Source organism: Pongo abelii, chromosome 19 (genome assembly GCF_028885655.2).
Source record: "Pongo abelii isolate AG06213 chromosome 19, NHGRI_mPonAbe1-v2.0_pri, whole genome shotgun sequence".
NCBI classification, from domain to species: domain Eukaryota; kingdom Metazoa; phylum Chordata; class Mammalia; order Primates; family Hominidae; genus Pongo; species Pongo abelii.
In genome coordinates, this window is record NC_072004.2 from 8267413 (window position 1) to 8555770 (window position 288358).

The window sequence follows — 288358 nt, forward strand, 5'->3', positions numbered from 1 at the left end:
TGTTTTCTCATCTACAAAATGTAAGACATCTCTATTTTTTTGGATGTTTGTAAACTTAAGCAGAGTGATGATTGTGAAGGTGTTTTGTAAACTGTATGATTGTATTCTTCAGGGTTTGGGGTTACTTTTATTTCATTTTGTAAATGGAACTAGATGATTTTTCCTGATAATATAATATCTGATAAAAATTTAATCAGTACAGAGACATTGAAAGTGTTTGCATAATTCTATCTCTAAAAATTAATATTTTGGCATACAGACATCTAGACTTTTAAATGAATATTTTTATGTCAAATTCTACTTACTGTCTTTTAACCTTTTTTTCACTTAATAATATCTCTTGAGTGTCATCTCTTGTTAATTCCTAATTATCTACCTTGTCCTTTTTAACAGCTGCATAGTATTCCATTGTGTGGCTGTACCATGATTTATTAAACCAGTCTTCTATTGGTGGGTGTTTAGGGTGTTTCCAATTTATTTCTATAATAATAAACAGTGCCACAGTAAACATCATTGAATGTACATCTTTGCATACTATTATTTCCTTAGAATAAATCCTTAGGTGTTGGATTGCTAAGTGAAAGGTTGTACATATATTTAGTTTTCATTCATTTGTCCAGATTCCCTTAAGAAATGTCATACCATGGCCGGGCGCGGTGGCTCACGCCTGTAATCCCAGCACTTTGGGAGGCCGAGGCGGGCGGATCATGAGGTCAGGAGATCGAGACCATCTTGGCTAACACGGTGAAACCCCGTCTGTACTAAAAATACAAAAAATTAGCCAGGCGTGGTGGCGGGTGCCTGTAGTCCTAGCTACCCGGGAGGCTGAGGCAGGAGAATGGCGTGAACCTGTGAGGTGGAGCTGGCAGTGAGCTGAGATCATGCCACTGCACTCTAGCCTGGACAACAGAGCGAGACTCCATCTCAAAAAAAAAAAAAAAAAAAGTCATACCATCTTATTTGTTTATTTGAGACAGGGTCTTGCTATGTTGCCCAGCCTGGTTTGAAACATCTGGCCTCAAGAGATCTTCCCACCTCAGCCTCCCGAGTAGCTGGGATTACAGGCTTGAGCCACTGTGCCTTCATTTGCTTAGTTTTTAGGTACATATCACTGATCTTCTCCAACAGACCTATAAAATTCCTGGCAATATGATCAAACACATTAGATTATCTCTCAGTCTCTATTATCTATTAGATTATCTCTCAGTCTCTTTCTCTTATTCCTCAGAGACATCTGCCTGGTGCCTCATCCTACTGCTCCCTCCTGGATTGGTTTCTCCCCAGGACTGCTGAATGTTGTCATCTTAGGAGTTCCCTTTTCTCTTTCTTGTGTGAATCCTCTCTCTTTTGGATACCACCTTCCTTTCTTCCTCCTTTCCTCCCTCCCTGCCTCCCTCCCTCCCCCCTTCTCTCTTTCTGTCTGTCTGTCTCCCTCTGTCCCTCTCTCTTTCTCTCCTTCTTTCTTTTCTTTTCTTTCTTTTTTGAGATGGGGTCTTGCTCTGTTGCCCAGGCTGGAGTGCAGTGGTGCAATCACAGCTTACTACAGTCTTGAATTCCCGGGCTTAAGCCATCCTCCCACCTCAGCCTCCCAAGTAGCTGGGGCCACAGGTGTCTGCCCTTATACTTGGCTAATTTTTTGCATTTTTTTAGAGACAAGGTTTTGCCACTTTTTAATTTATATGTATACTTTTTTTTGCCACTTTATAGTCTTAACATTTATTTATTTATTTAGAGATAGGGTCTCACTCTGTTGCCCAGGCTGGAGTGCAGTGGCGCAATCACAGCTCACTGCAGCCTCGACCTCCCCGGGCTCAGGTGATCCTCTTACCTCAGCCTCCTGAGTAGCTGGGACTACAGGCACGTGCTGCCATACTTGGCTGATTTTTGTATTTTTTGTAGAGACAGGGCTTCACCATGTTGCCTAGGCTGTTCTGGAACTCCTGGGCTCAAGCCATCCTCTTGGCTCGGTCTCCCAGCACTGGGATTACAGGCGTGAGACACCCATTTTCCATTTTTAATGTGCCTTGCCCATTTTACATTTTTTATTGTGGTAAATAGAGGGAGTCTCGCACTGTTGCCCGGGCTGGAGTGCGATGGCGCAATCTCGGTTCACTGCAACCTCTGTCTCCCAGGTTCAAGAGATTCTCCTGCCTCAGCCTCCTGAGTAGCTGGGATTAGAGGTGCCTGCCACCATGTCCAGCTAATTTTTTGTATTTTTAGTAGAGACGGGGTTTCACCATGATGGCCAGGCTGGTGTCGAACACCTGACCTCGTGATCCACTCATCTCGGCCTCCCAAAGTGCTGGGATTACAGGCATGAGCCACTGCGCCTGGCCCATTTTAATTATTTTTAAGTGTACAGTTCAGTGGCATTAAGTACGTTCACATTGTTGTGCTTACTATCACCACCACCCGTCTCCAGAACTTCTTCATCTTCCCAAACTGAAACTCTGTACCCATTAAGCACTGAATCCCCATTTTCCCCTCCCTCCCAGGCCCTGGCAACCATCATTCTGCTTTCCATTTCTATGAATTTCACTCTTCTAATTACCCCATATGAGGAGAATCATACAGTACTTGTCTGTTTGTATGGATCTCACATTTTCTTCTTTATTTTCTTCCCTGTTTTGGTGACATGCATCTTCCAATGATAGGAGGTAATTTTGATAGGTTTTGACTATCTGGAAACAGGCCTTCATTCTATTCTTATACTTGTTGAAGGGTCTGGCTTGATTTAGAATACTTGTTGGAAATGATTATTTTCTCTGAATGTTAAAGGCAATGGTTCATTGTTTTCAAGCTTCTAGTTTATTGTTGAAGTCTTCTGCTATTATGATTCAGGATCCTTTGTACTTGTCCTGGTTTTATGTCTGTGGAAGTTTTTAGGAGTGTCTTGTCATCCCTAGGAAACTGAAATTTCATCTGTGGGTGTTTTTTCATCGATTGTCCTGTGTACTCAGGAGACCCTTTCAATCTGGGTGCTCATGTTATTCAATTCTGGAAAAATCTCTTGAATTATTATTTTAAAATAATTCCTTCCTCCTCATATCCCCTGTACTTGCTTTCTGAAACTCCTATTATTTGAATATTAGACTTTGGGGTTTATCCTCTCATTTTCTTCCTTTAATCTCCTGTTTGGGTGATCTGTCTTTTGTTCTTCTGTTTTGGAAGATTTTCTCAATTTAATGGTCATGTTCTTCAAATGAATATTTTAATTTCGACCCTCATTGTTTTTTAAAAAGGGCTCTTGTTCTCATTTCTTTTTTTGAAGCCCCATGTTCTTGTTTCATGATGTAATGCCTTTGTTTATTTCTCTGAAGATATTAAACATTTTTTCAAGCTTACTTCTGCTCCCTGCATTGTGTCTATTGCTGCTGAATCTCTCTCTCTCTCTTTTCTTTTTTCTTTTTTATTTCTTTCTTTTTTTCGAAACAGACTCTTGCTCTGTCTCCCAGGCTGGAGTACAGCGGTGCAATCTCGGTCATTGCAACCTCTGCCTCCCAGGTTCAAGTGATTCTTGTGCCTCAGCCTCCCAAATAGCTGGGATTACAGGCATGCACCACCACGCCTGGCTAATTTTTGTATCTTGACCTCAAGAGATCCACCCACCTTGGCCTCCCAAAGTGCTGGGATTACAGGCATGAGCCACTGCGCCAAGCCTCTTTTTCCTTTTTCTTTTCCTGAACCTATGGCTTATATTGAAGCCCTTGAATTTCTTTTACGCTATTTTGTTCTATCTTTCATACTGGAGGCTTCCTCAAATGTTTGGTGATTCCTTGTTGAATGTTCATTTTTATGATCAAGGAACTAGAAGCCGATTGGAGGGTGTTTGTGTCTGTGTCTGTGCGTGTGTCTGTATCTATATCTGGCCTTGGTTGTTGGATCAAATGGGGGGACCAGTCCATATGATTGGGAACCCCCCCAGAAGAATGCTCCAATCTCCTGCCTGGAGGGTGCAAGCCAGGCTGCTAACATTCTGGGGGGCCATCAGGGGACACGAGGGGGTCCCATCATTCTGTATGTAGCTTCAAAGACTTCCCCTCTCCCAAATCCTTCTTCCCTTTATGTAGTGACTTAACCCTGCCCTCGGATGTGTCCAAATCTGGAGCTATTCTGGTTTAGTTCCTCCAGAGAGCAAACCACCTTCTCCTGCTGGTGTGAGAGAGAAGTAGATGCCTTGGCTTGTTGATTGCCTGGGCTGTGAAGCCTGTGTTGAAATGCTTTGTAAACACATCATATGTTTCGACAGATCTTCCTGTTTTTAGCCCCACCCTACCTTGCTTTTCAAAGTAGCCCGCACCTCCAGTTCCTGAGACTTTCTGGAGTTAGAGGCACAGCACTTCTTGCTTCTGGTTGGCATTTAGTTTTCAGCCTTTTCTGATCTACCGCATCAGCTGTCGCTTACTCATCCACTTTCCAGCTTCCAAAATCCTGTTGACATCCCTTGTCCACTGTTATTTCCTTTCCTATCCTCTGTCCCTGTGGGTTTATAACTTTTAAAATTTTTGTTCGATCTTTTTTTTTGGTGGGATTTCAAGAGGAAGTGAAGATACACTTGTTTAATCCATCATGGTAACTGAGATGGTTACTGCATTTTTCGCTCTGCGACCAGCATGGCAGGAGACAGTGGGCTTCCTTACACTTTACTAACATTGAGTATTACCATTTGTCTTAAATTTTGCTAATCTGATAAGCAAAAAGCAAGGAGATATCTCAATGTCATTTTAATTTATGTTTAAAAGTTATTAATGATGTAGCTGAGGGTCTTCTTAGGTGTTTATTGGCCATTTATATCTCTTCTATGAACCATCTATTTGTGTCCATTGCTCATTTTTCTACTAGGGCAGGATGACTGTTAAATTATTAATGTATGGCCAGCTCTATAAAAAAGTTTATGGCTGCTTCCTTCCTTCCTTCTTTCCTTCCTTCCTTCCCTCCTTCCTCTCTCTTTCTCTTTTCTTTCTTTCTCTGTCTCCTTCCTTCCTTCTTTCCTTCCTTCCTTCCCTCCCTCCCTCCCTCTCTTTTCTTTCTTTCTTTTCTTTTCTTTCTTCCTCTCTCTCTCTTTCTCTTTCTCTCTCTTCTTTTTTATTTTTTTGACCAAGTCTCACTCTATCACCCAGGCTGGAGTGCAGTGGTGTGATCACGGTTCACTGCAGCATCAACCTCCTAGGCTCAAGTGATACTCCCACCAGAGCCTCCCAAGTAGGTGAGACTATAAGCACACACCACCATGCCTGGCTATTTTTTTTTATTTTGTATAGACGCAGTGTCTTGCCATGTTGCCCTGGATGGTCTTGAACTCCTGGCCTCAAACAATCCTACTGCCTGGGCCTCTCAAAGTGCTGGGATTACAGGTGTGAGCCACCACACCTGGCCTGATCCCTTATTTTCTTGTATATGCAGTCTCAGAGCAGACTTTACAAAATAGTGATTCTTAATGACTTCACCTAAAGTTTTTGATGATTTTCTTCCCTTAGATTATAAAAGTAATGTGTATTTGCTGTAAAAATTTGGAAAATACTGATAAACACACACAAAAAATATGAATCACTCAGAGATAACCACCACTTATAAATATATCCTTCCAGTCTTTTTTTCTGAGCATATACTTATAAAAAGAAGAGTAATTTTATTTTGTGTCATGCTTTCAACTTATGAAATCATAATTTGTTCTCATATGCATTGTTCTATGACATCATTTCCAATGGCCATACAGTATTTCTTTGTATGTATATACAATCATTTATTTAGCCAATCTCCTAAATGACACACATTTAGGTTCCTATTGGGTTAAAATTTTGATTAACAAGTTCCTCTCTTGATCATGACCCCATCTAATCCTGTTTCCACCATGTATCTGCTTAGCATTCTCTTTTTTGGGGGGAAAAAGGATAAAGGTAAACTTTAATTCTTTTCAGGTTACATTATTACTAATTCCAATTTAATGAATACAGACTCATAGAGATTTTCTAGCACTTTCCATGTTTGTTGCTGGGTCAGAGGGAGTGATCGGGAAGGGCCATTCTGGGACCCTCATTAGATACCTCCACAGCTTTGCATCACGGTGAAACTGACGAGGGCCAGAAGCACCCATGAAGGAGTGCGGGATGGAATGAGGAGAAATGATAGCTTAACAGAGAGAAAAATCCAAAGACAGAGACTGGTCTAAGAGCTGAAGACTTGAATTTTGTCCCTGAGTCGGCCACTAACTCAGACCCATATGTCCTTGGGCAGATGGCTCAACTTCCCTGGTTTTCTCATGTGGCAGATTATTCCAAAGTTCTCTTCTATGTCTGAGGGTCTATGAATGCTGACCCTGTCATACTAGCTGTGTGACCTTGGAGACATTGCTTAACCTCACTAGGACTGGACTGGGTTTCCTCCTCTGTAAAGTGGGAACACAAATAGCTGCTTCATAGCATTGTTGTGAATGAGTGTTTGTAACTTATCGGAGTTAAGTTCTCTGAGCCTGCTCTGGTTCAAGAGGCTGCCCCCCCAAAATAAAAAATACAACACTTCACACAGGGCCTGTCCCATACTAAATATTCAATAAAGGATAGCTATTTTTTTTAAAATTGCATGCTGATTGTTATGTAAGAAGAGGACAATTACATCATCCCACAGTCTGTGTACAGAAAGGACTCTTGGCTTCTCAAAGGTGGTTTCAAAGTTCAATTTGCATCTGGGACAGATGCCAAAGGGCAAACTACAAAGTCACCACTGGCAACTGACCTCCATTCTCAGCTTATTCTTCCCTGCGGCCTGGACGCTGCCCAGATGTGGGTCAAGTAAACAGGCTGCTGTTTAACACAGATAAGTCAGATGTATGAATGCTGGTTGACAGGGGAAGCAAAGGAAAGCCCTTTATATAAGCCCTTATAAGTCTCATTATATATTTTTCAAATATAAAATACCTATGAGTGTAAGAGAAGGGGAACCAAGCCTTAGATTATATGAATCATCAATGTTAGGGATGCTATTAAGGAAAAGCTGACGTACTTTGAAGTTGTCATTGATGAGCATGGAGACAGGAAGCAGAAGTTGTGGGTGTAGCTGAAGTTTTGCTCTTTGCTGGTGTGTATTCTTGGACAAATTACCCTCTTTTGTAAATTCAGTAGGCTGAACAATATTTTTGTTCCCTAAGTGATGGTCTGTGTACCACTGGTGACAGGCAGATTGATGTTAAGTGGTAAGAGATGCACATTTGAAATTTCAATAGTTAGGTATTTATTTTAGGGAATGTTAGGGAAAATATGATTAACATCAATTCTATAGTTTCATAGAGATGATCGTTTAGAATGACGTTAATGGAAGATTTAAGCTAATCTTTAAATAAGTGAGTACATTCAAATAAATATTCAAAGATGATATGCAGAAACAGCAAATAATGTGCAAGCGGTAAAACTGGAAGATCAGAAAGGGGTAGGCAGAATAATAGGCCCCCCCAAAATGTTCACATCCTAATCCCCAGAACCTGTATGTTACCTTATATGGCAAAAGGGACTTTGCAGATATAATTAAATTAAGGCTTTTAGGTTGGGGGGGATTATCTGGGTCAGCTCAATGTAATCAGAAGGGTCCTTAAAAGAGGGAGGCTTATCAAAGTCAGAGAAGGCAATATGATGATGGCAGCAGCTATTGGAGCAAATGCAGCTGCAAGCCAAGGAGCGCTGGTGGCCTCTAGGAGCTGGAGGAGGCAAGAAACTGACTCTCTCCGAGCTTTCAGGAGGACCCAACGCTGCCCAACACCTTAATTTTAGCTCTTTAAGTATCGGTTTAGACACTCCTGACCTTCAGAAGTGCAAGAAGATAAATCTGTTGGTTTAAGCCACTAGGCTTGTGGTAATTATAGCAGCCATAGGAAACAAATACACCAGACCTTAGATGCCCATGAAGTGGTTCATTCTGCAAGATCAGCAATTCCTTAGGGCATGGAGAGGAACGCTGGCAAGAATAAGACTATCCTTAGTCATTACCCTCACCCTCCCAGGAGAGGGCTGACTCTGCCATCACGTTCTGCAGGCTGGCCGAGGAGAGGAAGGGCTCTCTGCTCCACCGGGATGGTGCTTGGCTAGGTGTCAGGGTGGGTCCTGACTCACTCACTGTCAACAATGTCATCTGGTTCAACCTGATCATTTTATAGATGAAGAAACTGAGGCCCAGAGAAGGGAAATCCCTTTAACAAAATCAGCTGGGATGGCGCTGATTTGGCCAAGGTGAATAACACGAGGCATGGCTGGGTTCTCACACCAGTGTGGGAGCCCTGAGAAAAGGTGGTGCCTGCAATGGCTGGGGGTGGAGGGTGGACCTTGCTGTCCTTTGATCCTCTTCTCTATGTCTCTGGGCCTCTTGCTTTCAAACTACTTCCTCTAATATCTTTTTATCGGGGTGTTAATAACCATCCTGTTAACACATAATCTTTAGAAAATTGTTGAAACAGCAACGTGCTTGGAGAAAGGGCTCCCCTGCCTATCCCCTCCACCCGCACCTTTTTTTGTTGTTGTTGACGGAGCCTTGCTCTATTGCCCAGGCTGGAGTGCAGTGGTGCGATCTCTGCCCACTGCATCCTCCGCCTCCTGGGTTCAGGTGATTCTCCTGCCTCAGCCTCCCAAGCAGCTGGGATTACAGGTGCCCGCCACTATGCCCAGCCCCCGCCTCCCCTTTATCTTGTCCCCAGCACTTCAGTGAATGTCTTCTCTTCTGCCTGGCCTGCTTCCCTCTCCTGGAAGGGGCATTTCTACTGTGATTAACATGGAAACTGGGATGTTTCAGGTCTGCAATTCATTGTTTATGAATAAAAATCCACCTCTATAGTATAGGCACTCCTGAGTGAAGAAGTCCCGTCACCTAATTTTCAGCGGAAAATGTTTTCCATGTAAAGGCCATAAAACCGCCTTGTAATTTTCTTTTTTCCTTTTCCTTTTTTTTTTTTTTTGAGATGGAGTCTTGCTCTGTCGCCCAGGCTGGAGTGCAATGGTGTGATCTCGGCTCACTGCAACCTCTGTCTCAGCAATTCTCTGCCTCAGCCTCCTGAGTAGCTGGGATTACAGGCACCCACTACCACACCCGGCTAATTTTTGTATTTTTAGTAGAGACGGGGTTTCATCATGTTGGCTGGTCTTGAACTCCTGACCTCGTGATCCACCCGCCTCAGCCTCCCAAAGTGTTGGGATTACAGGCGTGAGCCACCGCACCCGGCCCCCCCTTGTAATTTCGAAGCAGACATCTAGATTTGTGTTGTATCATACAGGGATGGATGAAAACTAGTGTGAAATTTCTTCTGCGATCCCACATGCTGTTATTTTATCATATTAAGTTTTAGTTTTAAATGGTTGGGGTATTATTTTGTTCTTATTTAGAAAATGGTCACCAGACAAGTGACCCCCCTAGAGAAGCAATCCTTAACATTCTAGATTGGTGACAGTTGACGTCCTAGGTAATTCTGCCACTCAAAGTCTCAGATGTCGTTATGTTTTCAGTTAGTAGGTGTTTAGAAGGTGTGAAATTGAAAAGATTGTAGGGTGGAAACTTACACTGGAGAGCCAGCATATATGTTTACAAGAGGGAAGTGTAGTCCGGGTGTGGTGGCTCATGCCTATCATCCCAGCACTTTGGGAGGCTGAGGCGGGCAGATTGCCTGAGGCCAGGCGTTCGAGACCAGCCTGACCAACATGGCAAAACCCCATCTCTACTAAAAATACAAAAAATAGCCAGGCATGGTTGTGCAGTCCTGTAATCCCAGCTATTCAGGAGGCTGAGGCAGGAGAATTGCTTGAACACAGGAGGCGAAGGTTGCAGTGAGCCGAGATCAGGCCACTGCACTCCAGTCTGGGTGACAGAGCACGACTCTGTCTCAAAACAAAAAAAAAAAAAAAAAAAGGAGGGAATTGTACATATAACATCAGGTTGGACTAATTAGGGAGTCAGAGCAGAAGGGAATTAATTCCTAAGATCTGTGTTGCAGAATTGGGAACCCTTCCATTGAGGATTTACTGACACGAGTGCTCAGGTCATTCTTGTATTCACTGGGGTTACTCGGCTGAAAGGCTGCCTTTTAAAAAAATTTTAACAGATCCTAAATCCATAGGCTTAGGAAATAGTTTACATCATTTACACAGAATTTTGAGGAAATTATCTTGCTTTGTTAAGTTTGGATGCATCCTTATTTTTTAAACTTTAGAAAATTACACGTTTAAGACATTTTTGATAAAAATACAGAAAAGAAAAAAAGGAAGGAAGAACAGAAGAGAGAGAGATTAGACTGTGATCTCACCTCATTTTGGTGTTTTTGTCCCCAGACTCTTTGTCTAATGCATAACGTATGTATGTTTTTCTACTTTACAAAGATGGGATCACACACCTATTGTTGAGTTAACTGCTTGAGTCATTTAACTGCATATTGTGGACATTTTCCTTATTAATATTCTTCTGTAATGTTGTTACCATTTGGATACTGTTATATTGTGTAGCTATCACATCATTCCACTTCATTAGTCCTTTAGTCCATGTTGTTCCTAATTTTTTGCTAAACAATGCTTTGATGAACATCCTGTTGGACAATTTGCACACATCCTTAATACTTCCCTTTAGGTAAATCCCTAGAAGCAGAACGCTGGATCACAAAGGTTGCACCTTTGTGTTTTTTTGTTGTTTTTTTTTCTTTTGTTTTGAGACGGAGTCTCGCTCTGTCGCCTAGGCTGGAGTGCAGTGGTGCAATCTCAGCTCACAGGAAGCTCCGCCTCCCGGGTTCACACCATTCTCCTGCCTCAGCCTCCTGAGTAGCTGGGACTGCAGTGCCCGCCACCACGCCTAGCTAATTTTTTTTTTTTGTATTTTTAGTAGAGATGGGGTTTCACCATGTTAGCCAGGATGGTCTCGATCTCCTGACATCGTGATCCGCCCGCCTAGGCGTCCCAAAGTGCTGGGATTACAGGCGTGAGCCACCACGCCCGGCCCTTTGTTCTTTTAATATAAAGTTTTTATTCCTTTTACATTTTTTGTAGAGATGGGCTCTCACTGTCTTGCTCAGGCTGGTCTTGAACTCCTGGGCTCAAGCAGTCCCCTTGCCTTGCTGCCACGGTGCTGGGATTACAGACGTGAACCCCCATGCCTAGCTGAGGTTCCACGTTTGTAAGTGTTTGATACAGGCTGCTAAACTGCCTACCAAGAACTGCGACATCCTCCTTAGCCCTTTTCACGAGGGTGCTCGTTTCTCAGTGCTCTTGTATGCATTTGTCGTCTAGTGTTTTAGAATCTCTTATACCTGTTGGATGAAATATGGACTCTCTTCTTTGCTGTCCTACTTTGAATGTCTTTGATTAGGATCAAGGTAGGATATGATTCACATGTTTCTTAGCCGCCTGCATTTAAAAATTTTGTCAATTGCTTCTTATTGCTTGTTTCTAAAGGGAAGTTCTTTATTAAAGTTCTAAACTAAAAAAGTGCTTTGAGACCAGGCGCAGCGGCACACGCCTGTAATCCTAGCACTTTGGGAGGCCGAGGTGGAGGATCGCTTGAGCCTAGGAGTTTGAGACCAGCCTGGGCAACATGGTGAAACCCCATCTCTACAAAAAGTACAAAAATTAGCTGGGTGTGGTGGCACATGCCTGTGGTCCCAAGTACTTGAGAGGCTGAGGTCAGGGGATCACCTGAGCCCAGGAGGTCGAGGCTGCAGTGAACTGTGAGCGAACCACTGTACTCCAGCCTCGGTGACAGGGTGAGACCTTGTCTGAAAAAAAAAAATCATTGAAAGCTTTTATTCATTCAATAAATGTTAACTGCCCATAACATGCCAGGCATTGGGGCCAGAGATAAATAAGTCATGGCTGCTGCCCTAGATGCTACCTTAAATGTAAACTATTTAAAAAAAACCTTGGCTAATTTTTTTCTCCTTAGCACTTGTTACTGCTGTCATACTCAGGGTTCTTTGTCTATTTTTTTTTTCTTTTTTCTTTTTTGAGTTAAGGTCTTGCTCTGTTACCCAGGCAACCAACGCATGGTACAATCATGGCTCACTGCAGCCTCAAATCCCTGGCCTCCAGCCATCCTCCCACCTCAGGCTACAGAATAGCTAGGATTACAAATGTAAGCCACCTTGCCTAGCTAATTTTTAAGTTTACATGGAGATGGGTCTCGCCATGTTACAAGGCTGGTTTTGAATTCCTGACCTCAAGTGATCCTCCTACCTTAGCCTCCTAAAGTGTTGGGATTACGGGAGTAAGCCCTTGAGCCCAGCCTCTCTATTTCTGTTTCCCTTTTATTTTCCTTCTTTTTGTTTTTTCATTTTTAGAAAATCTCCAGGAAGGAAAGAATTTAGCTTCTTTTGTCAATTGTGCTATGCCAGGCATCTAGAACAGGGCCAGGCCCTCATTAAATATTTGTTGAATGGTTGGAAGCATGATCTTTTGGTCCTGGCAACTTTGACTCATTGGCTTACCTGGTAGTGGGAATTGGGCTGAAATTGCTTAATAAGCTTAGACTGGTAAGAAACACTCCACTTCTTTTCAGCCCCGTCATTTCATTAGTCTAGTTTGGGAGTAGGTAAACCTGGCGCCACCTTGTCTGTATAAAGGTATGTGAACACATATCATTTTTTCCCAGGGACAGTCACACTATTTATGGAGGTGTGATGTCAACAGCCCTTGGGGTTGCCAGGTGTTAACCCAATGAGCAATTAACAGTGTCATGCCATCCTTTTCTTGGGAGGCAGCTGCCACTCTGGGGTGTGGGTAGTGGCTGTCAAGTGGCTGGGATGAGAGCCAAGGATGACAGTGAAGACTGAAGCTTGGGGAAGTCAGGAAAACCGTGAGGTTCCGTATCAGAAGGAAGTCCACAGTCCAGGGAGCCTTCTGGGAAGAAATTAGGACCAGCCAGAGATTCTTGGGAGCATGGCAGGGTATCAAGTTCCATCAATAAGGGAGAAAAGGCCAGACAAACCTCAATAGGGGATTAAAGGCTCTTGAAACCTCAGTTTACCCCCCTGGATAAGGATGAGGTCTCTTTCTTTCCAGGTACCATCACCCAGGGCAGGACTTTCATAGAAAGGCCTGTTTCAGCCACAACCTAAACTGTTCTCATTTTTCTCTTTTCTAAAAGCCACCTTTCAGCAGGCTACACCTGGCGGCCTGCACAAGGCAAAGCACCTTCCTGGCAAGGAGGCCAAGGGCCAGAAGCAGGCTGCATTCTCAGACACAGTGGAAAGGGAAGGAAGGGGAAGGGGGCTTGAAACCTAAGACACTGCATAGCAAATTCATCTCTACCCAATTCCAGCCTTTCTGTTGACTTACAGCCAACTGGAGTTTGAAAGTGTGGGGACAAACTGATGGGAGAGCTGAGGTTTGGGAGTCTGAGCTGCTTTGAGTGGTCAGTGAGCTCTATTTGCTCCAGAAGCTAATGAGGATGCAATAAAGACAACAAATAGAACCTTCTTTCCCTTCAAGGTGGTATAGGAATAGCCCAGGCTGGCTGTTTGTGGCTGGCTGGGTCAGGGACCAAACCATAAGTGAGCATTTTTGAATCAGACATGAGTTGGTTACCATTCAAAGTCTTGGAAGGGAGGCTGGGCATGGTGGCTCATGCCTGTAATCCCAGGACTTTGGGAGGCCGAGGCAGGCAGATCATTTGAGGCCAGGAGTTCAAGACCTGCCTGGCCAACATGGTGACACCCCGTCTCTACTAAAAATACAAAAAATTAGCCAGGTGTGGTGGTGCAGGCCTATAGTTCCAGCTACTCGGAGGCGGGAGGCTGAGGCAGGAGAATCGCTTGAACCTGGGAGGCAGAGGTCACAGTGAGCCAAGTTCGCATCACTGCACTCCAGCCTGGGCGACAGAGCGAGACTCCGTCTCAAAACAAAAACAAAAAACAAACAAACAAAAAAACCACCCAAAGTCTTGGAAGGGGAAATTCATCTCCTGGTTGAAGGATCTGGCATTCTGTGGACCGCCCAGCAACCCATTTATACGACCAATATTTATTGAGCGCCCACTCAGTGCCAAATGTTATGATGAAAAATTAAGATGCATTTTTCTATTTAAGGCATCTGCACATACTTTTGTGTTCTTTTAAAATTTCATATCTTGGTTACATCTTATATTGTAGTCTTTGGTTTTAAGGGCCTTGACAACTTTATGGAGGAAGAGAATCCTATGAATATTAAGCCCTATTTTCACTCAGGGAGCAGCCCTGCCACACTGTATCCTTTGCCCTGGTTGTTTTTCTTTATAGCATTTCTCATGACCTGGCAGAAATAGATTAGTCTATTTGCTTATTGTCTATTTTCCCTTTAGAACATAAGCTAATTATATTGGGTAGGGGCGGGGGTGCTTTTTAAAGTTGTGGTGGGATATCCATGGCTTAGAACAGTGCCTGGTCCTCAGCAGGCACTAAACTCCTTGCTAATGAATGAAATACTTTTCTCTCTAAATAAAACCACTTCTCACCTCAAGGCTCAAGTGTGTGTGTGTGTGTCTGTGTGTATATATTTTTTTTTCCGAGACAGAGTCTCACTCTGTCGCCCAGGCTGGAGCGCAGTGGTGCGACCTTGACTCACCGCAACCTCTGCTTCCTGGGTTCAAGCAATTCTCCTGCCTCAGCCTCCCGAGTAGCTGGGATTACAGGCATGTGCCACCACACCTGGCTACTTTTTGTATTTTTAGTAGACATGGGGTTTCACCATACTGGCCAGGCTGGTCTCGAACTCCTGACCACGTGATCTGCCCATTCTGGCCTCCCAAAGTGCTGGGATTACAGGTGTGAGCCCCCATGCCTGGCCCCAAGTGTATATTTTTAAGATTTTTTTTTTGAGATGGAGTCTCGCTCTTTCACCCAGGCCAGACTGCAGTGGCACAATCTTGGCTCACTGCAAGCTCTGCCTCCCGGGTTCATGCCATTCTCCTGCGTCAGCCTCCCGAGTAGCTGGGACTACAGGCTCCCGCCACCACGCCCGGCTAATTTTTTGTATTTTTAGTAGAGACGGGGTTTCACCGTGTTAGCCAAGATAGTCTCGATCTCCTGACCTTGTGATCTGCCCGCCTCGGCCTCCCAAAGTGCTGGGATTACAGGCGTGAGCCACCGCGCCCGGCCTATTTTTAAGATTTTAAAAACACATTATTATTAATATTATTTAATTTCAAAAGCAAAGGATATTGCATTGGGGATTATAGACGCTATGGCCTGGGTTTAAGATTTAGGCTAGAGAAAAGGCATAGTTGCCTATGACCCAAATCTTAGTTCCTTTGTAACCTATATCATCTAAGTTCAGCCTTTCATACCAGCGAAAATCTCTGTCTATGGTGATTTTTTTCAGGATTTGGGGTATTTTCCAGAATGTTCTGTCAGTCTTGCCTTTGAAGTTATAGCCACCAGACCATTGGTTCATTCTTTCACTTTCGTTGAAGCATATTAAATGAGTGTTTGCTAAGTGCCTGTTGCTGGGGATATATTAAGACAATCAACGCTGTCCCTACACTCAGTGAGTTTTGGTTTCTTGGGGGAGATTGGACATCTCTGTGACCAAAAGGCCATGTTTAATAAGTCTCTTGTGAACTGTGTAGAGCTCTGTGTGAGCTCAGAGGAAGGAGTGCTCACTTTGGGACTTTGAGTATCAGGGAAGGCTTCCTGGAGGAGCTAGCATATGAGTGAGACTTCAAAAAGCAGAGGAGAAGGTGGGTTGCCCAAGCCTAGGGAGCAGCCGTAGTGTAAAGGGCAGTGGAAGTCAACAAGATAGGCCCATAGAGGAAGGGAATCATCTATTTGGGGGACCATGCTGGAGGGTCTGGCCAGACCTAGATAGGTGATCCATAAGATATAGACCGTAGAAGTGGGCTGGAGCTGCTTTGGGAGGGCCTTGAGTACGAGACTACTTTGTTCCTTATCATAAAGGTAACAAGATGCCAAAACAAGTTTTGGAGCCAGGGATGCTCTGTATACAGTGGGATTTTAGAAAGATTATTCTTATGGTTATGTGTGGACTGCTGGGCTAAAACAAGAAGAAATTTGAGGGAGAGAAGTTTAGGGAGGGAGGGAGAGACAAATAAGAAACTTTGGATTATGGGCGATGTGGGAAGAAAGTACTGAAAAATGAATAGATTTACTTGAGTTTAGGAAGGGAAAGTCTTTGGGCTTTGGTGACCATGTGAGTGAGATGCAAGCTGGGTAGGGAAATGATTAGGGGGATTTGATGAGTGCCTTATGCCTCACTGACTGGAATAATGGCACCAATTGGCAGAAACATGAAAATTGTTTTGGAAATTTCTGTTGGGGCAAAGGAAAATCTGTTTGGGGTTTTGGCATGTAGAGCTGGAGGTGGTGGTGGGACATCTGGTGGACACATCCACCAGACCATTAGCAACTGGCTAGTCAGTGGGTGTCCCTTGCCCAGCTAGATCTATACCCTTAGAGATTAGCAAAAAATGCTGGCCAAAGGAATAGAGATTAGGCTGAAGCTGATTTTGAGATGTCTTGCTCACCTGATTCAGTAGAGTTAAGTATGCCCCATCTCGTCAGAATTTCCATAGTGGGCCTGTGTGCCTTACATCACCTTCTGTGAGTGTGTGATGTGGCCGAAGTCCAGCATCTTTACTAGCTAGGGTTCGGGCTTGTACCCAAATCTCCCTTAGGGTAGCTGGTCAACCTCTACCTCTCCCAGTGGTGGAATCTGGCCTCTGTTTCCTGAATCTCAGAGTTTGTGACAGGGGAGATGTTGGGATCCTCATGCATGCTCTCAGGGACTGTGACATTAACCTCTTTGGCTCAATCCAAGAAAGACCTTGTACTGGGACTTATGCCTCGGCAAACCCCTTCCTAATGATTTATAAAGGCAGAGGGTAGGACAGCCCTCACTCACCTTTTTTACTGCCACAAGGGCTGGTTTTATAACTTCTGTTCCCTTTCGGGGCTGATTTCCATCTTCCTTTCCACTTTATTTTTTCTGGATTTGGTATATTGGAAGCAGGCGCTGGGGCAAAGGTTGCTGATGGTTAATTGCCATGCCCAGCCCCTGGGCCCATCTCCCAGGCAGAAAGCTCAACCACGAGGAGGAAGGAATTACATCAGTTTGGGCAGTTCGGCACCTCTTAGAATCCTGCCAGGCAAAGCCCGTTCATTAAGATAAGGCCAATAGTCCAGTCCTGACAAACACCAGTTCTGGGTCCAGGCCGCGCGGGAGGGGTGGCAGCTTGGAAGATGATGCCAACATTTTCCGAGGGGCCTGGCCTGCCATTAGATGACTCTGCGTTGCCCAGCACCTCAGCCAGGAGGCAGGGACAGAGCTGCAGCCCTTATTAATTTTTTTCCTCTTGGGATAGGACTGTTTTGTCTTGGCACCAGGTCCACAGGAAAGCCTTCATTCATCCCTCCCTGTCTGTGATCTCATCAGCCAGAGCACAGCTTCAGCCAGGGAAGCAGGGCCCCAGAGCCTGAACCAGCTGTACCAGTTCATTGTCCCAGGCCACTGGCCTTGAAGTAAGACCTACTTGAGTTTAAGCCCTAGCTCCTCTGGGTCTCAGTCTACAATATGTAAAATGGAAGCAATAATTACAGCCTCACAGGCTCATTGTGAGGATTGAGGGAGGGAAAGTATGTAAAGCACTTAGCACAGTGCTCTAGCCCAATACATGGTAGTAATTGCTAATTGTTAATAGTGTGTTTTCTGGAGAGTTAGACAATCCGAACAGGGTGGGTTTGAGGCTTGAGGCCTCATCTTTCTAGTTGAGAGACTTTGGGAAACTTCATCTTGCTGAGTCTGTTTCCTCATTTAAAAAATGGGAATAACAGTACCTAACTCATGGGATTACTGTGAGGATGAAATTAAGCAGACCAAGTGTTTAGCACAATTGCCAGTGCATACAAAAGAACTTCGAAAAGTTCATAGAAAAATGGAATAAAAGATAAAATTAAAAAATATAAACTTTATTTCTCAACATAAGCTCCATCAAGGTCAAGACACTTTTTTTTTTTTTTTTTGAAACAGGCTTGCTCTGTCACCCAGTGGCATGATCTTGGCTCACTGCAACTTCCACCTCCCAGGTTCAAGCGGTTCTCAAGCTTCAGCCACCTGAGTAGCTGGGATTACAGGCACATGCCATCACATTCAGCTAATTTTTCTATATTTTTAGTAGAGACGGGGTTTCACCATGTTGGCCAGGCTAGTCTTGAATTCCTGGCCTCAAGTGATCTGCCTGCCCCGGGTCTCCCAAAGTGCTGAGATTACAGGTGTGAGCCACTGTGCTCAGCCAAGGCCAGGATACTTTTGTAACCATGATATCAGCCATTTATTTAGTACATCCCTAAAGAATTGAGGATCTGGGGATTTTAAGCATGTTAATGCAGTCTTTTTTACATTATTAACTGAAGAAAAATGGGTGCCTTTAAAGATATATATCTTTATATATATTTATATATAAAAATATATAATATATGATATATATTATAAAATATATGATATATAATTATATAAAATATATTTATATAAATATGATATATATATATAAATATATGATATATAATTATATATATCATATATATTATATTTATATAAATATATCATATATATTTGTATATCATATTTTTATAAATATTATATAAATATAATATATATTTATATAGAATATATTCATATATAAATATATTTTATATAAATATATATTTATATAATATTCATATATAAATATATTTTTTATATATATTTATATATGTATATATATATTTATATAATATTATATAAATAATTTATATATATAAAAAATATATATATTTTTTCGAGACAGAGTCTCGCTCTGTTGCCCAGGCTGGAGTGCAGTGGCACGATCTTGGCTCACTGCAAGCTCCGCCTCCCAGATTCACACCATTCTCCTGCCTCAGTCTCCCAAGTAGCTGGGACTACAGGTGCCTGCCACCACGCCCGGCTAAGTTTTTGTATTTTTAGTAGAGACAGGTTTTCACCGTGTTAGCCAGGATGGTTTCAATCTCCTGACCTCGTGATCCACCCGCCTCAGCCTCCCAAAGTGCTGGGATTACAGGTGTGAGCCACCGTACCCGGCCTAAAGATTTTTTAAGATTAGGAAACAAAAAGTCTTCAGAAGGAGCCAAATTGGGACTGTAAGGCAATGTCTAGTGATTTTCCACTGAAACTGTTGCAAAATTGCCCTTGTTTGATGAGAGAAATGAGCAGGAACTTTATCATGGTGGAAAGGTCTCTCTGGTGAAGGTTTACTGGGCATTTTTCCACTAAAGCTTTGCTAATCTTCTCAAAACACTCCATAATAAGCACATGTTATTATTCCTTAGCCCTCCAGAAAGTCAATAAGCAAAATGCCTAGAACAACCCACAAAATAGTTGCCATGATTTTTGCTCTTGACTGGTTCACTTTGCTTTGACTGGACCACTTCTATCTCTTGGTAGCCACTGCTTTGTCTTCAGGATTGTACTGGTAAAGCCAAGTTTCATTTTTGGTTACGATTCTTCTTCAAAAAAAAAAAAAATGCTTCAGGATCTTGATCCCACTTGTTTAAAATGTGTGAACTTTTGAAAGCTCTGTTCTTGTCAGCAGCTGACCTGGGCACAATGGTTTTGGCACCCACTGGGTGGAAAGTTAGCTCAACTTTAATTTTTCAGTCAGGATTGTGTAGGCCAAATCAGTTGAGATATCTGTGGTGCTGGCTATTGTTTCTGCTGTTAATCATTGATCCTTTTCAATCAGCACATGAACAAGATTACTTTTTTTCCTCACAAATTGATGTGGAGGGTCTGTTGCTGTGGGCTTCATCTTCAACATCATCATGTTTCTTCTTAAAATGGATTATCCATTTGTAAACTGCTGACTTCTTTTGGGGCTTTGTCCTTTTACACTTTTATAAAGCATCAATGATTCCACCATTTTTCCACCCAGGCTTCACCATAAATTTAGTATTTTTTATTGCTTCAATTTTGTAGAATATGTGTTCTGATAGGGACTCTCTTCAAACTGATTTCTTATCTCTCTTGGTGCTTCAAGCTAGATCCTGTTCAGACATGTTATAGCAAGTTAGAACAAATTTATTTTGGTGCAAACATTTATTTTATTTTTTTAGAGACAGGTGTCTCACTGTGCTGCCCAGGCTGGTCTCGAACTTCTGGGCTCAAGTGATCTGTCTACCTCAGCTTCCCAAAGTGCTGGGATTACAGGTATGGGCCACCATGCTTGGCCCTGTGGAAAAAAAAAAAATTGGAAATCCATGCATAGTTTTTTCATAATATGCATATTATAATATTATTCATAATTGGCATATGTAATATGTTACCCTTCCCACAAACCCCATTAATCCCTTCTCTGATCTTTATTGATTTGGGTACCTCTTACAATCCATCTTGCATTGTTCCTGTTTATGTCCATTTCCCTCAAAAATATAAACTGGGCCTCCTAGGCTCACTTTGTTTTCACCTTGAGGCATGTCTTACACATTATTTTTGTGTTCACACCCACAAATCCAATCCTAAAAGCACTGAAATTGGAAAGGATTACATTGCGTGCCGCATGGAGGCTGGTGCCTGTAATCCCAGGACTTTGAGGGGCTGAGGTGGGAAGATTGCCTGAAGTCAGGAGTTCTTTTTTGTTTTGTTTTGTTTGTTTTTAGACGGAGTCTCACTCTGTCGCCCAGGTTAGAGTGTAGTGGTGCTCACTGCAACCTCCGTCTCCTGGGTTCGAGCAATTTTCCTGCCTCAGCCTCCGGAGTAGCTAGGATTACAGGTGCCCACCACCATGCCCGGCTAATGTTTGTACTTTTAGTAGAGACGGGGTTTCACCATGTTGGCCAGGCTGGTCTCGAACTCCTGGCCTCAGGTGATTTGCCCGCCTTGGCCTCCCAAAGTGCTGCAGCGCCTGGCCGAAGTCAGGAGTTCTTGACCAGCCTGGGCAACATAGTAGACCCCGTCTCTTAAAAAGAAAAGAAAGGATTACCTTGTACATTATACAGCAAAAGTTCTTAAAATGTATCTCTTCCTTTAAGTTTCCACTCCCTATGTAAGTTGCCTATCCCTCTTTCCCTCCTTTTTGAGCTAGTATCCCCTCCAGCCTGCTTCCAAGTCCGCTAGGGAATACACACGCGTGCAAACACACATACACGTGTGTGTTTACGTACTAAAAATATATAAACATTAATAATGCAAGATGGGGGCCGGGCACTGTGGCTCACGCCTGTAATCCCAGCACTTTGGGAGGCCGAGGCGGGCAGATCACGAGGTCAGGAGTTCGAGACCAGCCTGGCCAACATGGTGAAACCCCGTCTCTACGAAAAATACAAAAATTAGCCGGGCGTGGTGGCAGGCGCCTGTAATCCCAGCTACTAGGGAGGCTGAGGCAGGAGAATCGCTTGAACCTGGGAGGCGGAGGTTGCAGTAAGCCGAGATCGCGCCACTGCACTCCAGCCTGGGCAACAAGAGCGAAACTCTGTCTCAAAAAAAAAAACCAACAACAACAAAAAAACAAGATGGATTGTAAGAGGTATATAGATACATACGACTCCATTTCTTGGGGGACCTGGAGGGGAGAAAGTCACACCCATACACACACGTACACGCATGTATACAAAAATGAATATATGCTCAGATATATACAATATATAAATGGTTAAACATAAATGCCCTTTGTGCCAACGAATCCATTCATTCATTCATCAAATATTTGAGCGTCCACTTTGCCTAGAACCAAGTTATCTGTTGGGAAGAGCAAGGCATAAGAGGTTCTAGCTCTCATGGAACTTAGAATTCTACTGGGGGAAGGTGAGAACAAATACAAAATGTAAGCAGTGGAAATGCTGTAAAAACAACACAGAGCTTTGTGAGAGTGACGTTAGAATGCTCCTGGTGTTCCATGGGGCGTTCGGGCAGAGGGAATGGACTCGGAGGTGAACTATGAGCCGACATTCATTTTATAAACGGGAACACAGACACACGGACACCTGAAGGGCCTTGGTGGCCGGAAAACCGAAGGCAGGTTCCCATCCGTCTTGGCACCACTCTCACGAATAACAGTTTCGGGGAACTGCACAAGCCAAATCCAGCCGGTCGCAGAGTCCCGGAGCGCCTGCGCAAGAGGACGCCGACAGCTTGACGTCAGCGCGCCGGACTCTGGCCCGCCCCCTGTGGCACCAGCCCCGCCCCGCCCCGCCCCGCACACCCGTGCGCTGCCGCGCATGCTCTGAGCCCCGCCTCCGTGCGTCACAGAATGGCCTCGGACACCCAGGCAGCCCCTGACGTGTCGGGGAGGAGCCGGGCGCGGAGGGGCGCGGAGGTACGCGGAGTGGAGCTCGGCGCTGCGGCGGGGAGCTGAGCCGAGCGGCTGGGCGGGCCTGGCCAGGCCAGCGGAGCGGAGACGTCGGTCGAGCGGCGGCGAACATGCGCTTTTGACACATTGGAGGTGAGCCTGCAGCGCGGGGCCGCTCCCTAAGGGGCTGCGCTGGGCCGGCAGCGCTGAGGCCTGCCCTTGGGGAGCCTTCCCGGCCCGGGGCCGTCTCTGAGGCTCCGCCGGGGCGGGCCGGGCCGGGTTCTGGGGCGGCCGGCCCGGGGGCAGCTGTTCCAACCGCTCTAACTGTCCCCTCCCTTCCCTGGTCCGACGTGTGGACCCCCAGGGGCGCCTGCAAGGGAACGATCCCGGTGGCCTCCGGAGGATGTGCCCCGTTCCGGATGGGGTGAGGGCTGGCGGTGACGGAGGCCGGGACGTGGCACCGTGGGCTGGGGCGCTGGCGGCGCAAGGAGTGGCCCAGTCGGAGGTGGCAGCGGCGCGCCCAGCCCGCCTCCTCCTACCTGCTCCCCGAAATTCCTTCATTTGCGAGGGTGGCTTGGAGCGGGGTTGCATTTTGATCTCTCAGTGCCTGTCTCCCATGGGGGTTGAGAGCGCGAGTAGCCCACGTTGGGCTCGGATTGGCGTTCTCCTGACTCCCGCCCGGAACTGCTAATCGTCCTCCCCCTGGAGTTCGGGAAAGTGTCACCAACGGGCTCGGGTTACTTGTGCTCGACTCTTTTCTTGCTGTAAGCCATGAGATGACCCTTTAAGTTTTGCAAAGGAGGTGAGAGTTCTGTCACTACTGATTATTACATTCTATTTACGTAGCACCTGTACACGTTACAGAACACTCTTCTTCCTATCTCTTTCGAACCGCATCACCTTGTGGTTGCAACTGATTATGTTATCGCTATTTCGATGGAGAAATGGAGCTGGGATGGGGGTAATTGATTTATACTTAGGTTCAACCAACTGGTGAGTGGCTTAGCTTGGATCATAATTTACATTTCTAGGCTCGGAGTTTTGGTTTCTTTTCTTGGGATTTTTATACCCTTCTCAGCTAGAAAACAAGGCAGAAAATGTGACTCGCCAAAGATATGCCAGAAGCTGGTAGATTACTTACTCAATTATTTTTGAGCAAACTCACCTAGGATAAAAACTGCTGCTCAGTCATGAGAAAAATCTTACTGTGAAGCTTGTTCAGGAGTTGCTGGTTAATTATTTTGTCTGATAAATTGTGTTGCTCATAATGTGCTTAAAAGATAGCGTAATGGCTTTGCTAAATCATGAAGTTGATGGGCACAATGCAGCGTTAAGTCATGGGCTGAAGAGAAGTAAAGGGAAACCAAGTGAAGTACTTCTTCTGAATTATTACTAAAATTATTGTTGTTTAAAATTAGAGTGCATGAGAAACAAAACCTTTGGCCAGCCCTGGTTAGAGATTGACTTGACTTGATCCAGATAGAAGTTGCTAAATCTTCTGAAGCTGTAGTTCTTTTGATTTTTTTAAATTAAATAAATTGAAGTTGGATAAGGAGCTTACAATAAGTAGGAACATTAGTAAAACTTAGATCTTGCTTTCATGACATCTGCAAAACAACTTATTTTTATTTTCATTTTAAACCATGCTGAGATAAATTTGGTTACTAAAGCTTAAAATTACTTCTGACGTAAGTTTCTGAGCACTCCATAAAGTAAAAAAGAAGTCTGATAGAATCAAAGAGAGACTGTGTTTATGATCAACTTTGAAGAGTTAAAAATTCTGTAAATGTCACCTTTGAGAGTAGTAGAATTTCAGTAAAAAGGCATGTATTACCAACAGTGAGTTCTGAAAGAACTCTTCCAACGTCATTAGTCCATTTTAGAACTGTTAACCAGAAACAATATCATTGAAAATAGATTTTCTTACCATTGTACAAAGAGTAATTTCCTTGTCAATAAAAGGCATTTTGGACAGGCTGTTTTAAACTCAAATAAGCTGATTGTTGCTAGATTTCTGAAGGTCATACACAGTATGATAATGCTTTACGTAAAAATTGTCATGCTTTTGAGACTCTGTCCATATTGAGATCTGGTATTAAAGAAAGATGGGGTGGGGGCGGGCAGAGAATAATAAATTTTTTTTTTTTTTTTTTGATGGAGTCTCCCTCTGTTGTCCAGGCTGGAGTGCAGTGGCACGATCTCGGCTCACTGCAGCCTCCACCTCCTGGGTTCAAGCGATTCTCCTGCCTCAGCCTCCTGAGTAGCTGGGATTACAGGCGCACGCCACGACACCCTGCTAATTTTTGTATTTTTAGTAGAGACGGGGTTTCACCATGTTGGTCAGGCTGGTCTCGAACTCCTCACCTCGTGATCCGCCCACATCAGCCTCCCAAAGTGCTGAGATTACAGGTGTGAGCCACCGTGCCCTGCCAATAACACATAATTATCTATCTTCATTCTAGCTTCAGAAAATTGTGGATGTACCATTAGTGCATTGTTTTAGCAGTATGTTTTCTATATTGGCTAACTTTCTATAGCCTGAATATCTCTAGTTACATAGTTTGAAATAACAGTGAACACATCCTCCCAGTGTAACTTGAAGCAAACTGAACAGACTATAAAACAGCCCCTGAAACTGTCGTTTGAGTATCTGCAGTGGTAGCAAATTTTATTATTTGTAAATAATCTGATTTTTATTTTTATTTTTTTGGAGGCAGGGTCTCATTTTGTCACCCAGGCTGGAGTGCAGTGGAGTGATTACAGCTTACTGCAGCCTCAACTTCCTGGACTCAAGCGATCCTCCCACCACAGTCTCACGAGTAGCTGGGACCACAGGTGCATGCCACCACACCCAGCTCATTTTTGTATTTTTGTTAGAGATGGGGTTTCAGCATGTTGTCCAGGCTGGCCTTGAACTTCCAGGCTCAAGTGACATTCCCACCTCGGCCTCCCAAGTGCTGGGATTAATATGCATGAGCCACCATGCCTGGCCAGAATCTGATTTTTAAAAAGAGTAAATCTGATGGGTAAAAGTAGGGCAATAGAACTGGATAATACCAGTTAGGAAGCAATAAATATGAGGTGTGACCACAAAGTAAGAAGTTTTTGCTTTGTTCTTTTTTTTTTTTGAGACGGAGTCTCGCTCTGTCACCAAGGCTGGAGTGCAGTGGCGCGATCTCGGCTCACTGCAAGTTCCGCCTCCCGGGTTCACGCCATTCTCCTGCCTCAGCCTCCCGAGTAGCTGGGACTGCAGGCACCCGCCACCACGCCCGGCTAGTTTTTTGTATTTTTAGTAGAGATGGGGTTTCATCGTGTTAGCCAGGATGGTCTCAATCTCCTGACCTCATAATCCGCCTGCCTCGGCCTCCCAAAGTGTTGGGATTACAGGCGTGAGCCACCGTGCCCGGCCTTTTTTTTTTTTTTCCTTTTCTTTGAGATAGAATCTCGCCCTGTCGCCCAGGCTGGAGTGCAGTGGCCAATGTCGGCTCATTGCAACCTCCTCCTCCCGGGTTTGAGCGATTCTCCTGCCTCAGCCTCCTGAGTAGCTGGGATTACCGGTGCCGGCCACCACACCCAGCTAATTTTTTTTCTTTTTTCCATATTTTCAGTAGAGACGAGGTTTCACCATGTTGGCCAGGCTGGTCTTGAACTCCTAACCTCAAGTGATCCGCCTGCCTCAGCCTCCCAAAGTGCTAGGATTATAGGCATGAGCCGCCGCGCCTGGCCTGCTTTGTTCGCCTGCTTTGTTCTTAATGTGGCTCATAAAGGCTATTCCAAAAAAGTTTTGGAAACGTTTTTCAGCAATGGTGATATCACTGGAATATGCATATAGCTTCCTGAAATGATCAATTTTAAAGAATCATTTGCATGTTTTAAATTTTGAAGCCTGTTTACTTTGTGGTCATACTTGAAAGGTCTGCTATTGAACTACCAATTTTTAATAGCTTGATGAACATTTATGTTTTTACTATGTGCCAGGTTCTGTCCTAAGTACTTTACAAATATTAGCTCACTTCATAAGCTCATTTTAGTGATTATCCCCATTTTACAGGTGAGGAAATGGGGCACTGAGTCGTTAAGTCACTTGCCCAAGGTCACCCAAGTAGTTAGTAGATACATCAGTAGCGAGTCTGAACTTCCAGGTCTGACTTCAAACTTGGGCAGTTTGGCTTCATGGTCTGGGCTCTTAACCACTATGCTATGCTGCTCCTATGACTTATTCTTGGTTAAATGTTTTAAATTGGTTTGATCTGGAAGAGATGATGGTCCTTTTAGTAAATGATATCCAACATAGGTTATAATACTGTTAGAGGGGCCAATAAGTGGGTTATGAAAATAGCCTATTGATTAGAAAAGTTGTGGTCAACATTCAATTCACATGAGATTCAGCAAGAAAATAAAGAATGTGGCCAGGCGCGGTGGCTCACGCCTATAATCCCAGCACTTTGGGAGACCGAGGAGGGCAGATCACGAGGTCAGGAGTTCGAGACCAGCCTGGCCAACATGGTGAAACCCTATCTCTACTAAAAATACAAAAATTAGCCAGGTATGGTGGTGGGTGCCTGTAATCCCAGCTACTTAGGAGGCCGAGGCAGGAGAATTGCTTGAACCTGGGAGTTGCAGTGAACTAGGATTGTGACACTGCACTCTAGCCTGGGCAACAGAATGAGACTCCATCTCAAAAAAAAAAAAAAAAAAAGAAAATAAAGAATGTGTGTGAAGTAAAATAATTTTGCTAGAATTATTTGACACTGAATGTAAGTAATTGGACAGAGAGGATGCAAGGGCTAGAACTAGATTCTCAAAAAGTTTCATGCAAAAGGCTATTTAAAACCTGAGTTATCAGGGGACACTCATGGAAAAGTTGGTGTTGTATTAAGAATATGTCCCTGTTCAAGAACCAAAAATCAGAGACAAATGGATACTCGCAGTACATCCAGAGGGGTAAACAATGCTATTCCTCAGGGATTACTACTTAACTAGGCGCCCTTCAAAGCATTAACTGCTAGTAAGTCCTCTGATACTATATAAATGGGTCATAACCAACAAAAAATACCCCCACATGGAAATGTTTTGAAGTGGACTCCTGAATAACATTTACAGATTCAAAACAATCCTAACTGTTTTCGTAGAAGAATTGGCTCCACATTCAAACACCTTCAAATAAATGTTAGATGCCAAGGAAGGTATCTAACAGTCATTAGGAACTTTCATAATGATACCGGTTCATGGGCCACACTATTAGCAATATCATCAAATGCTGTACAGTAACAGAAAGAGTACTGAAAACTCAAAAGAAAAATGATCCGACCAGTGAATAAAATGTTCAGTACAGAAGCAGCACTAGGCACTCAGCCCCCAGAAAGGCAGATAGGTTATCTAGGGGCAATACAAAGCATGACAAAATATTTAAGGGACTGGGATGGCTGCCAAATCATTATAGGCTAAAAAGGCAAGAAATAATCACTTTGGGAAGACCAAGGCTGAGAGGTATTATCATCAAAGGCTACAAAACCAGAGGGGACATAAAAAAGGAGAATATAATTTTGTTCGCCAAATCCTGGAACCTTCCAAGAGAGCAGCACTTGGGACTCAGGGCAAAGCTAAGACCAAAAACAGGAAGTTCATCGATGGCTATAAAGTTATGGAACTTATCCCAGTTGCTTCAAATAAGATAAAATCAATACATTACAAGTTTTAGACTTGAAATCATTAACTTACAGAATGCTTTATATAAGGATCAGGACTTTCTTCTATTGCTTTTTTTATTTTCCTGAGCTTTTAAATTGCTCTTTTTTTTAGTGACAGTAGAGTAACATGTCTTCACCACAACCTCAAATATATCTAGCTTCTCACTCGTGCTCTATGCTATCTGTTCTATGGGATTCCTTATTTTTCTTGGTGTCATCCGTCTGAAGCATTCTATGGGCCTGATGGACTAGGCTTCATTCTGGGACTTTTCATTGCAGCCTAGGTTGGAGCCCCTATTTCCTGCATCCCATGCTGTCCAGGTCATGGTTTTCTCCCTTCTTTTGTACTTGTCTCAGGAAGTGTGTAGGAGGTAGCCCTCCTGACCTTTTTTTTTTAAGTCTTTGTCTAGTACCTTCTGAGTTCTTGTATAAGAAAAAATCTCATTTCCTGAATTGTCTCTTTCCTCTCAGTTCAGTAGGTCCTAAAATTTTCTTATTCATGCTACTGGGTTTTCTTACTTGTCAGATGGCTCTTGGTTGTCCATTTATGTTTCAGGGCCGGATAATGATGATTTGAGGTAGCTAGTGTGCAGTGGTTATCTCTAAGGTTCTTCCCAATAAATCCCATCAACTCCCTATTCTTTGATGTGGAGCCTGTACTGAGCCTATGTCGGTGACTGAATGTGGCTGCCCATGTATCGGATTAATAATTTTGTCTGACTGATAATGATAGGTTTTCTAATATTGATTTAATATATGGTGGTACATAGTGAGGTGGAAGTAAACTACCCACACATCTTTTTGCTTACTCCATTCCTGAAGTAGGAATTCAGATGTTAATAAAGTGGTACTTTGAAAGTCAAGAGGGAATATTGAAAGGATGATTATAAATCAGTTCACATATTTATTTATTTATTTTCGAGACAGGGTCTTGCTGTGTTGCCCAGGCTGGAGTGCAGTGGCACAGTCATGGCTCACTGCAGCCTCAAAGTCATGGCTTACTGCAGCCTCGCTGCTTCTGGGCTCAAGCAATCCTCCTGCCTCAGCCTCCCCATGTGTTGGGATTACAGGCATGAGCCACCGTGTCCAGCCTCAATTCAAATATTTATTGAACTTCCACTGTGTTCTATGTTTGATGATGTGGAGAGATTTAACCGTTCATTCCTTTAAAAAGATTTTTTTTTTCTAAACCTTCCTGAGTGGCTTGTGCTAGATAAACTCCAAGTTCTCTGCATCTCCAGGTTTTTATTAATTTACTTTTTTTTTTTTTTTTTTTTTTTAGACGGAGTCTCGCTCTGTCGCCCAGGCTGGAGTGCAGTGGCGCGATCTCGGCTCACTGCAAGCTCTGCCTCCCGGGTTCACACCATTCTCCTGCCTTAGCCTTCCGAGTAGGTGGGACTACAGGCGCCTGCCACCATGCCCGGCTAATTTTTTGTATTTTTAGTAGAGACGGGGTTTCACCGTGTTAGCTAGGATGGTCTCGATCTCCTGACCTCGTGATCCGCCTGCCTCGGCCTCCCAAAGTGCTGGGATTACAGGCGTAAGCCACCACACCCAGCCTATTAATTTACTTTTAAAGCTGGTCTTGAGTTCTTGCTGCCTAGTATGGAATAGGTTGAATCAATTATGGTTTAATTCAGTAAATATTATTGAGTATCCACTATTGTGCAGGCATTGGGCTGAGATGGAAATAAGTAAGCCAGCCTAACAGGCTACACAAAGGTGTAAGCAAATGCATTGCCCTGTGGTAATGATATCAGTGAAAGCATGTGTGGGGTACAGAGGTAGCAAAGAAAGCAAGAGATTTTAATGCTGTCCAGTTGAGGGCAAGAAAACCTCTCTGGAAAAGATGACAGTTAGGTTTTAAGGATAAATAGAAGTTTTCCTATTTAGGGGAGCCACTCCAGGTAGAGAAAACCTGGAGTAGTTTTCCAGACCTGAAAGAGCATGGTGTGTTAAGACAGTTTCAAACAGTACTGCCGGAATATAGAGTGGGGTGCTTGGGGAGGGGGTGCTAGGAAACGGTAGGCATGCCTCTAGAGTGGGCCTGACGATCAATTGGGAATTGTAGGTAGCCAGTCCAAATGTTAGTTAATTAAATCGCTTTTTTCCCCTCTCTGAATGCCTTGGGAGAAGAACCAGGATGAGAGAGAGAACATTGAAGTTGGAGATTAGTGGACTTTTGGAAGGAAGCTTTGGACTTAAAAGATGATTAATAGGAAGTTTTTAGAGATTTGATAATAGTAAATTATTGGGAATGTGGTGCCTGATTTTCTAGTAGGGTCACCTGGCATAAGATGTTCCAAGCAGATGTTTTGAAGCAGTTGTATACCTGGGAAGGGCAGCATGCATGCGTAGCAGCTTCTCTGACAATAAGCTTCTGTCTCCTGATTCCCAGAAGACCACGTGGCCTTAAACCAACTGCTGCAACTCTGTGTGCAGGATGATTCTGTGGGCTCAAGTCACCCAGCACCTATGCTGCAACCAAAAGTGCCTCCTGTCGCTTTGTATCAAAGGACCTTTGTCATGATCTCATTCACAATATTGGTGGTCCCTGAGAGTGGAGCAGTGGAGTGATTGACGTGCCTGAGTTTGAAGAGAGTTAACCACTGGAATCTCTCATGTTTTATTCCCTCCAAAATGCTGCAGTTCAGTGTTGTCCCAGATTTTATGCTTTTGCTTAGATTTCTCTGTTCTCTAAGTTGTTAACAGTTTGTCTTTAATATTTCCCAGGCTTTCTTGATCATGGATAGTGAAGATATACCAGATTTTTCAAGTTTAAAGGAGGAAACTGCTTATTGGAAGGAACTTTCCTTGAAGTACAAGCAAAGGTAATGTTGGAAAGCACACTGAAAGTAGTGGAGGGCATTTGGAATACACCATGTCTTGTTTGTGCATTTTTCTTTTTAACATAAAGCTAAATTTGGAATTGCAGATTTAGGATTCTAGGATTGAGATTCTACAAACAGTCACCACATGGGTTGTGTTTAAATAGTATAAACATGCCATAAGTCTTTATATTGTTCAAATTATTAAAATAGTAGGAAAACTGTCATTTATGGTTTCTTCTGATCATTGCCTCTTCTATGCTTTTTAGTAGGTGGGGCCATCTTTGGCCTGCTTTACGTGCACTGATTCTGCCTCATCATTTTGGTCATTTGGAGATTCTGATAAGCTGTCTAGGGCTCCATAGAACAGACTTTACGTTCTCCTCAGGCAGGCATGATCAGTGTCTGGAGCCAGCAAAGCTTTGAGGGAGGGGGAGAAGCTTCAGGGGTATGGAATGTTTTATAAAATTTCAATTATTTGGTTGGGAGAACTTTCAGGTAACAACCTTTTAAGCACCAAAACTTGTCTCGAATTTCTTTTTTAAAAATGGGATCTTGCTAAATAAAATATTCATACATTTTCCTATTTTGGTTAACAGAGTTTACTAAGTCTTATCAAACCTTTTACTGCCCTTTCATTATTATCACCGAAGTCAGTTATTCTATTGTGCCAGTGGATATGAAAGGTGTGTATCTATGGCAGGGTTCTTTTTTTTTTTTTTTTTTGAGACGGAGTCTTGCTCTGTTGCCCAGGCTGGAGTGCAGTGGCACAATCTTGGCTCACTGCAAGCTCCGCCTCCCGGGTTCACGCCATTCTCCTGCCTCAGCCTCCTGAGTAGCTGGGACTACAGGCGCCCACCACCACGCCCGGCTAACTTTTTGTATTTTTAGTAGAGACGGGGTTTCACTGTGTTAGCCAGGATGGTCTCGATCTCCTGACCTCGTGATTCGCCCGCCTCGGCCTCCCAAAGTGCTGGGATTACAGGCGTGAGCCACCGCGCCTGGTCCAGGTTCTTAATCTTTTTCTGTGTCATAGATGTCTTAATGGGCTGAGGTAGCCTATGGACTCCTCAGCATAGTATTTTTAAATGCATAGAATAATAGAATTACAAAGAAAATCAATTATATTGAAAAAAGTTATCTAAATATTAAACTAATTTATGGCATAGTAATATGTACTTCTCTATTAATGCATTAAATAAAAAAAGATAGAGAAGTGAATGTAATAACTACCTAATTTTGAAATAGTCATGAGAATAAATATATTTAGAGATACATGCAACAATTCTATTGTGATGTGAAAATATTTGTGATTTCTGTTGAATATGGTAGAAGGAAATGCCAAATTTGTTATTTTAATGAAAGTAAAAATGCATTTTTCTTGCATCTGAGTTCTGTGGTGGAAGAAGCTAATGGTATTGAGCCATGTAGCCTTACTTTTCATAAATATTGTAATCACTGACTTGTGGCTCCTTTTTGGGCTTGTCATTTTCATTGAACCCTGAATATATACAGTAAGAGATGCAAAACAGATTGTCTTTAGTATATTTTATGAGACCATTAGCATTCAAGCAAAAATTATCGAATTGCTATATAATCACCTCCAAGACGATCCTTGTGGTTCTTAGTGTAACTCATCTTTCCCACTTTGTTTCTGATTAGCTTCCAGGAAGCTCGGGATGAGCTAGTTGAATTCCAGGAAGGAAGCAGAGAATTAGAAGCAGAGTTGGAGGCACAATTAGTACAGGCTGAACAAAGAAACAGAGACTTGCAGGCTGATAACCAAAGACTGAAATATGAAGTGGAGGCATTAAAGGTAATTGCAGCAGTAGACGCTGGGGTCTAATGTGTTGGGTTTTATTAAAATGAGAAATATGTTTTTCAGGTGCTTAAGAGCAGCAGGCGACAAAAAATAGTTTGAAAAAAACGCTTAAAGTGAATTTTTGAATAAAATGTTTTCTTTTGTGGAACCAGGGGAAAAGGTGGTTTAGAGTTTAGGAGTTCACTTAGAAACTTTGTAGTTGTCACTTTTCTAGCTATAATGTTCCTAGCTATATTATATTATAGTTCCTATAATTTTCAAAAGCTGCCTGATTATTTGTTTTGACAGATAGGTTGCCTGATTCTGCAGTATGTTTACAATTATATTGATAGGGAATATGCATTTAGTTCATTATTGTTCATAGCCCTTTCAGTTTTGGAGTTTAGTTAGGGTTAAAAATTTCCCTTCTAAAAAGGAATTTTCAGGAGCAAAAGGATTCACCCCTTTCTCTGCCCTTCACCATCTACTGTAGCCACATGCTTGGGGGTGTTTAGTGTCTGGGGAGTGAGTGGGTTCTGGGAAGGCTGGGTGGGCAGGTAAAAGGTAGGGAATTTGAACTCTGTGCTTACCCTGGGCTGCATTTAGCCTGAAAACCCAGAGGTTTCCTCAACAAGTTTGGGGGTTTTGAGGCAAGGGTTTTTTATATTACTTCTTTTCAGAGAGATTTTATTGGGTTTCTTTCTGAGAGGAGAATGGTTGACAAAATTTAACATGAGTTTAGGCACTTAGAATGAATGTATCATTTAGCTGTTTTTAAAGTAATTGTTACAAGAGTGTGGGTAAATTCCTTGGGTTCCCACCCACCCTTTTAACTTGAGTTACCTCTTTATTAAAGAGGACTGTATATTAATGACATGTACTTTCCTATACTGATGCCCTCAGGAGAAGCTAGAGCATCAATATGCACAGAGCTATAAGCAGGTCTCAGTGTTAGAAGATGATTTAAGTCAGACTCGGGCCATTAAGGAGCAGTTGCATAAGTATGTGAGAGAGCTGGAGCAGGCCAACGACGACCTGGAGCGAGCCAAAAGGTAAACGAATGACTGCATTTTGTTAGAAAAAAACCACCTTGGTAATTAGTGATTAAAATCTTTATTAGGCTCTTCCCCTAGATCTTACTCCCGGAACATTTCCTGTTGGTGTTTCATGTCACCTGTAACACATCGGATAGAAAGGAACCCCAAATCCTCATCTCCCAGATAATGCCCTTCAAAGCTTTTTTCTTTCAATTTTTCTTTTTTCCTTCTTTCATATACTGCGGTTGATCCTATTGGTTTTGTTTTGTTTTGTTTTTTTGAGACAGGGTCTCGCATTGTTGCCCAGTCTGGAGTGCAGTGGCATGATCTCGGCTCACTGCAACCTCTGCCTCCCAGGTTCAAGCGATTCTTGTGCCTCAGCCTTCCAAGTAGCTGGGATTATAGGCGTGTGCCACAACACCCAGCTAATTTTTGTATTTTTAGTAGAGACGGGGTTTTGCCATGTTGGCCAGGCTGGTCTTGAATTCCTGGCATCAAGTGATCTGCCCGCCTTGGCCTCCCAAAGTGCTGGGATTATAGGCATGAGCCACTGCACCCAGCCTAAGTTTTGTGTATTTATTTATTTATTTTTTAAACTGTCTCATGCATTCCCCCATCTTCGCTCTGTGCTCTTAACACTTCCATACTTCCTGTAGGTCCTCACATCTTATACCTGGGTTCTGTAGTTATCCTCTAGCTGATATATCTTTATATTTCTATTCCCTTTTATTCTCTTTTGTTTTAATACTGACTGATGAATTTTCTTAAAATGTTGATCAGTTCAGATTTTCTGAACAACCTGCAGTGGCTTGCTATCACTGTTGCCAAACTTTTATGCATCTGTAATTAGTTGTTTCTTAACCATTCCAAACTTAATTCCTATTACTTTATAATTGTTTCCTGGTATTTCCTTCCTCAGTATTTATCCAGTGAGTCTTAAGTGACTGACATGATGCTGAACTTACAGATGCGGAGCTTCTCTGGTCACTGCCCTTGGGGGTGACAGACATGTACATTCACTATGTTAATAACCTAGTAAAAAAAAGTGGGCAAGCTGCTGCTCCAGGTCATAGAGGAGGCAGCAGCCAGATTGGTTGCGGAGGATAACCAATCAGAGGCTGAAGTGAAGTTACAAAGTGACACCCTATGCAAATGTCTGAGTGGTTGCAGAAAGCAAAGGGAATAGCCTCTGGTCCTTTTGTTACTTAGGTGTGGAAAGTTCGGGTTTTCCTTTCGATTTAGTTCTAGGAAGTCAGTGTGAATTGGCCTTAGGTTCCCTGACTTGGGACTTAATGTTTTAAACAAACTCTTACATATATTACAAGTTTTGAAAAGTTGTCTTTCCGAAAATGTGTAAACTTGATTGTATTGTGTTCAAAACACAGTGGAGATATAAATAGTATAACAAATAGCCTTTCTGTAGGGAATATTAAGGAATAGATGGGAATTTAAGAGAATATATTGCATATATTGCCCAACTGATAGAGACACTACGTGCCAGCAGTTGTCAGGAAGGGGCAAGATCATCTCTGAATGGGGCCAGGCTGGCTAGGTCAGGAAATGTCACGAGATCAACTGACAGTTTCCTTTTGTACTATCTGTTTGCACGTTATTTATTTAATTCATGTACTCTAATTTTTCTTTTTAGGGCAACAATAGTTTCACTGGAAGACTTTGAACAAAGGCTAAATCAGGCCATTGAACGAAATGCATTTTTAGAAAGTGAACTTGATGAAAAGGAATCTTTGTTGGTCTCTGTACAGAGGTTAAAGGATGAAGCAAGAGGTAAAATTTATAACTTAAAGAATACAATTGACCTTTGAACAACATGGGTTTGAATTGTGTGGGCCCACTTATACTCTGATTTTTTTTCAACCAAACGCGGATTAAAAATACCGTATTCACGGCATTCAAAACCCTGTATATGGAGGGCTGACTTTTCATATATACGGGCTGACTGTGGGACTTCAGTATGCGCCAATTTTGGTGTAGGTGGGGGGTCCTGGAACCAATCCCAATGTATACTGAGGGACAACTGTATTTATCCTCCCTTACCTTACTGTCCGTGTGCCAGAAGAAGCTTAGAGTCAACTTTTTTTGGAGATAGAGTCTGTCAATTTTGCCCAGGCTGGAGTGCAATGGCGCAATCTCAGCTCACTGCAAACTCCGCCTCCCAGGTTCAAACAATTCTCCTACCTCAGCCTCTTGAGTAGCTAGGATTACAGGCGCCCACCACCACGCCCAGCTGATTTTTGTATTTTTAGTAGAGACGGGGTTTCACCATATTGGCCAGGCTGATCTCGAACACCTGACCTCGTGATCCAGCCGCCTTGGCCTCCCAAAGTGCTGGGATTACAGATGTGAGCCACCACGCCCGGCCCCATCCAGCTAATTAAGAAAAAATTTTTTTTGTGGAGACGGTCTCAGTATGTTGGCCAGGCTGGTCTTGAACCCTTGGCCTTAAATGATCCTTCTGGTTCTGTCTCCCAAAATGTTGGGATTACGGGTGTGAGCCACTGTGCCTGGCTTCTTAATCATTTTAAAGTGTACAGTCCAGTAGTGTTAAGTATAGTCAAATTGTTGTGTAAACAAATTTTTAGAACTTTTTCATCTTGCAAAACTGAAACTCTACCTATTGAATAGCAACTACCCATTTTCCCTTCTCTTCAGCCCCTGGCAACCATAATTCTACTTTCTATGAGTTCAGCTACTTTAGATACCTCATGTAAGGGAGATTATACAGTATTTGTGACTGGTTTATTGCACTTAGCATAATGTCCTCAAGGTTTATCCATGTGTAGTATGTGACAAAATTTCCTTCTTTTTTAACGCTGAATGATATTCCATTGTATGTATTCATTTTCTTTATCTGTTCATCTGTGGATGGACATCAAGTTGCTCCCATCTCTTGCTATTGCGAATGATACCGCTGTGAACATGGGTGTGCAAATATTTTTGAGATCCTGTTTTGAATTCTTTTGGATACATACCCAAAAGGGGGATGACTTTGTTCCTTTTTTAACACAAGCAAATATTCTGTAGGTTAAATTGCATAATTGGAAAATATAACATTAATTTTGGGTTAAAAACTCGACATTGGCTGGGTGTGGTGGCTCACGCCTGCAATTCTAGCACTTTGGGAGGCTGAGGAGGGTGGATCATTTGAGGTTAGGAGTTCGAGACCAGCCTGACCAACATGGTGAAACCCCGTGTCTACTAAAAATACAAAAAAAAAATTAGCTGGGTGTGGTGGCGGGCATCTGTAATCCCAGCTACTTGGGAGGCTGAGGCAGGAGAATCACTTGAACCCAGGAGGTGGAGGTTGCAGTGAGCCGAGATTGCGTCACTGCACTCTAGCCTGGGCGACAGAGCAAGACTCCGTCTCAAAAAAGGAAAAACCTCCATATTTGAAAGCATGAGAAAAATTTAAACCATTCTGCATACTTCTTTTCTAAAACTAAATATTTCATAGTGATAATAGTTAATGCCAGCCCATTTAAAATTACAAAAATGCACTTAGTTGATTTTGCAGTAACCCCAAAACTACATCATTTGAAAATAAAAGCAAATGAGTTGGCGAAGAATATTTACTTTTGTGTGAATTGTACTGTGGACTCTGCACTGTTTCTTTTTGCATATGAGCATAAGTAACTTCTCTCAGGTTATAGCATTTTTAAATTCTAAAAGATCATTTAGACAGTAGTTTTGTCATTTTTATTCCCCTAGAAATGAAAGTTATAATTAAATAGGAAATTCTTTTTTGAGAAATAGTAATTTAGGAAGAAGACCTTTATGACATTTTAGATGTCACTTTTCTTGATATATTTGCTCCCTCTAGTGAGTATTCCTGCCCTTGTTTGCAATATTTTACAGATTTAAGGCAAGAACTAGCAGTTCGGGAAAGACAACAGGAAGTAACTAGGAAGTCGGCTCCTAGCTCTCCAACTCTAGACTGTGAAAAGATGGACTCCGCCGTCCAAGCGTCACTTTCTTTGCCAGCTACCCCTGTTGGTAAAGGAACGGAGAACACTTTTCCTTCACCGAAAGGTTTGTAATGTCCTTTCTTTTTGAGGCGATGTGTTAGATGATCAGCTTACGGGGGTTTGTTGCTGAAGGTGGTTGCTAAGGTTTAAAGAGTAATTTTAGTTTAAAAGTTGGTGAAGTCTAGCGCTATGTGAAACAGAAGAAGGAATTGTTTTCCTAGGCCACTAATACATAGGAAACAGTGAAATGATGGTTACATTTAAGATGAGGTTTTTAAAAGTTAAAGGTTTTTAAGGAAAGTTTATTTTTTGATGATAGCAATAGATTTTGCGATAGGCAGAAAATTTTAAAAACTCAGAAAAAAAAAGAAAATAAAAATCATGTTATCTTACCACTTACAGGCACCCACCATTAACATTTTGAGTTTTTTTTTTTCTGTTCTGTGCTTGTGTGTGTTTGTGCACATCTCTTTGTCACATGCAAATTTGGGGATCATATTTAAACACAGTTTTATTTCTTCCTTTTGCCACTTTCCATATCATGGGAGACCTGAGGCCTTTCTACATAGAATGTACAGAGAATCGTTAAGTTATCTTTCAGACTCACGTGAGTCCGGCTTGGATGGACATGACCATTCTGTTACATGCTTCAGGAGCTGCCATTTTCAAAAGCATTGTTTGGAGTAATTGATGATTGGCACATACAGAATACTCACATTGCCATCAGCCAGTGTGTCTTTTTAAATCCGGATAAGCAGAAAAACCACCTAGTAGCCACTAGATAGAACCTTAAAATGGAATCTTAAAGCTCTCAATTGAGATTTGTTTAGCTTTTGCAGCTCGCAGTTCATATTTCAGCTACTCTCATCCCCCCATGCTTTTTTTTCCACCCTATATTGAAACTGTCATCCCACCCTTTTTAAAGTATAGGGTTTTATCTTTTAGAATGCTGTGTGGGCAACTAGTACAGTGAGCTCTCTCTGTCTGCACTACTCAATAGTCACCAGCCCATGTGGCTATTTAAATTTATATTAAAATGAAATAAAATATAAAATTCAGTTTCTTGGTCACATTAACCACATTTCAAGTGCTCAGTAACCCTTGAGTAGGTAATTCAACTTGTCTTTGCCTTGTTATGAGATGATATTAGATAAGGTATGTGAAGGTGCTATATGGTTGTAAGGTGTTACTGATTGCGCTAGGTTTACTGCTGAGGACAAAGGGCAGGCAATAGATTATTAGCAGTCATCAGGAGCCCTCATGGTCAGTTTTTCAGAAGAGCCGCTTGTATATTTGAAGATTTCACAATTACACCTGAGGACTAACAAAGTTTTGCTTTTATGTTACTTATTAGAATTATGCAGATCTGAAAATCCTTTAGTTGAAGACGAATCAGAATAGTGAAAAGCCTCAGGTGAAGTGACACCCACAGGTGGTGCACATTTTTTTTTTAATAGCCCGTTAGAGTTTTCATTCAGGGACTTGGGGAGTCAAAAGGACATGGAGGCTGCTCTGGCACAGCACGAGATGTGCCAACCCTATGGCAGTAATATTTGCTTAATAGATATGTTTTTAGGCTGGAACCAATAGCATGAATTTTCACTGGCTAACCTAAAAGCTGCTGTGTACTAGATCACTGCAATTTCATTACAAGAAAGCACAGAGTTGTGAGCAGCAGCAGGTGGTCAGAGAAATCGGTAAGATCTTAGAGCTGATCTTTCTGAAGTGGTCTGTCTTTAATTGTATTTTACTTTTTACAATGTTTGTTTCCTTTTCTTTCTTTCTTTTTCTTTCTTCCTTTCTTTTCTTTTCTTTTTTTTTTTGACAGAGTTTTGCTTTTTTTGCCCAGGCTAGAGTGCAATGGTGCGATCTCGGCTCATTGCAAATTCCGCCTCCTGGGTTGAAGCGATTCTCCTGCTTTGGCCTCCCAAGTAGCTGGGATTACAGGTGTGTGCCACCACACCCAGCTAATTTTGTATTTTTAGTAGAAATGGGGTTTCACCATGTTGGTCAGGCCAGTCTCAAACTCCTGACCTCAGGTGATCCACCCACCTCAGCCTCCCAAAGTGCTGAGAGTACAGGCATGAGCCACCATGCCCAGACTATAATGTTTGCTTCTAAAAAGCATTTAAAGCAACTTACCATAAAAGCACAGATTTAATAACACCTAAAATATAAAATTTGAATAGGAAAAATGAGATCTAGAAATCCCTGCCAAGAACAGTACAGCAGTTTTTTATATCACGTTGAGCACCTGTTATGTGTCATGCATTATTCTGGATGCTGGGAGCACAGTGGTAAGACAAAGCCCCTACCTTCAGTGAGATTATATTCTAGAGGAGAAGGATAATAACAAAAAACCCACACAAGTATTTTCGTTGCTGATTAGCACTTTGTGGAAAACAAACATAAAAAATAATAGCTAACCTTTATTGAGTACTTACTACGTGCATTTTTAAAGTACATTAATTTAAACTTCACAACAACTTTATGAAGAGGTAGTTGTTATTTGCCCCCTTTTACATATGGGTAACTTAGCCAGTGGCTGAACTGGATTTGTATACAGTAGTTCAGCTCAAGAGCCCTTAATCATGATGTCATATTATCTCTTAAAAATTAAGAAATGTGCATGACTGAAAACCTTACTGAGTGTGGAAGAAGATATGGGTAAATATCATGGTAAATACTATGATTCTGAATGGGAAGACTTAATTTTCTTACAATATCCATTCTCCCCAAGTCAATCTATAATTTCAACTTCTAATAAAAATCCTAATAGGATTTAAAAAATTGATATGTTGATATTAAAATTATTCTGGAATAGTAAATGTGCAAGAACAGCTGAGAAAAATTTGAAATGGGCTAATAACAAGAAGGATCTTTGCCTTTTGAGATCTCAAAATATATTTTAACATTATAATAATTAAAGTAGCATACTTCTGATAGAATAGGCTAATAGTTCAATGGAACTGAAATATATTCATATATTTAGGGAATTTAATTTATAGTTATAGTGCTATTTCAGATGAGATGAGTTTTCCCTAAATGATACTAGGACAATTGGCTCTCCATTTGGAGGAAAAAATTTAGATATGTATCTTATAGACAACTATAATTTCTAGGTGAATTAAATGATCTAAATGTAAAAAAATTAGAAAAATACTAGGAGAAAGTATGGGAAACATTATGACATTAAGATGGAAAAGCCAAAGGTTCTCCTACCAAAACATAGTGTTTACGAGATAGAACGTCTATAAGAGAAAGGGTGAACATCCAGAATGTATAGAGTTCTTACAGATTGATTACAGGAAAGACAAACCAGTAGAGAAATGTACAAAGACTAAACAGCTGATTTTCAGAAGAGATTCAAATGACTAGTTACTATGGAAATAGAAACTAAAAAAGAAACTAAAAAACGTGACTCAAATTGTCAAAAAAAAAAAGATAATATCTAATATTATCGAGGGCACCACCGCATAGATTGCTGATATTAGCACAGGCTTTTTAGAGAGCATTTTGGCAGTGTCTGTTAAGGTGAAAAAAATGGGCGTATGCTCTGACCCAGCAGTTCTATTTTTAGGAATCTCTTTTCCAGAAATACTTGTCTAGATGTTTAAGGGTATATGTCCTTGTAGCATTATTTGTAATGGCGAAAAATTTGATATAATGTAAATATCCACCAATTGGAGAGTGGTTTAGCCTATTTATGGTATCTATACTTTATCCATAGTTTGAAGTAGTTTGTTGATATTGTATTGAGTGTTATACTACTTTGTAACATCAACAACAAAACCCAAATATAAAGGGAACTGCAAATGTAATCACTCAGCTTTTATTTTTCTCTAGCTATACCAAATGGTTTTGGTACCAGTCCACTAACTCCCTCTGCTAGGATATCAGCACTAAACATCGTGGGGGATCTCTTACGGAAAGTAGGGGTAAGTTTCAATTATTTATCACCAGGTGTTTCCACTGACAAGGTATTGAATTATTTCTTAATTTGAAGTGAGGGAAGAAAGAAAGGATACTTTCCTGTGGTAAAGGCTGTCATGAAGCTGAGAAGCAAAAGCATTCATTGACTAGCCAGAGGCTAGTCCAGATGACACTTCATGATGCCCCTGCAGAAGAGCCTGTACCTTGAGCTCTGAGGTTCCCACTGGGGCATTCTTCCCCATTCCTGTTTCAACAGCACGATGCCTCTGTCCTTGTCTAGAATACTTTGTCGAAGGCCTGCTGTGTGTCTTCTACCACCGTCATCCTGGTCTTTGCTGCTGTCTACCGTCTTCCTGTCATTCCCTTGTCTTGTGTTTGTGGGACTTTAACGTTTGGCTCATGGCATTACTCTCTAGTCTTAGTCTTGCCCACCTTATTGTTCCTTGGCCACCTCAACTTCAGTGCCTTCTCCTTGGTGTGAGCCTTGTATTCCAGAACAGTTTCGCTTCTGAAATATTAAACCCAGCCAGACGCGGTGGCTCATGCCTATAATCCCAGCACTTTGGGAGGCTGAGGAGGGTGGATCACCTGAGGTCAGGAGTTCGAGACCAGCCTGGCCAACATGGTGAAACCCCGTCTCTACTAAAAATACAAAAGTTAGTCGAGCATGGTGGCAGGTGCCTGTAATCCCAGCTACTTGGGAGGCTGAGGCAGGAGAATCGCTTGAACCCGGGAGGCGAAGGTTGCAGTGAGCCGAGATCGTGCCATTGCACTCCAGCCTGGGCAACAGACAGCAAGACTCCATCTCAAAAAAAAAAAAAAAAAAAAATTAAACCCGTTTTTCTGCTGAATCAGTGTTTTACTCTGTATCATACCTACTGTTTAACCTCATCAAGAGTATTACCCCATTTTTTAGTGTGTTTGTTTTTATCAGCCATCTCTTGCTTTCACTTCCTTTCTGTTCATCTGTGATCTCACACATCTCTTACTCTGTCACTGTTGACTTCATGGTCTCTGGCCACAAAGGAGATCTGCAGTCTCGGTTACTGGAAACAGTTGCAGAACCATGTGGATTTATGCCACTATCAAGTCAGCATTTCTAGCATTAGCTTCCTATTTCCCTTAGTGACTTTTACCTCTCCTTTTCAGTAATCAACCCTTGCCATTTCCCACTATCTACTACCCCCTTCACTTATTTTTGTGTGTGACACTTTCTAAAAAATGTAGAAATTGCATTATACTTTATCTAAAGCAGATATGGGAGGCCAAGACACAGGTCCTATGTTTGCCTGTTTCAGCTCATCATAGGGGTTATTTTCTAACCATCAGATTAAACCTGCATTTTAAGGTTAAAATACAAAGTAAAGTGCACAGGTCGTTCCTACAGTACATAGAGTAATCTTTCTTCACTCCCAAGATAATCATTTTAAAATTCTCTATGTTGGAGTATTTGTCTTTATAACTTGAAATCATGTGCTTGTTTTTCTGTTTATCTTGATTTACTCAACTTTAAGCAAAGAGATTTTTATTTTTTGTTCTTTTAAAAAAATTACTTTAACGTTCTTAAACTTTTGTTTCCGAATGTATTAGGTTATATCTTTTTATTTATTTTATTTTTTTCGAGAACGGAGTCTTGCTTTGTTGCCAAGGCTGGATGCAGCAGCACGATCTCAGCTCACTGCAACCTCTGCCTCCCAGGTTCAAGCGATTCTCCTGCCTCAGCCTCCTGAGTAGCTGGGATTACAGGCACGTGCCACCACGCCTGGCTAATTTTTGTATTTTTGGTAGAGACGGGGTTTCACCATGTTGGCCACGCTGGTCTCGAACTCCTGACTTCAGGTGATCTGCTTGCCTTGGCCTCCCAATGTGCTGGGATTACAGGCATGAGCCACCATGTCTGGCCAGTATTAGAACTATGTCTTAACTCTCTGTTCTCTCCCTTTCTTCCCCCCACACTCCCACTCTGCTTTCCTTTTCTGAGCCCTCTACTAGCTGTGTGAGCTCTCTGTTGGTTGGTTCTAAAAATGGAAAAGTAGTCAAACAGCATTTGTAACAATGCACAGAAGAGATGCTGGACTTTCAGATGGGTCTTTGTATTTGTGCCACTCAACAAATGTGTTTTGAGAATTTTGTTCTTTAATTTACTCAAAATCATACTGGGTTTTTAAATATTTCATATTGTAGCTGACTGTATGCTGCTTTCTTTTCCTAGCATTTCAGTTTCCCCTTCTTTCTTTTGAGTAGAAGAAACCTACACCTTTCTTTGCTCTCGTATCTTCTAGCTTCTTCTTCACACTCTTTGCGGGATGCCCTGATGGACTTCGAGGGCTGCTGCATTGTTGTCGCCCTCAAATTTCTCTCCATTTTACTCTTGGGTTAGTTCTGCGTATTCCTCAACCCCACGTTGTTGTCTGTCTTTGTTCCTTGTTTGTTTTGCTTTAGTACTTTAATTTATTCAGAAATGGTGCATGAAAGTTTAATTTGGCATCCTTGTATGGTTTACACATTCAGCTGACAATCTGTCTTCTAAGAGTTATCAAAATAATGACCTCCAAAAGTCATCAACACTTTGGGTCTGCTGCTGTCCACCAGCTGTGTTGGCTTTTATGAATATTTCATTTACACCTCTCTACACGACTTTGTTCACTTACTTGAACTGGAAGCCCTTCTCCACTCTTGCATGCCCTTCACAGAGAAAATCAAGGCCATTTGTTTTAAGCTTCTTTGATTTCCTTTCTCATCTTCTGTTATTACCCTCCTATTATTACCTCTATTTGTAGCCATTCCTCCTTTTTGTCCCAGTGGTAAAAGTGCAAATTCCTGCCTGTGGCTAATTTTGTCCATCTGTGCTTTGGATCTCATTTCTTCCAACCCTTAAATCTTTATTGCTCCTGTATCTTCAGCCTTTTACTATATATGCGTTAATATTTATGTATAATGTTTATGTATTACACATTATATGTTATGTATTATACATGTATACTTTGATATTTCTGTATTACATGTTATCCATATAAATATATGTAATACTTATGTGGTACATATTACATACTTCAAAGCTTCTTGAAAGCATGTCCCCGTTTATTGTTAGCATTTTGACTGCATGCACACTCCCCAGACACTTCAGCCTGGGCTCTCTCCCCTGCTTATGCCGCTAAAACTGCTCACTGGTGATCTCAGTGCTGTCAAATCCAGTGGATGCTGTTCTGTCCTAATTTTACTTGAAGCATTCAACACTGACTTTTTTTTCTTAATGCCCCTTTTCTCTGCTTCTCTGATGCTGTTTCATGGCTGCTCCCAACTTTCTTTCCATTCCTCTTAGTCATCTTGTTGGGTCTTCATCTGCTCACCCTTTTGATAGTGGTTTTACTCAGAGTTCTGTCCTTGATTTTCTGATGTTCTTAATCACAACCATAGTTTCATCCACCCCTGGGTGTGGATGTCTTTCAAATCTTAATCTCTAGACCACCCTTTCCCCCCTCAAAAGACCTGGTGCTCGTGCTTGGATGTCTCACTGATGTCTCAGACATAAGTTGTGCCTGCTGTGTGATAGATACTCAATATGTATTTGAATGAATGAACACATGTCTTGAATATAGGAATTGAATAGCTCTCAATTTCTACTGTGTGTGTGTAGCTTTAATAAGCTGCTGAATTATTGCCGAATTATGCTTATTCAGAGTCTGTCTTACAAGGTCATTACCTCTCTTTTTTCTGTTGTCATTTTAGTAGGTCATTGTACTTTTGTCATAGGAAAGAAGGAGAAGAAAAAAGTTTGTCTGTTTTTGTTGCTGTTTCTTTTTTTTGAGACAGAGTCTCACTCTGTCGCCCAGGCTGGAGTGCAGTGGTGCTATCAAGGCTCACGGCAATCTCTGCTTCCTGGGTTCCAATGATTCTTGTGCCTTAGCCTCCTGCGTAGCTGGGATTACAGGTGCATGCCACCACACCCAGCTAATTTTTTTATTTTTTCTTTAGTAGAGACAGGGTTTCACTATGTTGGCCAAGCTGGTCTCGAACTCATGGCCTCAAGTGATCCACCTGCCTCGGCCTCCTAAAGTGCTGGGATTACAGGAATGAGCCACTGCGCCCAACCATTGTTGCTGGTTGCTGATTTCAGGACCATTGTTGCTGGTTTCTGAATAGCTCTTATTGAAATGTAGGGGGAAGAGGTCCAAATGGATTCTCAAAGTGAAGTATATGTTACCTGTGGATTTAATTTAGCTGTGCATTCCCAGTCCTTTACTGTCGTGGATAATAGACATGAATTGTGTATATATATATTTTGCCATGGATATAGTATTTTTCTTTTTGGAGGAGGGGTTTGATTTGGGCAAAGTGTTTATGGGAGAGAGACAGTTGGTGATGTCTGAGTGTGTGGAAATACATGAGAAACGCCTGATCTCTTCATGTCATCTGTGTTGGTAGAGCCTGGTGCTTGCCAGGTGTCGTGGTGACAGGTGCAGAACAAGGGTGCCCAGTTTAGAGGTAAATGCTAAAAGGCCAGTGTCATTTGCGGGTGAATTATTTAATTACAGACAAAGGGTATCAGTTAAACATTTTACAGAGTGCTGTCAGAAATAAAATAGCTTTTAATTTCATGTAAAGTGTTGTAAATGTTCTCATTCATTCTCGTGCAGTAGAAAAAATGAAGAACCTAGAGAAAGAATTGGCTGCCCTAAAAAAAATTCTCAAGTGATATTTTTGGGTTTTTTAATAGTGCTTGCTTCCAAAACACACCCTGCCCTCCAACACCAACCAACAGTCTACAGCTTAGAAACGAGCAATGGATAGGGTCAAGAGACCTGGGATCTGCTGTTCCACCTTCCGTGCCACACTTTTTTTAGTTGTAAGGGGAAGATTTTATGTATTTCCTTCAGTAACACTAAGAGGAAAAAATAAAATATTCTGAGGTCATTAGAAAGGGAGCATAAGTATTCCCCCTTTTTATTAGAAAGTTGATTGATTATGGCTGAACTAACCACCATTATCAACTGAGATGAGTAAGTTTTGAGGCTTGAAATAGAAATGGTTTGAAATGCAAATTTTTATGTGCAGCTACTGTTTTGACAACCATATCATTCCTTCTTCTTTTTTGTAGGCTTTAGAATCCAAATTAGCAGCTTGCAGGAATTTTGCAAAGGACCAAGCATCACGAAAATCCTATATTTCAGGGAATGTTAACTGTGGGGTGCTGAATGGCAATGGCACAAAGTTCTCTCGATCAGGGCATACATCTTTCTTCGACAAAGGGTAAGTACTGAATGTTTTAAGTGATAATTTTTTGAGTAGTAAAGTGACAGATTATTAAGTGAGCATAATGAAGCCTTGAAAAGGTAAACTCAGCTTGACAAACCTGCCTGAAGCCTGTTATCATTCTAATCTTAGGGGACATGATGTCTGTTGTTGTCCTCTAGTCCCCATGGAGTCTGTTGCCCCAGGAACCCTGAATCTGAGGCTTCTGTCCTGGGAAGCAGACTCTTGAAAGGCGGCAGTGTGAGGCTCTGGTGAGTCAAAATGAATGTGATAAGGTCCCTGTTCCCCAGGTGCTTACAGGCAAATATTTTTTCGGGGTAGAAGGGAGCATCACAATTAAATATATGCAAACTCTGCAACAGACATCCCCTGTGACAATTTTAAGAAATATAAAGCCCTGAAGTACTTAGGCACTGGATCAAATATAGTTTAGGAGATACAACTTTTGTATAAAGTTAAGGCTTTTTTGAAGATTGAAATAAAATTATCTTAAGGTTGAAGCATCCTTAATGCAAAAAATTTCAGTTAGTATAGAAGTATATGAACTAAAAAGTCATGGTTTCCTGCCTTCACACTATTTCTGCATTCCTTACAGTTATTCCAAGGCATGTCAAATCATATTTTCATGCATCTGCTCTAAGTTGTTTATAACACAGTTACAGGATTATACTTTAAATATTGCTTTGCAATGTGCCTATCATGACTTCTATTGCCATTATCTTTCCATGTCATTTATATTATTCTACCTCAGTTTACTTATTTATTTTTAAATACTACATGGTAATACATGGTTGTACAAGTATGCCTTAATATAGGTCACTATTAGGACCTGTGGCCTGGGATGCTTATGTGTTGCCTAAGGTAGTTGTTATTGAAACAGCCAACAGGCACCTATGATCCTTGGCCACTGTCTCTGCTTTGAGTCATAGAGGTAATTCTTGCTTGTTTTTCTCTGAAAGCAGAGCAGGTACAACTCTAGAAACGTTCACAATTTCTGAAAGCAGCTGGTATTTTCTGCCTTCCTCAATAATTATGGCACATGTATAAAGGAGCAGAGTCGACACACAGTGCACTCTGAATAGGCTCTTGTAGTGGAGTGTTTTGGTTGATCTGTGTCCCTAATTTTACCCTGCAGTATATACATTTCATTAAGGATTTTGTATTAAAAGCACATTCTAAAACTTCACTATACAAATTAGAACTTTATTCTTTCTTAAAAAATTTTTTTAAATAATTTTTTTTTTTCTTTTGAAGAGATGGGGTCTCACTCTGTTGCCTAGGCTGATCTCAAACTCCTGGGCTCAAGTGATCCTCCTGCCTCAGCCTCCCAAAGTGCTGGGATTGCCGCCGCACCCAGCTGAAATCAGAAGTTTATTCTAACCATTGGGTTTCCTCAGGTGGAGTAAATATAAAATTGATTTTCCTCAGTCTTAGGAGTTTCAGGCAGACTTGAGGCAGCCCTTGTTTTTATACTGGAATGATAAATGGAATGACTGGATGGTTTTACGTGAGAGTAGCCATTTCCCCTGAATGATATGGAGAAATTTTAGGGTAGTCTTCATAAATGTTGGAAGCAGTGCCTAATTATTTTTCCCTACAACTTATAATGATCCTCTACTAGAGTAGTTATTAGTGTCTCCTTGGAATCGTATTTCTTGATGGGCCGCAGGTGCCTTTCATGAGAGCAGGTGTGAACCATAAATGGATAGGTTGGACAGGTGCCTGTGCGTGTGGAAGCCTTTAAGGATAGTAACGAGGAGGGAAGGATGACACTGTCTGTTCAGAGTCGCTACTCCTGCCTGCCACTTGCCTCCCAAGACAGAGCACCAGGGCAGGGGTTGCCAAGAGGTGAACCTGCTGTCAGGGAGACGTGGGGACCTCAGGGTGAGCTGAAGCCAGGAACGGGCCTTGGGCACACTGACTGCACCCCTGCCCCTTGAGAGCATCCGAGATGTCAGTGTAGGCTTTACTTCCTGAGCTGAACCCAGAAATGTGCTGTGCTTCCCAATCGGAACAGTTGCAGATACTTAGTTTTGGTTTTAAATGATAGACATTTTACATTGTGCCTTTTCTATTAAGAAATATGCTTTTGTGGGCTGGCTGTTGTGTGAGTGTGTAGCTTATATGATAAGTGGATTGTGTATGCGCACTGAAATATTAACGTACTGTTGCTGGAGTTGTCTTTCTAGTTGCTGTATTCCTGAGGATAACTCTGTGGGTTTTGCTATGTTTTCACTTTCATGCCGCTTTGCTTCGATTCCGGCTTCTGGCCTGTCTGGCTTTTTACCTCTGGCTTTTCTTCTGCCGACCTGTTGACCAGATAAAAACCAAGATGTTGTGTAGCAGCCGCAAAAGGAAGGGCAGGATATCCCAGTTCCCAGGTCCATTATACACTCTGGCAGGTTAAAAAAACAAAAGCCTGTCTGTATAGAAGTGGAGAAGTATGGCTTGTAGTTTCAGCATGAGAAAAGCGCCCCATTTGAAAAAGCCCTCCACTGCAGAACCTGCCTGCCCTCCCTCTCACTCCTCAGGAGTCTGTAGCACCGTGGCGATGGCTCACTAGTGCCGCTAGAAACCTGTGGCAGGATCATTTGGGGGAGAGACGTCATCAAAGTAGGTTTGTGTGCGTGTGCATGTGTGCAGGTGTACATGTGTGCGGGTGTACATGTGTGCGGGTGTGCATGTGTTCACCTTCCCACCTGCTGAAACTTTAGATGCAGTGAAGCCTTCTCACATAAAACAATATACCTTAACTGGGCATACTGCTCTGTGGGATTCAAAATTATTTTGTAAATTCTGGTCACTTGAGGGCTTCTTGGAATCAGGATTTTGTCTCGTCTGGGAGCACTTCTGCCAGTTCCTGAAACATGGGCTGCCGTGCCTGCCTCCCAGGTGCCGAGCTGTTTCCTTCAACCATGGTCGCCCTTTGTCTCACCATCTGAAAGGACACACATTTCATGTGCAGTATGGTCACTTGGATTCTCTCAAAAACACTCTTTTTTCCCCATAACTTTATGTAGTTTCTTAGGTCACACGTGCTCTATTTTTGAAAGCCACTCTGAGTTCTTTTGGGCTGTGTGTAGGTGGGCGTGGACTAATTTCAGGGCGTGGTGTAGAAATAGTGTTTGTATTACTGTTTAATATGTTTTCCTTTCTTTTATTAGGCAAGAAAAAGTCATATTTCCCACGTTGTTCATGGGTAACTGAATTTGTTTGCTGTGCTCTTTTTCATTCTTTCTTAATCCTGGTGTGTGGTGGAAGACACATTAACAATCTGGTTTTACTAACTGCATGGGGCTGACTCAGCTTTAACCAACTTACAGCCCATCAGTGAGCTTTCACGGTCCTGTTCGACTTGACTATATGCCGTTATTAGTTCAGCTGTGAGAAACGAGAACAAATTAGTTGCAGTGGTCCTGGGGTGGCTGGGAGTAGCATGCCACGTGGCACGCCTGAGTTGGGCTAGGGCGCTGTAGTGTTGATTTCAGAGTCTGGCGATGGGGGTTTGGGGTCACTGTCAGGCCCTGGGATCACCTTTGACTGTCTTCCTGGGACTGGGGTTCTTCCCGTTACCCAGTTGCTTCTGTTTTCTCAAATCAGGCAGCAGTGTGAGCACTCCCTCACCTCTGCGCTCACGCATGGAGTCCCCAGTTAAAATGGAATGGTAGATGGGGACGTGTGTAAGATCTGCCTTACATTTCAGAACTGCTTTGCAGTTTGCAGAGCCCGGGCTGAGAACTGGAGCAGGCTGGAGCTGCTCTGAGCCCACACTCATCCACTGAAATAGGAGACTCAAGTGAGGCGTGTGCCTGCCTGCAGGCTCTTCTGGATAGCTTGAGCCCACCCTCCTGCCCTCTGCAGTGTCCTCATCCTTGCTGCTTTGACAGAGTTAATGTTTCCGTCCTTCATCTCAGCTGTTTTACATTTATTGTCCCGAGTAGCTTCTAAGTGTGCCTTGGCTCTTCCCCCTTTTCACTTCTTCCACTGACATTTTACAACTGACCTTAGCACTCTTTCTTAGCCGGATTCTCTATATTTCAGTCTCCTTAACTAGTCTTTGATGGTAAGATCATGCAATTTTATAGCTCTGGAACCTTTTTTTACATATGATTCCCAGATCTGTATCTTCAAGCCTGCCCCATCTCTCTTCCTTCAGTCCTGTCTCGTCCACTGGGACATTGCCCTGTGGCTCTTTGCTGCTCCCTGAAACTGAGTCTGTTGAATATAGAGAGTCTCTTCTCTTGAAAATCTTTTCCCCGTGCACAGCTTTGCAGGCCTCCGAAGGACTTCACCAGACCTGTCATCCCATCTAGAAGGACAGCTTTCTTCTCTCTCTGTTCTTTAACTTTCTACTTTTTGACTCAGGAGAGAGGCGCTAGGTGAGACCCTGGTGGATTGATGTTCTCTCTCTACTCCACCCACCTTCACATTAAGCATTCCATTTCTGTCCATATAGAAATTTACCGGTTCTCTCTTTATAGTCGGGGCTGCACCACTTACTTTTCCCATTAGAGCCGGCCTGCATTGGAGTGCCGAAGTGGTTGCTTCTGAGGGCTGCTAGGTGGCCTCTGACCAGGAGGAGACTAGAAAAGGGTCCTGGCCTGGGCATCTGGAGGCAGCTGTGGCCCCGACTTCCCCATCAATGGCTCACTAGGTGAGCCTAGGCTAATGGCTGGACCTTCTCTTGCTTTGGTTGCCTTGGCAGTGGAACAGTGGGATAAACCTGTTGTTCCTTACGGTCCACTTGAAAATGCCAGAATCCCATCCTCAACCTGCTCGAGGAGCCATCTCCTAGTTGCTGCTTTTGCACACCCTGTGTCCCAGGTGCCAGATTCTTCTTGGCATCCAACAGTGCTCCCTTTCTGCCGGGTTCCAGGGGCTGTCTGCAGTACAGGTTTGGGGACTTGCCTGCCACTGTGATGTGTGAAGCTGGGAATCTGAGGTTCACACGTGCTGAGAGCTGCGGCCATTTGTGGGGCCTGCCTGGTTATCCCTGAGGTTTCTAGGAGAAGCAGGTGTCAGGGACTCTGGGACTAGCCAGACAGATGGAGCCTATTATATGAAGTCTACCGTGGCAAATAGGATATGGCCTTGGCCCCAGAAGAGGCACAGGCCTGTGACCTTAGGAGAGTGGGAAGGATGGTTTCAAACTTGCAAATGTGTTGAAGCTCAAAAATCAGACCTCTCCTAACCCAGTGAGGAAAGAGACGATCCGGCTCTTTGTCGTTGAAGTAGGACAGTGTGCAACAGGGAGAAATGACATTTGTCAGAGCCTTTCTCCTGGGGCTCTTGGTCTCTGTATGCATGGTTGGAATTTAAACTCCACATATGTACTCTGAGTTTAGTTTCTTTAGACATGAACTTTGTTTCTTCCAAGTAGGCAGGGACTATTTGTCAAGTCTCTGCATGCCTGTTTCTCTGTGAGGTTATCCTCACTCTGTCAGTGTACGAAACAGCTGTCTCTGCAGGGAGTGTGTGTCGGCAATTTTTTTTTTTTTTTAAGGAGAACCTCTCTCCATGAGTCTGTATTCAGCTCCCTGGAGCCCTCTGATGAGTAGGTGGGGGCAGTAGTGGGCAGGTGTGGTGCAGTGTGGGCCCTTGTCGTAGTTGGCTTTATCTCCCAAATTGCTAGTGGGACAAATTTTCCTAGGAAGCTTTTCAAGGTGGAAAGGCTGAAGTGGCTCCTGAGAGAGGTTCCAGGCTGCACACTCCCTCCCCCTCTTGCTGCTTCTTGTGGCTGCGCTGCACGGTGTGTGAGGGGGACGCTGGGGGGGCTCCCTGTGTCGCTGGGCTCCGGGTGCTGGTCCTGGCTGCAGGCTGTTGGGTTGGGCTGGGCTGTCTGCACACGAGTCTGCGTTGAAAAGCCTACTCATCTGGCGTTGCTTGCTAAACAATTTTTAAAAAGTTATTTTTCTCCATCTTATTAAGATATTCATGTATTAATGCATTATATTTGGAAAATGTAAGGAGATTTGAAAAATGATTAAAAAAGGATAAAGTAGTAAACAAAATTCACCCACAGCCCAGAGGGGAGAAAAGTGACGATTCTTAAATTTTCTTTCTATGTTATATATGATCCTATGTACATATATGTTGGTGTGTGTATATATATGTGTGTGCATATATATAATGTGTGTATATATACATTTATTTATACACACTCCCCCTCTGCCCCTGCTTTGTGGATTTAGCTACATGGATAGTAATGTCTGTCTAAGGGGCTATAGTCTAGAATCTAGAATATATACTATTTGCTTTTTTTTCTTTCATATGATTGAATCTACAGAGTTCGGTAACCTGCATGTTTTTCCACTTAGTTACATTCTGAATATTTCCCATGCTATTAAAAAACTTGTGGAATGTGTTTTTAATGGCTGTGCAATATCTTATTGTTTAGTTGTACCATTATTTATTTAATTAGTTCCCTATTGCCAGGCATTTAGACCTGCTCTATGGGGGAAGAATCAGGACTGTGGCTTCCGTGGCCAGTGTGCGGCAGTTGCCAAATAGGTCATGTGGTCCTGGTTCCCCAGGATTCCCAAAGGCTCAATTCTCTAACCAGCTGGTGCTTTCCAGGCAGCCAGTGCCCCTTGGGCCATCAGGACCCTACAGCCTGCGAGGAATAGTTTTAGAAAGCAGATGAATTTCCTGTTGTGTGTGAGTGATTTTAAATGAGTTTGTTTTTCTTTTCCCCTTTCTTCCCTTCTGTGCTCTGGTTGCTCCCACAGGGCAGTAAACGGCTTTGACCCCGCTCCTCCTCCTCCTGGTCTGGGCTCCTCGCGTCCGTCGTCAGCGCCGGGTATGCTGCCTCTCAGTGTGTGAGTGCCCAGCCTCCAGGTGGGGGCTCCTGCCCTCCTCCAACAACCCAGGACACCCACGCCTCACCCCTCGGTGCCTGGGCCCAGCCCCGTGCCCCTCCGTCTGCCTCCGCACGGCTGGCAGAGGGCAGGCTGCATGCAGTGGCAGCTGCTGGGCCCTGCCCAGCCCCGGAACTCTGCGCGATATCAATACTGGCTATTTTCTCTTCTCGCCGTAGTGCCGTTGGTTTCACATGATTGCACTTTTGTGGGTCGCAAGGTGATACATACATGTATTACTTGGTCACTGGATGCAGAAGTACCCATTCATCACACCTGCCTCATAGCCCCCACTCTGCTGTACTGATAGGATTTAGTTGTGTTTAGGACATTGCAAATCTTCTAGAAGTTCTCCCCCAAATCAGGTCAATGTGTGCCCTCCTGAGCTCCCACCCAGGCATCTCCAGTCCTCATGATCATGTGTCCCCCAACTCCGCCCCTCATAGTTTGGGCCTCTTTCTGGCAAAGAGTCAGGAAGGTTACTGAATTAGGGAACATTTTCTGCACCTTCTGATTTTACTTAAGCAGCTACCATTCCATGGACTCGCCTCCCAGAGCAGCACAATGCCCGTCTGAGCCCCACGTGGCAGGAGCCTCTGGGACGGGGCGCACACAGGCCGAGCCTCTGTGCTGTCTCCTCCTCCGTGCGCTTCAGACTCGGGGTGAGGGAGGCGGGCAGCCTCTCGCCAGCCTTCCCGTCAGCCTTCCCGTCCTTCAGTTCAACGACATCTTTGGAGCATTTTTGTTTTCTCTTCCACGGGCCGTCCCGTTGTTAGGAAGGGTGAGTGGCTGGTTCCAGGGCGGGCCGGTGCCGGCTCCGGGGTGGACTGAACAGCGGCGGCTGTCCCTGTGCATCCTTTGATTACTCTCATGCTGCATTTACTGTTTACATTTGTTTTATTGTACATAGGTTTGTAAACATTATTGCCTGAGATATTTGTATATAACTTGGGCTTTGTAGCTTTTATTTATTCAGAACTCATACGGCATGTTAATGACTCTGATGGTGCCCTCCTCTGGGCAGCTGTATAGGATCACCATGTGGTTACAAAAAATACTTCCCCTCAAAAAAAGTCTTTTAATGTGGAAACAATAAATTTCACAGAAAAAAAGGATTGACGTTGCTTTATTCAGTCTCTGCCATCCCATGAGAGGAGAGCTGGGGCCCGTAAAGCCAGGTTCCAACGTCACTGCTGCTCTGACATGGGACACGCGACGGACGGACAGCAGCTGTGGAATGGGACAGAGATCAGGCAGCCTCTGGAGATGTCTTATGTGCGGAGCGGGCGTCCTCATGCTGTTTCTTGGCACTGGCTTCTGGGCTTGGCTGTGATTTCCAGGAGCAGTTTGAGAATGGCCTGGGACCCATGTAAAAATCTGAAAGGAAGGACCAGGATGTTGAGGGCGGAAGTTCACAAAGTCCCAGAGTAACTGGGATGGATCCGGGAGCTGGTCCTGCAGCTGTGCTGCCATTCATGACAGATGTTGTCATTCTGGGATAGAAGTCGCTTCGAACTGGCACTTCTCCTTATCCCTCAGGTTAGTGCTAGCAAGTGAGAGAAGGTGTCAGATATTTGGTAGCAAGACACATTGAAGAACGTGTAAACTGGGGGTCTGTGTGAATGCATCAGATTCTGAGCACTGTTTGCTTATAACAACAGAAACAGTATATTTTATAGTATTAAACTATAAATGAAAATGATGTGAATCAAAACCCTAAGAGACTTTGGGAGGCCGAGGCAGGCGGATCACAAGGTCAGGAGTTCTAGACCAGCCTGACCAACACAGTGAAACCCCGTCTCTACTAAAAATACAAAAATTAGCCAGGCATGGTGGCGGGCGCCTGTAGTCCCAGCTACTTGGGAGGCTGAGGCAGGAGAATCGCTTGAACCTGGGAGGTGGAGGTTGCAGTGAGCTGAGATCATGCCACTGCACTCCAGCCTTGGTGACAGAGCTAGACTCTGTCTCAAAAAAAACCAAAAAAACCCTGAGTGAATAAGAACTATTAAGTAGGATCCATTGTCAAACATTTCTCTATTAATCTATAGACAGGAATATCTGCTGTTAGTTCCTGGAGATTTTGTCCTGAGCTGAGTCTCCAAGGACACTCACAGTTGGTGTGTGCTGTGTTCGGCTGAGCTGCAGTGGCTGAGAGGACAATCCTAAGCCTCTTGTTGATATGCAGCAACGTCCAGCTTCTTTCCCAGCCCTCATTGGAAGGATTGGATTAGAAGAGAGGTTTCAACATTTAGCCGACCTCTTTATTTACGTAGGAACCCCAACTAAAACACAGCAAGCAGGGCTTTCACTCTGGTTAAAGCACAGATGATGTTTGGAGCCCTGAATCTTCGTCCCTGGCTCCCCAAATGATTTCTCACTTCCTTTGCATCTGAACACCCTGGGCTCCTCTTATCCAGACTGTTTTGCCAATTGCTGGTCACTCAGTTGATAGCTGGAGGAAGGGCCCTGGCTACAGGGGCCCACGTGTCATCCACTGCATGTCACCACTGCTCTGGGTCCAGAAGAGCCTGGGCCAGGTCCCTGGAGGGGTAGCAGCGTGCTCTTGGGCTTATTTCTGATCCCTTCGGGAAGAGACTTTCACTTTAAAAATTAAAAAAAATTTTTTCTTAGTCTAATTTAGCAGTGGGGGGTTATATACCAACTTTAGTGGCTTTTTCTTCTTTTTTTGAGTTGGAGTCTTACTCTGTCACCCAGGCTGGAGTGCAGTGGCGTGATCTTGGCTCACTGCAACCTCCACCTCCCAGATTCCAGCGATTCTCCTGACTCAGCCTCTTAAGCAGCTGGGACTACAGGTGCCCGCTGCCATGCCCAGCTAATTTTTTTTTTTTTGTATTTTTAATAGAGTTGTTTTTTGTATTTTTGTATTGTTTTGTATTTTTTTTTTTTTTTGTATTTTTTGTATGTTGTTCAGGCTGGTCTTGAACTCTTGACCTCAGGTAATCCACCCACTTCGGCCTCCCAAAGTTCTGGGATTACAGGCGTGAGCCACCGTGGCCGGCCTTAGTGACTTTTTTTTTTTTTGTGGCTGTAGCAGCTCTTGGCAAATGACCCCCTGTGAGGAAAGCAGCCGACTCCCTGGACCTCATCTCCCACTTTCTGTTTGGACTGTGGGGTGTAAGATGCTACTTTGGACATGGTCAGAGAGAGCATCTGCCACCTGGCATGAATGCCGCTACGTACTGTTTGCCTGTCTAGCTGGAGTGTGCCTCAGTGTGGGTTTTCTTCCTGGAGCTGCTGGTACCTGGTTTCGCGTGGCTCTCCATGAAACCTCGGGAATGAGCCCTCCTTGAGCCGCGTCTGTGTGCCGTTCCTCCCTGCTGGTGGGGCTGATCTCCCGGGTGGTGGACAGCCTCTTGCCTCCAGGTGTTTTCATTTCAGCTGCTCAGTCCTATCCCTCGCTCCCAAATGTTGTCTTACAAGAGAGTAGTAGCCGGCACTCCACTTCCTTCAGCCCAGAGTGGCCAGAAATGACCCCTGACCAACGCAGCTGAGACCCAGGAGCCAAAGCTGGGACCTTGAGTCACAGTGAGGCCTGTGAGAACTATACAGAGGTGACCTGAGGACAGGACACAGGGCTCTGACCGCAGGTGGCAGAAAGGACAATGGGCCCGGGTTTGAGTTGACTGAGCTTGCACGGCTAATTCATGGTGAAGCCAGGCTTGGGCACGAGCCCAGTCTTTTTCTGCTGTGCCTTTCCAGACTTGAGGCCTCACCAGCCTTGACTCCCACGCTCCGTCCTGTGCCTTGGGAGAGGAGCAGGTTTTGAAGGCTTGGAAATGACGAGCGGCGGGGCCGGCACAACCTTTCCAGCAGGAGGAATCGGTTCACGTAGCCTTCCTCCTGTGCCTGCTGCGCACGCTGACTCCGCCTTTCTTGGCAGCTGCCCCAGAGACGCCACTAGTGTGCGTCTCCTGAGAGCCAAAGTGGAAGCTGGCACTTCTGGGAGAGGGGAGGCATCCTGGGTGGAGCCACAGCTTTAGGGAGCACCCTGTAGGCAGCTCTGCCCCCTCCCCGACTGTAACAGTGTTGTGCCCTGTCTCATGGTGTGTGTTGGTGATACAGCATTCCTGAAAAGCAGATTCCAGTGAGGCTCCAGAATTTCCTTCTAAGCTGCTGATGCTCATTCTGCAAGGTTTTGTTGTTGTTGTTGTTGTTTGAGACAGATTTTTGCTCTTGTTGCCCAGGCTGGAGTGCAATGGCGTGATCTTGGCTCACTGCAACCTCTGTCTCCTGGGTTCAAGTGATTCTCCTGTCTCAGCCTCCCAAGTAGCTGGGATTGCAGGCATGTGCCGCCATGCCCAGCTAATTTTGTATTTCCCATTTTGCAAATTTTGATGCTGTGCTTTATCGATCTTGCCAGGAGTCGGGCAATGACACCATCACAGCTGCGCCTACTGACAGTGATGGTGAGATACAGGAGATGTGGCCCACATGAAGCCGGGGGCGCCTTGGCACCTGTGCAGTATGGCACATACTTGGGAGAGGCAGCGCTCTGTATGGGGATCCGTGAGACCCAGTTTGTCGGTTATGTCACGTTACCTCTCGAATAAGGCTTTGTGACATCCAGTCAGCCGGAATGGAGCCTGTTACTGGGCTGCCTAGTCTCAGTAGGGGTTGAAGGCCGGGGCCACACTTTCTGCCCAGTTTACAGGCTCTGTAGCTACAGTGAATGCCTCTGAAAAGCAGTAGCATAATGGACTTACACCCTTTCAATAGCTTCATATAAGATTCCCAACAAGAATGAGGTACTTCACAATCTGCTTGATTCCCAAATGGCAGGTGCCTACAAAAGGAGGTGGACTTCTCTGTCTGGTCCTGACAGCTGGCTCAGGACGGCATTTTGGCAAACACTCAACATCTGGGAAAGCTCTTGGTACAGATGTTGTCCCCGAAAGGTGGAAAGGGAGAGGTGCTTTCTTGTGTTCCTCCCAGAGACTGGGAAGTCTGTGTGGGTGGGGCCTTGCAAGGGGAGATCTGCCTGGAACTCGAGGGAGAGGAGTCATCACCACTTCCTAACGATTCCAACCTGGAGCCTATTCTGGCTTTTTTCTTTTTTGGGGGGTGAAGGAAGAGCAGGAAGGTGTGGTTTGACGACAGTGAGCTCTCTTCTCCAGTCTTGATGTGGACATGTCTGTCCCTCAGCAGCTATTGGCCTCTGGGGAGAAGGGCGCTGGGTCGGTCATACCCAGAGCCATAGGAAGGGCTGGCTAGGAAAACAGCTTGGCCTTACTGCCCACAGTTCATCTTAGCTGAGGTTTCCTGGGACAGGAAAAATTGGTGACACAATGATGTGAAAAATCTATAGCCTGATGCCATCAGGAATTGGAAGTGTCCCCTCAAGCCAGCAGGCTAGAAATAGGTGTTATCAGCTGGGCATGGTGGCTCACAACAGTAATCCCAGCACTTTGGGAGGGAGGCTAAGGCGGGAGGAATCACATGAGGCCGGGAGTTCAAAACCAGCCTGTCCAACATGGTGAAACCCCGTTTCTACAAAAAAAGAAAATACAAAAATTAGCCAGGCCTGGTGGCGGGTGCCTGTAATCCCAGCTACTCGGGGGCTGAGGCAGAGAATGGCTTGAACCCGGAAGTGGAGGTTGAAGTGAGCTGAGAGCATGCCACTGCGCTCTAGCCTGGGAGACACAGCGCGACTCTGTCTCGGGAAAAAAAAAGTTGTTATCCCTCCAGAGCAGTTTAAAATAGTCCGCTGGAATGGCTGCATTAAAGAAAATAAATAAAAACAACAACAAAAACTGGCATCTATGATGTGGCAAGGGCAGAGCGCTTATGGCCCTAAATGAAGCCCCGGCACCGCCTCATGTCATCTAGACCCAGGCTCAACGAAAGAGCAAGCCTTTCCCAAGTCTTGCCTGAGTTCCTCCTCACCGGGAACCACACTGCTGCTGGGTAGAAGCTGACTAGCTTGATCTGATACACTCAAAGCCCAGCTGCCATAAACTGTCTTCCTTGTGCTCTGAATGCCCAACAAAGGTTGTATAAACTACCTTTCCTTAGGTCTGGAGTGTTGGGTCAGTCAAGAAGGGTCTCTTTTAGTTATTAAATAGTATCTTTGCAGAATCAGGGCCTGGAATTGGTTCACACAGATTGTTTCTCCTGGCACGCTGAGTAGTTGGGAAACTGTGATGTGAACAGACCAGCCAGTAGAGAAGAATTCTTGCTTTTTTTTTTTTTTGAGACGGAGTCGCCCTTCTCCGTCACCCAGGCTGGAGTGCAGTGGTGTGATCTCGGCTCACTGCAGCCTCCACCTCCCGGGTTCAAGTGATTTTCATGCCTCAGCCCCCCAAGTAGCTGGGACTACAGGTGTGCACCACCACACCTGGCTAATTTTTGTATTTTTAGTAGAGACGGGGTTTCACCATGTTGGCAAGGCTGGATTTGAACTTCTGACCTCAAATGATCCACCTGCTTTGGCCTCCCAAAGTGCTGGGATTACAGGCTTGAGCACCGCGCCAAGCCCAGAGTTCTTACTTTTTGAGAAAAACAAGCCTCTGAATTCCGTACACCCTTGGATAAGATACTGGATGTGGGGGTGGGAACCCCGCTGAAGCAGCATACCTGTGGCTCACCTTTCCTCTCCTATGGTAGTAGCACAGGAGGAAGAGGGTGCTTCGGCCCATTTCACACGTTTCCACTGCTGCCAAGAAGCCTAGTCATAGACCCCTTACCCCCAGAACCAGCCTAACCCGAGAATATTATGGAACAAGAAACTGGCATTCTCTGTGTGGCTCTGTGCTGCCCTAGTATTTCTCTCATCCTAGTTGGCCCGCACTAGAGGGGCTGCCCTTGGCCTCATCACTGAATCCTCCAAAAGCATCTTCAATGCGTGTCTGCCTGAAAATGCAGCCTGAGATGTCTTGGACCCCTGAAAATGTCCTAACCCAGCAGTGAGCTTCATTGGCTGGTGACCAGAGCCCTCCTAAATCACTCCCTTGACAGCTGGGCCAGCTCCTGCCTTTGGGTGGTCTTTCCCTTCCTAGTGTGTGTGCATCCCGGCGAGGCACTGGCAGGAACAAGAGGTGGAGCCAGGACTGGCCTGAGAATTATTCTGTCGTCTGACCTGGGAGACAGCGCCCTCAGCGAAAAGGGCCTGGTGCCGTCATTTGAAGTCTGTGTGTAGCACCCACCCTCCAGTCAGATCACAGATGGGAAATCGAGAACAGAAGGTGAGAAAACAGATTCCATGTTCACATGATTATTCTTGTTTATTGAGGTCTCTTTATTCTCCACGGGTGCTTTTTTCTCCGAGTAAACAGAGCAGGCGCAAATATCTATCATGAATAAATTTATTGTCTTACAAAAATCATTGTCTAGAAATATGGGAATACAAGAAAAGATATTTGCGGTCAGGTGTCTGGTGGTCAACAGCCAGTACAATTCATAAAGGGGGAAAATCCAAGATTCCAAACCCACAGGACAAATTCTTCCTAACAGATGTTAAAGCTTTTAACCCAAAAGGTTTGTGTTTTCAAGCACATTGCAGAGGATCACGGATTTAGAATTAACACTGATTCGTTGTCACTGAATGTTTGTAATACCACTTTGACTAGAGAGGTACATGATATGAAGCACAGTCAAAACTGAATACATTAAATTGTTATAGAGGCGAATGATATATTCAACATTGTCTTAGTACTGTAGTGTCTAAGGCACTTTCCGTAATGTCAGTTTGCTTAACTATCAACCAAAAACAGGATGCTAAGTGTTCACTGTAACACTGTCCAAAGGGAAGGGAGAAGGAAAAATGAACGAGTCACACCCACTGGCATGTCAACATTCAGGAAGATGGCATCTGTGCATCTGTTCTGGAGGCTCCATAAACCTCATTGACAAACTTGGAACAAGCCTCGGACACAAAACCAATATTCCCATTTTGGGCTCAAAGCAGCGGCTGAATTTGCAAGGTCAGCGTGAGGGCCTGGCTGGCGAGGGGGGGCCTTCCACCAGCTCGGCTTAGGGGTCCACGGCTGCTTGCTCCTAATGTGAGGAGGGCGCCGGCAGAGCCAGGCGGTTCGGGAGACCATCGGGAAGTCTACATGATTGATGGCTGCCACCCGGGGCCTCAGCTGCAGTGTGGCCACCATCCCTTCTATGCACAGACCAGCCCTGGCCAAGGACAGTTCACATGAGTAGATGCGGGACACCATCGACTCGAGGGGCAGGGCCCCCCTTGGGGGAGGGATGTGGTAACCCAAAATGGGTGTTGCTTCCAATCCAGCCCACCCCTCCTACTCTTTCCAAAGCCCCTTTCACAGTTTGCTCACTGTAATAGTGTTGATCATTATTTGAAGGAAATGAGAGATACAAGTGCAGTTTAGAGTCCACAATGGTCTAGGAGACTTGATGTGGCTGAGGAGTCGGGGGCCACGTGAACACAGAACTAGGTTACCTGTCTGTATGACAGAGAGCATGCAGAGCGACTGAGCGACGACCACGGCGCTGCCCCAATAACCCAGCGACCCGCAACCAAGGGCTTGGAGTTTGTTTTAAAAAGGGTCTTACCATGTTTTATAAAATGGTCTCTTGATGACTATATGGAAAATAGATGCAATGATGAAACAATCTGTTTAATATGTGTGTCCTGTGTGTGTCTATATATAAAAAGGGGAGCAATTGTACCTAAGTCTGAAGCAGGATACAGTATGCGTAGGCTGGAGAGCCTTAAGACACAGTTGATCTTTCAGGAAGGAATCCCGAAGCTTGCCAATTTCCGAAATCTGCAGGAGGCCCCAAGGCAGGCTGGCACCGGGTGCGTTCCTAAGTGTCCCACTGTATTGCCTCCTCTGGCTTCCTGCGACTTTACTCTGACTGGGGTGGCTGCGTCTCGTTGACATCACTGGTCTTACTTTCTGTGTCATCGTCGGAGAGCTCCAGGGAAGCTCCTTCAAGGTGCAGCTGGCGCCGGCCCGATCGGCTGGAAGAGAAGCTGATGGGGCCACCCCGCCTGGAGAGGACAGGAAGCGGATGTGTGTGGGTAAACAGACAGGAGCACGTGGCTGTCAATATGTTCAACCACTCAATGCCATGGAACCTTCCCCTTGCACCCCTTCCTCGGACACACGACCTTGTGGGGGCGGCAGTGCGATGGGGAAGGACTGTGTGCTTTTCTGCCTCTCCCACAACCCTGCCTGCAGAGTACGCGAAGCAGGGTCCTCAGAGAACTGGGGAGGACTTGATTCAGCCTAGGACTGTCTGTGATGGAAATGGTAAGGAAGATGGATTAAGGCCAAGCTCTAGCTGCTAACCAGGGAATCAGCCAGATAGCAAATATTGTATTGAGGATTTGTGGGCCAGATAGGGACTCTGTTACATATTCTTTGTTTTGGCATTTTTATAACCATTTAAAAATGCAGAAACCATTCTTAGCTTGATGGCTGTATAAAAGCAGGGTATGCACCAAATCTGCCCATTGGCCAGATGTGCTGAAACCTCCGCTGATGTGGTCTTCTGGGGCAGAGACTTCAGCTGTAGCTCTCTCATGCTCCGCCCTCTCACTGGTACAGAGCAGATCCAGTGTGGTGAGGAGGACGGTGCTGAGGAGGGCTGATGGCACCAGGTCCCAGGAGGAGCTCCTGCCCTGCTTTTTAAGAGAGGCTGGGAGCTCACCTCACTAATGGATATCTGGACAGGGTTGGATGCCTGACCCAGCTCCAGCCTGGTGTGGTGGATTTGTGTGGTCCTCTAGTGACTGGCAATGAGTAGGGCTGGCTCCTCTTTTATTCTCCCCAAGGACGACTATAAAGGTCAGAAATCTTAAATGAAGTGGTTCAGGAGAAAGAATGGGTCACCGGGTATGGATCTAAGTAAACTTCCTCTGATCAGCTGCGCCCCGAGCCTAAGCTAACCGACAAAGCAGCTGCCTGACAGCTCGGGGCCGCGTGCCTGCTCACCTCAGCCGGTTCTTCAGGGTGCTGACCTCGCGGCTCAGGCCCTCATTGGCCTCGGTGGCATCATCCAGTTCCCGCTGGAGTTTACGCCGAGATGCGTTGGCACGCGTCGCTTCTTCTTCTGCTTCCTCCAGCTGGCGTTTAAGCTGCTTCATCCGAGCGTTGGCCTTCTCCATCTTGGGGAGGGTACATGAACCAAACCAAACCAAACTGATGAATCCAGTGTTGGCCTCTCTGCACCCCGAGCATGGCAGTGTGGGGCTCTGCCTGTTACCCTTGTGAGCACGCGTGTACACGATGTACACGCATGCCTGGGGGCTGGTCGGAGGCTCTGTAACCGGCCTGCCGCTCTCAGCAAAGCTAGCATCTACAAAGCACACTAGGCCAAAAGAAATGAAAAAGTACTCAAGACTGTTTTTACCGGTGAGTTTTCTGCAGAAAAATGACAGTTTACTATCTTCACACACGTGACCTAGGGGACTGAAAGGGAGTTGCTATTCTTGCAAAATGTGGAAGAACCAGCAATGTGGGACAATCCCCAGCCCGGGAGACTGGTACAATGCATCTTTACACCTCCTTTCAAGGATGGGCATGTCAGACACTAGACTCGGATTCAAGCAGAAAGCCACCCTGGGATGACATACCACAGAACTAAGAGCCTCCCTTTTGGACCCTTCATTCCTGAGCCACACAGGCACTGGTCAGTGCCTCGTGGGTCCAGCACACACACCACCCTCAACTGTGCTCCGTGTTGCTAGGCCCCAAGGGTGGGGGTGGGAAGGGAAGGCCGGGTTGCCTGACTGAATGAATGAAGTTGGGGAGGGTTCGGGCCAAAGGCAGTGAAACCCTCAGATCCATCCACCTTTCTGGCCAGTGTCTGCAGTGTGAAGTCTCACCAGGCAGAGCGCAGGGAGCGGGAGGAGAGGGTACAGCTGCCCACGCTGCAATCGGCAGGCCTGACCCACAGTTCAAAGTCCTGCGGAACATTCCCTGTGTACTTAGAAAAGGGGGCCTGGATGCAGACACTGAAACTCACTCGGGTGCAGCGTGCAGTACCTTTGTCTTCCCTTCACTTTCTATTCGATATCTCCTGTACCCATCCTACACCCAGCCAGTATCTCATGGCTGCCAGCAATATCCAGGAACTATACCAGGCATTAGGGAGATAACAGGGAGCAAAACAGGCAGAAATCCCTGTACTCACGAAGCGCACATTCTAGTGGAGAAAGCAGGAGCTTTACAGTTCAGTCCAGGCCTCACTGAACTTGCTTCCTGACCTGCTCTCCCCGCCCTCCTGTGTGTCGGGTACTGGGAGTGCCCACCAGGAACATGGAACAGCCCATGGTTAGCTGAAACATCAGAATCGGGAGGCCCCTGAATTCCACTGGTCAGTTGTGCCACCAGCTCATTCTCCACCAGTTCCTTTGCTCACACGCTTCCCAGGGAGGCATTTCCTCGCGTACCTGCTCTTTATACTGATCCGCGTGTCGACGCTCATCCTCGACCTGCATGAAGATTTCTTTCAGCTTCTTCTCAGTGCGACGGACTAATTTGTTGGCGGCTGCTCGTTCCCTGTGAAAGTGGTCACAGTAGTTTTGAAATTCTTGAAATGGTATTTTGTGTGGGAAAAACATTTTTTAAAGCCCCTTTTCTTTGGGAAGATGACGCATGGTAGAGGCATTTACGGACCTCTCTGTCCAGAATTCATGACTAATGTGGTGCTGAAACCTTTCCTTCTGGTCAAAATCAGAATTGCCTTTAATGTATTTCCTCAATAGCGAAAGGTAGAAAAAGTGCATTATTCCTGCACGTGTAGGTGTTAATTACTGTACACAGGTATTAATCACTGTACTCAGTTATCTTACTTTTTTTGTTTTTGAGATGGAGTCTTGCTCTGTCGCCCAGGCTGGAGAGCAATGGCGCCATTTCTACTCGCTGCAACCTCCGCCTCCTGGGTTCAAGCGATTCTCCTGCCTCAGCCTCCTGAGTAGCTGGGACTACAAGGCGTGTGCCACCACGCCCGGCTAATTTGTGTATTTTTTAGCAGAGACGGGGTTTTACCACGTTGGCCAGGCTGGTCTCGAACTCCTCACCTCAGGTGATCTGCCCGCCTTGGCCTCCCAAAGTGCTGGGATTACAGCCGTGAGCCAGCGCACCCGGCCTGTACACAGTGATCTTCTAAACAGCAAATGTTACATACAATCTACCTGTCAGTTATACTGAACATAGACTTTTGAAGACGCCATCCTTATTTTAATCACCTAAACTTTTAGCCTGAGAAACAACCCAAGTTATTAGGTGGTTGTTTCACTTGAGAATTTACTAATTACCTACTGTGATGTAGGGCTTTGGCAGCTCACATTGAAAAAAAAACAAAAAACAAACCCCCTACGCTCCCTCTTTGGTTAGAGGTGAAACAAATCCATGTTTCCAGATGCGTCTACGTCGTCCCATATGAAGGAGAGGTAACTTATTTGGAGGACTCCATGGAAGACAGAAAAAGTTATTTTGTTCCTTAACAAATATTATGCAAAAGTAGATAGGGACAGTCAGCTGAAAGGGTGAGTTATGTTAATTCCAACTAGAAACAAACCCTGAATTGTTTGCTTCAGCCCACTGGAGTCCAAGAGTGGAGTGGGAAGTCCTGGCACGAGGGGCTGGGGAGGAGGCAGGGTTCTGGCCACGAGCCCCGCATTTCTGGGCTCCAAGCTCCCCAGCAAGAGGGGGAATCTGAAGGTCTGCCCTGGCTCTGGGTGCTATGACCTAATAGCTTTGTAAATGCCTGCCTGCCAGCAGCTGTACTGTACAATTTCTCATCAATTTCAGAATGCTTTAATACGACAATATGAAAGCTGTTAAGCAATCCCTTCTATGGGAAGAAGAAAGGCTCTGATTTGTGTCATACTGCATTTGTTCTCTGGCAGCAAACTAGCATTTCATGGGATGCCACACACTTGGGAAATCAACTTTGGGTAGGAGATGCAAACTCAGGGTGCCTAGGAAATCAGGGGGCGCCGTCCTAAAGCCCAGCCTTCCCTGACTGGTCACGGAGGCCGTCTGTCCTCCCGGCCTCTGAACGCTCGCAGCTCTTGTCTCACAGCTCAAACCAACTTCTGTCTCCCACTCTGGTTATATGTGTTCTCTGCCCATGCAGTGGGGAGCCCTTCCCGAAAGGGGCATGCCTGTTTTGTCTCTGACTGAGCCTAGTTGGTAAGTTTTGGTTTACGGCAGCAAAAACTTCTTACTTGGCTTCCTGCTCAAGCTGCTCCTCCAGCTGCCCAATCTTGGCCTCCAGGGCTGAGATGGTGGCCTTGAACTTGGACTTGACAGCACCCTCGAGCTCTTGCAGCTTGGCCTTCAGCTCCTTGTTCTGCCGCTCCAGTTGCTGGCGCGCGTTGTCACTCTTCTGGGCAGCGCTGCGCTCGGCTGCTAGCTCGGCGTTCAGTGTGTCCACCTACAGAGGAGAGAGGACTTTAGTCACTTGTGCCTGATGGGTGGCACAGCCCTCCCTGGGTGACGGGCTCCTGCATGGGCCACCTGTAGAGTGGTCTTGCGGAAGCGGTCGTTGAGCAGCTCCATGTTGCTCTGCTCCTCTTCCAGCTCCTCCTCCAGCTGTGCGATCCGAGCTTCCAGACGCCGCTTCTCATCCAGCAGCGCGGACCTGGCGTGGAGAGGAGGAGGGGGCGGGTCAATCCCAGCTCAGTGCAGCACGGGAGCCTCAGGGAAGGCTCCTCCACCCACCCTGTTGCTGGAAACCTGAGCAGCCATCCTGAATTTTCTCTTTCCCCTGCACTCATCCCCGAATCCATCAGTAGGTCCCACTGATGACACTTCCAAACACCCTCCCCCCCTGCCACCACCCAGATGCAGGCCTGTCCTCTCTCACCTGGACTGCGGGGGTGGCCTCCCGCTGCCCTGCCTGCCTCTCTCCAGCTGTTCTTCACAGACAACAGCCAGAGTCGCTTTCAAAACGCAGGCACGACCCCAGCCTCCCCAGCGCTGAAACTCTTCAGTGGTTTCCAATGCACCGAGAATCAAATTCTAACTACTCAGGATGGCATGCTCAAAAAGGCACGTGATGGGCCTTCAGTTCAGTAATTAAGTGGAGAAACCAACTGAACTGGAAAAAAAGATAATGACTTTTAACGAAAAAATGAATTCAGAGAAAGGTCCTATCTGAGAAACCTGCTTGCCAAAGCTAGCTGGAAAGTGAAGGCCTGCAGTGCCTGTTGGTGCACCCCACGGCTCCCACCTGAGGTGTGCGAGGCTCGGCAGGACTGGCACGGGGTACTGTGGCTGAGGCAGCCCAAGCCCAGTGAGGGAGGAGCAAACCACCCGCTGATGCCAGGTGCGTGGACACCTCCAGCCTTCTCAGCAGTGCGCGTGCCTGAGGGCGAAGAACCCACCCCCGGCCGTGGGAGACTCACTTGCCAGAGGCGCTGTTGGCAATCTCGTCCGCCAGTTCATCTCTCTCCTGCTCGGCGTGTCGGCGGGCTCGCTCAGATGAGGCAAGTTCCTAAGCAGTGGAGACTGCGTTAAGCTCTGGCTGTGAATAGTTTCCTTACCTGTGGAATCTGACAGTGCCTGGAGCTACAGCGACCTTGCTCCTGTCACTGTTTACCTGCGCCTCAAGCTGTCATTTAGATTTGAGAAATTAAACTGGCAAGAAAATCCGCTCGGTGCAGGCCAGCCAGGTGGTGTGTGGTGTCAGCATCTGACACAAAAATGTCCAGAGGAAAGTCTTCATTGCCATAAGGGCTTTGCCGTCACCTCCAACCTAAGAGGTGGCTATGTTCCTGCCCTTCTTGGAAAGCTGGTGCTTCTTAATATAAACTGAGCATGAACTTTATATAAACCCTGAACCCTAAGAAACATGAGCTATACCAACTTATGGCCCTGAAGTATCTTTTACATAAACAGTTTGAGATCAAGGACGCTGGCTGCACAGACCAGTGTGGATCCAGGCAGCTGTGCTGCAACAAGGATCAACGCTCCCACGGAGCGGAGGCAGGTGGGCGCCTCCGCAGGGGCTCAAGTGTTTACAGAGCTGGGCCTCTGAGGTGGGCAAGGCCTCTTTCTTGAAGGGGACTATGGCTTCACAGGGGGCTCTCAGAGGACTGGGCAGGACAATGGGGACAGCCCTGTGCCTGCCAGCCCACGGGAGGAACTGCCTGATGGCTGCTTTTCCATAAACTTCTTTGGAAAGATGATTTGCCATGGAAAGGAGTCAAGGATGCATTTATCTTATAAATGAGGGAACTGAGGCCCACCTGGATGAAGATACTGGCCCAAAGTCCCAAGGTTAGTCAGCAGCAAAAAGTCAGGGTTCCGACTCCCTGTCCAGGGCTCTTCCCACCAGCTGCCCCTTCCAAAAGATGCCACATTTGGCAAGAGCACACCTTGAAGGTGTCTTAGGAGCAGGGCTGCACGGGAGCTCCTCTGTCTGCTCCAGCACGTGCACCTGCCTTACATGAGTGGAGGCTGAAGGTCCTCTGACAGGCCTGGGTTCTAGCACATCCTGGCACACAGGGCACGGTAGGAGTCAGGAAGGAAAAAGAGGCAGCAGACGGAATGTTCCAGGCCTGATCCCAGGGCCACTGACTCCAGACAGCTCTATCATCTGGCCTCTGGTGTTTTGTCTTCTTGGGCCTATGAAACACTCACTGTCCACTGGCTGGCGGGCAGGGCTCTAGGCAGACTGAGGGACCCACGGGAGAAAGGAAGGGACCCCAGGGCCTCTAAGCCAGATGAACGGAGGTGTTTGAGGGAAGGAAAAGTGTCAGAAATAGGGTGAAGGGCAGGGCCAGCTTTCTGGCTAATGCAGTGTGAGTCAGGCCTTGCCTGAGAGTCTGAAAGAAACACTTTCAGAAAAAAACAGTGTGGTACAGAGAATGCCGCTTGGACACTTGGGTAAGGGCCCAGGAGCGCTCTCTAGGAGGCAGGCTCCAACAGCCACGTCGCCTTTGGGGAAATGAGCATTTGGGGATCTCACCAATCAACTCCATGATGGATACATAGAGCTTACACATCTACTTCATTGATGCACACACATCGTTTTTAAGTACACACGGAACACTTACAAAAACTAACATGTTCTAGGTCCCAGAGCTCTTTCTCAGCATTCTCTGACCACAATGTGATAAAACTAGGAATCAACTTAAAAAACAAGCAAATGCCATACATTTGGAAATTTAAACCACAAGCTTAAATTATTCACAGGATGAAGAAGAAACCATAATAGAAATTAGAAAAATTTAGAATTACATGACAATGAAATTACTCCACATCAAAATTTGTGGAACATGATGAAAACCGATCTTAGAGGGGAATTTACAGTCTTTTATAAACATATTAGACAAGAAGCTTGAAAGCTGATGAGCTAAGTGTCCAACTCAAGAAGTCAGGAAAAAAAAGGAGCAAAAAATGGTGAGATAGAGAACAGCAGAATGAAAACCTCTTGAAGCTGGCTCTCAGGTTCTCTCTCAGGGTCGGCTCGGTGTTTACTGATCTGGTTTTGAGTTCCTTGTTCATTCCTGGCACCTAGAGAGCCGTCCTCCTTTCTTGCAAGCACAACTCTGCCTTTGCTAATATTTTATCCAATATTTATAGGTGTTTGTATTGGGAGTTTTTTCATATTACCTGATAATAACATTTAACTTATCTTTTCAGGTTTGAAGAAATTTTGATTATCCATCATTTATACGGTAATGTGTATATTTAAGTGTGCCTTGCACTGTTACAATTCCTATATGCAACACTTTATCATGAGAACTTACAAAAAAGATAAATGAAGGAATAACAGGAATTCAATGAAACAAACTTCTCTCCTTTTAAGTTATCACATGAGTAGTGCTTCTGTGTAAAAACAAGGCAATTTTGTATCACCAAGGCTGGAGTTACACAGTTCTTGTGCTTATCAACACTTCCCTTCCCTGCACAGGGGAACAGGCCAAGAAGGTGGCCTGAAAAGCTACTCATCAGCTCCTTTGCCTTTTGCCAGGTAGAGGAATATATATGAGCCGTGTCGAAGTGATAACTTTCTGTTTCCAAACTGAAGCAACAAGAAGGTTGAGGACCATATTAAAAATGGATACTTAAAGAAATAAAAAAACCCAAAAATGTATACTGACATTACAGTGGGCTACAAAGATATTAAAATTTTTTTGATCTTGGAGAAATTTCAAGGGCAAATATATTTGTTGAATAAATGGATGAATAAGTAACAAACCAACCTCCTGCAATTGAAGGATTTCTGCTTCCAGACTCTTCAATTTCTTTTCACTCTCTTTGGATTGAGCAAAAATCTCATCTCTGGATGCACGAGCTTCTTCTAATTCACGTTGGTAATCCTTCATCTGAGCCTAAGATTAAATAAGAAGGTTTTGGGGTGGTTTACATTCTTAGTTTTAGTTAAAAAAATTTTTTTTTTTAGAGATGAGCCCTGGCTGTGTTGCCCAGGCTGGTCTCAAACTCAAGGCCTCAAGCATTCCTCCTGATTACAAGTGTGAGCTGCTGTGCCTGGCCCCATTCTTAGCTTGTAAACATGGTATTTTTTTTCTAGATTATAAAAGTAATATACATTCATTGTAAATATAAAAGTATATGGGAATGACAAGGATATCCTAAGAAAACTACAGATCAAAATGAAATCCCTTATGAATACAAATGCAAAAATCTTCAACAAAATAGTAGCAAACTGAATCTGGCAACACGTATAAACGATTATACGCCATGACCAAGTGGGATCTATCTGAGGAATGCAAGGTTGGTTTGACAACCAAAAATGAATTAATGTAACCATATGATCATCACAATAAATGCTGAAGAAGCACTTGACAAAATCTAATACCCTTTCAATATAAAAATACTCAACAAGCTATGAACAGAAGGAAATTTCTTCAACTCTGATTAAGGGCATCAATGAAAAACTGACAGCCAATATACTTAACGATCAATGACCAAATGCTTTCCCTCTAAAAGATGAGCAACAAGACAAGGATGTCCGATCTTGCCACTTCTACTTAACGCTGCAATAGAGATTCTAGCCAGGGTAATTAATTAGGCAAGATAAAGAAATAAAAGATATCCATATTGGAAAGGAAGAAGTAAAACTAGTTCAATTTGCAGATGATCTGATAATTGTATATAGAAAATTTTAAGGAAGACACTGAAAGAATTAGAACTGCTGGTAATATGGACAGTAAAAGAAAAGAAAGCTCACAAGAACTAACATGAGTTTAGCAAGATTGCGGGATACAAGATCAACATACAAACATCAATTATATTTCTGTACACCAACTATGAACATTCAAAATCAATTACATTTATAATAGCATCAAAACAATATAAACTTAGGTATAAAGAAAAAAAGAAGTGAAAGACTTGTATACCAAGAACTACAAAACATCACTGAAAAAAATAAAAAAGATCTAAATAAATGGAAAGGTTATCCATGTTTGTAGACCAGAAGACTTAATATTGTTAAAATAGCACTACTCTCCAAATTGATCTACACATCAACACAATAAACTATCAAAACCCAAGCTGGCTTTTTTTTTTTTTTGTGGTGGCAGAAATTAACAAGCTAAGGCAGGTGTGGAAATCATTTACTCATAAAGAATTTATGTTCAGAATACAGAATTGTTTCAACTCAGTAACTAAAAGACAGCTCAGCTGTTTAACCTCATTAGTCATTAGAGAAATAAAAATAAAAGACACCATGAAATGTCACTTCACACCCACTAAGATGGTTACAATCAAAAGATGGACAATAACAAACGTTGACAAGATGTGGAGAAATTGGAACCCTCATACATAGCTGGTAGGAACGTAAAACTGCAGTCACTGTGGGAAACAGTTTGGCAGTTCCTCAAAGTTAAACACAGAGGTACCACCATATAACCCAGCTCAATTCCACTCCTAGGTATATTTCTGAGAAAACTGAAAGCACGTGTCCACACAAATGCATATGAATGTTCATAGAGGCATTATTCAGAAGTCAAAAAAAATGGAAACAACCCAAATGTCCAACTGGGGGATAGATGAGTGAAATGTGGTAGATATATCCACACAGTAGAGTGTTGTTCATGTGGCTACATGGATGAACTTTGAAAACATCATGCTAAGTGGAAAACCAGTCACAAAAGGCCACATATTGTATGATTCCACTGATATGAAATATGGAACAAAGGCAAATTTATAGAGACTGAAAGATTAGTAGTTGATTAATGCAGGATGCAGCAGGGATACAGGGAATGGGGAGTGACAGCTAATGGGTGGAGGATTCTTTTGGGAGGGACCAAAATGCCCCAAATTTGATAGTGGTGATGGCTGAACAAGCCTATGAATAACTAAAAAACACTGAAAACACTAAACTGGCGAATTGTGTGGTATGTGAACTATATTTCAGTAAAGCTGTTAAAATCACAGTATTATAGTTTATATTCTTTGTAATTAATTAGCTTAATAACTTTTGTAATTAGCTAATAAAAATCTTGAGCCCAGGCTGCAGTGAGCCACGACTGCACCACTGTACTTCACCCTGGGTAGCAGAGTGAGACTCTTAGCTCTGGGGGAAAAAAGAAAAAAAAAAAATCTTTATATTTAGCTTCTCAAATAAAAAGCATATGGAAACAAGTTTCTACCAACCTATTAACCAGAGATGACTTTCCCTCCAAACTTTTTTCTAGGTATAGTATGTCTGCCTACATGTCTGTATGTGAAAATGTATACACACACGTGTGTAGAGTTACAAGCCAAATCACCCTACACCATATTTTCCTTTATTCATTTAAGTCCGGCCATCATTCCCCACACACCCCATCACTTAGATGGTTAGCAGTCCATTGACATTTAGGAGGTTTCCATTTTTGCTATCATAAATAACAACACTTCTGCTAAAGATCTTTGTACATAAAAATTTCTTCTTTATATTTTGTTAAATTTTCAAGATGTGGTATCAACAAGGTCAAAGGAAAAGTTTTCATTAATGGACTAGCTCCCCTGAGAAGTTGCTCCCATCCATACTATAGGTGGGGGCCCACGGCCTGCCTGCTCACACCGTGAACTCGTGCAGAGATCACTTCTTGTCATTGTGGTGGTAGTGAAAACTGGCACATCGTCTGGGTAGAAAAAGTGACGATTAAAACAGACCAAAAAGATCACAAAAGCTACAGCACTAAGGGGCTGGGTCAACATGACCCTCCTCTCGAGGAGAGGAAGGGTGGGTTCTAAGCATCGCCACAGGCTCTCAGGGCCACGGAAGGCCGGCATGGTGCCTCCAGCCCAGCTGTGTTGCTAAGTGCATTCAAGTATCTCCTGTGGACACAGCGGACACACAAGCACTGTCTTTATGGCCTGCTGCCCCACCCCCGGCCACGCTGACAGCGGTGCTGTGCCCCCAGGGTATGTGACAGCGGTGCTGTGCCCCCAGGGTGTGTGACAGCGGTGCTGTGCCCCCAGGGTGTGTGACAGCGGTGCTGTGCCCCCAGGGTGTGTGACAGCGGTGCTGTGCCCCCAGGGTGTGTGACAGCGGTGCTGTGCCCCCAGCTTCACTGCTGGACTCTGTAAAAGCCACACAGGTCACGTGGTGCTGGCTCTCAGTGGGGCCACGTGATGCCATCCAGAGACTCCATGGGTGGCAGCACATACCTGGAGCTTGCGGAGCTGCTTAATCACCTCATCCCGAGCTTTGTTCGCAGTCTCGATTTGGGCTTCGAGGTCCTTCAGGTCTATCTCCATCTTTTTCTTTGAAGCCACAGCAAGCGCCCGCTGTTTCCTCTCATCCTCCAGCTCTGCCTCGAGCTCCCGCACCTAATGGACAACATCAGGTTATTCTGGGTTACATCCAAGTATCTGCTCACAGAACAGGCAGACTGTTCTCAAGTGGGGGCTCTGGTGACTCAGGTGAGTGGAAACTTCTGTTACTCTGTAGCAGTCTCTGTTACCAAACAGTTACTATCAACGGAAAACCACAGTAGCTGAATTTTGTTCAAAGGGGTCTTTAAACACCATCACCTAGTACGAACCATCCCACTGACTGTTACGAGGGCATGTGAGAAGGCCAGTGACCTGAGCTCAGGGTGTAGATGAAGCCAAGATGGAAAAACCCAAGACAATGCAGTAACCATGTAATAAAGGCTGGGGCAGGCACAGAGCAGGCATGGGGTGGTTGCTAAGAGGTACAGAAGACTAAGCAGACATGCCTGTTTCCTAGAGCTGTGAGGACATGGGGCACGGCCATGTTACAGGGGTGTCAGAACCAGGCAGAAACTGCCTTTGATCAGCAGGAAAGGGGGGAGCACTCAAAGCTGTTCAGTGGAGGAGGGACAAAATGAAGGCCAGCTCTGGAGCAGGCAGATGGGAGAGTGAGGATGAGTAAGATGTGGGCTGGAAACCGAGGTGGACACACCTTTCAGCCACTCACTCACTCTGCAGCACTCTTCACTCAGTGAGCCTCCTAGTGTGCAGTGGGAATGGGGAACTACGCTCACACTGTGTGAGGGATGCTCAGAAGAAGGTGCTCTGGAGTCCTTAAACCAAATCCTAACGCCTCTGTCACCAGTGACGAGGACCAGACACAGAGCTGTTGAGCTCCAAACCTTATCAGCCCATGAGTCCACAGGGACCGTGTGTCATTGCCTTGACATGGTCTTCTCAACCTGTCCTGCTTCTTCCACTTATTCAGCCATACATGAATGTTTTGTCATGTATTTATTAAGGTATAGGTCATAAATACCTTAATAAATACCTGCGCCCTATGTAGTGCTGTAGCAGCTGGAGGCTCAGGCAAGCAAGGAAAGGTCCCTGCCTTCACAGAGCTTCCGCTTCCTGCAAAGAGGATGATGGCTGGTGTGGGAGCTGGTATGGAGGCACCAAGGCTTGACGGAGTGGTGGCTCCACTGGTCCTCTCCAAAGGGGAGAAACAAGGCCGCTGCTGCTGCTGCTCTGCAGGGGTTGGCATGGGAGAGGAGGAGCAGGGCAGCTGCTTCCGCATAGTGCAGAGGTGCTTGTCATCTGCTTGTTGTGATCTGCAGAGACCTGGGGCTGTACCTCAAGGCACAGGATAGCAGGAGGCTCCTAATGTAGAGCCACTTACATGAATTTCAAAGTGTGGTGGTTTAAAAAATTTTCCACAAATTCTTTAATACTCCCCACCTTAAAGAGTTGGAGCATAATCTCCTCTTGAATGTGGGCCAGACTTAGTAACTTGCTTCTAATAAACAGAATAAACAAGTGATCACATGAGACTTGGAAGATTAGGTCATAAAAGGCCCGGAAGCTTCCTCCTTGCTTGCTTTCTTTTGGATCTCTCACTCTCCTGAAGCTCCCTCCAGGACACTCAGGAGGCCCACATGGCGAGCTGCTGAGGCCTCCTGCTGACACCATGTGTGTGAGCCAGTTTGGCATGCTCCTCCAGCCCCAGTCAGGCCTTCGGATGATGCAGCCAGGGCCAAGGTCCTTACTGTACCAGAACCACTGACTCAACCGCTTCCCAATTACTCACCCACAGAAACTGTGACAAAAATGTTGTCACAGTTTGCAATAATTTGTTAAGCTTGGGGTAATTTCTTATCCAGCAATAAATGACCAATAATTAGTGAAGTGAAAATAACAAAATAAAGCAAAATTCAGTAATTCCAAATCTGGCCGGGCATAGTGGCTCATGCCTGTAATCCCAGCACTTTGGGAGGCCAAGGTGGGCAGATCACCTGAGTCCAGGAGTTTGAGACCAGCCTGGCCAACACGATCAAATCCCGTCTCTACTAAAAATACAAAAATTAGCTGGGCATGGTGGTGCGTGTCTGTAGTCCCAGCTACTTGGGAGGCTGAGACAGGAGAATCACTTCAACCTGGGAGGCAGAGGTTGCAGTGAGCCAAGATTGTGCCACTGCACTCCAGCCTGGGTGACAGAGTGAGACTCCATCTCAAAACACACACACACTCATACACACACACCCCAAATCCAAAACCTATTGCCATGAACTGGAAGGGACTGGCAAAATATCCACAATTCATTTTTAAAGTATTTTAGACTAGAAATTTAACATACATGCAGAAAAGTGTCTTCACTCAGAAAAGTATATGACTTATACATGGATAGCAACTTTATAAAAGGACAAATTTAAATTATCTCCTCTTTTTCCTTTTGAAGAGTGATCTAATTATTAGGACTTGGGATCCGAACTGCAGACATCTGCCGAATCACCGTGTCTGGGATGCATCAATTCTTTCCTATACCCACGTTCCAAGACAAGGAACTTGAACCTAACCACGGATTCCTTTGGGAGTCCACTGAGGGCTTTCTAACTATCAGTGTCTGGCTTGTAAGCAGCAATGATACTGTCTGAGAAACAGAAAAACCTAAACTAATTACAATAAAATTTAAATAATAAAATTCTCAAATGACCAAATAAATTCATTTTACTCTGTGTTACTCTATGTTTACTCAGATGTGTTCTAACACGAATGAACAGGATACTGACCCAGAGGTGGGCTTTGAGAGCCTGCACCCCTTGTTGTGGAGGCCACACCCTCTGCCCTACCTGTTTGATCAGCAGCCGCTTCTTCTCTTCATTCTGTTCATCCCTAGTTTGCAGGTCCCTCTCGAACTGCGCCTTCATGGCCTGCATGTTGACCTCCAGACGAAGCTTGGCATCTTCCGTGGCCTGGAGCTCGTCTTCCAGCTCCTCCAGCTGGGTCCTCATTTCCTCCACCTGCTGCTCCAGGGCCCGTTTGGATTTTTCAAGTTCGTGAACCTAAACCACCGAAGCATCAGGAAAGAGTTGACTGGGGTGGAGGCACGTGTGAAGAACAGCAGTCTTCCTGTTTTACAGGCCCACTTGTGGCATGCTGGCCACTTTGGTCCCCCTGGGCCGGCCCCCTGCCACATGCACACACATCCTTCCCTCTCCCCCGAAGGCTGCTGCTATTCTCCATTTCAGTGTATGCAGTTCAGAACTACAGTGTGGATTTCTTTATTCACACGTGTTCTCTGGTCATCCTCCTCTGATGACCTTTAAGCTGAGAGCTCTTCAGTGAGCCAAAGAACAAAGGAAACAGCCATGTCAGGGAACCTGTCTGTTGACTGACTCCTTGCCTGCTGTCTGTGAGGAACAAGTACAACAGTATACCTCTTCTTGCTGTAGAAAAGATCATTCGTATTGAAAAGCACATGTGAAAACTGCTGATTATTAGGGTGGCTTAGGCCTAAGAAGCAGGGCACAGTACACAGGCCTTGATCTTTCTCTGGACAAAGCTGCCCCCAGCACCACTTCCCTCATTCTCTGCGCCAAGCACTGTGCTGAGAGCTCCACCTCCTGTGCCCTTTGACCCTCGCAGCAGCCTTTGGAGGGAGGCTTTGGTGCTGCTGTGCACCCGCTCTGGGGTCCAGGACCACTGCAGTTCTCACGGGGACAGGCGCGGGGAATCTTAGGAAAGGAAGAAGGTCCATTTCTACACAGTGTCTGGTGCTCAGTAGGCACAAAAGACCTGTTTGTGGGATCAACATGTGAGTGTTGATGCTACAGAAAACGAACATGAAATCAACTGTAGAGTTCTCTCTCCACATTTCACTGTGTAACTATGGCCACTTCTACTTTCAGTGGCCTCTTCTTGTCCATGGGGCTAGTCCCTGGGCGCCAAGTTGTGGGAGACCCAGCAGAAAGGTGGGACCACCTTCGCTGACTTATGATGTGGCCAGATGGCCCATAGCACATGAAAATGAGACCCTGCCTTTTTAGAGGACTTTGTGTGCTTTTCAAAGCAGATGCAGTAACTTCATGAAATTGGGCAAGTATAATGTTCATCTGGCAGATAAGAAAACTTAGGCTTCAAAAGCTTAAGTGGCTTCCCATGGTCAGAATGGAAGCCTGTGAAGGAGCCAGAGAACCTTGCCTTTGATACCAGGCCTGGGTTTGTTTTGCTATCTTCAACACGTCATACACTAAGGGAGAGATGTAGGGTAAATAAATATCATGGCAGCTCTTGTGGAAGATGTATGCAATCGAAAGAAAAACTGTGCCACAGAAGCTTCCAAGCTGTGGATAAGCCCCCAAAGCCACTGAAGCTCTCAAAGAAAACAGTGGGGCCTCCCTGGGAAGAACCAGGTCAGAGGGAGCTGCCATTCCCTCCTCCTCCTCTCCAGGTCCCCACTCACCTCATGTTTGATAACTACCTGTGACGGCAGAACCATGAAACCTCTTGTTGAAAGGCCCTCCTGCCAGGATGCAGGCTGGAGCAGGGAGGGCAGTGAAAGGACAAGAAGAAACATGTTCACCTCCAGCCAGTGCTGGGGGGAGACTGCAGAAAACCTCACAACGGTCCCAGAATACCTGAACCCCCTACGCGTGCACAGGCCAAAACACTCCTAGATGGCTTTGCTGCTGGGCTGTGCATTTCCAGGTCCTTCAGGCTCCCCTGAGGAGTCGCCTGCTCCCGTGTGAAGGTCCGGGCCCCCGGGATACTCTCCCGTGCGGAAGTGTGGAGCCCACCAGGCGACTTACGTTCTTTCCCACATCATCTTTGGAGCTCATGAGGTCTTCCATGTCTGCTCGGAGCTGCTTGTTCTGCCTCTCGAACTCCTCCTTGGCCTCCAGGGCTTCCTCGAGGGCCCGGGCCAGCGACAGGGCTTTGGTTTCTTTCTCTCGGGCCTCGGCTTCGGCCCGGTCCCGCTCTTCCGCATGGCGAGCAGAGATGCTCTTCTCTTCTGCTAACAGCTGTGCAGAAGGGGAGGGGGGAATATGAAAAACTGAAACAGTGACATCAACTTTTCTCTTCCACCACGTGGCTGATTTATCGCTAGAGTGCTGCAACTAGATTATGGTGTTCTTGCATTTCCTTTTTTTTTTTTTTTTTTTGCTTTCCCCCTTTTTCCAATTTTGATATAAATATGTATCACATTTAACTGCCTTTAAGTAAGATTATTTTAAACCAAACGAACAAAAGCAAGAGCTCTGTCAGGAGGAAACAACATGTGGCCAACCCACCTGGTCAAACTTCTTCTGCTTCTTCTCCAAGTTGGAGGCGACCTGGCGCTGGTGGTCCAGGTCCACCGTGAGGTCGTCCAGCTCCTGCTGCAGGCGGTTCTTGGTCTTCTCCAGTTTGTCATACGCCAGTGCCTTCTCCTCCAGGCGCTGGCTCAGGGCCTCCGCGTCCTTCAGAAGCTTCTTCTTGGCTTCTTCCAGACTTTCAATTGTTCCCAGGTCGTCATCTACTTTCTTCTTGGTATCAGCCAACTAGGTTTTGTGTAAGGACAAACAGAAAGATCAGTATTAATGTACTCAATTGGGGCAGGGCATGGTGGCTCACACCTGTAATCCCAGCACTTCGGGAGGCCGAGGTGGGAGGATCACTTGAGGTCAGGAGTTCGAGACCAGCCAGGCCAACACAGTGAAACCTCATCTCTACTAAAAATACAAAAATCGCCTGTCTGTAGTCTCGGCTACTGGGGAGGCTGAGGTGGGAGGATCACTTGAGCCCAGGAGGTGGAGGTTGCAGTGAGCTGAGATCACGCCACTGCACTCCAGCCTGGGCGATAGAGTGAGACTCTGTCTCAAAAAACAAACAAACAAACAAACAAACAACAAAAAAAACCCCCACAAAACTCAATTGGTTTTTGCATTTGAAGAAAAAAGAAAAAACCTTTTGTTTTTAATATTTTGAGAGAAGAAAAATCAATACTGTGATTTTAAAACAAATGAGTCTTAGACTGTCACTTAATTTCTTAGCTAATAGTCTATAAAATGATGACTGGATTGAAATCTTACATCGTTGACACAGTCCTAGGTCCTTATTTTAGGGGCTTCCAGCATTATAACCAGCATGTGGCTGGGTCAAAGAAAAACCATTTAATGGGCTTAATTTAGTACAACCTAATTAACTGTCCCAAATGGAGTTGAGACAGCCCAGCACAGCAGGGCCAGGAGCTGCTGGAGACACACATTGAGGCCACGCGGCTTCCTAAAGAGGACGCACACCTGGGACTGCAGGGCCAGCACTTGCTTCTCCAGGTTCTTCCTGGCCTCCTCTTCCTCCTCCTGCTGTTCCTGAAGACTGTTCTTCTCCTCTTCCAGCTGCCGGATCCGACTGCTCAGGTTTAGTTTCTGGCGTGTCTCCTCCTGAAGAAGCTCCTGTGTTTTTTTTTAAAAGGGCAACACTTCCGTTATATTTATCACCAAAACAAATACACCTGTATTAAAGAATTCATGTCGTACAAAAGAGACAGCCTCAGTGCATGAGAACGCCCAGTGACATTAAAAACAGATGATTTAAAAACACACACAATAACTTTGTAAAAGCTCTTCACACCAACACTGCTTCAGACTCATCTCTGAAAAATGAATGGCAGTGCCATCCACCCAGGGGCCCAGGCTGGAGCCTCCAGGCATCCCCGAGGCCTCCCCTCCTGTGTCCCCCACCACACCCCGCCTCTCCTCAGTCATGCCTGGAATCCCTTCCTCTCCACCCCCTACCCCGTCCTAGTTCCGGCCCTCAGCCCTTCGCACTAGGATCACCTCTCCCGTCTTAGGCATACCCTCAGTTATCGTCCTTTATATTTCCTGCCAGATTGACTTCTAAAATGTAAGCACAAACATGTTTTTCCTGTTACTTTCAGACTGGAAATTCTTCAGAGGCATTGGTTGTGTGGAGCAGAATTTCTGGGCTCTGGCTCCGGCCTCCTCGAGTCTCACTCACCAGGCCACACCTTGTCATGCATGGGGTATGCTTTGGTTAAAATGAACTTGTCCCCAACTGCCTAATTATTCCAGTTTTGGCCTGTCTGAGTTTTTTTTAAATCCCCAGCACCTAGCCTAAAGCCTGGCAAATAAACACTCATAAATGTTTGCAAATCTAACAAAACTAAGCTGTAAAACTCGAAGAATAAAGTGCTACATTATTTTCAAGTAACCCGTAGCTGACTTAAAAACATCCCTAACGGATGATGCAATACAGATCTTAACAGTCTGATAAGCCTCAACTCACCCTTTTACAAAATGGACTGTTTCTCACAGGTCAGCACAATGAAATTCCAACCATAAGGAAACAATCTTATTGGAAATGACCAGCAAGACATTGTGTGCAGCAGGACCATGGCTTGGGTCAACCACAGCCCAGGCAGTGGCCGTGAATGGCAGCTGGAGCTGCCTCCGAGGCCACCCACGTGCCTGCCAGACACAGGAACCCCAGGGACTCTACATCAAGACACTGAGCTTCCAGGGAGAAATCCCGAGTAGCAAGGCTGGCTCCAAATAAAAGTATGATATAAAACTAGTAAGAGGTGACACAGAAGCCAATTCTGGGGCCAGCATATTTCACCAGCTTATATATTACAGAAATGTTAGTTACTATAAAGACCCCTTGCTCCCCGGGGAATACCTGTGTGTCCTGTAGTTGAGACTCAAGACTAGCTGCATCCTTAGCAAATTTAATGCCCTTCTTCTCTGCTTCTTCCAGAAGGGTGGAGACGTTATCTAGCTCATTCTGTAAGGAGCAAAAGATTAAATTCAACTCAATAGTAAGTGAGCAGAAAGGGTCTAGAAACAGCTTTTAAACAGAACACAAATAGAGAAGAACTCGGGGGGAGTGTGAACCTGAAACTACCCATTCAGTTAAGGAAGACTCACCACCAAGAGTCTGTTGCCTTCAAACGGAGCTCAAATAAGTAGGTACCAGAACCTGCCTCCCTGGCCACCTTAATAGTCTCTACCCATGGAAACGACAGGGGGCGGGGGTGTCTCCTGACTGGTTTCCTACCTTCTTCTATTTTTATCATGAAGAGACAAAAATTAAAGCAAAGCCTTTGAAAGAGTGACTGTATCCTCTGTGGGGAGGCTGAAGGCCAGCAGGTGCTTGATTTTGGTCCTCCTTTACAAGATGCGTTAACCATATGCTTTGGGAGGAAAGTATAATTCACATTCTTATAGAACTTGAAGCTTCTATAAAAGGGATAAAAGAAAGTATTTTTCTTTTTTTTTTTTTTTGAGACAGAGTCTCGCCCTGTCACCCTGGCTGGAGTGCAGTGGTGCAATCTAAGCTCACTGCAACCTCTGCCTCCTGGGTTCAAGCGATTCTCCTGCCTCAGCCTCCCGAGTGGCTGGGATTACAGGTGCGTGCCACCGCACCCGGCTAATTTTTTGTATCTTTAGTAGAGATGGGGTTTCACCATGTTGGCCAGGCTGGTCTCGAACTCCTGACCTCGTGATCTGCCTGCCCCGGCCTCTCAAAGTGCTGGGATGACAGACGTGAGCCACCACACCCGGCTGGAAGTTCTTTTAGGTTTCAAAAAACTGGTATTATATATTCATCATGAATATTTAAGCTATTTCTTATGGTCAGATTTAATTAATAATATTTTTTTCCTTCCCAATTAATGATATTTCTAAAATATTTTCCAAACAAATCTTCATGGTATAAGATGCTTTATAATTTTTGACGACAGTGGGCGCTGGGAAGAAGCAGAGGGACGCAGAGGGGCAGCAGGGCGCCGTGGGTTCTTGCTTGTCCTCGTCACACCGGCCAAGGGAAGGTGGACGGTGGCACAGCCACAGCGGAGCACATGCTGCAACGCTTCCATTTTCCCTCTGTTTAGCAACATCCTTCACAGAGCTCGCGCTTCATCAGTCTTGAGAACAGTGTGGTGGGGAAGGGCTCCAAAGTCAAGAGGGACTCCTGCCTTCAGCACCAGCTCTAGAAGTTGCCAGGTAAGTCACCGAGGGGGCAAGAGCCTTAGCTTCTTTGAGCTGCAGGTTCCTCACCTACCAGAGGGGTTGACTGAGGATTAAATGGGGAACAACGTACATGGGAGCCTAGCATATGCCTGGTGCGGCACAGGGGACAAGGAACTGTCACTCCCCTCCCTTCCCCGCCGTAGGCGGAGTTCATAATGCTGTTTCGGAGATTTTCTCTTTTAGGAATAGCTTTCCAGATGTGTGAGAGCACACACACAATATTTCAGTACCTACATGTTAACACGGCAGGCCGGGACCGCCCTCCTTCGAAAGGCCTGCTTGCGATGTTGACCTTTGGCTGGTGTGTGGGAACTTGAATTTAGCAAGAGTTCCCACTATTTCCTAAACGATAAGGGTGGCTTTTCTCTAAACTGTCCATGTAAACAATATGGTCTATGTTGAACACCTGCGTTTCTTCTGGGAGTCTGCAATTTGGGTTTATGCTAGGCAAGAGGTGCCTAGGTAACCAGCCCCTAATAAAAACCCGGGGGGCCGAGTCTATAATGAGCTTCTTGGAAGAAAACATTTCACGCATGCTGTCAGGACTCACTGCTGGAGGAATTAAGCACGTCCTGTGTGACTCTGCTGGGAGAGGACTCCTGGAAGCTTGTTCCTGGTTTCCTCAGGACCTCAGCCCTTGTGCCCTTTCCTTTTACTGATTTTTGCTTTGTATCTTTTCACTGTAATAAATCTTTGCCATGAGCAGGCCTCTCTGCTGAGTCCTAGAGTCCAGCCCTTCCTATCCATAGGTTCCATCTGTGGAGTCAACCAACCATGTATTAAAAATATTCAGAAAAGGGCCGGGCACGGTGGCTCACGCCTGTAATCCCAGCACTTTGGGAGGCTGAGGCGGGTGGATCACGAGGTCAGGAGATCGAGACCAGCCTGGCTAACGCGGTGAAACCCCATCTCTACTAGAAATGCAAAAAATTAGCCAGACATGGTGGCAGGTGCCTGTAGTCCCAGCTACTCAGGAGGCTGAGGCAGGAGAATGGTGTGAACCCGGGAGGCAGAGCTAGCCGTGAGCTGAGATCGCGCCACTGCACTCCAGCCTGGGTGACAGAGCGAGACTCTGTCTCAAAAAAAAAAAAAATTTTTTTTCAGAAAAAACCCCTGCATGTGCACTGACTATGTACAGTTCATGACTCTTTTGGGTTATTTCCTAAAAACATGACTTTTTTGAGTCGTTATTTCCTAAAACATACAGTGTAACAACTTTTTACATAGCATTTACATCGTCTCAGGTATTATAAGTAATCTAGAGATGATTTATAGTATATGGGAGGATGTGCATATATGCAAATACTATGCCTTTTTTTTTTTTTTTTTTTGAGACAGAGTCTTGTTCTGTTGTCCAGGCTGGAGTGCAGTGGCGTGATCTCGGCTCACTGCAATCTCCACCTCCCTGGATTCAAGCGATTCTCCTGCCTCAGCCTCCCGAGTAGCTGGGATTACAGGTGTGCACCACCACACCTGGCCAATTTTTTTGTATTTTTTAGTAGAGACAGGGTTTCGCCATGTTGGCCACACTGGTCTCAAAACTCCTGACCTCAGGTGATCCGCCCACCTCGGCCTCCCAAAGTGCTGGGATTATAGGTGTGAGCTACCACGCCTGGCCCCATACTATGCCATTTTTATTAGGGACTCCAGCATCAGAAGATTTTGGTATCTGCAGGAGGTCCTGGATGTAATCCCCCAGTGGATACCGAGGGCTGACTGTATATACTTTTGTACACACTTCTGCAATGAACATTCTTGAAGTTGACTCTGTGTGTACATCCTTAGTTAATTCCCTAGGATAAATGACTAGACATGGATTTTTCGGGTCTAAGGATACTCCCAGTTTTAAGGCTTATGATCTAAGACTGCCAAATTGTCCTTTAGAAAAGGTTGCACTAGGCCGGGCACAGTGGCTCAAGCCTGTAATCTCAGCACTTTGGGAGCCTGAGGGGGGCGGATCACGAGGTCAGGAGATAGAGACCATCCTGGCTAACGTGGTGAAACCCCATCTCTACTAAAAATTCAAAAAATTAGCCAGACATGGTGGCGGGTGCCTGTAGTCCCAGCTACTCGGGAGACTGAGGCAGGAGAATAGTGTGAATCTGGGAAACAGACGGTGCAGTGAGCAGAGATTGTGCCACTGCACTCCAGCCTGGGCAACAGAGCGAGACTCTGTCTCAAAAAAAAAAAAAAAAAGGTTGCACTAATTTATACCAGCAGTGTAAAAAATAAAACTCTCGTAAATCTTTGCCAATGTGAAGTATAATTTTTTTGGTCCATTGTTCCTATTCTCTTATTTACTGGACTAATGGAGAAGCTGAAGTGCTTAAAACTGTTAAGCAACTATAAACACAATTCAAAATGGAAGTCCAATTCATGCTATCTTCTTAAAATAAACATTATTTAACTTCATCAAAGTAATAGACAGTAGGGACACCTGAGACTCGATGTATTTACTGGATAGCAATTTTCAGGTATTGCACAGCACACTGGCCATGGGTCTCTTATTGCACAGAGGGATACAATGGTAAATTAGGGACATGCTACAGTGGGACGTGTGTAGAGTGGAGGTTTCCGGCTTACCTGCAGCTTACTTGCTTTCTCCGCCAGCTCCACCCTGAGCCTGTCGCCTTCGGAGACCTTGGCATGGAGCTCTTGGACCTGCGCGTCGAGCTTCTTCCTCTTGTGCTCAGACTCGGCCTTGACCTGCTGCAGGACCTTCACCTCACACGCCAGCTCCTTGTTATCTGTCTCCAGGCCCTGCTTGTTCTTCTCTAGATTTGCTTTGAACTAGGAGACGGAAGGGAAAACATAATTCACTTGTTATTTTCTAAAACTCCATACAGAGGACTGCTTTTTGAGTCTGCAGAATTGTGCCTAACACACAGTGAGTCTGTAGTCAACATCTGTTGAATGAATGAATGAAAATGTTTGCTGTTCTGAGTGTGAGGATTTCTATGTAAGGAAAACACGCGCACATACTGCTCCGAGGAGCAGATGCAGATATTTAGGGGCTCACTGTGCTAAGTAATTAGCCTTGTCCATGCCGGGTGTGTCCTGTCTGCAGAGTAATCACTCACACTGTCCTCTGTATAAAACAAGTGTTGTTAGTGTAAAGAATTGTTTTACACTTGCTAACATGAGCAAGCCCCCTTGGTGCAGGGGTGGCCACAACAGGATGTATCTCTGATGACATCTTGTCTCAGGGACAAGATTGGGTGTAGTAAGGCGGTCACATGGGAATCTGGGCCAGACTGTCTGGCTTCAAGCTGCCTTTCCACGAACCAGCCGTGTGACCCTGGGTTAATTACCTAACACCGCTGGGCCTCAGTTTCCTTGTCTTTTAAATGGGAATTATAGGAGACTGTGCCACAGGGCTGTAACAAAGATTAAGGAAGGCAATTCACGTAGGGTACTTAGCACAGTACCTGACACAAACGTAAATGTTCCGTAAATGTTAATATTGTTATTGTCTAAATTAAAAGGTGGCATGTGGCTAGGCAAAGAACAGAAAGATGGGGAAACCGGAGTAAGAACCAAGTCACAAAGGCAAGGATGATTATGGGAAGTCACAGAGGCCAGTCTGCACAGGAGGGTGGCATGAGTCACAGGGCACATGAAATTAAGTTTCAGGAGAACGGAAACCTATGTCTGAGATACAGAAGCGAGAACAATGAATGAAGGCCAACACTGTGTTTGGTGGCTGAGGTGAGATACAGGCAGGGAAGGACAAGAAGGGAGAGATGAATGTCAGGAACCCCTGAAGGGGAACATCGGCAGGACTTGTGACTTACTGGCAGCAGACAAGTAAGGGAAGAATGACTTTCAAACCATTTGGGGTTTTGAGTGAAGCCACTGGGAGAAGGATTTAGTGAGAGGAGACACTGGGGAGGACTATGTGGTGTGAGATGGCGGCTGGATCCATGCACTTGGTCTGGCTTTTCTTCCTAAGGAGACTGTGTGTTTTCAGAAAGCCGCTCCTGCCCTGGCAACTGGGTACCCAGCAGCCCACTCAGTGACGTACACAGGCTGGAGCCTAATCAATACATGACTGAACAGAACGGGCAGATAGGATGGGAGTGGCTCTGACGCGGGACTTTCTCCAGGCCACAGCACACGGCAGGGTCTCCCTTACCCGCTTGGCCTGTTCCAGCTGCTCTGAGAGCTCCTCCAGGGCTGTTGCGTGTCTTTGTCTCATATCCTGGATTTGGGCTTCATGGTTCTTAGTTTCCTCCTCAAGAGCCTTCTTCAGCTCTGCCACTTCTTGTTCACGTTTTGTACTAGAGAAGGACATTTTGAAAGAGAGATCAGAATTAGCTGACTGATTAAAAACACATTTTCTTTTTGAAAAAGTACTGTTTTTGTTTTAAATATTACATAAATTCCTTTAATAAATATTTGATGTGCTACTTCCAGTAGGCTGGCAGGTCTATTACTGTGATATCAGAAATCCTCCTAGAGAGCTGACTAGTGGTTCATGCCTGTAATCCCGGCAATTTGGGAGGCTAAGGTGGATCACTTGAGCCTGGGAGGTTGAGGCTACAATGAGCTATGATTGCGCCACTGCACGCCAGCCTGGGCGAGTGAGACCCTATCTTTAAAAAAAACAAAAACAAAAACAAAAAAACCAGTGCAACTTCCATGCCATGTCTGGCTTATCAAGACACAGGGTGACATCCCTAGGGGTCTTCAAATTGTTCTTGGCAGTCTGGTTTCACTGGAGGTCAGGAATTGGTTAACACAAGATGCCAAACTGCCTGCCATAGCCCCAACAGACTTGAATAAAACTGGAAAAAGGGAGTCTCCCAGAGATTTTCAGAAGTGAAGGGGTGGCAAAGGCCAAATGAATCAGGACGTTGCAGTGTAACAAAGCAAGACTCTTAGCGTTCATGTGAAGAAGCCGCAATCAACTAACATCCTCCCAAAACTCTACCAGGAAATGGCTTAAGGTTGGGGAGGAGGGCATTATCTTTTGGAGGGGCAGGAAAATTAAAAGGCAGCTCAGAGGGTTCAGAAAGGGTCTCTGATGTTTGATATGAGAACGCAGCAGGTCCATGGCCACAGAATTGGAATGTTCTGACATAAACTGTGCTTTTATCTAACCTGCACTTTACGGTATGACGATCTCATTAGCATTAAATATCTTTCCATGGCTTTCTAACATTTTTAAAATTGGCTGTAACAAATACAGGGTAACTTGAATAACCAGAGTTATTCACTGTCTAGAAGGGATCTTACTCCCCATGGCGAGTCCCTCTAAATTTGTTAATCTGAGCACCGTGTTTAAGCACGAGCTTGATGAAGACTGAAGCCAGTCAGGTAAACAGCGCTCCTGCTAAGACCTATATTAGCCCTGTTGAATTAGCTACAACCTCACACTAATCCTGAAGCACATCGCTAGCAAACTTGCTCTATACTTTATAACATGTCACAACTTAGAACAGTGATTCACACACTGATTCCCGTGTGGACACATTATCCCTCTCTTTACCTCTCTTTTCCTCTCTTCTCATGGAGTCACGAGATGCAGGGGCTGGCTGAGAGATCCCTGTGCCAAGAGAACAGGGCCTGGCAGCTGCCAGCTCCATGGTCGCATGTAGCCCAGCCAGAAGGAATCACTGAGGATTCTTTGTGGTCCAGCCTAGCTCAGCCCCAAGTTCCACTGGCTCAGCCAGAGGTCAAAGACGTGCTGGTCTGGTCCTGTCCTCTGCAAGGCTCCCATCGAGATTATTTGAGCTCACTCTAGCGGCCAGTGCTTCACTGATCAGACTCCAGGGAAATCTCTCCTACTAGCAGCACGTTGTCTTTTGGGAAAATAGTTGTGTGTGTGTGTGTGTGTGTTCCTCATCCCTACTTAAATCCAATGGTCAAAGGAAACCTTCACCTTCTCTTCTCCAGGCTGAACAACCAATTTCTTTTAGTTTTTCATCAAAAGTCCTTAAGAGAGTGAAAATGCCAGGGAGTCTGCAGAAGAGTATATGATTTACGGAGGACTGTTACTTTATACTAATCATGGGAAGAACCAGGGCCCAGGTGGGGTGGTTTGCATTCTCTAAGGGTCCTTAGCAAGAATGGAGGACACGTCTGAGCTGCAGGCAGAACAGAATCAGTGAATCAGTGAATCAGTGAATCATCAGTGAATCAGTGATGCTACAGCTGAGCATAGGCATGGTTTTAATAAATATGCGCATTTTTTTTTTTTGCAAGGGTTGGATGGAAAAATGATCAGAACCTTATTTTCTATTGCAGTCAAAAGCCCAGCTGGGACTGGAGAGTTCAGCCAAGTCTAGTTCAGTGGTTTCTAGATTTTAAAAAAGCAGATATGTCAAAGAGAAGTCCAGGACTTAAACTACTAAAAGCAGTTACTTTGCTGAAGTGGGGTAAGGGCCGGGCACGGTGGCTCATGCCTGTAATCCCAGCACTTTGGGAGGCCACGGCGGGCAGATCACCTGAGGTCGGGAGTTCGCGACCAGCCTGACCAACACGGAGAAACCCCATCTCTACTAAAAAATACAAAATTAGCCAGGCATTGTGGCGCATGCCTGTAATCCCAGCTACTCAGGAGGCTGAGACAGGAGAATTGTTTGAACCCAGGAGGCGGAGGTTGCAGTGAGCTGAGATCGCACCATCGCGCTCCGGCCTGGGCAACAAGAGCGAAACTCTGTCTCAAAAAAATACAAAATATAAAATAAAATAAAAAAGTGGGGTAGGAAGCCTCGAACCATGCCTGGCTCAGATGGGGTTTTTCCTTTCTCTGGGAAAAAGCTGAAGACAAAAACCAACCAACCTCTGTCCGGCTGCCGTAGCTGTACATATTCATGGCCAGGATCATGGCCAACATTCCAAGGCTCATCCCTCTGTTCTCCAGCACGGAGAGCCTCCACACCCACCATCTGACCTCAGTCTCGCTGCTCTATCGAGCTGGCCTGCCCTGTGGACACCATGATGTCATTTTTTCCATGACCAAGTGCCCAGGTTTCCAGCTGCTGGGTGGACCCAGCTGATGACATCCTTGTCCTCTGGGGAAACACACTGGTTTTCACCACAACCTGTTTCCCTCCTGGTTGCTCTGGGTCATTTTCTGCCTCTCTGGCCACACTTGCGTTCATAAACAATTCCCTCTCTCCTTCTTGCTTTATTCCAGGCCTCAGCAACTCCCCAGGGTGATGGGCTATTCTGTCCATCATTCACACCCTGAAAGAGCCAGCAGGTGTGTCTGCAGCCAGCCAAGGCGCAAAGGTTCCCTTCTGGCTGGGACTCCTGGGGTGGCCCTGAGGTACTTGGCAGTGTGAGTCTGGGAGGGAGCAGACGGCCTCTGCCAGGACAGCAAGCTGGCACACCCCCCACACTGCTCTCCACAGTGACGACATCTGTGAGTCTGTGGGAGCCGCAGGCCAGCACCTCCGGGCCTGCGTACCGGCTCACTGCTAAGGCTCTCCTGTGACTCGTGGGCTGCCACACTGCAGCTTTCTACCCGGGAGCCTTCTCTGGCCATGGTCACCTATGCTTGTCACCTTTTTCATGCCCGCCCCGGCTGCTGGCTCATGATGCTGCACATGCCTCTGCACACTGCACACTCTGTCCCAGTGCCTGCACCAGCCTTCTTCTCACCTTGTGAAGGCACCCTTCCCTTTTCAGCTGGTTACCTACACCATCCACACCACCTGGCACTGCCAGCATATGTGCCTGGCCTCCTGGGTATCTCCTCCTATTCCTGTGTTTACCTTTCTCCCTCTGGTCCTATCTATCTAAATCTCTTTTCACTGCTCCTGACTCTGTGTAGTTGTCACTGTCTCTCCCTAGACATCCATCACTGACCACAGCTTTTCTGATCACATGCATCTCACTCTGTGTCCCTCAGTCTGCTGGTTTACCCGCCCACTCCTGCACAGGTATTTCTACCCATAGACTGGTCTGTTTCTAACCATTACCATTTAATCACCGTTCCACCTGCCATCACGAGGAAAAGCACACACCACCTCCCAAAGACAGCAAGCACACCAGGCATTTCTGCGTGGGCTCGGTGGAGAGGTCGGCGGGCACCCGGGCCCTGCTTCCTCTCCCACACTCACCGTAGTTCCTGCTGGGCTGCTGTGGTGTCCAGCGTGTCCTCCAGCTCTGTTTTCAGAGCTTCCAGTTCCTCACTCAAGTCCCTTTTCTGCTTTTCGGCCTTATTCCGTGAAGCCTTCTCGGATTCAAAGTCTTCCTGAAGTTCAGCAATTTGGGCTTGTAGCTCTCGCACAACTTTAAGGGCATTGTTCTTATGGAGTGTTTCATCGTCACCTCTGTTAAAACACCCAGGAACAAGAGGCACTCAGAGATGGCACCCGGATGGCCTGCTTCTCAGGCGAGCCCCAGCCCCTGAGCACCTCTCCACAAGGAGACCCCAGTCCCACATCCCTCCTCCTGGGGCCTGAGGCTGGTGCAGATGCTCAGCACCTGCTAGGGCAGGAGGAGGTTCTCAGCTAGAGGACTTGCTGAAGGCCCCAAAGCTAATGGTGGCAGAGCCAGAACTAGATTCCAGCCCAGCCCCCTTTCCAAACGACCATGCTTCTCCATTAAAAGGTAGGACACTCTTACTTTAGCCCTTAGAATATGAAAACATTTTCTCTGAAGTCAAAGGCTGTTATAGTTAAAAATCTGCTTCTAACTATGAAGGAGTGACTTCCTCATCATCACACCGGAACCCAGCCAAACCAGGGATGCTCAAAGAACACACCGGAACCTAGCCAAACCAGGGATGCTCAAAGAACACACCAGAACCCAGCCAAACCAGGGATGCTCAGAGAACACACCGGAACCCAGGCAAACCAGGGATGCTCAGAGAACACACCGGAACCCAGCCAAACCAGGGATGCTCAGAGAACACAGTGGAAGAAAGAGGCTCTCATCCTCACACCCTCCAGGTGCCTCTCTTCCATAGGGCATCTTTTTGTTTATGTCTGTGGTTTAAAATGTTGGAAGATTTTTCTTATTGGGAATAGTTGGGATGTTTGAGGTAAGGGAGATTTTTCTTGTAAGATTTTGATTGTAACACATTATAAACTCCAAGTATTATAACCATGTAGCCAAATAGTTATTCTTTATAAAGAAATGAAACATTAGACATATATTTATTACATCTGATTTGCATTCTACACTGAATGGTTTAGAACTGATTATTGAATCATGCTCTCAGTGGAGAAATATAATTTCTGAAAAGTGATTTCCCTTCAAGTTCTAAAACATACTACAGGTGGGGCGTGGTGGCTCACGCCTGTAATCCCAGCACTTTGGGAGGCCAAGTCAGGTGGATCACTTGGGGTCAGGAGTTTGGGACCAGCCTGACCAACATGGTGGAACCCATCTCTACTAAAAATACAAAAATTAGCCAGTGTGGTGGTGCACACGTGTAATCCCAGCTAGTCGGGAGGCTGAGGCATGAGAATTGATTGAACCCAGGAAGTGGAGTTTGCAGTGAGCCGAGATTGCACCGCTGCACTCCAGCGTGGGTGACAGAAGTGAGACTCCATTCAAAAAAAAAAAAGTAAATAAAACATACTACAGTTAATCTGTAATGTACAGAGACCAAAACATTTGTTATAGTGGAATCATTTGTTCTGGTGTGAATTTCCAAGGGTTTCATAGTATAATTTGTCATTTTAAAGTATAAATACTGAGATGGTTTATGAGACTTTCTTGCTGCCCTGACACAAATTCTGTACGCTTGGGCTTTTCACTTTCTCAGGTCACACCAAACAGCAAGTAAACCCCATCTCACTCTCCCAGGGTTTTTGGATGCTCCCGAACATAACAGTCTGCTGAAACTCAGCCCCATGGGCTCCCGTGCAGTGCAGCTGCAGGGCCGCAGACCTGGCCAGCGCGCCCTGCAGCTCCTCCTCCTTCTTAGCCAGCTGCAGCTTGAGCTCGTCAATCTGCGCCTGCAGCTCAGCGATCTGGTCCTGCAAGTCGGTTGTCTCCCCGTCGAGTTTTCTTTTGGCCTTTTCCAGTTCCTGACGAGTCTTTTCTTCCTTCTTTAAGCGTTCTTTAAGGCAAGACATAAGAAGCTCTTCAACACACCGAGTGACTCACCACAGGAATAAACTAAAATACAGACTGATCCAAGTTGAAAATAAGCCATTTTATTCAAAAGCATGTCACTGCCCTGATGACATGGTCATGCCCTGATGTCAACTGCTCAGTCATTTCAAACCCACCGAGATCTGGAGGGGAGATAAATTAATGTGGGGAGGGAATTTTAAGGAAGAAGTTGAGTGTCCTAAGAATGTCCTTTCATGGGAAGTGAGACCACACTGTGAGAGCCGAAGGGACCTGGAATCCTCTCATGTCAAACCCATCGCTATGCCCAGGTTTGCAAAGTGGCTCAGCAGGTGCTGGGGCAGCAGTCGTAGCTGCCTGTCACCCCATTCCCTTTTCCATGGGAACCCCTGTTCTGAACCAAGAAAACTGCCGTCTTCGAGTACTGGGAGAGAGGAGACGGAAGAATGGGCAGAGAGGGCCAGGCCTCTTTTCCACCGTCCCCTCTAAAATTCTGCAGCGATCTCTCAGTTAGCCCTAGTGATCTATTTCACCGAATGATTTATTTCCTCGCAACGACCTGTATGTCTTTGTGTTCCCCACCAGGAACCAACTTGCTGAGAGTATGAGACCGAGTGTCACAGACTGATCAAACAGGTGAGTAAAAAAGCACATGTGCTTATGGGTACTTCCTCAGCCGAAGAACCATATACTAGTACAAATGGTTTATGAAAGTAATTTCATACTGACATTCCCTCTTTTGTTTATACTAAAACAAACAAAACCCCAAATATTTTAAAAAGCCAACCCCGTCATCTTCCTATTATAAGCGCACACATTAAGAAAGAGTGGGCACCTGCCTGCAGGCGCCTGCACAGAGCTCCCTCCCCCTGGTGATGGTACCAGTCTCTAGCTGCTCGTTCCAACTCCCATCCTCTTTTCTTATTTCTTTTGCAGAAGCTGTAATGTCCTAGGATTTCCTGATATTACACTGTGGCTTGGCCCTCAGCAGTGTCTTCTCTGTATCTGCCAGCTTTTACGTCACTGGCCAGTCCCTTTGTGAGGTAAAATCTGGGCACTTTAATGCAGCTTTAGATTAAACACAATGGTCTGTAGGACCCAAACAATTTAACCCCAACCATGCCCACCAAAGGGCAGTATCTTTTACCACAGTACCAAAGTTAAAAAAAGGAAAACCAGGCCTGGCGCTGTGGCTCACGTCTGTAATCCCAGCACTTTGGGAGGCCGAGGTGGGTGGATCACCTAAAGTCAGGAGTTTGAGACCAGCCTGACCAACATGGTGAAACACTATCTCTACTAAAAATACAAAATTAGCCAGGTGTGGTGGCGCATGCCTGTAATCCCAGCTACTTGGGAGGCTGAGGCAAGAGAATTGCTTGAGGCCGGGAGGTAGAGGTTGCAGTGAGCCAAGATTGCGCCACTGCACTCCAGCCTGGGCAACAAGGGCGAAACTCCGTCTTAAAAAAAAAGAAAAAGGAAAACCATTTTATCATCATTTCAAGGCAACACAAAATAATCTTAAGAGCCCTTTTTATTATTTTGTAAAGACAGGGTCTCACTGTGTTACCCAGGCTGTAGTGCGGTGGCAGGATCATAGCTCACTACAGTGAGGTCCTGGGCGCAAGCAATTCTGCTGCCTCTGTCACCCAGGCTGGAGTGCAGTGGCACGATCACAGCTCACTCTGGTGAGTACCTGGGCACAAGCAATCGTGTTGCCTCAGCTTTCAAGTAGCTGGGACTATAGATGCGCACCACTACGCCAGGCTAATTTGTAAATTTTTTGTAGAGATGGGGTCTCACTATGCTGCCCAGACTGGTCTTAAACTCCTGGCCTCATGAGATCCTCCTACCTCAGCCTCCCGAAGTGCTAGGATTACAGGCCTGAGACAGCGTGCCCGGCCAAGGGACCTATTTTAATAAGTCAACCCAAACTGAAGGTCCTTATTGTTAGTAACCATCAAGTATATTTTTTATTTTTGCATGTTCTGATTACAGTAAAAGCCAAACACTCACATATCCTAGTCCTCGATTTCTCTAGCCCCAAACACTAACCTTCTAAATCTGAGATCATCACTTCTTGCTTATTCCTGATTTTGGCCAAGTTTTTCGCCTTTTCTTCCTCTTCAGCCAGCTGAGAGGAACACTCAGCAATGCGATCTTCCATGAGTTTCTTTTCCTGGACAGGAAAAACTGACTGCTTCAGAAAAGCCATTCAAAATGACCACTTGGGTTCTGTATTCCTCATAAAGGTCAACTGTCTTTGACTCGAGAGAAAACAAGTACTATCGGCACTGCCTCCCCCAGCAGACTGTACACAGTCACATGCTGCAGAACAATGTTTTGGACAGTGATGAACCTGATACACGACAGTGGTCTCCTAAGATGATCATGGAGCTGAAAACTTCATCAAGAGCTGTTATAACACCACAGTGCAATTACTCTATTTTTAAAATAAATGTACTGCAGCCTCAGTGTGCCATGTTGATAAAGTCTGCAGTCATGTACAGCAATGTCCTAGGCCTTCACATTCACTCAGCGCTCACTCACTGACTCACCCCTCACCCAGAGCAGCTTCCAGTCCTGCAAGCGCCATTCATGGTTGAGTGCCCAATAGAGGTGTGCCATTTTTAATCTTTTCTACCATTTTTACCGTACCTTTTTAATATTTTTACTGGACTTTTGTTTGGATATGTTTAGATACACAAGTACTTATTAGCACTGTGTTTCCAACTGCCTACAGTATTCAGGACAGTAACATGCTGTACAAGTGTGTGGCCTAGAAGCAATCAGCCCACCGTCTAGTCTAGGTGTATAGCAGGCTCTACCATCTAGTTTGTGTCAATACACTCTATGATGTTTGTACGAGGATAAAATAACTTCACAATGCATTTCCCAGAATGTGTCCTCATCGTTAAACAACACACGACTGTACTCCAAAAGGGCAGGAAGGCTTCCACGTCTTGGTGCCCACCCTGGGAGCTTGGCCCAGCTGCCTGGTATTCAGAGTCCCACAGCCAATGGTAGATGAATTAATGCTTGCACAGATGGAGACAAGTCATCATTGAGTGACAATTATGCACAAAATGTACACATTAAAAGTCTAAAAGATTATCAGATGTTTGATAAGGTTTAAACAATTCAATGGTACCTGTATCTTTAGAAATCTATACAAGTAGAGACTTACAGAGAAAATTCAGTAAATGAACCTAAAATCTTGAGAAATTTCTGTTTGAGGTCACTTTTAATGAGTGTATCAACATAATATTATATAAATATTTTCCGTAACTAAAATCAGCTTTTTGTGGGAACAGTCTCTTACTTTGATAAACTTGGAATTTTGGTCCTCAAGAAGCAGAATCTCCTCTTCCATCTTCTTGATCTTGGCCTCTGCTGTCACCTTTTCCAGCTGCAGCTTTTGCCGAGCCCCTTCCTCCTCGTCCAGCTGCTCTTCTAGGTCCTTGTGAAGAACACAGAGTCAGTCTCGCCACTTTCTCGAGATTTGACCACACATTCATTGTGCACAGGAATGCATTACAATGAGATACTAATTTTTTTTTTTTTTTGAGACAGAGTCTCGCTCTGTTGCCCAGGCTGAAGTGCAGTGGCACCACCTTGGCTCGCTGCAACCTCCACCTCCTGGGTTCACGCCATTCTCCTGCCTCAGCCTCCCGAGTAGCTGGGACTACAGGCGCCCGCCACCACAACTGGCTAATTTTTTGATTTTTTTTTTTGGTAGAGATGGGGTTTCACCATGTTAGCCAGGATGGTCTTGATCTCCTGACCTCATGATCCATCCGCCTCAGCCTAGATACTAATTTTTGATTCTCAAAATGCCAAAGATATTTAAAAAAATATGAAATGCAGTTATGTGAAATAGACATTTGTATCTGCTACAGGCTAAAGTACAAACTGGGTCAATCCTTCTAGAAGCCAACATGGCAAAACGTAGCTTTGAAAATGAGCCTTTCCTTTCAACCAGCAATTTCAGGAAATTGTCACAGATGCGATTTATATAAAAAGACATACAGTGATAAGTTATTTATAATATTGAGTAACTATGAACGTGCTACAAAAAGGTCTTGGTAATTAAATGTTGGCACATTTGTTAAATGGAATAATATATAGTAATTAAAATTCACATTTTGGAATAATAGCAACACAGGCAAACATGAATAATGTAGTAGCACTCATCAAATGTGTATTTAATTTAGCTGAATCCAACTATATACATGTTCGGCCAAAGAGGAGAGAAAGAGAACATGAAAACAACAATTTAAGTAGTACAGGTCGTGAGAAATGAGCTGTGTCAGTTCAAATGTACCTTTCACAACAGAAGCACCTCATCAAACTGGGCGGGAGTATGGAGTTTACATGTATTTTTTATTAGAACGTGCAGATCTTTATAATCTACATTACTGTTTATGATAAACATGCTATTATACAGGATCACAGATAGATTACCCCATTTTATATGAGGTGATTATTGCACACTACATGCCTGTATCAAAATATCTCATGTACCCCATATATATATATATATACACATATACACACACACACTTAATATATACGCATAAAAATTAAAATTAAAAACAAAGTGTTACAGCTCTTTTAGAATTTGTCTAGCAGGCTTTCTGGTTTCTGGTGGAAAGCTCCCACCCCCTCCAAAGGAAAAAAAAAAAAAAAAACCCAGGCCGGGCGCGGTGGCTCACACCTGTAATCCTAGCACTTTGGGAAGCTGAGATGGGTGGATCACCTGAGGTCAAGAGTTTGAGACCAGCCTGGCCAACATGGTGAAACCCTGTCTCTACTAAAAATACAAAAATTAGCTGGGCGTGGTAGCAGGCGCCTGTAATCCCAGCTACTGGGGAGGCTGTGGCAGGGGAATCACTTGAACCCAGGAGGTGGAGGTTGCAGTGAGCCGAGATTGCGCCATTGCACTCCAGCTGGGCAACAAAGTGAGACTCCATCTCAAAAACAAAACAAAAAAACAAAAACAAAAAACTCCCAAAAAAACCAAAACTAGGGTTGCACAAATCAACACATGGCCAACTTAAGGAAATGTTCAAGAGTAACTTTGGCTAAATAATTTACTAATTGTTAATTTTAGAATGAAACCCTTGCAAAAAATGAGTGTTTTATTGTAAACATTTCAAACACACATATAAGCACACAGACCAGCATAATGAGCCCCACACAGAAGCATCACCCTGACCTTAACAAGCATCAACTCATGGTCAATTCCATTTCATGTGTGTCTCCACCTGCTCCCTTCTGCCCCTGGGTTATTTTGAAGCAAATCCCAGACATTATATTTCACTTGTAAAATCTTCAGGCTGTACCTCTAAAATATAAAGACCATTTAAAAAGCACATTTGTCTGTTTCAATCAGAATCCAAAAATTGTGCCTCATGAGTACACCCTGTATTTCAAAAAGAAAGTTAAGTACCAGGGAAGGGCTAATTTTTAAAAATTCTCATTCTGACTGTTGGCCACCTCCTATGTCAGTGCTGAGCGTTTCTTATTAGCCAAACCACGTAGTAGATGTCTATCTAATGAATGGAGTGAGCAACAGAATCACTGACAACATGAAGAACAAGTTAGGCCTTCTACAGAATGCTAGATCCTGGGAGGTTTGCAACTGAATCTCTTTGCAAACTGTAAGATGCCACTTAGAACATAAAAAAGATTCCTATTCAAAATGACAAATCTGTGTTCAAAGAAACTCTATTATAGGTGTGTTTCAAATGATGGTCATCTTTCTAAGGGTGGCTTCTCATAACCCAGAACCCTTTTGCTTCTCTGTGGACTTAAGAATCCAAACACATAACTTCTGTTTATTCCACAGATCCACTTGAAAATCCAAAATATGCTTCTAAGTAAAAATTATTATACATACCTGAATATGTGCTTGCATTTTTTTCTTTTCATTTTGGAGGATTTGGTTTCTTTCTTCTTCTTCTTCAACCCTAGACTCCAAGTCATGTAGAATCTCTTCTAATTCCTGCTTTTTAGCAGCAAGTCTTGCCCTCATCTCTTCTGCTTCAGCGAAGAGCTCAGTCTCTGCTTGTAGTTGTTCTGCAAGGATATTCTTCTCTTCTAAAAGCTGCAATCACAATAAAGTATCTGTGATTTGCCCCTATTACATACGTACACAGTATATATTCACTGTGATTTCAATGGTCAATGCACATCAAAGAAACTGGGAGATAAAAATATATAACATCACGGGAAGAACATTCAAATACGTTTTTGTCTATAGCAAAATAAGCGAGATGAAAATATTTTGGTTGTTCCTGTTGTCTCAAGTTACTGTGAATAATACATATTAAATTCATTATAGTTCATCTATGAAGGTAATTTACAAGGGACAGATAAATAGGAGAGTGAAAATATTATTCAAATGCCATAAAGTTCATGGTGATTACTAATGCCTGTTTGGTAGTAAGTGATATCCCTGGCCTTTATTGTTAATATTTTTGGCCTTGAACACTATAATTCTATTATTGCCACAACAAACATCTCCTGAGCCTCAGCTTTGTCCATGAAGAAAACTTCCCAGAAGAGGGACACACATTCAAGACCACTGCTGCTAGAGAAGTACAGGTGGTGACCTCTACTCAAGCATCTCGTCCTTTTGACTATTTTTCTATTTCCCCTCATAAACAGACACAGGAAGGTGACAGTACTGGGAGCCTCATCAAAACAGGTGTTAAGTACATGCTTGACAGCAAGCATAACAAAAGCAAAGATGCAAGAGGTAAGGTTGATTTTAACTTCTACAAATCTAAAATGCAAGGCAGAATGTATCTGTTAACTCTATCGGCAAAATGTATACAATTTGGAAATGAGTGAAAAGGCCTCACATAAAATAAGATGATATGGTGGGTATAGCTATTCATAATGAAATGTGTGGGGGTTGCTATCAGTGCAAGATCTTGTAGGGATTCAGGGCCAAGTGTGAGTTACAAGGTCACTGCACACACCTGCTGGTGCTTCCGCTCCATCTCCTCCAGCTCTCCTTCCACCTTCGTCTGCTTCTCCTTCACCTTCAACAGCTCTTCATCTTTGGCCTGAAGTTCTTCCTCCTGGCGAGTCACTTGTAGAAGCGGCTTCACCTATGACAAAATTAAGCAGTTTCTCATTCCAGCTCTTTCCTATGGGGTTTTCCTGATCAGACTCTGCTATTTGAAAGGGATCTGGAAAGAAGTGACCCAAGCTCACCTTTGTGAAGACTCGCCACCACTGCCAGTGCCGTAATTTCAGGTATGCGGCACAGTTCCGCTGCAAGACCTTTAAGGCACTTAGTTGCTGCTGCTTCTTGGCAAAGGCCCTGAAGAACAATAAGAAAAACTTATGATGTAAAGAAAAAAGTGCTTGAATGGCTGTTGTCATAAGAAGCCTTTCTAAAGGCCCGTGTTCTTCTTTGTGTAGGATAGGGAATGGATGCATCAATTAAGTCCTGGGTGAAATGCACAAGGAAGCCGTTCTGGCCGCTCGAAGCCACACTGGCTTGTTGGCCTGATCAGCCCCCCTCAGGCCCCTGGCACCAGTTCCTGCACTGACTTTCTTCACAGAGTCTGCCCTGCACATTCTCCTGCTGCCACTCAGCCATATACCCACACTGCGCACACTAAGAAACCGATTTTCCTGAGGCAATGAAGACTGTAGACAGAAGGGCCCGTTTTCTCTGTGCTGCTGCTCTTTATCGTGCCTTTAGGAGCTACTCTCTTGTTTTCCTTTTGATATGTCACAGAAGAAACATTTCTCCCCAACCCCCAAGGTAATTTTTCTCCTCCTTCCCTCCACTTTGTCGCAATGGAGCGCAGCACTCAAAAGCTACAATGGGGTTGTCAATGTCTCTCATTTACAGCCCGGCCTCCTCCAGGGCCTGGAGATGACTCTAGATCTGTGGAGCCCTCACCTCCTCATGACCATACCTGGGCTTCCCACTACACCCTACCACCTCCTCAGCCCCACAGCAGGGTCTGAGACCCAGTTCCCATTTGCCTTCACTCTGCTATTTTCAATTTCTCACTCTCCTTCAGGAACACAGAAACCCTCAACCCCCTCCTGCCAAAAACAACCCCCAGGCCCAGATGAAGCTCATTACCACCTTGCGGTTCCTTCGACAGACGACTGACATTTTTCTACTCCTTATGAAACTCTCAGGGTCCACAGGCAAACGTTCCTATTACTGACTTTCCGGCTTCCAGCAGTTGGCTTTCTACCCCACCGCGCTACCAAAGCTGCATTTTAGATCTTGACAAAGGACTCCCAGACTCAGAACTCAGCAGCTTTTCCTCAGCCAAATCCAAGTGCCTGGCGCACTGCACTCCTCTGGGGACTATCCACTACTGGACATCTCATCCCTGGATTCCAGAGCACCAGAACGGCCTCCGAGTCTCCTAGGCTCCACTAACAGTGCTGATGCTCCACTCCGACAGTCCACTCACGTGGCTGCGCTCCCACCTACACTCTGAGTTCCTCAGGAGCAGGGATCATGGCCCAGGCATTTTTGTTGGCACAACCAAGTGACCGACAGACTCCAGGCCTCCTGAGGATGTGTTTGTTGAGTAAATTAACTGGGTATTTCCTATAAATAATCTGTAATTGTTTCTCTGGGGTCCTTTTATAACGGCTTGCAGGAGTAGCTATAGGACTCTCCTGGGAAAGAGAAGCAATTGAAGGCGATGGAAGAAATAAGAAAAACATTTCAAATTATTCATTCACTCCAGCAAACAGTGGTATCAGGAGAGGGAGTGTCTTAAGAAAAGACAGACAGTTGCTGTTTTAGAGCAGAAATTACCTACCTGTCACATTTCCTTGCAAGAATCCCACAACTGCCATACTGCCAACGAATTCCTCCTTGCTGGTTAGAATTTTCCCTGAGCCCACTGCTTCATAACTGTTTTTATTCTTGCTGCTTACAAAACCTTCTAACTTATTCCTACCAGCCAAAAAGAATTAGCCAAGTTTTTTTTTTTTTTTTTTTTTTTTTTGAGACAGAGTAACTCTGTCGCCCAGGCTGGAGTGCAGTGGTGCAATCTTGGCTCACTGCAACCTCTGCCTCTTGGGCTGAAGCGATTCTCGTGCCTCAGCCTCCCGAGAAGCTGGGACTACAGGTGTGCACCACCATGCCTTGCTAATTTTTTGTATTTTTAGCAGAGACAGGGTTTCGCCATGTTGGCCAGGCTGGTCTTGAACTCCTGACCTCAAGTGATCCCCCCGCCTCAGCCTCCACAAGTGCTGGAATTACAGCTGTGAGCCACCGTGCCTGGCCGGGATTGGCCAAGTCTTAATTCCAAGAGTTTCTACTACAAAAACAAAAGTTTCAAAAATGACTTTTGAATCTATTAAGCATCCACCTTCCAATTCTCGCAATCGCCTTCAGGAATGCATACAAATTCACCCAATCTTCTTATTAAAAACTACAGCCCTACTTGCTTCTTTGGCCCTCTGGGAGATAAAACTGTCAAATGATGAGTCAAAAACATGCTGGGCACTTTGTTTAGTGGAATGAGGCAGCTGGTTTCCTTCTCCGTAGTGGTGGGCTGATTTCTATTACACCTGTGTGTCAGGCACTGTCCTCCAGGTTTTCATGAGGGAGCTGTGACATCAGCCTATCTCCGAGTGTTTGGAAAGTGGACTTTGAAAGTGTTCAAAATCACTTTAGCTCCTTCCCTCTTTTTATCCTTATCCCAATGTCCTCCAGGGTGCTTCAAGCTCAAGTTCACGGATTTCTGTAAAGATACCTATTTTTTTGACTATTGTAAGCACTATTCTACCTTTTTCCACATACAATCTGGTTCTTTTGAATAGGTTATCTTCTTTTTTTGATGTATCCTAATTTTAAGTTCCAGCCTACCATATGCATAGTGGGACTAAAATATTTAGGGGCAGGGGCTGCAAAGGCAAAGGCATGCTGGCTTACATATACGATTACATGGATTTGTTAGCTTTAAGTCCTTAAGATGAAATAATGCAAATGAAATATCTTTTGTTTTTAACTTTCTATCTTGAAAATTTTGCAAGGAAGGTTTCGATCAATGAAAAAGCTGCACAAAGTATATCTATATACTTCGTTTCCTGCACTTTTGATAGTTGTAGCATGTTTCTGGCAGGTGTCAAGTTTTTTGCTAACGCTATGAAGTTAGCCTGGCACCTGCCATTGCTCACTCCTTATGCTATGTTAGACATTCTGCAGTTCAGTGGATACAGTGAGGTCTTTGCTATCAACGGGTTCACTTTATTATTTATATAGTATCTAAACATTTGTATATAAAAACCCGGCCGGGCGCGGTAGCTCACGCCTATAATCCCAGCACTTTGGGAGGCTGAGGTGGGTGGATCACGAGGTCAGGAGATTGAGACCATCCTGACCAACACGGTGAAACCCTGTCTCTACTAAAAAAAAAATACAAAAAATTAGCCAGGCGTGGTGGCGAGCGCCTGTAGTCCCAGCTACTCAGGAGGCTGAGGGAGGAGAATGGCATGAACCCGGGAGGTGGAGCTTGCAGTGAGCCGAGATCACACCACTGCCCTCCAGCCTGGGCGAGAGAGCAAGACTCTGTCTCAAAAAAAATAAAATAAAATAAAAACCCAAGTTTTTTACTCCTTTTTGCCAAATGTTTCTTAGTATCAACCCGAAGATATCATCTATTTGTCTTCAATTTTCCATGCTACTCTTTTTACTCTGTATTCTATTTTATAGGCAAAAATCCACAAGTATTGCCTTTACCTTCTTCTGTTTAAAACCCTCTTGACCACTGTCTGGGCAAGCAGACTGCCCAGGAACCAGAGCTGTTTTCCAACCCACACGTAGAGGACATTATTGCAGAGTGCTGACTTCCAGTCCAGGTGTTCAGATTCTGTTTGCTCAAAACTGTCTGGATGGCAAACTATTCAACCTCTCTCAACTTCTCTCACTCCGAAACCCGAAGTGTTCAGTAGAAAGAAATAAATACCAGTATGACCTTCTAAATCCAAATCAGTTCTAAGTCCTTTGAATTCTATCTCAAATTTAACAACTTTTCTCTCATTCTCCAACACCACCTTCTTGGGTCCAGGCACCATCATCTTCTACCCAAATCACTAAAACAGCTTCCCAACTGGCCCTCCCAATTCTACTCTTGGCCCATCTCAACGGATTCTGCACACCACAGCCAGGCGGCCTTGACAGTATAGATTCCCCGTCACTGCACTCCTAACCCCTGTCCAGCATCTGATTCTCAAGCCTCTTCTCTCACCTTGCTCCCTCTCACCCATCCTGCTCCAGCCACACTGGACTCTGTCACCTTCTCAAATGCTGCCAGACTCTTGCCAGGATGCTGCTGTAGTTCCCTTACTGAAAAGCTTCTCTCTCCTCCCTTCACAGGGCCAGCCTTCTTACCCTTGAGGTTTCAGCCTCAGAGAAGCATTCTCTGAGGACTTGAGCTGAAGCAGGACCCCAAACCCCTTGGCCCCTTGTGTGTGTGGGTGTTTGAGATAGGGTCTCACTTTGTCACCCAGGCTGGCATGCAGTGGTGCCATCTTGGCCTATTGCAGCCTTGACCTCCCCGGTTCAAGAGATCCTCCTGCCTCAGCTCCCCCAGGTAGCTGGGACTACAGGCGCACACTACCAAGCCTGGCTAATTTTTGTATTTTTAGTAGAGATGGGGTTTTGCCATGTTGCCCTGGCTGGTCTCGAACTCCTGAGCTCAAGTGATCTGCCCACTTCAGCCTCCAAAAGTGCTGGGATTACAGGCTTGAACCACCATGCCCAGCCTCCTTGTGTGTTTTCGTATTGCAACATCCCATTACTTAGAATGTTCATGTATTTACCTGACTATCTCTGCCACTATAAAGCAATTTCCATAAGGACAGACTATGTCTCACACACTCTTGCATCCCCAGGCCAAAACGCAACGCTTATTTAGCACAAGCACATCCTCAGTGAACGATTAATTTGTGAATACCCACTTACTTTCTGGCTAGGTAACCTCTGCAAACGGCCTGGAAGAAGATAATGATATCGGTGATTTTTAAATCTCTTTCTTCCTCTAAGTGTGCCAGAACTCCAGCTCTGAAAAATATCTTGCTCTGTCCAATTCTGTACAAGTTTGGGTCCAATTCTAAAGCCCGGATCTAAGAGAGAAAGAGTTCATTTACTTTTTTTAACTACAAGAAAGATTAGATTAAATCTACAAACCAGAAAAAATCAAGAAAACCTTACCATTCGTTCACAGGCCTGTTTGCCATCCATAAAACCTTTAGGAATAGCATTTGGAGTTAGGATCTCATATCTGTAAGAAAATATTCCAAGAAGTATTTTGTAGAAATTTGTGAACAATGTATATCTACTAACTGTGCGTTTTGCTCTAAGAGGCAATAAAATGTTGGGTAATACATGTTAAATTAAGCGTCAAGAAATGAACTGGTGATAATCTGATGTTTTCCGTAGATCGACTTTCTATTTCTCATAAGTAAAAATGAGGTTAGTTCTTTCAGGTCAAAAAGTAGGTTTAGGAGGTTGTGGCAGAGAAAAATCAAAAGCATGGTGTTTTAGAAACCTTTCATTTTTCTTCATTTCCCATAAAATGTTCATATCCTCAAGATGCAAAAGAGAATCTGGCTTTCTGTACTTTAAGTCACTGTCAATTTGTAGCATTTATTAGATAACAGGAAGGGCTGTAAGAGCTGTGTTCATAGGCTTCTATTCAGAACATCAGAAAATATCAGGGTGACATGTGACATGACATTGGTCTGGGTGTATACACGTACATGTGTTCACTGAGCTGCACATTTAAAATCTGTGTACCTCACTGTATACAGGCTATACCTTAATCAGAAAAATAAAAGATACCGGCTATATTAAAGGAGGAATCCTGGCTACATCAATCAACTTTGTATCTTGGATGCCAATTATACTCCCTTTTTCTCCTAACAATAAAAAATGAAAATCTACCAGACTTCATCATACAATGGGATCAGAATGATGGCTTTCCTGAAGACACACATGGACTGGAAAAGCTTCTCAAGGTGATTCTATCTGGTACAGTGGGAGAAAGGGCACAAAGACCATTCTTTGACCTGGCAGCACCATTTATTTCATGGAACAGCAAATGGTGTCATACTTTGAAATCTGATTTCCAGAAAAAAGAAGAAAAAAAGCAAACTAAATGTAACTATTCAAGAAAATTACCAAATAAAAGTTAAAAATAACTCTCATCATATGTTTGTATCCATTTCCACTGCAAGTTGACAGATCTTTTCCCTTTTGTTTTTTCTTAATCCTTTTCTATCTACTCCTTTCCCTATGTTAGCTAAAAGACTGTAATTGCACGCATGTGTGTGCACATGTACACACATACATTGGAAAAAAATACATATACATACACACACACATACAGATATATTCATTGAGAAAAGATGGAAAGAAGTACCCCAGCATGTTTTTAGGAATCACTCCTCGATGATTTTTATTTACTTTTTTACTTCTCTTGTATTTTCCAATTTTCCTAAAAGGAACATACATTACTCATCTATTTAAAAAACCAATTTTAAAAATAATTATGTTTGTACTGTAATCCCAGCACTTTGGGAGGCCGAGGCGGGATCACGAGGTCAGGAGATCGAGACCATCCTGGCTAGCTCAGTGAAACCCCGTCTCTACTAAAAATACAAAAAATTAGCCGGGCATGGTGGCACGTGCCTGTAGTCCCAGCAACTCAGGAGGCTGAGGCAGGAGAATCACTTGAACCTGGGAGGCGGAGGCTGCAGTGAGCCGAGATGGTGCCACTGCACTCCAGCCTGGGTGACAGAGCGAAGACTCCATCTCAAAAATAATAAATAAAAATAAAAATAATTATGTTTGAATCCCAGGTAGAACTGTCTGAGTAAGTAAACTGTAAGCTTTCAGCTTTCTATGTTTATCTCAAAGCTAACTTCAGGGCGCTGAAAACATGGCATGTTTCTTTGCAGCACTCATAGCAGTTCCTAGCACATTGCCTTTTTATAAAGGAGGCACTCAGTCTTCCTACCAATACAATAATCAAGGTAGTAAGGGTTGTCCCTTTTCCAGTACCTCACTATATGTTTGCTATATAAGAAAACAAACTATGTATGGGACAAGGAAAAAGATTTCCTTATTACATCACTGTTTTAATTCATATTAAGATAAACTTTGATACATAAGCAAAAAAAGTAAAAGTTAGCAATACCTCTGTCTGAATTCCTGGAAAACTATTCGGTTAGGGAAGCCCTGGCGACAGATTCGGATCCCTTCCAGGACACCATTACAGCGAAGCTGATCTAGGACTAGGTGTGGATCCAATTTTCCAGCCTAATCAAGCAAACAATAGTTTCATGGTTTAATCTTTAGCACCTGACCTAGATCAGTTTTAAATACCAGCATATGTTTTGCTCAGCACGTACCCTCTTCTCGTGATTTGGAATGATGCAACGAACAAAGTTAGGGTTGGTGTTTCGGAGAGTTGCCATCAGCTTGGTGAGAGATTCTTTGTAGAGTTGCCCAACGGTACGAAACATGCCCTTCTTGGTTTTATATGCGGAGCCAAAAGCTGTCTCAGTCATACCAGTGACTTGATCCAGACCCACAATACGGTCCACTGGGGAGAAGAAAGGACAAAACAAATATAAGCCAAACCTCACTCATTAGCAGGGAAAGAAAAGACACAGTGAAAGTGCAGCAGCACAAGCTTTGTGGAACAAATGACAGGAGATGCCATATAGGTAAGGCAGTCAGCATACTTAGGCACTGCACAAGCCGGGAACTAACAGCCACACACTTATATGGCAGGATACTGTAGTGCTTTGACAGCTCCACACTAACACACACCAGCAGATGCCTTCCGCTGCGCTAGTTTCAGGAATTCACTGTCTTGGATAACATTGTGCCTGTTACATTTACAATTATTTGGTAAATGAAAACTCATTGGCTGGCATTATTGATACATACAAACTGATACTGTGAAAGGCCTCCAAATAGGAAATGGCTCATAAAAATATATATAAGAATATCTGATTGTACAAATCCACTTAACAAATAACCTCAGGGACTAGGGACCAGAATTCTCTCTTATTAGTCATTAGATATTCAGTGAGAAAAGTCATTCAAGTTTTAGGAACAAATGCAGGAAGATTAGATTATAGGAGTTCAGATTTTTAGCAATGTGTAAGCTTCAGCTCTCTTCTCAAAACATGAATAACACTTATTAAAGGGCAAGAACACAAAATAGGAAGGACTCTTCTGAAAAGATAAATGCCTAAGCTTCCTAGGTGTTCAATGGCTAAACTTGTCAGACATTCCCTTGTTAGAGCAACTGATATTTTTACATTATCCACAAAGACCTAGTACTTCTAATGATGAGACCATAAACAGTACACCAGCCACAAGCAAAACATTTGGTGCATAATGTACATATCCTCTTATTGAAAAGAAGTTAAATGAATGAGGCACATTACTTAAATACTTTAAAATCAATCAGAATTATCAACTGAACTGCCCTTTTTAATGCCCTCCTCAACCCTAATGGACACCTCATTTCTTTCATTTGTTTCCTATGACAGAAGCATATGGGGACCTGACACTGTGCGAAGAGCTTTATGTGCAAGATCTCATTCAATTATCAATTTCCAGTGAGGTTTTTAACAGAAGAGAACCATGACCCCGGGTAAAAATGAACTGCTCAAGTTATGCAGGTCTTCAGTGGAAGATGGGAGAAGGGCGGGTAAAAGCTGTTTAATTTCCAGGCCCACGCAGGCACACTACACTACAACTGCTTCCAAGCAAAGCTACCAGATTCAAGGATGTGGGTCAGAGTTACCTCTTTTGCTTGTGCACTGGAGACTGTCTTACCTCAGAAACCACCATTCTTTCCTGTGCCTTCAACCTCTCCCTCTTCACTTGCCCCAGCAGAAAGTAGCACAAACCCACTTCTGCAGGCCCCATAAAATACTGATCTTCCCTTGACCCTGTAATCTTCCCACTTCTCTTGTCAGAGCCACGCTTCTTTCTTGAGTAGTTCACAGCGTTGCTACACCATATCCTCTCCCACTCACTTCCCAGTGTGTAGCCAACTGGCCTATGGCCCGTCCTCTTCCTCTCCCGCCCAGCACTACTCAGGCAATGACTGAAATTGCTAAATGAATAGACACCACCCGGTGCTTGTTTTTCTTGACCCTGCTATGTTTACCTGGTGATGTCACAGCACCATTCTAAAAACGCTCCACTCCTGGCTTTTTTAGGAGCCCCACCTTCTCCTGTACCCTACCTCCCCCTCACTACTTCAGTCCCATGTTTCTTGATGATTTCTCTTCTGCTTTTCCTGTACCTCACGGCACTCACCTGGGATCCCAAATCAATTCATCTGCAACCCTTCTAGAATAAGGCACAATACAAATGCTGACATTGGCCCTCTGCTTTTCTCAAGCCATATTCCCAACCCAGGTGATCTCAGCTATGACTCTAACTAGATATACCTGACCACCCAGAGCCAGCTGCCAAACACCTGTATTCTACTCTCCACTCAGATGTCACAAAGGTGCCTCTGCCTTCTACAAATGCTTGTTCAATCCTAGCACGTCTGCTTTGACTCAATGTTGCATCCCTGCTCCCTGCATGATGTCTGGTACCAACATGCTTGATATATACATGTCAGTGGATAAATTATGTAAACATTAAATATGTTTGTAATTAAAAAGAGTGAGAAATGCATTCAAAGAAAATAACAGGATGCTATAGGAGAAATGAGTGGTTAGAGATCTCTCTGGGGAAATGCCATATAAAACCCCAAAATTAAGAATGGGCCTGTGGGAAGATGACCGCTCCAGTCAGTGCAATCGGCATATGTGGAAGACCAGGGGCACGAAGAAGCGAAGGAAGGCCAGCACGGAGGAGGCGGCACCGGTATGAGGAGGAGCTTATGACACGCACACTGGCTGCTGCCTGCAGAATGGCCTGGGGAAGGGGGAGGGAGAAGTGGAAGTGGGGAGGCCAGACAGGTGACCCTCCCAGGAGTCCAGGGTCTAGGCGATGAGGGCAGCTGGAGCTAGTGAGATTACGAAGACGGATCGAGAAGGAAGATTCAAGAGGTATTTTAGTGGGAGGACGGACTTGCTCTTGGATGAACTTGATATGCAAAGTGAGGCAGAGGAGCATTTCAAGAATAACTGCCAGGATTCTGGCTTAAGCAACTGAGTGGCTGGTAGAGAAGACAAGGAGGGAAGTGGGTTTTGTGGATGGGAAGACAAAACCCAAACTCTAAGTAAGTCTGGGATGCCTGGGGGACTTCGAAGTAGAAGAGAGATGTCAAGTGACAAGAGGAAAATTCCAGTCTGCTGCTAGGAATAGAGGTCTGAACTAGAAAGGTAAATTTGGGAGTTGTCAACTTTTATCTAGGGGAGACCAGAAAGAGATGGAGGGCCTAAGACCATCCCCAAGGAGCTCAGCAGAGGAGGAGGAGTTAAAGAGGAATGAAGGCCAGGCACAGTGGCTCATGCCTGTAATCCCAGTATTTTAGGAGGCCGAGGCGGGAGGATCACCTGAGGTCAGGAGTTTGAGACCAGCCTGGCCGACATGGTGAAACCCTGTCTCTACTAAAAGTACAACAAATACAAAAAGTAGCTGGCGTGGTGGTGCACACCTGTAGTTCCAGCTACTTGGAAGGCTGAGGCAGGAGAATTGCTAAGGCTGAGGCAGGAGAATTGCCTGAACTCAGGAAGCAGAGGTCGCAGTAAGCTGAGATCATGCCACTGCACTCCAGCCTGGGCAACAGAGCGAGACTGTCTCAAAAAAAAAAAAAAAAAAAAGAAGGATATGGAGAGGGGACAAAGGCCCATGTCTTAAACCCAAGCACGGACCCACCCTCTGTCCTGTTCTTCCTCCTGGGTTTCCTATCCAATGGAACCACTGACCAAAAGTGGTCAAGCCAAAAGTTAAGATGTCATCGATCCACCCTCCTCTCCCCTGCCCTTGCTGGGCTCCTGCTTCTGACCTGGATCCTGCACTTCTCCCCCATTTCATCCTCTACCCGTAGTGCTACATGGTTCCTTCATTTACACGTTTTGTCCCTGTGTAATGTAGCAGCCATTTCTAAAAGACAAAACTAAGCATTAACATCCTCGAATTTCTCCCACAGCCTGTCGGATATTGTCCAAATAACTCAGCTCAGTAGTACAACACAGCAATGGCCTCCACTCAGAGTCAGACACACCACACTCATGAGCTGGGTGATTCTGGGGCAAGTGATCCAACTTCTCTAAGCCTAAATTTCCTCCTCTTGAAATGGAGCTAAGGAGACCACGCTTCAGAGTTGTGAGCCTGAAAAACGTTCAAGTGCTCAATGAAGGCACCTCTCTTGTCCCTTTCACATGTGCCCCTAAAGGCCAACTGTACAAACTAGTTGCATTTTCCCAAAGACACAATGACTTCACATTCCATCCTTTTCTCTCTGCCTGGAATGCCCAGCCCGCTCCAGTCATCTTGGCAAATGCTTAAATACTTTTAAATCTCCATTCCTTTACCAGCTACCTCAGGGAACTCTTCTTACGTTCGGTTTTCACCCTGCCTCCAAAGCTAAATAGGCCACTCCCTTCTCTAGGCTTCAAATCCCTGGGACAGAACTTCCACACTGTTTCTGTGCTTCTTCTCACTGGACTGAGCTTCCCCAGGGAACATTTTTCCAGCATCTCACATACTCAGGGCCCCGAAAGCTGTGCCTATGGTGTCTCTGGCCCCCCAACCATCAGCGGAGACAATCTCCCAGCCCTAAATGTTGACCGGTGCCTGGTGCCAGGCACACAGTAGCTATTTAATAAATATCTGCTAAGTGAACTTGCATGAAGTTTACCAGAAGAACAAATCACCACTACAACAAAAGAGGAAGAGCACCATGTTACTCTGGAAGGATCAATTACACTGGTTGTGCAGTACTTTAGCCTGCACGGGCAGTTCTTAAACACAATCTGCTGTCAGTGTTGTGTGTGTGGCTTTTTAAAAATATAGTAACCAATAAATAGTCATAATAATCCTGATTTTCAAATTTAATTTTAATAAGGACAATCCAAAGCTAAATATTCAGATTAAAAAAAAATAATGCTTTAGACTTTCAGTTCTTGTTTTTTGTTTTTTTGAGATGGAGTCTTGCTCTGTCACCCAGGCTGGAGTGCAGTAGCACAGTCTTGGCTCACAGCAACCTCTGCCTCCTGGGTTCAAGCAATTCTCCTGCCTCATCCTTCTGAGTAGCTGGGACTATAGGTGCCTGCCACCATGCCTGGCTAATTTTTTATTTTTAGCAGAGATGGGGTTTCATCATATTGGCCAGGCTGGTCTCGAACTCCTGACCATGTGATCTGCCCGCCTCGGCCTCTCAAAGTGCTGGGATTACAGGCGTAAGCCACCGCACCCAGCTGTTTTTAATTCAACATTTTAAACTCAGGGTTAGATTCCACCAACGAAATTATCTTGTGGGTAAAAGAGAAACACTTTGGGAAGTTCATTAAATGATTTGAGCCACACTAATAATGTATGATTTCACTCAACAATCAAGACCCGAAAAAACTCTATTTTAAGAGTATTTTCTTGTTGATCAAAGCAGAAACCAGAGAAAGGCAGAAAATGCGAAGAGAAGACTCCAGCAGCTCCTTGAAATGAGCAGCGCGCCTCACTGGAGGACCTAATATTGCTTTCTAAATCTCAAGTGCCTTTCCTCCAGCCACAGTTTCAGGGTAAAGATTAGCTTTGCTTATTCTTGCACTGTAAATTCTTCTATCTGAGATGTCAGGAGACCCTGGTTAGGATTGCTGGTGGGCATTTACATTCATTACTTGGTTCTAGAAGCCTGAAAAGTATTTTCTACTAACACCTAATTTACTAATCTATAACAATTTAAACAGTCGGAAATTAGATGAGTTCCGGACTGAAATCTGTGACGACATATTCGCAGTTTAAGAGAGAAAATGCAATGTGTCGTCTATCTCATCATGAAACTGCCACCAACAGTTTCATAGAAGGAATGGCATCGGCTGGTGCCAGAATCCTTAACTGGCCCTTCTAGGGGATAATCTAGGAGACGGGTCCATAAGATTTTTATGTTTTTCAAATCTGTGCATGGGCCAAAATACTAGTGTTACTAAATTTACTTTCAAGTATTTAAGCTAGATCTTCAGAAATTCATTCTAGTTAATATAGCTGGAAACCAAAAAAGGGGGAAGGAACCTATTTAATGTTAATTTCAACAGCTAGATGTTGATGACTGAGAGCAGCATCACGCACTCCTCATGAAAGGTCTCCAGTGCCTGGCACTGTGTGAGGCATGGAGCAGGTTCTCAATACTCATTTAAACAAGGTAAGACAATTCCACCCTCATATAGATGAAAATGTCACTGTTATAAACAATTTGGAAACGAATATATTTAACTATTATGAATTCGCAGAAACAATCTTAACATCAGTCTGTCTCCGTAATATCCCTGTTATGTGGTACTGTAATAACAAGTTTACAGTGGTTACATAACTAGTTGCTAGAACCGATCTGCTAATTACTCTAGCATTTGGAAATTTTTAGAAAAACCCCAGGAAGTTGAGAGGTTGAGAGGAAGCACATGATTTAAGGAGAAAGCAATCTTCTTTATCCCAAGCACTAGTCTCAAGCCAAACTTGAATGTCTCCCTTTTTTCCATCTACCTTCCTATCCCTTTCGGCCAGGCCATCTAAGGCGTTGGGCAGACAGGAAGCCCCTCTTTGCCCGCAGCTTCCACTGTCGTCTGCGCTCACTTTCTCCCCTTGTGGGGTCCCATGTCCCCAACTCATGCTGAGACTGGGCAGCCTGCCACCACTGCCTATCAGCTGCACCTTGGGACACTATGAGCAATACTAGACTTATGTTAAGTAAAGCCAAGGAAATAAACATTTATTGGGTTTCTCTGTTGTTCTGTAATTACAGCAGCAGCTGCTGCAGATGCAGCCACGGCAACGGCAACTCTACAACACCACACATTCAGGCACTCCCCGTGTGCCACGCATTCAGGTTCATGTTGCCGTAGTTGATACTCACAATAACCCTGAGAACTAAATGTCGCTGTCTGCACTTGCCCTCAGGAACTCAAGCTGCAGCACCCAAGCGCTGCTTCTCCTCGGTGAGTTTCCAACTATTGCTAATACTCAAGATCAAAAACAGGAAGGAGCAGAATATACTGCGACAATAACAAAAACCTTCATCCATTGAAAGCGAGAACAATTTAAACACGTAAACTATGTCAGACCTAAACCACAGATTCTAAAATGGGACTTGAGATGGAGGTTATGATCAATGGATGTAATCTATACGGAGATTAAATGGGTACCATCTTATCAGTCATGATACTTGACTCTACCTGGACTTCTCAGGTTTTCCCCAATTTTTGCTCTGGTAGTACACTCTTCTGGACCTGTCAGCTGCAATCTAGCACACATGGAGGTTCAAAGAGCCTAACTGGTGCTGTTCTATGAAGGAAATTGCAGGTGCAGGTATAAACTAGCATTAGTGAAAATGATACATAATTGTCCCTCCAACATGATTTGGATCAGGTCTAAAGCCTTTGATAGTCTCAATTACCCTATTACCCATTACCCCTTTAGTCCAAAAGCCCTGCCTGTAGCTTTCAGGTTACAACCCCTTTTTGTTGGTTCACTCTGCTTGTATCTTCCACTACTGATTTATCTCTGAAGTCCAGACTTCCAAAATATACTTGTAAGAAAACAGTCCTTGACTTTATAGCAGAAACTTGTATGACCTCCGTATTTGCCTCTAGGAATCCTATTCTCCCCTGTTTCTTTCTCTTCTGTACTTGTCCTGTGATTTTTCTGCAAATCTCTCTTTATTCCAGTACCAGAAGCCTGCATGCTCTTCATAATGATATTTTCCCATCATTACACATGTACTTAAGCACATGGGTCCTATTAGCTTTGTGTCACCTGCTTTAGAGAGGTGCTTACCACATGTCAGCACATCACAGGCAATCACAATTTGGATCCCTAGAAACTCCTTCATCCATTGTCTTCCAAGAAATCACTGGAAATATTAAAGTCCTACATTTTCATTTTAAAATCCCTTAGCCCTCTCTGGGGTGGTGGTCTTGAATCCATAAACACATTAAAGAGAAAACGATTTTGCTTTAAAATATTACACACAATCTCAAAGAACATATTTGGCCTTGGTAGATGGATGGGCTTCCAAGGAGAAGCGGAGATTGAGATCCTTGGTACTTGGTTCAGCTGAGTAACTCAACCAAAGGACACCTCACAGAGAGAGACAGAACCGGGAAGATGTTCAGTGCCAAGGTGAGGGTACAGTGAGGGGAATGAGCCTCCCCGCTGCTCATTCATTAGCATGAAGTCATCTAAGAGAGGCTCTGTGCTGGATGCTGCTGGTACAGCAAAATGCCTGGTGTATACACCCCAAAGATCATGGTCCCACTGGAAAGAGTGTCCGTGCTTTAGGTGGTCACAGTGGGAACGGTAGGCGAAGCTGCTGGGGCTGAAAATGGGTGTGGGGTCGCCACCCCCTATCCATCCATCAGCTCTCTCTCAGCAACTTAGTGATGTTTTGCCTCCTCTGTGCCAGGTGCTGAAGAAATGACAGTGAGCAAAGCCAGACACTGGCCCTGCCCTCAAAGAGCTCACAGCCTGAATTCTCTTATGAGGTTAGAAATCCAAAGGGAATTCATCTAAAGAGGGCACTCACTTTAGGAGAAAGTCCAAAAGATCAAGCACTAACCTTTAATAAAGCACAAGTCCCAGGTTATAGCTGAAAACTACCTCCAAGCTTCCCTCGTCCATTTCAACACTGTCAGCATTCCCCAACGCCATAGAGGACTGAATTTAGAGATCCCTTCCTCTGGAGTTCTGTAGAATTTTCACTCCTGCTTATGCTGTCTCTAGCATAATCTTTTCTCTCCTCCCAATCCACACTTGCCGTCTACTTCTTTCATAGTATGTGAACTAGAGGTGATGGCAGGGATTTTGAGTTGGATTAAAATAGGCATGGTCCTTTAACATTTTAAATATAACTTTTGAGATGGATTTGGATCTCAGCATTATCATGTTCCAAAAATCATAAAGGAAATTTCATAAGATAAATTTATCTTTGAGTTTTGCTACTTGCCAGTTTCACTAAACATTTGGAAGGCTGGGTGGGCTTCATTTTATATTGGGCTTTTGGAGACTCTGTAAGCTGTAGTTAGGCTGTATTGTAACACAGGGCTAAGGATTCGGATCACAAAGCCCAAACATTTGGAGCTCAATTTAAGGTTCAATGTATAATTCTGACAACATTCCACTCTATTTTCATCTCACCTTGCACATATCAGGCCTTGTAGATAGTTTCAAGGCCTCTGGTTGAAAAGAAAAGGCCAAGTAGCCAGATATGCACACAAATTCCAAACAAAAGGTATAATGATGAGACCAACACACCTGAGGTAGCTATGTAATTATTTGTCTACAAAGTGTGTCTTAAATAAAAGAAAAAAATCCTCCCTGGAATTCCTCAGAGTTGAAAATTTAAAGGTGACTCAAAATCAGTTCTTAACAATTTCCTTAGAGGACTGTGTATCGCAATGGCGCTATTGGAAAAGGTAGTGGCATACCTTTTAATATGCGGTGCTATAAGTGCTATGCATAAAATAAGAAGCAATGTGTAGGCAGTAGCAATTAAATTGCTTATGCACTCAAACATTTGCCTTGAAGTATAATAAAACTGAGCATGAAATGAAAGGTTCATGCAGGCCTATGAGCAAAACAAAAACAGAAACCCAAAGCCCACCCCAGCACCCCAGTCTACCCCCGCCCTCCCCAGCCACCCTGCCAGTCCCCCCACGTTCTTCCTGTGGGCTTAAAACCCTTCTGTTTTGGAAGACCTACAGGCTTTATACATTCACCTGGTGGCTCATGAAGACCAGAAACACTGTCATAGAAAGAAGCTCTCTGAATATTCTGAATCTCTAAAGCAGAGAAACAGCAAAAACAGGACAGAAGAGCAAATACACAAACACTTCAGTTAGTGTGAAAGACATTCGACAGCACAAGTCAACTTTGAAATCGGGCTACAAAAGGAGCTAGTCCAAGGCAGATCCCATGCAAACATGACTGTTTAGAGAATTTGCACATTTGGATAAAGTTCTTTATAAAATAGATTAATGCTAAATCAAAAGAGCACATTCCCAACTCCTGGTGTGAGCTTTATATGATATCAATGTCAAATGATTAGCCCATGTAAATGCAAGATGACATTTATGAGGAATAAGGCACTATTTGAGTTGTCTATCATAAAAATATCTTATCGTTAGTAGTTTAGGGCACGACTGCAGTGAAGTCACAGCACTATGGCGAATGTAAATATCAATGGCTTTTACTGTCAAAAATTATGCTGCTGTGTAATTTTACTTCCAATACAGATTTTCGGAAATATAATTTCCGAAAAATAATTTGAATAACAGATAACTACCATTAAGGAAAACAAAATTCAAGTTCTGTTGTAGCAAAATGTTAAAATAATTTTGAACTATAAGCGAGATTATACTTATTGATCATACTGTTACTCATGAAAATATCCTAGGAGGTACATTGACATGAAAATGCAATCTTTAGGATTTTTTTTCCTCAATATAAGCTTTAAGAAGTGCCAAGAAGTCCTTTGCAGCTGGTAAAGAGATCCCAAACAACATCTTTTAGCAAAAAGTAGGGCATTATAAATCTCTAGGGCAGGGCTGCCACCAATAAATCTTATTTTTCCTGGTTTGGCCTTGAGAAAACTCTAAAACTCTAACACAAACTCTACTTTTTTTCTTTTTCTTTCTTTCTTTCTTTCTTTTTTTTTTTTTTTTTTAGTTGAGACAGGGTCTCGCTGTGTTGCCCAGGCTGGCCTTAAACTCCTGGGGTCAAGCGATCCTCCTGCCTCAGCCTCCCAAACTGCTGGGATTATAGGCATGAGCCACCGTGCCCAGCCATAAACTCTATTTTAACACAAAATGTTTCATACTCTAGGTGTTGTACCTTCACAGGCAAACTATATTCATATATCATATATTCATCTATTCATGTTCAACTTGTCATTTTCTGCTTTTGCATTTCAGTGGCTCTAAAAAGAGGAAAATAATGTTTTTCCAGGGTTATTTTTCTAGAGAAAAATTGCTCCTCTTATCCCGAGATCCCTATATCCAGAGTGAGCAGTGATAAATCCTCCACCTTAGAACCCTCTTTAAACTTCTGTGCCTGCCACTACTTTCTGTATGAAACAAGCTGTCCTCAAAATTGGACAAACATGGTACTGCTTCTCTGCCTGCTCCTCACCCTGAAGAACAGCGCCTCCCAACAGTGAGTGGCCTCTGAGATCTTCTCTGTCACTCAGATGAAACTAACTGTCCACCTAAGCTGAAGTGCGACAGCACCTCCTGCTAAGAGCAGCATTATCAGGAGAGCAAACATGTAGGAGTATTCCAGAGCAGAGGCTAGCAGGGCCAAAGCAAACCTGGGGTAGATAAGATATCCCTTGGCTTATTTTGACAAGAATGGCCAAAGCACTCCCAACGGCATATCTTTGGAAAGACAAGGGCCATAAATAGGGCTGTGCAAACATGGCATCTGTGAGTCAGAGCTGTGGACTAAGTACAGATGAACGGGGCTCACACCAGGGCTGAAGGAGCTCAGCAAGGCTTAGAGTTTCCTCTAAGCATTTCTGTAATCAAATCAATAACTTTCCTGTATCTCTTAAATGGAAGACACAAAAGTGCAGGTAAGGAGTCTCCAGACAGGGTCCTACCTGTAAGACATAGCATCTGTGATCTGTAATTTGTATGACATCCCAGCCTCCCACCTCCACCCTTGCCCACCAAATCTTATATACCTACAGCTTCTGACCTATTGTTGCTAAAGCCCTCTCCAGTATCTGGGGCTGGTAAGACCTGAAGTTAAAGAAGAAAGGAAGGAGGAAGTAGGAAGCTGGGAGCCAAGAAAAAGACTAGCTCAGTTCTATTACTGCATCTGTGTATATCCTGGTTTCTCAACTGGATCACTAGCTCTTGGGAGGCGGGGGACATGTCTCTCATTGCTTCCAGATCTAGCTCACAGATTATTGCCATGGGAAGCACATAATTAGGTATGTAGAATTATACGAATGGGTCAAGTGCTGAACAGGTGTTTCCAACACCATTTTTGGTTAAGGGATATAAGACAAGGACTAAAAAAGGGTTCATAGTGTCAGAATAAATATGTAATAACGGACTTAATTTCCATGCTTATAATGTCAGTGGTCCCAATACCTGTTTTCCTTCAAAATGAAGAGAAAACCAGTTTTTGAGGCTGGTTTTCAAAAACCAGGAAAAACCCCGTTTCCTCTGTTCCTGTTTCCCAGGCATCATCTCCACGCCCACTGTCATCTTCAGTTGTCCCATATTCAACTCCTCACTTCCAGGCTCTTTCACTCCAATCTACCCAAAACACACTGCCTGTTTCAGTTCTTCGAATTCAGAATGGGTCACTACCCAAGGTCACAAACCTACTGATGCTATTTATTCAGCACAGTCTCAAGTCCAAATTCCACTAGAGACGGGACATGAGGACTCTCCAGTCTAGCCTTAACCTACCATCCCGGCCTCATTTCCTGCTCACTCTTCTCTGCCCCAGCCCTCTCTAAAGCCAAATGGAACACTCCTCCTGAGCTATGATTTTCCACCTCTCCACTGTGATCATTCTGTACTTCTTCTCCTGCCAACTTCATTTCTACAAATGCCACCCCAGACACTCACTCCTAGAGTCAGTTCATGCAAACCTTCTTACCCGTTTAAGGCATAACCGGGCCATAAATGCTCATAAATTAGTGCTGAAAACACTGTGTGGCACTTAGTAGGTGCTCAGGAGATGCTAGCTTTCATTGTTTAATCAACAAATCATTATTCTCCTTTAAGGACAAGGAAAATTCGCATCCTCTCATCATGATATTTTTCCCTTAGCACCCCAGAAAAAGGTAGTCCCTTCCTCTGTTGCACACCCCTAAAAATTCACTGTACCATTCCCATGGCATTTATCACAGATCCACTTTGCATACTGATCTCATTCCTTCTGCTGTGTTCTACGACTTTACAAGGGTATCCGGAGGAGAAGCTGAACATGAGGAGACTTTGTAACCTACACAGTCTCCAACGCTGTCACAGCTGAAGTGATTCCTGAAGGAATGCAAATCCTTACGACTGCAACATTACTCCTCCCTCTTCTTCCTCACGTATTTCCCATCCACATTTTCAACTCACCAGCGCTGGCCTTTCTAGCACTGTAGACCCTGTACAACAACCTGAGCTCAGAGGTCTTTTTCTGTTCTCGTCTCAGTTTCTCATATCCCACTCTTAACACTGCCTATTGACAAGGTGAAGAGGAGCTCAACTCTGAGGATACTGTAAGTTCTACTGCAGCTCCCTGCTTCTCTTCCCAGTCCTCACACGACATCCCTCGACTGACTAGGTCACTGGAAGTGACACTGTGCACTCAGTAGTCAGTTGAAGACTTTCACCTAAAGGTACAAAGATTAAAGGCTTCTGTTTTACTTGTTGGAAAGCTCGTCCTTCCCCCAGATCCCTCCCCTCTTTGCTATGTCTCAGGCCCACAGTCTGCTCCCAGGACGCATGGGTGCCTGTGTTCAGTGCATCCCCCCCTGCAGCTCCCTCACACTGACTTGATCTGATGGACACAGTCATTCTTAAGATGATCTTTTATAGGGTCACATTCCCCCTAGTCACTTTCTCTGTGTCCATTCTTCAATTCCTGTCTCTTTCCTTTGGCCCCAATTGCCCTTAGCCTCCTTCTTCTCTGCTTCCATTCCTTTCCCTCTACCTCTACGACAGCTAGATTACAAGGCTTAAGATGCTATAGAGAAAGCAGATGTGACCCAGGTTACTGAACAGGTCTGGCCTCAGGGTCAAGGTCTAGGCAGGGTTAGATCCAGGGCTAAGGTCCTGCATGGCCTGAAGCCAGGCAAAGAATAGAGCCAGGATGAAATGTAGCAGGTGAGCTGAGCTCTAGAAGATACTGGTTCCTACAATGCATACAGACACAGAGACATTTTGATTTTCTGATACTGGTAAAATCTTCTAGTCTACAATAAAAATCACCAAAATTCTTCAACTGAGGTTCATATAACAAAAGAACTATGAGGACTGATGGAAAGAAGAGCAACTGATCTGTATGCAGGCAATCTGAGTTTATCCACCAGCCACTGGGTGTCGGGGTGGGTGCGGGTGGTGAGGAAGGACGTAGCTCAGCAGGCCTGACACAGGGAAAATGGAATGAGCAGGCCTTGGGTTTTGTGTCCCAGTGTTCCTGGATTACAACTGAATTGGGACTGCGGTGGCCTGAGTCATATGTGTATGTCTTTGTGGCTCCGGGCCTAGAATGTTTCTGTACTCCCTACAACATCTGACCAAGAAGGTAGATATCTCTGTATTCATTTCTTAACCCAAGTATTCTTAAAATGGATAAATTCCGATATAATGGCAGCCCTGCTCTAGGGAAAGAAAGATTTTAAAGTAAGAAGTATATGTATCCATATATATGTAAAAGAACCATCTATAAACCTTAATTATAAAAGATTCCAGCCAAGCATGATTACAAAGATAAGCACTTTCTTACCATCTTTCCAAAGCTCTGCCACAAATCTGTCTGATGACTGGTGCAAAAGGGTGGCCACGTTGTCATTCAGGGGGTCCATATTCTTCATCAGCCACTCATCTGCCTTATAGTCCACCTATCCCGCACCAAAGCCAAAAGTGGTGAAATGGAGAACACAAAACCAAATGCAAAAACAAAAACACTTTAAGCTTCAACCAGAAACTTTTATACAACAGTCCCCAAAATGGGCTGTCTGAAAGACCATATGTTTGTAATATATACTGTATTTGTTTATAAACGTTTATCAGCACCTTTGTTACACCTTCATAAAAATGTAGCAAAATTTCAAACACAGCCATTTTAATCCAGTTATTCAACATAAGAGCTCTTACCTTCCCTGCATAATGTATAATGCAAAAATCAGCTTTGTCTTTTAGTTGTCGAGGTTTCTGAAACTTGGAGTGGGAACCTTGCTCTTGAACCAGTTTTTCAACAAAGGTTTTATCTGTGGCTTTAGGGAACCAGCATTCTTCATCCAAAAGGGCCAGTACACCAGGAGGGTTCGCCTGATAATGACAGGCAATAAGAATTCACAAGTTTTGCATGCCACTTTAATACTACTGAGTTTGGCACTTAAACTTCTAAAACAATTAGTTTTATGAAGATCCATGGAAAACAAATTGTTAGGATGGAAAGGAATGTCTAAGCCATAACAAGTTTATAATTCAAACACTGACATCTCAAACTGCTAAATAAGTACTAACAAGAAAACAGATGAGTAACTTATCTCAAACTTATAAATACTGTATGTAAATTGCAAGTAAATGAATTCCAAGCAGATGGCCCCACAAAAGTGGCAAATAAAAGCTGCCAGAAACGCAGTGGGAAGTGGAGAGATGAAACTGAATGTTTATATTCAGTGACTGGCTGGAGAAATCATTATAACACCTCAACTAACGAGAATGCTTCAAACATTTTATATCCTAATCAGTTTAAGTTTCTGTTTAAGTAATTTTTAAATTAAATGTATCACTTTATATTTGGCGAAATATTTTAAACTATTATTAAGTAGAATATATGAAAATTGATAAACTAAGTCATCAATTGCTTTATATATTTGTTTTAACAGGCATTTGACAATCCATTTTATGTGATTCAATTATTACTTCATTGAAAAAAAGTAGCACTTTGGGAGGCCGAGGCAGGTGGATCACGAGGTCAGGGGTTTGAGACCAGCCTGGCCAAGATGGTGAAACCCCGCCTCTACTAAAAACACAAAAATTAGCTGGGCATGGTGGCACATGCCTGTAGTCCCAGCTACTCAGGAGGCTGAGGCAGGAGAATCGGTTGAACCTGGGAGGCAGAGGTTGCAGTGAGCTGAGATGGTGCCATTGCACTCCAGCCTGGGCAACAGAGCAAGACTCTGTCTCAAAAAAAAAAAAAAAAAGTGCTAGATGAATCCATAGAGACAGAGAGTGGATTAGTGGCAGCTGGGGGCTGAATGAACAGAATGTGGAGTGACCACTAATGGGTATGAGGTTTCTTTCTGGGGTGATGAAAATGTGGCAGGATTAGGTAGTGGTAATGGTTCCACAACTTTGTGAATATACTACAAACATCACTGACTTGTAGTTTTAAAAGGGTGGATTTCATGGTTTGTGAATTATGTCTCAATTTTTAAAAAGGCCTAGAGCTCACCATTGTCTGGCATGACTTCCTTTTTGGAGGTAAATGACACATGAAAGCTAAATAAGATATTTAAATAGTGATGGTCTATTTTCTAGTGCTTCTGGGCCATCATTTATTGCCACACTGCAAATATGGCAAGTGTGTGATACAAAACTGAACTCGTACCAGTTCTAGGGCACACTCATGAAATCAGCTTTTTAAATAAGCCTCTAAGATCAGTTCTCATCAACTCACAAAACCTTCATATTTACTGGCAAAGAGTTGGCAATACACACAAATGCTGTTTTTAAAAGTAGCTAGAGGCTATGGTTAAATATAAATGAAACAGTGTAATAATGTGGTCAGAGAAAGGAATGGGTGATCTGAATGCCAGCGGGTGGAAGCTGAGGGAACCCTTCTGCAATGGAGACCCTTACCCCAGGGCTCCTCCACCTGAAAGAATTGTCAGGGTTTCAGATCAGCTAAAAAGAAGACAGTAATCTGAGGCAACTGGGATTAGGTCACTTTAGAGGAGCTCAGAGTGGCTGGTAACTCAATCCACCCCAATCACACAACAACTGTGAGAAAGAAAGTTCCACATTAATATTAATATAACAGAAACATCCTCCTTTTACCCTTTTACATTCTTAACCACTTTTAATGAGAATTTTCCTAAATTCTGACACAGTATCTCAAATAAAATTTGTATTTTTTCTAAATGGCTTGGTGACAGCATGATTATGAATATCATTACTGTGTCTCCTTTTTATTTTTTCCACTTCATCCTTCAATGTCAAGATCACTATTATCATTGCTTCTGTGAACTGGGTATTTCCAAGAGTTGTAAGCTTAGAAGCCTGTGTTTCTGAATATTGGTCATAGGTTTTGTGAACTCAGAGGCTTGCCTGCCACCAGCCCACAGTCTGGTGAGGCAGGGGCTGGGATTATGTGAGATGAGCTAAGCCTGGCACGGGCCTGTCAGGTGCCACCACAGAGGATGTTTTTACGGCATTTTCCTTCTAGAAAATATTGTTTTCACTCTCCATTTTGCAAGGAACATCAATGGGATCATTATCCCATGTCATTCCACAGGCTGTCGTTAAATTCTCCATCATCACAAACTCTCATGGGGTTTACAAAATGTTATGTTTTTATTTTTTATTATTTTTTGAGACGGAGTCTCGCTGTTGTCCCCCAGGCTGGAGCGCGGTCATGCGATCTTGGCTCACTGCAACCTCCACCTCCCGGCTTCAAGTGATCCTCCTGCCTCAGCCTCCTGAGTAGCTGGAATTACAGACACCCGCCACCACGCCTGGCTAATTTCTTTTTGTATTTTTAGTAGAGATGGAGTTTCACCAGGTTGGTCAGGCTGGTCTCGAACTCCTAACCTCAAGTGATCTGCCTGCCTCGGCCTCCCAAAGTGTTGGGATTACAGGCGTGAGCCACTGCGCCTGGCCATGTTTTTATTTTTTAATCAGATATTTCTATGAATAAGTAGAATAATCCTCAAATTGAGGTAAAGAGTGAGTCAGCATTAAATCTTGAATTCCTTCCCTCCCCTTTCTGAGCTCTCTCTCCTTTAAATTAGGACTATTTAGGCAGGGAATAAAGGGTCCACTCTAAAGGCTGAAGGAAGAGCCTAGAAGTGCCAGTACAAAGAGTATAGGAAGGAAAGAAGGAACGAGTTACCTAGTTCTACTCATTGCCCGTCAGTGTCTGGGCATAACTGGTGACTAGGAACATCATGACTTCCCAGCTCCAATACTTTCTGAATGTCCTGGCTGCTGTGGTTTCAATGTGTTCCCCGAAAGTTCACATGTTGGAAACCTGGTTCCTAATGCAGCAGTGTTGAGAGATAAGACCTTTGGGAGGTAACTGGGTCATGGGGCTCTTTCCTAGTAAATGGATTAATTATTCATGGATCAACGGGTTGTTGAGGAGGTGGGTTAGTTATCATGAGAGCGGGTCTGTCATAAAAAGCCAGTTTGGCCATTTCTTATGAGCCCCCCCCCCCCCGCCCCCGCCATGTGATGTCCTGTGCCACCTCAGGACTCTGCTGAGAGTCCCCACCAGCAAGAATACCCTCATCCAATGCAGCCCCTAGACCTGGGACGTCCCAGCCTACAGACTACAAGAAATCAATTTCTTTTCTTTATAAATTACTCCGTCTTAGTTATTCTGTTATAGTAACAGAAAACAGACCAGGACACTCGCCAAATAACTTCCCTAAAATACCACTTTCAACGTGCTGTTCACCTGCTAATTTCTGACCATAAAACTCATCCCTGAATGCTCCCTGCACAGCATCCACACCTGTAATACCTTCCACAACACTGCCAGCCTACTTTGTGGCCTTTGCCTTTTTCCGAATTCACAGAGCATCACTTAAGAGTCGTACCCAGGAACCAATGAGCTCACCACTATGTTGTGTTCTGTTTTCTGGCTTCAAGATCAGGTTCTTGAGGACAAAGGCCATGCTATATACTATCTCATATCCCCATGGCACCCCCAATCTGCATTTCCAGGCCATAATTGAGGATTTAATAAATTCTTTTCTTTTTTTTTGAGACGGGGTCTCACTCTGTCACTCAGGCTGGAAGGCAGTGGTGTGACCATATCACTGTAGCCTCCAACTCAGGGCCTCAAAGGATCCTCCTGCCTCAGCCTCCTGAGTAGCTGGTACTACAGGCACATGACACCATACCCGGCTAATTTTAAAACTTTCTTGTAGAGATGTAGTCTTACTATGTTGCCCAGGCTGGTCTCGAACTCCTGGTCTTAAGTGATCCTCTCACCTCAGCTTTCCAAAGTACTGGGATTACAGGCATGAGCCACCACACCTGGTCCAATAAATTGCTATCTGGATCTTATTCTACCCCCACAATATTTACACATAAGGCCTGGAAAATAATTAAAAACGTAAACATCAAACCCTTTCTACTTCACCTTTTTTTTTTTTTTTGGAAACAGGGTCTCACGCTGTCGCCTAGACTGGAGTGCAGTGGTGCAATCTCGGCTCACTGCAACCTCTGCCTCCTGGGTTTAAGTGATTCTCGTGTCTCAGCCTCCCGAGTAGCCAAGACTACAGGCACATGCCACCACATCCGGCTAATTTTTTGTATTTTTAGTAGAGATGGGGTTTCACCATGTTGGCCAGACTGGTCTCGAACTCCTGACCTGACTCAAGTGATCTGCCTGCCTCAGCCTCCCAAAGTGCCAGGATTACAGGTGGGAGCCACGGCACCTGGCCTTCTACCTCACCTATTTTTGCTTGGAGTTAGTTATTAGGGTTGAAATGTTTAATTACTTTACCCCATGATTTTCACCTTTAGAGTACAATTATTGTGTGAGAGTAAAAAAAAATATGAAAAAATGGTATATAAAGTATTTTGTCCTAGAGGATTTTGTCCAAAAGAAATGCAATTAAGTAACATTAAGAAGAATTAATATTTGTAAGACTCATTTAAAGGTCACAAAACCATTAGATTTAAAAACACTCTAAAAACATTTTAAAAATTAAGACAGGTAATTTTCCATTTGGAAGACTTTCGGCACAATTATTCCTATAAAGATACTGACCTAGCAAATTTTATGGGTTCTCGTCCATCCTAAAATAAAACTGCAGGTACATAATCATTATATTCTTAAAATGTAGGACTTCCAATGTCATACGGACGCATATAATGAGCATCTCAAAAAACGTATCATATAGTCATCAATAGTACTAATGTGAAATACTCCCTTCCCTTATTTACATAAATGCCCAAACAATTCTTTAGGTAACAAAGCAGTGATGAAATATAATGAAGTGTGTTCATGTGCTTGTCTATGCACAAGTTACCTGGAAGTCACTACAAGCATGCCACCTCTAAATGACCCTACAAGCTACAAAGAAGCAACTATCCTCACAACTATAAGTAATTTAAGATTTTTGCTCTAAACGTGCCTTGAAAGGTAAAATTATTTCTTATGTATTATAAAAGCCAAATGAAAATTATCCATTGCTTTCCTTAAACTCAAATTTCTAATGTGCTGGAACTACATCTCTAATAGGGGTGAATGTCTTCTAGGTTCTTCCTCTTCCCGATGTGCCACTGCTCCTCCTGACTGTGGGTACTGTACCATCCACGATCTCTAGCCATTAGACCTCCAACACCTTCAAACATGAAGAACACAAGTGGCAACCAGAGACTGAGCAGCAAGAACCAGAACTGCTTCAAAGCCTGCTGCACCTCCTAGGAGAAAACTCTGCATTATTCAAACATACCTACTTAACTAGTGTTAGAGCTTTCTCTACGTTACAGATATCAGTGCTTAATCACATTTCAGTTTTTCTTGTATTTTGGCAGATAGAAAAATAAAATAAATGAAGCTGATACCTTGTTGAGCAAAAGCTAACTGATAAGGAGTACAGAACCAGACTGTCAATACTTGCTTGAGATCACATGGAGTTGAGTTCCAAAAGTGAATGAGTTATACACTCAAAGCTTGAACGTGAATGAGTTCTATGTATTTTTACAGAACATTAAACCACCAAGAAAAGAGTTTCTGATGCTTTCTAAGATTGCCACTAAAAACACATCTGACAAGACTTCCCTGAGAACAAAAACTTCAAATTAAAAAAAAAAATCTGGCAAAATAAAAACATCTTTGTACTTTAAAAGGCCAAACTTTAGTTATCTGCAAAATGGATGTACATGACATGTCTTGTTCTCAGCTAAATAAAGTGTCAGGTGGAGCTCCACATCCTTTGAGAGGTACACACAAATGCCAGCACACAGGGCCATCTGCAGTCTGTGCGGGCCAGAGCCCACTATCCAGTATTCCTGTGCAAGCAAGGACAGGAATCAAGCTGCGAGGAGAGCTAAAGAAGGGTTTTACTGGCGTGCTACTGACTTTTAAATTCTGTAGCTATTTTATCAGAGTATCATCTTCCTAGAAAATTTAGATCAGAAAATTATTTCACCACTGAACAGACTGGGTAATTTCTGTCTTGGGTTATGCCACTTAAGGTCACTGCTTGAGTGGAAAATGAAAGACAGCGAGCAAGTGAGCACTCTTACAGGTCTCTCTATCAGGTCGATGCATGGCTGCAGATCCAGCCCGAAATCGATGAAGTTCCACTCGATGCCTTCGCGCTGGTATTCCTCTTGTTCCAGGATAAACATGGTGTGGTTGAACAGCTGCTGCAGCTTCTCATTGGTGTAGTTGATGCAAAGTTGTTCAAAGGAGTTCAGCTACAAATGTCAAAGGGTAATTTTCCAAACATGGGGAGGCGGAGGGAAAACGGGAATAATTAGTCATGTAGTTATAAAAAATTTTTCATTAAAAATTACTAATTAGGCAGGAAGTACATGATTGCTTCTATCTAATGACAGTGACTAAACCAAGGGGGGTGGTCTCCCAATCCCTCTCTCACACACAGCCTTTTTGAAAAGGTAAAGAGAAAGAACATACTGTCTATGGCTGCATTACTGAACTGCTAAAATGAAAAGATAATAAACTTAATATGCTAAGTGAATGCTCTGCAAGTAAAACAATTCAGTTCTTATTAGTGAATGGTTAAGGACTATAAATAAATAAATGAGACAGTAAGAAAAAGAAGAAAAACAAAGGCTTGGAAAAACCAGAGGCAAAGGAAGGCGAACAAGGTGGTGGGCGCGCTTCTGAGCTGGGGTGGAGAATACATCTGGTTCTGTCCCACTCCACTGTCACTCAGGCTGTGGGCTCTAAGGTGAGGTAGGAAAAGAGTCATCTTTACTGCATGGAATTGCTGAGAGCTCAGCCAGGCCTGGCACATGGAATGCGCTTAGTATGAGGCTATCGCTTCTCTAAGCATTCCCCTCCCTTATCAAATGTTTGACCTTTGCAATATCAAAAGTGATATTGGACTGCCCTCATAAAGTGAATTTAGGCATTTTTCATGTGTTATTGTCATTTCTGTTCCTTCTCTGTGAACTCTGCCCATTTTTTAAGAGAAAAATTGACTGGGCGAATGCATAGATGGGTGAATTAATAGGTATAATTTTCTTAATCATCCTATACACTAGAAGTGCTCAACCTCTTTCCTGCTTCTATACTGTTCACACAAGCTGCATGTGCCCATAAATAACCTCTTTCATTATAAAAAGTGATTTTCAATTAAAGAGGATTTAACCCATCTCCAAGGAGTTGATTTACAGTCTGAAAAAGCCATTCCAATCTTTTCCATTCTCCAGGAGCTGTTAAATTCACTATTTCAGAATGAGGTCATGCAAGGAGGGCAGAGGCAGTGCTTGCCTTGCTCAACACGGTATTTCTGGCACATAGGACAAGCCTCGTATTTACAGACTGCTGGATTCTGCTTATTCATGTTCATGTAGGTGAACTTTGCTTTGCCTCAGGATGATGACATCCTATTGCTCTATTTAGCCTGGGCCATTACAAAGAATGGTGTTTGTTTTTTTTTTTTAGGAGTCTCGTTTTCTTGCCCAGGCTGGAGTACAGTGGCGCAATCTTGTTTCACTGCAACCTCTGCCTCCCAGGTTCAAGCAATTCTCTGCCTCAGCCTCCAGAGTAGTTGAGATTACAGGCGTCTGCCACCACACCCAGCTAATTTTCGTATTTTTAGTAGAGACAGGGTTTCATCATCTTGGACAGGCTGGTCTTGAACTCCTGACCTTGTGATCCACCCGCCTCGGCCTCCCAAAGTGCTGGGATTACAGGCATGAGCCACCACGCCCGGCCAAGAATGGTATTTTTAAAAATGAATTTCTACTTGTCTTCCATATTTAAACTACCAATTATAATTGTAATTGATTTTTAAATCAATAATGCATGGTACAAAATTCAAAGTGTACAAAGAATTGCACCAGTTTCACTTCAATGACACTTACTTGTTCTCCCTATTATCAACCAGTATCTCCTATTTTTGTGATCTTTCCAGAAATATTCTATGCACTGAGAAATGTGTGTATGTGTGTGACCTTGATTTTTTTTAACTTAACAATGTATCTTGTTATGTTGTGGGATCTTTCCTTAGTGTATAAAGCCAGTCCATTCTTTATAATGGATGCGTAGTATTCCACTGTATGGAGCTATCACAATAATTTGAACCAGTTTCCTAAAGGTGGACATTTAGGCTTTTTCTTTCCTTTTCTCATGACAAATAACACTCACTGGACAACTTAGCATTTTTACCATCTACATAAATGTAACATTTTCCCATCGAGAACAGGGTGTGTCACTTCACTTGTTCAAGTCTTCTTTTCTTTTTTGCAGCAGCACTGTAAAGTTGCCTTCATTTAAATCTTGCCCATTTCTTTTAAAATTTATTTTTAGGTGTTTTGTCTGTTTGTTGCAGTTGGAAATGAGGTCTTTACTTTCACTGTATCTTCTGATCATTTATGTAGAGGAAAGTGACAGATTTTTTTAATGCAATTTGTACCCAGCCACTTTTCGTGATTTCTCAATTTATTTACAAATCAATACACCTTAAAGCAATCTCTTAGAGTGGCAGTGGAAGGTTCAGTATTTATGAGGATAGACTTATAATTTTAAAGGGGTTCATTTTAAAATAAGACAATTCAATACCCAATAGTGACTAAAGTAACACATGGATAATCACAAAAAGCACTTAATATTTGTGCCTTACTATATTTACATAGTTTACATCTATATTTGTGGAAATAAAGATATAAATTTTTAGATGCCCCAAATTTTATGCACTTCTCTGAAAAACTGTAGCAGGTGTGTGACTGTGAAGCTTTTCTGCACTGATGATGAGTATAAGTGTTTGGACAAATCTAGTCAGATCAACAGTGAAATCTATTGTTAAACCCTGGTTATATCTGCAGTACACAGATCACTGCCTGTCCTGGCGCCTCCCTCTCACTTTGCTCCTCTCCTGATTCCCCAGCCAAGCCCCCGTCATCTTGCCCTGTTCTACAGAACACTGTTCTACTACAGTGGTCCCCTTGATGGCCTCTCGACTTGGCCCCACACTCTACTCCACATCTCCAACTCCTCTCTCCCTCTGGTCAGCTATATCCAGTCACACTGGCTTTCTAGCAGCTTTGAATATTTGATAAGTTCTGTCCCATACAGGACCAGTGGAATTACTCTCATTATGCTGGGAAACTGACCGAGGCTGGCAGCTTCTCATCCTTCAAGTAAGCCTAACTGTTGCCGCTGCAGAGGCAACCTTCCCTGAACAGCTATCTCAAGCTGGCCTCCCAGTTCGATCACAGCACCCTTTCACTGCATTCTCACAGACCTGTGGATTCACTGGTTATCTGCCATTTATTGTTTGACTCTACTAGAATGGCAGGGACTCTATCCCTGGTGCCTGGTATGTAGTGGGCACACGGCGAGCCTTAATATTTGTTAAAAGAACAAACAAAAAGAAGGAAGAGCAAGAGGAAGAGGGGGAAGAATACCTCAAAAATTTCAAATCCAGCAATATCCAGGATTCCAATGAAAGATGCTCCCTGACGTTTGGTCCTATCCAGAGCTTTATTGATGCGATGAACGAGCCAGCGAAAGAGCCGCTCATAGGTAGCTTTTGCCAATGCTTCTACTGCAAAATCTGCCTGTAATTAAATCACAACAACCTTTTATTCTGGAAACAATCTCAACAAAGCATAAATAGCTGTTTTATGGAATTTAATGTTATACGGCACTCAAAAAATCTGAGATGGCATTCACTACTTAATCATGTCTCAATTTTACACATCAATAGAAGGCAATATTAGAAGAATTAAATGAACACTGGGAATAATGAATTTGTGGGGATGGGTAAAGATGCCTAATACAAATAAGCTCCTCCCCATGCGCCTGGGTCCTGGGCAGCACTGTCCGCCCGGATTCAGCTCAGTTAAGCTGGCACTTTCCGCTGTACCACCCAGCACAGGGACAAGGTGGAAGGGGCCCTTCTGCTGGTCTGGTTCCCGAAGTATGCAAATTTGTCTACTGGATTACCTATCTACCTGGGGAAAATTGGAGATTATAATTTGACATTTACTTTTTTAAAAAAATCACCTTTAAAAAAAATTTTTTTTTTTTAATATGGAGTCTCGTTCTGCTGCCCAGGCTGGAGTGCCGTAGTGCAATCTCGGTTCACTACAACCTCTGCCTCCCAGGTTCAAGCAATTCTCCCATCTCAGCCTCCTGAGTAGCTGGGCCTACAGGCGCACGCCACCATGCCCGGCTAATTTTGGTGTTTTTAGTAGAGATGGGGTTTCACCATACTGGTCAGGCTGGTCTCAAACTCCTGACCTCAGGTGATCCGCCCACCTCAGCCTTCCAAAGTGCTGGGATTACAGGTGTGAGCCACTGTGCCCGGCCCCTTTTAAATTTTTTTGAAAATGAAAAAGTAAATATACTAAAAAAAAAACTCAATCGGTGCCTAAAAACACCCACGTAAGACAGTTTGTATTGATTCAGTTTGTTACATGTCAATCAGAAGGCCAAATGGCCACAGCTTATCATTCAAACAAATCAGTAATAAGAATGAACATGAAACCTACTTGTTCTTTGGTCTGGGCTTTTTGCACATAGTCTCGGCCGACCTTGATCCGGGGAGTCAGGATGGCCCGAGTAAACTCCATCACATTCATCCCAAGAAGATGGCAGAGTTTCTGCGCAACTGAAGTGTAAAAAGTCTCCTAAATCCTACATTTTTTACTTATAATCTACTCACAATATATTCAATAAACACTAGAAAAACCTTAGTAAGAATTAAATTGTATTAAGAAATAAATAAAAGTCTTAAAATCAGACAAGTTTTAGGTCTAATGAAAAATACCTTCCATCCTTTCAAATTAATACACACTCATTTTTAGGCTACAAGAGATGGCTAGTCAGCATTTGACTGCCTTGCCTATTTATTCATTTTTTTAGAGGCAGGTTCTCACTATGTTGGCCAGGATGGAGTGTAGTGGCTATTCACAGGCGTGATCTTACTACTGATCAGCACGAGAGTTTTGACCTGCTCCATTTTCAACTTGGGCTGGTTCACTCCTCCCTAGGCAACCTAGTGGTCCCCTGCTGCTGGGAGGCTACCATACTGATGCTGAACATAGTGTAGACAACCGATAGGCATTGCACATGACAGCCTAGAACTCCTGGGCTCAAGCCGTCCTCCTGCTTCAGCCTCCCGAATAGCTGGGACTACATGGCCACCATGCCCAGCCTCCTTACCTTTATAAGAGTGACCTGATCCTCTTCTAGTTATGGGTCATTAAAAAATTTCAAAGCCAAGTTATACTAATATATGCCTTACTCTGCATTTTAGATGGCTCCATTTTAAGTCTATTTAACCATGGAAAAGCCATACGGAGGATGGAGGCCCAACCACCAATCAAGCTACTTTGATTGAATGACAGATGAATGGTCCTGGAAATCAACAGCCCTAAGAGGAGGTGCCACAGCTTGGCCAGAAAACAGTGACCAAGAAGTAGCAGGAGAGGCAGGCCCCTTAGAAGAGCCACACAGAATTAAATTGTTATCAAGCCTCAAATTGGTTACAAAAAAGGATTATTTCAAAGGCAGATAATGTGACTTTATGTCAGCCTTCACCTGCGACAGTGGATTGTGGATGCCTCCATGAGGCAAGATAACTAACTTGTTGGAATAATCAAGCAGTCAAGGCAATATATAGATTCCTCACTTTTTCTCTCCAGACCATCTGAAGCAAACTGATATACATACAATATATATGTATATTATACATACATATATTTAATAAATATATAATTTATATCCATATATTTATATATTTATATTAAATATATATTTAATAATATATAATATATATATATTTGGGTCACAAACTTTTGTTCCTGACCAATGCAAATTTAAAACCATTTTCAACATTTAAAAATGGGAATATGTCCTATTAAAATCTAGATTTCCATTTTTCTTTGAAAAGTCACTTATATTTGGCAATACTGGGCCTGTAATCCTGGCAAGGTGCACACTGGCTGGAACTCAGCAGCTGCAGCTCCCTCTCAGGGAAGCGTGTGGCCTCCTGTGGCTGAGCTCTCCTCCCTGAATTCCCAAGGCCTCCTCCATGCTAAGGCAGAGACCATTGCTACTTTTCATCCTACACCCTGTCCCCTGTCCTCATTTATAGAATCAGAGGGACCCTTGTGTAAATACACGAGGTTGTCACTCTACTTGAGGGTCCCTTCGGAAATGCTTCAGAGGTGCTTTTACGCTTGCACTGTAACATCTTAGAGAGCACAACAAGCCACTGAAACAGAAATAAAGTCAGTATTCATCAGTTTACCTGTATTTTCTGGCATGGAAGCTTGATCAGTATTTCTCTCCTTTTTGAAAGAAATATTTCCAAACTGTAGCACTGAAGATACTACTTTAAGCATTGCTTCATATTGGTAAAAAGAAAAAAAAATTAATATTGCCTCAAAATGTAGCAGAAACATATTCTCATTTATTTTGTGCTAAAAATTAGCTATACAAAACTTTTCAGTAGGATATGTCTTTTCAGGATTTCATACAATTCATTAGTTTCCCAGTCATTTTCTAGTTTAGGTGATTTACCCCAAATGTATAAGTCTTAGGAAAGTGAGTACCAGAATCTTAGAGAAATCACACATACACAGAATCTCTTCATGGGAGAAGCCCATTATGTGCATTGCTTCCATGGTCTCCTGGAAGTTATCTTTGTCTTGCTGTCCCGGAATAGGAATATAGCCATTGGAGAGAAACCGGTAGTTATTAAATCCTTCAAGAAGCAAATCAGCTAAAAGGAAATACAACAGAAGAAAATTTAATAAATACTCATGAAGACAACTAAGCCATACCTGCATTCAAACTGTGCCAATGTCACAGAAGAGCAGTGCTCACCATGCAACCAACCCATTGCCAGCAAAATGTTTTTTTTCTTTATATATTCATGTAAATACACAAACATACATTTTTTAATTATCTGTACCAACGAAGGAAAATGATGATGTTAACAACGCAAAAACCTTAACAGGAGTTTTGGGGATGGCAGTTTGTACAATATTCTATTTGAAATCAGTTAGCTGGGAAATGATGTCAATTTTCCAGATGACAAAACTTTATTGTTTTCAGATTTAAATATTTTAGCCCTCTTTTTTGAAGGAAAGCTTTTAAAACCATATTCTATATTCCTATCTTAGCAAGTAGTTTGCAGCAAACACTATGAAGTAAATATGAAAACTACCATGGACATAAGCTAAAGATACAGTGATGTGGACCAAGCCAGTCCCGAGCCCAGCAAAGGCCCTGAAACACTTTCTCTAAGCCAGCTTGCTTGGTGGTGAACTTGCCTTTAGAATGACGATGTGATGTGGTACAGAGACTATTATAACAGGTACCAGCACTGACTACTTGTATCGGAGCCACGAATTAAAGAGAACTTACTCTTTTGACAAATGCATTCTTGAGAGCCAAAGAATATTTCTCAGGAGTGCTCAAAATAGCAGGGCTATTTATCCTTATAACAGATATGCAAATGTGCTCCCAGCTTTCTTTGTGACTGGCTCTCTTGCTCTTCTGCAGAGAATTTCTGCAGGTCACCCTGTCCCCTTATTCTTGTCTACATCACATTTAACTTCTACAGGGTACTGCCTGCTGCTTTCTTTTTCTATTTCTTTCAACACTTTGATCATTTTAAAGAATTTACTCCTATTGCAGTTATTGCCAGTCTGAAAGCCTAAGCATTTTCTTCTCTTCAGTGTTACAGACTGCAGAATCTTGAATTTTTAGTCTCTCCTTAGCAGTAACTCTATTTTTTTGTTGCTTGATTTTTCCCTTGCAGGTCTTTCTCTGATTAATTTTTGGGTTCAAAGGTTTCACAGATGTCGTGGTTAGCAAAAGCCTAGACGCCAGATGAGAAAAGTTTTACTGTATATGTGTCTATTTTGATATCTAGATAATATATATAATAATCATGCAGAAACACTAAATTTGAGAATCAGAAGAGATGGGAAAGTTATGTGTCTTCTCTCCCTCAATATATTTCTAACTCAGCAAAATTCTGACCCAGACCTGAGCTCTCCTTTGTACCTGCCCAACTGTAAATTTCTAGTCCTTGTGATTCATGACATTCAATCAATCAATCAATATCCACCACAGGCTCTTTCTAGTACTAGTGGAAGTAGTAACATATATTCCGTTGTAAATCTAGAAATAAAAATATTTATTCTACTTAATTTATTAGGTACATTTCTTTTCCCTTACTTTCATATTTTAAAATGTTGAAACAGAGTTGTAAAATACACATCATTTGTCTTCTACTTTAAAAATTTTTTAAAAAGAAATAAAAGTACAAAAGATTATATTATCTACAATACCTGCCGCTTAAAATAAATTACTTACCCCATGGCGTGGAAGTTCAATTTCATTTTGATTTTCATGATTTAACCAGCTGGAAATTTGGTGTTTTGTGTGTAAAAAACTGTTTCCCAAAATTGTTTTTTCTCAAAAAAATATTAAAAGGGATATTCCAGTGAATATAAAATAGTAAAAACCTTTGTAACTTACACTTTAGGTGTTCTCCTGCACCAGATAACAACTGGTAAAAGATATGAAAAGTACGTTCATCTTTTGCTTGACGAACAGCACGAGACTTTTCCAGAAGGTCTGAGCAAAGACGGTTAAGAATTAAATTATTTAATATAATTCTTAAATAAATAAAGGCCCTCTTTCAGTGTCTGTAAGATCATAAAACATCTTCTTTCTCTGATATATGTAAACTATCCTGCAATGAACTATTCTAAATGACTGTCTTCCATCTGTGAAAAAAGAAAATAGATGCAGCTTACGTTCCTCACTGATCTTCCAGAATCATTGGTCTGGGAAGGAACTTAAAGATTATATGTGCTTCCCTCACTCAGCTCCACTCTACCCCATCCTTCCCCTAACTTGGATTACATTCAAAGAATACCACACTATACGAGGAACTGTAAGAAGCTATTAAAAATGAAGTACAGTTGTTTAAGGCAGGAGAAGCTCTATAATACCAGATTAACGCAATTTTATAAATAAGGAAGCCATGGTATAAGGAAATTAGTCAAAATAATGTAGTTAATAAGTGGTACAGTTAGGAATCAAAAACTTGGCTTGACTCCAAAATGCATGCTGAGAGTGCCCACAATGCTACCCTATTGAAAGCCTCCTACATGAGAGGCACTCGCCCCTTCACACTCAGCAGCACATGTAACTTTCCCAAATGCCTTGACAGCTATGATGAGATTAAGCACTAGTCTTCCCTCTGCTGCTCTGAAGAACCAGTGTGGCCAGTACCTACGCCTGCTGCTACCCACCCGGCCTGGGCTTCCCAGGGGGCAGGTGGCACAGTCCCCAGCAGCTCCTGCATTTCAGACCACTGCACACCCAGCTGTGTATCTTATCTGGGGCTCAGATCCACAGTTCTTGATGCTCCTGGAGTGCCTATGGGTTGACAGTCACACTGGCATCTCAGAGAATGTGTATCACAGCTTTGGAAGATGATTGCCTCTCGAGGTAAACCTTCCCTGGGGCCACCAAAGTGAATTAATTCTGTATGTGTCAGATAGCCTGAATTTTAAATCAGACTATCCGACACATCCTCCACGTCTGGTGAAAGACACACTCATATGAATCATGCTCTGATACACCTATATGAAGAAAGCTGAACTGCAGATCCATTCTCCTGTCATTTTCAAGTATTTCCAGATTTTGCTGGCTGTGAGTCTATTTGGAAGCATAAAATACTGTTCTTAACCAGAAAACCATGGTCTATCCCTTGAAGGACAGAAACAATGTATTTCTATCACTGGAGATTATTCTAACAAGTACCCGAAAATTGTCATCTATCTATCTTTCTAATTGGCACACTATCATTCAGAACCATTTCTATTTTATTACATCTCTAATCAAATATGTTTTACCTAGGTATATATGTACATACACATATATAAACCTTCTTATGGCCATTCTATGCAGGTGGTATTTCTTAGGACTATTCTATGTATTTGACATTTTACTTTTTTCTCCAGCTTTATTCTACTTAACACTAATTGAGATTACTTTAACTCTGTAATCTTATAAGGATGATTTCAATGAGTACATGCTCATCCTTCTAATATCAGAAGTAGATGGTAAAAATTGGGCTAACAGCAATAGGGGGAGGGCAACTACATTCATCTGAATGTCCTATACCACACAAACACTGTGGCACTCTCCACTTCCCCAGCCATGTGAATAGGTTATGGCCTGGTTTTACAAACAACAAAACACCTCGGAGTTAATATTCACTAGTCGAAAGTATTTGAACAAGGCACACTATCTCTGGGCTCAAATTTTATCATCTGGATTTTGGGAGTGATATCACAGACGGTTGCCATGGGGTTGTAGGAAGACTAAATCATTCTTTATTTTGGATTATACATTTATGAAAAAGGATACATGTTTCAATGTTGGCCCCAACGATATAGCCAGTTACATCAAAGTTGATCCGAATAAATTTGCCCTGAAAATAAATTAAAAAGAGAAAATTGAAAATAAGTAAGTACATACTGGATATGAACACTATAATAAACTAAGAAGACAACAAGTATCCATGAATTAGTTACAATAATGGATCTTATATACAGACTCAAAAAAAAAAAAAAAGAAAAAAGAAGAAAACAGGCCACGATACGTTTCAAAAAAGTAGCAATAGAATAGGCTATTTTCCTGGACTATAACATAATAAAATTAGAAATTATTAACAAAAGGAAAGTAGTGAGATCCCAGTCATTCAGAAGTTTTTAAAAGCTCTTCTAAATAATCTGAAATACGAGAAACTTTAATAGTTTTAAAGGACTACTCTATCCAGCACTATAATGGTAGATTTAAAAATCTGAATAATATAAATGATTTCCTAGAAAAATAGAAATCCATTCAAGAAAAAAAAAAAACCAGAAAACTTAACCCATAAAAATAAAAAACAGTAAAACAGAATTATTTCTTTAAAAATGCTGGATTAGTCTTATGAAACAATTTTACAAATTTCTAAGGAATATTTGATTTCTTTACTACATATAACTGTTTCAGGGAAAGAGAAAAATAGTGATTTCATCATTCATTTTATAAAGTTGTCGTAACATTGAGTACCCAATCTGGTAAAGATATTACAAGGAAAGCAAGCTGGGCATGGTGGCTCACGCCTATAATCCCTGCACTTTGGGAGGCTGAGGCGGGTGGACCTCCTAAAGTCAGGAGTTTAAGACCAGTCTGGCCAATATGGTGAAACCCCGTCTCTACTAAAAATACAAAAAAATTTAGCTGGGCATGGTGACGCATGCCTGTAATCCCAGCTACTTGGGAGGCAGAGGCCGGAGAATCACTTGAACCCAGGAGGCGGAGCTTGCAGTGAACTGAGATCGCACCACTGCACTCCAGCCTGGGTGACAGAGCAAGACTCCATCTCAAAGCAAAATAAAAGCAAATATGGTATGGTTATATCTTACTTATAAAAATATATATAAGGAGAATCGCTTGAACCCGGCAGGCGGAGGTTGCAGTGAGCCAAGATCGTACCACTGCACTCCAGCCTGGCAACAGAGTGAGACTTTGTCTCAAAAAAGAAAAAAGAAAAAAAAATTAAACATGTTAAACATTTTGTAAAACAAACATAATGATCAAGAATGGTTTATTCTAGGACTGCTAAGAAGGACTGACGCTAGTAAACATACCACTATTATTCATCATATAAACAGTCAAGGGATTGGAGGGCTTTCTTTGAGGAAACTGACAAGCTGTCTCAAGTTTACTGGGAAATGGAAAAGGACTTAGAATAATCACAACAATTCTGAGAAAGAAGACCAGGGCTGGGGGAATCACACTACTTCATTTCAAGAAGCTATGAATTTACTAGGACAGTATGGTATTGGTGTAAAGACAGAGATACAGATTGGTGAAACAGAAGCGAGTATGTAAGTTAATTCATTTCAACAAACGTGTCAAGGTAATTTAATAGGGAAAGGACAGTCTTTTCACTAAATGGTGCCTGAAAAATATGCAAAATGAAACAAAACAAAATTAAAGGAACCTAGACTTTTACCTTACACTACATATAAAACTTGACTCAAAGCAGATCACATACCTAAATACATGGGCTAAAACTATAAAACTTCTCAAAGAAAACAGGAGAAAATCTTCATGACCTTAAATTAGACAAGGATTTCCTAGACAGAATGCAAAAAGCATGAACCATAAAATAAAAAACTGGTAAACTGGATTTCATCAAAATTTAAAACTTTTATTCTTCAAAAGATACCAAAAAGAAAATGAAGAGAAGCCACAAACTGGGAGATAATATTTTGGAAACACATGTGATAAAAGGCTTGTTGCCAGAATATACAAAGAACTCTTATATTTCAATAGTAGGACAAACAACCCAATAAGAAAACTGGGTAAGTGATTTGAATAGACACTTCATCACAAAAGATACGTGAATGGCCAATAAGTATATGAAAAGATGTACACCATCATTAGTTATTAGGGAAATCTAAGTAAAAACAGTCACGATGAGACATCACTATATACCCACTAGAGTGGCTACACGTTTTAAGAAAGACTAGCAAAGATACAGAACAACTAGAACTATCAGACAACGCTGGTGAGAAGGCAAAACGGTACAGCCAGTTTGCCGGTTTCTCACGGCGTCAAACACAGATTACTCTATGACCCAGCAATTCCACTCCTGGGCGGGGTTTCACCCACGAGAAAGGAATGCATGCATCCACATGGACTTGTACATGAATGTCCCCAGCCACTTTATTCTTAATAGCCCCAAACTGGAAACAACCCAAATGTCCACCAACTGGTGAATGGATGAAGAAATCATGGTATAGTCACAAAATGGAACACTACTGAGCAATGACAAGGAATAAACCAGGGACACACCCAACAACGTGGATGGATCTAAAAAGCATTCTGCTGTGTGAAAGAAACTAGACATAAAGCACTACATACTGTATGATTCCGTGTACTTGACATGCCAGACGTTACTGAAAACTCCAGGGACAGAAACAGATCAGTGGTTTCAGGGGCAGGGGCAGGAGGAGGGAACTGACGACACAAAGGCAAAAGAAACCTTTCTGGAGTAAGGGAAACATTCTTCCTCTAGAGCATGGTGCTCACTACACTACGTACACGTTTATCTAAACGCACTGAACTGTACACTGAAAAAGGTGAATTTTATTGTATGCCAACATTTCAAAAACAATCAAGGGAGAGATCTTAGGAACTCCTAGATAAATGCCAATTTTTAAAATATAACTCAACATCCGTTTTACACAGATGAGCATGGCCCCTTGTGCAAGGATGACATTCAGATCCGTGAAGCATTCTATAACATAATAATAATAATTCAATTCTGTGTATTTACTATAAACATATTAAGTTAAATATGCTTCCCCATTAAAGTGAAAGCCATTAGATTTACACTCTTCTGCTTACAGCACCAGGCAGCTTGCCTACTTTAGGGCCCTTCTCACCCTTCCCAAAGTGTTACTTTTTCCAGTGTATTAATATTTACCTTATATTAAAAAAATGAGTAGTCAGTTTGGGATGCTACCTACTGAAGAAGTTCCTCAGCTATATTTTATTGTATGCAAATTACACCTCAATAGTTGATTTTAAAAAAAGAAAAGAGGAATCACTTTCTAAAATGAATAATCCATTATATTTTTGCTCAATATTATGAGCATTCATTAAGAACTCATCCCATTTTCCTATTTTAAAAAAACCCAAACCAAGCTAGCAAACAAGGTGAAAGGGAATGTGTGTGGGGAGTGTGGGGGAAGAGCCCTGGGAATATACTGACTTCCTGCTTGAGGAGGAACAAACTGTGATCAGCTCGCAGGATTAAGTTCTATCTCAGGTGTGTGTCAAGGAGCTCCTTTAACACTCCTCCTGGTTCTCTTTCACCATTGCCAAGTGTCCTAACTCTGCCCCCACCAAAATGTACATATTCTATTTCATGTTATCTGACAGCACTGCTTTGCACTAAGAAATACTTGACAAGCTTGATATACTCAGGTACCATGTCATCATCACAACAGAGGTACATTCCATGAAGGGCCGGCTCCCAGTGCCACTAAACCACAGTGTTCAAGCAAAGGCATTTTGTGACAAACAGGCTCTTGCTACATCTTACAAAGTCATGAACGAAAAAATCACTTATGCTACATAAGTTCTCAAAACAAATGGCAAAAACAATATTACTCTGGACATGAGTCTAACACACATGACAGTGAAAGTTGACAATGTAATAGAAGATATGAATTTAGGATTTCTTTAGAAGTCAGGATGGTGTTAGTCACCAAACCTGCAATGCCCTCTAGCCTAGATACTGATTTTATGCCATCAAATTTACTGAGGTAATGATTTAAATTTCCCTGGAGACCACAAGGCAAATCCATCATTATGAGGCTGCTTGACTATCAGTGGTGAGCATTTAGTATTTTTCTTCTATAGAGACCTTGTTAATTAAGAGTCGCATAATAAAACTGACAATTTGTTTGGTTAGTTTTGTTTTATGGTGTGGAGAGAAAGTTTTGTTTGGATTTTTGTTTTAATAGGAGAAAAATTTTCCCTTGAGATAGGCTAAACAAATAAGCACTCTACACAAATAATATAATTATTGGCATGAAGAGATGCTGACCTAATGCTCCCCAAACTTAAGATGAACACTGAGGCTGTGCTTTTTTAACACCTGAAGAACAATGTGGTCTGTGCACTTCCACACATAGCGCAGAGGTGCTATGGGAACACAGAGAAAGGAGGAGAGAAGGCTTCACAGAAACAGTGCCAGCCGAGCCTACCAATCTTAGTGTTTACCACGTACATTAGCTGCTTCAAGCTAAACGGTATTTCAAAGAGAGGTTCTGTGCTTAAGTTCACTTGAAAAAAACAAAGCAAAAAAAAAAAAAACAAAAACAAAAAAACAACAAAACACTACAAAGAGTAGGAGTCCTTGGCACATTGCAATCTAATTTCAACTCATATTTTGTTGACAAGAGAAAGATATTTTTTGCTCTGTAATTATAAAACATTTTCATCTTTAGATTTGTAAGCATCAATTAGAATGGTCAACCCAATGACTTTTCTCATTTTATATTATCTATTTCCTTCTAACAATTTTCATATACACACCTGCTTTCTGCATTTGTCCACTTATGAAACTTATCCAGGTACATATTGGTACAGAAACATCATACAAGATTAAAGAATACTGTTATTTTAGCAAATAGATGAAATAACAGTATTCTTTAATCTTGTTGCAAAATACTAAGGAAATTCTTCCTACAGAATGACTACCTCGATGCTACTGTCATGTTTCCTTTTTGCCCTTAGAAATATATATAATTCTTGAGTTTGAGAAAATTCTAGGCTATCACCTGGAGACTCAATCTGAGACTCTCTTTATAGAATTGATTTCATCATCATCTTTACAGTCTACCACACTATCTGTCTCCTTGTATTCATCTTCCAGTTCATCCAATGTTTGTGAAATGTTTTTCTGTCAATTTCCTTCTCACTGACATTATGAGTAGAAATTGAAAACTTATGATTTTTCAACTATGTTCACTAAAAGCTAAAAATAACCTACAAAGATGGTTTCTCTAGTTTTCTTTCATACCTACTTGAAAGACAATGCAATATTTGGGGTGATATAATAAGTAAATTAAAAGATGATGCAATAGTTATTACTGTACATTCTTCTAGGCAATCCCATTATTCTTATTATTTTATTCTTTTTTTAGCATAGTTGAGAACAAATGAGTTAATAATGAACCAATTTCTAAGATGACAAAACAGCAAACTATTTCAAGACACAGAAACAAATAAGATCACTAATACTCCATAATGTATCTTAGATTTATAAAATGCTTCAATGGACCCATATGTAATTACAAGACAGAATGAACTTCATTCTATTTTAAAAATAAGTACGTTTTGTCTTTGTTTTTTGGAAGACCCCTAAGAAAGATTTAAGTTAAAAAGCTATCAATCCTATGAATAGTTGTAACTGTTCAAAAAGGAAACTGAAATTGGGTCCTGATGTTATACTGATGGTTAAAATTCTCCACAAATTTTAAATAGCTGTATTATCTATAAAATACCTCATTGAGTTAATAAAAATATTGCTATTTTAAGAGACAGTAGTCAAAAGGCAATGTTATTACTACAAAGCTGCTAAGGACACATGGCCAACATGACTGCCCGGGCAAATGCGTTCTCAAACTTCTCATTTTAATGCTGCAGAAAGGTTAATCAAAATCATATGGTATCACCTAGTTCTTATTTTAAGAAAACATTTCACTAAAAAAATTCTTTATATGTAGTAATATAAACTTTTAGCTTTCACCAACATGTATGTTTAACTTCTTTATTAAGTATACATATATCAACATGTGGTTTAAGCTTTCAACTCCAAATACTATTTCCTTTTTTTTTCTTTACCACCTCAAATAAATTAGAAGTTCGAAATTCATCAAACAAAACTAATTCTTTATTTGGGCAATATGATAACATTAATACACAGATAACTTTGAATTCTAGCAACTGTAAAATCTAAACTTAAATGTTATTCACTGTATATTTAGTGAACTTATTTTTCCCTACCTTCATGGGACATTAAAATAGGAAAGGAAGTTAGGTTCAAAGAAGAAACGGGGCTTTGTAGTCATTGCTGCCACCTGAAGCCACCTGCCTCTAGCCATGGTCAACGCCACTGTGTTCTTTTGACATCATTGTTGATGGTAACTCCTTGGGCCCACGCAGCTCCTTCGAGCTGTTTGCCGACAAAGTTCCAAAAACAGTGGAAAACTTTCGTGCACTGAGCACCGGAGGAAAAGGATTTGGTTATAAGGGTTCCTGCTTTCACAGAATTATTCCAGGGTTTATTTTATCTGCCAGGGTGCTGACTTCACACACCATAATAATGCCAGTCCATCTACTGGGAGAAATTTGATGATGAGAACTTCATCCTGAAGCACACAGGTCCTGGCATCTTGTCCACGGCAAATGCTGGACCAACACAAATGGCTCCCAGTTTTTCAACTGTGTGGCCAAGACTGAGTGGCTGGATGGCAAGCACGAGGTCTTTGGCAAAGTGAAAGAGGGCGTGAATATCATGGAAGCCATGGAGTGCTCTGGGTCCAGGAATGGTGAGACTGGCAAGAAGATCACCACTGCCAACTGCGGACAACTCTAATCAATCTGCTTATGTTTGATCTTAACCACCAGACCATTCCTTCTGTAGCTCAGGAGAGCATCCCTCCATCCCACTTGCTCACAATATCCTGTAATCTTTGTGGTCTCACTGCAGTTCTTTGGTTTCCCCTCGACATCAAGCTGGATTGCAGTTAAGAATAGGATTATAAAATAAAAACTCAGTAACAAAAACAAACAAAGGAGAAATGGGAGAAAATTAAGATTTGGGGCCTCTCCTCTCTCCGGTCCGTGCCTCCAAGATGACAAAGAAAAGAAGGAACAATGGTTGTGCCAAAAAGGGCCGCGGCCACATGCAGCCTATTCGCTGCACTAACTGTGCCTGATGCGTGCCCAAGGACAAGGCCATTAAGAAATTCGTCATTCAAAACATAGTGGAGGCCGCAGCAGTCAGGGGCATTCTGAAGCGAGTGTCTTCGATGCCTATGTGCTTCCCAAGCTGTATGTGAAGCTACATTACTGTGTGAGTTGTGCAATTCACAGCAAAGTAGTCAGGAATTGATCTCGTGAAGCCTGCAAGGAGCCAACACCCCCATCCCGATTTAGACCTGCGGGTGCTGCCCCATGTCTCTCACCAAAGCCCGTGTAAGGAGCTGAGTTCTTAAAGACTGAAGACAGACTATTCTCTGGAGAAAAATAAAATGGAAATTGTACTTAAAAAAAAAAAAGATTTGGGGCCTCTGAACAGGTGACCTATAGAGAAATGTTCCAAAATAATTCAGACATGTGGTCACTTACTTAGATAAATAAGCAAAGTCACCAACATGCAACACTCTATTCCTCATCAGTTCCCTAGCTTGGTGTCCTTTTCACACCTAGGGTCCATAGTGGCACTAGCCATGATAGTGAGTGCCAGTGAAATATCTTTCGGCTAGATGCAAAGGGCCAAGCAAAGAGCAGTGAAAGAAGAGATGCACGGAGAACAATGATGAAGGAGACACGGTTGCAGGGGGGCCTGCGGTGTAGAAGGAGGCAAAAGAGAACGGTATTTCTGAAAATATATTTGGTAACCAATAAATCTCGGTTATAAGCCAAAGCACTAAAATGTATTCTATTTTAAAAACACTTTAACAAAACAAAAACCTTATGAAGTTGAAAATTATCAACTTTCTAGCTAAATGACATTCATACTCAGATATTTTACAAGACATAGCCAAGCACTTTGACAACCTGACAAAGTGAAATTTCAGAAGCAAAAATGAAAAACTTTACTGAATATCCCCAAGTGATCTAGGACTTAAATTATTCCCCTTCATGTTGGATACCCTGGCAAATCAGGTAAGATGCAGGCCATGGGACCTGATGTCACTTGAGTGTTGGCCACTTGGCCAGATAAGCAAAGGTGACTTTTCTTTCTTCCTTGGGGGCAGGCCGAGGGGAGAGAATAAGATCTGTTAAAAGTTAAAAAAGCTTTCTCCTCACATCTATAATAAATACTTTCAGAATTGACATTTTTATTGAAACACACATCTAGACTAAATTGGAAAACACGAGTTTTACTTTTAAGTGGGAACTCTATCTTTTAAACATTATGTGAAGAAATCTGTGCCGAAAATGCCCACTCCATAATTGATTTGCATAATCTGACCAAAAGTCAGATTATGGTACTTAGAATATTCAATCAGAACTTCACCAGTAAAAACAAAAGCATGGAAAACCCCCAAAACGTGACAAGTACCTTGTGTATTAATTACAGCTACACATTTTGATAACGCTTGTTGTATACCAATCCAGAAACAAGTGAAATTACACGTGTACTGTGAGAGCTCTCAACAGCAAAGACAACTAGAATTCTCTCATATATAATCAAATATAACTTGTTAAGGATTTCACTCAAAATGTGCAATAGGGAAACCTAGATATTTGATATTTTGATACCCTGAAGAAAATAAAAAGAAAATTATCTTAATTAGTTTCAAAAATTCTGTTTGTTCTGAATTGACATCAATTTCTAGAATCTTTTCTGGGGCGATTATAATGTATCTATAGTAATTAAAACTAGATTAGTTATTAGTTAGCAACTTAATTTAGGGGCAATGCAGGTTTGTTTCATATTCGGAACATATTTTCCCCCTTCTTAATTTGGTATCTAAAGTTATTACATGATCTGCAGTATGCATTAAAACACATCAGCACAGATAGGGTGCTATGCATGTGTGTTAGCTATTTGCCCTAAATGAGAAAACCCATTCTAGGAGTAATGAGCTAGCACTTAATCCAAAGGCCAGATGGCTACCTTAAATGCTTTAGCTATCTTAATCTCCAAACCAAACCAGAAGCTTTGTTGTTAGTAAAATGAGTTTTCACATGCACTAAGTGGTCTCATTACTTAGTATAATGGATATTAGAAATCACTAGGGTAACACGAGTGGCATTAAGCCACGGACTGATTAGGAAGAGATATATATTAACTTCAAATAGAGCCTTAAAAAAAAAGATAAATACATAAATAAAAACAAAGAAAGATATATAAAGACCCTCCCCAATCCGGGGTCAAGGGAACAGGTGTTGAGACTCCAGCAAGTCCAGGAGGCTGTATTGTTGGGGGTGCTCCTAGAGCTTGATACTAAATGGCTGTGTGCAGCCAGTGATCTGGAAGATGCTGGTTGCCTGGAGCAGACCATATTCTGTCACTGATACTGTCACATTTGCCTCAGTAAATCTTTCAGGTAAAGTGTTGGTTAGAGAAATTAAACAGAGCTGGGCTGCATGCAACTTACAAAACTGTTTTCAGCAACTGCCTGCTGATAAATAGATATGAGGGTGCAGAATCCAGACATGCTTTCATCATAACCTGGTTGCCAAACTGTAAGGAGGATGCCTAGAGCCCTTACCTAGCTTTAACTGCTGGAGGATACTTATCTACCAAGAGGTACATAACAGTTGGAAATTGCCAGCCTGGCTTAAGTCAACTTGTAAAAAAATGAAAAGAGAAAGAAAATAAAAGGAAAGAAAAGAAGGATTTGTGGAAATAGAGAAAGTGATTCTAACTAAAACTCTGTGAGGGAAGATGTATCTGCTGATCCAAACAATCATTTTGAAATTGAAGTCCCTGTTTTTAAAGTTTCATTATGAGAGATTCTTTTTACATAAATCTCCTCCATCTGGAATGCATTTTACTTCTCCATAAACAGAGAACTGGACTAACTGTGAATGATTATTTTCTTAAGGGTAATGCTCTCCTAAAGAAAGAATCCCTTTAATATAAACCATATGCTAGTATCTTTGAAAGAAAAGATATTCTTCAGGAAATTAGTCGTCTATATCAGATCAAAGAAATGGAACGAAATGGATTCTAAAGCTTATGGAGTTTATAGCCTCAAATATTTTCACTGTAAGCATGTAGCTTATAAATATGACTGCATGACATTTCACTGTATACACAACTCATTTTTTAACATCATATTACTCTTGGTATGACATTGATCTCAACCCAAGTCCTGGCCTGCCCACGGAGCAAGTGCCCCCCTCATGTTCTCTACCCATGCTTCTAAAATGGGGGCATGCATATTCTCAGAGGATCTAGCATATGTACTACCTTCTCCGAGCTCAACAACATCATGACATGCCGTTGAAAACATATTAAAGTTAACACCAATATGAAGGTGTGCTCTACAGGGCTAGGGAACCTTAGTTTTGTCCACTGGTATATTCCCAGGGCCTAGAAGAGTGTATGGCACTTTGTAGTGTCTGCCACATTTTCAACAAATGAATTCCATAAAATCCATAAATACACCTGTGGGGCACTATGCTAGGAACCAAAGATACAAAGTCCCTACTGACAAAGATCTTAGACATTCTACTAGGAAGGATAATAAATACGCAAAGTAATTAGTTACAGCTTGTGATAGGTGCCATGAGGGAAATAAATAGGATACTGTGATAGAGAATAATAGAAGAAATCTCCTCAGATATGGTTTTAGACTAACTAGCTAGTTAGGAGAAGAAATGTGGATAGATTTGAAACACCTTCTAGATGTTTAGCCAACAGCATTCACTGTTGGCCTGGACGTGGGCCATGAGAAAAAGGCTGATTCCTAGGTATTTTGTCTTTCTAGGTTTTGCTATTGCTTCTATTTTGTTTTAAGTTTAAGCAACTGGGTGATTTGATAATACCATTTATTGACGTAAGACATAAAGGAACAAATTTTGAAAGGAAAGGAAAAATTTTCATTTGGAATATGTTAAACTTGAAGAATCTATTGACATCCATTTGGAGATATCAATTAAGCTGCACAGTGGCTGGCAAAGAATAGGTGCTTAATAATTAAAAGAACTAAATAACAAATCAAACATCAAAATTACACAGAATTGAATTTAAAAATGAGTCTACAACGGTTTCTTTCAAACCCCAAGAACCAACATCCATAGAGAAATATTAAAGGGAAATTTTAACTGAACATTATTTAATCAATGGACCTAATTATTTTTAATGGAGCTACTGAGATCAACTACTTGTTTTAGTACTGTGTAGGTAACACCTTATGATAACAGTAGATAGCAATAAACTATTACTAAAAAAAAAAAAAACGTATCAATAAAAGTTGACTTTCTAAGAATTAAAGCCCAAAGTAAACAATTTAAAGATACCTCTGCTTCTTGGTCGAACTGAAAGCTACATCTAAGAACAATGCCTTAATAAAAAATCTTTTTTCTACTAAAAACAAATCAGCTTTTACTATATTAGAATGCACTTATTATATAGTAGTGCAGGCACTTTGGAAGGTGGTACTTCAGCTGAAATAGCATTTGTTGAACATTTGGATTCAATGGCTGATTCCTGCTCCTTTCCTGTGTGCTGCTTCCAGGTGGCTAGAAAACAATCTAATTCTTCCTACCAGCAGAATGTAAAATAGGTTTCTATCAGACTTGATTGTCAACCTTTGGAATAGGACGTATAAATAACAAGCATTAAATAGACTCATGTATTACTTTGCAAATAAATTTCAGAAAATAATTACCTTAATTTAGACTATAATTTGAAGGAACGATCTAGAGCAGGGTTTCTCGATCTTAGCATAACTGATATTTTGGGCTCAATAATTCTAAGCGGTGGGGACTGTGCCATGCATTGGATGATTTTTAGCAGCATCCTTGGCCTCTACCAGCTAGATGCCAGTGGCACACCACTACCTATTCTCCCAGTTAAACAATGAAAAATGCCTCCAGACACCGCCAACGTCCCTTGGGGAGCCTCCAATTAAGAACCACTGACCTAGAGTCACTCCAGTTACAGGTTAAAACCCTACATACATCAATGATGGAAATCACTGTAAGGATTCATGGTGGCCATGATAGCCAAGACCACCTCAATGATCCCCACCTCTGGTATTCACAGTTCCCTCCCACACAGTATCAGGGTTGGTTTATATGACCAATAGAAGACAAGAGAAGAAGGCACATGATTTCCAAGGCAGGGTGTGTAACTTCTGTCTTTCTCTTGGATCACTTGCTCTGGGAGAAGCTGGCTGCCATGTCATGGCAACATTCAAGGAGCCCTATGGAGAGACTGCCTCCAAGGTCAGGAATTGAGGCCTCCAGCCAAGAGCCATGTAGGATAGGGACTTCCCACCAAGAGCTACCTGAGGAAGATTTGAAGGAGATCCTCCCACCTCAGTCAGGCCTTCAGATGACTACAGCTGTAGCCAACATCTCAGTGACGACCTCCTAAGAGACCCTGGGCCAGAGTCACCCAGCTAAGCTGCTACTGACTTTCTGACACACAGAAACCGTGAGATAATCGATGCCTGAAGCCATCAAGTTTTAGGATCATTTGTTATGTAGCAATTGATAACTAATACAGAATTATATCTGTCCCAAACACTAAAATAATGAGTTGAAACACACCCTGGCAGGGGGATAAATCCTTACACTTCGTAACAGAATCACTACATTCTTTACCCAAGGACACAAATGATGGCTTAGTAGCAATTTATCTTTTCCAGGAAAAAGGGGGGCCACTGAGCACCGAAACTGTCTCTCTTGAATTTAGGGTATGGTTTTAGGGCTGGGGGTGGGGGAAACAGAATAGATTAGTAACTTGATTTCTGTGGTAAGATAAACGATTTTCCACAAAGAAGTCCTTGAAGATCTTGATGGAGATTCACATACCAAAGCTGGCAGCTCACTGTTCCTTCTTTCCTGTGATATAGCCACTAAACACAGGGCATTTCAGTAGGAAAATTTCAGATTTAGTTGTGGCTCAGGCTCAATGGGGATGATCCAGGAGAATGACGGAAAGTCTGAAGGAATGCAGTTTCCTCAGATCGTTTCTAAACCCACAAGTCAAGTCACAGGCATGCCTCCTACTGACACAGGCACGTTTGTTATCCCACTTTGCACATTAAAAAGCTAAATTAATTACTAAGTGAACTTGGATTAAGTGAATCTTCAAATTTTATCTTCCTGGGAATAAACAATATTCCAAGAAAATACATCCCTATTTCTTACATAATTTGGAAAGCGTCTTGCACTGAAACTATCTCTGAAGGTGCTATGGGCTGAAATGCGTCCCTGCACAAATTCCTGTGTTGAAGTCCTAACACCCAGGACCTCATGATGGAACTGTAATTAGGAAGAGGGTCTTTAAAGAAGTCATTACATTAAAAAAGGGTCATTAGGGTGCACCCTACTTCAATATAATTGGTGTCCTTGTAAGAAGAGATTAGGACACAGACACACACAGAGGGAAGGGCCATGAGAAGACACAGGGAGAATACAATCATCTATAAGCCAAAGAAAGAGTGCACAGTGAATCAGCAAGAGAACTAACATAACTAACTCCATTTTTGTTTAAGGGGCCTTTACCCATTCCTGCACATGGGCAAGGGGAACTTTAGAGCACTGAGATAATATGCAAAAACAACAATCAGGAAGTTTTTAAAACTAACTCTGAGATTAAAGGAGAAATGTGTGAACTACTACGTTTTGTTAAAGATTTATAGGAGCACCGTGACTTGACTAAGGACAAGGATATTCCCAACCTCCTCAGACCCTTGCCGGCGCCCAGATGTCTGTGGTCGTCAGTTACCTCTTCATCCCAACCCTCTCCCCTTCTCCCTGCCTTAACATAAAAACAGCCTGAAATGTGTTCTGACTTGAGAGGGTCCTCTGGGACGCTAGTCCACCATCTTCTTTGTTTGCTGGCTCTCCAAATAAACCTGCTTTTCCTCCTACCAACTCTCGTCTCTTGTGCGTGGCTTTCAAGTGGCACGCAGCCGAACTTGGGTTCAGTTATGAGAGGCCTCAGAAGAAACCAATCCTGCCAACACCTTGCTTCAGACTTCTAGCCTCCAGAATTGTGGAAAAGCACATTTCTGTTATTTATGCTGCTCCCAGTCTGTGGTACTTTTATATCGCAGCCCTAGTGAACTAATCCAGAGGGCTTTATGGTTGCCCTTGTGTTTGCTGGGTCCTCTGTGATCCTGAATCTGGTCGCTTCCACTAATCATAGCAACCACACCATCGGTAAATTAATGTGCAGACCATGATGTTATCTCAATTTTAAAAAGCATGTCGCAATGACACTAGATCCTCCAAATTATCCATCAATGAACTGTTAGAACTGAGGTCTCTTTTACTCTGGCCTTCTTGACTTTTACCAATACTTCAGAGCAGGGAGAAAAAAAAGGGAAGAATTAATTTGAACAACTTAAGTGGAAATTATTGAACAATGAAGTCCTTCTTCAATCTAACAGTGGAAGGGGTTTCTGAAACTTGATGACCATAATCCAGGGCAAAAGACTTACTGGAGGAATGTCCATTGTGTTGAATATGGGTTTAGAGATGATTTGCTGTGACAGTGTTGAAGCTGAGCAGCTGGGGTGGAGAGGGGCAGTGTCCCTGAAGTAACAGAGACCTGGCCATCACTTAGGATAACATTCTCAGGTGAACAGGTACAGCTAGTCAAACTGAGGAGGAAAGTAAAGCTTTCATGTTGAATAGCTAAGGAGAATTTTTAGGCTGGGTGTGGTGGCTCATTCCTGTAATCCCAGTACTTTGGGAGGCTGAGGCTTCCAGCAATCCTCTTGCCTCAGCCTCTCAAAGTACTGGACAACGTAGTGAGACCCTAGTCTCTAAAAAAAAAAGTAGTTACTCTTTTAAATTAGCCTGGTGAAGTAGTGTGAGCCTGTAGTCCCAGCTGCTTGGGAGACTGAGGCAGGAGGATGCCTTGAGACCAGGAGTTGGTGGTTGCAGTGAGCTATGACTGTGCCACTGCACTCCAGGCTGGGTGACAGAGCAAGACCCTGTCTCAAAAAAAAAAAAAAAAAATTTAAAGAGGAGTCATAGTAGTGACAAATTATTCCAAAGTCCAAATCCCACAGAAAATAGCAAGGTAGGAAAAGGTCAGTTTACCACATCTAATGCATTGAATGTTTACTATGCCTAGTGCCGGGATAAGTGCTCAACGTGCACACCATTTAATCTCTACTCCGATTCCATTGACAGGTGTTATTATCATGCCCAATCAAAGATAAATAAGCTCAGAGAGGTTAAATTACATATCCATAAAATAAGACATAGAGTTATACATTTCTGTATGATAAAATGATTAAAGTTACTTACACATTACCTTTTTTCTTTTCAAATGTGACTACTAGAAAATTTAAAATTACATGTAAGCTTGTATTATGTCTACAGAACTACATCTATTAGCTTCTTAAAATCTAGGAAGAAAAGTAATTCATTTGCTTAATCACAGTAGACATTTAACTAGAAATCTAAGGAATTAAAAGCTTCTGGTGCTTTGAAACTTACAAAACGAGATGAGTTATCATTTTTCACAGTCTTCGCATTTCCAAATGATTCCAGAATTGGATTTGCTTGCAAAAGCTGCCGTTCAAGTTCCCCCTAAAAGACATTACACACACACACAAATAAAAGCAGATGTACGTTAATCTAATGTCTTTACTAAGTCATCAGGGAAAAAATTTCTAAAAAAGAAACTGCATCTTTTCCTCAGTTCTTTCATTCTGTCTGCCATCCAGCAACTTTTGTTGGCTTCTTAATCCTGGTTATGATAATGGACTCTACTAAAGGAAAAAATTAGCATCTATAAAGTGATCACAAGGAGAAAGAAAAGTCATGCTGAACAAAGATCAACTTAAGCATGGGGCACGTAAATCAGGCAGAGATTTTCGAAAATAAAACAGATTGGCTTTCATGAAATGAAATTTAGCACGACACTTCAATTAAGAACATATTAATACTTCTGTTTATTTTAACTCTGCCTTCTTTGAAAACTTTAAGGCAGTTAATTTAACAGTTACCACTGTATTGATGTAGCACTTTCCAGTTTTCCAAGGAGTTTCATATACTATCTCTATCATATAGACAGGGCAATGTCTTCACCTCCACTTTCAGAGGATGGTGAAGACGTTGATGCTGCTAACTTGCTCAGATTTAAAAGGCTAAGTAGAGAGGATTCGGTAAAATGTCTGCTTTAGTCGGTGTCTTTACTTATATGTAAATTAGGCTATAAAACAGATTTTACAAACAAAAGGCGGAAATATATTAATATGTACTTTAATCATGAAACACAATAGAAAGCTGTATGAGAAAGCATGATGCCATCTCTGGCCATGAAAAGCACCACAAGTGATGTTGTGTTTCTGGAATGTAATTTCAGAATTATATTTTATGACTTAAAAAAATCTACTTTTTCCAAACATAAATCTTACCCCTATATTTTAAAATACCCACAGTATTTTAGACCTAAAGAAAAACTAACTAAATAAAAGCTGCTAGGAAATGCGATACTCTAAGCAAAAAAGATGAATATAAAGAACCTCACATAAGGCTTTTAAATTAGTGGCATTTGGTACGTGATGCACTCCATCACCATCAAATACAAAAAAAAGAACAAATATATGTCATCCGTACAGTTCTGTCACGCCACCCTGGTGTGGACTGTCACTCAGCTGAAAGGGTGGGGAAGTGTTCCTCAAGCACATTACACAGGAAGGGGACCTGCTCCGCCTACATCCATTACAGCATGATCTGGACTGTCCTCATGTTCACAGGTCTTAACTACAATCTGCAACCGTGTTCAACTGAAGCCAGTCAGGAACCAGTCTTGTCGAGAACCTCAAGCTACACGGATGTCATTACATGGCATCGGTTTATTTTCTTGGTGTTAGATAGTTTCCTCCCTGTACAACAAATCTTCTGTTTTCCTCACTTCAAAACCCTTACCAGACTATTTTTCCTGTAAATTTTTTTTTTTTTTTTTTGAGACGGAGTCTTACTCTGTCACCCAGGCTGGAGTGCAGTGGCGCGATCTCGGCTCACTGCAAACTCCGCCTCCTGGGTTCATGCCATTCTCCTGCCTCAGCCTCCCGAGTAGCTGGGACTACAGGCACCCGCCACCATGCCTGGCTAATTTTTTGTATTTTTAGTAGAGATGGGGTTTCACCATGTTAGCCAGGATGGTCTCGTGCTGTAAATTTTTCTAAACCATTACCTGCTGCCAAGCTGTCTTAAGCATGGTATCCTGAACAACTTTGATGACTGAGAGCCATTGTTAAAAATGCCAGTCAGGGGCCAGGCGCGGTGGCTTACGCCTGTAATCCCAACACTTTGTGAGGCCAAGGCGGGCGGATCACGAGGTCAGGAGATCGAGACCATCCTGGCTAACACAGTGAAACCCGTCTCTACTAAAAATACAGAAAAATTAGCCAGGCGTGGTGGCAGGTGCCTGAGGCAGCAGAATCGCTTGAACCTAGGAGGCAGAGGTTGCAGTGAGCAGAGATCGCGCCACCGCACTCCAGCCTGGGAGAAAGAGCGAGAGACTCCATCTCCAAAAAATAAAAAATTAAAATTAAAAATGCCAGTCATTATTCGGTGATAGACTGCCTTCCTCCACGCCCCCGGGGTCAGCAGTCAGTTCCATCAGCATTCCTATGACCAATATCTTGCAAAGCCCTTGGTATACTCACTTTGCATTAACTGTTTCGGTCTCTAAAAGCCTTTTTTTTTTTTTTAAACCTAATTCAATCTATGTGATGAGAATGTGGAAACTTGGAAAAACACTGGCATTCTAGTAAGTGGGACATTACCTTAATACTAAATATCTACTGCTAGACTTTGGATTCCTTAAAATCACACACCATCCTACTAAATCATAAGAAAAAGAGTTTGATAGTCCATCTTTAAAGAGTTTTCCTAACTTGGAGGTAAAACCAGTAATGCATATCTTACTTTAATATTACTTAGATATGGCTAAAAGGATTATTTGAGTCAAATTTTTTATTGGTTCTTTTCTTTTCCTGTGTATGTGTGTATGAGAGAGAGAAACAGAGAGAGAGAGAGAGATCCACTGATTCTATTCTTCTTGGGTTGGCTTCAAGTAACCTGGTTGTATCCCCTGTGCCTAACTCGGTCAGTATCAGGTCAAAATGATGCTTGGCAAATGTTTTGCTGAATGAATATATAATCAGAGGTTCCACGAGTGTCCAACTCTTTAAATGTGAGGACATTTTTTGCTTATCTGTGATGGTGGATATCATGAAAATTATGCACAAACCTTTTTTTCTTAAACAGCTCATCAGCTATCGTTAGTGTATTTTATGCGTAGCTCAGGACAATTTTCCTTCTTCCAGTGTGGCCCAGGGAAGCCAAAAGGTTGGAACCCAGAATTCTAGAACTATCTGGGGAGGGGATGGTGGTGAGCCAAAGGCAGCAAGAAGATTTATGGGTCCTCAGAGTTACCATGGTAATGGTGACTCAGGCACTCCTCCGTCCCTGTTGCTGGTCCCACTACATTGATAGTGTCATGGGATCACTCCTACTAATGGATTTGTGGACATTGGTGAGACTGAGTAACGATCTCAAAAACTCCCCAGATGAATCCCCAAAAACCTGGTACAAAGCCAACTATCATAACATATAGAAATTAACATTGAGATAATTTCTGTGTTGAACAATTTCATAATTAGATAAATGGTGCTAATAGATCTCAACCAAATTATGAAGGCATTTGTAAACCATCAGGGGGCAGTGACTATTCACTTTTCCTCTAGAATTGGATGGGCAATGTCCCTCATTTCTATTCTATAATGTTATTTTGGAATGTGGAAAACAAGTAGCCTTAGCTATTGAAATGATTTTTAAAGTTCTAAATATTTAGAGTTATATACTGCTTTCAAAGTTTACCAGTCATAGTGAAAATTATACTCCTGGGTTTATTACATAGTATATAATATACACTTGCTATATGATATAGCATGAGTTCGAAATGGTTAAAAATATATACCTCTTTCAAAAGTCCAGTTCAGACAGCAAGGGGACTCAAGCTGAGATCGGGCTGTACCTTGCAGGCCTGGCAGGGCACAGCTGCAGGAAGGTTAAAAGCAGGCAGCAGCAACCAATCACATGTTGAAAACCAGACTCTAATCTCAACTGGCAGGCTCTCATTACTTGCTACTTGCTATCTATCACCTTTCTGTCTTGGTTCAGCACAGTTTAAACCAGGATGGCGAAAGATACAAAGTCGTCCTGAAGATGACTGGAAACACAGGGAGACAAGTGGGTTGGCTTGAAGGTATCGTGGGTTGCCTTGAAGGTATCATTTGTAGGGGACGGTCAAGTTTTAGAACTTAATCATTTTCAAATCTGCTCTGAAATTCACTGTGTTGAGGCTTTGTGAACTCTGTGCTAGACTTTGAGGGTCTCTAAGAGCAACCTCTAATGAGGAAAGAGGGCACACAGAAGCTGTACTTGCAGCTGGTGGATACTAAGGGGATATAGCCAAATAAGACCTTTAATTTTGTTATAAAAAGTACACCAAAAGTTCATTGATAAATGTTTATTTCAAGTTTACTTAAGTATTGTCACTTTAATTTTGAAAACTGATTTGCTTATATTTGTTCATATTTCAAAAATGAAGATGAAATTTAAAAGGTAAACATAAAAGACTGACCACACCACTCACTAGGATGGCTTTAATAAAAACACAGACAACGCCAAGTGCTGATGAGGATATGGAGAAACTGGAACTCTCACATGTTCCTGGTGGGAATGTCAAATGGTGCAGTCTCTTTAAAAATGTTTAACAGAATTACCATATGACCCAGCAATTTTACCTCTAGGTATCTACCTAAGAAAAATGAAAACATATGTTCTCACCATAACTTGTACATAAGTGTTCATAGCAGCATTAATTACAATGGGCAAAAAGTAGAAAAAAATCCGTATCCATTCACTGATGAATGGATAAACAGAACATGACACATATTTAATATTATGGAATATTATTTGGCCATAAAAAGGAATGAAGTACTTATATGTGCTAGAATCTGGATGAACCTTGAATATATTATGCTAAAAGAAAGAACCGTCAGGGAGGACCACATATTATATGATTCCATTCACACGAAATGTCCAGAATAGGCAAATACATAGAGACAGAAATTAGATTACTGCTTGCCAGGGGCTGAGGGTAAATGGCAGGTGACTGCTAATGGGTATGGAGTCTCTTTTGGGGTGAGGAAAATGTTCTAAAATTGATTATGATAATAATTGCATAAAGTGAATATACTAAAAACACTAAATTGTACACTTCCAATGGGTACATTGAATGGTATGTGAATTATATCTCATTTAAATTGTTTCAAAAAAAGAATGAGTAGATAAACAAGCAAATAAATAAAGGACTGACAAAATCAGGAGCCTAGAAATGCCCTCCCCTTTGGGTTTACAGTTCATACTACTGTTTAGTGATAAAATGCTGGATGTATACACATGGTTCCTTGGGATTTAACTTTTGCTTATAAAGTTCAATGTAAAATCACAAACCAGTGGTATCAAATCAACCAAAAGAAACTGTGGCCTTGGAAAGTACAGACTTTTCACACTGTAGCTATAACTTTAAGGCAATCATTCAAGTGGGGTGAAGAAGTCGCAGACAGGGACACCCAGCAGGGGGAGAAGTAACTTCTTGACGGTACCCTTCCAGGGTGTGACCATTCCCTACCGTGCTGTTAAGTATTTCATGTTCCTCAGTTGTGTTGGGGAAGAAAAATTGAGAACGAGTATTCTTCTAATATTTCTAAAAACATCAGCATAGCTACTGCTTAATTACGATTAAAATCACCTTGGAAAAGCAGCATTGAAGATTGTGTGCACAGTGGACACATGCAGTACGACATGCAAATCGGCAATGACCGGGAAGCATGGCCCAAAGAAGCTGCTGCCTTCTTTGGGAGAACCTGCTTCCCAGGGATTGATTTGACTCAAAGTAAAATCTAGGTGGGGGTAGGCATGCTACTCACATACAACAGGGATCCACTCTGTAGTTTAAAATGACATCGAAACAAAATGTTAACAACAATGATTTATGTGTTCCATAGGGAATTTGGAAAACCTAAATCTGTGTATTAATTGCTTAACATTATTTCAATAGCAACACAAGTACATATTAAAATGACATTTAGCAAGTACCTCTAAAGCATAAAGAAAAGCTGGTTTCTGGTCCAGATTTTCCTTCTTTAATTGGCAAAGAAGCTTTTAAATATCCTACAGGATAATGATTATTTCATTTACCCTCTTCATTTGTATCACTGGTCTATTCTGCAGCTAAAGGAGCAAAAGGACATCCTAGGCCTTCATAGGTACAGTACAGCTTGGGTGGCCGGCAATCTCTTAAGAATCTTAAGAAAGATATCTTAAAATCTCAGTGTCTATGACAATTCCTTAGATATTTACGATTATTTCTTTATATTAACAGATCATTTCCATAGCTCGATATTATTGTTTCTTGCTTTATATCAGCTTTGTATCATTATGTTTGTGGAAGACCAACCAAAACCATTCCAATGCTAGGGAAAGGATTAAATCCAAGTATAGATGTCCTACTCTATCCAAGGTATCTGGCTCAGGTCTGCCCTCCTTCTCCTCCCAGGTAGTGAGAAATGGAGGTCATGCTATGATTCTTGGTTTGTTCACTGCTACGGTCTGTGGAGCTAAAAGGCAGGAATCTGAAAACTAGGAAAAATAACAGTCTTCCACAACTTGCCCAGCATAAAGAAAATTGTAATTGATTTTATTTTACTTATTTATACAGATGAGGTCTTGCTCTGTTGCCCAGGCTGGAGCACAGTTGTGTGATCATAGCTCTCTGCAGCCTCAAATACCTGGGCTCAGGCCTTCTGTCTCAGCCTCCCAAACAGCTGGGACTATAGGTGCGTACCACTGTGCCCAGCTCTAATTTATTTTATATATTAAATATAACTGGGCCTTCGGTTTAAAACATATACAGGCACAAACTGTGCCATGCCATAAAACTTTAACAGATCAGAAATTTGTTAGCTCCAAAGGTACAACTTTTAAAGGGGCAGCCCCAAATTCAAAATGTAGTGGAGGGGCACAAAGCTAGGTTTCCATGTGTCTGGTAAGTATTAAAATAATTCCACCTAGTAAATGACATATGAAACCATAATTTTTAGGCTTCATAAACATGCAGTTCAATGTCATGATAAAAGGGCAAATAAATATTAAAATTTATCGAGAAAACAAATTTAAAGCAAAACGGCATGCGCTTCTCAAGAAAGAATAAGGCTCTAAGCAATAAATTTTCAAAATTAAAATTTTTTAATGACAGATTTCACTTAGAACCAGTGGCATTTGATTCTAGCAGAGACTCAATCTACAGACAGAAATTAGTGCAAACACTCAAGACTAAGAAGCATAAAGAAGAGCACTTGCCTGGTGTTTCACTGGTTTAGGCGATTCCTGCTGTTCATTACAAACAGACAAATGCAAATGTTAGCAAGTTTGAGTCTTTGCCTAGCAGTAAGCCATTTCCAAAGCACCAAGCCAATGTGCAGTTGAGAACAGTGGAAGCTGGGTTGGCTGGCGTTCTCTCAGGCTGTATTAACTACCACTTCTGCATGTCTAAAAATTAAGGAGAACTGACATTTCTATTCTTGCCCTTTTTCTGTCATCACTTCTTCCCATACCTCTACCCTCCCCTCAAGCTGCTGTGGGTAGTAGCAAGAGGCTACTGCAAGTTCAGAAAGAACTGCTGAAAATAGGCAAGCATCTTCTTTTGGTGGAAAATAAGTCTTCATAAGCACTGCTGAACAATTCTCAGCAAATCTTTGCAAGAAATTAGGCAGCAAGCCACAACCATAATTCCAGTTTGCCCTGTCAGAAAGCCTCTTTAACAGCAATTTCCTCATATCCTAGCCTCTGGAGTGGAAAAAAATGTTGTTGGGTAGGTGGCGGGGAGCAGGTGGAGACAAGGGAGCTGTCAGTTATAGCAGTGTGGAGAGTAGACTGGCTTCCTTATTTTTGTTTCTGAAATTATAAAAGAAGAAGAAGATTTAAAAAACAACAGAGCAGAAACTTACAGGAATATTATGGTCCTTTCTTCCTTTATGTGAAGAAGCAACATGGGCAAGGTACTGAATAACTTTCTTTGTATTTTCTGTCTTCCCAGCACCTGACTCACCCCTGAAAGAAAGAATTAATATAGGCTGCTTTAACGAAAGCACAGCACATGCATTCCAAAATTACAACTGATAAAATTAAATTGTATTGGAACAATAATTAATAAAAATAAAAAGAGTATAAATAGAAAAAATAACTATCGGCAGTAGTTAGAAAAGAAAATCATCCTTGTAAGAGGTATTAAATAATAAACCCAAATAATTCTTTTTTTTCTTTGAGACAGAGTCTCACTCTGTTGCCCGGGCTGGAGTGCAGTGGCATGATCTTGGCTCACTGCAACCTCTGCGTCCCGGCTTCAAGGAATTTTTGTGCCTCAGCCTCCTAAGTAGCTGGGATTACATGCACACACCACCATGTCCGGCTAATTCTTATATTTTTAGTAGAGATGGGGTTTCACCACTTTGGCCAGGCTGGTCTCGAACTCCTGGCCTCAGGTGATCTGCTCACCTTGGCCTTTTAAAGCACTGGGATTACGGGCCTGAGCCACTGCGCCCAGCCAACCCAAATATTTCTTGATAGATGCCAGTTAAGAGGACACAGGAAAATGTTCACGACACTCTTTTTTTCCCTTGGGGGTGGGGGGGTTCTACCAGAGAAGTGAAATTTATTAGAACATTCATGAAGAAAACTCCTCCGTACCATAAACATATCCAGCACTACAAACAGAGAACCCCTAAAACAATTAAACTAATATGATTTAATCTGAAGGAGCTGAACGAACTCTGAGATGCCTGCTGGTATTGATACTCATCTTCAAAGCCACTGAAAGCCTTCTCAGATCCCCCTCTCAGAGCAGGATAGTGACGATTCACTTCCTGGTGCCAATGTTGCCTCATAGGCTGGGTTCCTGGTGGCAGGGGCTATAGCCTCATATATTTATTTATTTGTGTTTTGTTTCTTTCTTTTTTTTTTTTTTTGAGACAAAGTCTTGCTCTGTTGCCCAGGCTGGAGCGCAGTGGCGTGATCTTGGCTCATTACAACCTCTGCCTCCTGGGTTCAAACAATTCTCCTGCCTCAGCTTCCCAAGTAGCTAGGACCATAGGCACACGCCACCACGCCTGGCTAAGTTTTTGTATTTTTAGTAGAGACAGGGTCTAGCCATGTTGGCTAGGCTGGTCTCAAACTCCTGACCTCAAGTGATCCACCTGCCCAGACTGTTTTGTTTCTTTTTAATCCTTGTAACTTTTCCCAGTGTTGACATATAGGCAGACATAATTTGTTGTCAAAATGAGTAAATACTGTGAATTTTGTTGTGAATGAGGACAAATGCCACCATTTTAAATGATTCACATTTACAAGCAAGGCTGGCACATTTCAAAAGTTTTCATTTCTACTCACTACTAGGCTTGAAATTCAGACAAGCTGCTACACACACAGCAAGACCTGAATTACAGCCTCTGCTCAAACACTGAAGCTCCCCTAAGACATGATCAAAGCAAACCTAACTTTACAGTCAACAAAATTCTTAATTTGGATTATAATAAAAATTTCAATATCTAATTAATTTTTCTTTAAAAAAAACACCCCAAACTCAAAAATGTTATTATATACCTTGCCAATGAATAATCCCTAAGCATTTAATCTAAGGATTGAAAATCTAATTTTTCTAACAAATCTGGACTCTTTCTTGGAATTGTACTTAGAATTGCACTATTTGGGCCGGCCACAGTGGCTTATGCTGGGACTTTGGGATGCCAAGGCTGGAGAATCGCTTTAGCCCAAGAGTTCAACATCAGCGAAGGCAGCATAATGAGACCCATATCTACAAAAAAAACCCACAACAAATTAGCTGGGTGTGGTGGCTCCCACCTGTAGTCCCAGCTGCTCAGGAGGCTGAGGTGGGAGGATCTCTTGAGCCTAGGAAGTTGAGGCTGCAGTGAGCTGTGATTGTGCCACTGCACCCCAGCCTGGGCAACAGAGCAACACCCTGTCTAAAAAAAAAAAAAAAAAAAAAAAAAAAAAAAAAAATTTTTACTATTTGAAGTGTCCAAAACTTAAATTTTTTGGTAGTTTACTGAAAAATTACTGGTTGCATTATCTTCTTAACTCTGCACCCAGATAACCACAAACTCAACAGCAGGGAACACTGGGTGAAGGAACCCTAGTGATCAACTGTTTGCCTCAGTAAAGAAATTTTCTTCTCTGGGCCTCAGTATCCCAAATCTGTAAAATGCAGGCATTGGACTAGATCCTTTCTAGCTCTAAGAGCTGACAATTCTAGATATAACCCCCTTAATGGTTTATAAGACTATTTCCTATGTGAAGCTTATTAACCACCCCTCATGCTATCGTAACATTAGTTCCCTTCTGATTTGCCACCCACAAGTGTTTGAATCTTAGGTACTCCAATCTACCAAACTTTTATTTTAAGGTTTCTGCCCACTATTCATGCTAAAAGAGGCCTTTCTGGCAACCAAGATTACATCAATCTGTACTCTCATTTTTATATCATCTGTATTATTAAATCCATCTGTTGTTTTCTTTTACAACTTTGAATGCTTCACTTTTTACAGCTGAACCTTCAATCTGAAAAAAATTTTATGATTTTAGGTAAGAATTTAATCTAATTGTTTCCCCTAGATGATTCAGCCCACCTCCCAATATCAATGACTGACAAAGACATTCATTCTCAGGTGATATAAAATGTTATCTTTTAGACAGGCATGGTGGCGGGCGCCTGAAATCCCAGCTACTCGGGAGGTTGAGGCAGGAGAATTGCTTGAACCTGGGAAATGGAGGTTGCAGTAAGCCAAGATCTTGCCACTGCACTCAAGCCTGGGCGACAGAGTGAGACTTCATCTCAAAAAAAAAAAAGTTATCTTTATCTTATTCTTATTCCCCATACATGTGGCTTATTTCCAAGCCAGCACCATATTCAGTGGTTCTGAAACGTGACTAACCAGAGCACCCACCATTATCCTTCTTTTCGAAAAGAGCAAAAAGAAATCAAGTAGACTCTGAGGTTTTTTTTTTAGATAAACTTCAAATAGTTTTTTTCTGTTATCTCTTCCCCATCTCCCTGCCTCCCAAATAAAAAACGATAGGTAGAATTTTGAGTTAAGTGGTATCAATATTCATCTTATTTTTTTTTTTTTTAGGAGAAATGATGTCTTCATCCCTGTGTCTCCCAGGTATAAGTTTTGTATTTTTCTAAGTTCAAAACAAGCAAGGATCATGTTTGCCTTATTTATCCTTAAAATCATAGTGCCTAGCAGAGTTAAGTGCTTGATATAGACTGCGGAGTCAATGAATGAATGTAGGTCCTACATATTTTTAAAGTTTATTCCTAGGCTCTTTTTAATAATTTTTGTTCCTATCAATCTCTTTTCATCACCATTATATTTTCCACCTGGCTACTATTGGCACATAGATAAGAAAATAGTTTCTATTCATTCATTCAATCACTTATTCTTTCAACAAACATTTGCAAATCAACTTCTATGTGTCAGGCACTCTTCTGAGTGCTAGGGATAGAGTGTGAATTGAGTCCATGTCCTTGTGGGGCACAAGGTTAGAAAAACATACATAAAATAAATAAGACCAGATAAGATTATTAGATTACAAGGATATAAGGAATGCTGCAAAAGACACTAAAAGGAAAAAGAGAAGGAAGGACAGCCCCTCCTCTAGATATGAAGGTCGGGGGAAACGCTCTTGAAAGATGAGCAAGAACTGGCAAGTGAAGAGCTGGGGAATGTGTTCAGGAAGATGGAGAGGTACATGCAAAGACCCCAAAGCAGAAAAGAGCTTGGCATAGTCCAGGGACTGATGGCCAGGTGCCAGGATTTGATATAAATAACAATCAGGGGAGGGAGTGGCGAGAGAGACAGATGGAGCAGGAAGGGGAGGGGTGCCATGGACCCTGGAGGTCATGGTAAAGAATCTGGGTTTTATTCAAGTGTAATTTCTTAATAGCTATGACAGTGGTCTCTCTGTTTTGTTCTTAACAGTATTAGAAATACTGAGTGTTTCCATATTAATCGTGATGTTGGCTGTTGGTTTCAAAAAGATAATTTCTGATTACACCAAGAAATGGGCCTCTTTTTTAGACTGATGATGACTTGTCTCAAATATAGTTATGATTGTTACTTTCCAGTCTGGTTTGTCTCTGTGGTTTCCCAGCTAACCCCCTCAATGGACATGCTTCAGTGTGTCCTTAAAGCATTTTTTCCTGCCTGTCACACTTACACAGCCATACTTCAACAATTGCTTATGAACTCTGCTACATTTTACATATTTCGGGTCTAAGGTAACTCTGCTATAGAAAATATGACTTCAAAGATAGATACATTCAAAATCTTACTGTTGAGCTCCCAAGAGGATAGATTATGGGTCTTATATTGCCCACTATAAAATGGGGATAACAGCTCCTAATGCATAGGGTTGAAGAAAAAATACAGCTCAACTAAAGCATACAGGTGGCATTCAATAAACATTATCCATTATTGTCCACTCAAATATTCATCCACTATACATGAGGTGATTTGAATTACTAAACTTTGTGAATCAATAATTAGGACAATGGTTAAGAACCTGAGCTACAGAATCAAAATGACCTACCTAGATTCAAATCCTTCTGCCACTCCCTAGCTATGGAGCTTTAGGCAAGTTACTTGGTTCTCTGAGGCTCAGTTTATACGCCTTTAAAATGAGACTTCATAGGACTGAGATAATGCGGGAAAGGGCCTAGCACTGTCCTGGCCAAAAGGCTCTCAATAAATGGTAGTGGTGATACCAATAGTTATGATAATCTATTGGTATCAATAGATTAATGATCTATTATCATGATGATCATGATGATGATGATGAAGATGGTAATGGAAATTTTTAAAATCTGATTTTAATGAAGGAGGTGGCAGGATCAAAGGACTATAAATCTTGGAAAAATAGAAAAAACAAAATGAAACAATGAGAAATGGCACATCTGTCCCAGATGGAAACAGAGGAGGTAACTAAAAGCAGCTTGAACAAAAGCAGAGGGAAAAGAGCCAAAAAGAAAGCTCAGCAGACTTCTAAGAAAATTAGGAGACTCCTCAGAAAAGTGAACAACAGGCCAAGACCTCAAAGAGTGAGGACAAAGGGAATCTGACCTCATTTCCATCAACAAAATGAGATGTTAACGGTGAAGCAGTCTTACACTTTAAGTGGCTGGTTGTTTCAATGCTGGTCTAAGACAGGACTATGGTTAAGGGGAAAGGCTGCAGTCCCAGCATCGTGCTCTTTTGGAGAAGAAATCCTTCAAAGAGAGTGGTAGAAGTACAAAGCTAACAAGAACAAAGCAAGGAGGCTTCTAGCTGGGGGTGTCCTGTATCTGCTGAAGCACATTCGGACACAAAAGATCAGGTGTTTCTAAACATGAACATGTTTGCGTTTCCTCAATAGGTCTACAGCTTTGGCTTCTCAAAGGGATGTGCAATCCAAAACAAAAACATAAAAAAAAACAGCCTAAAGAAGCAGTGACGCAGATCATTAATACGTGACCAATTCTGAGACCTCTGAATCCCTTCCGGACCATGGGGATTTCCCCAATGAGAAACCCCTTTTTCAGATCTTTATTGGTAAAAATATTGGTATTTTATTTTGTCTGGATATTTGTAACATTGAATTCAGCCTAGCTTCAAAAATCACCCTCTGCTTGAAGTTGTTTTAGATAACCCCAATTTGAAAAACACCAGACACATATTACCCCCTATATTATCGATAACTATACAAACATGTAACATTAGTAGATGACTTCCTACAGTTTCCAAACTCTCTTTAGAAAGCAGCTTACTGGGAAGAGCAGAGATTTTGTGATTAAGATAGGCTTGGGCTCAAGTCTCCCCTATCGCACTGGCACTAGCTCATCAGGTCTTGGATAATGTGACAGTAAATGGACATAACAGAGGTATTGCAAAGACTAACGGAGAGAACACTTCCAAAGATATGTTCACTTTCCTTGCATATTTGCCTAGAACATTTTAAGTTCTATTTACAAGTTGATTTGATACCTCTTTTTCTTCCATAACGTAGATATCATCGAAAGTGAGACACACAGCTATAGCCATCTAATAATTCCCAAAGTTTTAGGACTTGAGGACATCTAAAATAGAGTCATTAGAAAAGCAAACTGACTAAATAGTTAACTAAATAATTCCCCCCCTTTTTTTTTTTTAACAAGAGGAAAGGCACACAAATTCATTTAACATGAGTGTGGGGAGAATCACAGAGTGATTGCCCCCTAAATAGTTATTCTCATACAGAAATAGGGTTTAGAGAGGCTGACAATCTGATCCAGAATCACATAGTTCATGGCAGAGCTGGGAGAAGAAAGAACACCAGAGTTCTATCTGACCACACAATGTTTTTTCAACTACATTACACTGTTGCCTTCGCTGTTTAATCAATTCTATCAATTTAGTTGCCTTAAAACTTTTAAGGTATGTTATTCCTAGCAGGAATCAACTGTTCTCAGTCCTGGCTGGCTGGCTTGGCCATCATTACTCAATGCAATATTTGTATATAATAGATAAGATTCCTTTAAAAAACACTGATTGTCACATCTTAATAGGCCATTGTGAGGCAACCATTATTTTATAATTTTTACATTATACCCAAATTTACTCAAAAGGAGTAAACCAACTTGCCTAAAGCAGTTAGAGTCATAAAATTTAAACAGAGTATTCTTTAAAAGGGGAGTTTAAGAGAACAGAGTAATTTCCTCATCAAGGGTGACGGCTTTGTGAATTTTAATTCTGATGAGAAGGAAAATCAACATGAGGATTACACTGTAGCAGGATTTCACCTCCAGTTCTATGGGGGTGCAAGTGTGAAAGACCACTGACTCCTAAGAGAGGGTGCATGCAGCCTGAGGGTCTTCACCACACACGAGAATACTAGGATACTCAGATAAATAAGCATTAAACAGGAGGCTTGCGAGTGGGAACTCACAAGGCCTGGCCTGAGTTTGTAGAAACAAAAGGTTACCTGGGGAACTATGGGCAGATAAGGCCAGAGTGTAAATTAAGAAGTTTATCCTTTTGGGGGAAAAGCAAATTACAGAATAAATGACTGAAAAAGTGAAATGCTGACCTAAACGAAGATGCTGAGGCAAAATTAATATAGAAAGTGTATTTGGGTCAAGGTTGAAGCCAGCTGCCCAGGACACACTTCAACTTGCCTTGGGCCTTTGTTACAAGCAGTTTTTAAAGGAAGGAGGGAACAAAGAGTGGGCTGATACAAAGCTGTGTGACAGGAATTCTCACTGGTTTACAGAGATAACATTGATTTGTGATTGGATACACATTGTTAAACCATAAGGGGTGAGTTATAGTGTCTAGTGTATGGCATTTTTTGGCTACTTGGCATCAGTCTGGAGCACACTTAACAGGTGGCTTTAAGAGGTAATTATCTAGTTCAAGGAGGGAGTGAAACTGTTGTTTCCTTCCAATGCCTCTCTGGGCCTGATAATTTAAAGGGACTTGCATTCCTCACATAAAAAGGCTTTCTTTCTCAAAAGCTTAAGGAGATGCTATCAAACTACTTAATACCGATTAAGAAATAATAATAAAACCATGTTGCATCTAGTTGTATTTATTTTTTATTTATTTATTTATTTGGAGATGGAGTTTTACTCTTATTGCCCAGGCTGAAGTGCAATGGCGCACTCAGCTCACCACAACCTCCGCCTCCCGGGTTCAAGCGATTCTCCTGCCTCAGCCTCCCAAGTAGCTGAGATTACAGGCATGTGCCACCATGCCCGGTCAATTTTGTATTTTTAGTAGAGACGGGGTTTCTCTATGTTGGTCAGGCTGGTTGAGAACTCCCAGCCTCAGGTGATCTGCCCACCTTGGCCTCCCAAAGTGCTGAGATTACAGGCGTGAGCCACCATGCCTGGCCTGTATTTTCTTTTGGTCGTACTATATGTATATATAGCGCTACATATGAAACGTTTGTGAAGTTGACTAAACAGTTTTTTAAGAAGAGAAAAGGCATACAAATTTATTTAACATGAGCATGGGGGGAAATCACAGAGTGATTGCCCCAAAATAGTTATCTTATGCAGAAAGCTTAATTAGCTTGGTGGTGGACTAAGTTTACGAAGACCCCAGTCACACGCACTTGGGGTACTGCATTTGGTAGATCCTCAAAGGCACCATGGAACATATCATATTTTATTAAATCTAAGATACATTTTTTCACTTTTTCATATTTTTCAGGTCACAATGTAACTTTATAATAGATATGATCATGAAAAGCTGTTACTAAATATCAGTGGTATCTAAAAACTTTTAAACTATAATGAGGTTGAGAGAGGTGGAGGTAGGTATGTACAGAGGGGACAGGAGAAGGAACTTTCTGGGGTGATGGTATTATTGTTTACATCTGGATAAGAGTTCAGGTTATACAAGGACTCAGGAAATGAATACTTAAGCTTTGTGCATTTAATTCTAAGTACATTTTGCTTCAAAAGAAAAAGATGAAAATACTGGGCTTCAGTTAACACTATATGCTTAAGTGCTTAGTGTACTGATGTCTATCTACAATTGAACTTGAAATGCATCAAATGAAGGGATTAATGGCCCACTAAAGTGGTATGAAAATCACTTTAAACTGAAAACATCTCAGCAGCCACATAAGGAAACATCATCTAAACTTTAGCAGAACCCCCAGTATATGCAGCTGCCACTGACCCCTCCCAGGGAGGTTCCCAGATTGACAAAAGCATGCCCTTTAGCACTGAACAGTGTGAACCCAGCTGTTCATTAGCATCAAACAGACCAAGAGAACCCTCCATACTTTCCCACTGAAGCCTTAAACTTCATGGGACCCTTTTGTCAGGGAGAGGATATACGCCTTTTATTTCTATAATTCCATAAGATACTCATCACTGAGTACACTTGTGTAAATAAGTCTTATCTTTTCTCTGTTAATCTGTCTATTGTCAGTTAACTTGCAGGTCCCCTGAACCCAAGTTGCAAGAGGAAAAGTTTTCCTCCCAACATAAACAGTATAAGAAGGACTGATGGATCACAGATAGGACAAAGCAAGTACAGTCAAATATTAACAGTAGAATCTAGGTGGTAGACACATGGGTGTTCACTGCAAAATTCTTTCAACGGTGCTTTATGTCTGAAAATATTCATAATAAAATGGAAAAAGCAATTTAAAAAAGAATGGAAGAAAACAAACATGGTACTTGATGACTGCCACTTTGTACCCAAGAAGAGATAAACCCAGGTGCTAGAAGACTTACCTCATAAATCCAAGTCTATTAATTGGTGACAAAGTACAAACTAAAATGGTGTTGATCATCTAATTATAAGTGCTAGCATCTGTACTGGTCACTTTGGGTAACAAAATAAGTACTCATGAACTTTCGTTCTGTCAAACAGCAAGTCATTCCCTCCCTAAGTGCTTCCTGCTTTCAGATGTTCCCAAAAGTCTTCATCAGATCACTTCATCTAAGAGAAGGTACAAGTCTCCACCTGGTTTTGGTTGTATTCCAACACATCCATGGTGGATCAACTAAAGTAATGGCTCCAATTGTTTCATGCCTCACTTTATGATGTTTCCCACCTGACTCACGCCATGCCTTGGCCATGTCTTGCTTGGGAATGGGACAGCAGAACGTGACACAAGCAGAAACTTCAACAATGCTTACACACTGGAGCTTGCCCTCTTGCTGCTGTTGAATGCTGCTACCACGTTAAAAGCCAGGGTAGACTGCCGGAGAAAGAGACGCCAAGTGGAGAAGAAACCAAGGCACCCCCACCAACAGTCAGCCAGCCATCCCACAGTTGTCTGCAGATGCAGGAGTGAGCCTCCAATGAGAAAGCTGAGCCTGGCCCAGATCCACAGAACCGCCCAGCTGAGCCCAATCCAACTGCTGGAAAACCTGTAGAACCGTGCTGATTTGAGCCACTAAGTTTCAGGGTAATTTGTTGTTCAGGAAAAGCTAATTTATATAACTCCTCAAGGCTAAACAATGCTAGCAAAAAATTCATATAACAAAGCCGACTGACTAACTCTCATCTTCTAAAACCTCCTATCCTGCCACTCCTCCCCTTTCTTATCAAATACCAAGTCTTCCACTTCATAGAAAAGAGAAACCATTAGATTAGAATTTTCTCAATTCACAGCTCCCCACCCCTACTTACCCGCATTGGTACTCATCTGCCTCCTTGGCCCCGTCACTGGAGAAGAGTCGTGCCCCCCATTAGGACCTCACTGTGCCCAGACACCCAACCCCTGTGCTCCGCACCTCATCGCCCTCCTTGCTCTCTCAATTCTCCTTCCTGCACCCATCCCAGCCACTCCCAAAATGTTATCTTCCTCTCATCAGCATTGAATCTTGCCCACACTAAAAACACCAAAAACAAAAATCGTATTGATCTCTTACCACAACTCAACTACTCTCCACCTTCCCAACTATCTGAAAGTAGTAGGTTCATACTTGAGTTTTCTAAAAATTGTATTTTATTTTTAACATTTTCACCTCCCCTTCTTGCCTCAACTGCCACCTGGCTTCTACCTCTGCACTATCCCCAATCCACTCCAGCACCCTCCACTCTCTATTGCTGGGTCCAATGGGCACGCTGCTGCTCATCTCATCCACTCAATCTGAAGTGCTGACCCCTCCCTCTGTCCCGAAATGCCTCTCTCCCCTTGACTGCTGTGCCAACACACCTTCTTGCCTCCTCATGACCCTATGATGGGTCATTTTAGCTTTTTTTGTGGTTCTTCCTCCTCTGCCTGACCCTTGAGTGTAGGTTTTCCTCAGGATTCCACACTCTGCTTTCTCTCAACACATTCTTCTAAGGTAATCTCATTCATTGGCATGGCTTCCATCACCTTCCATGCCACTGACTCTTCAGATCTGCATTTCTAGCACACATCTCACTCTCCTGAGCTCCAAACCCACATATCCAAGAGCCCAATGACAGCTCCACTTACATGAGCCATAGGGACCTCAAATGCAATGTGTCCTAAACCAAACTCATTATCGTCCACTCCAAACCTGTTCTTCCTCCCATGTTCCCATGTCAGGAGATTTCAGCAACAATATCTTCTCTCTTAGCTCTTTTTTCTTATGCATGTAAATCACCAAGTCTTGGTAAGTCTGCCTCCTAAACTGAACACCGCTTAAACACAACCACTGCTCTCTAGGTTCATAACTACTTCTACACCTGAAGTCCTCACCATCTCTTGCCTAGATAACTGAATAGCCTCCTAACTGGTCCTCTTGTTTCAACTCTTCCTCTCCTCCGTTTTCCACACTGCTGCCAAAGTAATCTTTCTAACGTGCAAATCTAATTGTGTCCTGTTGTGGATATTGTTTTATTCTGCTGTGAATGTTTAACACTGAGCACACAGTACAGTAGGCACATGATAATCAGTAAATGCTTTATAAAATGTGTGAAAAGCCCAGACTGACAACCAACCATTAACACCAAATTTAAGCAACTTACATAATCTTAGTCTTAAAATAACTGCAAGGTTTACATCAAACTCTTAAAAATTACTGCTCTACTTCTCCCCTCCCCCCAGACAAAAATAATTGCTCCACTTTCCAAGAAAATCAAAAACAAATCTGAACATTCAACATTTACTTACGTGCAAAGAATTGACTGGTCCTCACGATCTATAAAACAGAACAAAACAAACAAAAAAAAAGAAAGTGACCATTTGCCTGGTTTTAAAATATTTGATATAATAAAGTTGCAGTAATAGCCTATAAAATATTAGTAACTACTCCTCTCAAGCCAAGTTAATGCCTCCAAACCCATTATACAGTCCTAAATCTAATCAAACCCCCTCATTATCTCCTATTATTATGCCAGAGTCTCTGGGGGTAAATAACAGTAACTCAGGCTTCTTCCACACATTGTTTGCCTGGATGACTTTATATGCCTAATTAACCTTGATTCTCAAACCCTGCCGCATACAAATTCAACCAGGAAGTTTTATAAAAATGTATTTCCTGGCATTCCACCTCACTAAATCATTCAACTCTGGGAGATGGGGATTAAAAACCCTTCTTTAAATAAGCTCCCCAGGTGATTCTGACACCTGGCCAGATTTGGAAACCACGGCCTTTCAGAACAGCTCCAAGAATACCCACAACCAGAGAGCAATCATTGCTAATGTCATCTTAAAGGAGGAAAAAAAGTATTAAACACTGAGTGGAAAGAAAGTTGAAGGAGGATAAACATCTATAAATATTGTCTCAAGTCAACATGTTTTATATACCAAATATAACAAAAGAATTTAACATGATTTTAAAGTGATTAATAATTTAAGGATCTAACTAAAATTTTCAAATAAAAAGGTGAAAATCAAACCCATATCTAGCCCATGGACAAAATTCCCAGTAGAGGATGCAGAATTTCTAATCACTTATGAGTATTATTATCCCTATTTCACAGACAAGAAAATGTTCCTCAGGGACGCTAGGTAATCCTCCCAAGTGACAAGGCTATGAAGGGGCAAGGTTGCCAGGATGAGGACCCAGGCCTGTCTGCCTCTAGCACCTGTGTGTGTTCTCTAGAAAGGAACTGGGCTCACAGGGCCTGGCCCAAGTAGCTTTTTTGCTGCTTGCTATGCTGTGCTTGCTTTTCCTCTGGTGGATGCCTCGGGTGCCTAAGGAGGATTTCACAGCAGTTGGGCATAAATAACTTCCATGAAAGAGAAATAAGTGCTCCGTTCACTATGTCATATTCTTTCTTACATAATATTATTAAACAAATCCATTCATATATTCTATGTATAAACTGAGATTTACAAAGAACATAGTACTGTCCTGCCCCTCAAGTCTAATTTCTTTTTTTTTTCTTTTTTCAGACAGTCTCGCTCTGTTGCCCAGGCTGGAATGCAGTGGTGTGATCTCAGCTCACTGCAACCTCTCTCCTGGGCTCAAGTAATCCTCCCACCTCAGCCTACTGAGTAGCTGGGACCACAGGCAGATGCCACCATGCCCGGCTAATTTTTGTATCTTTGTAGAGACAGGGTTTTGCCATGTTGCTCAGGCTGGTCTTGAACTCCTAGGCTTAAGGGATCCACCTGCCTCGGCCTCCCACAGTGTTGAGATTACAGGTGTGAGCCATGGCACCTGGCCCTAATTTCATTCTAATAGCTCATAACCCAGTGTTATTCTTCCTTCTGGCTACCACAGCCAACATTTATAGTACTAGTCGATGTCTGCCTCCTTTATTCATTTACTTACACAGAGGTCACACTATATCCTTTCTTCCAACATACTCTTCCTAGACACAGAACCACTGGGATATCGCCTGCGTGTCCCTTTGGCCTTGATCCAGCTTCACCTCCTCTAGGAATATCTTCCCAGACACTCTCCCTCAGGTTTCTCAATGTTGCCTTCTTTTTTTTTTTTTGAGATGGAGTCTTGCTCTATTGCCCAGGCTGGAGTGCAGTGGCACGATCTCAGCTCACTGCAAGCTCTGCCTCCCGGGTTCACGCCATTCTCCTGCCTCAGTCTCCCGAGTAGCTGGGACTACAGGCACCCACCACCACGTCCGGCTAATTTTTTGTATTTTTAGTAGAGACGGGGTTTCACCATGTTAGCCAGGATGGTCTCGATCTCCTGACCTCGTGATCCACCCGCCTCAGCCTCCTAAAGTGCTGGGATTACAGGCGTGAGCCACTGCGCCCGGCCAATGTTGCCTTAAGTGTATTTTAGAATCAGACAAACAATACTGCAGTTGACTGCCCACTAGAATGCATTGCTTGAGATCCGAGACTGTCTTACTTCTTTATTCTCAGCATTAACAGCCTTGGTGAGCCATAGCTAGCTTTAATAGAGGTCTGCTGAGAGAAACCCAGTGCTAGGTGCCGTGTGGGCACTGGCAAGATAATGGGGCCTGGAATCTTTTCTAGTTCTAGCTCTGCCACAAACTGTGTATCTATAAATAAGGCATTTATTCCTTGCTGGCTGGTTCTTCACCTATAAACCATGATTTTACCAAGTCTTTGCTTATTCACTCTCAAAATGAATCTTCAGACCCCCGAATTTTCCTGGTCTTAGCAATTTCTATAGAACTCCACTATACCAAGTTGTTTATGGCTTTTCGAAAGTAGTTTACACATTAAAGAAGTCAAAGCACACAAAAATTAACCCAAATCGAATTGCCTCCTAATTCATTCAAAATGGCGTTCTTCCTGCGTCTGTACATGCTATTATCATTGTCTAAAATTTGAGACCTACACTACAGCCTGCTGCATACTTCATTCCCCCACGCTTCTTGCTATCCTACCCCCATCAAACAACAACAACAACAACAACAAAAAACCAACTCTCTTCTAGCCAGACCCATCTATTTTTGTTATCTGTCTGTCTGATCTTGTATTAACTTTGGGCCTCAGTACACAGGGGATAGGCTTGCCAACCTCCCAGATTCTCTCCAACTCTGTGATCAACTCCCCACCTCTGCTTCACTGAATCCTCTCTACCCTTCAAGGATCAACTGCAGCACTACGACAGTTTCCAGTGATCTTTGTACTCTACAACCCTATACACATAACCAAACAGAGCCTTATGGTGATATTCAAGGTGAAAAAACTCACTTTCAAAAATGCAGCTAGTCTTCTAAACAGTAGGGACTCATTTGATAGCTCAGTATTTTCCAAAGCACCTTCTAAAAATCACATAAGGAGGTATGCAATAAATCCATGTTGAATCAAATCATTTTCTAAACATGAGAAAGTTTTCAAATCAATGATCTGGGCTCTTAACTAAATAAAAACTAGAAAAGAGCAAATTAAATCCAAAGTAAGGAGAAGGAACTGATAAAGAAATCAATGAAATGGAAAACAGAAAAAAGAAAAAAAATCAATGAAACCAAATGTTCCTTCTTTGAGAAGATCAATGGTATTGACAAACCTCTAGCCGAAGTAATCAGGAAAAAGGAGAAAAGGACACAAACTGCCAATATCTGTAATTTTAAAAAAGTAGTATCATTAAGAACCCACGGATATTAAAAAGATAATAAGAAAATATTAAGAATGACTTTATGACAAAACATTCAACAACTAAGATGACAGGGATAAATTATTTAAAAGACACAACCACTAAAACTCACTCAAGAAGAAATAGTAACCTGCATAGCCTTCTATTTATTAAAGAAAATGAAACTGTAATTAAAAATCTTCTCACAAAGAAATCATAGCTCTATTAGAAAATTCTACAAAACAGGTAGGGAATAAATAACACCAATTCTATATAAACTCTTTAGAAAACTGAAGAGGAAGAAGCATTTCTCAATCCATTCTAAGAGACAAACCTTACCCTGATAATGAAATCAGAAAAAAAAAAAGACATTGCAATAAAAGAAAACCACATATAAATATCACTCATAAACAAATGCTCAAAAGTTCTTAACAAAATGTTAGTAAATCAAATCCAGCAATATATATTAAAAAAAAAAAAGATGATGCACAGAAAGAACAAATGGTGTCTGTCCTGGGAGTGCAAGGCTAGTTCAACATCCCAAAGGTGAATAATCTAATTCATCACATCAACAGACTTAAAGAAGAAACACCCTCTGACCATCTTAATAGATGTAAAAAAGCGTTTGACAAAACTTAATATCCACTGATGATTTTTAAAAACTCAGTAAACTAGAAATACAAGGGAACTTCAGCCTGATAAAGGGCAGTCACAAACAACCCTACAGTTAATATCATCTTTAATAGTGAAAAACTGAATGCTATCCCTCTAAGGTCAGGAACAAGGGAAGGATATTTGTTCTCACCACTCCTATTCAATGCTACAAAGTAAGAAAACAAAATCCAAAGCATAGATTGAAAAGGAGGAAATAGCAATATCTCTATTTGCAGAGGACATAGACAGAAAATCCCAAACAATCTACAATACACAAAAACAAACAAACAAACAAAAAAACCCTTTCAGACTAAGTGGGTTTAGCAAGGTTGCAAAAAAAGTCAGTGTATATTTTAAATATCCTATTTCTATATATTAATAATGAACAATTTGAAATTGAAATTTTAAAAGTTCCATTAAAACTAAAAAACATTAAATGTTTAGTTATACCAGGGTATATGATATACCTGGTTATAAATCTAACAAAGTATATGCAACATCTCTGTATGCTGAAAACTACAAAACACTAATGAAAGAAGTCAAAGAAGACCTATAGAGAGACAAACTGTGTTCATGGATTGGAAGACTCAATATTGCTGTTTATTCGGCCTCAACTGATCTATACCCAATCAAAATGTTAGCAGGATTTTTTGGGCAAAAAGCGACAAACTGATTTCTAAAATTTATACCTATGGAAAGACAAAGGAACTAAAATAAAGAATTTTTAAAAAGAACAGTGGTGGAAGACTCACACTACCTGGTTTCAAGGTTTACTATAAAGCTACTGTAACTAGCCCAGTGTGATACTGGCAAAAGGAAAGACATATAGATCAAAGGAACAGAGAGTCCTGGAATAGACCTTTGTTGATTTTCCACAAACGTACAAAGGCAATTCAATTGAGAAATAGTTGTTTCAACAAACAGTGCTAGAACAATTGAATATCCATAAGCAAAAAGATGACTCTCAACCCATACTTTGCACCATATACAAAAATTAAACCAAAATAGGTCACAGACTGGGAGGAAAAAAATTGCAAATCACTTATCCAATAAAAGACTTATATCTAGAAAGGACAAAGAACTCTCAAAATTGAAAAATCAGAAAACTATCAAATTTTTTAAAATGATAGTTAAGATTTGGACATTTCACCAAAGATACACAGATGCAAAATAAGCACATCAAAAGATGCATTAGGAAAATGCAACTTAAAACTACAGTGAGATACTACTACTCGTCTATTAGAAAGACTACAATTTAATAAAGATGGACAATACCAAGGGCTAACAAGGATGGCGAACACCTGGAATTCATCTATTGCTGGCAGAAATGCAAAATGGCACAGCCACTTTGGAAAATAGTTTGGTAATTTCTTATGAAGTTAAACACACATCTACCATATGACCCAGCGATCTTACTCCTAGGTATTGACTCAAATGAAATGAAAACTTATGCTCACACAAAAGCCTGTATACAAATGTTGACCCCTGTTATCTGTGGGGGACTGGTTCCACGACAACCCCAACCCACAGCAGATAAAAAAAATCCATGGATACTCAAGTCCCTTATATAAAATGGCAGAGTATCTGCATATACCCTACACACATCCTCCCATATATTAATACTTTAAGTCCTGTCTAGATTACTTATAATAGTACAATGAAAATGCTATGTAAATAGTTGCTATAGTGTATTGTTTAGGGAATAATGAAAAGAACAAAAGTCTGTCTATACATCTTCAGTACAGGTGCAACCATCCATTATTTTCCCCAATCCACAGTTGGTTGAATCTGCAAATGTGGGACCCACGAATACAGAGCGCCAACTGTACAGTGTCTTAATTGCCAAAAACTGAAAACAATCTAAATGTTCTTTACATGGTGAGTGCATAAACCATGGAATATGCATATAATGGACTATTACTCAGCACTAAAAAAGAGTGAACTATTGGTGAATGAATCTCAAACGCATTATGCTAAAAAAAGAAGCCACACTCAAAAGGTTAAAGTGTGGATGACTATAGGACATTCTCGAAATGGCAGCACTAGAGTTTATTCCTAGCGTTTATTTATTTTTGGCTACAGTAAAGGATAATGGGTGATTCATAAGAAAGCTAATGATTTTTGGACATTTTTAAACTAATCGCCTTATGAAATCGCCATTTCACTCTCCCTAATCCCTTCAGTCTGTGTGCCCTCACCCTCTTTTCGTTTTCCTCATGCTACTCAATATTGTCTTTATTTGTATGCTGTCTCCCCAATAAGAACAGCTCTTTTTTTTTTTTTTTTTGAGATAGAGTTTCGCTCTTCACCCAGGCTGCAGTGCAATGGCGCGATCTCCGCTCACCGCAAAACCTCCGCCTCCTGGGTTCAAGCGATTCTCCTGCCTCAGCCTCCCAAGTAGCTGGGATTACAGGCATGCGCCACCATGCCCGGCTAATTTTGTATTTTTAGTAGAGACGGGTTTCTCCATATTGGTCAGGCTGGTCTTGAACTCCAGACCTCAGGTGATCCGCCCGCCTTGGCCTCCCAAAGTGCTGGGATTACAGGCATGAGCCACCGTGCCTGGCCCAAGAACAGTTGTTTAATGGTGTCAATGCAAGGGTTTTACCGTATCTTACAGCTTCACAGGGTGGGTGAGGAGGGATAGTTCCTACTGTCTATATCTCTACATCAGAAGATTCAATACAAAGATCCAAGACAACTATAAATCATTATTAAATGTTCCTTTTCCTGACATAAAATAATGCTCTTTGTCCCTGTTTTGGCTTTGAGATCTACTTTAGGCTGAAGTGACTTTAGACTATGCTTTCTTTTTGTATGCATTTGGCTGAGGTATCTGCCCAGTCTTGTACTTTTATTTTGCTACTTTGAGATGTCTTTCTTGTAAATGGCATATGAGTGTATTAGGCTTTTAGTTACAGGGGTGTTAAAAGTACTTATGTTTATTGTTATAAGTGCTATATTTGGTGTTACATATTTTCTGACTTTTTTTTTTTGAGACGGAGTCTCACTCTGTTACCCAAGCTGGAGTGCAGTGGCGCGATCTTGGCTCACTGAAATCTCTGCCTCCCAGGTTCAAGTGATTCTTGTGCCTCAGCCTCCCGAGCAGCTGGGATTACAGGCATGATTTACCACGCCCAGCTAATTCTTTTCTATTTTGAGTAGAGATGGGGTTTTCGCCATGTTGGCCAGACTGGTCTCGACTCCTGACCTCAGGTGATCCACCGGCCTCGGCCTCCCAAAGTGCTGGGATTACAGGTGTAAGCCACTGTGCCCGGCCCATTTTCTGACTTTTTAAAGCCTTCCTTGATGTTTCTTTTAGAGAATGACTTGTTTTCCTTGCTTTTATTTCTCCTAATGTAGGAAACTTGTATCCAGTTTCAAAGTCCTTCAACTTGCTTTCTCAAGGTTCACATTTTGATGTGTAGCAACCTTATTCTTAAAATGCTTATTCTTAAAAGGGAGGGGGAGTAGGAGGGAGGGGGAGTAGGTCTACCTGTTACCCTCACAGGATCACTCAGTAGGTCTAACATCTTTTCAAGGTGGCTGCTTGGCATTTCACTGTATGGATGAGCCATCCTCTAATTAATTACTTATTGATATAATAATTGGTTGTTTCCAGTGTTTCTCAGGAAGCTACCAGAGGTTATCCTCTATCCAAAAATTTTAACAGCATATGAGATCCATAAATTAATACAACCAAGGAAAGAAGCAAAAGGAATTTCTAGATTATATAAGGGCAAAGGCAAGTCTAAAGAAACAAGCATGAACTGGAGGAGGATAACAGGCTTTGGGAGGTGCGTCTTCAAGGGGGAAAGACTCTGAGAAATTACTTGATGTACTTGTGTCTACTGAAAGAGGATTTGTAGTTCCAATTAATGTAGGTGATTGCAAAACTACCCTAGTCCCCAAAATGGGAAAAATACTAACCACAAAGAAAACAAATTATATTTTCTTATATAAATGTAATCATAGGATAATAATTAAAATGTTGAATGTTAAAATGCAAAATGTTGATTGAACTTCTATCAGAAGATATGGGGAGGGTTTAGATGAGTATAAAAACTCTTCTTCCATAATAGGAAGTCTAAAGATAGAAAGACAAGAAAGAAAGAAAAGAAAGAAGAAAGAAAGAAAGAGAAGGAAAGAAAGAAAAAGAGTATCATAGACTTCTTACTTATTAATAATTATTTATATACTTATATACTTATTTATATATGTACATATGTAGGAAGAAATTCCTAAAGACGGAATCCAGAATAGTTAGGGTATCTCCAGTTTTATGTCTTACTCTACTGTGTATTTGTGTTTTTTAAAACTATCTTTATATGTTGCCTTAATTAAAAAGTAAAACATAATTTAAGTATTCAAATTTCTTTGACAAATTCTGATCTTGATGCTATATAGGTTACTCTTTTCTTTTTTTTTTTTTGAGATGGAGTCTCTCACTGTTGCCCGGGCTAGAGTGCAATGGTGCAATCTCAGCTCACTGCAACCTCCGCCTCCCAGGTTCAAGGGATTCTCCTTGTCTCAGCCTCCCAAGTAGCTGGGATTACAGGTGCCCGCCACCAGGCCCGGCTAATTTTTTTGTGTATTTTTGGTAGAGATGGGGTTTCACTATGTGGGCCAGGCTGGTCTCGAACTCATGACCTCATGATCCACCCACCTCGGCCTCCCAAAGTGCTGAGATTACAGGCGTGACCCACTGTGCCTAGCCTACTCTGCATTGTTTAATAGTCTAACCCATTTAGACTACATAGGAAGTACCTAGTACTTAAGATTTGTCTTTTTTTTTGAGACGGAGTCTCGCTCTGTCACCCAGGCTGGAGTGCAGTGGTGCAATCTCAGCTCACTGCAAGCTCTGCCTCCTGGGTTCACGCCATTCTCCTGCCTCAGCCTCCGGAGTAGCTGGGACTACAGGCGCGTGCCACCCTAGTCCTTAAGATTTGACAGACCTGACCACTAAAATTGTTTGGGCCTTGTGTCTTGAAGACATAAAGATAGATCAACAATCTCTTCTATTTCTCCCATGGACAATGTTCTGGTTAAGTTTTCCACCTTATTTTGAGTCAATTTTGTCTTTGCTTATGGTGTTCTATATACTCTTTGTCATTTCTGGTAGTTCTGTCTTCTTGATCACACTTGCCAAACATCTGTCTAGTCTGTCTTTTCGTGGGACCAGCTCTTAGTTGTACTTACCAGTTCTAGGAGAAAATGTTCTTTGTTCCAATTCACTTATCTCTTCCTACATTTTCCCTCTTGTTTTGGTTCATTTCATTGTTGTACTTTTAAGTACCTTTTTTATTATGAAATGACACACAGAAAAAAAGCAATGTACAGCTCAATAAATTAGCAAAAAATTGTCTATTATCTATTTTGCTGAATAAAAACTTTACTTTGTCTATAAATCTTTCCTTGCTAATGAAAATGTTTAGATGAACTGTTTCTTAAAAGTGGCTTTTGCCATAACTCACAAAATTTTTATATGTAGCATTTTGTAATTTTTTTTTTTTTTTTGAGACAGGGTCTGGCTCTGTTGCCCAGGCTGGAGTGCAGTGGCATGATTTCAGTTCACTGCAAGCTCCACCTCCCAGGGTCAAGCAATCTTCCCACCTCAGCCTCCTGAGTAGCCAGGACTATAGGAGTATGCCACCACATCTGGCTAATTTTTTTATTTTTTGTAGAGCTGGGGTTTCACCATGTTGCCCAGGCTGGTCTTGAACTCCTGAGCTCAAGTGATCTGCCTGCTTTGGCCTCCCAAAGTCCTGAGATTACAGGCATGAGCCATGGTGCCCAGCCTGTTGTAGTGATTTTTAAAGAATCTGTAAGTTTTGATTTCCTCTTTTACCAAAAGCCATATAGATGAGTGATTAATAACAAAACATTCATACTCATTAAACATACTCCCACAAACACTAACCCATTTGGAAATCTTTTTATTGCTAATATCTTGTCTTATTGCACTGTGGGTCAGAGAATGTAGCCTGTGATTTCTTCTTTTAGGAACTGAGATTTTTATTGGTGGCCTGCTGTATGGAATTGACACCACGTTTGTAAACGTGCTTTCTGCTTGCATACATTTTTCAATATAAGCTTGCTAAGTTGTATTAAATCACATTCTTTAAAATTCTTTTTTCCCTACTTAATATGTCAAATTCTGAGAGAAGCATATTAAAACTCCCTCTATAACTGTGGTTCACATTCTCCTTACATTTCCAATAGCAACTGTTTTAAATATTTGATGTCAGTGATGTATATGTAAGTATTATCTGTCCCTCCTAGATGACTACATCACACTATTTCTATCTTAAACCTCCAATCTCTCCTCCCTCCTCCCCACTCTCAGCTGAAACCCTGCTTCATTTTCACAAGCTCCTGCCAGCAACCATATCTGCCGACCCATCTGCAACACTGGTTTGAAAAATCTGGCTGTAAAAGGAAGGTGGAAAGAACTAACTTTCTTATTTAAAGTAACGGGTAAAATTTTAGCTAATAGGGAAAATTTAATGCTAATGTTAGGAGCCTATAAAAAGAGGAGCAGAAGATACAGTCACAACCCAGAATAATCAACACCATGAGATTCTTAAGGTTAAGAGGATGTGATCAGCATCAGAGGTGAAGGACTAGGTAAGACCAGCCTTTGACAGGAGTAGACACAAGAGAGAATGATCTGTTCATCAAGCTGGGGCAGTTGCTTCACTGCCTCTGTGGAATGGGAAACAAGCCATCAGCCAGGGAGTAGAGGGGCAAGGAGGGACCCAGAGATCTGGAGCCTGCAGAGGTTTGAAATAGTCATTACGGAGAGTGGGAAGACCAAGGTAGGATTAGCAAGAGTTGAGTGTAGAATCAGGGCTCACGGTCAGGAAATTACGTGGTATTCACCTGTTCCATTGTGTGAGCGTAACTCCAGAAGCATCAGCAACCCAAGTAACAGCATTAAAAGGGACAAATATCTTGATTCATCCAGCGTGAGTTTTACCAAACAAGAATAACCAATGAACGATGGGACAAGGGAGGGGTTTAGGAAATGGGTAGAAGATGGCCATGACATCTAATTACACAAGGAAGAAAATGAAGGGTGTTGTTAACATATGGGGGGAAAGTAGAACAAGTAATGGGCTGGGGATCCACATGAAGTCAAAGAACACATTTAGGAGACTTCTTGATTGGACTACCAATATAGAAGGATGCTTGCTGCAATAGAACTTCTGAAACATTATCTGAAAAATCAGTTAATTCTAAAAGATGGCAAAGTCTAGAGCATCACCATAGATGTTGGTGGCATAAGTGAGAGACGGAGGAATTCATATGAAGGACCTTACGATCAAGGGACTTGACTGTTCATTAAAAACTATGAAGTAACACAGGGCAATGGCAAGGCTTGAGGCAGAGAGGAAACAACGTGCTGGGGCCCATCATGGAGTGAGGAGAGGAACCAAGAAGAAAGCTGCTGAAAGTAATGAGTGGTGACGGAGGTGCGGCTTTTCCAAGGCAGTAAAGGAGTAATGGTTTAGCAGACACACAGACACAGTGTTAGTAAGGACACTAACCCTATCTCCCAGTGCATAGTATTTGAGTGATGGAGCACTCTTCACTAAATGGACTCATACCCCATATGTGGGGGAAAGCCAAGTCTCGGTTAAAGCTTGAAGGAAAAGAAAATATTCACTGAAGATACTAAACATAGAGAAAGTCTGCACATCAGAGAGTGGGAGTTACCTAAGGCAAAAATGAAAAGGGAATATTATGGAAATGAAAACATGACTGGAAACACAGCGAATTTCATTCCAGGATTCCATGAAGATGGTGGACTCTCAGGTCTTAAATTTTCACTGTGGCCTAAAAAAGTGGCCCTGCAGATATTGATACAGCAAGCAAAACTTTCCTTTCCATCTATCCAGGTCAACAGGGGTTGGTAGCAGTGTTGGTTGCCTGCTGCTGAATGGAAGCTAGCTGGGGTGGAACTGGGCTGCTGAGGCGTCAGGAACAAAGGAAGACAAGCCACAAGGTGGTGAGCATCACTGTGGGTACTCCTAGGTGACCTCAGATGATTATGTGCAAGGTAGAGGCCTCAGTGTTCCTGAATTCAGTTCCTAACACACAGTATTGCAAATGAGAAGCCCAATGCTACTGACTCCCTTTCCATGGAGAGCACGTCATGTTGCCCTATCCACCAAGGTACACAAGACGAGGCATGTCTCCTTTCACTATAAATCACCCAGCATTTTTATCTGAAGACCTGAGTGTGTCCTTAGTTCAGGTGACCTTTTTCAAAAATACCACTTTTTCATGGAACCCGAGAGTCTACAAATACATTCCATGTTTCCTACTCCTTCTTTCATAAGCACCATCTGATTCTTTTTGGTCTCCATTCTAGTCTTCAAATCTGCTTTAGTTTCCAATTGTGTCTAATCTACCATTCCATGCTTTTAATGATTTAAATGGTTTTTTGCAATCAAGTTTACATCTAAGAACTCTGCTTTCATTCATTCATTCAACAAATATTTATTAAGCAACTACTATGTGCCAGGCACACAACTGCATTTTGATACAGTATCCCCTAAAATCCAATTAAAAAAAATTAAGCTAGCTTCCTGCTTTTTCACATAAAAAGCAAAAACTTTTGAATATTTTTTATTAATACACTTAAAGATGTGGGATGTGTGACCAAAAAGTTTGTGCATGATATGAAACTAGGAAGGATGGTAAATACATTTGATGAAAGAAACAATCTCTTTTTTTGAGACGGAGTCTGGCTCTTTCGCCCAGGCCGGACTGCAGTAGCGCGATCTCAGCTCACTGCAAGCTGCGCTTCCCGGGTTCACGGCATTCTCCCGCCTCAGCCTCCCGAGTAGCTGGGACTACAGGCGCGTGCTGCCACGCCCAGCTAATTTTTTGTGTTTTTTAAATACAGATGGGGTTTCACCGTGTTAGCCAGGATGATCTCGATCTCCCGACCTCGTGATCCGCCGGCCTCAGCCTCCCAAAGTGCTGGGATTACAGGCGTGAGCCACCGCGCCCGGCCAAGAAACAGAATCTTAAAAGCTCTTGGCAGCTTGGATGGGGAATTGAATCTCAAATGACAGATCAGTGGGGCCACATGCTCTAATTCTCCACATGCTATGCATATGCATATGCTATGTCTGACTAGCCCTGCAGATGCCCCCTCAATTATGTTGTGTAGTAGATCAGCAGGTAGCTCCCCTACTTACAAAATCAAATACAAAGGGAAATTGTTTAGAGTGGGTTGTTTTTATTTTCTGTATCAAGCTTTTAAATTTTTGTGTAATCAAAACTATCAACTAATTCCTTTTAACTTTCACATGGAAGTTTATTATTGAGGATAAGAATGTGTCACACTGCCTGGTTTTGAATCCTAGCTTGTATTTTTCACTATATACACTTTGTTGGTCAAGTTATTTATTTAACTTTCTTGTGCCTTAGTAAAATAGGGATAGTAATTCTATTTACTTTACAAGCTTGTCATGCACTAAATAACAGACACAAAGCCTTTACCCAGTGCTTGGCACACAGTAACTTTCAATAAATGTTTATTCCAGCACTAAACATGATATTAACAATACTATGATATGCTGATAAGCCACATCTGTCTCTTATCTTCCTTATTCTGTTTACTAAAGAGGAGTTTTCACCAGCAAAGCCACAGAGCCAACAATTCTTCCTCATACTGTATCCACACAGCTGGTCTGGGAACCCACTAATGGGATATAACGTTTATCCCTGTTAACTATTATGTTAGATTCAACTCCTCATTCAACCTGTCAAGAGATTTTTAAATCCTGTTTCTTTTCATCAAATGTATTATTATCCCTCCCAGTTTCATGCCATTGACAAATTTTATAGGAATGCATCCCACCTCTTCAAGTATGCTGATAAAAATGTTAAAAAGTGGCACACACCCTTTGGTGCACATCCTGATAGACCTGGCCAACCTCAGTCATTAATCAGTCATTAATCAATATATTCACATTGTTTTCAGACTGTTCTCTTAACATATTTTAAGCTCAAGGATTGGTTTAAAGGTTCTCCTTTTTAAAAATTAGAATGATACATATGAGGCTGTCCCTAGCTTTCTGGAAACTCTCCTTCTATAGAGTACATCAAAGACCACAGGGTCAACAATCTCAACTGTAAGATGGATCTGTTTAAATGAGGAACGATATGGGCTTAATCCGAAAAGGAGGGCGCTTTCTTCAATTTCTTCTCCCACATATGGCACAGTTTGCTCACTAATACAAACACTCTTCTGCATCTAAAGATCATTCTTCTTAACAGAGACAGAACCAAAAACAAAAAGAGTGGATGATTCTTCATTCTCCATCTCTAACAGCAACTTTTTCACAGTCCTAGCCATTTCTTAGTATTCCCTAAGAATACTAAGAAATTGTATTGAACTCCAAAAAAAAGATTATTAAATTTAATCTTTCTTTAAAAGCCTAAGCTCATTTTTAAATTACAAAACTGTCCTTACCAACTTATGTATGACACTATTCTAGTCTTGAAGCACTTCCTGTTTGCCCTGGAAGATCTGGTATATAATAAGTATCCAAACAAAAACTAGAAGTAGGACATAGGTATTGTACTTTATTAATTCCTTCACACTGGCCGGGCGCGGTGGCTCATGCCTGTAATCCCAGCACTTTGAGAGGCCGAGGTGAGTGGATCGCCTGAGGTCAGGAATTTGAGGCTAGACTGGCCAACATGGTGAAACCCCATCTCTACTAAAAATACAAAAATTAGCCGGGCATGGTGGCGCAAGCCTGTAATCCTAGCTATTTGGGAGGCTGAGGCAGGAGAATCACTTGAACCTGGGAGGTGGAGGTTGCAGTGAACCGAGATCGTGCCATTGCACTCCAGCCTAGGCTACAAGAGTGAAACTCCATCTCCCCCCAAAAAAATAAAATAAAATAAAAAAATAAAAAAATAAAAAAATTCCTTCACACTATCCTTCAGACCTAATCACCAAAAAGGACTTGCCATGACCTGCAATTTGAGGAAAAGTGGGTGCAGCACAGCCTGTTTTCTGAAGACTGTGGAACGATTTTATAAGAACCTTATGTTTTTTTATTAAAACTTATAGAATTTAGTAACAAAAATACATTAAAAAGGAGAGAGAGGGAGAGTTATTACAGAAGATTGGGTTTTCACGTAGCACCAGGAACTCCCATGTTTAAATGAAGTCTTGTAGAGCAATAATATTAATTGCATTCAAAACCACTACATTCCGATCTTTTAAAAATGTCCCTCCCTAAATCACTGTGTCTAAAGCCAGGGTTCAAATGAACGACTCCTCAAATTTATATTCATTCTGATCCAAAGGAATACAATCAAAATCAACCAACTTAACACATGCTTTTTAACTTTTATTGTCACCTTTTACATGCATTTAAATCACAAATAATATTTTATAATTTTTCTTTCCCCAGTGAAGCATCTACTTTCCTATTATTCTTCCTATTGGTTTTAAAACCTAATACAATGAGCTTTGGTTAGATCGGCTTGTGGTGGGAATCAAATGTACATGAAAACTAAATGCTTTTTAACATACAAATTTATGAGGTATTGTTTTAAAGCAACAAACATACTTATCATACTTACAGAAAATGGCCATGTTATCTGTTTTAATCTTAAAAACTCAATTTTTCTACAATAAACATTACTTTTTTATTAATTTAAAAAATAAAATTAAAAACTTTTGTAGAATACATTGAGACATTAAAAAACAGTAAATTACATTTAAGAAATTCTGAGCATTTAGTATTCAAATATTTCCAATTACCTTGAAGCATGCATCTGTAAGCAGATTCAGATATAGCATAGATGTGTGGAGGCATCTCATGACGCTTCTTCCCTCTGTACATTTCAATAATATTCTCAGAGTAAATTGGAAGATTCTTGTAAGGGTTTATAACTACACAGAAGAGTCCAGAATAAGTCTAGAATAAAAATAAAATAGATTATTAAAAAAAACTCTCTGCATTTATCAGTCAGGGTCCAATCAGGAGACAGAAACCACAGAGTCATTTAAGCAGGAGATCTTTACCTTTTGGATAATTAATCTATCCCCCAAATTAAACTTAGCCTATAATGGGCAAATTTAGTACTATGAACCACAAGTCGTTCTCCCACAGATAGCTTATTAAGTGGCACTCTGCTGGACTCAATTTCCTCATCCATGAAGTAGAAATAATGCGAGCTTCCTGACTTCATGGGGCTATCATAAGGTACAATCAATATGTTATTTACTTTTTTACATTCATTCTCTCGCGAGTACACAAGCTATGAAAAGCTCGTTAATGCAGTTTCAGATTCCACATTGCAATTAATCTTTAAGAAAATAGCATTTGTCCAGTTTGGGTACAGTATCAAAGAAGAATATCCACAATTATCTAAAAAGGGTATTAAAATACTCTTCTTGGCCAGGCACGGTGGCTCACGCCTGTAATCCCAGCACTTTGAGAGGCTGAGGTGGGTGGATCACAAGGTCAGGAGTTCAAGACTAGCCTGGCCAAGATGGGGAAACCCTGTCTCTACTAAAAATACAAAAATTAGCCGGGCGCAGTGGCAGGCACCTGTAATCCCAGCTACTCAGGAGGCTGAGGCAGGAGAATCGCCTGAACCCCAGGGGGCGGAGGTTGCAGTGAGCCTAGATCGCATCACTGTACTCCAGCCTGGGCAAGAAAGTGAAACTCCATCTCAAAAAAACAAAAACAAAAACAAAAAACACTTCTTTTTTTCCAACTAAATATCTCTATGGCTGGATTTTCTTCATATGCCTTACCCAAAATGACATATTATAAAAAAACAGAATGCAAAAGCAGATATGAGATTCCAGGTATGTTTGGTTAATACTAAAGAGATTTGCAAAAATGTAAGAGTTTTCATCTGTCTAATTTTTTTTGTTTTGGAAAATACAGGGATTTTTTTTTTTTCTTAAAAATGTATTTACTTATGTTAACTTGTCATGATTTACTACTATTCTTTTTAAATGAATTAATGAAGATTTTAAAATGTATTTTAATTACTAATACAGTAAATATCAATAAACATAAGCCAAATAAACAAAAGCTCTTTGGGATCTTCAGTAAATAAAAGCTGCTAGGCTAGAAAATACAAACTTTTCCTGCTCACTACTCTCATCATTACACAGAATTGACCCTATGAATGCTTATGACTTGCAGGTTTTTTAAATGTAGACAGAATGATTTCTGAGAATATTCTACAAAACTGATTCTGGGCACTATGGAAAAACAAGAGCAGTCAGAACTGCTGACAGATGCTCTAACCCTCTAAGGGACTGAAGGCATCTGGAAGGGCACTCAGTTGCATTATGAAGCAGACCTTTTATTTAAGGTGATTTGGGTAGACCAAAATCTAAAAGCAAGAGGACATGAAAAAAGGCTGGAGAATTGGTACTGCATGGCCAGCTTCCCCAGGGAACACTAAGGGGGATTCTAACTAACAGCCGTGTTTTTAAGAGCTGAAACCCCCAGCAATTGCCACCAGAAAGCCCTCCAGAGACTACTCTGTTTACTAATGCTAAATCAAGAGAATGAAAGCCTGCCAAAAAATTTCAAGTGATCAGAACTGTCTCTCTGGCTGCCCTCCTTGTATTTTCCTGAACTCACAATTGCAGGCTCAGATGTGGAATGCACTTCCTACTTAGGTTAGCAGTTTAGAAGGGGCAAAGGGGCCCTATCCTAAATTCAGATTTGGGCTGTTTGCTAAAGCCTTACTACTTAGCAGACCAGGAGGTTATCTGTTTGTTCTTTGCCTGAGACTGCATTAATCACTATAGACTCCTCAAGTCTTCAGACTCTTGGCCTTGTTGTATGCAAAGTACAGATCTGGCAAACCCTGGCTGGCCCTTGGGCTCCCCAGACCATCACCTTGCACTTTCTCCCAATCAAGTCTCTTGTCTATCTAGTCCCGTATTTCTTTGCTGCCCACAGGACAAAAAGGCAATGAGGAACAATAAAAATAAAGCCTTTATTAAGGGTGAGAAAAACAAAGGAGAGGCAACCTCAATACCTTTTTACTGAGTTTAATTTATATAATGTTAACAAATCGCAACCATACATTGATGAATTTTTGTACACCCGACCTCACTTTTTCATTCAAAAATTAGATCACAGTCTATCATGAAGCTACAGATTATACTCTTCAATTTTATCAGAGGCATATAATTAGAGACTAGAAAAGAAAAAAGCTCCAAGAAAGCAAAAATACACAAATTCAGTTTAGTGTCCCATAGCATGTATGGCATGGTAACAGATAATAACTGACACATTTAATCAGAAGTAATTCCAACATGTGTGTCTACCATGCGTTAGGCACTTACCTGAGGACTACAATAAGACAGAATAAGTCCCACAAATATGAGTTTGTCATTAAAAATATAAAAGGTTAACTAATCTTCAGTATCCCTGCTTGCCAAAATGCAGCAGTAATCAATGTTTAAGAAGGAACATTATTAAAGTGCTTAAGGAGCTAACTTCTAACTACCTAAAAAATTAGCTCAAGTATTGAGCTCTTGTATAAACTGATCACTGAATTGATACTGCACCAGTTCTGTCTTCCCCCAGACACATGGTAGGAAGGCAATATGTTGTTAAAATAATTATTCTGGAGACCTTAAAGTTCAAATGAACTTTACTAAGTATTTGAATACACACACAAGATACTAAGCTTCTTTAAGAAACATACATTCTGGGCACGAAGACAAATAGATGCACACTAAACAAGCTACAATGCAAAGCACCAAGAAGAGAAAGAGAAAGATGAACTGGTATTATAAATAACAGAAAGCTCTGGGGCAGAACACAACAAACCCTAGGCACTGAAAGTCATGACCACCTTGTCAGATACTGTAGAATGAAGTAAAAAATTCAGACCCAAACGGTCTTTGATGTTCTTTTTAAAGACTATGGGGTCAAAAGGAAAGATAAAGGAATTCCTATTAAAGTAGTAAAAGCACAAAACTCTTACAGTGGCAGGATATACTCGAGGCAGTGTGAGAAGACCAGCATAGCAAAAATAGTTTGTACCATGGAATGTGAGCGATAAGGGCCTAGAAAGACAAACTGAACGATTCAGATTTTGTCATCTATGGGTGATGAGGTATTGAAGGTTCAGGAGAGAAAAGTGATTGGATGAAATAAGCATTTTAGACAAAGTATAAATCTGGCAGCCATACGGAGAACACATTGAAGGGGCAAAAGGTGAGAAGCAGGAAGACACACGGAGACTGCTCAAGGGTCCTGGCACAACAGGGCCTAGATGACAGAAAAGGCAACACAAAACAAAGAAGGCCGGAGACTTCACAGTGCTCAGAAACTTTCAACACAGAAAGGCCATTAAAGACCGAAGTCAAACAGGACTCCAAGGTTTCCAGGCCTTACAGAAACATTATTCATGGAAGGAAAAATAACTGATTTGTGGGAAAAGATAACAAATTCCTTTAATGTACTGACACTCTGGTATGGTGGGTGAGCCAAGCAGGATGCCTCTTGGGCAGCTGGAAATATTGGATTGCCAGAGCCTTGGGAAAATCCTGAAGAGCTGCAAAGGCTTGAAAGGTAAGTCTGCATAATAACACTACTGTATACTTTACCTAAGGGAGACATACAAAAATAGTTGCAGTCGGAAACATTTACAAATTTTCAAGCACACTGTGCTGCTTTATGCCTCCAGGCTCCCACCTATGCTGACCACTCTGCCTGGAATGCCCATCTTCCTCTGTCTAGGATTGGGAAATTTTTTTTTTTTTTTTTTTTTGAGACGGAGTCTCGTTCTGTCACCCAGGCTGGAGTGCAGTGGCGCGATCTCGGTTTACTGCAAGCTCCGCCTCCTGGGTTCACGCCATTCTCCTGCCTCAGCCTTCCGCGTAGCTGGGACTACAGGCGCCTGTCACCACGCCCCGCTAATTTTTTTGTATTTTTAGTAGAGACGGGGTTTCACTGTGTTAGCCAGGATGGTCTCGATCCCCTGACCTCGTGATCTGCCCGCCTTGGCCTCCCAAAGTGCTGAGATTACAGGCATGAGCCACCGCGCCCGGCCGATTGGGAAATTTTTCAGCCTGGAAGTGCCAGGCCTCTGTTTAAGAAAGCAGGGCTATGTATATGCATTGTTTCATAGGTTCAAAGGATTAGAGAAACAGGAAGTGTAGGCTGGTGCAAATGTCAACGCAATGGAGCAGAGATACAATAGTCTCCTACTACGAACAGGGATTGAACTGGGAATATCATGTAACCCTACATCCCAACTGTAGCTCTCAGAAGAAATGAGACCACCATCCAGAAGGAAAGGAAGGGAGGAAAGAATAATTCACCCATACCACCTGCAAACACTGCACCTAGTTAAAATTCACATGCAAATTTTGAAAAAAAACCTATATAATAAGAAAAGATCATCATTCAGAGGATTCAGAAATAAATTACCTGTGGAAATAATCTATAAAATAACTAAAAGAAAACTTTAGGAGACAGATTTATATCTGCAACAGAATATAGTATAACATAGAGTCTACGTATTAGGACAGAAATGCATAAGAAAAAAAATAGGTGACCAGGGCCAGAAAAGACTGTAAGGAATCATCTGAAAAAGTAAAATTAAAATCCACAGTGGAGAAAATAAAGAGCAGAATGGATACCTCAGAAAATCAAGTGATAAGAGCAGACATTTATTCTAGGAGAGCATCCTTCTTAAAGAAAAATAGAACAATGGTAAAATAACAAAAGAAAATGACGTTACAAAGGCAAAACCTATCAGTAATAATAATACATAGAGGGCAGAGGAAGGATAACTAACATTAGTTGCTATTGCTTCTTTGAGAGAAAATAGCAAAAAAACTCTGTAAAAAAAAAAAAACTTGAGAAAACTTTGTGTGTGGAGGAATATACATCGAATTAAAAGGAATTCACTAAGCTAATAAACGCAGAAGGAATAATGGCACTAGACTCACCATTTTGCAGCTCCTAGTGCCACAGTGGATCTGCACAATGCCCATCACTATTAAAATTTTTAGGTGACTGGCAGATGAGGCCACTCCTCATGCACAAACCAGGCTGGCAAAACCTAAATGACTCACTACTGATCAATCTCAACATCATAAAGTGAGAGACAATGTAGCATTAAGTGTCTCCTGAATCTGAAATCCGTTTAAGCCTCTGGATCCAATTTATGGATTTTTCTCCTTCCAGTTTATAGGGAGCACCACAGGATTGCAATCAACAAAATCCAGAAATTCTGGATTTTGTTGATTGCAATCCTATGGTGTGCAACAAAAAAAAAAAAAAAAAAAAAAAAAAAAAAAAAAGGTTGGGGGAAGTGGCCGGGCATGGTAGCTCATGCTTGTAACCCCAGCACTTTGGGAAGCCACGGTGGGAAGATCACTTGAGCTCAGGAGTTCAAGACTAGCCTGGGCAATATAGTGAGACCCCTATCTCCAGAAGCAAAAAAAAAAAAATAAAAATAAAAATAAAGAGGGGAGAGAAAGAGATTAAAAGTGATATAACAATTGCTATGCTTTGACTGTGTCCCCACAAAAGCATGTGCTGGAAATTTAATCCCCAATGTGACAATGTTGGCAGGTGAGGCCTATTGAGAGGTGCTTAGATAATGAGGGCTCCACCTTCATCAATGGATTAATGCCAATTATAAAAGGGCTTGAGGCTATAAATTCTATCTCTTGCTCTCTCTTGAGCACGCTCTTTTGCCCTTCCGCCTTCTCCCATGGAATGCTGCTGCAAGAAGGCCCTCACCAGATGCAGCCCCTTGACCTTGGACTTCCCAGCCTCTAGAACCATAAGCCAAATAAACTTCTCTTGTTTATAAATCATACAATCTGTGTTATTTTGTCATAGCAACACAAAACAGACTAAGCAACCAATCTCAATATGTCAACCTTGTCTGGATCCTGAATTGAACAGACCAACTATTTATGAGATTGTTTATGAGACATAAGGAAAATAAGAAAAGTAACTGAATATTTGATGATTAGAGAATTGTTATTTCTTTCTTAGATAGATAATAGTTATGCATCCCAAAACCTGTTGCTGAGAAGATGCTAAGCAGAGCTTTCAGCAGCACAAAAGTCTAAGAGAACAAAAATTAAAACATTCCAGTCTGCTCAGGAAGAGGTTGGTGTGGGGGTGGTAAATACCCCCTTTCAGCTGGGACCCTGATGGCTACACCCTAAGAGTTAAGACTATATGAGAAACAGACCAGCCCTTACACAGCGTGAAGCCCAGTTGGAACAGAAGTCAACTCCTGTATGGACTACATGTCCTAGTTTCCCTAAGCCTGTCTGCCCAAAGCAAAACTCTAGAATAAGCTTGATGCCAGCCAGAGTCTCAAACTATTTCCACAATTCCTTGTACACAATAACTGGGCATATGAGGCAACAAGTTGTGGCTGAAATCCAAGATAATATCTGGAACCTCTGTGTGTCTATTTTTATTGACTTGTATTATTGCCCTGGGTTACAATATGTTCAAGTAATTAAAGACGTGACTGAGAATTCTGACAGAGAACTGGAAACTATTAAAGGAAAAACCCAAATGAAAATTCTAAAACTGAAAAACAAAACAAAACAAAAAAAGAAAACCAGTAACTACAATTAAGAATTCACGTGTTAAACAGCAAGCTAGATACAGCTGAAGAAAGAATTAGTTACATGACATTTTAATCAGAGGCAAACAGCCAGAGTGATCCATGGGGGAAAAACAAGGATGAAAATGTAGAGGAATGTGAGAGCCAGATGGGATGAGGTGAAACGATCTGGAGCATGTGAAGTATGTGAGTCCAAGAAGGAGAAAAAAGAGAATGAGGCAGAAGCAGTATCTCAAGAGATAATGGCTAAGAATTTTCCCGGACCAACAAAAGCCATCAAGCCACAGACTCAAAATCACTACAGTCTCCAAGCTGAATGCGGTAGTGCCCCTTATCTGTGGTTTCACTTTCTGCAGTTTGTTGTCCACAATCAAGTGTGGTCCAAAAATATTTGTTGAAAAACTCCAGAAATAAAGTTCATACATTTTAAATTGTGCACTATTCTGAGTAGTGTGATGAAATCCAGCACAATTCCGCTCCATTGTGCACAGACCGTGAATTAACCCTTCGTCCAGCATCACCATGCTGTACAGCTATTACTCACTTGGTAGCCCTCTCAGATCTCAGATCAACTGTGTTCAAGTCACCTTTATTTTACTTAAGAATAGCCCCAAGCACAAGAGTAGTGATGCTGGCAATTCTGATATGCCAAAGAGAAGCCACAAAGTGCTTCCTTTAAGTGATATGGTAAGTTTTCAACTTAATAAGGATAAAATTATATGCTGAGGCTGCTAGGATCTATGGTAAGAATCAATCTTCTATCTGTGAATTTGTGAACTAGGAAAAAGAAATTCATCAAATCATCACAAGAAGAGTACAATAAGATATTCTGAAAGAGGGAGAGAAACCACTTATATAACTTTTATTAAGTATATTGTTTTAATTGCTGTATTTTATTAATAGTTATTGTTGTTAATCTCCCACCACACCTAAACTGTAAATTAAATTTTATCATAGGTATGGCCAGGCCCAGTGGCTCACACCTGTAATCCCAGCACTTTGGGAGGCCAAGGGGGGCAGATCACGAGGTCAGGAGTTCAAAACCAGCCTGACCAACACGGTGAAACCCCGTCTCTACTAAAAATACCAAAATTAGCCAGGCGTGGTGGCGCATGCCTATAATCCCCGCTACTCAGGAGGCTGAGGCAGTGGAATTGCTTGAACTGGCAGGTGGAGGTTGCAGTGAGCTGAGATCGCACCGTTGCACTCCAGCCTGGGCTACAGAGGGAGACTCTGCTCTGTCTCAAAAAAAAAAAAAAATCATAGGTATGTATGTATAGGAAAAAAATCATATATATACGGTTCAGTACCATTTGTGGTTTCAGGCATCCACTGGGGATCTTAGAATGTATCCCTTGAAGACAAGGAGGACCCACTATATACAAAATAAAACTTTACCTAAGCCCATCATAGTAAAAGTGTTGAAATCCAAAGACAGAGAAAATTTTAGAGACAGCCAGTGGCCGGGGTGGGAAAAGGAAAACCGATGACCTTCAAGGGAACAACAATCAAACTACAAGCTGAATTCTCAACAGAAAAAGACGAAAGGCAGAACCCGATGCAATGGCATTTTCACAATGTTAAAAGAAAACAACCGCTGGCTCTGAATTCCAAATCCAGCAAAAACCAAAAAAACTTCAAAAATAAAGGACGAGTAGATACTTCAGATAAAAAAGGGCCTTTCTAAAAGAACGGAAACTAAAAGATGTGGAAAAAAAAAAGTAATGGATAAAACTAAATGAATATCGACAGTATTAAAATGTAATATGTGTCTTGTGGGTTTTAAAATGTAGAGAGAATTAAACAACAAAAGCACATAAATTAGGAAGGAAGAGGAAATAAATTTGTTCAGGTGCTCTCAAGCCCTACCTATCATGATCTGCAAAAGAATAAGAGCTCTGCATGTCTAATAGGTCAAGGATCCATGTTAGACTATGTAACCACTAAAAGAATAGCTAAGCGAATAGCAAAAATGGACAGCTAACAAGAGGTGAAAAGACAGAATAATAAAAATTATAACCAATGGAAAAAAAGATTAAAAAATAAACATAGAGCAGGTAGGATAAAAAGAAAGCAATGAATCAGAGGACAGATTTAAGCTAAAATGTAACAGTCATTACATCACATGTACATAAACTAAATATTCCAGTTAAAAAATATTGTCAGATTTGGGACAAAAATAACCACCATAAGCAGTTTATAAGAGACATATTTTAAATGCACAGGCACAGAAAAGCTGAAAGTAAGTTAAGAAAGCAATTAACCACACAAACACTAATTCCAAAAAAAAAAAAAAAAAAAAAAAGCTAATGCAAATATCAGACTTTGCAAGAAAACAACATCACTAAAAATGACCATTCCATGATTTGCCAGAAAGACATCCAATTTCTACATCTGTATATACGTGATAATAGCTTCAGCATGTACACAGCAAAAATGGACAGAACTAAAAAGGAAGGGATTTTCACAGTAACTGAAACAACAGATAATAAAGTATACATATTTTTCAAGTGCATAATAACCCTTTACCAAATTAATCACATAACGAACCATAAAGCAAGTCTAACAAATATAAAAGAATTGAAATTATTCAGGGCATGTTATTTGACCAAGGGGGGAATCTATTAGAAATAATAAAACAAACCTGAAGATCCCCTAGATTTAGAAAGTAAGCAATTCACTTCTTTTTTTTTTTTTTTTTGAGATGGATTCTCGCTCTGTTGTTCAGTGGCGTGACCTCGGCTCACTGCAGCCTCTGCCTTCCCGGTTCAGGCTATTCTCTGTCCTCAGCCTCCCGAGTAGCTGGGACCACAGGCACACGCCACCACACCTGACTAATTTTTGTATTTTTAGTAGAGACGGGTTTCACCATTTTGGCCAAGCTGGTCTTGACACTGGCCTCAAGTGATTCATCCACTTTGGCCTCCCAAAGTGTTAGGATTACAGGAATGAGCCACTGTGCCCAGCCTAAGCAATTCACTTCTAAATTACCCAGAGAGTCAAAGAAAACATCCTCATTAATTTCAACTGAATGATAATAAAAATGCAGCATATTAAAACTTGTAGAATACAGCTACAGCAGTACTTAGAATGAAATTTATGGCTTTTAAAGCACACATAGAGAGGACCAACAAAGTCAAAAGTCTATTATTTGCAAAGAATAAAAAAATTGATAAGCCTCTGGTGACACTCATTTTAAAAAAGGGTAATACAAATAAATTATCAGTATCAGGAATAAAAGAAAACATGACTATAAATCCTACAGAAAATAAGCATATTATGAACAACTTATGCCAATAAATTTGAACATTTAGATGAAACAGATAAACTCCTAGACAAACATAATTATCAAAATTGACACAACGCCAGGAGCAGTGGCTTATGCCTGTAATCCCAACACTTTGGGAGGTGAAGGTGGGTGAATTGCTTGAGTTCAGGGTTTCGAGACAAGACTGGCCAACATGGTGAAATCCCATCTCTATTAAAAAATACAGAAATTAGCTGGGTGTGGTCCCAGCTACTTGGGAGGCTAAGGCAGGAAGATCACATGAGCCCAGGACTTCAAGGCTGCATGAGCTATGACTGCACCACTGCAATCCAGCCTGGGTGACAAAGTGAGACCCTGTCTCAAAAAAAAAAGAAAGAAAAAAAGAAACACTGACACAAATAAAAATCTGAAAAGTTCTGTATCTATTATAGAAAAATTTTCCCACAAAGAAAACTCTATCATTACTTTAAAAAGAAATAACATCAATCCTATCCAAACTCTTCCAGAGAACAAAGATGAAACATTTCCCAATTCATTTGATATAACCAGCATAATCTTGATAGCAAAATATGACAAAGATATTATAAGAAAGGAAAATTTTAAGTTAATCTCACTGATGAATGTAGATGCAAAAATCCTAAGCAAAATACTAGCAAACAGAATCTAGGAATCTCACTCTCTCTTTGTGTACATATAAAGAATATTTGGTCCTTGCAAGGTTAATTTAACACCCAAAAATATGCACAATTCTCCACAATAACAAAATAAGAAGAAAAATCACATTATCATCTCATTAAATAATGGAAAAACATTTGATAAATTAACATTCATTAATTTTTAAAAAATCAACCATTCAGGATAAAAAAATCACCCATTCAGGAATACAAGAAAATCTCCCTTAATCTGATAAAGAATCAGTATTTAAAAAAGCACCAACTACAGCAAATATCATTCTTAATGATGAAATGTTGAAAGTTTTCCCTCTGAGATCAGGAATGATACAAGGATGCCTCTGATTATCACTTCTGTTCAAAAAACATTGTACTGAAAATTCTAGACAGTGCAATAAAGCAAGTAAAAGAAATGTGTGTCAACTGGCTGGGCATGGTGGCTCACGCCTATAATCCCAACACCTTGGGAGGCCGAGGCAGACGGATTGCTTTTGCCCAGTAGTTCGAGACCAGCCTGGGCAACATGGTGAAACCCTGTACCTACAAAAATACACAAATCAGCCAGGCATGGTGGTACATGCCTGTGGTCCCTGCTACTCGGGAGGCTGAGGTTGGGAGGATCGCTTGAGCCCAGGAGGTTGAGGCCATAGTAAGCCATGAGTATCCCACTCCACTCCAGCCTGGGTGACAGAGCAAAACTTTGTCTCCAAAAAAAAAAGTATAAGATTTAGTAAAAAATAAAACACATTATTTGTGGACAACATGTGTGCTCACAGAAAATCCAACAGGATTTTCGGCTAAACTATTATAACCAATAAGTAAACTTAGGTCACTGAAGATAAAGTCAATATACAAAAATTAATTGTAAAAAATACAGTATTTCTACATAATGGTAACAATTATGTACATATTATCTATATACCATATGAATAATAAGGGAAAAATTTAAACACCATTTAAATAATATTCAAATAAAATAAAATACCCAAAAATAAATAACAAAAGATGTACATGGCCTCTACAAAGAAAACTATAAAACAATATTAATAAAAATTAAGAACTAAATAAATGAGTTTACCCAGGAATTAAAGATAAAATATTATAAAGATCTAATTTCTCCCCCAAACTGATCTACAGAATCAGTAAGATCCCAATCAAAATTTCAACAAGGTTGTGTGTGTAAATGAAAAACTGACAAGCGGATTCTAAAATTATATTGAAATGCTAAGAACTTAACAGCCAAAACAATCCTAAAGAACAAAAAAGAGAGGATTTACCACACTAAATACCAATACACATTATAAAGCTGTAATAAGTAAGAAAATGTGATATTAGCTGAAAGATTGGCACACAGACCCAGGAAATACAATAGAGTCAAAAACATACTTATGAACCCTGATTTATGACTAAGATGCCCCTTCAGAGCAGTGGAGAAAGGATTATGTTTTAGTAAATGGCACTGGGTTAACTGGCTAGCCATATGGAAAAAAAAAAAAAGAATCTTGTCCGAACCTCACACCATACACAATATTCAATTCTAGATGGAATTGAGGCTGACCCTAAGAAAAGAATCATCAAATTCCCTTCCCCTCTGGCTTCAAACTGAGTTCAACCAATGGGAGACACCAGCAGGAGACTAAGGGTGAGAAGAGAAGGTCAGGATATTTATGCCCTAGGTTCTCTCCCCACCATGAGCTGCCTTTCATGCCTCTAAGGAAGGCAATTCCTATCAGGTAGCCCTCTCCATACAGGTACCTCTCTGAGTTGAGGCAACAGCTCTTTCCTAAGGCTTCTTTACACATCAAGATGTTTCAAGGGCTCTCGGTCATCACTAGTGCTGAGATAGTGCACTAGTCCTCATTTATTTTTTAAACCCTACCCACATTATTTGTAAATCTACCCTTTATTAAACTCTCAAATACCTAGTTTGAGAGCCTTCTGTTTCCTTCTGGGACTCCAACTAAATCAGACATTATCCAGAAAAGCTGAAGATATGAGTTACAGATATGCATATCCTATCATCCAGGAATTCCACTCCTAGTTACACACCTTACAGAAAGACATGCTTACTGTGCACCAAGTACATGCATATGGCTGTTCACTGAAGCAATCATCATAATATTACCAACATAGAAAAAAACAATGTACAAAACAGTGGAGTAGGCAGATAAATTCATTGGGTCAAAAACATTATGATGGAATACTATATTCCAACAAAAATGAATAAACTACTCAAACTTTTAAAATTTCAGGGCCTTTTTGCACTCTTAGAAATTATTAAGGACCCCAAAGACCTTTTGTTTCATATAAAATATAGTTTTATAAATATCTATGTATTCTAAAACAATAAATACGTTACATGTGAACATAAATAACATTTCTTATGAAAAATAACTTTTCATTTTCCAAAACAAAAGTGAGAAGAATGGCACTGTTTTATATCCTTGCAAAACTTTTATTGTCTGGCTTAATCGAAAACAACTCAATTTTCATGTCTGTTTCTGTATTCAGTCTATTGTAATACGTTGTTTTGGATGAAGCATATGAAGAAAAGCAAAGCAGACTTACAGATATTTAGTTGGAAAAGAGAGGAATGGTTTAACAGTCTTTTCAGATAATCATGGATATTTATCTTTGATACTACTAAAACTTAACATATGATAATTTCTTTTTTTCTTTTTTTTTTTTGAGATGGAGTTTCGCTCTTGTTGCCCAGGCTGGAGGGCAATGGCACGATCTTGGCTCACTGCAACCTCTGTCTCCTGGGTTGTCCTGCCTCAGCCTCCCAAGTAGGTGGGACTACAGGCATGCGCCACCATGCCTGGCTAATTTTGTATTTTTAGAAGAGACAGGGTTTCTCCATGTTGGTCAGGCTGATCTCGAACTCCCGACCTCTGGTGATCTGCCTGCCTCGGCCTCCCAAAGTGCTGGGATTATAGGCGTTAGTCACTGCGACTGGCCAACAAGTGATAATTTCTTAAAAATTAGATGTAGTGTAGCATCTGAAACCCTATCAGTGAACTTCTCACATTCCACTGCATCAAAATCTATGGTTTACCTTGCGTATTGAACAAGTCTTTTTACCCATGCATGATTTCGTAACACCATACACACATCATCTGGAGAACACTGGCTCACTAAATTATGCAAGTCTTTCAAATGATGACATTTTACTATATGACATCAAAAAAACCCACTTTCATTATTATCACCATCTATCATATCAGAAAGGTTTTTAAGTATTGACATGCTGTCAAGTTCATGATGGTAGATACAAGTTTCCTAAAATTCTAATTTTCACATAAAAACTCAAATTTTATCATTGGCAACAAATACAGTCGGTTGTTTTCTTTGAAGTGACAGGCTCGTTTTGTTCATTTTCAAGAAAATGTCTGCCAAATACCTCTGTGTGAGTAACCATAGTTTATCAGCCACTCTATCAAATGAAAATAGTGTTCTACTTAAAAAGTAGCAAGTTTAGCTTGCAACTCAAATAACTACCCACATGCTCGTCCTCAAGGCAACCATCATACATTGATATGCATCAAAAGTCCTTTAGGCATACTTACCATTTCGTCACACTGAATATTAAAAAGATGTGTTCCCAAAGGTTGAGATTTAATAAAATCAATTATTTTTCCTGCTTTACCAAGGACATTCTTGAGTGAAACTGCATTTTTTTTAAACTGCCAATAAGTGGCAGTGAAGAATAAAATGGTGCTAGTACAGTTTGGTACTAGTACACTGCCTTTATTCATGATAAGGTGTCAGGAGTTTTATTCATCATTGCTTTTGAACCATCACTACAAATATCAACAGTAAAAAGGGCCGATGACATATTCGTATTGTTATAAAAATAGTTTTGACCTTGTGCGCTCCCCTGAGAGGGTCTCAGGGAAATCCTAGGGGGTCCAGACCACACTTTGGGAACTACTGAGTTACATCAACGTAAAACAATAAGAATAAATCTTAAAAATGTAATCCTAAGCCAACAACAACAAAAGACACAAAAGGCTACACACTATGAGATTCATTTATACAAAAATTCAAAAACAGGCAAAACTAGGCAGGGCACGGTGGTTCATGCCTGTAATCACAGCACTCTGGGAGGCCAAGGCGGGTGGATCACTTGAGGTCAGGAGTTCAAGACCAGCCTGGCCAACATGGTGAAACCCCATCTCTACTAAAAATACAAAAAAATTATCTGGGTGTGGTGGCTCGAGCCTGTAATCCTAGCTAATAGGGAGGCTGAGGCAGGAGAATCACTTGAACTGGGAGGTGGAGGTTGCAGTGAGCCGATGTCGCACCACTACACTCCAGCCTGGGCGACAGAGCAAGACTCTGTCTCAAAAAAAACAAAATCAAAAACAGGCAAAACTAAATTGTCATTTAGGGATGCATACTTCATTGATAAAACACAATGGGAGATTTTTCACACACTTTTCTCAGTAACTGACAAATCAAGCAGACAAAAAGTAGCAAGGCTATGGAAGATATAAACAATACAATTAAAAAGCTTAATCTAACAGCCATATATTGAACCCTATATCCAACAATAACAGAATACACATTCTTTGCAAACACATACAGACCACTCATAAAAGCTGACAATATACTACACAAAAAAGTCTCCTATATGAACAATATTCTGTGATTGAGATGTAATTATTTTAAAAATCAATAATAAAAAGATAACTTAAAAATCAACATTTTGAAATTTTACAAATACACTTTTAAATGGTTCACTAAAGGGATCATCATAGAAATTAGAAAATATTTAGAACTGAAGAATAAATACTACATATAGAAACTTGTGATGTGAGCTAAAACAGTATTAGAGAAGACATTTACAGTTTTTAAACTGTTTTATTAGGAAAGAAGATGAAAATTAATGACCTGGGAAATTGGGGGTCAGAGAGAATAAATCCAAAGAAAAGGTAAGAAAAGAAAATAACTAAACCTGTTAGCAAGCTAATTTGTTTAAATAAATTTATGTTATATCTTATCTATAGAAATATGTCCAAAAAAGGTCCTACCCAAATTATTCTAGTATCTATATCATTGCACCTCAACTGATCATCTCAACTGGCTGGTTAATTCCAAAGCCCAATACATATTTATCACAATGCTAGCATGGCTCTCCCCAACCCCATCCTCTTAACGAGACAGACTTCTTTGGAGTCAAGTTCTCCAACTAGAACCTTAGGTAACAACCCTTTCTCCACCCAACTAATTGGATATGATCCTCTCAAACCCCCACCTCTGTGTGACCTTGAGACTTTGAGAAAAACTCAGATTCTCCTGTAGAAGGAGGCTGTGCTTTGAAAAGAAACTCAGAAGTTCACTCAGGTTGTCCATGAGTTAAGTTGGAAAAAAATCCAACAAACTCAGTAAGAGATAACTGTAAAATCTCTGAATTATGTGGAATGGCTGCAAAACAAAAACAAAAACAAAAAAAAAAAACTGTCCTTTCTTTCATTCCTTTTCTACTTAGCTCCCTTTGCAGCTACCTCCAGCTGCCAGTGTGGGAAATCAAGGTGAAGGCTGGCAGAAAGGCAGCCTGGCTCCTCTTCACACTGCACAGCTTTTGATGGTGACATCACATTTCCATACCTGCACAATTTATTGCAATGGGCTTCATCTGAAACTGATCCACCTCTCAAATCTTACACGTCGACATTACAATCTGACCACAACCTCCTAATTTTGCAGTTTTCTCACTCCTTCACCCCATGATCCCTGTTCATCAACATTCTGAAAACCTCCAGGCCTTGATCCATCAGCCCCTCCCACCCAGACTCCCATTCCTACCAAACCAGGACTCCAAAGACGGCCACTGAATCCCCCTCTCACTGTGGGAGCCATGGAGATCCAAAGCCCCCCACACTCACAGACCTGGGGCAATCCCATGGTCTGGCAAAATCACATAGCCAGGCAAAACTGCGGTCACCCAACACGTGGTTATTCAATCTCAGCTGGACTCTCAACGCCACTCTCCAGTCGCTTTCTTATCCCTGGCTTAGTCTGAAATTGGAAAAGGGTTGTTCCTAAGCCTTTCCATTCTCCTCAAGCCACCGTTTCAACCCTGTGGCCTCTTACTCTCCTATCTCATAGAGAAGAAAATAAGGGACATCTATCAGGCTTGGTTGAAACTACTCTGGCAAAGGTCATGAATGAATCATTCTTTTCTCGTGGCTAGCTGCCTCCCACCAGTCAGACTCCAGCTCAAATGCTACCTTCACAAACAGCCCTTAACTGACCCGCTGGGGAAAGCCATTCTCCTACTTACTCTCTCCATAGCCCTGTTTCATTTCCTCATTGGACATTTCAGAAAGGCAGAGAGACCTGGCCTATCTTCTTCACTGTACTATCCCCAGCACCTAGAGCACACGGGGTGCTTAATAAATATTCCTTAAACTAATTATGTGGGAAAACTAGCTCTGATTTACTGAAGTTTTGAATTATTCATGACCTTCAGTAGCACACTCCTTGTGTAAAATTCAACAACCCTTTTCCAATTTCAAACCATGACCATCAACTTTTCTCCCTACTTCCCTTCATCATCAGTTTAAGTCCCATATGTGCCACCTTCTTCAAATCATTGCCACCTGTCTACCATTCCCTCAAACCTATTTTGTCATTTTAGATTTTTTTAGTATCTGGCTTACATTTTTCCTCTCTACACTATCCCTTATGATTTTCAATAACTTCTTCTACATGGTCAGTGACAAAGTCATTGACTCCAACATTCATGTCAGCTGCTAACCACAGGACGACCCCAGCCAGCCTCAATCTTACCCTAATTGTTTCCTCTTAAAAACCTCAGCATTCATCTTTCCTACTTCCCTACTACATCCAGTGAAGCTGTTCATGCTGTCCACAGAAATTTTGTCAGCTTACAGCCCCTCCACTTTACTCTCTTGGGTATGCACTTGATTTTCGACCGTTTTGCTGTCTGCATCCTATTAATGCAACTCTCTTTACCTTATTAAACCTTCTGGTCTTCCTGTTACATGCTCTCTCCCACCTTATTATGGTCCAGAAGACCACTACAAATCTTCAAATGCCATTTTATTATATGTAATTGCAGCCTGTATTATTTAAACTTAATGTGTTAAGATTCAAAGAAAAGCAAGACATGGGTAAGCAACCAACACATCTTTCTATCTTAAAGAGAAATAGAAATGTTAAACAGAGAGTTTGGGTATTCCACATTCTCATTTGATTATGACAAGATGCATAATTTACATTAATTCCTAGCTACCACTTCACATGATTATTTGGAAGAAAAACTTACATAGATTAGTCCTGAATAGTAGCGATCCTTCAGATTATGTAAAACGGAAGCTTCATTCAAGCATGTCAATTCTGCCATATCCTCCACCTTGGAAAACTTAGGTGGGTTCATCTTCTGAATATCATCTTTGTTGACCATTGCTTTCTTTCCATTCTCTGCCAACTCCACCATAACTTCATCTCCCCGTTCTTCTTTGATACTAGCTGCCTCAAAACCATGGCGTTCTGATGGAATCCACACTAGCTTTTTAGCTGTCCAATCAGCTTGAGTGGCAGGGTTGTAGATGACAGCCCTGTCCACAAAGAGATACCTTTCTGGATCCTCGAGTCCAGTTCTCTGCGCCATTGTAAATGGAACGATCCAAGAGCAATCGCCTCTAAGAGAAGAGGAGGAGGGCAAAATTAGATGTTTAAGAAACATAAAAGAATGTACACGTTTTTCTTTTCTAAGAAACTTAAAACCTTAGATTAAGCATTAACTCTGTGTTAAGGAGCTGGGGTATACCTATTCACAGCCATACTAACCGAGTTTCCAAGGTAAATTTCAGGGGTGACCACAAATTATGGCTCTGGTTGTCTGATGGGTTTGCCCTCAGTTACTGAGGGCAAAAAAAAAAAAAAAAAAAAAAGAAAAGAAAAGGCAAAGTTACAGGTTGACCCTTTTTTTCTTTATCTCCTCTTTCACCCTCACCACAAATTAAACAGGGAGTTAAGAAGGAAGAAAAAAAGAAAACAAAGATGGGTAATAAAAGGTTCATGAAGTGGTACCAGAATTAATATGACCACAAGGAAACAGCTACAAAAACACATGATTGTCAGAAGAGTAAAGAATCTAAAGAATCTAAAACATGCCTCCCATTCTACCCTCAGATAACAGACTTAAAGTTCTTCTTATGAATAACCCAAATCAGTCTCCCTCTGGCTTTTCTATGGCCCCATGCGGTCTTAATGTGATCAGCTGGGACCACAAAAGACAAGCATAACTTGGCTTCACACGGCAGCCTTTTGAATATGTCATGGTAGCTGTTCAGGCCTCCATTCCCATCCTGCAGCTCCTCCACCCCTCATTCACCAAGACTCCTTCCCCTGCCGGATCTCTCGCCTAAACAGACTCCAACATGCTTGTCTTCCCTCTAAAGTGTGTGGCCCAGAAGCAAACATCATAGCCCAGATATGGTCTGACCAGTGCAGAAGAAAAAGGAACCATCAACAATCTTAGCCACATTGAGGAAAGTACTGGTTCTGTGACATTTACAATTAATGTATCTCAAGACCTAGTTGGTTTATTTAGCACCCATTTACCATTGGCTCACAAAGGGCTAGCAGAGGAAGCTCCATCACTTTGTGGCTAAGCTATGTCCCCTCCTCTACTTGTGCACTGGCTTTCTGGACCAAATGACAGGATTTTACATCCATCATCTTTCTAATGTGACTCATCATGATTGCCTGACAGGATCTTTTTGGGATTTGATACCAACTTAAACATTTTTGCTGCCACTCCAAATTCCAGGTTATTATAAATTTCATAGGCATGGCTTCCATCACTTCATTCAAACCAACAGAAGAAGCCAACTAAGTACCTACTCTTGCTCTATCAAATCCCCACTTCTCCCCTCCGTTCACTCCACTCCCCTAGCCAAAAATGCTAGGGGTTCTTTGTAGGCAAGAGGAAATCATAAAGTAGTCTAAGGTTGTTAAGAGGTTCTTGAGTCCATCAGCTAATCTCAACTTCAACAAAATCCCTGAAATGGTATAAAAATATTATGTACTTAGCGTGTGCATATATGTGCTATAACGTTCTCTAGATTCTAAAGGGCTCTATCTGTATCCTAAAAGATTAATCACTGATAGTGGTTACACATTCTAGCCCTTTAACCCCTAATAATAATTTACTAGAACCAGCTGGGCATGGTAGCTCATGCCTACAATCCTAGCACTTTGGGAGGCTGAGATGGGTGGATCACCTGAGGTCAGAAGTTCGAGACCAGCCTGGCCAACATGGTGAAACCCCATCTCCACCAAAAATATCAAAAAATTAGCCAGGTGTGGTGGTGGGTGCCTGTAATCCCAGCCACTCAGGAAGCTGAGGCAGGAGAATTGCTTGAACCTGGGAGACGGAGGTTGCAGCGAGCCGAGATCATGCCACTGCACTCCAGGCTGGGTGACAGAGCAAGACTCCGTCTCAAAAGCAAACAAACAAAAATAAATTTAAAAAAATAATTTACTAGAACCAAATAGCTAAGATTCTTCAGAAATTACTTGTTGCAATGTAATGCATTACAAACACTCATCTTCTATAGTAGCGGCTGTCAAATTCTGGCATGCATTTGCAGCACCTAGAGGGTTTATTAAAATACAGATTGCTGGGCTCTATCCCAGAGTCCCTGATTCAGTAGGTATAGGGTAGAGCCTGAGAACTTTTTTTTTTTTTTTTTGAGACGGAGTTTCACCCTTTTGCCCAGGCTGGAGTGCAGTGGGCGCAATCTCAGCCTACTGCAACCTCCGCCTCCAGGGTTCAAGTGATTCTCCTGCCTCAGCCTCCCAAGTACCTAGGATTAGAGGCGCCTGCACCATGACCGGCTAATTTTTATATTTTTAGTAGAGATGGGGTTTCACCATGTTGACCAGGCTGATCTTGAACTCCTGACCTCAGGTGATCCACCCGCCTCACCCTCCCAAAGTGCTGCGATTACAAGCGTGAGCCACCGCGCCCAGCCTGAGCCTCAGAATTTGCATTTCTAACAAGTTCCCAGATGCTGCTGCCACTGCTGGTCCCGGGACACATTTGACAACCGTTGCTCCTAAGTTCTGTGGTTGCCATGGTGCGCCACTGCTACCAGCAGGTATGTTAGAGTAGAAAAAGAGGTTGAAAACCAAATTCTAGACTAATTCATAGCAATTTAAATAACACGTTGATGTCTTAAAGGTTATAGGCTTGGATAAAACAAAAATCGCAAAATAAGATGAAACAAAAAAAAAATCACAAAACGTGATTAATGTTATTAAAACTTCTATACAAATAAAATTGCTAACACATTTTATACCTAAACTTGCATTAGTTTTCTAAGACATCCTCTTTGGAGAGGGCAATACAGAAAACATTCATAGGTACATGTACATTCTGCATAGTAGTTTTAAAAGCCCATTACCTCTAGGGACTGGTCTAATAACACTATTAACGAGTCATCTCTTTCCAACTTAAACGTTGCACACTGGTAAAAAGAAAGGAGGCCAGGTGGGGTGGCTCACGCCTGTAATCCCAGCACTTTGGGAGGGCGAGGCAGGTAGATTGCTCGAGTCCAGGTGTTCAGCCTGGGCAACATGGCGAAACCCTGTCTCTACAAAAAATATAAAAAAATTAGCTGGGCTTGGTGGCACAGGCCTGTAGTCCCGGTTCTTCGGGAGGGTGAGGCAGGAAGATCACTTGAGCCCAGGAGGCAGAGGTTGTAGTGAGCCGAAATCACACCACTGCACTCCATCCTGGGCAACAGAATGAGACTCTGCCTCAAAATAATAATAATAATAATAATAATAATAATAATAATAATAATAAGTAAAATAAAAAATTTAAAAAAAGAAGAAAGGAGGCACGGCTTCAAGGTGGGAAACATCATAGGTAAATTTGAGAACAAATAATAGAATACACACTCCACCTTTCAGAAGGGTAGAATCTATTAAAAGAAAATATTCAACTATAACAAAATATAACAAGTTTCTCTTACTATTCTTATCAGGTGTAAACTGCATATCCTACAGAGCACTTAGGAAACTGTCTTGCTGTCAGTAGACACGCACACACTTCTTAAATTTTACACTGGACATGTAATTAGATGCTTAAATTTAGCAGGTGACTATAAATTAAAATAATTTAACAAATAACTTCTAGAACAGGTCTAGAAGCAGTAGATTATACATCTTACATTTATCAGTACTTTTTCTAGATGGGGAAATGCTTGTAATTTAGTATTTTTAAAAAATCCAATAGAACACAAAAGTGTAATTACACAGCATGTTCCCAATTTTGTGGGGAAAACTACATACACGTGTGTATTTTTTTTTTAAATGGAACAAATATTCATTGGGTTTTTACTGGGTAGTAGGATTACCAATGACTTTCACTTTTTCAGTCTCTTCTACAACTAAACACTATGAGGATAGTTGTCTGTTCCACGCTGTATCTTGAGCATTTTGTCTAGTCCCTGGTATATAACAGGGGATCTGTACCTATTGATCAATATTTATGTGAATGGTCCCAACCCTCATAGTGAAATTCAACTTCTCCACAACCAAAAAGCTGTTATTCCTTCAACTCCTGACCCAAATGCCATTCTTTCAGAAGTTCTTTTCAGGTCAATGTGGCAATTTAATCCTTTTCCTTCTCCTAACATTTTGTACTGTTCTCCTGACTTTCTTCTTACCCTACCCTGCGTTGCACCAGAGGGCTTTGCAGCTGTTAAGCGTTCACATTATTGTTTAACTGATAGAGTTCATGAGACCATTGGAGATATTTTGTTCAGTTTAATTCTTCACTTGTGATTGTCAAATACATTTATTTCACTCCATCATACATTTGGTACCCAATCTGCATAATACTGGTGTTTAACAGTGTACCTCTCACCAGTGCTTTGCTTTGCAGAAAGGACAACACTATGATTTTTAAAACAGCAGATACCATTGTCATATATCACTAATTATGGCCAGGCACTATTCTAAGCAGTTTACATATATCAACTCTTAATCCTCACAACAGCCCTATGAGGTAGGCACTATTAATATCTCCATTTCACAGATGAAGAATCTGAGGTACAGAGAAAGCCAATAACCAGCCCAAAGGCACACAGCTAACAAGTAGAGCTGGGATTAAACTCAGAATTCAGCTCCAGTGTACACGCTACAATGATGGAGGGTGACATGGAGGAAATTTTGAAGGGTGTGTAGTGTACAATGCTATATACTACCTTTCTACTAAATAAAAACCCAATCAATTATGGCTTAAAAAGTATAGGCTTAACCAATGACTCATCTGGCAAAGGTTTTATATATTTTACAGAAAAAGATACCCATAACTTAGGGGAAATAAGGACAAACAGGAATCTTTTTGTTAGCGAACATAAAGATGGTCTGAGGGTTATTAGTGTCATTTTAAATTGCTGCCTAATTATAATTAAATCATTTATCTGTGTATGAATTAGCCCCCTACAGAGCCGAAGTTCCCATCCCTTTCAGTGGTTTGACACACACACCCCTGGGGCTCCACCCTCAGGTCATTTTTCACTTCCAATGAAATGTCACCCAGCAAACTTTTCAAACCCCTCCCAGCACCCACTCTAAGTGTGGACAGAGGCAAACAATTCAATTTTATGAACGGGCTGCACATAGAAAGGCAAACAAGAAGGATGGATAAATTATTCATGACAGAGCATCCATCTATACCAGATGAGCTAAAACAGAACTGTCCCAATTTGTGTATTGCTACCATTGAGGTCACTTACATGACAGGGCTGGACGAGTCTGCTAATTTATCAAAATCCTGCTCAACCCAATGATCACAAACACAAACCAAACGCAAAAGGCCACTATTGCTACTTATGGCCTGCCCCATCTCCCAATTAATATCTCTATACTGTGTTTAATATTTCCAAAACTAGGATCCAACACCAGGAACTTTAATTCCTCACATGTGATAACAAAGTACATAAACCGCTGAAGCATATAGTCTTCCACCCTACAACGTGCCCTTCAAGATTTCCTCCATCTCGCCTTCCATCCCAGCTGCCTTCGTTATAATGATTTCCCTATGGAGCCCAAATGAAAAGCCAGGCTCTCAGGGGTCACATCCTTCTGCTGCCAAAGCTCGTGCTATATCGCACAATTACACCATATGCTTTCTCCAGATAAGGACGGGGAAGAACTGAATTTAAGATGCAGAAGTAAGGAGATGCATAAAATGGCCACTTTTCCAGAACCCGAGACAGACAGGGCATACTTAAACATCAAAAGCAAGGGACTCAAAGAATAATTAATAAAGGCAGATTGATGAAGGAGATAAAACAATAAATAGATTATAAAGTTTTCCAGAGTGAGATACTATCAAGAATAATTAAACCTGACTCAAAGAATCCTCAGTTTCAACGTTAAAAAACAAAATCTCAGCAAAGCCAAAGTATTATGTTTGGTATTACATTATTCAGCGAAAACAGCAGTCTTTGTTTCATCTGCAGTCTGCATCTACCCCGCCTGCTTTCCCCTACCCCACCCCAGCCCACCCCACCCCCTTCCATCCACCGCAGTGATCTTGAAGGGAGCTGCAGAGGCCCTAAAGAAACAGAGATAACGGCTGTAGGCAGAAGCCACGTTATCCAAACCTCACCAGCCCGGTCTGACCCGCCGAGTCGCCAACCTCCTTCCTAAGGCCCTAGTTCCAAACAGGCCTGGCTGGGGGCCTCCCGCTTCCCAGGGCCGCATCCGCCCACCACAGGCCCAGAAAGCCCCCGCAAATGCCAGGACTCCGCGGCTTCAACTTCCCTCCGAACCAATTCCAGTCCGATTTTATGGGATCAGGGTGTGACCCCCAACTGCAGAAGGCAATGAAGAGACTGCGGCGAGCCATTCCCAGCTCGCTTACACAATAAAGGGATCCCGAGGCGAGTGCTGACCCTCCCCCCGGCCGTCCTGCTGCAGCGCGCCCCGCCACATTTCCCGCCTCACCCCCCCAAACCGCCTGGGCCTCGCCAGGCGTCCACCCCCGGCCTAGGCGCTCCACGGAGGGCGCGGCAGGACGCCCCCCTCCCGCGCTCCTTCCCCGGCGCCGGCGGAGTCCGACCCTCCCCACGCCCGCGGCCGGCTCCGGAGCCCCTCACCCGCCGCGCGCTTCCCCGGCCGCGCAGAGCCAATGCCCTCCTGTCCCTCCACCCACGGGTCGGGCGCGCGCCACCCGCCTTCCAAGCCCATGGTGAACCCCTCTAGCGCTGCAGGGGACCCGGTCGGGCCAGGCCTAACCCACCCAGCAACCCACGCAGGGGCCCTTCCTGTCCAGCGCCCCCCCACCCTACCGCCGGGACTGCGCTTTCCAGCCCCGCTAGAATCCCCTCCCTTCCTGGGAGGCAGACACTGGCTCGCGGGACACGCCAAGACCTCCGTCGGGGCACTAGCCCCTAGACCTCGCGCCCCCAGGGATCCCACACACCGAGAACCTGGTCCTCACGTCCCCACCCCCAGATCTCCATCCCCCAGCCCCCCAGGGGTCGTCCTCCTGCACACCCAGGCCCTGACCCCCGCGGGTTTCACAAGGACTTCATTCCCCGCTCTTCCGGGAGTCTCTCCATCTCCACCCACTGGGGTCCCAGTGCCCCCAGCCCAGGACCCTGCTCAAACTAACCTAAGGTCCCCGCAGCACAAACCCTACAGCTCAGAAGCCCCTCTGTCTTCCCCAGCTCCCGCTTCGGTCCCCCGTTCCTGTCCTCCAGAGCCGCCTAGGACCCCTCAGCCCAGGATCCATTCCTTCCGCCACAAACTGTCCCCGAGCCCTGGGCCGTGCACTCGGACTCGGGTAGCCGCACCTCTCACCTTCAGCCGAAGATGGTGGCGCGGGCGCACGTCCCCGGCCGCGACCACAGATCCAGCGCCTCAGTCCCAAACCCACCGCTGCCTCCGCCGGGCTCCTTTAGCACTGCTGCTCGGGGCTGCCCCACCCACTCCCACCCTCATTGGGCCAGCTCCACGCCCATCACCGCCGCCCCCAGACCCACTGGTTGGTTTGCGCGCCCATCTCCAAGGGAAGACGTTAGCAACCCGAACGAAGCTACCTTCCCGAGTCCGGCTCCCTCCACCCACCTGGAATGACACTCATTGGCTCCCGCTCCCAGCCCAGGCCACCGACGCCCCAATCTCATAGGCTGGCTCTTACGCCCGTCATAGGCTCCGGGAGGTGCGGCCGGGGCAGTGGCGCGCGATTGGCTGGCTCGTGCGTAGATGGACAGCTGAGGCTGGCTGGGCGCCCGGCGATCCCGCGAGGCGGCGGGTTGCGGACCCCGCGGCGGCCGGCGCGCTGCGCTGACACCGGCTGTGCAGCCAGCGGGGCAGGTGGGCCGCGGCAGGAGGCTGGCGCTCTGATTGCAGGCTCCTCGTCCTAGCGTCGGGCAGCCGCCGCAGCACATTGGAGCGCCCGGTCGCCCCCTCTGCTTGCGGCAGCCGGCATCTACCGCAGCGGGACGGGGTTCCACCGCGGAGTCGCGGGCCCTCAGCGCTGCCTGCAGGGGCGGGGCGGAGCGCGGTCCAGAGGCCTGACGTCACCCCCGAGGCTGCGCGGGGTGGGGGCCGCGGCGCTGCGACTCACCTGCAGTGGGGGAAGGAACGCGGGGGGAGGGCGCTGCTCCGCCCATGCGCACAAGGTTTGCCCGGGCCCCGGCTGAGCTCCACGCTGCGGCCACTGTCCCGACCCCGGCCCCAGGCGGACTTTGCCGGGATCGGCCGAGCGCCGGGCGCAGGACACGGCCCTCCAAGGTCGCAGTTTTGGTGTTAGCGGGGCGAGAGGCTCTCCTGCCCAGCCTCCAGGCAAGGCTGAGATTCCAGAAGAATGAGAAGAGAATTGACCTTGGAGAGAAAACTTGGAAGAAACTTTATTCACCTCATTCATTCACTCGTTCAAGCGCTCCTTCATTCATTCATCAGAGCTCCCTACGTGAGGGGCTGTGAGAGGTTCTTAGGAATATAAGGCTGGATTCCTGTGGCGCTGTCATATCCCCTAGGGCCTATGAAAAAGTTGGAGACTGAAAAACAGTGGCCCCAAAATAAGGAAAGGAAACTGGAAAAATCAAAGTAAATAAAATTTAATGAAATGTCTGCAGAATCTAGGCAACTGCAACAAAACTCTTGCATACTTATAAAATCTAAATCACATGAACAAAATGAATTATTCATACAAAATCTGAAAGTCAAGATCATAAAAATTTACAGCAAGATGCAGTTATTAATCAGTTATTAATGTAGACTATGGGAGCATTTTAATACATGTGATGATGTGTTTGCCTAAGCCTAGGAAACGTCTAGTCTGGCAAAAAGTGAATTAAGCAAAAAACAAAACAAGGCAGGAAGTGCTAAGGAAGGGTCAGTGGAATTCAGAAGAGGCTCAAAGGCAGCTGAGTGCAGAGTCCTTCCTGGGGAAGTCCGAACCAGGCTCTGTTTTGTCCTTTGTCCTGCTGCATCTGGACCCCCACCCCCACCTGCCTGCTGGGGTACTACCCCGTGTCCAGGTGCCTTGTGACTTGGCTCTGTGAAGAGGTCTGTCCTTCTAATGCAGTCTGCACATGGAGTACAAATTAACTTTCCAAAATATACGAATGATATTCCTCTAATGAGTTTTAAAATGTGTTTAGAGAAGACCAAAGACTCCCTCTCTGAGGCCTGAGTCTCCACTTTGTCAGCCACGGAAGTCATTTCTCAGTGCAATGTTCTATGCTTAGTGCATCCACTCGCGAATAACCCTGTAAGCCACACAGTCAGTAGTTTCTCATAATTTAAAAACTTTTGCATATATATGTGTGTGTGTGTGTGTATATATATATATATATATATATATATTTTTTTTTTTTTTTTTTGAGATGGAGTCTCGCTCTGTTACCAGGCTGGAGTGAAGTGACACGTTCTCAGCTCACTGCAACCTTCGCCCCCCGGGTTCAAGTGATTCTCCTGCCTCAGTCTCCCTAGTAACTGGGACTACAGGCGGGCGCCACCACGGCCAGCTAATTTTTGTATTTTTAGTAGAGACAGGGTTTCACCATGTTGGCCAGGATGTTGGCCTTGATCTCTTGACCTCGTGATCCGCCCGCCTCGGCCCCTGAAAATGCTGGGATTACAGGCACGAGCCACCGCGCCCAGCCAACTTTCGCATAATTTTAACACAAACTCAGTGGACCATCAGAAGAGGGCAGGACGTTCATCAGAAGGAAACACCATAAAGACATTAGTCTTGATGAGAAATTAATAATAAAGAGAATACCCCCAAATGTATCTCTCTTCTGGTGGCTCTTTGGCACTTGGGCCCTACATTTCCAACTGCCTGGATGAGAGGGGGACTGCAAAAGCAGAAGGTACCAAACCTATTTTCGTCTATCACCCTTTCCCACCACTCAGACTCTCTCTTCCCAACTTCTCTTTGTGAATGGAACCACTCTTGCAATCTCTTTGATTCTTTCCTTCTTTTTCTCCCAACACCTAGCCCCACTATATATCTATCATCCATCCCAGGCAGCCTTCTCTGACTCCAGTTCCACCCATGTAGCTTCATCCCAGAATTTGCTGCCATCTTGATGAAGAAAGCACAGGATTTAGAAGCAGATAGACCTGGCTTTGAATCCAACTTTGCCTTTCACAAATTACTTAACCTCATCTCTAAAAAGGGGATATAAATGTATACCGGAAAGACTCATTCATGAAGATGTAACATAATTTCCTGTAAACAAAATGTGGCATTATAAATAGATTGAAAATTGTCCCTTTTTCTAGTGTACATGTTTATTACGGAAGACTGAGGAATCTTTCTCCTCTCTCTCTCTAGTAATTTTTGCTGTCGGTCTAGGCTGCTTTTATCTCCAAAAGAAAAAGTTCACAGACCATTGTTTTGCAGGGTCTAGGTCAGAAGTCCACGTTTGTTCCCTCAGGGCAGTTCCAGCCCCTGAACTTGTTTTGTTCCATCTGTACAGGACTGATATACAGCATTTTTTCAAAAAAATTGAATGAATTCCAACATTTAAAAACCAAGCACTATCCCACATCATTAGCCATTAGGGAAATGCAAATCAAAACTACAATGAAGGGCCAGGCGCCGTGGCTCATGCCTGTAATCCCAACACTTTGGGAGGCTGAGGTGGGTGGATCACTTGAGGTCAGGAGTTCGAGACCAGCCTGACCAACATGGTGAAACCCCATCTCTACTGAAAATACAAAAAATAGCCAGGTGTCGTGGTGGGCACCTGCAAGTCCAGCTACTCAGGAGGCTGCGGCAGGAGAATCACTTGAACCCAGGAGATGGAGGTTGCAGTGAGCCAAGATTGTGCCACTGCACTCCAGCCTGGGCGACTGAGCGAGACTCTGTCTCAAAAAGAAAAAAAAAAACAAACAATTTTATTTTCTTTCTCAAAAACAACAACAAAAAAACACTATGAGATCCCACTTCACGTATACTGGAATAACTATAATAAAAAAGATGGACAATAACAAATGTTGGTGTGGATGTAGAGAAACAGCAACCTTAGGCCACTGCTGGCAGGAACGGAAAATGGTTCAGCCATTTTGTAAAATAGTTTGGTGGTTTCTTAAAAAGTTAAATGTACTCTGTGTTTTTGACCACAGTTTTTTTTAAAAGTTAAACATAAGGCCGGGGGCAGTGGATTACGTCTGTAATCCAAGCACTTTGGGAGGTTGAGGCGGGTGGATCACCTGAGGTCAGGAGTTTGAGACCAGCCTAGACAACATGGTGAAACCCCGTCTCAAAAAAAAAAAAAACAAAAAACTGTAGAGACAGAAAATAGAATATTTGCCTGTGGTGAGGACTGGGACTGGGGAGGAGGGTCAGCACGGTGAAGTACATGAGAGATCTGATTGAGTTGATGAACTGATTTATGGTGATGGTTGCAGAACTTGGTAAATTTATTTAAAAAATTATTATACACTGCAAATTATATGAATATGCAAAATATACCTTAATAAGGTAATATTTGAAAAATAAAGAAAAAAAGAGCTGTCACATGAACATCCAGATTTCTAGCTTCCCTTGAAAAATTGGAAGGTATGGAAATTCAAGCAACAATTTGTCAATGCCTTGGCTGCTGCTCATTTTTAGACAAAGTATGTGCTTCCCAGGGTGCCTCAGTCACTTCCACTCCCTGCTGTCTTTTTGTTGCTGTTGTTTGTTTGTTTTTGAGATGGAGTCTCGCTCTGTCGCCCAGGCTGGAGTGCAGTAACGCTATCTTGGCTCACTGCAACCTCCGCCTCCCGGGTTCAAGCGATTCTCATGCCTCAGCCTCCCAAGTAGCTGGGATTACAGGTGTGGGCCACCACACCTGGCTAAGTTTTGTATTTTTAGTGGAGACAGGGTTTCACCATGTTGGCCAGGCTGGTCTTGAACTCCTGACCTTAGATGATCCACCTGCCTCAGCCTCCCAAAGTTATAGGATTATAGGGGCAAGCCACCGTGCCCAGCCCCTGTTATCTCTTAAAGCTGACCCACTATGCTCATTAACATTATTTGCCCCATCTTTTTAGGTATTTATTTGAGTTTTCAGTCTCTGCCATACCTGCTGGGGGGCTTCATGTGAGATCATCCCAGAGAGATGAGAAGGGTAGTGTTTTTGAGTTGAAGAATTGTTCCTTTGACGGTAGTAAGGCTGTGGGAGGTTTGGGGTGTCTAGAAGTGTAGACAGGGATACCCTTTGAACACGATTCCTGGAAGCAGTAGAACCTCAGGGCGTGGACTACCGTGATGGTCATCTCACAGCCCACCCAGGGCAGTAACACCAGACCAGTGAGAAAGATCAGTGCTCAACTGTGATATCTTGAGCAGAAGGAGTGATGGTAAAAACAGAGGCTTCAATGAGTTGAGAAAAAAAAGAAACTTCCAGAATTTTCTTGAGGCACTTAAGCTCTGGAGAGCTGAAAAAACCCAGGAGAAGAGGATCCTGAAAATTGCTAATTTAACATTTCTCGTCAACCTTGTAGGATTTGGCTAAGTCAGATTTAATTTGGTTTAGAAAAATGAAGGCATGCATTATGCTAAATGAAGTAACTCAGGAATGGAAAACCAAATACTGCATGTTCTCACTTATAAGTGGGAGCTAAGCTATGAGGATGCATAGACATATAGAGTGATATAGTGGACTTCCGGGATGGTGGGAGCAGGCTGGGAGGAGGGTGAGGGAGAAAAGACTACATATTGAGTATAGTGTACACTGCTCGGGTGACGAGTGCACTAAAATCTCAGAATTCACCACTAAAGAACTTGTTATGTAAGCAAAAACCACCTGTACCTCAAAACCCACTGAAATAAAAAAAATAATAAGCCAGGCGCAGTGGCTCACACCTGTAATCCCAGCACTTTAGGAGGCCGAGGCAGGTGGCTCACCTGAGGTCAGGAGTTCTAGACCAGCCCGGCCAACATGGCGAAAGCCTATCTCTACTAAAAATACAAAAAAATTAGCCGAGTGTGGTGGCGCGTGCCTGTAATCCCAGATACTCACGGGGCTGAGACAGAAGAATTGCTTGAACACAGACAGGGAGGTTGCAGTGAGCCACGATCATGCCACTGCACTCCAGCCTGGGCAACAGAGCGAGACTCCGTCTCAAAAATAATCAATTAATAATAATAAGGAAAAGGAAAATGAAGGCATGATAATCCTATCCCCCCAGCATCTTAGTCAAGCCATACCTGTGACAAATAGTTATTGAGTATCTTTTGTGTCTATGGGCTGGGCCAGGTACTGAGGAAATACCTGTAATAATGTAGACATGGTCCTTCCCTGGAAGAGCATAAGGTCTAGCAGGAAAAGTAAACAAATAGGCAGATAGTTGCAGTTGAGCAAAAGTTCTAAATCTGGAGTGCCCAGAAACCCAGAGAGTTTTCGGAGTTCTATAAAACCTCTGAAATTGTGTGCAAAAGTCATCATGTGCTCTTTTTTCTGGAGAGAAGATCTAGCTTTTAGCAGGTTCTCATAGATGCCTCCCATCCAAAAAGATTGGGAGAATACAATATAGTATCGCATCCAAAAAGGCTGCGAGAATACAATATAGTATCGCCAGTGTTACATTATGGAAAACACTGCAAGATCGAAGGTCGAGTTAAGAGGGCCACTTAACTCAGAATGGTGGAGGGTTCCAGAAATTCTTCCTAGAGAAAGTAATATTAAAAATATTATCTGGGCCGGATGCAGTGGCTCATGCCTGTAACCCCAGCACTTTGGGAGGCTGAGGTGGGCAGATCACGAAACAAGGTCAAGAGATCGAGACCATCCTGGCCAACATGGTGAAACCTATCTCTACTAAAAATACAAAAATTAGCTGGGAGTGGTGGCGTGTACCTGTAGTCCCAGCTACTCGGGAGGCTGAGGCAGGAGAATCGCTTGAACCTGGGAGGTGGAGGTTGCAGTGAGCCGAGATCACGCCACTATACTCCAGCCTGGCAAAAAAACGAGACTCCGTCTCAAAAAAAAAAAAAAAAAAAAAAAAATCTATCTATCTATCTATCTATCTATAACTATTATATATATAATTATATATATACAATCTGAAGAAAAAATGTTAACCAGACAAAGAGAAGAGGAAAATTCTGTCAGAGAGACCAACACAGAGAGAAAAGAATGCAGGGCTTTCCAAGCCCAGGAAGAAGTTGAGAGTAGCTAGAACAAAGAGAAGAAGCATGGAGGTAGAGGGAGATATGGAAAAGAGAGGGTAGGCAGGCCGGCTGTATATGTAAACCATGATGTAGAACTTAGATTTTATCCAGAGCTCAATGGGAGATTTTATTCAGAGCTCAATGGGGAATCTGTTGGGAGAGTTTCAACTGGGGGAGTAACATGACCAGGTTTGTGTTTTAGAAGGCTCATTCTGGCCCTAAGGTGGATGAATGGATTTAAGTGAGTCAGAGGAGGCCAGTTAACAGGTTGCAGCAGCAGATAGCCCAGCTCAGAGAGGATGGTGACTTGGACTAAGGAGGGGCCAACGGGCGGAAAGACGTGGTCAGATTGCGGTGATTGCCGTTGTCAGGATTAAGTGAGATATTTAAAGTGCCAAGCCAATGCGTGAAGATATTGAAGTGCCTACCGTAGTGCATAAGGATATTTATAGTGCCTGGCACAATGCTTGACACATCGTAAGTTGATTCCCTTCCTCTTTCTTCTCATGGCCTCCTGGACTAAAAACAGTCCCTCCCCATACCCTGTACACACTTTCATTAAAACACCTATTAAAAATCCTTACCCTTTTTATCCCTGTATCCTCATTAAAAACCAGCACTGTCCGATAGAGATAGAATGTGAGCCACCAATCACGCTACATATATAATTTACAATTTTCCAGTAGAAACATTTAAAAAGTAAAAAGATACCATTCACATTAATTTTAATCATATATAACCAAATACATATAGAATGTTACATTTCAACATGTAATCAATGAAAACAATGATTATTAGGATAGTTCACTTTCTTTTTTTCATGCTAAGTATTCAAAATCTGATGTATGTTTTAGGTTTACAGCACATGTCAATTCATACTAACCACATTGTAAGTGCTCAACAGCTACATGTGGCTGGTGGTTACCATATAGGACAACACAGTGCTAGACTGTAAACTCCTGGCAGGAAGGGCCAGCTTGTATCCCCAGGAACTAACTTAGTGCTTGACACATAGTAGATGCTCAATAAATGTTTATTGGATGAAAAGATGACAGGATGGATGGATGAATGTATGGATAGGTGGATGGGAGAAAGGATGGATGGATGGAAGGAAGGATGGATGAATGGATGGATGGCAGGATGAATGGCAGGATGAATGGATGAAGGAAAGAATAGATGGATGGATGGCAGGATTGATGGCAATATGGATGGATGAAGGAAAGAAGAATAGATGGATGGATGGATGGATAGAAAGAAGGATGGATGGACAGCAGGATTGATGGCAGTATGGATGGATGAAAGGAAAGAAGAATGGATGGATGATGGATGGATGGATGGAAAGAAGAAGAGCTGGATGGTAGGTTAACAGGATGGGTGGATGGATGGATGAGGAGATCCCTTTCAGCTTTGGGGAAGAGATAGTGTTGTAGCTGAGTGTGAAAGATAAGCAGGATGACAACAGTTAAGGATGATGGGCTGCAAAAGGCAAGCATGGAAGGAACCAAAGCATGGCAAAGGCAAGGAAAAGTGATATCAGGAAATGGTGGGAAGTAATAGAGTTTGGTTAAAGTATGTAATGCCTGCTGCACAAAAGAAAGTGGGAAGTGATCCTGGAGATTCCTAAATCTGACACCAAACCCTATGTGCACCAGGGAACTCCCAAGCTTCTAGCATTGTTTGCTTCGTCAATATTTGAGGGACAGATGAGAAGAGAAATGAGAGGAAGAAGTAACGTAAAGGAGGAAATACTAACAAAAACAAAGAAAAATGTTGACAAAGTGGTAAGAATTACTGGTTTTAGTGTTAGCAAATAACAAATAATAGGAAAGCTTATCAGAGGACCCTTGTCATTATCGTTTCCATCCTGATGGAAAGAGGAACAGGTCACAGGAGGCGAATAGCTTGAGAAGCCTTAAGTCTGGTCAGTAGATCAGTGGTTAGAAAATAATATAGTGTTTTTGGTCTCAGAGTTTCTGCTGTTCCCTGATGGATCAGACCTGGAGGGAATGTGGTGCATTTGTTGGTACAGAGGGCCCAAGCTTGACATCAAGCCTGATTGTTGGCACATGACACAACATTGCTGCCACCTCGTTTTTAAGGAGCCAGGGCTGGTTTGCTTCCTTTCTGGTCAGTCCTACACATCCAGCATTAGAGGAAATCAAGATATTGCCCTGGATTTGTTGAAAACAGATATTGTTCTTCAGGCAAAAAAGTATGTGGGCCTCTCATTGGAAGTTGTTTGCAAAATTCAAATCGGTTGTATTTTTGAAAGATATTTTTATCAAAAGCTTTAAAACATCCTTTGTGATACTGGGAAAGTTCCTTAACCTCTCTGAGCTTCCATTTACTTGTCTGAAAAACAGGGATAACAATACTTACTTCAGGCTGGGCACGGTGGTTCACACTTGTTATCCCAGGACTTTGGGAGGCCAAAGTGAGAGGATCACTTGAGCCCAGCCTGAGCAAAATAGGGACGCCCTATCTCTACAAAAAATTTAAAAATTAGCCAGGTTTGGTGTTGGGTGCCTATAGCCCCAGCTATTTGGGGGGCTGAGGTGGGAGAATCGCTGGAGCCCAGGAGGTTGAGGCTGCAGTGAGCTATAGATCCAGCCACTGTGCTCTAACCTGGGCAACAAAGCAAAACCCTGTGAAGAAAGAAAGAAAGGAAAGAAAGGAAAGAAAGGAAAGAAAGGAAAGAAAGGAAAGAAAGAAAGGAAAGAAAGGAAAGAAAGGAAAGAAAGGAAAGAAAGGAAAGAAAGGAAAGAAAGAAAGGAAAGAAAGGAAAGAAAGGAAAGAAAGGAAAGAAAGGAAGAAAGAAAGAAAGAGAAAGAAAGAAAGGAAGAAAGGAAAGAAAGGAAAGAAAGAAAGAAAGAAAGAGAGAGAGAGAAAGACCTACTTTATAAGGTTGCTGTAGGGTTAAATACAATAAACTAACACTTGTAAAGGTTTTAGCACAGTGGCACTTGTAAATCTTATCACAAACTAGCAGTCAATAGTGTCACTCTTTATTATTGCTATTATATTCATCATCTTATCATTACCATTTGGAAAGGACTTGTACATAGCCTTTGCCTTTCAAAGGCAGTGTGTAGTGCTCTTTTGTTATTTTCTACAGATGTATATTAATGAGTGTTGTTCCTTGCTTGCAGTTTTAAATGACACAGGAACAATACATAACTGCAGAGGAAATAATCTAAGCCTATCAAAGTTCTTATAAAAAGTAAAGAAAAAAATGTAATATAGAAAGACTGCTAATTAGAAGTTGTATACCCAAATAGACCATACCAACAGCCCTTACATAGAAAGAGCCACTCTGATAGACATGCAGATACCTGTACACGCTTAGCAGCATTTACTCTGCATATCTAAGCAAGATAAATTGGAAGGGATAAGGGATAATCATGATATTCATGATGTGCCTTGACTGCAGGCACGTAGTAATCTGCTGCTGCAGGTAGGATGGATGGCATGGGGGGTGATATGATTTGGCTGTGTCCCCACTAAAATCTCACCTTGAATTGTAGTAATCCCCATGCATCAAGGGCAGGGCCAGGTGGAGATAATTGAATCATGGAGGCAGTTTCCACATACTGTTCTTGTGGTAGTGAATAAGTCTCACGAGATCTGATGGTTTTACAAATGGGAGTTTCCCTGCATAACCTCTCTTGCCTGCCACCATATAAGATGTGCCTTTGCTCCTCCTTTGCCTTCCGCCATGATTGTGAGGCCTCCCCAGCCATGTGGAACTGAGTCCATTAAACCTCTTTCCTTTATAAAGTACCCAGTCTTGGGTATGTCTTTATTAGCACATGAGAACTGTCTAATACAGGGGGTAAACATCTGGACTCAGCAATCAATTAAATTGGCTCCACCACTTACAACTGTGTCCTTAGACAAGCCACATGACATCTCAAGACCTTAGTTCCCTCATCTGTAAACTGGCAATGATGATAGCACAGACTGAATGAGATTGTTTAAGGATTAAATAAGACAATGCATGCAAAGACTTGGCCTACCATTGGGCTCTTAGGAGGCTATTCTTTTCTTTTCTTTCTTTCTTTTTTTTTTTTTTTAAACAGTCTCACTCTGTCACCCAGGCTGGAGTACAATGATGCAGTCTCAGCTCACTGCAGCCTCGATCTCCTGGGCTCAGGTGATCTTCCCACCTCAGCCTCCTGGGTAGCTGGGACTAAAAGCATGCACCACCACACCTGGCTAATTTTTTGTATTTTTTTTGTAGAAGTGAGGTTGTGTCATGTTGCCCAGGCTGGTCTCAAGTTCCTGGGCTCAAGCCATCCACTCACCTCAGCCTCCCAAAGTGCTGGGATTACAGACATGAGCTATCACACCTGGCCATATCTAGCTATTCTTAAGTGCTCAAACTCGAATCTTATTAAGTCTCTGAATCTACTAATTTACAGAAAATACAGAGGACAGAAGAACACATTAAACCATACCAGAGGAATGCAATCGGCGAAATCCAGGATGTAGAAAGCGTCACAGGACAAACAGCCTGGCTTCTTCAACCAATAAATTGCAAGTAAAGGAAACAACAACAAAGAGATGGGCCAATGCTATAGATTAAAAGATACTTAAAAGATATATCAACCAATTGCAACGTGTGAAGCTTTTTTGGAGCCTGATTCAAACAAACAGTTTATGAAACCATGGAAAACAAGTAATTTATGAAACAATCAGAAATTTGAATGCAGACTGGATATTAGATGATATTAATAAAGTACTGTTAATTTTTAAATGTATGGTAATGCTATCGCCGTTATGTAAAAATAAAGAATCATTTTCCTTTAGAGATGTGTACTATAAAATTACAGACGAAATAATACGGTGTCTGGGATTTGCTTCAAAATACTATGGGAGAGGGTATAGAAAGAAGTTTGTTCATGAATTGTTGAAGTTGAGTAATGAGTACACCGCTCTCTCTTTATTTTTGGATATATTGGAAATTCTCTATAAAAGAAACCTTAAAAATTACTTTGGTTGATATGATTTTTACTGGGAGTGCCGAATCCTAGTGGGGAAAAATGAGATCCTGGAGAAAATAATAAATTTTTCAGCTTGAATGTTACAATCCTCCATAATCTAGTGTCAACCCACCTTCTCAATTCATGCCTCATCCTTCAACACAGATGTTTCTCCCAGTTATCACCTCCAATCGGTCTTGTCATCTTCTTTGCTTCTTTCTGGCCATCCTCCCCGCTTTATTTGTACTGTTTCCTGCTGGAAGGCCCTTTCTCCACAAATTCACCAGGGCTGGTCCTCCCCACCCATCAAGACTGAACCCCAGCTGGGCATGGTGACTCACGTCTGTAATCCCAGCACTTGAGCCCAGGGGTTCTGGACCAGCCTGGGCAACACGGCGAAACCCTGTCTCTACAGAAAAACAAAAAACAAAAATTGATTGCACGTGGTGGCAGGTGCCTGCAGTCTCAGCTACTCAGGAGGCTGAGGTGGGAGGATCATTTGAGCCTAGGAGGCAGAGGATGCAGTAAGCCAAGATCACGCTGCTGCATTCCAGCCTGGGTGACAGGGTGAGATTCATCACCATAACAACAACAATAGCAACAACAAAACTGAGCTCAAAGTTCACCTCTGCCCTGAAGCTTCTCTGAATACTTTAGCCAAAATTTTTTTGAATTCAATAGTAAATATCGGCTCAATTCGTGATCCCAAATCTGCCTCAAGTACATTTGCAGTCTCATCTCTCCCCTCTCATGGATAATCCTGAAAACTGGATTAAACCCAGTTCCTTGAACATAACCCACGCTTTCTCGTTACTTAGATTTTGATCACAATACTTTCTCTGCCAGGGCCTCTCTGATGTCTCCATCTATTGAAATTCTATCCATTCTTGGAGGCTTATCTACCAAAAAGTCCTCCTCCACCAGGAAGTCTTTCTCTACCTCGACTCCCAACACACCTGCAGCCCAACTAAATGTGATCCTGTTCTTTTAATTTCTAAAACAGTATTAAAGTGTTGGTGGAAAACAGTCACTGAGCCCTTTTGTTTTGAATTGACCCATAATAATTGTATATATTTATGGGATACAGTGTGATGATTCCATGCATGTATACATTGCGTATCATCAAATCATGGTATTTAGCATATTCATCATCTCAAACATGTATCATTTCTCTGTGATGAGAACATTCAGAATCCTCTCTACTTATTTTGAAATATATACTATTTAATATGATATCGTTTACCATAGTCACCCTACTGTGCTACAGAACTTATTCCTCCTATCTAACTGCAATTTTGTACTTGTTGACCAATCTTTCTCCATCATCCCCTCTCCTCTAACTTCCCTAGCCTCTGGTAACTACTAGTCACTCTGTACTTCTATAAGATCAGCTTTTTTCAGATTCCACAAATAAATGAGATTTACAGTATTGTCTTCCTGTGCTTGCCTTATTTCATTTAATACCCAGTGACTACTTTGAGAATCTCATGGGAACTATGGACCCTCACTCTCCTTCCCATTTGCGCATGTGTGTGCACGTGCAATGTTATAGTTGATTTTGGGTGGAAGGCTCATGAACCCAGGTTAAATTCCTGTCTTGTTCCCTTTCATATAACACTTACAATCTTTCTGGTGTTCACATTATTTGTAAATAAGATGTTTTTTTCTAGATGATGATGATGATGATAATGATGATGATGATGATGATGATTATTTTTTGAGACAGAGTCCCACTCTGTTGCCCAGGCTGGAATGCAGTGGTGTGATCTCGGCTCACTGTAACCTCTACCTCCCAGGTTCAAGTGATTCTCCTGCCTCAGCCTCCCAAGTAGCTGGGATTACAGGCATGCGCCACCATACCCAGCTAATTTTTGCATTTTCAGTAGAGACGGGGTTTCACCATGTTGGTCAGGCTGATCTCAAACTCCTGACCTCAGGTGATCCGCCCACCTCGGCCTCCCAAAGTGCTGGGATTACAGGCGGGAGCCACTGGGCCCGTCCTTCTTCTGGATTATCTTAAAGCGAAAAGCATATTTTGCTAACGCTTGCATCCCCCATAGCACCTCCCATAATGTTGCATCCATTTGAAGTTCTCAAAAAATGTTTGTTGCACAGTCAAATTCGACTGATTGGGTGATTGATTCATGTTAATAATTGTGTAATCAACCACTTGCTTTTTAAAACCTGCTCCTGGCTCATATTAGCTTTTCCAGTTTGTTTCTTTGTATCTTTTCTTTTCTTTTTTTTTTTTGAGAGGGAGTCTCAATTAAAAACAAAACAAAAGTGCTCGGTGATTTTTTTCCACCAACACTAAAACATACTGTTTTCTAGATTAAAAGAACAGGATCACATTTGGATGGGCTGCAGGTGCAATGGGAGTCGAGGTAAAGAAAGACTTCCTGGTGGAGGAGGACTTTTTGGTGGATAAACATTCAAGAATGGACAGAATTTCCATAGGTGGAGGCATCAGAGAGGCCCTCGTGATCAAAAGAGAAAGCATCGTGATCAAAATCTAAGTAATGGATAAGCATGGGGTATGTTCAAGAAATTGGGCCTGATCCGGTTTTCAGGATTATCCATGAGAGGGACAAGATGAGGCTGCAAATGTACTCGAGGCAGATTTGGGATCACAAATTGAGCCGATATTTACTATTGAATTCAAAAAGATTTTGGCTAAAGTGTTCAGAGAAGCTTCAGGGAGGAGGTGAACTTTGAGCTCAGTTTTGTTGTTGTTGTTGTTGTTGTTTTGGTGATGGGTCTCTGTCACCCAGGTTGCAGTGCAGTGGCACGTTCTCAGCTCACTGCAACCTCCACCTCCTGGGTTCAAGCAATTCTCCTGCCTCAGGCTCCTAGGTAGCTGAGACTACAGGAGTGCGCCATGGCACCTGGCTAAGTTTTTGGTATTTTTAGTAGAGATGGGGTTTCACCATGTTGGCCAGACTGGTCTCATACTCCTGACCTCAGGTGACCCACTCGCCTCTGCCTCCCAAAGTGCTGGGATTACAGATGTCATCCACTGTGCCCAGCCATACATCTTTTCTACTAGGGAACAGAATCAAGGAGCCGTTTTCAGATCTGTGCAGCTGCTGAAAATCTTAGGGTAATTGTGGGCATCGGTGGCAGAGGCTGGAACACCATGCTGGACTTTGCATTAGGCTAGTCTAAGTCCTTGATATCCTCAGCACCCCAAGTTTCTTGACCCAATCGTGCAGCAAACATTAGACCTGCCAGGGCAAATGGCATCTTATAGGCACCTTGGGATAATTGCGAGCTCTCTTGACAATTTTCTACATGAGGGCAGATCTGGTGTCTTGGCAGAGCATGTGGCCGCTTCCATCACTGGTCTTGGGGGTGTTACAAGGCCCCATCAGCCCAGAAACCCTTCCCCATGGGTTTACTGTGGCACTGCCCATCTATCTGCCACAAACCTCCCATCATCCAAGTGACTCTTTTGGCTTGAACCGTAACAATGGAAAGTCACCATAAGATGGTATCTGTCACTTGGGAGTGTGTGATGGTTAATACTGGGTGTCAACTTGATTGGATTGAAGGATGCAATATTGATTCTGGGTGTGTCTGTGAGGGTGTTGCCAAGGGAGATTAACATTTGAGTCAGTGGGCTGGGGAAGGCAGACCCACCCTTACTCGGGTGGGCACCATCTAATGAGTCACCAGTAAATATAAAGCAGGGAGAAAAACGTGAGGCACCGAGACGGGCCTAGCCTCCCAGCCTATATCTTTCTCCCATGCTGGATGCTTCCTGCCCTCGAACATGAGACTACAAGTTCTTCAGTTCTGGGACTCAGGCTGACTCTCCTTGCTCCTCAGCTTGCAGACAGCCTATTGTGGGACCTTGTGATCCTGTAAGTTAATACTTAATAAACTAACAGGATGTATGTTAGTTCTGTCCCTCTAAGAGAGCCCTGTTCTGTTCTGATAGTTCTGTCCCCCTAAGAGAACCCTGACTAATACAGAGTGAGGGGATGGATTTTCTAGTTAAGTTAGCTAATTTCCTTGTTGGAAGGAGCCTGGCCACAGGTATTTGGGAAGCCATCCTAAGGGGCTGTTTGCTGCACTGTGCTGGGAAGCCTTCCCTTTGGTTCTGGACCAGCCCTCACCTTTTGGGTGTGAGAAACACCACTGGGGAGCTCAAGAAAAGGCCCTCATTTCCCTACATTTTATGCCCCCAATTTTTTTTTTTTTTTTTTTTTTTTGAGACGGAGTCTTGCTCTGTCACCCAGGCTGGAGTGCAGTGGCACGATCTCAGCTCACTGCAAGCTCTGCCTTCCAGGTTCACATCATTCTCCTGCCTCAGCCTCCCAAGTATGGGACTACAGGCCTCCACCACCACGCACAGCTATTTTTTTTTTTTTGTACTTTTAGTGGAGACGGGGTTTCACCGTGTTAGCCAGGATGGTCTCTATCTCCTGACCTCGTGATCCACCTGCCTCAGCCTCCCAAAGTGCTGGGATTACAGGCATGAGCCACCGTGCCCAGCTGCCCCCAATTTTACAGTTAGTTGTGCAGAGTTTTTGGCACATCAGGACATAGTGGTTCCTGCTCTGTCCTTAAAATGTTCTCACAAAATGAGATTTTCCAATTTCCTTCCATTTAACACATTGACGGTTGCGAGCCCACTAATAATAGCACTATTTTCCATCCCTGGTGTATGAAAGTTGGCTGCAGGCTGGAGACACAGAGGCTTTGTCTAGGAACCTAGCCTTCTCAAAAGGGCAGCAGAGCTGGAGTGTGCCCTTCAGATGAGCCTGTGGAATCACATAATCCAGACCTCTACAGATGGAAGAGGCCAAAGATGCCACCTAGACATAATTTCATGGATGAGGTACCAAGCTGGAGACTTGCACCAGATGACACAGCAAGTCAAGGCAGGGCTCAGCCCTAAGCCACATGCCCGCTCCCCATCCACAGCTCTCTCTGTGTCCTCATTGCCAGTCGTGGCAATTTTATGGTGCACCTACCATGCGGGAAGCACTGTTTCACACGCTGGAAAAATAATACAGAGCATTCCAGTAAAGATTGCTAGAATTCAGAAGATGCTGGTGTGTTTCAGTGGGGGCTTGGGGAGTGATGGGAAAGAACCTGGGGACATGGGGCTTATGTTCAGTTCAGACAGAGTGTGGAGAGGAGGACACTGAGTGTCAGGATGATGCGGGAGCCAGACCCAGAAGCCTTTGGGAGATTACACAGAAGGCTGCCCACTCTTCCCCTGAAGTGTCTATTTACAAATCACAGAGACCTACTGTTAGCTTCTCTTCCCCACAATGCCTGACAGCTTATAAAAATGTCAAAAACTTGGCTGGGCGTGGTGGCTCACGCCTGTAATTCCAGCACTTTGGGAGGCTGAGGCAGGCACATCACCTGCGGTCCGGAGTTCGAGACCAGCCTGACCAACATGGAGAAACCCTGTCTCTACTAAAAATACAAAATTAGCCGGGCCTGGTGGCGTGGCTGTAATCCCAGCTACTCGGGAGGCTGAGGCAGAAGAATCCCTTGAACCCAGGAGGCGGAGGTTGTGGTGAGCCAAGATTGTGCCATTGCACTGCAGCCTAGGCAACAAGAGCAAAACTCCGTCTCAAAAACAAAACAGAAAAAATGCTGAAAACTTTTTCCATGTTTCCAACCAGAAGGCCAGAGGCTCTTGGGCTGATGTTATAAAGCAAGGTAGTATCCAGATAGTGTCTACCAAAGTGGTTAAACAAAGATGCTTTGGAGACAGGCAGCCTGAATTCACATTCTGGCTCGTGACATTGAGCAAGCTACTTAAACTCTCTGGGTCTCTAGCGTCACGATGTACGTGAAGGAATCTGTACGTACAGTGGTTAGCACGGTGCCTGGCCCGCAGGTAACGCTTACAGTAAATGGTAGTTGTTAACATTTTTGGTACTTGCCTTCTCTGGCTCCCTAGACCTGGCTCTGGGGTCAACAGGAAGTTAGAGACAGATGAGTTCCCCCAGAACATACCTGGATCAAGACCTATTAAAAGTTTCTTTATCTCTCTTCATTGTCACATCTTTCATTTCAGGGAAAATTTGGAGGAGCTAAATTGGGAATGGAAAAGTTGCATCTGACAAAAGGTATGTGCAAACACATGTTTGCAAATGAGGTCAAGATTTCAAAATACCCCGTCTCTGACAGATGAGTCAAGCCCCACGCAGTGGTCTTACTATTTCCCACGTATGACGGCACATTCTCTCAGCGACCGATAGCATCGTCTGCCAGGAGTTATATTGGAGGGAGTTACTCATTGGAAAATGTGGCTGCATTGCCCAGATTGAGATCGCAAGTTGGACTTCCAGGGATTTCACCCAAAATAAGCTGAATTCCTCAGTTATAATTGTCCAAGAGACACAGCCAAAGAATCTGTGTGCCAGACCAGCACTGGCTCCTGCTAGGGCAAGTGAGGGTGCAGGCAGGGGATGGTTGTGGCTCTCAGCAGGGGCATGAGGGACACTAGGTTTGTCTGACCCTCAGGCTTTTTCTACCAAGGACTGTCGCCAACTGGTCAGTCTTTCATGCTTTGATTTAGTTATTTGCTCACTCCCTCAGCAGCTATTTTTCGATCACCTAATAATAATAGCTTACACTTGTTTAGCATTATTATGTGCCAGGCAGGTGCTAAGCACCTTATATGTGTTAGCCCATGTCATCCTTCCGACAGCCCTATGAGATAGGTATTTGTCTTAGTCAGTTAGGGCTACTACAGTAGAATTCCGGATATTTATTTCTCACAGTTTCTAAGTCTGGAAGTCCAGGACGAGGGTGACAGCTTGGTCAGGTTCTGGTGAGGGCCCTCTTCCAGGTTGCAGACTGGCAACTTCTCTGGGTATCCTCACATGGCAGAAAGAGGGCAGGAGAGCTCTCTGGGGTCCCTTTTATAAAGGGACCAATCATTTACCATCACATTGGAGGATCAGGGTTTCAACATGTGAGCTTGGGGTGGGGGGACACATTCTGCCTCTTACAGTCTTATACGGCAGGGTCAAAAATGTTAGCTCAAACTGTAACTGAGATGGGTAGACCAACATGAATGTTTTACTTTGTCTAAAACTCATCTGGCTTCTTCCTCAGCCCCCATCCCCTTCACTCACATGTGATCGGGGTGGAATGAGCTAGGTGGCTAATATAATTAGAATCTCTGTCCAGGCCAGGTGCGGTGGCTCATGCCTGTAATCCCAGCACTTTGAAAGGCTGAGGCGGGCAGATCTCACCTGAGGTCAGGAGTTCGAGACCAGCCTGGCCAACATGATGAAACCCCATCTCTACCAAAAATATAAAAAATTAGCTGGGTGTGGTGGCACCCACCTGTAATCCCAGCTACTCAGGAGGCTGAGGCAGGAGAATCACTTGAACCCAGGAGGCAGAGGCTGCAGTGAGCCGAGGTCCGCCATTGCACTCCAGAGCCTGAGCAAAAAGAGTGAAACTCCATAAAAAACAAAACAAAACAAAACAACTCCATCTCAAAAAAAAAAAAAAAAAAGAATCTGTCTGGTCTGATCATTTAAGTAGCTCGTTTAGGTAGCACTCCTTCTCCTTAAGATAAATACTCAGGAGAGTCTCTCAGATGGCCCCTCTTTTTGCATCCCTGCTGTTTCCCACCCTCAGATAGTGTTGGGGTGTGTGGGGAAGGTGTGGGGCTCATTCCACCTGCTGGCAGTGGGAAGCTTTGGAGTCGTCGGTGTAATGTCCTCTGGCCCCCAGGGCTGTGTCCTGCATCCTCTCATTTGATATCTTAGCACGTGTCATTCTCCTCCTCCTATGTCTACCCAAGAAGACCATACTCCTCCACCCAGCTTCACAGCTCTCCCCTGCCAGGGGTGGGATCCTCACCTTCCAACCTTCTCTCCTGTTTCCAATTTGTTCCTCAAAATCCAGCTTAGATTCCACTTCCACCTTCATAAGATCTTCCGGGCACCGCAGCCTTAACACTCCCTTTTTCTGAACTTCTGGGTTATAACAACTAATTTTGTTCACAAATTATGTTCTCATCTGAGATCTCTCCTTTCTTACTGTTTCATGAAGTTATGTATATCCCTAGTTGTTGTGTAATATTTAAAGTTTGTTTGAGAGCTTGAGTGATGCCTTACATTTTGTTGAATTCCCTAAATCTAATCTGGAGTCTAGCACAGAGAAAGAATCAGGTGTTCACAGACAAAGAGTTCATATCCTTGTTTATGAGAAGCTCCTAAAAATAGAGGAGAGGAAAACAACCCAGTAATACCCCAGGAAAATGGGCTAGAGGTATGAATAGATAATTCGCAGAAAAAGAAATGCAAATGGTCCCAATCACACACACACGCAAGCTCAACCTCACTCATAATTAGAATAATAAAACATTAAAATGACACAGATACTATTTCTAACCTACAGATTGGTGAAACCTCACAAGTTTTACAACATATTCTTGTCAAGGCGAGAGAACAGCAGACACATTCGACATTCCTGGGGAGCTATATGTTGTTAGGTAATAATCAACTGCATTTGCATTAGGGGAAAGGATTACATAATGTCATTTATCTTTTTTTTTTTTTTTTGAGATGGAGTCTCGCTCTGTCACCCAGGCTGGAGTGAAGTGGCGCAATCTCAGCTCATTTCAACCTCCGCCTCCCAAGTTCAAGTGATTCTCCTGCCTCAGCCTCCCAAGTAGCTAAGACTGCAGGCGTGTACCACCACAGCCAGCTAATTTTTGTGTTTTTAGTAGAGACGGGGTTTCCCTGGGGCCTGAATGGTGTTCGTTATGAAAGAGGATGTTTGGGACCTGCATCTCACTGAGCCAGTGCTGAGTGCCGGTAACCTAGAGTCCAAGGCACCTGTGAGCTTTCTAATAAAAGTCTCGTTTGTGTTTGTGATATGTGGGGCCCTCTAAACAGGGACTTAGGGTAGAAGCCCCATTTGTCAGGTTCCAGGGGAAGTTCTGTTCTGGAGTCATCTCCAACAAAAAGAGCAAGATGGGATAAGTGTGTATAGGATTTAAGAAAGGAGATGTGTGTATATACAGTCATGTACCGTGTAACGATGACTCAGTCAACGATGGACCATATATATGATGGTGGTCCCATAAGATTGTATACTGTATTTTTACTGTAGCTTTTCTGTGTTTAGATACACAAATCTAACCATTGTGTTACCGTGGCCTCCAGTATTCAGTACTGTAACATGCTGTAGGGGTTTGTGTCCTAGGAGCAGTAGGCTATACCACCTAGCTTAGGTGTATAGTAGGCTCTACCATCTAGGTTCGTGTCAGTACACTTCGTGGTGTTCACACAATGACAAAATTGCTTAGAACATATCCTGTGATTAAGTGACATATGACTATATATATTTATATATGTATATTTTACAAAAGATAAACCATAATTTTAACAAAGTTATCTATAGGGGAAGAGAGGGAATAGGATAGAGAGACAAGGATAAAAGCTGAACTTCTGTCAATATACCTTGTTTTGTAGATAGGACTTTAGAACCACGTAAATATTTTATATAAGAAATGTAAAGTTTTAAAAGAGAGTAATTAAAAATCTAAAGCAAATGAAAAAAATGAACATCACTCTTTATCTAATGTGAAGCATAACCATACAGAGAAAAATGATTCCAAGTGACTTGAAAGCATAGAAACTTGAGTGTACATTCCTAGTGGGGCTATAGCCTAAGGACAAAAAGAATTGTCCAAAAAAAGAAAGAAAGAAAAAAATGGTGACCTATTTTCAGTAATCATATTGTTGGTGGTAATGTTATTCTGAGATCACTGTGTGCATACAGTGAGATAAAAGAAATAAGTAATTCTATTATATTTTCAAGAACCAGGATTTTTCAGTGTCAGAGAAAGCAGGCATATATGCGAGATAGATGAAGTTAAGTCAAAACTTGATGGTACTAAATTGAACTGGAAGTTTCAATATGAATTGGTGATAATATTTTGTCATTAAAAAGAAAGTATTTCCGGCTGGACGCGGTCGCTCACGTCTGTAATCCCAGCACTTTGGGAGGCCGAGGCGGGCAGATCACAAGGTCAGGAGTTCGTGACCAGCCTGACCAACATGGTGAAACCCCGTCTCTACTAAAAATACAAAAATTAGCTGGGTGTGGTGGTGTGTGCCTGTAATCCCAGCTACTCAGGAGGCTGAGGCAGGAGAATCGCTTGAACCCGGGAGGTGGAGGTTGCAGTGAGCCCAGATCGCACCACTGCACTCCAGCCTGGATGACAGAGTGAGACTCTGTCTCAAAAAAAAAAAAAAGAAAAAGTATTTCCTAGCCCTGCCCATTGAAAAGGCCTAGAAACAATGAGCAACCTCGTGGCTACTAATTGTGGTCTAGATGTATTAATTCCCACCAATGAAACCAAGACTCCTTGAGAAATGCCTAGGTCCAGGCTGAGGTGGGAAATATACAAAATGAGCTTGGAACATCTCGTCATAACAGAAAGCAAAGAAATAAAATATTGAAAACTATTATGTCGTGACAAAAGAACTCAGGCGCTAACTTGAAGAGGCTCCCACTGGCCACCAAAGGTGGGAGGCACAATGTGAGTATCAGTGATAATAAGGACAATGAGCTGAAACGTATTAAATATGTTTAAATACATGGGTTTTTAATGACAAAAAGAAACAATCTAACTCATTGGTTAACTTTGAAAAGGGGAAGGGAACGATGTAATCATTTTGAAAACAGGTAAATAGAGGCAAAAAAAAAAATCCAGCATTTATCTTGCCTTTCTTGTATGACTGTTATCTCAGATGGCCAAATAGTTGAGGAGAGAGAAGTTTCTCTTTACATAAGTATTGCAGCTGAAAAATGACAAAGGAATTATAGAATTGGAACATCATTGTTCTACAACCCCTGAAAATACTGCATTTGAACACAAACTGTCAATGGATGTTAACGTCACAAGAAAGAAACCAAACTGACATGTGACTCCTGGCGGAAATACACAATCCCACCTCTGAGCTATTCTTGTCAAGAAACCTAAGTGTGATTCAGCCTCTGGATCTCACTACCAATTTACCAGCAATGCAGAGGACAGAGAAACATGTTAAACATCACCATAGGACAGCAATCTTGAAAAACTCAGGCTGTGGAAAATTTTATAGGACAACCTGATTTCTTCAACAATAAACTACAAGGGGTCTGGGTGCGGTGGCTCACGCCTGTAATCCCAGCCCTTTGGGAGGCCAAGGCAGGTGGATCATTTGAGGTCAGGAGTTCAAGACCAGCCTGGTCAACATAGTGAAACCCTGTCTCTACTAAAAATACAAAAAAATTAGCTGGGCATGGTGGTGCATTTCTATAATCCCGGCTACTAGGGAGGCTCAGGCAGGAGAATTGCTTGAACCTGGGAGACGGAGGTTGCAGTGCACCGAGATCGCCCCACTGCACTGCAGGCTGGGCAACAGAGTGAGACTCCATCTCAAAAAAACTACAAGGAAATTACAATAGTACCTTCTTATCCTCAGTTTTGGTTTCTGAGGTTTCAGTTACCCATGGTCAACCATGGTCCCAAAATAGGTATGTATAGTACAATAAGATATTTGTAAAGAGAGAGACAGAGAGACCATATTCACATAACTCTCATTACAGTGTATTGTTCTAATTATTTTATTTTATCATTTGTTATTGTTGTTAATCTCTTACCGTGCCTAATTTAAACTATTTTAGAGGTTTAGGAATTTAGATGTATAGGAAAAAAACATGGCAGATATAGGGGTTAATATTATCTGTGTTATCAGGCATCCACTGGAGGTCTTGAAACTTATCCCCAGCAGATAAGAGGTGGGCTACTGTAAAAGGAAAGGAGAAAGAGAAATGGAAGAGAGACCTGTAGATCAAGATCAAACACAAGGGATGAAATACTTATCAGCAAACATAATGTATGAAGCTTTTTTGGCACTTGATTCAAAAAAACCATACATTGGGAAAATTTGAATATTGGTTTAATATATGATATTAAGAAATTGATTATTGTTAATTTTTCAGGTGTGATAATGATATGGTGGTTAGTTATTTATTATTATTTTTTAAGACAAGGTCTCACTCTGTTACCCAGGCTGGAATGCAGTGGCATGACCTTGGCTCACTGTGACCTGCACCTCCTAGGCTCAAGTGATCCTCCTACCTCAGCCTCCCAAGTAGTGGGGACTACAGTCACTTGCCACCGGGCCCGGCCAATTTTTGTATTTTTTGTAGAAATGGGGTTTCGCCATGTTGCCCAGGTTAGTCTTGAACTCCTGGGCTCAAGTGATCCACATCTGACCTTGTGGTTATTTTTTTAAGTCCTTTTCTAGAGATACATACAGAAATATTTAAGATAATATGATGTCTGGGATTTATTCAAAATTATCTGGAAGGGGGAAGGGGCAGAATTATTGTTGAAACAAGATTGCTCATGAATTAAAAATTGGTGAAACTGTGGATTTACATGATTCCACATGCTTTTCCAGCCCAAGGAAGGCCGGAAATCTATGAGGTTTTTAAAGTGTCTGTCTTTCTCTTTGTAATCTCACAGGCACTGCCTGTGGTTGGAAGCAAAATCCTGGATTTCCTCAATGGCTTGGAGTTGGAGGGCTGTTACTGTGGTTGTGATTTCAACCCAAGTGCTAGTAGAATTGAGCACTTAGTTTCCTGGTTATGTTATCAAACCTAAATTCGGATTGGCCTCCCTAGGTCCCTATATTTGACAATGGCCACGTTGTGCTGCCAGGAACAGACACTGGAAATGTCAGTTGCCTCCTTTCAGTCTCCAATCCACTAGCATACGAGCTCCATGGGGCCAGGGGTTTTTATCTGTTTTGTTCACTGCTGTGTCTTCAGTGTCTATAACATTGCCTGACATTGTAAATGCTCAATAAATCTTTCATGACTGAATGACTCCAAGCAGTTGCCAAGTCCTGTTACTTTTCCCTTATAATTCACCTTCTACCTGTTATCCTCTGTCCATTCGCATTATTACCTGTGGTGAAAGAAAGATGGTCACAAATTTTTGACAATGCTCCCATTGAAAAGTGACTGTGTGTCCCAACCCCCTTGAATCTGGGTGGGTTCTGTAACTAGTTGAACCAATACATATGATAGAAATGATGCTCTGTCACTCTACAGGCCCAGGACTTAAGAGATCAGCAATTTCCACTTCCTCTCTCAAACCCTCACTCTTAGAGCCCTGGACAGCTAGAAAGACCCTGGAACTATATGGAGAAAGAGAAGAAATCAACTGAGGTCAGCCTTCCAGCAATTTCTTTCAAGAAGTCAGGCATGTGAGGGAAGCTATCTTGGGCCTTCCAGCCTACCAGCTGAATACCACTGAGTGACTCCAGATAATGCTATATGGAACAGAAGAATCACCCAGCTGAGCCCTACCAAAATTCCTGATCCACACAGTTGTGGGATATAATAAAACTGTTGTTGGCGGGGCACAGTGGCTCAAGCCTCTAACCCCAGCACTTAGGCAGGCTGAGGTGGGATGATTGCTTGAGGCCAGGAGTTTGAGACCAGCCTGTACAACATAGAGAGACCCCATTTCTACAAGAAGTAAAAAATTAGCTGGCTGTGGTGGTGCACACCTGTAATCTAGCTACTTGAGAGGCTGAGGTGGGGGATTGCTTGAGTTCAGGAGTTCAAGGTTACAGTGAGCTATGATCATGCCATGCACTCCAGCCTGCATGATAGAGCAAGATCCTGTCTCTAAAATAAAAATAAGTCTCCATTTTGAGCCCCTAAGTTTTGGGGGTGATATGTTAATACAGCAATAAATAACCAGAACATTACCCTACCCTGGACCTTATAACTTCTTGCCTGGAAAACTGATCCCTACATTCAGTCTCCTATCCTTCTAACTACCCTCTGCACGGCATAGATTAGTTTCCATGAAGGAGTTACTGCTTAAAAAAAAAAAAAAAGTTATCATCAACAGAATACAGCCCAATCTCTTTAGCTTGGCTTTATGGATCTCTGAACCCAACTTTGCAAGCTCTCCTATCTTTCTCTCACATGACTTGTGCTTGAGCCAAGTCCAGATTTTGGCTTATCCATTTGACCCCCCATGGTTTTGTTTTTGTTCATGCTTTCCCTCCTCCTGGAATCCACTTCATTCATTCATGTACATCCAAATTCTACTTGCTTTCCAAAGATGTCCACGAATGTCAATCCCCACAGGTAGAAATAATCTCTTTCTCCTGAATTTCCACAGCATTTTACCAAGGCCTTTCATAAAACATACCCTTTCCTTCCTTTTTAACATTATAATTTGGAAACATGTCTTTATCATTCCTCAGAGACCATGAAATCCTTGAAGGTAAGATTCACATCTTATTTACTTATTTTAAACTCATTATTGAAACTAGCAGCCAGGCATGGTGGCTCACACCTGTAATCCCAGCACTTTGGGAGGACAAGGTAGGTGGACCGCAAGGTCAGGAGATCGAGACCATCCTGGCCAACATGGTGAAACTCCGTCTCTACTAAAAACACAAAAAAATTAGCCAGGCGTGGTGGTGGGTGCCTGTAGTCCCAGCTACTCAGGAGGCTGAGGCAGGAGAATGGGGTGAACCTGGGAGGCAGAGCTTGCAGTGAGCTGAGATTGAGCCACTGCACTCTAGCCTGGGCGACAGAGCCAGACTCCATCTCAAAAAAAAAAAAAAAAAAAAAGGAAAGTAGCAAAGAGTTTGGCTCTCGTAGACCCTTAATAAATATTTTTTGGATGAATAGGTGGATAGATGAACGAATGGGGCCCAGTCTCATTTTGTGGTTATAGCTCAGCAGCAATCACACTGTAGTCATGCACTGTTAAACTATCAGTTCAGTTTCCTCATCCGTATGTTGGTGGAAATAACAATAATGATAATATCAGTCTTGTTTCTGTTACATGGTTGTTGTAAAGATCAAACGAGATGTGAAAGCAAGAAGTGCTAAATGCAAGGTATCCACCTGGAATTAAATAAAGACTATTTTTAGCAAAAGCGGCTGACGTGACTGCTTATGACTCAGTATTAGCCACAGCAGGCCAAGAAATTCAGAGAAAGAGTGGTCCCCACTGGTACAACCTGGGAAAAGACCAGAGCAACTCAAGGGACCACTGACCCAGCCTCTGCTTTCTTCTTAACAAAACACTTGAGGGCAAGGGGAGAAAGTGGAACTGCTTACAACCTCCTGCCCCAATTCCTTGGATGTGCCAGGCACCAGGGCTACATTTAACCCTCTGGGGTCCATCCCAACCAAAGGCTGAGGTGCCTTTGAGAAGCAGTCCTGTGGAATCTGGACTCTTGCTGTAGCTAAAGCAGAGAAGGGAATCCAGTGGCCCATGTGAATTCTGCAAAGCGCCTGGGAAGACATTGTTTCAGGCCTGGCCACATGCATTTGCTCAAACCATGTCCCCGAGCCTCAGGTTCTCTCTCTGCGTTTCTCGGCTCTGCTCTTTTCTGTCTTGATTTCCTTCACAGGCAGTCTCTCCCACGTGGTGGCACAGATGGTTCCGAGCAGCCTCACACTTACATCCTACCAGTTTAACAACCTCCTCGCCGAAAAGAGCACTTCTCTTCCCCAGTAGTTCCAGAAAAAGTCTAGGGATTAGGACTCACTAGACAGACAGGAGCCCTTTCCCTGAGCCAATCACTGTGGTCAAGGGGATGGAGTCTCCTGATGGCCCAGTCTTGTGCTATCTGGAGACCCCAGGAGCTGGAGCTGGAGGTGGAGGCAGTGGTGGTGGTGGGGATTACCCTAAAGGAAAAGGATGGTGCTATCACCAAAGAAATGGGGAATGGAAGTCACTTCGGGAAAACAACAGATCCCAGCCCACCAATCCTGGCAGGAGATACCAAGCTCTACATAAAAACAGTGCTTTTCTCAAGCCTGGTATTGGGCACCTATTCTTTATTGAACCCTTTACTGTGAATTGTCCCACCCAACCAGGTAACAAGTTGTCCAGGGCACCTGGACATAATAGCTCTATTCCACTGGCACCACCCCATCCCCTGTCTGTCTTATCTAGAAATGTTTTTAATTTGTCTCTGATTTGTTCTTGATCACCAAGCATGCCTTGTTCTCATCTTTCCTGATTCATTATCCCTCTTGGCCTCCACAAACGTGAAATACAAGAGCTGTTTACTGCCACTCCTGTCCAAGCCCACGTGTATCATCACCATATACATATATCATTGGGCTGCTAGTGGCCATAAAGGCAGAGAGCCTATCTGAACATTAAAGAACAGAGCCTTGATGATATTGCTTGAGTCTCTGAAACCAGCCACACCTGAAACCAGCTATCCTCTGTTGTGGGTTGAATTGTATTCCCAAAACAATATGTTGAAGTTCTGACCTCTGGTACCTGTGAATGTGCCTTGATTTGGATGTAGGATGTTTGCAGATGTAATCAACTTAAGATGACGTCATACTTCATTAGGGTAGGCCCTAATCCATGAGGACAGCTGTCCTTATAAGAAGAAATGCAGAGACAGGCACACAGGGAGAGCCTCAGTTGATGATGAAGGCAGAGATTGGAGTGATGAGTTTGCAAGCCAAGGAAGGCCCAGGATTGTTGGCAACACCCAAAGCTAAGAGAAGGGCATGGAACAGAATCTCCCCAAGTGCCTTCAGAAGGAGCCAGCCTTGCTGCCATCTTGGTTTCAGACCTCTAGCCTCCAGAACTGTAAGAGAGTAAGTTTCTGTTGTTTTAAACCACACGTATTTGTGGTCATTTCTTAGAGCAGCTCTAGGAAAAAAAATACACCCTTTCATTTTCCCCCCAGTTTTGTGAGCCAATGAATTTCCTCCTTGCTTAAGCAAAATTATGTTTCTCTTACTTACAGCTAAAGTCCTGAATGATACATGTCACCTACACTATGCTATGTGCTGAGGATTCAAAGGCAAATGAGACCCTGTCCCTACCTTTAAGTCATCCATCCTGTGGCTCTAAGCCCAGCATCATCTAACCTTGCTGGGGCCTAAACCAGCGAGAAGGACAAAAAGAAACTCAAAGTCATGCTGGGATGGCAATGTCTTACCCCGAATAATGAAACGTATGTATCTCAAGCACTGTTCAGACCTCTGATGAAAGCAAGGCATGATTGGCAAGGAAGAGCAAATCAGAGAGAATAAAGGGCTCCTGTCTGTCCACTAAGACACGCAAAAACGTGACTAGATAAAGGCCAGTCTCCCCAGCCTGGCACTGATGGTTTCAGCCTGCCTGCCTGCCTGCCTGCCTTCCTTCCTTCCTTTCTCCCTCCCTTCCTCTCTTTTCCTCCTTCCTTCCTCCCTCCCTCCCTCTCTTCTTTCTTTTTCTTTCTTTCCTTCTTTCTTTCTCTTTCTTTCTTTACTTCTTCTTTTCTCTCTCCTTCCTTCCTTCCTTTCCTCTCTCTCCTTCTTCCTTCCTTCTTTCCTCTCTTTCCTTCCTTCCTTCTTCTATTTCTTTCTTTCCTTCCTTCCTCTCCTTCCTTCCTTCCTTCCTTCCTTCCTTCCTTCCTTCCTCTCCCTCTCTCTCTCTCTCCCTCCCTCTCTCTCTCTCTTTCTTTTCTGAGGCAGGGTCTCCCTCTGTTGCCCAGGTTGGAGTGCAGTGGCACAATTTTGGCTCACTGAAACCTCTGCCTCCAGGCTTAAGCCATCCTCTCACCTCAGCCTCCCGAGTAGCTAGGACTACAGGTGTGCGCCATGACACCTGGATAATTTTTGTATTTTTAGTAGAGAACAGGGTTTTGCCATGTTGCCCAGGCTGATCTCAAACTCCTGGGCTCAAGCAATTCTCCAGCCTTGGCCTCTCAATGTGTTGAGATTATAGGTGTGAGCCACTGTGTCCAGCCGTCTAGCCTATATTTCTATCATCATCTTCCACTATATTTGGCTCTTTCTGAATTCTTTCCACCTCCTTTGCTCCAGTCACATCAAATTACTATTTATTCCCCAAAGATGCTATATGCTTTCAAGAGTTGTTAGATTTGCTCACCACAGCTGTCTACAGAGTCCTTTCCTCTATCTCTAAGTCCTAGCCATCTATATTAGCTCCTTAGGGCTGCCATTAAAAAATGACCACAAACTGGGTGGCTCGTACCAACCAAAATGTATTCTTTCACAATTCTGGAAGCTGTAAGTCTGAAATCAGGGTGTCAGCAGGGCCATGCTCTCTCTGAAGGCTCTAGGGAAGGACTCATCATCGCCTCTCTCTAGTTTCTAGTGGCTGCCGGAAATCCTTGGCACTCCTTGGCTAGTAGACACATCACTCCAATCTCTGCCTTTGTTGTTATGTGGTATTTCCCCTGTGTCTGGGTCCAAATTTCCCTCTTCTTATAAGGACACCAGTCACTGGTTTAGGAACTACCTTAATCCAGTATGACTTCCATCTTAACATGGTTATATCTACAAAGACCCTATTTCCAAGTAAGGTCACATTCACAGGTACCAGGGGTTAGGACCCCAAATATATCTGGGGTACACAATTCAACCCACAACATCATCCTTTGAAACCCAGCTCAATTTGCCACATTCTTCAGGAAGTCTCCATCACCTACCTATGGCATGAATGTCTGATGTTCCCAATCTCTGCTGTAACTGCATCACCTTTGTCCCTGCAGTAGAGATACTTGTGAACTTACTAATTTAGACCTTGTGAGGGACAGGACTGGAACTCAAACCTTGTCTGTATGGTCCAAAGCCCTTGGTCAGTACCTGTGTTACTCATCAGAAAATAATCTATAAGCTGGGCATGGTGGCTCACCCCTGTAATTCCAGCACTTCGGGAGGCTGAGGTGGGAAGATAGTTTGAGGCCAGGAATTCGAGACCAGCCTGATCAACACAGCAAAGCACTGTCTCTACACAATTTTTTAAAATAAAAAATTAGCTAAGTGTGGGGGTAGCCCTATAGTCTCAGCTACTGGGGCGGCTGAGGTTGGGAGATTACTTGAGCCAAGGAGTTTAAGGCTGCAGTGAGCTATGATCATGCCACTGCCCTCCAGCCTGGGTGACCGAATGAGACTCTGTCTCAGAAAAAAGAAAGAATGAATGAAAGAAAGAAAGAAAGAAAAAAGAAAGAAAAAGAAACAAAGAAAAAGAAAGGAAGGAAGGAAGGAAAGGAAGGAAGGAAGGAAAAGAAAGGAAGAAAGGAAGGAAAGAGAAAGAGAGAGAAAGAAAGAAAGAGAATGAAAGGGACAATAATCTATAAATGTTTCCCTTTTTAAATTGAACTGATAAGGAGAAACAAGATAAGGTGAGGGAGAGATTAGCTGTATGGTACATTCTGAAATGATTTGCAAGCCATTAGAATAAAATGAAAGCTGCCCTAGTAAGAACTAAAATACGGCTCATCTGCTTTAGTTCCCCACTTAACAATAGTTGGAGTTTTGGTCTCTTCCATCCTTTAGATGGGACAGCTTTGAAACGCTCTAAAGGGCTAAGAAGAGTCTTGGAGACCCAAGAATGGCCCTGTCCATTGTCCACTCTGGCCTCAAGGGTCAGAGATGGTGGAACAATCCCCATTCCCTCTGCTCTGGTGACAACCCCAGTCCCACTCTCTGACTGCCCTGTTGGAAACTCAAAACTAAATACACAAACGGAAGAAATTCTGTGTCAGGCCCGCCATGGGGTAGTCTGGGTCCCCATCGAGCTTCATGGAAAATTTGTTGGCCAGGAAACAGGGTCGCTGGCCCAGAGCCTGGGCTTGCTCCATCCATGATCTAAGCATTTAACAGAAGGAGCTACTGCTGTCTGCCTGGAGACAAGCGAGTTAAGAATAACTTTGCAGAGGCTGAGCTTTACAGTCCTAGCCATCCTGAAATAGCCGAGACATGATCATCCATTACCTTGATGCCTGTCTTTCAGGGAGACAGTCCAGAGACTGGCCCAGGAAAACAAATTATATATTCCTCCTCATTAAAATGTCTCAGCAAGACCCTTAAATCAGGCTTTGAGGTCCAGGTTCCAACTACTTCTTAGTTAGAATTTCTCCTGGGTGTTTTGGTGGTTCTTGCCAAATTGGGTAGTTCCCAATGTGGGGACTGTTTCTAAATCAGGGTCTGAGAGCAACCAGCCTCCTTAGGAAAATGACGAAAGAAATTCAAATGGAAAAGAAGTATTAATTAGCCCTTATATAGCACTTCATGGCTTTCTCAGGTGCAATTTTAAGTGCTTTACACAGATAGGTACTGAGATAGACTATATTATTGTCCCATATGTTCTCTGTACCTCTTTGTGGGAGGATTACACCTCCCTACCATGTTGACATCAAGCTTAGCCATGTAACTGTTTTGCCAAGGAAATATAGACAGAAGACACATACATCATTTTCAAGAAGAAGGCTAAAGAGCCATTTCATGGATCCACCATCAACCACTCTTCCTGCTGCCCTAACACCAGCAATGATGTAGATAAGGGCTCCTCCTTCAGTCTGGTTCCAGAGGGGAAGGCTAAAGCCAGCCTGCAATGGACATGTGATATAAGCAAGAAATACATCTTTGTTCCTGTAAGCCACCGAGTGTTTGGAGTTGTTTGTTATCACAGAACAACTTAGCGTGAGCTATTATCATTATCACCATTTAACAAATGAAGGAACCAAGGCAGAGATTGTGCAACTTAAAGAATCTCATCCAATCAGGAAATGGGAGAACTAGGATTCACATCTGGGCAGCCTGGCTTCAGAGTCCATGCTCTCAACCACTTGACTAATTGCCTCCAAAAGTGTCTGTTGTTTTCCTTCAAAACTCCTTTAGCCAACAGTATCTCCATGCATGCCATTTTTCTTCATTTCCCATGGAGGTAATTAAGAATAACTGGCAGATCTTTTGCTTCTCGGTAGGTAGAGGAGACCAGGTAGATGACTCTGTGTAATAAAACAACAGGTGGCCGGGCGTGGTGGCTCATGCCTGTAACCCCAGCACTTTGGAAGGCCGAGGTGGGTGGATCACAAGGTCAGGAGATCGAGACCAGCCTGGCCAACATGGTGAAACCCTGTCTCTACTAAAAATACAAAAATCAGCTGGGTGTGACGGCGCCTGTAATCCCAGCTACTCAGGAAGCTGAGGCAAGAGAATCTCTTGAACCTGGGAGGCAGAGGTTGCAGTGAGCCGAGATCGCACCACTGCATTCCAGCCAGAGCTAGACTCGGTCTCAAAAAAAACAAAACAAAACAAAACAAAAAACATAATAGGTTACTGAAGGAGCCAGACTCATTGGTATGCAAAACCAGAAACAACTTTATTTTTTCCACGTCGCAGTCTTGCAGGAATTAACAAACTGTTCATCATTAGAGATTTAAAAACTGAGACCAAGCCTAATATCAAAACACTAATTTCCCAACTATTTGAAACCTGCTCTCCTGCCTCAGGTTTGGAATTTGCACTAGGAAGGGAGTCACGGCTGGCTTCCTCCTTATTTCCCTTCCACGCCTCCTCCACTCACCTGGCTACCTCAAGCTCTTGCAAAATGGGGGCTGGGAGTGGGTGGGGGGTAAGAGGCAGGAAAATTCTCGCTTGGCTTTAGTGCCCTCTGGGTTTGGCAGGAGGTCCCACGTTGCCTCTTTGTGACAAGGGCCTCTATGATGGATCCCCCAGAAAGTCTCCTGCTGGGACAGTGCATGGCACCGCTTTCTGGCCCAGGGAACATACTCTCTGGCTAACCACTTTTTTTTTTTTGAGATGGAGTCTTGCTCTGTCGCCAGGGTGGAGTGCACTGGTGCGATCTTGGCTCACTGCAACCTCTGCTTCCCAGGTTCAAGCAATTCTCTTGCCTCAGTTTCCCAAGTAGCTGGGACTACAGGCGCACGCCACCATGCCCAGCTAATTTTTGTATTTTTAGTAGAGACGGGGTTTCACCATGTTGGCCAGGATGGTCTCAATCTCTTGACCTTGTGATCCACCCACCTTGGCCTCCCAAAGTGCTGGGATTACAGGCTTGAGCCACCGCGCCTGGCGTGGCTAACCACTTCTGATCTTCCTTTCCTCCACTCCATCTTCCACATCCAACCTCTTTCTCCTGGCACAAAACCCTCTCAGAGGCAGTCCCTTTTTTGTGAAACAGCTCTATTGAGATACAGTTGGCATACAATAAACTGCACATAATTCAGGTGCACTATTTGGTAATTTTTGACTTTTGAAGAGACCCATGAACCATAATCAAGATAGAGAACACTTTTGTCACTCTCAAAAGTTTCTTCACGGCCCTTAGTATTTCCTCCCTCCCGTCTTTCTCCCGTCTTCAGGCAGCATTAATTTGCTTTCTGGCATCATTGATTTGTCTGGTTTCTTACATTCACCATAATTCCTTTCAGATTCATCATAGGGTGTGTGTCAGGGGGGGCTCTTTTTTCAAGATAACTTAAGCACAGCCACCTTCTACAGGTGCACAGGGCCCATGGGAAAGTCCACTCATCTGTGACCTGCCACTTAATGCAAGTGCAGCACGTTCTGGGCAGCTGCTCTGAGCTGCTTCACCTTTATTTCCAAGGTCTAGCAGGCTCCAGGGTGAAGCCTCCCAGGGCACACAGGCCAGGCTCTCTAAGCACTTGAAGGTATGCTTCTCTGGCTTGAGGACAGAAAAGGCATCCCCTACTGCCCTGTGTACCCCATCCCAGTACTTGGGGGAATCGTTCCCTTTCCAATCTCTGAGTGAAGTTCTTAGTAGCACCTATATAGCCTCCAGAGGCTGATACTCAAGAGTCCCCACGCTGGCTTTTTTGGATCATTCTTAAGCGAACTCTGCATAGATGGTTTAGAGTTGTTCTTTAGCTTGAGACCTCATCTGAAATGGAGACAACAGGAAAATTTGGATGTTAACATCCTGTGATGATAACTTGGAGGTTAAAGGAGGCCGTTACTGGCTGGGTGTGGTGGCTCACACCTGTAATCCCAGCACTTTGGGAGGCCAAGGCGGGTGGATCACAAGGTCAGGAGTTTGAGACCAGCCTGACCAACATGGTGAAACCCCGTCTCTACTAAAAATACAAAAATCAGCCGGGCGTGGTGGCATGCACCTGTAATCCCAGCTACTCAGGAGGCTGAGGCAGGAGAATCGCTTGAACCTGGGAGGCGGGGGTTGCAGTGAGATCACGCCACTGCACTCCAGACTGGGTGACAGAGCGAGACTCCATCGATCGCAAAAAAAAGAAAAAAAAAGGAGGCTGTTGCTTAGAAACGTCCCTAACCCAAGTGCCCAGTCTTCATCAGCTATGAGGTCACACCGCCATTTGCTGTCAAAGTCACAGTAGCCAAGGGCCCCAGTCCCCTTGAACACACTATTTTACCAGGTTCTCCTCCACGAGTCTTCTAGTACACTAGCAGAAATGCTCATGAGAGCTACAAATCCACCCAGATCCCCACCTCCACCCTCATCAGCTCTGTGATTCTGCGTCACTTCCCCACTCTCTTCTCTCCAAGGACCCCTCCTCAGTCTGGAGTCTGACTCCTCTGGCAGTGGCTGCCCTCTCTCCAGTATGACTTCACCCCAAGCATGGGGCACAGACAGCCTCCCTCGAGTGTTCCCAGCAAGGCTAGGGCCGACTTTGCCACATAAGGGGACTAAAGAAAAGCCAAGGTGACAGAAAGTCCAGAATGGAGGGTCTTTACAGAGGTCCCTTCCTTAGGGTTGCCAGATTTAGCAAATAAAAATACAGGACTCCCAGTTAAATTTGAATTTCAGATGAGCAATGAATAATTTATTTAATTTAATTATTATTATTATTTTTGAGATGGAGTCTTGCCCTGTCGCCCAGGCTGGAGTGCAATGGTACAATCTCAGCTCACTGCAACCTCTACCTCCCAGGTTCTAATGATTCTCCTGCCTCAGCCTCCCAATTAGCTGGGATTACAGGCGCCTGCCACCACGCCCAGCTAATTTTTGTATTTTTAGTAGAGAGGGGGTTTCACCATGTTGACCAGGCTGGTCTCGAAGTCCTGACCTTGTGATCTGCCCATCTCGGCCTCCCAAAGTACTGGGATTACAGGCGTGAGCCACCGCACCCGGCCATGAATAATTTTTTTACTGTATGTCCCAGGCAATATTTGGAACATAGTTACACTATAATATTATTTGCTGTTTATCTGAAATTCAAATGTAACTGGGCATCCAGCATTTTATCTGGCAACCCTGCCTCTTCAGGGTGTCTCTCTGTAGTCTCTGACATGTCCTCTGCTGCAGAATCCAACTTATTTCCCATAACAAGGGAGTCCTGGAGAAACCCTCCCTCCTGTCTTTTCAACCCTCAAAGCTCCAAGAACAGGGAGCAGGTTTCCCCTCCAAGAGTCCAAGGCTCCTTCCAAGTCCCTAGTTCTGGCCCCAGGATGACTGATCATGAAACAGCCATTCCTTTCAGGGGAACCCCCCAGCCCAAGAATGTGGTCTTGTCCTTTGCCTCCTAATGGCATGAGAACAACACTCTGGGATCAGCACATTTCCTGAAGTCTATCTTGCATTGTTGTTTTTTTATTTTATTGTAAATTGACAATTTATAATTGTATATATTTATGGAGCACAAGGTGATGCTATGATTTATGAATATAACACAGATGAATTAAATCAAGCTAACTAACATATTCATCACTTCAAATGCTTTTCATTTTTGTGATGAGAATATTTGAAATGTACTCTCTTAGCAATTTTGAAATATACGATACACTATTATTATCTATATTCACCATTCTGCGCAATAGATCTCAAAAAAAAGGTATTCCTTCTAAGATTTTTGTACCCTTTCACCATCTTCTCTCCATTTCTCCCATCCCAGCCTCTGTAACCACCATTCTACTCTCTGCTTCTGCAAATTCCATTGTCTTAGAGTCTACATGTAAGTGAGAACATGTGGTATTTGTCTTTCAGTGCCTGGCTTATTTCGCTTAGTAGGATGTTCTTTACTTTGATCCCTGTTGTCACAAATGATAGAATTTCCTTCTTTTTAAAGACTGAATAACATTCCATTGTGTCTATATATCACATTTTCTTTATTCATTCATCTGTTGATGGACACTTACGTTGATTCTGTAATTTGGCTGCTGTGAATCCCTAGGGCTACAGTGATAACAAGGGAGTGCAGACATCTCTTTGAGAAATTGATTTCAAATCTTTTGGGTAAATAACCAGAAGTTGGATTGCTGTATCATATGGTTATTCTACATCATAAGCTTATTCCATTTTTAGTTTTTCTTTTTCTTTTTTTTTGAGACAGTTTTGCTCTTGTTACCCAGGCTGGAGTGCAATGGTGCGATCTTGGCTCACCACAACCTCTGCCTCTGGGTTCAAGTGATTCTCCTGCCTCAGGCTCCCAAGTATTTGGGATTACAGGCACGCACCACCACGCCTGGCTAATTTTGTATTTTTAGTAGAGATGGGGTTTCATCATGTTGGTCAGGCTGGTCTCAAACTCCTGGCCTCCGGTGATTCACCCGCCTCGGCCTCCCAAAGTGCTGTGATTACAGGCGTGAGCCACCGTGCTCGGCCTATTTTTAGTTTTTCGAGAAACTGCCATACAGTTTTCCATAATAGCAGTGCTGCTTTACATTTCCGCATTCCCTTTCCCCACTTGCACAGTTGTTCTTGAATAACTGGGCCTGGGGAAACGTCAGCAGGTGAGTCAGGTTGCTTCAGGCTGTCATCAACCTGCTGCCTTAGGGGACCTCTGTCAGTCTAGGGGCAGAGATTTGGCCCTAGCAGTTTTTCCTGCATCTTCCGCTCACTGCTCCCAGTCTTGGACAAGACTGCATTACACATCTCCCCAGAAGAAACAATACTTTTAGAAATAGGGTTGTCCTACAGCTCCGCCCTCAGGGAAGATAATCATTTCTGTTATTAGGCAGAACAGAGCAGTCCCCATTCCACAACTGGATGTTGACTTTATCTTTACAGAATCAAAGGCCCATTAAAGTATTTTCCCTAAATCAACACTGCAAGTTGCCCACAGGCTAAAACCCCCGCCTATGCCTAAACATAAGGACTGCTTGTGCATTTAATATATCAGTTTTTCCTACACAGAATCATCAAACTTTCATAAAATCCAGGGCTTCAGTCTTAGCCAAGATCTCACCAGCTCCCCCACCGCCATACATACCACTGGGGATTCATCCAATGAATAGATTGGAAATCTTTGTATGAATGCCTAGCTAGATTTTTTGGTTCAAAACACAGTGATGCTTCCATTGGACAGCTCTGGTGGTGCTGAATTCTTCAAAAAACAATGAGCTTTCCGGATAACTGAAGCTTATCTCTACAAAACCCAACAATTTGTTTATTTTATCCATTTTGATTGGAATCTGTCAAAACTATCACAGCACAGATCTATGCCTGCTTTTTTTTTTTTGAGTTTTTCTGTCTCCTTTGTCTTCAGGCTATCTTATGGGTTGACGCTGTGCCAACTGTGTCTACTTCTAGCAGCCCCTCCCTATTTTTTATTCGCTGTGGAGAAGGATGCGTTAAAAAAAAAAAAAAGAAAAGAGTAAACAGAATCACAGGGCCTAGAGACTTTTTCTTGCAAGTAAAGCTCTTGTCTTTTTTTTTTTTTCTTCTTTTTTTTTTTTGAGACAGAGTCTCTCTCTGTCCCCCAGGCTGGAGTGCAGTAGCACAGTCTCGGCTCACTGCAACCTCTGCTGCCCAGGTTCAAGCAATTATTCTGCCTCAGCCTCCCGAGTAGCTGGGATTACAGGTGTGCGCCACCGCACCTGGCTAATTTTTGTAGTTTTTTTTAGTAGAGACGGGGTTTCACCATCTTGGCCAGGCTGGTCTTGAACTCCTGACATCATGATCCGCCCGCCTCGGCCTCCCAAAGTGCTGGGATTACAGGCATGAGCCACCGCACCTGGCAGCTCTTGTGTTTAGAGCAGGGCATTGTGAAGGTTATTCGAGGGGCTTAAAGGGTTGTGTTTTGGTTCATGGCCTAATTTTAGCTTTCCGTCTTTCTGAAAAGTTAAGATTTCTTCCCTTCTGAATAAGTGGGATGTTATTATAATGAAATGCACAAGTTCCTTTAGAACATGCTATGGCAAGCTATCCAAGTTAGAGCTGTTGCTGAGGGAACCAGGCAAAGCTTGCTTAATGTATAAACCTGGTTATTATATTTAAAATTCAAGGAGCAGCCAGAGATTCCTATTGGGGGAGGGAAGACTTTACTTTTGAAGAGGAAAAGTACTTAACTCCTAGAGGAAAGCGTCATTCCTGAGGTTCACCCTCGTGGTCTGGAGACAAACACGTGGGACTTTTCTTTTTTGTGTGTGTTTCTAATAGTGGAAGAAAAGGAAAGCCAGGCTAAGCAGAGAAAAGTGGAAGAGGAGACACAGCAGCTCATTCTTTCCCAGTAGCCGTTAGACTGATTGCGGGGGGAAGGTCAAAAGAGAAGTTCACAACTATGATACCAGCTCTAGAGGCGAAAGAACAATTGGATCCCGAAGCACAAAGGTGAGGAAAGAGCAAAATATTGCTTTCCCTCATAAAAGAAAATACAACTGACCTCCGAACAACAAAGGTGGGGGGGTTAGAGGCACTGACCCCCACGCAGCTGAAAATCCATGTACAATTTTTTTTTACTCCCCCAAACTTTACTAATAGCCTTTTGTTGACTGGAAGTCATGCTGATCACATCAACAATTAACACATATTTTGTGTGTTATATGTATTATATGTTGCATTCTTACAGTAAGCTGACTGGGTACGGTGGCTCACGCCTGTAATCCCAGCACTTTGGGAGGCCAAGGAAGGTGGATCACAAGGTCGGGAGTTTGAGACCAGCCTGGCCAACATGGTAAAACCCTGTCTCTACTAAAAATACAAAATATTAGCCGGGTGTGGTGGCATGCACCTGTAGTACCAGCTACTTGGGAGGCTGAGGCAGAAGAATTGCTTTAACCCGGGAAGCAGAGGTTGCAGTGAGCCAAGATCGTACCACTGCACTCCAGCCTGGGTGAGAGAGTGAGACTCCATCTCAGGGAAAAATTAAAAAAAAAAAAAAATATATATATATATATATGTATATAAAGTAAGCCAAAGGCCAGGTGCGGTGGCTCATGCCTGTAATCCCAGCACTTTGGGAGGCCGAGGTGGGTGGATCACTTGAGGTCAGGAGTTCAAGACCAGCCTGGACAACATGGTGAAAACCCGTCTAAAAATACAAAAATTAGCCGGGCGTGGTGGTGTTGCCTGTAATCTCAGCTACTTGGGGGGCTGAGGCAGGAAAATCGCTTGAACCCAGGGGAAGGAGGTTGCAGTGAGCTAAGATTGTGCCGCTGTACTCCAGCCTGGGTAACAGACCCTGTCTCAAAAAAACAAAAAACAAAACCCCCCCAAAAAACCCAATAAAGTAAGCCACAGAAAATAAAATGTTATTAAGAAAATCATAAGGGGCCAGGCACGGTGTCATACGCCTATAGTCCCAGCTACTCCGGAGGCTAAGGCAGAAGAATAGCTTTAACCCAGGAGGTGGAGGTTGTGGTGAACCGAGATCACGCCACAGCACTCCAGCCTGGGCAACAGAGCTATACTCTATCTCAAAAAAGAAAAAGAAAAAAAAGAGAACAAAAAATCATAAGGAAGATAAAATATATTTGCTACTCCTTAAGTGGAAGTAGATCATCATAAGGCTCTTCATCCTCATCACCTTCACGTTGAGTAGGCTGAGGAGGAAGAGGAAGAGGAGGGGTTGGTCTTGCTGTTTCAGAGGTGGAAGAAAATCCACATATGTAGTGGACCTGCACAGTTCAAATCCGTGTTGTTCAAGAGTCAACTGTAGGTTAAACAATTAAAACGTCGAGGTCGAAGGATGAAGACATTAAGTTATCCCTCGTCTCAAGCTAACGTCTCCTTCCCAGACTTCTCCCTCCCACCGCCCTCACCCTCACCCATCACCCTGATGCCTGTAGGAGGAGAACCACAATAGGTCAAAGAATCCTAGATTTCAAAAGATCATCCAGTTTGTCATAGTTATTTAACCATTGCAGAAACCAAGGCCCGCAGAGCTCAGGGAGGAATTCGAGTCCTCATTCCTAATCCAGCATGCTTTCCCACTGCATCATCCAGGGCAGGCACATCCCTGGAAAATTCAGCAATGTTCCTACTTAATAGTAGTCCTCCCCCAGACTTATAGAGAGCAATCTTTCCAAAGTTTGCTCCACAAAACACTAGCCCAGGAGATGCACCATCATCCAGCAATTTCACTTTTGAATCGAAGTGGGGACTCGAACAGATATGTATGCTCCCCTGTTCACAACATCATGATTCACAATAGCCAAATGGAAGAAACAACCTTAATCTCCATCAGTGGATAAGTGGGTAGATAAAATGTAGCATATACATATGGCCCTACAATTATTCAGCCTTAATAGGAAGGATATTCTGACACTTGGTGCAACGTAGATGAAGCTTGAGGACATTACGCTAAGTGAAATAAGTCCAACATAAAAGCACAAATATTACACAATTCTGCTTATATGAGGTGGCTAGAGTAGTCAAATGCATAGAGACAGAAAGTAGAATGGTGCTTGCTAGGACCCAGAAGATCAGGGAATGGGGAGTTACTGTTTAATGGATACAGAGTTTCAGTTTGGAAAGATGAAAAAGCTGTGAAGATGGATGATAGTGATGATTGCACATTGTTACAGCATGAAGATACTTAATGCCCCCAGAACGGTAAACTTTGTGTTATATATTATTTTACCAGAATTTTTAAAAGGAGGACAAAAAGAGAAGTGTTTCACTAATTAATGGTATCACCAAACAAGCAAGTCTGGGGAGATCTGATTACATTTTCCTACATACACACTCACACACACACACACACTTGCCCTGGCAAGTCACAGTGCACATTCAATAAAAGACCCAGAGCAGTCCTAAATCAAAGACTATTTAATTCAATTTAATCAAGCATTTCCTCAACAGAACACAGAGCCCTCTTTATATTTGTGGAACATGATTAACAGCCCACATCCATGGTGCGTCCCTTGGGAAATGCTGATAAAGAGCTTCATACTGCTCAAAGCATTTCCTCTGCTAATACCTCACTGAATACTTCCTGCTGGCCAAAAAGACAGTCTCTAACAGTTAGACCTCCAGAATCTTTATTGACTATTGGACAGTCAATAAGTTAGTCATTAATTGTCTCCGTTTTATTGATGAAGAAACTGTGGCCCAGGAAAATCAAGCCCTAACCCAAGGTACCGCAAAGCTGCTCTGCCAAGATCAGTGGTAGAACCACATCAAAACCCCAGTTTTCTAAACCCTGTCCTGGGCTGTGCCTCCCCAAACCCAGCACTGATCCCCTGATGCTCCTTCTGGGTGTCCAGGTGTAAGCAAAGTAAGTTCATAGAAGAGCCTCAGAGCTCCGGGGTTGCTGGGAACACCAAAGGAGGACAGAAGGACTCAGGGATCACAGACCCCCTTAAAGGTTAGTGCTCCAAGCCCCAGTCTCCCTTTTCTCCTCCTTTCTCCAAAATAGGGCTAGGGAAGCTCAGAGATACCCTGTCACTGACAAGCAATCCCTGACTTTTCCTGATGTAAGAATGTAATACACCTCTGACAACATAAGACTCATCCAGGGTGCAGATTAAGATATAGACTCCCAGGCCTGCCTCCTGGAGATTCTGATTGAATAAGTCTGGGGCAGAACTTGGGAATGTTTTAAACAAACATCCCAAGGAATCTTATCTTGGAAGAAGAGTGAGCACCCCTGACCTTCACACTAAAAGGGACCTCAACAGAATACCTACTGGTTCAGCTCCTTGCCCCACAGGTAAGACAGCTGAGTCTCAACAGAGCCTGCGTGACTGTCCAAGTTGACATGGCTACTTTTTTCCAAAGGCTTTAAAAACACAAACAAAAGCCCAATGTTCATTTCTTTGAGGAAAGAGGCAGGTCTAATTTTTAAAATAAGAATTTATTTCTATGCTCCTCTCTCTGTCCCAGCACACCATACATCATTCCATCCCTCCCTGTCCAGCAGAGACCACTTCTCAGGGCTCTCCTGCCCCTGTCCTGTTCATTGCGAGCAGGTCCAACCACTCTGGAAAATGTCCCGGCCGTCTCCCTCACTATAGACCTAACCGACTGCAGTGCTGATCCAACTTGCTTTCTGAGCGTTGATGGAGACCAAATGGTGTTTGGCTTTTGCCCCGCCCGCCCCATTTCCGTCTGAGTAGCAGTCAGACCATCTCAGGCTCGAACTATGCTGCAGGAGGAAGCTGGCAGCCGAGTTCTCCCTTCCCAAGGAGCTTACCCCCACCCTCCCAGCTGGAGAACCTGCCACCCCAGCCCAACGCATGAGACGGATGACCCAGACAAGGCCGGGCACACACACAGCATTCCGTCGTCACTTGGCAGGTCCTTGTCAAAGAGCAGATGGAAAAGTCTGAGGACACTCAATTCCCCAAATTCCTTTTCTGAGAGCTCTACCCTGTCTCAGCTCCAAAAAAATTAGTCTTTTCAGACTAGTTAAAACCCAGCCTCCCTACTTACATACACATCAATTTTCTTTGCTTTGGGTCCCAGGAAGGGGGCACTGAAGCGATCCTCTTTTTGTGGCCCCAGAGTTGTCTGCCGGTCTCCCTGCCTGCTGAGGGTTGCTGCCCCTAATCAGAAGGTCTTACAGACCACAGGTTCACCTCAAGGGGGCCTCAATGCTCCCTGTGACCCCGGAGTCCTTGCCAGCAACAGGAGCACAGCTTGGAGTCGCAGATCTGACTTCAAACCTTGGCTTTCTGGCTGCGCGATGGTATTGTTGAATCCCTCTGGACCTGCTTGCACATTTGTAAAGTGGGGAGAATCTTCTTCCCACCATTCAAATGGGGAGCAGAGTATCTACTTTGCAAGGTTGTCATGATAATTACACAAGATGCTGTGTGCAAAGTGCTTGGCATACAGCTAAACAAATGCTCAGGCAATGGAGGTGATCATGATGTCCTTGAGCTCTCCGGACTTCTCTTACCTTCACGTGGTTCCCCTTTGCCACAAAGAAAGCCAGGTAACCTGGGATGGGACCCAGATTCTGGCCATCATACAGCCTACATCGGAGGTCTTCATTTGTGAGTTTTCATGTAAGATATACATGAGGGATATAAGAACACCTGAAATTTGATCTAAGAATGTGTAATGTGACCCTTTTTTTTTTGGAGACAGGGTCTCACTTTGTCACCCAGGCTGGAGTACAGTGGCAGGATCTCTGCCCACTGCAGCCTCAACCTCCCAGGTTCAAGCAATCCTCCTTCCTCAGTTCCCCCAAGTAGCTGGGACTACAGGCACATGCAACCATGCCCTGCTAATTTTTGTATTTTTTGTACAGATGGGATCTTGCCATTTTGCCCAGGCTGGTGGCATGACCCACCATGCCCGGCCTGTAATTTGATCTTCTTTTCTTTCCTTTTTTCTTTTCTTTTCCCTCCCTCCCTCCCTCCCTCCCTTCCCTTCCCTTCCCTTCCCTTTCCTTTCCTTTCCTTTCTTCCTCCCTCCCTCCCTCCCTCCCTCTCTCTCTCTCTCTCTCTTTCTTTCTTCTTTCTTTTTTTTTCAGAGATCTGTCTCTGTCACCCAGGCTGGAGTTCAATGGCACAATCTCAGCTCACTGCACCCTCTACCTTCTAGGTTCAAGTAATTCTCCTGCCTCAGCCTTCTGAGTGGCTGGGACTACAGGCACTTGCCACCACACCCAGCTAATTTTTGTATTTTTAGTAGACACGGGGTTTCAGCATGCTGGTCAGGCTGATCTCGAACTCCTACAGGTCACTGCACCCAGCCATGTAGTTTGATCTTTATTGTTAAATTGTATCCTGGGAAGGTTGCATCAATTTATACTTGCATCTCCAATGTAAGAAAGTGCCTGGCCTCCCTGCCCCCTCACCAACAAGGCCTATGCAGGTCGAGTATTCCTTATCTAGAAGTGCTTTGGATTTGGGATTTTTTTCAGATTCTGTAATATTTGCATATACAAATGAGATATTCTGGGGATGGGACCCAAGTCTAAACACAGAAATTCATGTACACCTTATACACATAGCCTGAAGATAATTTTATATAATATTTTAAATAATTTTGTGCATGAAACAAAATTCGTGTTAAGTATTTATGTGTGGAATTTTCCACTTGTGGCATCACGTTGGAGCTCAAAAGTTTTGGATTTTGGAGCATTTTGGATTTTGGAGTTTTGGATTAGGGATGCTCAACCTGTAGCAACACTTTCTTTTTCTTTTTTTTTTTTGTCGCCCAGGCTGGAGTGCAGTGGCATGATCTCAGCTCACTGCAACCTCTGTCTCCTGGGTTCAAGCAATTCTCCTGCCTCAGCCTCCTGAGTAGCTGGGATTACAGGCATGCATCACAACACCAGCTAATTTTTGTGTTTTTAGTAGAGACAGGGTTTCATCATGTTAGCCAGGCTGATCTTGAATTCCTGACCTCAAGTGATCCACCTGCCTTGGCCTCCCAAAGTGCTGGGATTACAGGCGTAAGCCACCACACCCAGCCTGTAGCAACATTTTTAAAGGCAACACCAGTTCAAAGAATTACCTCATTGTTATTCTGATTGGTGAATTTGTGATTAGTGGTGAGGTTGAAGTTTTTTTCATATATATTGGACAATTGTATTTCTTCTTTTGTGATATTCTTTTTTTATTTTTTTGAGACTGAGTTTCACTCTTGTTGCCCAGGCTGGAGTGCAGTGGCGCAATCTCGGCTCATTAAAACCTCTGCCTCCTGGATTCAAGTGATTCTCATTCCTCAGCCTCCCATGTAGCTGGGATTACAGGCATGCAGCACCACACCTGGCTAATTTTGTATTTTTATTAGAGACGGGGTTTCACCATGCTGGTCACGCCGGTCTCAGACTCCTGACCTCAGGTGATTCACCCACCTTGGCCTCCCAAAGTGCTAGGATTACAGGCATGAGCCACCACACCCACCCCTTTTGTGATATTCTTATTCCTGTCCTTTGTTTATTTTCCAAGCCTTCTTTATTTTTTGTTAATTTACAATATTAATTTAAGATTGTGTTAACTTATAATTAATTTATTAATTTACAATTTTATATAAAATATAAATCATTTATATAAATTCTGTCCTACACGAGGTAAATTTTTTTCTGACTTTTAACATTGACTTTCATGTCTTCTGAAATTTTACATTTTTAGTTGGTCAGAGCAATCTCTTCCTTTGTGATGTCTGCTTTTGATATTATACTAAAGATCTTCACCCCAAGATTATATAAATATTTACTTATATTTCATTCTAGTATTTTTCTTTTCTTTCATAGATTAGTACTGTTAATTCATCTAGAACCATGCTCTGCCCTAATGGCTATGTAAATTTAAATTTCAAGCAATTAAAATTAAAAAGTGTGGCTCCTCAGTGTACTAGCTCCGTTTCAAACGCTCAGTAGTCATTTGTGGCTAGTGGCTGCCGTGTTGAGAAGCACAGGTGTAGAATATCTCCACCTTCACAGAAAATTCTCCTTCTACTGGACAGAGCTGATCTAGAATTTATTTCGTGAACCATGCAGAAGGGCAGGGAATCTAACATTGTTCAAAAGAGTTCATGTAATTGTTTCAGATCATCTTTTGAATAACTCATCACTTCAATCCTGATTTGAGATGCTATGTTTACTATTCATAATTCTAGTAATATATACTTGGATCCATTTCTGTACTTCCTACTCTTTCTTTATCTATCTTCCTAATCCTCCTCAGGACCACACAGTTTCAACTATGATCATTTTACAACATATTTTAATGTTTAGTAGAGCAAATTTTTTTATTTCTTTCTTATTCATTTTTTTAAAAAATCATGGGCAATTCTCACACTTACTTTTCCAAACTTTAAAATAATTCCATAGTTAGGAGTTGGAATTGCATCCATACAATAAATCAACTCATGAAGGGCTGTTATTTGTCACCTGTTTCCCCAACTTCCTGCACTTTCCATCAAACTCTGTACTCTAACTAGACTTAGCCACTTGCTTTTCCACCAGCACACACCAGGGCACGCTCCTCACTGTGCCCTCACTCTCCAGGCTGGTCCACTAGGAAATTCCACTTGTCCTCTTAGCTCAAAGCTCCCTTTCTCTGTGAAGCCCTTTCTGATGCCTCTGGACAGATGTAGGTGCTTCTCCCACTTTTTTTTGTCCAGTCCTATGTTGGAACAATTATCTGGTTATTTTACATTTGTTTGTTTACAAGTGTGACTTCTCACTGTGATAAACAATCTGAGGACAAGTACTGTGTCCTTTCCATTTTGAATTTCCAGAACCTACCAACAGCACTTTGGCTCAAGATAGTCACTCAACAAAAATGTATTGAATCAAAGAGCATAACTCAAGTCACACTGGAAAAGTTAGCTACAACCTTGAATGTAGGTATCTGCAGGCTTTGCCTAGGACAGAGCTGTACTGTGTTCATTTAATCTGGCAGTGATGTGTTAACTGAATTGGGGTGTGGAGGTGATAGGAAGCCAAGAGACTAGTTAAGAGGCCATCAGACAAGTTCAAGGCAGACAGAGTAAAGGCCTGAATAAAGGATGGCTGCTAGGGCTTGGGAAGGAGGAGACATTGTTGAGGGATGATGCAGGGTTAGAATTGTTGGGAGACTGAAGGCAGACAGAGCTAAAAATGTGACCAGGGACCTAACAGTGTCTTTCTGCAATTTATTCTCATGGACTTTTCAATACTTGTGTTTTTGTGTCATTCACAAACATTGCAATTTTACCATATTTACTATGAAATTTTATTATAAAATCAAAATGAATTATTGTAATGTCACCAATGATTGTTCTACAACTAGCTCAGTCAAGTCACTTAAACTCTTTGTAACTGTTTTCTCATCCGTAAAATTGGTATCATAATATTACTTCCCATAGAGGGCCGTGGTGAGGCTAAGATGAGCTAATATTTGTAATGTGCTTAGCGCAATGCCTTGCACATAATAAAAGCTCAATAATCATTGGCTATTTTATTTTGTTTTATTTTTTGAGACAGAGCCTCTGTCTGTCACTCATGCTAGCGTGCAGTGGCGCCATCTCAGCTCACTGCAACCTCCGCCTCCTGGGTTCCAGCAAGTCTCCTCTCTCAGCCTCCCGAGTAGCTGGGATTACAGGCATGCCCCGCCAATTTTTAGTAGAGACGGGATTTCACCCCCTTGGCCGGGCTGGTCTCGAACTCCTGGCCTCTCGGCCTCCCAAAGTGCTAGGATTACAGGCATAAGTACTGTGCCCGGCCCATTGGCTATTTGAAAGATTATTATTCATACGTTTCCATCTAGAGAAGCACCCATTTACCCTTGCCACTAAGGTAGCTTCCTACCTGTGACAAAAAACCACCAACCATCCAATGACTCATGGAGCCTTACATGGCACCACTTGTCAAAGACTTTTTGAAGGCTGAAGTCTATTACATGTATATATGCATGCAATTGGGCAAAGAAACCGTCCTTCCCCTGTGAAGTTAGGTTTGTTCCAGGATCTTGTTACCTCGCTCTGTTCAGAGGTGTACCTGGTAAAAACTGGCCTCTGTCTCCTTTGAGAGGCAACGTGGTGCAGCTGAACAAGGATGGAACTCTTGGAGTTCAGGGTGTAATTAGGGGACGGAGGGCCATCTAGATGGAGAAGCGAGAAGAGGCCACCTCAAAACAGATCCACTTCTGTCCCAGGAGAAGGACAGAATGCTATTTTCCTACACGGCTCTGGGGTGGGTTAGTTTCACTGCTTCCATCATCCATGGGGAGAATGTGAGTGGGAGAGGGAGGAACTGGAGGTTGTAGCCATCTTCTTCTTGCCTCCAGAGAGGGATCCAAGAAGAGCTGTGACGCCCTTGCTAGCCAGAAACTGCTACCGTCAGCAGATTTTAAAATCCCGAGAATTCAGGTCAAAGGCATCTCATTCTACACATTGCTTTGTAGAATCCTCAGAATCTATGGGCTGCAGTGCAGCTACTGGCTGTGTTGGCTTCATTTCACCCATTTTTATGATGAATCCTGCCATATTCCCCAGAAAGAAAGTGAGACATCCTGCTGTGTTTATTACATAAGAGCCATGATTACAGCTCTTCCCATCTTGTGAGAAGAAAGTGAGAGGTTCCAGGGTGTCTGCTACAGGTTGTACCACCTTGCTCATAATGAAAATGAGATACACCTCTGTATTTATTATTGATTTTGTCCTCTTACTCAGAATGAGGGTGAGAGGTGTCACTGTCTGCAGCAAAGCTTCTAGTGGTCCTCCTTGTGAATGAAGGCTAAAGTGGCAACGTTCAATGCCAAGTCAGTTGAGCTGGAACGTTCTCTCTCATCTGTTCCGCCCTTGCCTCTAGACTTGCCTGTCTCAGGCCTCCGGGACAAGATTCTGACTTTGAGGTCTTTGGTTAGCATTTCCACGTTCACAAGGGGTCACACTAACAGTTAATGCCTTTGTGCTGAAACAAGGTCTTCACTGTGCCTCTTTGGGCGAAAACAAAATCCCTAGACGCAGAGTTGACTTCCAGAAAAGGCTCCCGTGCTAAGTCAGCCAACAGACTCCAGAGCTAATCGGAACCAGATGTGAGTTCTTTCACTTAAATATATTACAGGTCACAGATTTATTTTTTGAAAGCACCTATAACAACAATTAAAGTCATAAAATGTGTTTTCCCTCGATATTTTCTCATAGTCGACCAAGCGATATAGTCTGATAAGTTGGGGCTAACCTATGCCAAAATCAACATATTTGCTTTGTTCGAAATCTGCAGAATATGTCTGTCTGCGGAGGTGTGCTCTGGTCAGGCCAGGGACAGCTGCCAACACACAAACAGTTTCCTAAAATATCCCGTGCATGCAGGAATGATAAGCAGACCCCATAGGTCTGTGGCTGAGAGGTGGAGAGAGAAAAGCCTGGGGGAGAGAAATAGAATGAGTGGCATTAAGCATAATTCGGGTAATTTGGCAGATACTTCCCGCATTTAAAAAATGGAGTCTATAAAGAGTTCAGCAATGGCCGACAACTTTCTCCATAGCAGTATCGCTGCCAAAGTTCAGATGCTGGGCTGATGTCCACCTCTGGGAAGGACTGCTAGCAAATTCAGGAGTTGTTCTTTCATCTAAAGTCTCTTACCAAGAGAAATTGTTTTTGGGAAAAGTGGTCCATGGAAACGGGTCTGGCTTCCAACGCTACATGCCAGCAAGCAGGGACCTCACTGTCCCCATGATCGCCCGCCGGTTTTGGGGCTTGTTCCTTTACTTTTGGGCACCTTTTCCGTCCCAATAAATATCCCATTTTCTTTTCTTTTCTTTTTCTTTTTATTTTGAGACAGTCTCGCTCTGTCACCCAGGCTGGAGTGCAGTGGTGCGATCTCGGCTCACTGCAAGCTCCGCCTCCCGGGTTCACACCATTCTCCTGCCTCAGCCTCCCGAGTAGCTGGGACTACAGGCGCCCACCACCACGCCCGGCTAATTTTTTCTATTTTTAGTAGAGACGGGGTTTCACCGTATTAGTCAGGATGGTCTCGATCTCCTGACCTCGTGATCCGCCTGCCTCGGCCTCCCAAAGCGCTGGGATACAGGCGTGAGCCACCATCCCTGGCCCCAAAATTTCCCATTTTCCAACACTAGACTCTGAATGCCATCTGGTCATAGCTTGTTTTTTGTGTTTCCTTTTTCTTTTCTTTTCTTCTTCTTCTTTTTTTAAATATAATTCAACCCAATTTTATTTTATTTATTTATTTAATTTTTTTAAAAAATTATACTTTAAGTTTTCGGTTACATGTACAGAACGTGCAGTTTTGTTACTTAGGTATACACGTGCCGTGGTGGTTTGCTGCACCCATCAACCTGTCACCTACATTAGGTATTTCTCCTAATGTTATCTGTCCCCTAGCCCCCCACCCCCCACAGTCCCTGGTGTGTGATGTTCCCCTCCCTGTGTCCATGTGTTCTCATTGTTCAACTCCCACTTATGAGTGAGAACATGTGGTGTTTGGTTTTCTGATCTTGTGATAGTTTGCTGAGAATGATGATTTCCAGCTTCATCCATGTCCCTGCAAAGGACACGAACTCATCCTTTTTTATGGCTGCATAGTATTCCATGGTGTATATATGTCACATTTTCTTAATCCAGTCTATCACTGATGGACACTTGGGTTGGTTCCAAGTCTTTGTTATTGTGAATAGTGCCGTAATAAACATACATGTGCATATGACTTTATCGTAGAATGATTTATAATCCTTTGGGTATATGCCCAGTAATGGGATTGCTGGGTCAAATGGTATTTCTAGTTCTAGATCCTTGAGGAATCACCACACTGTCTTCCACAATGGTTGAATTAGTTTACACTCCCACCAACAGTGTAAAAGCATTCCTATTTTTCCACAAGTGTTTTGTTTTCCTTATATGCACTTTGGGAACTCTTCTTGGCATTAATTATCTTTTTAATTAATTAATTATTTTTTGAGAGAAGGTCTCGCTCTGTCGCCCAGGCTAGAGTGCAGTAGCACAATCATGGTTCACTGCCACCTCGAACTCCAGGGCTCAAGAAATCCTCCCGCTTCAGCCTCCCGAGTAGCTGGGACTACAGGTGCACCACTGTGACTGGCTAAATTAAAAAAAATTTTTGTTGTTGTTGTTAAAGATGGAGTCTTGCCTGCCTAGGCTGGACTGTAACTCCTGGGCTTAAGGGATTCTCCCGCCTCGGCCTCCCAGAGTGCTGGGATTACAGGTGTGAGCCACCCGTGCCTGGCTGACACTGATTGTCTTTGATGTCCCGTTTCCATTCTTCCTGCTTTTGGTAATAGTCGCCCATTTCCATGCGGCAAAATACCCCTGCTCACTCCCAGTCCTGTGACCCACAGAGGTTGCTAACACTCCACTCTCTCCCACCCCCACCACCACACACAACCCCCGGGTACCTTGGGTCATACATGCCCTAAGCCTTGCCAAAAGAAAAGGATGAATTCAGTGAACACCTATGTATGATCAGTGGAGCTTTTAGACTTCAGGTCCTTTCTTCTTAGAAATTAATTTCTTAAAATAGTGAATACATTCACATGGTTCCAGAAAAAGCATGGGAAGTTGAATAGTAATAAAATAGAAAACTATAAATCAAAAAATAAATAAATTGAAAATTCGATAGAAGAACAAGACATTTGCATAGTCTTCAAGTGCTTCCCCACAAAATCTCATTTGTTAGAAAGGGAAAAAGAGGAATTTTGCCAAGGAGAACCCTGGCAGACACCACATTAATAAAGCGATTAATGTTAATGTCATCAGTAATGGGACAAATTGTAATTGTGTGCTACTTGATAGATGCAATGAGAAGGTCATATGTCACTCCTGTGATATTCCTGCCAAAGATTTGTAAGCTGAATCTAATCATGAGGAAATATCATAGCATGCCTATGCCTTGGCATGGTGGCTCACCCCTGTAATCCCACCACTTTGGGAGGCTGAGGCAGGTGGATCACCTGAGGTCAGGAGTTCAAGACCAGCCTAGCCAACATGGTGAAACCCTGTCTCTACTAAAAATACAAAAATTAGCTGGGCGTGGTGGTGCCTGTTTGTAGTCTCAGCTACTTGGGAGGCTGAGGCATGAGAATCGCTTGAACCTGGGAGGCAGAGGCTGCAATGAGCCAAGATTGTGCCACCGCACTCCAGCCTGGGCAACAGAGCAAGACTCCGTCTGATTATTGGCTTGTAATCTCTCTGGTCTTGAAGGCTACGAAAAGACTGAGAAACGATCCAGATTGAAAGAGAATGAAGGCAACATATGATTATGAAGTGGATCCTTTTGCTATAAAGGACATTATCGGGACACTTGAAAGGTAGAAATGTATCAATGTGAATTTCCTGATCTTGTTGATTGTATTGTGCATATGTGGGGGTTTCCCTGCAGGAATTTAGATACTAAAGTATTCACAGGCGATGGGGCGTCATATCAACAACTTACTTTCAAATAGTTCAGGAGAAAAAGATATTTTTTACCATGCTTGTAGCTTTTGTGTAAATTTGAGATTGTTTCAAAATTTAAAAAATGGTTTCAAATTATCTAGTACAAAATTTTCCCTCTAATCACTGACTTTCATCTGCCTAGTCCTTCCCCAATAAGGGGTAATCTTTAGAGATTTTATTTTCAATGTATCTGTAGGAATAAATAAGCCATGCCCACAACATAAGAGGCACTCTTGTTTTTTTTTTGAGATGGAGTCTTGCTCTGTCGCCAGGCTGGAGTACAGTGGCGCGATCTCGGCTCACTGCAACCTCCACCTCCCGGGTTCAAGCGATTCTCCTGCCTCAGCCTCACGAGTAGCTGGGATTACAGGCACATGCCACCATGCCCAGCTAATTTTTGTATTTTTAGTGGAGACCATCCTGGCTTACACGGTGAAACCCTGTCTCTACTAAAAATACAAAAAATTAGCCGGGCATGGTGGCGGGCGCCTGTAGTCCCAGCGCTATTCAGGAGGCTGAGGCAGGAGAATGGCTTGAACCCGGGAGGCGGAGCTTGCAGTGAGCGGAGATCGCGCCACTGCACTCCAGCCTGGGTGACAGAGTGAGACTCTGTCTCAAAAAAAAAAAAAAAAAAAAAAAAAGCAAAAAGATCATTCTGTGTAGGAAATAAAAAATTATGGGGTTAGGGCAAGGTTAAAGATAGAAGACCATTTAGAAGTCTTCTGCTTTGTCCCTGAGATTCTCATCTCTGGAAATCAAATCTTGCTTTAAAAATAAACACAAAACCACGTTTCTGTAGTAAAAGGCAGAGTAATGGCACATTCTTACACACTTTGACTCAGCAGACACAGAGACTGACCCGAAGAAACCACAACAACTAACAAATGCATTTGGGTTGTGGTGGTGTCTCAATTTCTTTAAGAACAATAGGGCCAGGCGCGGTGGCTCACACTTGTAATCCCAGCACTTTGGGATGCCAAGGCGGGCGGATCACGAGGTCAGGAGATCAAGACTATCTTGGCTAATACAGTGAAACCTTGTCTCTACTAAAAAATACAGAAAATTAGCCGGGCATGGTGGCAGGTTAGTCCCAGGTACTCAGGAGGCTGAGGCAGGAGAATGGCGTGAACCCGGGAGGCAGAGCTTGCAGTGAACCGAGATCGCGCCACTGCACTCCAGCCTGGGCGACAGACAGAGCGAGACTCTGTCTCAAAAAAAATTAAGAACAGTAGATGGGTACTTGCTTCATTATTGGGCAAAAAAGGTTCAATTCTAGTGAATTCTGTCAAAACAAACAATGATAGAAATGGTCAGCCTTAAGTATAAATTGACATTTCTATTTCTAGAGATAAAAAATTGCTTCCAACTCTTAGCTGACAGTCCCCACTCTTGCTGCCTCAAAGTTTCACAGTTTATAGGGCCCCCTCTTCACCCCTCCTTACACTGGTATTTCTCACCCCACCTGGCCAAGGGAAGGCATTGGCAAGCACACCTCCAGTAGCTAGTGATGGCGTTTTAGAATGTCCCCATTTTTATCCTCCCTCCTACACTGTCTCCTTTCTCTCAATTCATCTCCCCAGTGTCTTTTCTATTTGGGTTACCTTCATGCTTTTTTCTCCTGGGTTCCATTATTTTTCTAAATTTTAGTTAATTTTTTATTTTATTTTTTAGATGGAGTCTCTCTCTGTCACCCAGGCTGGAGTGCAGTGGTGTGATCTTGGCTCACTGCAACCTCGGCCTCCCGGGTTCAAGCGATTCTCCTGCCTCAGCCTCCTGAGTAGCTGGGACTACAGGCGTGTGCCACCCCACCCAGCTAATTTTTGTATTTTTAGTAGAGACAGGGTCAGGCTGACCATATTGGTCAGGATAGTCTCAAACTCCTGACCTCAGGTGATCCACTCACCTCAGCCTACCAAAGTTCTGGGATTACAGGTATGAGCCACCACCCGGCCATCTCCTGGGTTCTATTATTGTTTGGCTGCCCTTAATGACTGTGGGCTCTGGGCCAACAGTACAAATGGAGGCCTGTCCTGCTATCTTTCTAAATATTTAGAAATTGTAAACCAACGCATCAAACTGTTCAATAAAATAGGTTCTTGTTTCTTATCATGGTATTCACCTTCATCACAACCTGAGAGGCCAGGTTTGAATTCAGAATTCTCATACTTCTTGAAACATCATGCTAGAATATGGAAGCGCAGAGAGAGCCTGCCATCGCCGACCTCTGGCTGCAGCCCTCCACCCTTCTCTTCCTACCCTTTGCAACATCCGGTACCACAAGGGGCCTCTTGTGCACAGCTATGGACACCCAGCCCACAAGTCTAGCCTCCATACTCCTGAACCTCCATCCCTACTGCCAGCTTCACCTTGGCCACCCTCAGGCCTGGGGTGGGTACCACTCTGCTGTAAGAGTCACCCTTGAGGGACGGAATAAGGCAACAGGCCCCTGTAAGCCCTGGAAATGGGCCTGAGGCTATTTGGACAGAGAATTCTGGGGTCCTGGTACCAGAAGTGTGGTCTAAAAGGGAGGAGAAACACAGAACAAGTTCCTCCCCTCCCTTCTCCCCTCTCTCTCCCCTTCCCTCTCCTTTCTTCCGTCCCCCTTGCCTCCCCTCCTCTCCCCACCCTCCCCTCCCCTCCTCTCCCTTCTCCTCCCCACTCCCTTCCCCTCCCCTCCCTTCTCCTCCCCACTCCCTTCCCCTCCCCTCTCCTCTCCTCCCCCTCCCCTGTCCTCCCGTCCTCTCCCTTCCCCTTTCCTCCCCTCCCCTCTCTTTACCCCTCCCCTCCCCTTCCTCCCCTTCCCCTCCCCTCCTTTCCCCTTCCCTCTTCTCCACTCCCTTCCCCTTCCCTCCTCTCCCCACTCTCCCCTCTCCTCCCCTCCCACCCCCTCTCCCCCGCAATCTCCTCCCCTCCCACCCCCTTTCCCCGCCATCTCCTCCCCTCTCTGCCCCTCTCCTCCCCTCCCGTCCCCTCCCCTCCCTTCTCCCCCTCCCCCTCCCCACCTCTCCTCCCCTCCTTTGGTCCTGAAGAATCCTTTACCCTTTGGAAGCAGGAGGAGAGCCAGAGTGGGGGCCCCTGCTGCCCAGATCCAAGGGCAGTACTGATGGTCTTGATAAATTGTATTACTAGATTTCCTGATATTCATCCATCCTTGTGATTCTGGAATAAACCCTGCTTAGTCATGGTTTTTTTTTAAATATACTGCTGGATTCCATTTGCTAATGTTCTACGTAGGAATTTTCCATCCATATTCATGAGTGAAATTGATCTCTAGTCTTCTTCATTTGTGCTAACATTGTCAGGTTTCAATATCAGGGTTATGCTAGTTTTGTAAATTGAATTGGGAAATTTTCCATGCTCTTCTATGTTTTTTAACAGTTATTTTGTTCTTTTTAATTTGCGAGGCATTTATAAAAACATTCTAATTGTAAAAAACATTCAAACCATGCAGAGGAAGAAAAATTCCCCTTGACTTCCCTTTACATTCTAATCCCTGTCTAGAAATGATCACTGTTAGCCATGTGCTGTGTATTCTTCTAGAGCTTTTTGCTTCTATACATACATGTAGCTATGATTTGGTACTTTACCTAAATGGGATTAAATTCTACATACTAAATTACAAGTTTTTATGTTTTCTGGTCTCTTTCCTTCCCTCCCTCCCTCCCTTTTTCTTTCTTTCTTTCTTTCTTTTTCTTTCTTTCTTTCTCTTTCTTTCTTTCTTCCTTTCTCTTTCTTTCCTTCTCTCTCTCTCTCTCTTTCTTTCTTTCTTGACAGACTCTTGCTCTGTCGTCCAGGTGATAGTGCAGTGGTATGATCTCAGCTCACTGCAACCTCTGCCTCCCAGGTTCAAGCGATTCTCCTGCCTCAGCCTCCCAAGTAGCTGGGATTACAGGTGTGCACCACCATGCCTTGCTAATTTTGTATTTTTAGTAGAGACGGGGTTTCACTATGTTGGCCAGGCTGGTCTTGAACTCCTGACCTCAGAGGATCTGCCCAGCTTGGCTTCCCAACATGTCAGGACTACAGGCATGAGCCACTGAGCCCGGCCTTTTTCTTTTTTGAGACAGAATCTCATTCTGTCACCCCAGGCTGGTGCAGTGGTGCCATCACTGTCCACTGCAGCCTCAACCTCTAAGGCTCAAGTGATTCTCCCACCTCAGTCTCCCGCGGTGGTGTGCACTTGTAGCCTCAGCTAGTTTTTCAATTTTTCAATTTTAATTTTAATTTCGTAGAGATGAGGGTCTCCCCATGTTGCCCAGGCTGGTCTTGAACTCTTGGGCTCAAGCAATTCTCCCGCCTCGGTGTCCCAAAGTGCTGGGATTATAGGCATGAACCACTGTGCCCAGCTGGTTTCGTGCATTTTTTAAACCTAAATTTATGTGTTGGAGAGCTCACCATGTCAATACATGTAGACTTATCTCTTCCTTTTAAAATACAACATAATATTCCATAATATAGACATCTTAATTTAAAACTATTTCCCACTTGAGGGACATTTAAGTGGGTTCCAATTTTTCTTCATTATTATTCTGTATTAACTATTTTATCATAACACTTATTACTGCCTAACTTTATCTGATTTAATCTTTTGTTTGTTGAATTGTTCATTTGTTTACTGTTCTGTTTCCTTCCATTAGAACTTCAACTTCTTCCAAGCAAAACCTTTTTCTGTCCTGTTCCTGCTGTGCTTAAAATTGTGTCTGGCACATAGTAGGCACTCAATAAATGTTCACTGACTAAATTAATAAATGAAAGACCTTTGTAAAAGGCTCTTTGGCCATACATGCTACTGTTTCTTCAGATTAGGCACTAGAAGTGGAAGGGCTGAGTCAAAGTTTATAGGCATTTAAAATTTTCATAGATTCTGTCAAATTGACCTGCAGTCTGACCAGTTTATACTTCCACAAGTAACATACAAGAGAATCCACCTCCTCATACTCTTGCCAACATATGTTATTAACTAGTTTAACTTTTAATCCAATTTATGAGCTTAAAACATTGTATTTTGGTGGGCACAGTGGCTAGCACCTGTAGTCCCAGCTCCTCAGGATGCTAAGGCGGGAGAATTGCTTGAGCCCAGAAGTTCAAGGCTATAGGAGTTATGATGGTGCCACTGCATTCCAGCATTGGTGACACAGTGAGGACCCATCTCTTAAAAAAAAAAAAAAAGTATCTGGCCAGGCGTGGTGGCTCACACCTGTAATCTGAACACTTTGGGAAGCTGAGGCGGGCGGATCACCAGAGGCCAGGAGTTTGAGACCAGCCTGGCCAACATGGTGAGACCCCCGTCTCTACTAAAAATGCAAAAATTAGCTGGGCGCAGTGGCGCGCGCCTGCAGTCCCAGCTATTCGGGAGGCTGAAGCAGAAGAATCGCTTGAACCCAGGAGGCGGAAGTTGCAGTGAGCTGAAACCGTGCCACTTGTACTCCAGCCTGGTGACAGCAAGACTGTCCCTGTCCCACCCCCCAAAAAATCTTATTGTTGTTTTAATTTGTACTTCTTTGATTACTACTGCAATTGATCCTGTTTTGTTTCTTTGCCAGTTGGAAATCCTTTTCTGTTAATTATTTGTTGGTGCATTTTGTCCTTTTTCCCCCTACTCAGTTACTTCTATTTTTCTTACTAATTTATGGGAGATTTTAATTTTTTTTGAAAAAAACCTTCGTCAAATATCTGGCCAATATTTCCTCCTAACCTGTTGCTTTTGACTTAATTTTGTTTATGGTATCTTTTCAGTCTGTATTATCTAAATTATATTTTAAAGAGTCAAATTTATTGGGTTTTGTTTCCAATTGAAATCTTGTTTAATATTTATTGACTCACATCTGGTGAATAGTGAGAAATGTAGCAACCAGAAAGGATAGCTTTTCAAATTGATATTCTTTTTTTTTTTTTTTTCTTTTGGAGACAGAGTCTCACTCTGTCGCCCAGGCTGGAGTACAGTGGCCCAATCTCAGCTCACTGCAAACTCCACCACCCAGGTTCAAGCCATTCTCCTGCCTCAGCCTCCCAAGTAGCTGGGACTACAGGTGCCCGCCACCATGCCCAGCTAATTTTTTGTATTTTTAATAGAGACGGGGTTTCACCATGTTAGCCAGGATGGTCTCGATTGCCTGACCTCGTGACCCGCCTGTCTTGGTCTCCCAAAGTGCTGGGATTATAGGCGTGAGCCACCGCGCCCGGCCTCAAATTGATATTCTTTAAATACCTGTTATACATTTATTTATGATGACAGAAAGATACTATTTTTCTTTCTTTTTTTTTTTTTTTTTGAGACGGAGTCTTGCTCTGTCGCCCAGGCTGGAGTGCAGTGGCGCGATCTCGGCTCACTGCAAGCTCCGCCTCCCAGGTTCACACCATTCTCCTGCCTCAGCCTCCCGAGTAGCTGGGACTACAGGCGTCTGCCACCACGCCCGGCTAATTTTTTCTATTTTTAGTAGAGACGGGGTTTCACTGTGTTAGCCAGGATGGTCTCGATATCCTGATCTCGTGATCTGCCCACCTCGGCCTCCCAAAGTGCTGGGATTACAGGCGTGAGCCACTGCGCCCGGCCACTATTTTTCTTTTAATTCTAGTAGAATATGGCTTTCTTCATATGCTAAATAAGGGATTTTTTCCTATGTGCAAAATGTAACAAAGTTTTTAAACTTATTTGGCATTATTTTTCATTTCTTTCTGTTGTTCATAGGTAGACTCACAAAGGATGAAATTGATCTGTACTACTAAGTGGATCCATCTTCAAGGGAGGGCGTTCAGAACACCAGAAAAGATGAAGGCACCAAACGGCCCTTGGGAGGGCAGACTCCCATTCTGGGTGGAGGGTCTGATTCCCACCAATCATCTGGAATCTCTCAATTATATTTGCTTGGGAGAATAAGGAGTTAAAACACGTTAGGTCTTGGACCAGGTCTATAGCATTTTTACATGCAGCGTTTTTGTTTCTTAGTCTAAATTTATTTATTGACAGGGTCTCACTCCTGTTGTCTAGGCTGGAGTGCAGTGGCACAACCACCGCTCACTGCAGCCCCAACTTCCCGGGCTCAGGAGATTCTCCCACCTCAGTCTCCCGAGTAGCTGGGACTGTACCATGCCCTGTTAATTTTTTGTAGAAACAGGGTTTTGCTATGTTACTCAAGCTTGTCTCGAACTCCTGGGCTGAAGCGATCCACCTGCCTTGGCCTCTCAAGTGCTGGAATTACAGGCGTCAGCCACTGTGCCTGGCTTTGTCTAAATTTATAAACCCATAAATTGAATCTCATTTTTCTCACAATAACACCATCCCAATCTAAGTCATCTTAATCTGAATTAGTGCTTGGTACTAAGTATTTGTCTACAACCCCTCCTTTTCCCATTCCTCCACTTCCTTCTCCTCTTTTATATTATTATTATTGTTTCTGGATAACCAGTAGCCCTTTTGAGAAAAGCCCGATGCTCAAGGTCAGTGGTTCTCAGTTGGGGTACGCACATCAGAATCGCTTGGGCAGCTTAAAAAAAAATACACTCCTGGGCTCTACCCTAGATTTGACGAATCAGAATCATGGGGGGAAGGGTCAGGAATTCTGAAATGTTTAAAATCTTCCCAGGTGATCCTGATGTTCAGAGTTGAGAATACCTCAGGTATTTTAACACACGGCTTTATCTTTGAAGAACAGAAGAGACCCCATGGGGATACAGTCAGCCAATGTTACTAATTCTACAGGACAAATGACCCAGTTTCCTCAACAAATAAATGCCATGAAATATATGGAGCAGGGAGGTGGAAACTGTCATAAATCAAAAGACTTGAGATGTGTCAACCAAGTGAAACGTGTAAACCTTATTTGGGTCCCAATCTGAACAGACCGAAAACGGGCATTTTTGAGACACTTAGGGAAAACGGAACACAGATTATTTAATATGAGGGAATTATTTTTGTTGGATATGATATTGGCACAGTGATTGAAAAACAAATGCCTTATCTGTTAGAGCAAAATACTGATGAATTTATGGGTGAAATAATATATCTGAAATTTGCTGGGCTTGGTGGCTCACGCCTGTAATCCCAGTACTTTGGGAGGCTGAGGCAGGTGGATCACTTGAGGTCAGGAGTTCAACACCAGCCTGGCCAACATGGTGAAACCCCGTTTCTACTAAAAATACAAAAATTAGCTGGGCTTGGTGGCAGGTGCCTGTAGTCCCAGCTACTTGGGAGGCTGAGGCAGGAGAATCCTTGAACCTGGGAGGCGGAGGTTGCAGTGAGCCGAGATCGTGCCACTGCACTCCAGCCTGGCAACAGAGTGAGACTCCATCTCAAAAAAAAAAAAAAAAAAAGAAAAAGAAAAAAAAATTAGTCGGGTGTGGTGATGCTCACCTGTAGTCCCAGCTACTTGGGAGGCTGAGGCAGGAGAATCACTTGAACCCAGGATGCAGACTTTGCAGTGAGCCGAGATCGTGCCACTGCACTCCAGCTTGGGTGACAGAGCAATACTCCATCTCAAAACAAAACAAATATATATAGAGAGAGAGTAAAAAAAAAAAATCTTATGGAAAACAAACAAACAAAAAAAGAAACATGTGGGAGGAAATGATGAAGTAAGAACACAGTGTTGATAATTGTGAAAACTGGGATGACAGGTATGAGAAAGTTCTTAGTACTATTTACTTTTGTTATGTTTGAACATTTCAATAATAAAACATTTTAAAACAATGACATCATCTATAGGGATTTGAAGACCTGAACTCCTCCCAAGTCTAGTTTTCCTGATCCAGACTCCCCCAGGCCTTGTCAGCCCTTCCTTTTGGTGGGTTCTTAGTTCCTTCGGGGTGTACATGATTGGATCAAGAAACTTTATACAAACTTTTCCTCCTTGCCTGCTTCTTGCCCCTGGGAGCACAGTGGAAAACTACAGCCAGAGAGGCAGTTTGCGGCGGATGCTTCACATCCTCTGTAATATAGTGACACTGGCTGTTGGTACCAGAGCGGGGTGACTTACCCACCTGCAAACCTAGCCCAGACCTCCCCTCCATCTGCTCCGTGGGTGGTGCAGCACGTGAGCGCTCGGTTGGAACGTCAGGAGTGTGAATTCCAAGAGCAGCTGTGGAGCTGAGCCTTGTACAAATTCCTTGTAGGGGACGGGGGAGTGTGGTGTCATCAAAGCAAACAGGTGAAACAAAAAGACAAGGTGTTCTCTTATTGAAATACATCAGGGAGGCGGGGTGCAGTGGCTCACGCCTGTAATCCCAGCACCTTGGGAGGCTGAGGTGGGCAGATCACTTGAGTCCAGGAGTTTGGGACTAACCTGGACCACATGGCAAAACCCTGTCTCTACAAAATAATACAAAAATGAGCCTGGTATCATTGCTCCCGCCTGTAGTCCCAGCTACTCAGGAGTTTGGGGTGGGAGGATCGCTTGAGTCCAGGAGGTCGAGGCTGCAGTGAGCTGTGATGGACCCACTACCCTCCAGCCTGGATGACTGAGCGAGACCTTGTCTCAGGAAAAAAAAAAAAAAAAAGAAAGAAAAAGAAAAGAACAGAAAAGAAAAGAAATCATCAGCGAGAAGAGCAAGAATCATTCTAATCTGGCCTGTGTGAAAAAGGAGCCCCAAGGCAGCTAGGAACTGGTTTCTCTCTATTTTGTCTTAAAAAGTTATTGCTTTCCAAACTTGGCTTTCTTGACTTTTAAATTAAGGGTTGACTATATGTGTGTATGTTTAATAAAGAGGATGAGAGGAAAGGGATAATACATAATCGTATGCTATATAACTATAATTTTATATTTTTCTAAGTTATTTTATATTCTATATTTACACTTTATATTCTATCTTATAGAAATATAATTTTATAGCAACACATGCTCTAACTGCAGTCGGACTGTCCCAGCGCTGTGACAAAAGTCCCACTGGTGGCAGCTTTCCCTACATCCAGGCCAGATGCCTCAGTAGACATCAGCAGCCTCTTGAACTCCAATCTCTCAAGTCCAATTCCATTAAGCGCTGTCAACAGAGAACGCACAGGGGCAAAACCCTCTCTCTGGACTCTCTCACCTGGCCTCTTGGCTTTTCCTGGATTTGCCAACCCCTGTTCCCACACCCCAGCTTTCTGATTCATGCTCCTTCTACCTTCACTCCTCTAAGCTGGAGTGCAGTGGCGTGATTTCAGCTCACCGCAACCTCCGCCTCCCAGGTTCAAGCAGTTCTCCTGTCTCAGCCTCCTGAGTAGCTGGGATTACAGGCACCCACCACCACCCCCGGCTAATTTTTGTATTTTTGGTAGAGACAGAGTTTCACCATGTTGGCTAGGCTGGTCTCGAACTCCTGACCTCAAGTGATCTGCCCGCCTCAGCCTCCCAAAGTGCTGGGATTACAGGCGTGAACCACTACACCCGGCCTCACCCCTCTTCTAAGCTCAAATTCCTCTTCCTTCTGATTCTGCTCAAAAGAATGTAGAAAGTGGAGTGGTGAGATGGGCAGAGGCTTGAACCCACATGCTGCTTGCTTTCTGAGTTGGAGACATCCCACTGTTCACTCAGCCATCCTCCTTTTCTATTTTTCCTTCCTGCTGAACAGAGTGGCTGCCGGCCTCTTTCCCTGTGCGTTCTCCACCTAATCTTTGGACCAACGGCAATTTTGTGCTCTTCTTAAATGAAGGAGCATGCATGGAAAACCACTTCAGGGTGGCCCACAATGGGGACAAGAGGAACACCATGTTGCTTGTGCCAAATCAAGGAGTGCGCCGAGGGCGTTTCTCTGCACCACCTGAAGTGCCCTCTTGGAGCTGTCTTGCCAGGTTTAGCCTTGACCTCCCAGGAAAAGACAAATGGCAGTGAGTCCCTTCATTGTTGAGTGGTATGGAAGGCAATGGTGTTGCTTATGCAGGCAAGTTCTGGGATTGCATTCCAGCTTCCCCACATAGTGGTTGTGGGACCTTGGCCAAGGGATTTAGCCTCTCTGAGCCTCAGTTCTTTTATCTTTAAAGTGGGCAGAGTAACAGAACCAAAGGAAATAACATGTCTTCCTTGCCAAGCATGGTTCAGTGCACAGCAATTGTTCAGCAGTATAACTATTATATAAACGATTCTATTTGATCTTTATTAAACTTCTCTACCTCCTGATTTTGTGGTTGAAGAGAAACTGGGTTTTAAGAAATTATAGGCCAGGCGCAGTGGCTCATGCCTGTAATCCCAGCACTTTGGGAGGCTGAGGCGGGTGGATCACCTGAGGTCAGGAGTTCGAGACCAGCCTGGCCAACATGGTGAAACCTTGTCTCTACTGCAAATACAAAAATTAGCCAGGCGTGGTGGTGATGGTCGCCTGTAATCTCCGCTACTCTGGAGGCTGAGGTAGGAGAATCATTTGAGCCCGGGAGGCGGACATTGCAGTGAGCCGAGATTGTGCCACTGCACTCCAGCCTGGGCAATAGTGTGAGACTCCGTCTCAAAAGAAGAAAAAGAAAAGAAATCAGAAGCATGGATAGCAGGGCCCCTGGTCATTCAGGACAGAGCCAGGCAGGAGTTAGGGTTCCCACTCCCAGGCCAAGGCTCATCCTAATCCTCCAACAAGAGACCCTTTTAGCACTCTGGCCAGTGGGTTTACTTAGCAGACAGGAGGATGCCCCAGGTTGGGGAATCAGGAGCTGGTGGTCTCAGGTCAGACAATCCAGAAAGAGTCAGTCTGGTCTGCACACACCAGAATCACCTGGGATACGTGTTACATTCTTGCCTGAGATCACGACATAAGAATTTCTGGACTGGGCTGAGACACCAGTCTTACTGAAAAGCTCCCTTGTGTTTCTCCTGTGTAGTGGGGGTTGAGTTCCCCTGTGCTAGAGGGACAGGGAATGCAATGCTGGAAGAACCATTCCTCTTATGTGGAGTGAATTAGAAGACAGCGGTCACTAAAGCCATATGCTGCCCAGAGTGTGGTTTCTCTGAGGATGGTTTCAGGACATCGTGGGAGAGGCTGGTGGCCTACCTTACCTGGGACGTCGGAGGTGCAGCTGCTCCTTCGAGCATCCCCAAGCTTGCCCCTACCACTCAAGAACTACTCTAAACCCTGTCCAATTGGTTTATATTTGAGGCTTGTACCGCCACCCTGGTGGGTCAACAGTGTCACCTCTGATGAGTAAGTTTGGCGCTCAGGGGAAGGTCTGGGCTGGAGGTGTACGACTGGGAAATCCTGACTGCCTTAGGCTAGAAATAGAAAGTAAATTCCTGACAGTGGGTGGGAGATGGCCCAGGGGCTGAGGAGAGTTTCTGGTGGGGTTTCTGGGGATCAACAATATTTATCTGAGTCTCTTAACATCTCAGGGGCTGGCTTCCTGTGTCGCCATTTTTGCTACCTTCAGGCCAGGTGTGACTGCACCCTGGGAAGGCTGGAGAGAGCATCTCTTGCTTGGTTGGGGCAGCTGGGAGGGATGAGCCTCTAACCATTGGCAAGGAAAGGTTCTGGGAGCTGGGGGGATGTTGTCTGCGATGACTTCACACTTCTTGGAGTCTTGCTCAGCCTCAGGGGCTGGTCTGCACTTCTGCAGATCACCTGGGCTGGAGGGGTGCAGGAAAGAGCAGGGGCGTTGGTGAGGGGAGAAAGGAGGAGAGTCAGCAGCAGAGGCCCCTCTGGGGTTGGTGAGGAGGGGAAAGACTTCAGGGACCTGCCAGGGAGGAAGGGGAAGGTGGGGGAGGAGTGGAAGGGCTGCGGATCAACGCAGGGACAGGAAGGCCTGTGTGTCTCTACCCCCACATTCCTTCTAGGATTTTTTTTCGTTCCCTTGGTTATAGGAGAATAGCAATTAGCAAATTCAGTAAAAAGGGCCAGAAATGGAGATTGCTTGTGAATTGGGGGCCAAGATGCATGAGTGAAGGAATGTGACCAGGACTATATATAACCCCTCCCTTAGCCCACCCACCTGTCCAGCGGAGTGAGCGATGGTCTGTTTGTTCTGGGCTGGTATGTAGCTCATTTCACTCTAGGAGCCCACCATCTGGACCTGGGCCTCGCTGCCAGTAGCTCTCGGTGACCATATATGGCAAAATGATATATGTGATAAAAAGAAGTCAAATTCCCCAATTGCGTCAGCCCCTGGAGCATGCAGCCTGCCTGGCTCGAGCCCCTTCCAGCCTCTCTCCCAGCCTTCTGCCCTGCACCTTTGCTCTGGAAACCAAAGGGGCTCAGAGATTGACTGGGGGAGCAGGGAGCCGGGGGCGGGGCTGCCATCCCTTCACCCGTTCACCCGAACGTTTGTTTGGGGTGGGGAGGCTAATTAGCGAGGGCCTGAGCTGCCAATGTATTTGCCTCTGGCCTTAAACCAGAAAGATTAGAAACTAAGCGATAACTCACATTCTTTCCAGAAAGCAGCCTAGTGTGGCGCCAGTATGTATGTGGGTAGGAGGTGGGGGGCACAGTCCCACTGGGGTTCTGTCCACCCCCAATCCCAAAGATCAAATGGCCCCCAGCATCCCTTAAATTCCCTTGAACCTTAACCTGCCAGGAAAAAAGTTCGGTCCACATAGCTTATCTGGGGGAACAAAATAGAATAAAATTTAAACACATACACACACACACACATTTTTCTCTCTCCATACTTTCTTGCTTCCTTCCTTCCGCTCTGCCCTGTCCCCAGCATCCACACCTGATGCATGGCTGCGTGCACCACCCTGCAGGGAGCTCCCACTCTGGGCCACACATTGTGCAGGAGGCCAGAGGAAGGTGACAGTATAGAGCAGATCCTGGCTCTCACGCAGCGTGTCCTGGATGAGGCAATGGGACCACTGCCATACGGGGCATCCAGCCAGACACAAGGGCTCAAGGAAGCTTCTGGGAGGAGGCGACACTTGAGCTGAATCTTAAAGAACAAGCAGTAGTTAGCCTAATGATGGATGGGGATTAGAACCGGAAACCCCGGGCTGAGGAGAGAAAGCGGGGGAGAGACACCAGATGGGGCTGAGTGCCTCTGGGTGTAGAGAGACGTGAGGCTGGAGGTAAACAGGGGCCAGAGCATGGAGCCTTTTTCTAGATGTTAAAGGGACTGGTTCTCTGTCACCACCCCCAACTCCCAGCTCCCAGTCTCCTATCTCACAGCTCAGCCCACCACCCCGGAGCAGCATGGGCGCGCACACACACACACACACACACACACACACACACACACACACACGAATGTGCCCGGAGATGTATACTCAATGACACATCACATAAGCAAGGACATTTAGCAAAAGGGAAGAAAAGAAGAAAAATGACGTTCAGATGAGAACCAGGGAGAGACGGCAGGCCTGGGGGAGGGCACTCAGCCGGGAAAGGAGCGGAGGAGTGGAAGTGGGAAGTGCGTGGGCGGGAGAGCCAGGAGGCTGTTGCTGGAAAGGGAGCTGCAGAATGCTCTGGGCTCTCCCCAAGGGGAAGACACAGACAGGAGTGGACACAGCTGGTCAGCAGAGGTGGTGGGAGTGGGGGGCGAAGCACAGAGTCTAGAGCCCAGCCTCCCCCATCCAAAGTTCAGCCCGGATGTGTGTCCCCCCTCATGCCTCGCCCGCGGGAACTGTGGCTCCTCCTTTAGCTGACCACACGGGTGGGCACTGGCTGCAGGAGGTCCCTGAGAAAACCCTCCAGTGTGGTCCAGGAGGGAGATAGGGCCTGGGGATCTGTCTGATGCTCCGCTTTAGTGTGGATACATTGATCAGATGTGTTCCCTGACATCCTGGAGGGCTCGAAAGCCTGTTCTGAAGGGTGAGTGTCATTCACGGAACGTGCCTCAGAGACCTGTGTTCCCTGTGCATTCAGAGGGGAGGATCAGATTTTAGGACTCAGCCGAGGCTTTGCTTCCACCGCCTTGGTTCCTCAGGGCTAGGCCAGGGACATGCTTGTGCCTTTGTTTGGAAATCCCAATGCAATGCAGTGGGACATGCTCACGGCAAGTGAAGCACAGGTGCAATGTCTTTTATGACCCACCCTTGGCCTTGGAAGCTGCACATAGTCACTTCCGTTGTATTCTGTTCGGAGCTACTGTGATACCATCAGGGAGGAGACTATGCAAGGGCACCAGTTCCAGGAGGTGACGGTCTTTATGGCCATCTTGGAGGTTGGCCGCTGCAGTCACTAAATTTTGGGGTAATTTGTCATGCAGCCACAGATGACTAATACAGGCGGAGATGTCCTTGATGGGGTGCTTGGCCCAGGGTGGTAGGCAGGTAAGGTGGGGCAGGACTTGACTCTGGGTCTCTATCTTAGACAAGATTCTTTTCACTACAAGAGATTTAAACTTCTATTTATTTATTTATTTATTTATTGAGAAGGAGTTTTGCTCTTGTTGCCCAGGCTGGAGTGCAGTGGCGCGATCTCGGCTCACTGCAACCTCTGCCTTCCGGGTTCAAGTGATTCTCCTGCTTCAGCCTCCCCAGTAGCTGGGATTACAGGTGTCCGCCCTCATGCCCAGCTAATTTTTGTAATTTTAGTCGAGACAGGGTTTCCCCATGTTGGCCAGGCTGGTCTCGAACTCCTGACCTCTGGTGATCCACCTGCCTTGGTCTCCCAAAGTGCTGGGATTACAGGCATGAGCCACCATGCCTGGCCACAAAAAAGTTCCTTTTAAACTGAAGTATAGAAAGAAATATATTGGCCCACATAACAGAAAAGCCCAGAAACAGTGCTGGTTTTGAGTAGCTGAAACTAAGATGTCAGGAGAAAGTACGTGACTCATAGTGAAATAGGACACATGGAGCAGATAGGAGTGTTTGGAGGAGAGGTTGGCAGCAGTGAGAGTGATAGGCAGTGGAGATTCACCTTTGTGTATGTGCTCAATTTCTACATCAAAAAAGTAAAGAACAGCAACAGCAAACAAACAGTGGAGATGTTTCTGTGTGTGTGTGAGTTTGTTGGTTTCTCATTGTACACACACAGGATTAACCACAGGCACGTGCCCATCTCAGCACCTTCACAGCAGAGAGCGATTCTCTGCATCCAGTTGCCCCAGAGACACATCTGGACACCTCCTCCCCACAAAGCCCCCAAGACCTTCCAGAAGAGGAGCTGTGTCCAAGAGCCCCCTTCCTGTTATGGGAAGTGCACTATCTTCCGACCCTTGTATCTGTTGCCTCTATTTGTTACTCTCTCATAAACCAATCCAAATGGAGGGCACCTGTATTGCCAAAGGGATTGGTCACTCAGCTTCGTCAGATGCAAGAAGAGATTCTGAGGGTAGGGATGGGCATCAGTCTTGCTGACTGCCCTCTCTGCAGCTGTCAGGACTGGGTTTGGCATGGGGTAGGTGGTCCATAAATATTTGAATGAATACATATCGTCAGGAAAAAGGAGGTTGTTGTAAGGATACACAGAAGAGCCAGAACCGGAACTGGAAGTCAGAGTGGAAGTGGCCCCAGGGACCAGTGGGTCTCTGCCTGTCTCTCAGGGGCTGTGTCTTTTCTCACTATGCACCTGCTGAGATGTGGCACCTGCCATGGCCTCCCCATTCCACCTCATGGCATTCTTCAATGTCAACTTTCAGCCCCCACCTTCCAGGAGCATTATACTATGGGTGACTCGCTTCTCTTCTATATTTAACCCCCTCCTCCAAACCAGACCCTTCCCAATAATATTTAAACATTTCAGGTCTCTCCCATTGAAAGAACCAACCAACCAACCCTCTCCAACACAAGACCTTCTCCAGTTACTGCATTCCTTCCCTTCACGACCAACTTCTGGAAAGGTTTTTCCACATTCCCCGTTTTTGTCTCTTCCCCTCACACTCAGTTCTTGCTCATTCTGTTCTGGGTTCCCCTCCATCACTCCACTGACGTAAGTCTTGCTGCGGTGCCAGTGACATCCTAGTTGTTCCAGTCCTCACCTTGCATGACCCGCAATCACACTAGACACAGATGGCCAAGTTTCTCATTGAACTCACCAGATGTTTCAGCTCTTTCTGTTGCCTTGTTTCAGCCTCCTTCACCAGCTCAGGTCCACTGCCAGGCTGGTGGGGTTCCTCAAGGGCTGGCCCAGGGCCCCCTTGCTGTCCACTCTGTACTTTCTCAGTGGGCAGTTGTCTGTGTTCCTTTCTTTCTGAGACAGGGTCTCACTCTGTCACTCAGGCTGGAGTGCAGTGGTGCAATCTCAGCCCACTGCGGCCTCTGCCTCCCGGGCTCAAGCGATCCTCCCACCTCAGCCTCCCGAGTAGCTGGGACAACAGGTGCATGCCACCACACCTGGCTACTTTTTGTATTTTTTGTAGAGACAGGGTTTCACCATGTGCCTGGGCTGTGTGTTAGTTATTTAGGCTCTTCTGTTACTATATATACATTTGTGACCCTTGTGATAACAGCTCTTCCTTCTCCTCTCTTTCCAAGAACATATTAGGACTTCTTCACCTCCTTGGGACATGGTTATGAAGATGAGAGTAAATGACACAATGTCACTTCAGGACAGACGCTTTCAGAGTCAAATGTGCAATTCATGATGTCCCTGTCTCTGCCTTAATCATAGTAGAAGCACCTACTGAGATGGAAGTTTCCTCAGCCTGGTCCCTGGGGGTCTATGATGAGCAGTCTTCCTTAGCACACGCTTTGGAGAAATAGATCTTAACTGAATTAAGATACTGAGGTTTGGCATTATTTATTTATTTATTTACTTGTAACATCTTTGTTAGATTTTGGTATCTGGTTATTGCTAGCCTCATCAAACAAATTGGGAAGTGTTCTTTCCTGCTCTATTTTCTGAAAGAATTTGCTTAAGATTGGTGTAACTTCTTTCTCAAATGTTTGATAGAATTCACCAGGGAAACTATCTGGGCTAGGAGCTTCCTTCCTCTTTTTTTCTTTCTTTTCTTTTTAAATAGCTCTACTGATATAGCATTGACATTTAAAAATTGTACATATTTAAGCTGCACAACTTGATTTTTTAACTCTAAACAATAGTTTTATTTAATATTTTTTATTATACTTTGTTGTGGGATACATGTGCAGAACATGCAGGTTACACAGGTATACACAGGTTACATATGTGCCATGGTGGTTTGCTGCACCCATCAACCTGTCATCTACATTAGGTATTTCTCCTCATGCTATCGCTCCCCTAGCCCCCCATCCCCCAACTTGATATTTTGATATAGATTGTGAAATGATCACAATACAGCTAATTAAATATCTACCTCTTCTACATAGTTACCCTTTGTGTGTGTGTTGAAAAGATTTAAGATCTATCATCTTCTGAAGTTTTCTTTGTGGGAAAGGTTCTGATAATGAATTCGATTTCTTTAATAGATGAAACTATTTAGATTTTGGATTTCATTTTGTAATTTATCAAGCCATTTTGCCCATTTCATCTCAGTTGCCAAATTTATTGGCATAAAGTTGTTCATAATATTTTCTTATTACCTTTTAATGCCTGCGGGCTCTGTGGTGATATTGATGCAGATATTTTTTGGCCCCTTTGCTGAACTTGTGTCAGGGGTGCCCCATCTATTTGGCTCACTGTGCTCAGCCCCTTGAGGGAGGGAGCATGTGAGAGAGTGAGTGCAGGATCTGGCTCGCCACAGGAGCAAGCCCTGTTGTGGGGGGCCTGTGGCCAGACCAGCTGTGTCGCCTTGAGGGGAACATAGTGGCATCCAGGTGAGGTTGCCCACGACCCCAAAGCCTCAAAGGGGGCATGTTATAGTAGTCTTTTAGTTCCACTGTCCATTGTCTGATGGACAGTGGTGTGTTAGCAGCTTAGTTGGCCCCTTGCCTCGTCATGTGGTGTAGCTGCCCTCCGCTGCTGAGGGCAAAGGGCTACTGTGACACCCTTTTGTGGTTACCTGCACTTGGTGGGTCCTGAGGTCTTGTCCAGCAACCAAGAAGAAAATCTTCAATCACCGGCATGACCTCATTCTTCCTGGATGCTGGACGAGAGCTTGGGACCCAATGAGTGGGTGAAGACAGAGCATTTTATTGAGCAACGGAAATAGCTCTCAGTGGAGAGGGGAGCTGGAGAGAGGATAGGAAGGGAAGGTTGTCTTCCCCAAAGTCAGGTTGTCTCTTCCTCGAAGTCAGGCCATCTCCCCTTCTACTGAGTCTTTATAGGCACAGGACGGGGAGTGTGTGCTGATTGGTTTGTGAGTGTGCAAAGGTTAAAATGAAGAGATCACTCAAAGGTGAGCATGACAGTGTAGAAAACCAATTAGGAACGAGTAGGTATATGTAAAATAGGTGAAAGGTGGGGATCAGAGGAAAGCATACCAAACAGGAGGACAAATTCTCAATCCAGTCCAAGGATTTAACTTGTAGTTTGGCTTTCAGGCTTTAAACTGTCTTTGGTTTGGAGGTGGGGCTTCACCAGGGACCTGCTCCTGTCTGCCTAGGCATTTGGCTGCCTCCTGTCACTATCAATCTCTCTTCTTTCATTCCTTAAATGTATAATTTGCATGCTCTCTCTTTGATCAACCTAGCCAGCTAGGAGTTTATCATTTTTGTTGATATTTTCGATGAACCAACTTTTGGCTTTGTTAATTTTCTCTGCTTATATGTTTCTTGCATCACAAATATTGGCTGTTTTTATTATTTTTCCCTTTCTTCTACTTAAAGTTTACTTTACTCTTTTTTATCCTAGCTTTTTGAAGTGGAACCTTAGATCATTACTTTTACATCTTTCTTCTTTCCTAATAAAGCTAAATATTTTCCTTTAAGCACTCCTTTAGTTGTAAATCACAAATTTTCATAGACTATACTTTCATTTATTGTTCAGTGCAAAATAATTTTTAATTACTAATTTTCCCTGTGGTTTATTCTTCTACCCACGGGTTATTTGGAAGGGTGTATTTAATTTCCAAATATTTGGGTTGTGCCAGATATCTTACTGTAATTGCCTTCTAATTTCAATAAATTAAGATTTATCGAAGGCTTCAATAGTTTGAAATGTATTGAGACTTGTTTTATGGCCCAACATATGGTCTATCTTGGAGAGCGTACAATGTGTACTTGGAGTGTTCTACAAATGTCAGTTAGGGCACGTGGTTGACAGCATCGTTCAGATCTTTTTCTTTCTTATGATTTTTCTTTCTTAACCATTGTATATATTAGCCAACCCTGACTAATACAGTCCTGAAATCTGTATCTCTGGCCTTGAGTCTCTGAGCTCTAGGCCCATATCTGACTGTATACAATACATCTTTACTTGTATATTTCAAAGACACTTCAAATTAACTATTGAAGAGAATGGACTCATGATCTTTCCCCAGAAAACTTGCTTTTCCAAGGTTCTTCATCTCAGTGGATGGTGCCTCTGCTATCCATCCAGTTTCCCCAACCAGGAACCTAAAGTCATCCCTCAGACCTTTTTTTTCTTTTCTTTCTTTTTTCTTTTTTGAGACACAGTCTCACTCTGTCACCCAGGCTGGAGTACAGTGGCATGATCTTGGCTCATGCAACCTCCACCTCCCGGGTTCAAGTGATTCTCCTGCCTCAGCCTCCTAAGT

The 288358-nt window shown here is 43.0% G+C and overlaps 2 protein-coding genes, 2 long non-coding RNA genes, 1 other non-coding gene and 1 pseudogene across 16 annotated transcripts; 3 read left to right on the forward strand and 3 right to left on the reverse strand.

The window, feature by feature from the left end:
• Nucleotides 1–18777: 18777 nt before the first annotated feature.
• LOC134760459 (uncharacterized) lies at nucleotides 18778–23069 on the reverse strand. Of its 2 annotated transcripts, none has more exons than XR_010137918.1 (3): nucleotides 22779–23069; nucleotides 21935–22059; nucleotides 18778–19999 (listed from the first exon to the last, which is right to left on the reverse strand). It is a non-coding gene; the product is annotated as an uncharacterized LOC134760459 (long non-coding RNA). The 2 variants fall into 2 exon arrangements; XR_010137917.1 differs by having other exon boundaries at nucleotides 18778–20184.
• NDEL1 (nudE neurodevelopment protein 1 like 1) lies at nucleotides 22208–76940 on the forward strand. 6 transcript variants are annotated; one of them, XM_063717872.1, is made up of 11 exons: nucleotides 22208–22392; nucleotides 30663–30760; nucleotides 32420–32573; nucleotides 33462–33610; nucleotides 35244–35380; nucleotides 37469–37642; nucleotides 41425–41516; nucleotides 46610–46761; nucleotides 46926–47015; nucleotides 49929–49963; nucleotides 53493–54736. In XM_063717872.1, exons 2-11 carry the CDS (start codon nucleotides 30675–30677, stop codon nucleotides 53498–53500), a joined length of 1077 nt encoding a protein of 358 aa, XP_063573942.1. In that variant the 5' UTR covers nucleotides 22208–22392; nucleotides 30663–30674; the 3' UTR covers nucleotides 53501–54736.
• Nucleotides 46658–49996, reverse strand: LOC134760460 (uncharacterized). Its single transcript, XR_010137919.1, has 2 exons — nucleotides 49513–49996; nucleotides 46658–49073 (listed from the first exon to the last, which is right to left on the reverse strand). It is a non-coding gene; the product is annotated as an uncharacterized LOC134760460 (long non-coding RNA).
• On the reverse strand, nucleotides 60928–216103 carry MYH10 (myosin heavy chain 10). Of its 6 annotated transcripts, none has more exons than XM_054535393.2 (42): nucleotides 215595–215697; nucleotides 207763–208138; nucleotides 189694–189850; nucleotides 173891–173918; nucleotides 162196–162298; nucleotides 161549–161578; nucleotides 154604–154696; nucleotides 139028–139091; nucleotides 137123–137221; nucleotides 135210–135353; nucleotides 134880–134975; nucleotides 133117–133235; nucleotides 132028–132180; nucleotides 128674–128847; nucleotides 122335–122508; nucleotides 121964–122078; nucleotides 107725–107918; nucleotides 107511–107632; nucleotides 105524–105593; nucleotides 105275–105435; nucleotides 100534–100642; nucleotides 100296–100427; nucleotides 99209–99415; nucleotides 96629–96766; nucleotides 95362–95485; nucleotides 93124–93295; nucleotides 91344–91556; nucleotides 87407–87551; nucleotides 85855–86061; nucleotides 81920–82024; nucleotides 80521–80673; nucleotides 79531–79779; nucleotides 79048–79260; nucleotides 77089–77301; nucleotides 74195–74356; nucleotides 70777–70905; nucleotides 67972–68060; nucleotides 67082–67205; nucleotides 66790–66998; nucleotides 65008–65116; nucleotides 63548–63720; nucleotides 60928–62601 (listed from the first exon to the last, which is right to left on the reverse strand). In XM_054535393.2, exons 1-42 carry the CDS (start codon nucleotides 215651–215653, stop codon nucleotides 62457–62459), a joined length of 6051 nt encoding a protein of 2016 aa, XP_054391368.1. In that variant the 5' UTR covers nucleotides 215654–215697; the 3' UTR covers nucleotides 60928–62456. The 6 variants fall into 6 exon arrangements, with proteins under 6 accessions (XP_054391368.1, XP_054391372.1, XP_054391369.1 ...); XM_054535397.2 differs by having other exon boundaries at nucleotides 215668–215683; XM_054535394.2 differs by lacking the exon at nucleotides 215595–215697 and adding an exon at nucleotides 215328–215467.
• Nucleotides 97905–97966, forward strand: LOC112129768 (U7 small nuclear RNA). Its single transcript, XR_002912121.1, has one exon. It is a non-coding gene; the product is annotated as a U7 small nuclear RNA (small nuclear RNA).
• LOC112129727 (small ribosomal subunit protein eS26-like) lies at nucleotides 146089–146533 on the forward strand (annotated as a pseudogene).
• Nucleotides 216104–288358: the final 72255 nt, after the last annotated feature.

Coding starts and splice junctions, on each gene's coding strand:
- NDEL1 (XM_063717872.1), top strand. CDS start 30,675: ATGGATAGTGAAGATATACCAGATTTTTCAAGTTTAAAGGAGGAAACT. Junction 30,761..32,419: donor TCCTTGAAGTACAAGCAAAG/GTAATGTTGGAA, acceptor GTTTCTGATTAG/CTTCCAGGAAGCTCGGGATG. Junction 47,016..49,928: donor GGCGGCAGTGTGAGGCTCTG/GTGAGTCAAAAT, acceptor TTCTTTTATTAG/GCAAGAAAAAGTCATATTTC.
- MYH10 (XM_009251285.4), bottom strand. CDS start 215,917: ATGTGCTGCGGCGGCTGCCCGACGCTAGGACGAGGAGCCTGCAATCAG. Junction 82,025..85,854: donor AGAAAGCAAGTAAGCTGCAG/GTAAGCCGGAAA, acceptor TGCTCCTTACAG/AATGAGCTAGATAACGTCTC. Junction 79,261..79,530: donor AGCAGAAGAAGTTTGACCAG/GTGGGTTGGCCA, acceptor CCTTCTGCACAG/CTGTTAGCAGAAGAGAAGAG.